This window comes from Daphnia pulex, chromosome 8 (genome assembly GCF_021134715.1).
Source record: "Daphnia pulex isolate KAP4 chromosome 8, ASM2113471v1".
Lineage (NCBI taxonomy): Eukaryota > Metazoa > Arthropoda > Branchiopoda > Diplostraca > Daphniidae > Daphnia > Daphnia pulex.
The window spans coordinates 5,063,456-5,326,536 of record NC_060024.1 but is presented as its reverse complement, the minus strand read 5'-3'; the positions used below and the strand labels follow the sequence as shown (position 1 = coordinate 5,326,536).

Sequence of the window (263,081 nt, the reverse complement as noted above, 5' to 3'; positions counted from 1 at the left end):
CTCGTTTCAAAAAGTTTATCAAACTTAACTCAAGTTTATTGAATTTTTTCAACTTTGAAGTTAAAAGAATATTTTTAGAAATTAAAAGTATTTCATTTCATCATAACGGAAATATTTTAAAAGTGCTTCTCCCGGGCCGAAATCTTAGTCCTTAGGCTTACAAAAATAGTATTTTCGATGTCCCATAGCATACTTTCTCTTATTCTCCCTCTTATTCTCCCATAGTATGCTCTCTCTTATTCTCCCTCTTATTCTCCCTTTTAGTCTACCGATATGCAGTATTCCCCTTCTCGGTCTTTCTCTCGCTCCTTTCTACTCTTTTTTTTTCATTCTTTGTTATGTTCTTTAATTTTCTTTTTCTTTCTCACCCTTCCCTGTATTTCCTACTGCTCATTCTTTCTTTCTTTCGCATATTTACTGAACTATTTATTTTTTTATTTTTTTATTTATTTATTTTTCATATTTGATTCATTAAGGTTAAGTATATTTTTCTGGGATAAGCATATCAGAGAATATAAATGCGTAATAAGCACGTAAAAGCACTACACAGGCCTACATTGGCAAAAAAAAACAAAAAAAGAAAACAAAGACATTATGGCTGAAAAGCAGAACAAATTTTTTTTTAATTTTCGGGACTTCCTTCCTCTTCTCGCTCCCAGTCCTCCGCAGGCAACCCGCTCCGATTGCAAATGCCTACTTTTCCTTGTTGAATCCAATTAGGAATATCTTCGATTAGCTGGGGCGCTGTCGGTGGGTCCCAATACATTCCCCACTCTTCTGGGCGTGGGTCTACTGGGCTTCTTCTGGGTGATGCTATGGCCCACGCATCTGGTTCGTCTCCCCATGCGTCTCCATTGTTGATACCTTGAACTTGTTCTTGTCTCCATCTCACGAACGGGGATACGTGGCCATCATTCTCTTCTCTTTGTTCGTCGTTGAAATCTTGAATGCGTTCTTCCCGTCGTCTCACGAACGGGACTCCGTAGTCTTCGTATCTTCTCGTTCTACTTCCCTATCTAGCGCGCCAACGGGCTCGTAGTGGAAGTGATGTTGCTCCTGATCCTGTACGTTCCAGTTCAGTGGTGAACGTCTCATGGCCGGATCCACATCAAGTATTGCCCTCATATTTTCCCTCACTTTGTCCCAATCGTCGTTTGTGACGGCCGCCGAGAGCCTGCTCATGTACACTGCTGTAATTAATCTTTTTGAGTTTTCACTTCGGCGGCCTAGAGCCTCCCAGTGGTCCTCACCTGGACCTAGGCAATGTCTCCCGCGTTGTAGCGGTGATAAAATTCTAGGTCCTGCTGACTGCTACGCAATTCCCTAACCCTTTCATCGGGCATATTGTTCGGGAGGTATACTACCCGCCCGTCTTTGAACTCGACCCTTCGGTCATCACTTTCGTTAGAACTTTCACTTCGTGGGGATTCCATTTTAAAAGAGAACTTGAACTTTTAAGAGAACACACAATCGAATATAGCACAGGGTACAAAGGTGAATGTTGGAGTGGGTGAACAAGGATCTGTAAGGCTGTGTTTACAGGGGGAAGAAGACAACGCGGTGTGGTGAAGAGTAACTTGTGTATTGACAGACGTCAAGAGGAAATACAGCAGAGAGAGAGATAAGGGGGAGAAGCAGTGGCTTATATTCAGCAGGGTCGCCGTGTCAGCTTGTCTTTCGGTCGGTCCGAGCTGTCTTCCTGGTCGGTCTGGGTTGTAACGCCGGCTGGTCCGAGCGTGAGTGAGGGCCAGTCCGGCCTGGACGAGTGCTGACTCGGGAGTTGCTGAGTCCGCGTTGTCTGATGTCGTGACGTCGGGGGTGACGCCGGTCGTGACGTCATAGCGTGACGTCCCTGGCGGCGGCCATCTTGAAGGGGGAGGGGCTGCCGCCGGGGCATTACAGAGCCGTCTCCTTTAGAGACGACTCTCGGAGTCGGCATTTACTACATTTAATACCGTACACGAAGATAATGTAAAACTGGGGGATGTTGGATAGGTAAACAGCCAAACAAGCAAATGAGTTGGTGAATGGCACTAGAACTGAATTAGTTTTAGGAAAAAGTAAATTTTTACTATCAAACCTGCGCTTAAGTTAAAAATAAAATAAAAAAAAAACATCAGAGGAACTGCATTAAGTTGCGAGAAAATAAGTGTTAAGGGGGCGAAGGGGAATAATATGGGAGAGATGATAAACAAACATTATTGTTCGGGCCCTGCGGCAATTATCTTTGCCCCTTGGCTTCTTTTTGCCGGGCACGGCCGGCCCGTGCACTGCGAGCGCAGGTGGCCCGCTTGTCGGCATGTTGGGCCGGCTAGTGCTCTTGTGGGCGGGCGGTAAGGACGGACTACGAGTGTCCGTGGCCAGGAGATGCACATTTCCGGGAATTTTAATTTGAAATCTACGCATCGTATATAATCCAGGCCTAAAATTATTGGTGTAGTTATTCTTGAGATCAATACGCAAAAATGTGGGTTGCCGTTGAGGGAGATGATTATTTTTCCTGTGATGGGAAACTTGTTTTAGTTACGTAGTCGAAATAGCGGTCCGGCCCTTCGTACGGTATGATCGATGTTTCGCATTTGGATGCGTACGTCGGTGATGCAAGGGAGACTTCGAGCCCGGTGGCCCACACCGGTTTTGGGTAGAGTTCTCTTTCGTCGCCTGGCACTGGAAAAAGGGGATTCGTGTGTTCATCCCCGTCTATTATAATGGTACCTTGAAGTGCGATGATCGAATCCATCCCCATGATGATGGCTGCTCCTATCTCCTCATCCCGTACGACGTATGCTACGGTCGCTGTCGTCTTATCTTTGGTCTGTAGAGTAAGGCTCGTTTCCCACAAAATTGGAAATACGCGGGCCGTTGTTAGTGATGTCCCCATTTGGTGTGTTAACGAACAAAACAGAAGTGACAACAGTGATAACACGCGACGTAACCATCACGTGGGAGGACCCAATCCTACAGAAAGACGAAAAATGCAAATTAAAGAAAGTGATCAGTGCTACTGGAGTAAAAACGAAACAAGAGGACGGATCATTCAAAATGATAGACCAACTAAATCAACTAGAATTTCAATATGAAGAAAGACCGTATGATTTTTGCAATCACACGTTTTTCAAACTATCAAATCTGATAAATGCATACATCGAGCTACCCAAATAGCTGACCAACAAGCTATGCTCTTGTTCAATCGTCAACACGGAATGTATTTGAGCTATAAGACGCTCAAACTAGTTCAGTGCCAGCCGGTTGAAGAGCAATGGTACAAACTTTCTCAAACGATGGTCATACTATCATTTAAATATCCATCTTCTTGCATGGGATTCATTGAGGCTGAATTACAACATACCAGCAAGCAATGTATAATGGAAAGATACCCATACTACAAACCATGGCCCATCCCACTGGTTTGGAACCCCAAAACAAAGCAAATAACAAACGGAATGCACTGCCTAGAAGCTTATAAAGACCTTAGGGTAGAAGTAGTCAACTGCTCTGACTCAAAGACAAACCAGCAATGGATGTTTGAGCCAGACAGAAGCCAAATGATTGGCTCAAGAGAAGAAATCGGCCCACTATTGGCCCAGCATCATCAATATATAGAGGATAAAAATATTGAAAGAGAAAATGCCTTACTCAGTGAAATAAAAGAAATCTACTGCGGAAATCTACAACACAGGAAATACACTACACAATTGCTAGCAGAAAATAATGGGATACAAGCGGCTATAGCTAACAACTTACCTCGATGCAGTCGATTGAAGCCCAATGGAGTGCATCTGATTGTGCAGCAGTGTAAAGAAATGAACGTTACAGTTGGAGGAGAGAAAAAAAAGTGCGGTTATGAGCCTCGATTCGACTCTTATACTATCGGCCGGGACGGCTTTTCTCTCCATCCATTTCAAGAATGTTTTTGGAAAGATCAAATAATAAATCTTAATGGTCAGTCATATTCATGGAATGAAACAACAGAAAACTTTACACTTGTGCACCCAACTTACCATCTGGCGACGATAAATTTACAAGAAAAGTTTCCAAATATTGACGATAACGAGTTGGAATATCAGTTTCTTCAACATAATGCCTACGAAACAAGTGAATTTGAGCAGCAAAATGTATTGAACGAGCTCATAACAAGAATACATGAAGAAGGGGGCGACTCAATTTCAGAGCTCACACTGAACAAACACGCTGAGTCTCGATTTTGGAGCCTAAGTGACTGGACCACCTCTTTGAAAACAAGCTTGATTTCAGCCACAGTTATCGTACCCATAGTCGCATTTGCCTGCCTAGCACTGTGTTATTTCAGGCTGAAACAAATAAAGCATCAAAAAGAGCTTACAGAATTTGCTCTAAGCTGCAGACTAATAGAGCAGTGGAAGGGGTTTAATTTCAGGAAAAACAAGCATAAATTCACGTGTCAAACAACGAAAGAAAGAAGAAAATGGCATGGAAAAAGATTTCGACCAATAACAAAATATCGACAACTATTTACCAGCCTCAGCCAATAGGAAAGGCCGGGCGGCCATCACGAAAGAGGAGTAGCCTCAAGTTGTGCAGAACTAGAGTCGCGAGGCCAGCCCCTTTTTCCGATGGGTGTGGCAATCTAACGGAGGATTACAGCTCCTCCCACCCTCCTATACCAGTACACAGTAATATTTCTTCAAGCTCAAGGGGCAAACTGCCACCAAACAGATGGTCGGCCATAAATCACACGTTATACAGTGCATACAAAAATTCACACAATACCCTGGAAAATACTTGAGAAGAAACTAAGTATAAATCTCTGCATTGAAAACCATGCGAAGTCAGAAAAATCAACATCAGCAATCCAATATTACTGTAACGACCACTCCATCTCGCGGAGATCGGGTCGTCCAAATAACACAAGCGAATAAATGACACTCGGGGCTACCCACAATTGCTGATTGTATTCTGGATTTCTAAGCTAAGAGTACATAAACGAGACAAAGAGTTAAACGCGGGACATACCGATATTGCCGGAAGCTGTTGACACGGAAAGGAAAAGGAAGTAGAGTGAGAACACGGCACAAAAGAATACACGGATGATAATCGAACGACGGCAGACGTGCGTACACACACGGCACAATAAGCGCAAATGCGCCCACAAACAGACACGGAGGTAGAGAAATACGAATGGGAAAGATAACTCGTAATTGGCACTGAACTGGGTTAACTGAAGATAAATGGGAGAAAGCGAAAGGAGTCGATAAGTAACTAGCTAATCAGAAATTAGGAAGAGTTCTACGAACTGGTCGGAGAGTCGACCGAGACTAACTAACTGTTCATCGCACATTTGCGACGAAACTTTGCATACAGCTGGGCCCATCTGGTCCAGCGACAAAGGCACATTATTCACTAATAATCGTCCTGTGTAAAGGGTACCCCCAAATACGTTGACGTGTGAAACGATCACTTGTCAATATTATTCTGGGGTAGGCCTAACACTATGGGAACTAACACATTAACACACAATTTATGGGTGGCTCTAATTCTAAAGTGGTTATAATATTACTGGCGCCAAGTTCAATGTCGTTGTCGTGGTTACTGGCGGCTCTTGTCGGGATCCGTAGAAGACTGCAGAATTTCCAGATAAGGCCTCAGCATCCGCAAGCGATGCAGACACGGATTGAGACGACGGCTATTATGATTACGGCTCCGATATAAAGAAAGTAAGTCAGCTGGTCGAGCCACGATGTTTTAGCTGCGGCGTCGGCCACTGTTCCTAGCACTGTTGCTGTGCTCGGGATGTGAGCGAGTGAATAATTTCCGGCCGAATGCTCGTTCATGGCCGCTGCGATGTCGGCCATAATATTCATATGATCTATGATCGTGTCACTGTACGCCGGGTTGCTTTGATGTGCGTAGTCGAAATATTTGACTTCGTCGTATCGAAATGAGTGGGCTAATGTTTGCAGCGGGAGCACTATTTTTGCTTCAATCGGGACCCAGGTATTGTTGCGGTACCCGAACGGTTTGTTGTTGAAATTCACGAAACCTTACGTCCAATAACACGGTGAGAACGGGACAAGTTCCCAACCGTCTAAGTTGATGGTAAAGTTTTGGTATTTTGGCTGCGGGCCACACGAAGTTATCTCGATATCGAAAGTCACGTTAAGCGGTGTGCATGTAGTCATTACAGCGGTTTTTCCCGAACGCGTTTAGTTTGGCACATGCCGGTAGGTTGAGTTGGGATGCGGCTAACCAGCCGTTGTACTGGGCAGTCGAAATTGCTCGTTCGTGAGCCGCCTTCCGGGAGTCGCACTGAAGAGATGCGATTGCGTGAGCGAGCTCGTTTTCATGATCAATAATTTTGTCACGCATGTACTGGAGATTTGCTGTGATCTCCACTTTGTCTATTTCGGGAGTATGTTTGTGGATTTCTTTCAGCGAGATGTTGGTCGGCTTGACTGATACCGTCACAACGTAAATGTCCGGCTGACCGATTACGTCGAACGCTCCCGTTTTTCGTGCACAATGCTGGTGCGTTGGTATACACCTCGGGTTGAGCACTAGGTGGAACACTAGTTCGTTGTCTTCATCGGTAAGACGGTATTTTCCGGGAATCCCGATATATTTTAATGCCGCAATTCCGGTCTCTAGCACGCGGGCTTTTGGGTCCGAGGTTTGCGTGTATGTCTTGTCCCATATGAGTGTCAGGTGGTTGTGCATCAGGCCGCCAGTTGTCGCTGATGCCGTTCCTATTGGTGTGGAGAATTCACTGCCTTCCGTTTGTTGATATAGCAGCACTTTTTCAAGGACACAATTCACTTTTTCTGTTATAATTGTTTGCAGCCAATATCCACTTTCACTAGGCTCTTCGTTGAACACATATTTGTTTTCTTTTAACACCATCAATTGGTCATTGCACCGATGGCTTTCGTACATGATTTGGCACTCTGTGAATGAAGTATCTAACGCCACTTTGTCGATTACTATCACTACTAATCCGAAAAAGTCGACTGATATGTGTTTTTTGATCTTCCATCGGGCACATAATTGTCCAGGGAATTTTACCTCGGCTCGTCTTTCGGTGTATACGGAGTATTTGACCGTGAGGGAGAAAGAATGATCTTCCTCTGGTCTGCAATCTTCGTCCGAGAATTGGAGAATTCCCATGTGTAATGGCTTGGTGCAGTCACACACGGTTGCATTCAGGGCCAGCGATGACGGTATGCATAGGCCTAAGAATAGAAGGATTTGGGCCAGCAACATGATGCTGCGGCACGGTACAGATGGAAGAGGAAAACTTAGGAATATGGTAATGGTAAAGACGACACACGAATAGGTAACATTTAGAAAAAAAAGAAAGAGAACATTAAGCATTCAGCATGTGGGTTTTTTGTTTGTTTTTTTTTGTTTGTTTACTAATTTCTAGCCTCTAGCAATAAGGAAAAGGGAAAACACGGAAAATATATGGAAAGGAAACGCATGGAAAATATATGGAAAGGAAAGCATGGAAAATATATGGACAGGGAAAGCATGGAAAATATATGGAAAGGAAAAGCACGGAAAATATATGGAAAGGGGGCAAGTATAAGGATGATAGCGCACGGGTTGAAAGAGGGGGGATAAGCGATAGTATGGGGTGGGAGATAGGACAATACGCCAGTTGGCTGTGTAGCGGCGACTATCGGCCGTGTGGGGCAGGAGGGTTTGTTCTCTGGAGGGGGAGCCAGTTTTTAATACTGCCCTTTATTCTTTTTGTTATTTTTGTATCTGAATGTTCGGAGTTATTATTATTATTATTTTTTTCAAGTCACGATTATTTGTTTTGATTTGGCGAAGAGAGAAAAGAGAGTTAGAATGATTGCTTGTTGTATATAAAAAAACGCAAAAATAATATAGAACTAGGTTTTGAGTGAGACGGAGGGGAAAACGCAAAACTAAATTAAATGTCCTTTTTGAATTCTGGGAGGGGGCTTGGGATTAGGGTCGTGTGGGGTGTGGGTGGAATGGCCGAGGTGGCGACAAGTTGCCTGCGGCATGGTCGCTGGTATGAGCGCGTAAATGGCAACTACATGTGTTTTTTATATAGGGGAGGGAATTCCCTGTTTTGGCGATATCCCTTTTTTAAAACTGGGGAACCTCCACAGTCGTGGGAATCCCCTTCAGTCATATTTTTATTTATTAGTTACTCTTTTATTTGACTTGTTATTTTTACTTTATCTTTCGGTTATTTATTTATTGCTATATTTTTTTCTTATACGGTTACTTTTAAAGGAAAATACAAAGTTTTTTTTTTTATTATTATTATTATTTTATTGTATCTATTGGAGGACTACCTCGGCCAGTCGGGTATTTCTTAAAGGATGGATAAGGAGGGGCTGAAGGAGAATGAAAGGGAAGGAATAGCGCGAGAGAGCAAATTGGGAAGGGGAAACACATATAAAAAAACATAGTCAAATGTGGATCGCAATACACAGAGAGGAAAAAAAACTTGTGGAAATAAAAGAGATTTGGCCGATCTGAGAGTGTGGGGGAGATAGGGAACTAGACGGTTCCCCAGTCAAAATTCGGGTCTGCGACGTGGCGGACGGGCGCGGCTTGGTCTTCTTCTGGTCTCGTTGGCGGGCAATCCCAGCTTTCGGGCGGTGGGGAAGGCGTTCGGTGGTACAGCGGGTCTATGTCAAGTATCTCCTCCAAGATGATCGTGGCGAAGTCCCAGTCTTGCATCTCGATGACGTGCTGAAGTTTCCTTGACAGGTTAAGCGTCTGCATGTTTTTCACCTCTTCCGTCTGCCGTGCCAGGGCGTCCTTGGGTCTCTCTCCCGGCTGGATGATGATAGACGTCGCTTTCGGGTATGTGGAGTAGAAATCTCGGACATACGGTTGTTGGCAGTCCTCCGCCGACAATTCAGACGGCAGTTCGACCACTCGTCCGTCGGGGGTTCGCAGCGTCCGTTGTCTCCACCACTCCTCTCGTGCCGCGGTGAGTAGCGGCAAATCGGCGGTGCCGTCCTCCCGGAGGAGATTACCTTCGAATACGACCTTTCCAGTCGCTCTATTGTCCATCAACGTTTGAGCATACTTGGCAAAGAATGCGGCGGTGTTAGGGGTAAACATCTTCTGAGGGCGTTAAGATACGAATGGTACTTGTTACTTTCTTGTCCCTGCTTTTATACGGTTTTTCATTTTTTTCTTGTCCAATGGGGTGCGTTGCCGTGCCACGTTTTTGTCTATTCCTAGTTGTTCCATCTGTTTTTCGTCCACTCCGTCGGCGTAGCGTACAGGCCTACGACAGATTCTTTTTCCCAGCTGTTCCGCTTCATTGCCCGGCGTTGAATTTTCATTGGAGTTTTCATTTGTCGTCCCCGTTGGTGGGTGGTGGGTTGGGTGGGGTGGGGTGAGCTTTCTGGCTACCTGTTCTGTGTGAGCGGGTGGGGTGGAAGGGTTAACTGGGTGGGCTGATTTTTTTGGGCGACCAACTTTTTTCTTGACTTTATTGGGCGACGCAGATGTTGATGTTTCGACTCCGGTTTCGGCAGGTTGAATTGTTTCTTCGTCATCCGTATTTTCTTGTAACGTTTCCGTGACGTCTTCTCTTACATCTTCTTTCCCACGCATGATTTTATTTTTCTCGCTGTCACTGTCTGTGCTACAGTCGCTGCAAGTCTCCCAATCTGATTCGTTTTCTTTATCGCCGCTAGTGACGCAAGTGGCGCTGCTGTTGTTTTTTGCGCGCTGCGCATTTTCATTTGGATCTTTCGTGGTCTGCGTGTCTGTCTCTGTAGTTGCTCTATACCAATTGCCGACATCGAATGTGGATTCAAATGCTGGACATGGCTCTTGTCGCCAGAGCATTGTTTCGAATAATGGTTTTACACGGTTTACGTGAACACGTTGGGTTACATATGAACTATCGGCTATATCTACTGTCTTGTTTGCATACACTTTAATGATTCTGTAAAGGCCTTTATATTTTGAAGTAAATTTTTTACTATCACCCGTTTTTACTACACGGATATCTAACAACACTTTGTCTCCTACTTTATATTCGTTTTCGTTTGCGCGTTTGTTGTATTGCGCTCTTTGTCTTTCTCTTGCCTTTCCGCTTTCTTCCGCCACCCTCTGAAATGAATAGCGGAGGCGGTTGACCAGTTCTCCCACATAGTCCGATGGGGATTTGTCCGTTTTGGGGGCTGCCTCGAGAAATTTATTTATTGGTATGTTAGGGTCCCTTCCGTGCACAATGTAGTAGGGGGATTCCTTGGTTGATGAATGTATGGAAGAACGATAGGCGAAAAGGAGGGGGTCGAGTAAATCCTCCCAATTTGAATGCGCGCCGTCAACCAGCTCTTTTTTTTAACATTGTCGTGAGCGTGCGGTTGAATCGTTCAGTTTCGCCATTGCTTGCTGGATGATACGAGGTCGTGAATTTCTGTTTCATTTGTAACTTGTGGCAGAAATATCGAAATAAATTCGAAGTGAATTGGTCCCGCGGTCAGAAACAATTGCTGTCGGCATTCCATGTCGTGTCACGACAGTTTCAAATACGCATTGGGCAGTCGTGAGTGCTTTCTGATCTTTTAGCGCTACTGCTTCCACCCATCGTGAAAAATAGTCAGTTATCACGAGAATGAGTTTATTTCCTTGATTGGAAGCGGGAGTTATCGGGCCTAAGAAATCGATCCCGATGACTTGAAATGGAGCTTTGGCGAGCTCGTGCGGATGTAAATATGCTTTCAACGTTGATTTGGAATTGGCCGTGCTTATTTCACACGCTTTACAATATTCATGAATTTCTTTCCTCATGTTAGGCCAATAGTTGTTATTTTTAATTTTCAAATATGTTCGTAAAAAGGCAAGATGACCACCCATCGGTCCGTCGTGCATTTCTTTCAACACCAGGGGGCGAAGCGATAGGGGCACAACCAGCTGGTGGTTGATCTCATTTCTCCTGCTTTTTATTGTTACTAGCTCTCTCCGGTAGAGCACTCCTTCCTGAATTTCAAAATATCCAATTTCTTTTGCCCAGTCTGGCTTTTTATTGCTATACTTCTCATGTAATTCTCCGTTTTCTAAATAATTTCTTATTTCTTTACACAGTTCGTCTTCTTTTTGTTTCTCACAGATAAATTTAACTTTTTCCGGCGTTGGTAGGCAGTTAATGGGCGCCACTTTCAGTCTGGATAGACAGTCTGCATTTTGATGAACCCTTCCTGGTCGATATTTTATTTCATAGGGGACGCCGGCCAATGCTATGGCCCATCGCCCTAATCTTCCTTTTCCGTCTTTTGATTTTGTAGCCATTGTAAAGCGGCGTGGTCTGTAATAACTTCGAATGGTTTGTCTTGTAAATAATGTTTAAAATGCTCGATTGCATATACGATAGCCAGTGCTTCTTTTTCCGTCGTGTGATGTCTTGTTTCGGCGTCCTTCAATTGCCTGCTCGCGTACGCAATGGGATGCTCCTCCCCATTTTGTACCTGCGAAAGGACCGCCCCTATTCCGTGCGTCCGTATGCGTCCGTCACATGCGTCCGTAAATAAATTCGGGTAGGCAAATATCGGAGGCGTTATTAATCGATTTCTTAAATTTTTAAATGCTTTCTGATCTTCTTCTGTCCAAACAAATTTCTTCTTTGCTACGTCTTTGTGTGTTTTTAATGTCAACGGTTTTGCGATTGAACCAAAATTTTGAACAAATCTTCGATAATAACCAATTAGACCCAAAAACGAGCGCACTTCGTCTGCAGAGGCTGAGACTTTGTAATTAACAATTTTCTCAATTTTCGCGGGGTCGGGTTGAATGCCCTCTGGAGTGATAACATGCCCCAAAAAGTTGACAGATTTTTGCATGAATTGACATTTTTCTAATTTTAATATTAATTTCGCTTTACTAATTTATTCAAAAACTTCACGAATATCTCTAATGTGATCTTCTTATGAATCAGAGAAAATTATGACATCGTCTAGATAAACTAACGCTTTCGTTCCCAAAACGTCTTTCAATACATGGTTCATTAATCGTTGAAAAGTGGGCGGGCCATTGCATACACCAAATGGCATTCTTGTAAAATGATAAAGATTGTTTTCGACTACAAAAGCCGTTTTCTCTTTTGCATCCTCATCTAGCTCAATCTGATAATACCCTGAGGCGAGATCGAGTGTCGTGAAAAATTTCTTTCCGTACAACTTATCCAAAGTTTCGTCGACGGGGCATTGGAAATGAATCTTTTATCGTAATACTGTTTAACTTTCTATAATCAATGCATACCCGTAATTCTCCATTTTTCTTTTCTACCAAAACTACTGATGCGGCCCAAGCTGAGGTCGATTCTACTATTATTCCTGCTTTCTGTAGTTCTAAGAGCTGCCGCTGCAGCGCTGCTGTGTGGCTCCGCGGGTGTCGATAAGGACGCTGCCTGATAGGGCCTCTCCCTTGCGTGTCTATCGAATGTTTGATTAAATCCGTGCTGCCCAGCTGTGTATTTTTCGTTGCAAACATCTTTTTAAAATCGGTGAGAATTTGTAATACTGGTTTCTGAAATTGTGGGTCGACATCGCGAATTATTGTCAAATCAAGCTCGTCATCTATTGTGTTTTCTTCTCCTGTTGATTTGCAAGTAACCTGTCCGATTACATTGCATACGACCTCTATGGTGCCTAATTGTATAGCTCGTGGTAAAAAATATCGTTCGAGGACTGATTTTCTATAATGATCTCATATTTCCCACTTGCTGAGATCCTTCCTATAAACTGCTGGATGCGTATTCCCTTGGGTAGTTTTTCTGATGGGATAAAAATGAAAGTAGCTAACGGGGAGACATACGGAAACGAGCCTGTCGTTTTCGCTTCCACTACCACCGCAGTGCGACGACAGATGGCGCGCCGTTTATTAAAATAATGGATATGTCTGGTGCCCGGGATTTTGCTTGGCCAAGCGTTTCTTTAGCTAAATAAATGCAGCTGGTTTCTCCATCGATAGTAAACCCATGCTTACGAATTGCGTCCCACCCTAGAATACAATCTTCTGAAATGCCGTCTGTGATAATAAATTCTTGCAATAGTGTTGACTTTCCGTATCTGATAGGTAAAATCACTTTTCCCAATGTGTTTAATTTCTTGTTGTGAATATCGTATAAATTGAAGTCGAGCGTACTGCAGGTATCTCAGCTTTGTAAAGGTAATTTTTTGAATAATGTCTCGTGAATAATACTCCAGCGGCACCTGTGTCGAAAAGAGCTTGAAAAGGTATCTGAAAGCTTGTTAAAGGAATTCTTGGCGTCGATTCATTAGTTTGCGTCGTTAATCTAGCTATTTGTCGGGATTTATTATGAGGCTCCCTATCAACTGACCCGACAGTTGATATTTACTGGTTTTCCTGCTGCTGTGGTGGGCCTGGTTTATTAGGCCATTGCGATGGAGGAGGATTCGGGCATTGATACGATCTGTGGCTAATTTCTCTGCAAGCATAACATACGGGTGGTCTGGCGCCATCTAGTGTGTCGCGTTTAAGTTTCCTGCATTCATCTTTGACGTGGCCTCGATAGTTGCAGTATTCACAGACTACCTGCGGTGGGCGGGGTTTGAAATGGGGTTGAGAGGGCGGTGCATAGAATTGCTGTCCAGCGGGCTTATTGTATGAGAATTGGTAATTACTTGCTGTGTTTTGTGTAGCAGGCTGAAAGGGTTGCTGTGGATTATTATTGGTGTTAGAAAAATTTTGCTGAAGGGTAGGAAACGATACGGCTTTTTTTTGTTGTTGCTGGATAGGGGGGTCAGAAGACTTCCTCTCACGGCAAAGTAGAATGTTGACTGCCTTCGTTAGTTCTTGTAAGCACGCGGAGAATGAGTTAGTATCGGTCGTATTTACTGGCTGTCTGTTATCTTGTCTGAACCCTGAGGCAATTGCGTTGACAGTTTCATTCTGTTTCTCAATCATTTGTTTCATTTCCTGCAGCTCTAAATTATGTGACTCGCTCGTCTGATTGATAGCGTTCACGAATTCGTGTTTTTCTCTAGTATTTTCTATGGCCTCCATTCGTGCTAAATATTTTCTTGTTGCTGCTACTAGCTCGTCAAAAGTATCAAATTCCTTATATTTAACTTTAAATTGTAATTTTTCATCCAATCCGTCAATGAATTTTTGTTTTAAAATAACTTTGAATGATTCCTCAGTGTATACGTCGGGATATGCATGTTTAAAAATTTCTTGTAATCTAATTGCAAAATCATAAATTTTTTCGCCTGGTTTTCTGTGAGCTTTTTTTAAAATTCTTGAGGTATTTCTCGACCGTTTCGCCCCCCTTGAAAGTGGTCAATAAGCTTTTCCCTAATTGAGTCGTAATCATTTTGATGTTTGGCAACGATGTATTTAATTACTTTATGTGCCTTATCGGTTAGTTTCCCTTGTAATTCTAGTATTACGTCATCTTCTGACAAATCTGAGTGAGATATAATTGACTCAAACGATTCTAACCAAGATTGTAAATTAGCCCTTATGTGAAGGTCCCTTTGAAAATCTGCAAGGGCTGGGTACCCGGAGGACTGTAAATTATTAGTTGCCATATTCCCCGCTAGTGCGCTCGTAGTCGATGTCAAAGGTATGGTTGACGTCAATAGTGTGGTTGACTTCAACGGTATAGTTGGCGTCAATGGTTTAGTTGGCTTCCACGGTATAGTTGGCGTCAATGGTTTAGTTGGCTTCAACGGTATAGTTGGCTTCCACGATATAGTTGGCGTCAACGGTATAGTTGGCGTCAATGGTATAGTTGGCTTCAACGGTATAGTTGGCGTCAACGGTTTAGTTGGCTTCAAAACTTTTAAAATCGTACGACGTGGTTGAACCGTTCGTTGATGTGGAGGAGGTTGTGGCGAGTGTCGTCTTCGACTGCCGGATAGTGTACTTGTCTGAGTGGGGTTGATTGGCGGAAAGATTGGAAATGAGACGGTCCTTCCCTTACTCGGTCGTCTGGAAGGTGCCTGCGGGGTTGGCGGTATCTTTGGGCCCTGCGGGTTTGGGAGTGGGCGTGGCACGGGGTTGCTGCCTGGCGTACTATTTGTGATGGGCGCGGTGGGGGTGGTGCTTGGAGGAAATCGAGGACGATTTGAAGATCCCGTTTCGTCTTTGCCAGTAGTGTTTTGTTGTTGTCTACCTCCTCTCTGTCGCACGGCCAGTTGATTCTTGGGAGATTGTCGAGTCGGTATGGCGTATTAATTCCGGCTGAAAGTTGTTGATCGATTGGATTTTGTGGAGCTTCTTCGTGTCGTCTGCTGGTCTGCGCCCTGAGAGGCTGCGCCCTAACGGGGCTCCCGATATTTTTCAGTTTTTTCTGTGTAACAGCAGTGTGTCTTCTCTTTTTTGAACGGAATTTTGTGTGTGCTGGTAACTGTCTTTTTCTACTGCCTGATGGCTGACTTTTTCTGTTAATTATTATTAACTTTACTAAGCTGGCTGTCACTGTCAGTGCTCGCAATATGCCTTGGGCAGAATGTCGTCAGTTGTTCCTTTCTCTTCGTGACTCTCTCCTACCTCCGCTGTCACCCAGTGCCACTGCCACTATTTTACGTCTGAGGCTTGACAAGGGCTCCAGTTTGACACCAAGTAATTATCGTGGCTGCAGGAGTGGTGTTTGTGTGAAGAGATTGAGAGCATCAAAGAAGTTCCTGCCCATTGGTCTACTTAATGCGAGATCAGTTGCCTCAAAACCTGACGTTATCCACCACCATCTTCTCACTTTTGATCTTGATGTCCTTGCCATTACTGAGACCTGGCTTACACCTGAGCATGGAGATGAGATTTTGGCCAATACCATTCCTGAAGGATACGTTGGAATCCATGTGCCAAGAGTTGGTCGACGAGGTGGTGGGATTGCTGTCATTCACCGTTCAACGATTCGTGTCAACCGTCTCCCCATTGTTTTTGAGTCACCATTTTTTGAGCACTTAGCCATATCATTGACAGTAAATACTGTGTTTGTCAAAATTGCAATTATTTATCGACCACCTTCAGTGAGCTGTCCAAAGTTTCTCTCTGACTTTTCCGACTACCTTGAAATTCTCTCTGTCGGTGCTGGAAAACTCCTGATTCTTGGTGATTTTAATATCCATGTCGATGACAATGCATGTTCTATTGGTCGTAAGTTCCTTGCTACTCTTGATTCCTTCGGCTTGTGCCAACATGTCTCTACACCGACTCACGTCTCTGGTCGCCTACTTGATTTGGTTCTCTCCCGTCTTGCTGATAACTTTGTCATGCATTGCTACACCTCTGATCTCATCAGTGACCATTTTGCTGTCCATACTCTTGTTAAAGTGCATCGACTGGTGCGTCCTCAAAAGTCAGTGGTGTTTAGGAGGCTGAAGTCAATTGACCGTGAAGCCTTCGTTTCCGATCTTCTTGCCTCTTCAATATTCATCGATCCAGAGAAAGACACTGCGAGTTTACTTGCCCAATACAACACCGATGTCCGGGCGGTTCTTGACAAGCACGCTCCCCTGATCACTAAGCGTCTTACGGTGAGACCTGACAATCCCTGGGACTGTGAAGAGATTCGTACCTGCCGGCGGAGCCTCAGGAGATGGGAACGCAAATATCGTGCTAGGGGTCTTACCATCGACCGAGAGTGCCTTACTAACGCCCGTGAAGCTTTAAAGAAACTGATTTTCGAGAAGAAATCATCTTTCATCACTCAGAAGATAACCGAGTCTGCTGGTAAACGTTCTCTCTTCAAACTGGTCGACTCTTTTCTCCTTAAGAAGCCTGCACTGCGACTCCCGGATCATGACTCACTGTCATCTTTGGTAGAGCGATTCAGCGTTTATTTTGACACCAAGATCTCGACTATTCGTTCTGTTTTAGATTCCACTGACTCCTTTCCAAGTCTTGATGAATCTGTCAGCCTGAAGTGTGATTTCTCTCTGTTTCGGCCCATCACTATCTGCGAGACAGTTGCTCTGATCATGTCGTGCCCAGCAAAGTCTTCACCGCTTGACCCTCTTCCAACTTCCCTCCTTAAGGAATTTGTAGACGTCCTGGCTATTCCAATCACGACCATAATAAACCTGTCTCTCTCTAGTGGCGTTTTTCCGAATGGGATGAAAATCGCTTTCATCACACCACTTCTGAAGAAACCTAGCTTGTGTCCCGACGATTTGTCAAATTACCGGCCAGTGTCGAACCTGTCTTTTCTGTCTAAGCTCGTTGAGCGTGTCGCTGTGAAGCAACTCACCGCTCACCTCAACTTTTTCGACCTCTTCGCTCCGGTGCAATCTGCTTATCGTCGACATCATTCTCCAGAAACGGCACTCCTTCGAGTTGTCAACGACATGCGAATGGCCGTTGATGCTGGTGATGCTGTGCTACTTTCGTTGCTAGATCAAAGTGCTGCCTTTGACACTATCGATCACTCCACCTTATTGCATCGCCTCTCCGTACGTTACGGGGTAACTGGAGTTGCGCTTTCTTGGTTCTCTTCCTATCTGTCGGACCGTTGTCAATCTGTCAGCCTCCGAGGTGTCTCATCCACTCCTAAACCTCTGAGATATGGTGTTCCTCAAGGATCGGTTCTCGGACCCATTCTTTACATCCTGTACACTGCACCAGTTTGCGACATTGCCAATCAACATGACGTCCCGGTTCATTTCTATGCAGATGATACCCAACACATGGTTCGCTTTGTGCTGAAATCTGAAGGCTCCCCTCAGAAAGTTGCTTTTGCTGCGTTATCGCGGTGCATTGCTGAGACGAAGGAATGGATGACGGCAAACAAACTGAAGCTGAATGAAGCAAAGACAGACTGTCTTCTCGTTTTCTCCGATTCATCGCGTGTAAAGCCTATTAGCATGCCGCTAATGGTAGGTTCTTCTCCAGTTCTCCCGTCTACTTTGGTCCACTACCTTGGTGCTGGGCTTGACTCTCAGCTATCTATGGAAGCCCAAATTTTGGCCACCCGGAAGAAGGCTCTATTTCACCTCAGCCGTATTTCCCGGATGAAGAGATTTCTGTCGAAACCTGCCCTGGCTCAACTGCTCCATGCATTCGTTCTCTCTACTCTTGACTGCAACAACTCTCTTCTGGTCGGATGTCCTGAATCAAAGCTATGTGTGCTTCAAAAGGTCCAAAATTGGGCTGCTCGACTCGCGACTGGCTGCAATAGACGTGACCACATCACTCCGTGTCTTAAATCCCTTCATTGGCTTCCCGTCCGCCAACGCATTGATTTCAAGATATCGTTGCTTATGTTTAATTGCCTGAATGGTACTGCACCAAGCTATTTGACTTCCCTTGTCGCGCGCTACGAGCCACCCAGTTCTCTTCGTCGTTTGTCCTCCCGTCCTGAGCTTGTTGTACCAAGAATCAAAACTAAGAAGTATGGCTCCACCTCCTTCTCATATGCTGGCCCAGCAATCTGGAACGCATTACCCTTTTCTGTGAGATCTTCTACAACGTTGGCACAGTTCCGCTCCTCCTTGAAAACCCATCTCTGTCGTGTTGCTTTTGAAAACTGAAATTTATATACTTCCTCTTCCCCAAGTCATTGCCGTGCCTTTGTCCATATTATTTGTAAAAGTGCACGTTAAATATGTATTACATTATTATTATTATTATTATTATTCTTCAGAAACTGAATCAGAGTCTGTGTGTTCTCGAGAAATATCTTCTGAAATGTGTCGAATGTTTCGTGTAAGAAATCGAACATGAACACGATTTGATTTAGTAAGAATTCGTGATAGTCCCCGCTTTCGTCCCGATATGCTATATCTGCCCGCTTGACGAAACCCAAAAATTCGGCTGGTGGACTTGGAACGTGCTCTTCGAGAGTGCGCAAGCTCAGATATTGCCCTAGCTGGAATGGTAGGATCCTCCTCGTGTATGTAAGAAAAATCTCCTTCGTCTCCTTCAATATCGTCTTGCTCTTCTTCGATATAATAGGTGTCAGCGGGGTGGTTTGGCTCTCCACTGGATGGGTCAGGCACTGTAGTGTGTAAAAGGCTTGCGTCAGATCTATCGGCTTGGGGTCGTCGATGGTCCACTTCATGTCCCACATCAACTCCCGTAGCTGTTTCCAAATTTTTCGTTCCCCCGATTGGAAATCGTTCCGTCTCTCTTTCAGCGTGTGCAATGCAAGATTCAGAAACGGAAATTGGCTGGTCAAATCCGGGAGGATTTTGTTCGAAGGTTCTTTCACGTCCAGGTATAAGCGGAGAATTTGCTCGTCGACTTGATTTCCCATCCGCGGAGCGTTTATCAAGGTAATTTGTAAACGACTGTGAAAGGCGGCCGACAGGTGTGCTACTAAATGACGACAGAGTTGGTGATAGACGTGACACTAAACGCGTGATAAAAGACTGTGCGGCTGATTTCTCACTCTGATTGCTTTTATTTTTAAACCAAGATTTACGCGGCGGGGTTTTGTCTAATTGATCAACATTTTTAGGTCGGATTTGAACGTAGTCTACTCGAGATGCTATTTTTAGCTTTAGTTATAGGATTTTTGGCGACTGTGGGAAATTCAGCAGCGTAACGGGCGTCAATATCGCCGTAGCGCTCTGTGAAAAGATCTGTGGTTGGCTATGCGGCCTGTGCCGAATTACGGGGAGATATAACGGGGACAGACTCGGCAAATAAATTGTCGCCTAACAACGATGGGTTGGGCAAATCAGATTCGGTAGCGAGGTGTTCATAAGCGGGGTTTGAAAAAGAGGTGGTAGGCGTGCGGGAAATCTTAGGCTTAGCTCCGAATATTTCAGCATCAACCATTGTGGGAGAGTTCAAAAACCGCTGCCACCACTATGTAACGACCACTCCATCTCGCGGAGATCGGGTCGTACCAATAACACAAGCGAATAAATAACACTCGGGGCTACCCACAATTGCTGAATGTATTCTGGATTGCTAAGCTAAGAGTACATAAACGAGACAAAGAGTTAAACGCGGGACATACCGATATTGCCGGAAGCGGTTGACACGGAAAGGAAAGGAAGTAGAGTGAGAACACGGCACAAAAGAATACACAGATGATAATCGCACGACGGCAGGCGTGCGTACACACACGGCACAATAAGCGCAAATGCGCCCACAAACAGACACGGAGGTAGAGAAATAGGAATGGGAAAGATAACTCGTAATTGGCACTGAACTGGGTTAACTGAAAGACGAATGGGGAAAAGCGAAAAGAGTCGATAAGTAACTAGCTAATCAGAAATTAGGTAGAGCTCTACGAACTGATCGGAGAGTCGAACGAGACTAACTAACTGTTCGTCGAACATTTGCGACGAAACTTTGCATACAGCTGGGCCCATCTGGTTCAGCGACAAAGGCACATTATTCACTAATAATCGTCCTGTGTAAAGGGTACCCCCAAATACGTTGACGTGCGAAACGATCACTTGTCAATATTATTCTGGGGTAGGCCTAACACTATGGGAACTAACACATTAACATACAATTTATGGGTGGCTCTTGTTCTAAAGTGGTTATAATATTACTGGCGCCGGACGGCGTCAGGTTGCAGCATCTTCAGCTGTTGCGGAGCGACGCTTCGTTTCACTACTGTAAAGTCTTTGTAAATAGGCTCAGGGCCGCATCTCGTTTCTTTCATTCCAACTGAAATGTTTGTTGCCGTACATTGTTGCACCATAAAATATTTACCATCAGTTTTAAGTCGCTGACACATAGGAAGTTTGTTTGCGCGGGCGGCTAACAGGCCGTTTTGCTCCGCTAGTAGCATTAATGTATATTTACGCACTTGAAGGTTTCCACAATAAATTTTCTTTATTTCTTTTTCCAACACATTTTCATGGGTCGTCGCCTGACGTTCCATATACTGATGGTGTTGAAGTAAAAGAGGCTGGCTATCTTCCGCCTTCCGTTTGATAGGAATTTTGGGTGGGCAAAATATCCATTTCTGATTTTTCTCTTGTGTACAATTTTTCAGGGTAGGTTGGCTGCCTTTTATTGCTGTTAAGCAACCTTCCCGCCTATTGGGCATGTAGGCTGTTAATTCGAATGTTTCGCTGTTTCAGTGGAAATCTTGCTTTATTCGCAATCCGTTGATATGACGTAAAAATATCGTATGTTATCCATCTCCTTTCCCTGCGTTTTTTCCATGATATTTACTAATCCGTAGCCAAATTGGCATCAAACAATTCTTTTTCGCTTTCGCTAGGTGCGTAAGATTTAATGCAAGTTCGTTTTTGTGTAAGACAAATTCCTGTGTTTTCTTGCTAGTGCATTTTACTTCTTCCAAATTATTATCTAGGCAAAGTTTAGTTTCCGCATTTGAAATATGGGTCCAATCTTGCGCGATAATTCTTAGATATGCAGAGACAAATCCTGATCCACTTTTTAATTCTCTTAAATTACATTGTCCTGAAATATTAGCCTTTGTTGCGTCCCATACTATGACAGAGTCATGGCGGCGAACAAAAGACACTTCGGAGCTGTTAGTTAATAGACCAAAAGGGGAAGTGATTGGGCAATATAGGCAGTCTTTTCGAATGATTATCTTTAGGAGCATGCAATTAATTACACTGTATTCTTTTGTTTGCATCCACACACCGTCGCCTTCTGGTGACGCGGTGAAAGAGAACGAATCCGCTGATCCTTCCATTATGTTATTCACGCAACGATTATATTGGGCCATTTCCCAACATTCTTTTTCAGCCACTGGCCGAGAAAAAGTTGTAAATGTCCATTTCAAAATTTGTACTTTTTACTACACACTTGCACTGTCGCCCCCATCGGCATTAGAAATTTCGACAAATTTTGAAGTGGAAAACTTTGAGGTATAGGGAAGGGTTCTCTGAGTTGGTTTTATTGTAAATCATTCTTTATATTCGTATAGAGTGAAGAATTGTGCTTCTTTTGGCATAAAGAAAAAAATTTTAGCTTGATTTTTAGTATTTTTTGTAAATTTTTGAAAACGCCGTATTTAACACGGCGCATATGGGGGGGAAAACGGGTGTACCTAATAAATACGGCGCATATGGGGGGGAAAACGGGTGTACCTAATAAACTGAACGATACCGTAGCGCCGTGGGGGTTAATCCTACGACAACTTCATGTGCAGAAAAAATGTAGATCATCATTAGATATACTCAGGGCCAAAAGGAAAAAAATCTAGCCCAAGCGGTTCAAGAGTTATTGCATTTTTTCTAGGACACGTAGTGCCATAAGAATGCACTGAAAATAGGGGGGTGTACCTAATAGTTTGGTGGGTACTGTACTACCATTCGTTTCTTCCCGTCATCTGATCCTATCCTATAACTTACGTTGCTTTTCTTTTCCACCACTGTATATGGTCCTTCCCAGCGCATGTTAAATTTTCCGGGCACGATGGCCAATTGTTTAAATAAAATTCTGTCGCCTATTTTAAAATCAACTCTTTTTGCTGTTCTATCATAGTAATGTTTCTGTTTTTCTTTCGCTTCGATTAATCTATCTTTTGCTATTTTAATCGCATCGTACCATTGCTGTGAGAAAATCATATTAATATCTGTTAAATTCCGGTTGCGCGCGTGCGGCATTAAATCGTCTAGCTCTCGCGCCTCTCTTCCGTACATTAAATAAAAAGGACTATAACCCGTTCTCGAATGGACTGCGGTATTAAAAACAAAAGCTGCTACATCTAAAAAGTCTGTCCATGTATGGGGGTTATCTTTAGCGTAACAAGAAATTATATCGGCAAATGTTCGATTTGCAAACTCGACCATACCGTCGCACTGAGGGCGGTAGGCCGACGTTCGAATGGCTTCTCTTAGGAAAGGTAAATATCGCCTACTAGAGCAAAGGCGAAAATTTCCCACCTCCGAAAATGAAACAAAGGAGAAATCGCGACAACACCGCGTGATGGGATAGAAGGGGAGAAATTGGCAAAAATGAGAAATCTCATTTTCAATTTAAAATTCATCATATTAAATGAAACTCAAAAAATTTGAAAATGACACTTGTCATTGAACTAACGAAGCTCTTTATTTTGCTTTTTTTGGCGTCTTTGTAGGGTTATTTTTTCCCTAATAAGAGAGCAGCAAAGTAGCCACTTTTTAATACGCTTCTACAGCGCATTTCCAAACTTTTAGATCCATTTGTAGCTGCCCTCCCCTTGGATATAAAAATCTGAAAAACAATTCAGGAAGTAGCCAACCATTATGGCTACTTCCAAAAAAAATTTCAACACCCTTGGTCAAAAACCCGATTTTTTGGGAACGCGGTGAAAATCGGCTTTTTACATAAGCTTCTCTCCGCTTCTCTCGCGCGTTTCCAAACTTCTGGTAGGTACTGTATCTAGTTAAATATTCGCCCACAACTAAAATATACGTATGATTTTCGGGTCCTGGTGGGGTCAATGGGCCTACAATATCCATAGCCATAAATTGCCATACGTGATCTGGGGGAGGAATTGGATTCAAAGGAGACTTGTTGTCTCCGCCGACTTTTCGTTTTGCGCACAATTCGCATTTTCGAATATAATATATAATTTCTTTTACCATAAATGGCCATTTAAAACGTCTTTGAATTCTCGCTGTTGTCTTTTTAACACCAAAATGCCCCGCAAATGGGCTATCATGAAATCTTATTAATATTTTTTCTCTTAATGATCTGGTACCAATATTTTCCCGTCGGCCGTGCCGATTAAGCCATTCTGAAATTCTTTTATTTTTTCGTCTTCGTCGAGGTCATCCTCGTATTCGTTGTTTTCGTTTTCGTTACGTTCCTTTTCATATTCTTTCCCGTCGGCTACAGCTACTAAATATTCTTCCATGAATTTGGTTCGTCGTTGCTGTCTTTTTACATACTTTTTCTTCGCTTTCTTACAAAATTCATCTTTTTCCTGTTCTTGTAAAAACATTTCTGTTGTTAAGGCTTTTATAGTTTGTGTCTGGCCAGACATTGTTACCGTTTCCCTTTGTTCTGGTATTTTACTTAGTCCGTCGGCATTTTGGTTAGCTACACCAGGCCTAAAAACTGTTTGGAAATCAAACTCATTGGCAAACAAAGCCCATCTAATTACTTTTCTTGACATGTTGTTTGTTATTTTGGGGAATCCTTTTAATGCTTCGTGATCGGTTTCTACTGTAAATTTCGTACCGTACAGATAATGATAAAATGTCTTCAACGCGTGATATATTGCATATGCTTCTTTATCTGTCTTGTGCCACTTTTCTTGTGTTTCATCTAATTGCTGCGATGCGTATGCTACGGCATATTCTACTTTTTCTCCATTTACAATTTTTCGTTGCGCTAGAACTGATTCTACTGCGAATCCCGATGCGTCTGTTTGGACAATGAACTCGAGGTCGAAATCTGGGAAGCGTAAAATCGGATTTTCTAACAAGCAAGTTTTTAAAAATTTAAACGTATTTTCTTCTTCGGGGCCCCATCTAAATTCTTCTTTCTGTCTCGTTAAAATCGTCAGAGCTCTCCCTTTATTCGCGTAATCCCATATAAACTTTCGAAAATATCCTGATAATCCTAAAAAACTTTTCACGTGATTCTTATTCTCTGGCGTCGGATAGTTTTTGATTGCTTCCGTTAACTTCGGATCTGGCCACAAGCCATCTTCTGATATAATATGTCCCAAATATTTTACTGCTTTTTGCAAGAATAAACATTTCGATAATTTAATTTTCAATCCTCCCTCCCTTAACAGATTTAGTACGCATTGAATGTGTTTGATGTGCTCGTTGATCGTTTTGGAATAAATAATTACGTCGTCCAAGTAAACTAGTGCAAATTTGTGAATAACTGGTTGTAATAAATTATTCATTAAACGCTGAAACGTTGCTGGTGCATTCGTCAATCCGAATGGCATACGATTAAATTCATAATGACCCTGGCTAGTTGTAAAAGCTGTTTTGTGCTTGTCGGCTTCCTCGATTTCTATCTGCCAATACCCGCTGATCAGGTCGATTGTTGAGAAATAACGAGCGCCTAATAAATAATCTTTTGTTTCGTCGACGATTGGTATAGGGTATTTATCTTTAGCTTGGCTTGGCCTAATTCGCACAATTTATCTGCAATTACATCCTTATTAAATTCTAACAGTTTGTCTATTTTATTTCTATACATTTCTGAATTTACGTCATCGATTTTTACTTTGGATACAGGTGTTTCAACTTTAACTGCAATAATTTCCCCTTTATTAATAGGGTTTGCTACAGTAGCATTTAATAGTTGAATAAGGGGCGAGTAGGCGTAATTTGAATTTCCAGTATCTGCTATAAGCGAATAAGTTCTCCCTTTTATTTTATAGTTCACCCGACGGGTTTCTCCGTCAAGGACAAGCGCATTTTCCGTAATAAAATCGATGCCTAATGTACACGTTTCTGTGAATTGGGGTACCACGTAAAATTTCTGCTCTACTATTTCGGCGTTGTGATCTAAGCTAATATTTAATTTGTATACTCCTAAAATATCCATACTGTCACCGCATATGCTGCGAAGGTTATCATTATTATTTATTTTATTTTGTTTTACATCTTTTCTCAATCTTTTAAAAAAATATTCTGAAACTGCACTAACGGAAGCTACTGTGTCTATGAAAGCATATGTGAAAATATTATCTATCTTTACTGGTACATAAAAAAGTTTATATTGCGTATTTAAATTATTCGACTTTTGCGTAGTATTTACTGTCTCGGTTTGTTCGTTGGCGCATTGCGGTAATCCTGGCTGTAACGATTGCTCTTTTGATTCCTTTTCTGATTGAATGGTCTGCCATATGTACTGTTGCTGCGATCGTATCTTTTTTTGCTGCGAGCTCGATAATTGTTTTGTGGCCCTCCATTCGGCCTCCAATTTTGTCCCGATTGCTCTGAATTTTGCCGTTCGTCTCCCGAGAATCTTTGATCTTCGCGACGTCTGCCTAGCTGTTGTTGTTGTTGTCCTCGACCGGACCAACATTCTCTACTAATATGCCCTTTCTTTCCGCAGTTATAACAAGTAATACGTGTATCTTGACTGTTATTATTATTTCTAACTGGCGTCTGAGGTCTTGCTCCTTCTTCTGGCCTGTTGGGTTTGTTATACGTGAATGGACTTACGCTGCGGCTTCTGTTATTTTCCGGGAAACGAACTGTTTCGGGAAATTTGTTTGCGCGTTGTTGTATGTGTTGAAGGCTGCGATTACTGCTGGGTCTCCCAAATCGACTGACATTGATGCCGTCGGAGGTGAGACCGGTTTCGTCAACAGTTTGTGAATCAGACCTTCCAATTCTTTTATCTTTGCCGCGTTTTTCTCGTTTTCTTGGGAAATGACTGAAACTGCAGAAGTTATATCTTTACTCTTTGCTATCTTTTTTACTTCGGTCACTTTTTTGCATTCTATCGCTGTATCTACTGTATTAGCGTACGTCGCATCGGCTTCTACTCTATTCCAAACTAGGGTGGCGATTTCTCTGCGTAGGCCTGCCAAAAGAATTTCTCTTTTCATGTCGTCACGGACTAATACTACGTTAGCGTCGTTGCTATTCGCTGGCCCTGCCCCATAAGCTATCCGATACATGTCGTCTATACGTGTTTGAAAGTCTCTGACTCTTTCGCCTGGTTCTTGTTTTAAATCTTTTAATTCTCCCTTTTTAAAAATAGCTTTTGTCGTATTATCATGTAACCCCGCTATAAGTAACGTTTTCCAGTCTGCGTACACGTCTCTTTGTTGCGCTGTCAAAGAGTCATTAAAATTGGCTGCTGACTTACTTAATTTTTCTTGAAAAAATGCTGTCTTTCGTTCCTCGTTTCATCCTGCTAACCGGGCTGTTCTTTCCGCTATTTTAAAGTTTAAACCATTCTTCTATGACTAACGGACAATTACTTTCGCCTGAAAAAATTGAAATATTTTCTAGTTTTCTCTGTGCTGCTAAGGTACGCATGCCTGTTACTAATGCTGCCGTATTATTTTGTCCTGCTACCTGCAATGTGTTGATTGCTGCCTGTGTTAAAGCCATACCGTCGTCTGGGTATAGTAAATCAAGATCAAAAGTACTAAGGGTATCGTCGTCGCTATCTTCCTGATATGGGTATATTAAATCGAGATTATAATTACTAAAGGTATCGTCGTCACTCTCCCACCCTCTAAAGCCTGTTGCTTCGTTTAATTCTCCGGAATAAGTGTTCCAATCAAACTCTGGCGATAAATCTGCTCTCCACAATCGGTCTAGGAATCTAGCTCTATCTCTTCAGTCCGGCGAGCCAGTTATCTGTTCTTCTTGCAAACGTTTAATTATATCATCTACCGGTAGTCGAATAAATTCATCCACGTTATCAAAAATGTTAGTATCTGCCTCTGTATTTACTGTTGGTCTCCAAAGAAGGTAGTACTAAACAGTTGGGTGGGGTTCGGCAACCATCACGGTTTGGCAACATCTTCAACAATATCGACATTCAAACAAATGTTTCCCTTACAATTGTCGCTGTAAACTTTAAACATCAAGGACATTGCAACTCATTTTATTTTGAATTCTGATGAACATACCCAAATAACTTGCCCGCTTTTTTTAAAATATTTTTCTGAGGGATGGGGGTTTGATCTAGACGTTAACGACTCTAATAGGCTATTCTTATTTTTAATCAATGTTTGAACTTGTACATTACTTGGAGTTGGTCATTTTTTCGACTGGGATGTATCGTTTTGAACGAAGAGCAGAACGATCACGCCATCGCTGTCGTTACTTGACTCGCCAACTGGTGTGAGTTACTGAAACCAGTTCTTGCCTTATGTTCACTTTGTGGTGTAGAATTGATAAGAATGGTCCTCCCATATCGAACTACCTGAGATATTGTGATGTGCTAGATATCATTCCCGTCAGTTGACTCCACGTTTCTCACCGTCAGCGACTGTTGGACTCGGCATCATCATCGTCATCATCTCTTTGTAAACAATCCTTATCATCATTTTACCATTACACTGTTTACCTGATCTCTTACCTGTTTATCTGATTTCGTGTATCTGATTATTTGCCATTTTCGTCAGTTGGTCGTCGAGTTTCTACTCGAGCGCAACGGCTTAGCGTTATCTCTGAAATGTTAAAAGTTCTTGCGTTTCTTGCTATCTCATTAAGCTGCTAGTTTTGTGTGTGACTGTGTTTTTGAAGGAGCACAGAGAGAGATGGGATCAATCGGACCTCATTTCTCCTATTTTTATGATGTTGTGACGTCAGCGCTTTTTTTTTTTAAATTTCCACCATCAGTAAGACAGTCACAAAATCTTAGGTTGCGCCTCTTGGTGGCGAGAAATTTAAAAAGTGAAAAAAATGATCATATTTGATTTGAAAAAAATTTAAGTTAAAATTGATGCAGGAACTTATCATCTGCTAGAGAGCTTCAGGCATTGCGTCCCGTTTTGTCTGACCATCCAAACTGACCAATCAAATACTCTCAACACCCACCTCCATCCAAAACCCACCAAGACAAAGTGAGGCAAATGCCTGAGGCTCTTTAGCAGATGATAAGTTTCAACGACGGCTCAGTTGACAGATAGAAACAAATGTAAAAAAATATGTCGTATATCCCTATATTTTCATTTTTCTCCCAAATTTATGTGGCAATGTTGCACCCCCTAATTTATTTGCTGTCTTCTCTCAACCCCGAATTTCAACACCCCTCTTTCTTTGTTCTAGAATCGGCAGAACACGACCCACTCTCTCATCGACAGGTCGCTGTCTCTCGCTTTCTCTCGCCTTAATTTCTCATTTAATAAGCTCATTTTTTCAAAAGGAACATTTTCATTTTTATGAGAGCGAACTCTTTAATTTGTAATTCACCTAACTTTCGTTCACAATTTGTGACTAAGATCCCTCAATGGTTCGTTGGAATTGTCATCAATGACCCTAGACTACAATGAAAATTATAGTATGTAGAATTATCAGGGACAATTCTCTACCAGATTTCTCTGGGCGGTTCAATGGATGAGCCGTTAGATGGGTTAGATAGAAACTCGTTCAGATCTGCGGAGGGACAAATAAGATTGGTTAGTAATTTGCACTATACCTGCTGCGTGACTTAATGTTATAAAAAATTATTTTAAAAAATCTTGCTGGGAGAAGATTTTGAGGAAGGTAATTTTGCGGGGACCTTCCGGGACGAAATTTTTTTAGAAAGCATAATTTTTGCAACGGGATTGATGATTGCCGGATTGATATTACGATTTTTATCCTTGATATGGCGATTCAAACTTCGTGGGTCTTTATACGATAAATAACATTCGTTTGATGGTGCATCACACTGGTACTCAATGAAAGAAAAAAAAATTAAGCTTGTACCAACCAGGACAATTCTTTTCAATTTTAAAAACAAATTGTTCGACACTTCCTGTAACTCACACACTCAAATCTGCATCCCCCTCTAACATCTTAGACACAAATCATCCATTTTCCTTTAGAGCGCCCTCAGCTCGTCGTCTTTTGGAGCTCTTCTTTTTTTCACGGATATAATATTTAAAAAATATTTTCTACCGTATGGTATAAATTAATTTAATTAGGAGCTAAGCAATGACACGTGCAAAATCAAATTTCGAATAATGTATCTGATTTGTTAAAAGATCAGGCCAAGGCACTGTTAACGAAATAGTTTTAATGGATAATTAAAGAGATTTTTTACGAAAATTAATAAGATTTTTGAAGAAATAGTTAATCCTATTTTTAAAAAAGATTTTTGAAGAAATAGTTAATCCAATTTTTTAAAAATCTTTATATGAATGGGTTAAAGGTGAGTTAAGTCAAGCAAAGCCTCAACATTAATATCGCATTGAGTAAACACATCTTGCATCCAGCTATTGTTAATCAACTCCTCTGGGTTTTCTCTTTAAAATTATGTTCTACCGCTCCTTGGAATGTTAGTCCTAAATTCTTAAATTTTAGCTAACGATAGTTATAAGAAAGAATTACAAGAATCTGATTTTCCAAATTTTGTAAATGAAATAAGTAATAGAATAAATAAAATTTTCTAAAAATCTAATTTGATTCCATAATCTTTATTTTGTTCTTTTATTGCGGATTCCATCTCCAATAAAGAAATTTTATGCTGGTATAATTTTTTAGAGTCGGGTTCTATTCTCATTATATATTCCCTAAATTTCACGTAATAAGTCTTTATCTTTAATGATAAAATCTAAATACGGCTCAATATATAATCGTACCGTTATTTTATGAAGGGCGTATTGTTCAAGATTTTTTTGAAATATGAATAACTATTCCTAGAAAATCTTATAAATTTTCGCTAAAAAAGCTATTTAATTACTAATTAAAATTTATTAGAAAAATAACTTCAATATTGATACAGAAGTTACTAAAAATATTAAATGTATGGAAAAATAATAAACAAGCCTTTCTTCTTACCTTAAATAATGATACACTATAACGAATATAGCTAAAACTATATAAAAATAACTGAGATCCAAGCTTAAATTTTTATTATCGTAAATCTCAATTCTTTCAGGAATTTCAGAAAGATCAAATAACTCTTTGATTTCAACTTTCATTATTTTTACAATTCAAAAAAAAAATTTTATATTTTTCTTTATTTTCGGCCTTTGTATTTTTTAGAATTAATAAATCTTTATTCTTATCTAAAGAACGCATTATTTTTTATTTTTTATTATTTTGGTTTATTTGAGTTTTGTGAAAGAAAATTAAATAATTGGTATTTATTAACATTTATGATAATAGTAGTTAATTTATGTAAGACTACTCTACGTTGCAATGACGAGAGCTAAAGACCATCTAATTATATGCGGTTTTAGTAGTAAAGCTGCCACTCCTGAAAATTGTAGTCAAATCTCCCTTTTTCTTTTGCAGCTCTATATTTTTTGCTTTCGCACCTGCCAATTCTTTATTTTTATCTTTTTCAAATGTTTGCAGGATGTTCGTGTACATGAACACTGATACCTTCAACAAGTAAAAAAAATTACATCAGTAAGTGCCCTATCGGTTGACACACAGATAAACCTATTCACATGCAGTCGAGGAGTAACGATCCGCTCTAAGAATGCATTTTAGTTTTTACCAATTGTATTTAGCAGTTTTTTTGCTGCCATAACCTAAGAATACAATGTTGGCAATTACTCGTTCGCCAACCTCGTTTCTCTCCCCCTGGTGTACCTCCTGGTCCTGGTCGAGCATTGAAGTGAAGACGTGCTGCTCTTGCCTCTTCGTTTCTGGCGTAAGCTGCGGCGAATGCTGGAATCCGCTCCAAATCCCGGTAGAATCTGCGTTTGTCCTCGTCTGTCGAGCTGGAGTCTTCGTCTTCTGATTCGCCCAAGCCTGTTTAGCAGAGTTGGAGCTCGTCCTTTTCCTCCGACTGGGTTGTGCGAGCCCTTCGAGCCGCTTTCCCGGCTACCTACCTTTCGTTACGTCCTTCAAGCTATCCACTTCTTCGACAGGCTGGGCAAAAAGATGAATCGGATGTACGTCTACAGCATCAGACTTTGGCATGCATGGTTTTCGTGCGGAGGTCCTGAAGGAGGAAAACATTAAAAAATTAGCAACATTTAAAGTAGAGGAGTCGGACATATAAGTATATTCGTCCAAATTCCAAATATAATTCTACGTGTCAAAATGAAAACTAGTCTTTGGCTTCTGAATCTCATTTACCTCCTATGATAATCAGGAGAGAAAGACACAATGTATTCGAGGGTAACAACTGAGAATAACCTTCTCTGGTATTTTACTCTAAAAGTAGATGTTTCGTGTTTGTTGGTTTCCATTCTGCGAAGGTGCAAATTTAGGTAGGGAAATAAAAGAATCGTTAGCTGTTGAATTGTTATAAAAAATAAAAATAATTGATGACATATATACTAACAGTTCTGGATCCAATAAAACTTCGAATTGCTCTTTCCCAAAAACGGTAGATTTCATCAAGCGCAATGCTTCTTGGATGTCAGGCGTAGCCAATTTCGTCGCTATGGAATTATGTTTCGAAAAAGAATTCTCAAATTCCATTGAATGTTGTCTTTTTGAGTGTTTGTTCAAGCTTGAACCAGAGATAAGGAGATGGGACACATATTAGGGAATGACACTTTTCGGCGCGCCATCTAGCGGCTAATGCCCTCCCTTCATCTTTAGCGGACGAATTCTCAAAATGTGTAAGGCGGATGATTTAAATTTTGTGAGGGATAGCCGGATAAGGACTCGCTCTGGTATAGGCAGAGTAGACCATGTGACTCATAATTCACGGAGTTTATGTGAAGCCAATTCGAGGAATCGAGGGGTTATTTCCCACTGGTCCCTGGTGTACTTTTTAACGAAGAAAACCTTGTGAAATAGACAGCTTCAGTTACCAGTTGTGCTCCGTAGCTCAAGAAGTTATGTTTCATATTCGCTCTGTATTCACAAAGTCATAATGGCTCTGTTGTGATTTCCTTCCAACTCAAGCGCACCCAAGTGGTGTTGCTTAACCTTAGTGTTGCTTAACCCCATTCCCGTTAGATGTCTCATGGAAGATATAGTTGACGTCTGCTACCTGTCCATGTGACAGTCCCTTCACTCTCTTAAGAACCGGTCATAGGGTAAGACTTATCTAAATTATATTCTGTGTCATCCATGGTATCTGTAATACAATATCTTGTCAAATCACGCTCGTTGTCTAATGTTCAGTCACAAAACTCAACAGGTTATGGGCCCAGAGTTACGTTGCTGAACACTGACTGACAATGGCCGAGAACGAGATCCAAGATAACCAACCTTTAAGGGCAATTGCCTACCTGCCAAAATTCGATGGCACCAACCACCGAGAGTGGAATTTTGAAATTGATTTAGTCTTCCAACACCATGACTTGAAAGACGTAGTGTTGGGTAATGAAATACTCCCAGAAGAGGTAACAATCTCACTTATTCTATTCCTTTTGTAAATATTTCAGCTGTATCGTTCTATCAGCACATGTCTTATTAAATGTTCAATGCAGTTTGAGGAGTGTGATTGTCGTATGGACAATCCACTTAATCAGAACAAACAGCACTTTGCATTCAGCCTTAACGCTGCCTTTTTTAAATATTTCTCACTTGAAAAACTGATATTAGTCAGCCTCCATGCTGCTCATTTTTCCAATACTGCACTGCAGTCACTGAGAAGACAAGACAGTCAGCCTTAACGCTGTTTATTTTTTACTGCTCTTTGCAAACTTAAATCAGTCAGCCTTCATGCTGCTCACTGCTCAGCCTGCTCGATTGCTCTGTAATTATTCAGAGACTTTGTCAATCAGCCCTAACGCTGCTCACTCTATTGTTCAATGTGTAGTCACATCAACAAGCTTGCATGGTATCCATTCCATTGCCTTTTTTTACACAGAACAATCTAATCAGCCTTAACGCTGCAGTTGATCTCTACACATATATGTATAATTGCATTCAATATGTATACTTTGTTAATACTCTTTTGTTCATCATATTAACATCATATTTCCTCTATTGTAGGATCGAAATGAAGCTGGTGAATTGCTGAATGATGCAGCCATAAGGCTATGGACGAGGAAAAACATCACCGCTATTAACTTCATATTTGCCTCAATTACAAAAAAAATGAAAGAAAACTTATACACTCCTGGCCTCAATGCGGCACAAATATGGGCGAAGTTAAATCTACAATATCAGCTCCAAACCGAAGAACAGCTGCATCTTCTATGGCAACAATACTACGACTTCAAACATACAGCTGGTACCTTTTCTTATATCATTCATTTTTTTTTCCCTACTGATCAAGTTTCTCTCCTTAACAGGAGACGATATGAGAACAATGATTCAAAAACTCTCAAACATAGCTGATCAGCTAAGAGAAAGAGAACAGATCTTGCCTGAAGTCCAACTTGTCTCCAAGGCCCTTGCAACACTTCCGGAAAACTTCCGAATCGTCAGGACTGTTTGGACCAGTCTCCCAGCGAATGACCGGACTCTTGACCATCTACTGCAGCGACTCATTACTGAAGAAAGCGTTCTGAAGTCTTACCAAACAAAAACGGAACACAACAATGAAGCTGCATTCACCAGCCGCCAAAGATTTAACTCTGGTCGCGGAGGATCTGGAAGAGAACGTCATGGGGTGCAAGGTGGCTTTGTGGACAAACGGCCACGTTGTGGCCACTGCAACAGCCCAACCCATGAAGAAAAGGTCTGTTTCCAAAAACACGGCTACCCCCCAAACTGGAACACCACGAAAGAGGACGAGGTAGAGGCAGAGGTGGGGGCAACCCATCCAATTCATCCAACGCCCTATTGTCTTTATCAAATCTGGATCCGAGAAGTATACTGACATTCCTCGTGGACTCAGGTGCTTCCAAACACATGAGTGACCAAAGAAGCTTTTTCACAACCTTCAAACCAATCAAAGCCGGCACTTGGTCTGTTAAAGGTAAATAATCAAGTTTTTTTTGGCCAAAAGGAACGAGCTTCTCATCTCAAACCTTTTCTCTCTCATCCCAGGCATCGGAGACTCTGAACTGGACGCTCTAGGCGTCGGCAACATTGACGTTATTGTAGAAGTTGATCAGACAACAACATCCAAGACATTAACGGAAGTTCTATATGTCCCTGGACTTGGCTCAAACCTCTTCTCCGTGAGTGCAGCAACTGCCAATGGTATAATAGTCACATTTGACGATAACAAGGTATCATATTATCCTCAGAACCAGTTACAAAACAAACCATTCACAATTTTTTTTTGATCTTTCCCCAGGTTCTCTTTAAGAGAAACGGCGAAACAGTCCTCACCGGGGAGAAACAAAACGAGACTTTATTCCAACTCCACATGAAACCTGACATTCATTCGACCCAGAGTGACAACATCCAACCTCTCACTCTCGTCGCGCTTGGAGCAGATCTTCGAGCATCAATCATCACGTGGCATCGCCGCTTAGGTCACTTAGGCTACCACACACTCCTGAAGATGGTAAAAGAAGATCTGACCATTGGATTAAACATCAATGGAGACCGTGACATCCCAGCGACACTCTGTTCCAACTGCGAGCTTGGCAAATTTTCCAGAATACCTCTGAAAACGGGAAGGAACAGAGCAACAAGGATCGGTGAACTGACCCACTCAGACGTATGGGGTCCCATTGCCACCACAAGCATCGGAGGAGCCCGTTACTTTGTCACATTCAAGGACGACTATAGCGGATACACGACAGTCTACTTCATGAAAAGGAAGAATGAAGTTCCGGCCTTGATTCGACTTTACCACGCTCTTCTCTTAAACGAAACCGGCTTCTACATGCTCACACTTCGTTCGGACAATGGCAAAGGAGAATATGTCAACAAAGAAAACGCCGAGTGGCTCGCCCAACATGGGATTCGTCATGAAACCAGCGCTCCTCACACACCAGAACAAAACGGCTCAGCAGAACGTCTCAACCGGACCCTCTTAGAACCAGTCCGATGTATGATAATTGAAAGTGGCCTACCCGCCTGCTTGTGGGCAGAAGCCATCTCATACACCACCTACATAAAGAATCGGGTCCTATCAAGAACTGCCCAACTCACCCCCTACGAGTACTGGAATGAAAAGAAACCCGACATGACTCACATCAGGATATTTGGATCAAAAGCCTTTGTCAGAAACCCAACCGTTTCATCAAAACTAGAACCTCGTAGTCAAGAAGGTTTCTTTGTCGGTCGCTGCTCAACTCAAAACGCATCGAGAATCTACATTCCTACAACTGGAAAAATTTTCGTAAGCAAAGACGTCAAAATCGATGAAACCATTCTTTACCGTGACCATATAGCAAAGGATCTACTACCATCAAAGGTTCGTTCACATACATATTTCCTCTTATATTTCCATATATACATATATATTCTATGTATATTCATATGTACTGCTATATATATTTCTATACATGTTTCCATGTTTTGTACATATAGTACATATATATACATATATACATATATATATATATATATATATATATATGAATATATCTTTATATACATACTCCTTATTATTCATGTAAAATAAATTTTTTTTCTCTTTCTTCCCTTCAAAGGAGCAATTACAGCTCGCTGAAAGCAACGAAGAAGCATCAATGGACACAAGAGAAACTGACGTCCCAATCACCGTAGAAACTCCCAACGAAGAAGAAGCTTGCCCAGTACCTGCAATCGAAGACAAAATTCCCCTCATCACAGACGAAACACTTCGCGAAGGGTCAAACCTTCCAACTGATCCCCTGATTCACAACGAAGTCACTCAGGAACCTGGAATGATCATAGATCAAGATGCTCACGATGCCACTCCAATTGCAGCAGAAGTTCCACAAGCCAACAGCGTCGATCAACCACGCCGGTCAACGCGCATTAGAGAAAGACAGATCCAGTCATTCGCCAAAGAAGCCGTTCTTTCTAATGACGCAGCCAACCAAAATCCAACGGAGCCTGAAACCTATCGTGAGGCAATTAACTGTCCGGAGGCTGAACTATGGATTGAGGCGATTAATGAAGAATACAACTCTCTAATCAAAAACAACACCTGGACACTATGCCGACTGCCACCCGACCGAAAGGCAATCGAAGGCAAATGGGTCTGCAAGTACAAGCCCGGTTTCAAAACGACTTCCCCACGATACAAGGCAAGGTTCGTAATCAAAGGATTTTCTCAAATTCACGGCATCGACTACACCGAGACTTATGCCCCAGTTGCCAAGACCTTCTCCTTCCGAATGATCATGGCCATTGCAGCAGAAAAAGATCTTGAAATGATCCAACTCGATGTAAAAACCGCATTTCTCTATGGAACACTGGAAGAAGAAATCTACATGAAACAACCCGAAGGTTTCATCATCCCTGGAAAAGAAGAGGAGGTGTGTCGTCTCGTCAAAAGCCTCTATGGCTTAAAGCAGGCCTCCCGCGTTTGGAACGTAAAATTCAATGAATTCATTGTAGCCTTTGGTCTTGAAAGATCTAAATGTGATCCCTGCATTTACTACCGCCACCTCCGTCCGGGGGAGCCAGATGAGGAAATAACATTCTTCATCCTGTACGTAGATGACGGCCTGATCCTGAGCAACCAAAATGCAGTTCTGCTGAAAATGATTGAATTCCTTGGCAAAGAATTCGAAATACGCTCTCTTCCAGCAGACCGATTCATTGGTGTCAACATCGAACGCGACCGCACTCATCGGACTATTCACCTCTCTCAACCAGACTACGTGAAAACCATTCTAGCAAGATTCGGCATGACAAACTACAGCTCCATCACCGTTCCAGCTGACCCTTGCGTTAAACTGTCGCCATCCATGTGCCCTCGCACTGAAGAAGAAAAAGCCCCAATGATCAATGTTCCTTATTTGGAGGGGGTCGGCTCCCTAATGCATCTTGCTAATCTGACACGACCAGACATCTCATTTGCCGTTGGACAGGTTTCACGTTTTTCCCAAAACCCTGGCATGGAGCACTGGAAGGGACTAAAAAGAATCCTGGCCTACCTGCGCAAAACCGTCAACCATGGACTCTTATTTGGTGGTGGCAGCAACGAACTCTGTGGTTACGTCGACGCGGATTATGCCGGAGATCTGGAGAATAGGCGGTCAACATCTGGAGCAGTATTTATCCTCAATAATGGTCCCATCTCCTGGCACAGCCGTCGCCAAACCTGTGTTGCTCTGTCCACCACAGAATCAGAATTCATCGCAGCCTCTGATGGAACAAAGGAGGCAATATGGCTAAGACGTCTGTACGCTGAACTAGGTGGTGCCGATCTAACCGTTCCTTTACGTTGCGACAATCAAGGCGCCATTGCTCTAATTCTCAACCCAATATTCCATCAACGCACAAAACATATGGACGTACGCTTCTTCTTTGTACGCGATGCTCAACAGGAGGGCAAAATTGATGTCACTTACATCGAGATAGAACTCCAGTTAGCCGACATCTTTACAAAGGCCCTGCCGACTCCGAGATTCGAGATGCTGCGCCACAACTTGGGTGTTCAAGAGCTTAATATTCAGAATGCCTAAATTAAGGGACGATCAAGTTTCCTCATTTGTCATGAAGTTTCATATTATTCAAATGCCTTTGAACTGCATCCTTATTTACAAACCCATTGAGGGACGTTTCTTCTTCCTTGCCTTTGAATTCCAATATTCTTGTTTGGGGTGCGCTTAACTTGAGGGACGTGTTGTGATTTCCTTCCAACTCAAGCGCACCCAAGTGGTGTTGCTTAACCTTAGTGTTGCTTAACCCCATTCCCGTTAGATGTCTCATGGAAGATATAGTTGACGTCTGCTACCTGTCCATGTGACAGTCCCTTCACTCTCTTAAGAACCGGTCATAGGGTAAGACTTATCTAAATTATATTCTGTGTCATCCATGGTATCTGTAATACAATATCTTGTCAAATCACGCTCGTTGTCTAATGTTCAGTCACAAAACTCAACAGGTTATGGGCCCAGAGTTACGTTGCTGAACACTGACTGACAATGGCCGAGAACGAGATCCAAGATAACCAACCTTTAAGGGCAATTGCCCACCTGCCAAAATTCGATGGCACCAACCACCGAGAGTGGAATTTTGAAATTGATTTAGTCTTCCAACACCATGACTTGAAAGACGTAGTGTTGGGTAATGAAGTACTCCCAGAAGAGGTAACAATCTCACTTATTCTATTCCTTTTGTAAATATTTCAGCTGTATCGTTCTATCAGCACATGTCTTATTAAATGTTCAATGCAGTTTGAGGAGTGTGATTGTCGTATGGACAATCCACTTAATCAGAACAAACAGCACTTTGCATTCAGCCTTAACGCTGCCTTTTTTAAATATTTCTCACTTGAAAAACTGATATTAGTCAGCCTCCATGCTGCTCATTTTTCCAATACTGCACTGCAGTCACTGAGAAGACAAGACAGTCAGCCTTAACGCTGTTTATTTTTTACTGCTCTTTGCAAACTTAAATCAGTCAGCCTTCATGCTGCTCACTGCTCAGCCTGCTCGATTGCTCTGTAATTATTCAGAGACTTTGTCAATCAGCCCTAACGCTACTCACTCTATTGTTCAATGTGTAGTCACATCAACAAGCTTGCATGGTATCCATTCCATTGCCTTTTTTTACACAGAACAATCTAATCAGCCTTAACGCTGCAGTTGATCTCTACACATATATGTATAATTGCATTCAATATGTATACTTTGTTAATACTCTTTTGTTCATCATATTAACATCATATTTCCTCTATTGTAGGATCGAAATGAAGCTGGTGAATTGCTGAATGATGCAGCCATAAGGCTATGGACGAGGAAAAACATCACCGCTATTAACTTCATATTTGCCTCAATTACAAAAAAAATGAAAGAAAACTTATACACTCCTGGCCTCAATGCGGCACAAATATGGGCGAAGTTAAATCTACAATATCAGCTCCAAACCGAAGAACAGCTGCATCTTCTATGGCAACAATACTACGACTTCAAACATACAGCTGGTACCTTTTCTTATATCATTCATTTTTTTTTTCCCTACTGATCAAGTTTCTCTCCTTAACAGGAGACGATATGAGAACCATGATTCAAAAACTCTCAAACATAGCTGATCAGCTAAGAGAAAGAGAACAGATCTTGCCTGAAGTCCAACTTGTCTCCAAGGCCCTTGCAACACTTCCGGAAAACTTCCGAATCGTCAGGACTGTTTGGACCAGTCTCCCAGCGAATGACCGGACTCTTGACCATCTACTGCAGCGACTCATTACTGAAGAAAGCGTTCTGAAGTCTTACCAAACAAAAACGGAACACAACAATGAAGCTGCATTCACCAGCCGCCAAAGATTTAACTCTGGTCGCGGAGGATCTGGAAGAGAACGTCATGGGGTGCAAGGTGGCTTTGTGGACAAACGGCCACGTTGTGGCCACTGCAACAGCCCAACCCATGAAGAAAAGGTCTGTTTCCAAAAACACGGCTACCCCCCAAACTGGAACACCACGAAAAGAGGACGAGGTAGAGGCAGAGGTGGGGGCAACCCATCCAATTCATCCAACGCCCTATTGTCTTTATCAAATCTGGATCCGAGAAGTATACTGACATTCCTCGTGGACTCAGGTGCTTCCAAACACATGAGTGACCAAAGAAGCTTTTTCACAACCTTCAAACCAATCAAAGCCGGCACTTGGTCTGTTAAAGGTAAATAATCAAGTTTTTTTTGGCCAAAAGGAACGAGCTTCTCATCTCAAACCTTTTATCTCTCATCCCAGGCATCGGAGACTCTGAACTGGACGCTCTAGGCGTCGGCAACATTGACGTTATTGTAGAAGTTGATCAGACAACAACATCCAAGACATTAACGGAAGTTCTATATGTCCCTGGACTTGGCTCAAACCTCTTCTCCGTGAGTGCAGCAACTGCCAATGGTCTAATAGTCACATTTGACGATAACAAGGTATCATATTATCCTCAGAACCAGTTACAAAACAAACCATTCACAATTTTTTTTTGATCTTTCCCCAGGTTCTCTTTAAGAGAAACGGCGAAACAGTCCTCACCGGGGAGAAACAAAACGAGACTTTATTCCAACTCCACATGAAACATGACATTCATTCGACCCAGAGTGACAACATCCAACCTCTCACTCTCGTCGCGCTTGGAGCAGATCTTCGAGCATCAATCATCACGTGGCATCGCCGCTTAGGTCACTTAGGCTACCACACACTCCTGAAGATGGTAAAAGAAGATCTGACCATTGGATTAAACATCAATGGAGACCGTGACATCCCAGCGACACTCTGTTCCAACTGCGAGCTTGGCAAATTTTCCAGAATACCTCTGAAAACGGGAAGGAACAGAGCAACAAGGATCGGTGAACTGACCCACTCAGACGTATGGGGTCCCATTGCCACCACAAGCATCGGAGGAGCCCGTTACTTTGTCACATTCAAGGACGACTATAGCGGATACACGACAGTCTACTTCATGAAAAGGAAGAATGAAGTTCCGGCCTTGATTCGACTTTACCACGCTCTTCTCTTAAACGAAACCGGCTTCTACATGCTCACACTTCGTTCGGACAATGGCAAAGGAGAATATGTCAACAAAGAAAACGCCGAGTGGCTCGCCCAACATGGGATTCGTCATGAAACCAGCGCTCCTCACACACCAGAACAAAACGGCTCAGCAGAACGTCTCAACCGGACCCTCTTAGAACCAGTCCGATGTATGATAATTGAAAGTGGCCTACCCGCCTGCTTGTGGGCAGAAGCCATCTCATACACCACCTACATAAAGAATCGGGTCCTATCAAGAACTGCCCAACTCACCCCCTACGAGTACTGGAATGAAAAGAAACCCGACATGACTCACATCAGGATATTTGGATCAAAAGCCTTTGTCAGAAACCCAACCGTTTCATCAAAACTAGAACCTCGTAGTCAAGAAGATTTCTTTGTCGGTCGCTGCTCAACTCAAAACGCATCGAGAATCTACATTCCTACAACTGGAAAAATTTTCGTAAGCAAAGACGTCAAAATCGATGAAACCATTCTTTACCGTGACCATATAGCAAAGGATCTACTACCATCAAAGGTTCGTTCACATACATATTTCCTCTTATATTTCCATATATACATATATATTCTATGTATATTCATATGTACTGCTATATATATTTCTATACATGTTTCCATGTTTTGTACATATAGTACATATATATACATATATACATATATATATATATATATATATATATATATATGAATATATCTTTATATACATACTCCTTATTATTCATGTAAAATAAATTTTTTTTCTCTTTCTTCCCTTCAAAGGAGCAATTACAGCTCGCTGAAAGCAACGAAGAAGCATCAATGGACACAAGAGAAACTGACGTCCCAATCACCGTAGAAACTCCCAACGAAGAAGAAGCTTGCCCAGTACCTGCAATCGAAGACGAAATTCCCCTCATCACAGACGAAACACTTCGCGAAGGGTCAAACCTTCCAACTGATCCCCTGATTCACAACGAAGTCACTCAGGAACCTGGAATGATCATAGATCAAGATGCTCACGATGCCACTCCAATTGCAGCAGAAGTTCCACAAGCCAACAGCGTCGATCAACCACGCCGGTCAACGCGCATTAGAGAAAGACAGATCCAGTCATTCGCCAAAGAAGCCGTTCTTTCTAATGACGCAGCAAACCAAAATCCAACGGAGCCTGAAACCTATCGTGAGGCAATTAACTGTCCGGAGGCTGAACTATGGATTGAGGCGATTAATGAAGAATACAACTCTCTAATCAAAAACAACACCTGGACACTATGCCGACTGCCACCCGACCGAAAGGCAATCGAAGGCAAATGGGTCTGCAAGTACAAGCCCGGTTTCAAAACGACTTCCCCACGATACAAGGCAAGGTTCGTAATCAAAGGATTTTCTCAAATTCACGGCATCGACTACACCGAGATTTATGCCCCAGTTGCCAAGACCTTCTCCTTCCGAATGATCATGGCCATTGCAGCAGAAAAAGATCTTGAAATGATCCAACTCGATGTAAAAACCGCATTTCTCTATGGAACACTGGAAGAAGAAATCTACATGAAACAACACGAAGGTTTCATCATCCCTGGAAAAGAAGAGGAGGTGTGTCGTCTCGTCAAAAGCCTCTATGGCTTAAAGCAGGCCTCCCGCGTTTGGAACGTAAAATTCAATGAATTCATTGTAGCCTTTGGTCTTGAAAGATCTAAATGTGATCCCTGCATTTACTACCGCCACCTCCGTCCGGGGGAGCCAGATGAGGAAATAACATTCTTCATCCTGTACGTAGATGACGGCCTGATCCTGAGCAACCAAAATGCAGTTCTGCTGAAAATGATTGAATTCCTTGGCAAAGAATTCGAAATACGCTCTCTTCCAGCAGACCGATTCATTGGTGTCAACATCGAACGCGACCGCACTCATCGGACTATTCACCTCTCTCAACCAGACTACGTGAAAACCATTCTAGCAAGATTCGGCATGACAAACTACAGCTCCATCACCGTTCCAGCTGACCCTTGCGTTAAACTGTCGCCATCCATGTGCCCTCGCACTGAAGAAGAAAAAGCCCCAATGATCAATGTTCCTTATTTGGAGGGGGTCGGCTCCCTAATGCATCTTGCTAATCTGACACGACCAGACATCTCATTTGCCGTTGGACAGGTTTCACGTTTTTCCCAAAACCCTGGCATGGAGCACTGGAAGGGACTAAAAAGAATCCTGGCCTACCTGCGCAAAACCGTCAACCATGGACTCTTATTTGGTGGTGGCAGCAACGAACTCTGTGGTTACGTCGACGCGGATTATGCCGGAGATCTGGAGAATAGGCGGTCAACATCTGGAGCAGTATTTATCCTCAATAATGGTCCCATCTCCTGGCACAGCCGTCGCCAAACCTGTGTTGCTCTGTCCACCACAGAATCAGAATTCATCGCAGCCTCTGATGGAACAAAGGAGGCAATATGGCTAAGACGTCTGTACGCTGAACTAGGTGGTGCCGATCTAACCGTTCCTTTACGTTGCGACAATCAAGGCGCCATTGCTCTAATTCTCAACCCAATATTCCATCAACGCACAAAACATATGGACGTACGCTTCTTCTTTGTACGCGATGCTCAACAGGAGGGCAAAATTGATGTCACTTACATCGAGATAGAACTCCAGTTAGCCGACATCTTTACAAAGGCCCTGCCGACTCCGAGATTCGAGATGCTGCGCCACAACTTGGGTGTTCAAGAGCTTAATATTCAGAATGCCTAAATTAAGGGACGATCAAGTTTCCTCATTTGTCATGAAGTTTCATATTATTCAAATGCCTTTGAACTGCATCCTTATTTACAAACCCATTGAGGGACGTTTCTTCTTCCTTGCCTTTGAATTCCAATATTCTTGTTTGGGGTGCGCTTAACTTGAGGGACGTGTTGTGATTTCCTTCCAACTCAAGCGCACCCAAGTGGTGTTGCTTAACCTTAGTGTTGCTTAACCCCATTCCCGTTAGATGTCTCATGGAAGATATAGTTGACGTCTGCTACCTGTCCATGTGACAGTCCCTTCACTCTCTTAAGAACCGGTCATAGGGTAAGACTTATCTAAATTATATTCTGTGTCATCCATGGTATCTGTAATACAATATCTTGTCAAATCACGCTCGTTGTCTAATGTTCAGTCACAAAACTCAACAGGTTATGGGCCCAGAGTTACGTTGCTGAACACTGACTGACAATGGCCGAGAACGAGATCCAAGATAACCAACCTTTAAGGGCAATTGCCCACCTGCCAAAATTCGATGGCACCAACCACCGAGAGTGGAATTTTGAAATTGATTTAGTCTTCCAACACCATGACTTGAAAGACGTAGTGTTGGGTAATGAAGTACTCCCAGAAGAGGTAACAATCTCACTTATTCTATTCCTTTTGTAAATATTTCAGCTGTATCGTTCTATCAGCACATGTCTTATTAAATGTTCAATGCAGTTTGAGGAGTGTGATTGTCGTATGGACAATCCACTTAATCAGAACAAACAGCACTTTGCATTCAGCCTTAACGCTGCCTTTTTTAAATATTTCTCACTTGAAAAACTGATATTAGTCAGCCTCCATGCTGCTCATTTTTCCAATACTGCACTGCAGTCACTGAGAAGACAAGACAGTCAGCCTTAACGCTGTTTATTTTTTACTGCTCTTTGCAAACTTAAATCAGTCAGCCTTCATGCTGCTCACTGCTCAGCCTGCTCGATTGCTCTGTAATTATTCAGAGACTTTGTCAATCAGCCCTAACGCTACTCACTCTATTGTTCAATGTGTAGTCACATCAACAAGCTTGCATGGTATCCATTCCATTGCCTTTTTTTACACAGAACAATCTAATCAGCCTTAACGCTGCAGTTGATCTCTACACATATATGTATAATTGCATTCAATATGTATACTTTGTTAATACTCTTTTGTTCATCATATTAACATCATATTTCCTCTATTGTAGGATCGAAATGAAGCTGGTGAATTGCTGAATGATGCAGCCATAAGGCTATGGACGAGGAAAAACATCACCGCTATTAACTTCATATTTGCCTCAATTACAAAAAAAATGAAAGAAAACTTATACACTCCTGGCCTCAATGCGGCACAAATATGGGCGAAGTTAAATCTACAATATCAGCTCCAAACCGAAGAACAGCTGCATCTTCTATGGCAACAATACTACGACTTCAAACATACAGCTGGTACCTTTTCTTATATCATTCATTTTTTTTCCCTACTGATCAAGTTTCTCTCCTTAACAGGAGACGATATGAGAACCATGATTCAAAAACTCTCAAACATAGCTGATCAGCTAAGAGAAAGAGAACAGATCTTGCCTGAAGTCCAACTTGTCTCCAAGGCCCTTGCAACACTTCCGGAAAACTTCCGAATCGTCAGGACTGTTTGGACCAGTCTCCCAGCGAATGACCGGACTCTTGACCATCTACTGCAGCGACTCATTACTGAAGAAAGCGTTCTGAAGTCTTACCAAACAAAAACGGAAAACAACAATGAAGCTGCATTCACCAGCCGCCAAAGATTTAACTCTGGTCGCGGAGGATCTGGAAGAGAACGTCATGGGGTGCAAGGTGGCTTTGTGGACAAACGGCCACGTTGTGGCCACTGCAACAGCCCAACCCATGAAGAAAAGGTCTGTTTCCAAAAACACGGCTACCCCCCAAACTGGAACACCACGAAAAGAGGACGAGGTAGAGGCAGAGGTGGGGGCAACCCATCCAATTCATCCAACGCCCTATTGTCTTTATCAAATCTGGATCCGAGAAGTATACTGACATTCCTCGTGGACTCAGGTGCTTCCAAACACATGAGTGACCAAAGAAGCTTTTTCACAACCTTCAAACCAATCAAAGCCGGCACTTGGTCTGTTAAAGGTAAATAATCAAGTTTTTTTTGGCCAAAAGGAACGAGCTTCTCATCTCAAACCTTTTCTCTCTCATCCCAGGCATCGGAGACTCTGAACTGGACGCTCTAGGCGTCGGCAACATTGACGTTATTGTAGAAGTTGATCAGACAACAACATCCAAGACATTAACGGAAGTTCTATATGTCCCTGGACTTGGCTCAAACCTCTTCTCCGTGAGTGCAGCAACTGCCAATGGTCTAATAGTCACATTTGACGATAACAAGGTATCATATTATCCTCAGAACCAGTTACAAAACAAACCATTCACAATTTTTTTTTGATCTTTCCCCAGGTTCTCTTTAAGAGAAACGGCGAAACAGTCCTCACCGGGGAGAAACAAAACGAGACTTTATTCCAACTCCACATGAAACCTGACATTCATTCGACCCAGAGTGACAACATCCAACCTCTCACTCTCGTCGCGCTTGTACAATAATACAATTTGGAGCCCAAATTGTATTGCTGTTAAGTGTCAATCAAAGAGAAGTGACAAATCAGTTTCATTCCATACTTTTCCAAGTGACGCTTTGCGACTTGCTATAAGGCTGAAATATTGTGTGCCTGGTTTCAAGCCATCCAAACATTCTGTGTTGTGTTCACTTCATTTTGATCCGTCTTTGATGACATGGACACCTTGGCGCAAATCGAATAGATTAAGAAACAGCAAACTTAATCCTATTGATCTGGACGCAAACCCCGAAGCAGCGGAACCTCTAGACGATTTAGAAATCGTTAATTTCGACACACCAGTCAAGGTTACAGAATCTCACAGTCAACATAACACATCCCCCTCGGTCTCTTCTCACTCTGTTCGGAGGCAACTCATCACTGAATCTACGAATCCAATTAAAAGAGCAATATTAGATAAAAACTGTGAAATACCCGAAACACCACCTAGGAAGTGTACCAGTCCAATTGAAAAAGATTATGAATTTGATGAAGCTGTGGACGGTGCTGCGAGTTTCATCAACTCAACAGAAAAAGCTTCATTACATGACAGAGATTACTTTTCGCCGAACAGAAATAGCTGTATTGATGACATAAACAGACTTACAGAAGAAAACAATCGTATAAGGCAGGAATACGAAGAGCACATAGACCGTCTAAAGAGAGAAATTCGTGAACTAGATGCGAAGCACATTGTGAAATAGACTACCTCAAGCAAGTGAATGTTGGTAAAAAGAGAAAATTGGCCGCAATGGCATCCCGTGAGCGCTAGAGCCACATTGAACTAAACGTCAAAGAGGGTAAAATTTAAATATTGAAGCAGCAGTTGAAGAAGTCAAAAATGCAATGTGAAGATCTTAAGAAAGCTAACAAAAACACTATCAAGAAAACCGACCTGTCCGAAACCGCTTACCAACTCTACGTTAACGAGAAGTTAAATTCTGGAAAGAAAGAGGAGAAACGCAGATACTTGAAGTTCATCTGTGACCTGGCAATAAACCTAAGTTATTATTCCAACACCGCATATGAAAAAACTAGATCGGTTTTTACCTTGCCATCTATCCGGAGTCTTCGGCGCTACCTTGCGCCAGTTGGTTGTAATTCCGGAATTTTAAGAAACGCATTATCCCAAATACAAAAAGACATCGCAGACGGAAAACACGGGAAAGATGTAACTTTGAGTGTGGATGAGATGTCCATTAAGAAGGCGTTATGCTACGATCCCCAATTAAAGAAATATTTGGGATTCACAGATTTTCCTGATGATAAACAATCAAGTCGAGAATTAGATCATCAACTTCTTGCTACTCAAATATTAGTGTTCTACGTCGTTGGATTGGATGGGAAATGGAGATCTCCCGTCGCTTACTACTTCACGACTCATTTAACGGGGCTAAGCCAGTCCAAAATGCTTTATTTTTACGGATTTTTTTTTCGAACTCCAACTATCGATAGTCAACCAAGCCCAGCTTTTTACATCGATTCCATTCTTTTCTCAATTATTCAATCATTCAATCAATCAAAATTAATGGCCAGAAGAATAGATCTCCCTTGCTTTTTTGAAAATCGGCCGCGAGATGGCGTGGCGAAATGACGTCTGTCAATGGCGAAAATCTTCAGAAAATGACGAAAAATTTTCAAGATTTTCAATTGCCAATATCTCTGCTAATAACCGTTTAAAATAAAAACGGGGCGAGATGTTTCTAGATGGGGGCAAAATCTTTTATTCTAAAAAATTAGATTTTTTTATTAAAGGTCTGGTTTGCCCAAAAACTGAAGTAAAAAATCAGTAAAAACGCTACAATTTCAGGGGGTCCCTTAGTTTTCATTTAATAACTTATTAACTATGCTAGCTAGAACATTATGGATTTCGTCATTGTGTTTTCCGTAAAATTCTGCACAAAATGGTTTATACGGGGACTGACTGCGATGCCTTCGTCACCCTTTTCCGAAAATTGTAAACCCCCAAAACCCCCGATTTTGGCCTCATTGAGTGGTGGACTCAGTGTTAAAAATGAATCGTACCTCTCATTATATTCAGTAATCCAGGATGCAAAATTATTATTTGGTCAACAAACCAACGTATTTTTCACTGTCAGACAATCATAAGATAAGCTCATAAACTAGGCGGTGATTTGTTACGATAACGATATATGTAATTTATCCATGATCTGAATAGCTCAACACAACTCGAATTCAAGTCGATGAAAGGCAGATCAATTATAGCGTTGCTAGATGTCAACCTGTCAAAGTGTCTGTCCTTGTAAGAAAACAATTAAGACCTGTTTAATTGCAGGTAAAAGAGTAAGTCTAATAACAACTGAATTCTTGTTTTTTTAATTGTTTTATTTGAATTTTTACGCAAAAAAATTATCTCATTAAAATAAAATTTGCAATTGATTTGTCCTATTATATTAAATAAAGATAAATTTTATTTTTAAACATTCAAACAAACTATCAATTTTCGTTAATGCTACTAAATTGTATCTCAAATTTATGATCACGAGTTTATGTTTGAACGAAAAATAATTTTATTGCAGTCTATAAAAATGACCATGGACTGGCGTAGACTGTACACGTGACACCTTATAATCCTCTTATCATAGATGTAAATGGATTTACCCTGATAGAAAGAATTTGTTTTTATCTGTCCCAATACTAGTCACAACAATAACATGACAGACACGCCAAGTAAAGTCAACGAGGATGAAAAGGAGAGCAAACAACCGCTACCGTCAGACGCAATCTTCGTCATTGCCACTAATGACCACCAACAACCCTTAGATAAGGCCACAAAGAGCGTCCAGGAAGGCGCCATTGAGTCCGCGGTATAAAAGGGAAAAATAAAATTTTGCGCAATCACCAACATACGCAATATACCTTAAGCGTATAAGTCTATTGGAAATAAATTTGATTGCCATGCCGAATTGTGCGTAGGTTCAAGACGCCATACAGCATGGCCACTCGCTTGAAAATGGTGATAGCCAGATAGTCGACAAACCCAAAGGTCAGTCGTATAATTCAAGGTTATTGCTAAATATAGGCTCCAATGCATACTTTATTTAATGCTGTAATAGTTTATTTGAATCTACTTATCACTCAGATTTTTTTGGATCTCGCCATGTTTTCGCTTTTATGGGTTTTCTTGGTTTGGCATCGGTTTATATGATGCGAATCAATTTGTCAGTGGCCATCGTCGACATGGTAAGAACTCCGCCCGTCGACAACGCCACGTCCTTCTTCGGCAGAAGCGGAGGTACGAGCACGAGTAACAGTACCGAACACTGCAAGTACGACGAAGACTCCGGAAGCAGTGAAGTAAGATTATAATCGTATATACTCAATCAATTCGATTAGTTATTAATATTTCTCATCATTTGTTTTTGAACCAAATGTCCAACAGAGCAACGGCGAATTCGATTGGGATGGTGAAACCCAAGCGCTGATTCTGGGGGCATTTTTCTGGGGCCTCATGGTGACGCAAATTCCCGGTGGAATATTGGCCGAGAAATACGGCGGCAAATACGTGTTGGGTCTTGGCATCCTACTGACAGATTTTTTCTGCGTGCTGACCCCGCTGGCTGCACGACAAGGTGGAGCCAATGCAGTTATAGTTATGCGAGTTTTAACCGGACTGGCTGAGGTATCATTCAAGTCACGCGAAATATTAATATCAAAACTTTTGACTCAACAACTGGCATGTTTGCTTCAAGGGAGTGTCGTTTCCTGCGGCCAACAGTATGATTTCCAAATGGGTTCCTACTTTTGAGAGGACGACTATTGGCGCCTTCGTTTTGGCAGGTAAATGCAAAAGGATGTGACGTAGGCTATTAGCGTAAATTGATGATTTAATAAATCATTTTAATTTGTGGTCACAAATAGGAACTCAGTTTGGGACTGTGATTATTATGCCCTTATCGGGTTGGTTGTGTTCTCTCGAGTTTGACAATGGCTGGCCTTTGGCTTTTTACGTTCCCGGCATCATCGGAGTTATTTGGTTCACCTTCTGGGTTTTCTTGGTTTTCGATAGTCCGTCTGTCCATCCACGAATTGCCGAGGACGAGAAACGTTACATTCTCGCTTCTACGGGGATTAAGAAGCCAATTCAGGTCTGTCAATCCATTTTTTTTTATGATGTCCGGAATCTTAATTAAGTTAACTGTTAGATGTCAGAGACTCCCTGGAAAACCATTTTGACTTCTATACATCTGTGGGCTATTTTGGTGGCTCATTTGGGACACAGCTGGGGCTTTTGCATGTTGCTCACTGAATTGCCTACCTACATGAAGACAGTCTTGCATTTCGACTTGAAAGCCGTACGATAACATTTTAAACCATCCTGTTAAAAAAAATTTAATTCATCGCGATTCAATGTTGCCAAATTTTTCGATAGAATGGAGCGCTATCGGCCCTTCCATATTTAGCCATGTGGATCTTTTCGATCGCCTTCAGTGTGACCGCTGACGCGATCAGGAAAAACAAGATATTAAACACCACCTACACTAGGAAGGTCTTCACTACCATCGGTAACATAATTATATTTCTAGCGTTTTGATTAACTTTACGTATCCAATTTACATTATTATTACATCGCGAGCCGACTAATACGTCTGTTTTATTACAGGACTCTTGTTACCCGCTTTCGGACTTATTGGAGTGAGCTATACAGGCTGCGACCGAGTCGCCACTATCACTTTGGTAACTAAAGTTAACATAGCAATTTAGTATCTAGGCAGTAAATTTTATTTTTATTTTTCAGCTCACCGTGTCGTGCGGATTTAACGGAGCCATTTATTCCGGATTTTTGGTATGAGCTTCATTCTGCACATTAATCATGATTATTTTTTTTAAAACGAAATACTAACGCTTGCAGGCTAATCACATCGATATTGCTTCCAATTTTGCCGGCACAATGATGGGCGTTACTAGCTGCGTGGCAAACATTTGTGGATTTCTGGCACCCTATATAGTCAATCTTATCGTGACTGAGTCGGTAATAGCTTCAACCTTCATAACCAATATGTTATCTAGAAATTTATTTTGAATATTAAACAATTTGCGTGGCTCCTACAGGGATCGTTAGATCAATGGAAAACAGTGTTCTTCCTCTCGGCAGGTATTTACGCTGCTACGAATTTATTCTACGTTGTCTTTGGCACCGGCGTAGAGCAGCCTTGGAATCAAATTAACCGCGACCCGATATTGGAACAAAGAAAAATGAATCGCTTTCCTCAATGACATCATCATCAAGCTCTGACCAATCTAGCAAATCGAAGTGATACCCGCGATTTCAACAAATTTCTTGAATAGCTTTTGACTCCTTCACAACACTTACTTAAAAATGAAAAAATAAAATTTTAATAAACAAAAGTTTTGATGTTTTACCCAATGATATTTTATTTTCGTTTGGATCAATCCAATTCAAAGCCTTTTATTTCCGTATACAGATTTTCATGACATTATTCCTTTATTTTCGTGACATTATTCCTTTATTTTCATTTTCATTCCCACCTATTTTGATTTTTTCCCGCTTTGTTTAATTACCCGAAGGGTTACTGGTGAAAGTTTCGTTTGCAGTATGGTTTACATTGGGCACTCTCAGTTCTCGTAACACTACACATATAGCTTTTTGCAGTTATTGTAACACTACATAGATGGATTCACTAGTTTTTGGCAATTATTGATTATAATCAACAATTTTATTGCATTTCAATGGCAGTAATCGGTAGCTTACAATTTTTTACATCCATTCTGAAAATTTGGCTGCAATCGATTCAGGCATTTGATCAAACGGAGTTCTTGGTACTTTTTGACAGAATTTCAATAGCTGTTACAGCAGACGATAATACAGAGACAAGTGACACTTTTGTGACAGGGATATAAACGTTATGTGGCAATCGACTTGAAGCCCGTATGATAAAATAAAATTGTAGTCAAAGTATTAGTGCTGTGTTCTATGTCGGTAAGAGTTCAAAACGTGAGTGTTATTATTTCGTAATCACTAAGTAATGCTCGATTTGAATTGTATGGTACTTTTTTTGTATTAAGTTATCATCTATATGGAGAATCATTCATGATTCAACGATAGAACTATAAGTCGTTCACTGGGTGTTTTCAAAAAAACACCATCAATCTCCATTTTAGGTGAGTGTGAGTTATTTCTATTATTTTTTCAACTGCATCATATGGTTGTCTTTTGTTCTCATCTCGGCTGACAACACTTTATCAATCCATCATAATTACTTAAACAAACTCTTGAGACTTAAACGATCTTAGTGAGTCCAAGTTATTTCAAAACCAATATGTTTATTGCATTGCGATCTTGTTCTCATCTAGGTAGCTGCATATAGTGTGGGCAATAACTCCAATCCTTCATTTAAGTCCCTGGGATCTTATCGACTAGTGCTGTTAACTAGACTTTGTTACCAGCACGACTGCACTAATTTCCACCATCACTCTAAAGTTAAAAACGTGAGTGTGATTTATTTCATATATTACTGCTTGAAAAGCAGTGCTTCTTTTTAATTGTATGTTTATTTTCATTTCTAAAATATAATCTAGATAAAGGATCATTGAATGATAGATGTCACTGTGTGCTGTTATTGACAAACACAATCAATCTTCAGTTAAAGAAGTGAGGACGAGTTATTTCAATTTCTTTAAACTGCCTTACATTGTTTTTATTTGGGTTCTCATCTAGTTTAAGGATTCATGATCAATTCTATGTAATAAATTCATTTCTTTACTAGTTTTGGCCAAACATCCACATTGTTGACACAGCAAAATATTTCAAGTTCCCTACTTCAATTATGAACTCACTACCTAGTTCTGCAAAAAAGGTCTCAGCGTTTAAGAGATTTGAAAGACGATTGGGTATTTCTAGTTATTTGTTTTCCAATAATAATTTTTCTAATTATCGTGTCAAACGATTTCAACAGGATCTCCCACTCCCAGCTGGCGTTTCACAGCTGACGCTTTCATAAGTTAAACGGACTTATGGGAGAACGTGTAAAAACCTACATTAGTCACTGAAACCAGTAGAAGCTAGAAGGTAATTTGACAATCAATAAGTCACGAACTTTTTTAACTCTTATTTTTAGTTCTGATACTCCTGTAGAAAGCAGTAGTGTCTCTATTGAATATGATGAGACGAGTAACCTAAGCCCCGTTTGAATCCGGGGAATTTTGATCTAGCGTAAAGTTGGACTGTTTTTCTATTCGCTTTTCTGTAGCACGATCTGCCCGTAAAAGAATTTATCGTGAGAAATCTGCCCAGTACCTTACTTGAAGATTTCGTCATCACGGCGAGACATCTGGTGGTGATGCTGGTTGTTGCGTCATCAAAGATTGCGTCATCACGGCGACGACATCTGGTGGTGATTTGTTTGGGCATGTTTGGGCATGTTCCATTTTGGGGGAGGAGCCTGTGTTGACACAGACACAGGCTCCTCCCCAAAATGTCCGTGACAGACACAGGCTCCTCCCACAAAAGCTTGTTGTTTTATTATATATATCCTGTAGAAAGCAGTAGTGTCTCTATTGAATATGATGAGATTGTTGGGCTATCTGTAGCTTGCCTATCGAATATTGAAGCTTATTCGACTAGAACACCCACAGCATCGATTGAAGATAGTCACAGCGGTTAACAAGACAAATGATAAGGCATCCAGCCGGATATTCTACTTATTGTAATTATTAACACTTTTAGTTCTGGAACTCCTTTAGGACAGCAGCGTCTCTATAGAATATGACGAGAACGCCACAAATTCGAAGAAAAAGCGTGCCATCGTTCTTTGTTGGACCGTCTTTAGCCAGTCTATCGAATAGCGAAGCTTCTTCGACTAGATTACCCACAATTCTGATGGAAGAAAGTCAAAGGTTAACAAGACTAATTTTAATACATGCAGCTGAATAATCTACTAAATGTCATATTTTTTTAATTATCAACATTTTTAGTTCTAATACTCCTGTAGCCTGTAGGAGACAGCATCGTCTCTATTGAATATGACCAGAATGACCCAGGATTGAAGAAAAAGCGTAGAGTACTGACTTTGATTGTTGGACCATCTCTAGCCTGTCTTATTTTTTTTTTTTTAATTATCATCCTGTTGAAGTAATATTGTATGATAGAATAGAAGTCACTGTATGTTATCACCGAACGCTATCAATCTCCAGTAAAAGAAGTGCTGATAGGTAGTTACTTAAATTGAATTTTAACAAGATTCGGTGTGACGTGGGGTGGCGGGGCGAAGCCTCCGCCGCACCAAAGTCACGCCTTACCCTTACGCCGCGCCATATCATATTAGGTTTTTTTAATTGAATTTTTATTTAATGTTTGGATAGAAACATGCGGAAATATTCTTTTTATCTCTTTCTCGATTTCTGCATATTACATCTTCAGGAAACTAAGGGCATACATTTTTTTTAATGTTATTAATTAATCTTAATAATAGGCCTACCTTTATAACAGAATATTATTATTATTCTATAACTATTCTATAGCTCTGCCTTTATAAAACTATACCAATACTACTATACCAACTAGTATACCCTTAACATTCCCTTCGGGTACCTTACCCTACGCTGCCTACAGTTTAACAACCAACGCGATTAGTCGGCGCTAGATGGCGTCGGCAATCACGTGTGTTTTTGGCGCCCAAAAGAGTTAGGGAAGTAAGCAGAATTTTGTAAGGGATCCAGGTAGTTAAGAAAAATATTCCACTGGGTTTGATTAAAAATTGAAACCTCAAATGTTTTATACGTTTTGTTTACCAACAGTTGAAAATCTTGAAAGAAAATCAGTTTCTAACATGAAGAGTGAAGAAGAGGAGTCGGTAATGAGAACCTTCATAGGACAAACTCGTGATTTAAGTGAATGTTCCAAATGGTATGTCACCACAAAAGTTTTCTGTTTACATTTAAGTTTAATAATGTTATTCTTATTATTCTAGCACCAGTTTGCTACTTGACCCAGTGGAAGCAAAATGTGGACATTACTTTTGTCGAGGCTGCATTACTGAGCTACCAAGAAACTCAACTGGCGAACCAACCCTTTTGTGTGGCGTGTGTCAAACTATAGTCTGCAAAGATGACTTGAAAACCCAAGATGAGCAAAATTACCTCTTCCCTGCAGCACTTTTTACAAGATTTTTGTAGAGAGGGAGGATGGAAAATTGGTATAAACAAGTTCACTAGACTTTAGATTGTTATTGCTATTGTCTGACTTCCTAATTGAATTCTTTGGTAAACCTTTAGCCAATAATTATATTGTATTGTGCCTGAGTTTAAGCACTTACAATTATCCTTTTGTTTTGTTTTCCAGATACTTTGTTGAGTAGTTCTGCAAATGGTCAACCAATTTCAAGATCACTACCCTTAAATTTAGAAGGGAAGTCTGAGAAAACTGTAGTACAACAGCAGCTGATATTGAAGAAGGCAGTGGTTCTGTTATTATTTGCAGTTCATCTTCCTCTGAACTGGCTCATCAGAGTACACTTGAACCAGAACACAAAGTACATCAATGGCTGATGACCAATCCGAATGTAGATCCACCCCAGACAACACTCCGCGTTTTATTTTGGGACTAAAGACGTCAGCACAAAACCGTTGAAAACAACCGGAGAAAGACGGCTTATTCTCGATTGCATACTGGTCTTCCCCTTTCATAATACAACCTGTTTAAAACACGTCTTTAACAAGCAATCCACCACTCAAGTGCACCAAATCCATGGACCCCCCTTATTTTTCCCATTCCGCTATGGGACCTAAAAATCTGAAATAATTCAGGGATATCCAATTTTTTACTCCGGATTCACCTGTTCTTGCAGAATTGAAATATTCCCTGCCGTTCGGGAGATATTTAATGTTAAAGTTTGACTTTTTTCAAATTTTAACAATTTTGGGGGGTCTTTGGCATCGCTTTTTGGGTAAATGCTAACATTAAAAAACAAACAAATTCAACTAAAAGTTTGCTCGGCCATCCCTTAACACCGATCCAAAAGGAATTTACATTTCGGATTAGATTGGCCGAGTTATTCCCAATCTAGTAAAGTGTAATTTTGACCAGTTTCCCACCCAGACTAGTCGCCATTTTTTATGACTCTCCCTCGCGTTCCTAGCGGATGACAGACGAAGCATACGAGTTCTCTACACCTCGGGCTTCATATTGGCGGTCACTAGACTATATGAAAAGGCCTACAGTATGTCCCCCGGTCTAAAGTGAAGGCCAGGAAAGCGTAGCTTCGTCTGTCATCCGCTAGGAACGCGAGGGAGAGTCATAAAAAATGGCGACTAGTCTGGGTGGGAAACTGGTCAAAATTACACTTTACTAGATTGGGAATAACTCGGCCAATCTAATCCGAAATGTAAATTCCTTTTGGATTGGTGTTAAGGGATGGCCGAGCAAACTTTTGGTTGAATTTGTTTGTTTTTTAATGTTAGCATTTACCCAAAAAGCGATGCCAAAGACCCCCCAAAATTGTTAAAATTTGAAAAAAGTCAAACTTTAACATTAAATATCTCCCGAACGGCAGGGAATATTTCAATTCTGGAAAAACAGGTGAATCCGGAGTAAAAAATTTGATATCCCTGAATTATTTCAGATTTTTAGGTCCCATAGCGGAATGGGAAAAATAAGGGGGGTCCATGGATTTGGTGCACTTGAGTGGTGGATTGCTTGTTAAAATGGTCAATTATTTTTTTGGGGGACTTCGGGTATTTTTTACTGTGAGTGAAAACTTGGTATTGGGAATTACCAAAAAAAGCCATCAAGTAGATGGCTTTTTCCGGTCTTAATCTGTGCTTTATTTTACCGATTGTTACGGTATTATAAGCGCCTTTAATTGGTCTTTAATTTTTAAATTAGATAACTGGCTCGTCGCAAATTGTATATTCATAGAAAAACTTTTTTTTCTTTTTTTTATGACAAATTATATATGAAAAGCAACAGCAATAATAGACTTGGCAACTTAAGTTTTGTCGTAGTAGTCTCATCGTTTGTAGGCCTAAACTTTAATGTCGGTGCTTCGTGAAAAATTTGATTTTTTAATCCTTCAATCTTCACGACTCGGCATTTATACAGTGAAAATTTTGAGTTTATCCTCTCAAAAATCATGGCCCATAACAGAAATCATATGTAAAGCCTTTGGCATTCCCTATTCTTCAATAAACGACTTTGCAATTTTCCCGCTTATGAGAAGACTAATTCTCGCGATCTGGCATGTGGCAACCTGGTGGCAACGCTTAAATAGCAGCAGAGGTATGGAAACAAAAGATGGAAGACAACGTTATGAGAGCCACAACTAAAAATTGGAATAAGTGTTTTATTGTTACGAAACTGTTATATCGTGGTGGTGCTACTCTTTTACCAAGTCGTTTTGTGTGCCTTTATTCCCTATCTTTTACAATCTGTGTCCGGTCGAATTCCCAAAGTTATCTGATAAGTGATGGCATCAAAGTAGCGTGGTTTGCCTTCAACTCTTGCCACAACAAACGTAAGTAATAAGTTGATTTTTTCATTGTTTAATTTTCACTAATTCATCTCGTAGTCTTTTGCCACAGTCAAATTTCATTTACTTGCTGACACGAGTCAGCTTGATATGCCCCTTTGGAGTGGATCAAGAAGACGGGGAATAAATCCACATGTTATTGGCCAAATGAAGATGTAGCAGAGAATGTTACTGTATTGGTAAATTTGATAACAAATAAGAGAGCTGTTGTTGATAAAGAAAATTGGACGGTATTGAATGTAACAATAATAGCTAAGTTAGGTAAGTTTCTTTCTTTACGACAATTTTTTTTGAAATTTATCCATATTTTCCAAGTTTATTTCTTTACGTAAACTTTTTGAGAAATGCCATATTTTTCAAGTTTATTTCTTTACATAAACTTTTTGAGAAATGGATCCATCTTTTTCAAGTTTATTTCTTTACGTAAACTTTTTGAGAAATTTATCCATATTTTTCAAGTTTATTTTTTTACGTAAACTTTTTGAGAAATTTATCCTTATTTAGCAAGTTTATTTTTTTACGTAAACTTTTTGAGAAATTTATCCTTATTTAGCAAGCTTCTTTCTTTACGACTTCCTTTTTTTTAGAAATTGATCCTTATTTTAATTTATTTGCAGACACTTACAGAGGAGCACAAGACCAATTGAAGAGTGCAATTGATGGTGAACAGGTGGTTAGCACTGATATAGAAAAAAGAGGAAGACCCAGGTAGCACACAGACTCTGTTTTAGGTCTGTTACAGATCTGTTTCTGAGAGTCTGTAAATTGTTTGTAGTGTCACACTTTTACAGACTGTCATACAGGTCTGTGACAGATCCGTAAAACGGGATCACCATTTACAGACCAAAAACAGATTTTCAAGAAAAAAAAGATTTGCCTACCCCTGGTACCGAACCATCAATCTCTGAGTTCACAAGCCAGTACACTAAACACTATACCGTAATTCGATAATTAATATTAGATATATTTCATAATGATCTATATTTCACAGTTTTACACTTGTACATTCAGCAAACAGTCTGACATGTCTCTCTCACGAAACTGATTGCTACATATGACTACCACTGGTCTCTTCCAATAGTAACAAGACCAAGATTGGCCCCACACCAATTACAAGTCTTTATTATACCTATTTAGGTGATACTTCTCCGTCCGGTGGATAAACAGCTATTGTTGTTGTTCGAGAAGGCCTACTAAACTAAACTCATAGCCATTAGGCCTGCATTGACTATTAGAGTGTAACTTCTTACTGCATGGTATTGCAGTGATATTACACATATAAGAAAACGTTTAATTCAGTTTTCCATTGGGAATCCAAACATGTACCATACTTGGGATACAGACACAGATAAGATGATTACTGACTTATAGGTGTTACAAGGGAAATACAGACCCGTACACACCCGGGGCACAAACACAGAACAGATAATCACTGAACTAATTTTTGCATAGAAAATACAGACCTGTACCATACCTGGGGTACAGACTCAGAACAGATTATTACTGACTCATGTCTTACAAGGGAAATACAGACCCGTACCAGACCTGGAGTACAGACACAGAACAGAAACATATTGTACTCGGTAATACAGAGTAAAAACATGCATGTGACATACCTGTAATACAGAAGAAAAAAAGAATGTCTTTCTACAGAGTAAAAACAGACAAGTGACAAACATGGGAAACATAGCTAAATCAGAAACAATTTTCTCAAGTAAAAAACAGATCTGTAACAGGTCTATAGTACAGTTAAAAACCAGTTATATGTATTACAGAAAGATAACAGATCTGTTCCAGATCTGTGAAACAAACTTTAACCAAATCCTTTAAAACAGAGAAATTCCAGACAAATTTCCTGTAAAACAGATATGTAACAAGTCTGATACGGATCTGTTTCACACGTATGTGAAACAGATCGGTTACAGGAGTCTGTAACAGCTCTGTGTGCTACCTGGGGAGGTTAACGCACTGAAGGAAGGAAGCTTCTACCACCTGGTGAGAATACTTCTTTCATGTAATTACAGTACGTCCATTAACACCTTAAATTTTTTGTTTACAGCTCACCAACAATCAGCTATAGCTGATATCCAAGAGGTTGGACCGAGCCATCAGAAGCACACTGCTGGGGGTCTCCAACATTCAGTCACCGAAAATCGAAAGCCAGAAGAAATTAAATGGACATTCCAATTTTTCTCTCTATATATACTTGTTAACCTTAACCAATCTCAAGCCTATACAGTTGTATATTCTTTAATTGCCAAATTGATGTAATAAACCAAGATGATTGCAACTTTTGAGACATTTTTTTTATTTAAAAAAAAAATTCCATTAAATATTTTTTCCTCCAGCACTAGCCCAGTTATGTCCCTCATGTGCTCAAAGTAGAACGAGTATTATCCCAGTTAGGTCCTTTTATGAACCCAATCAAAGCCCAAAAGAAAACGAACATGAGTCCTGTAATATCCTTTATATGAACCAGTTAAGCGCCCAATAAAAACCGCATATTAGACTTGAAATATCCCCGTCAGGGGGGACATAAAAACCATAACGGACCACCTACTCGCCCCCTTCGAGACGTCTTTAATGCGGTATGCATGGTCCCCTCTGATGGACTAAAAGACGTCTTAAATACGAAACCGTGCTGTCTGGGACTAGCTGTCTTCAGTGAAGAGAATGGTGAAAATCCTAGCATTAAAAGCTCCAGGACACTTTCCAAAGCACTTTCCTTTGAATAAAAAACTACGTCTAAACTAGTTTTTTCGCCCGTGGATATTTCGTCTAGTACTGGCAAAGAATCGTCGTATGATATCGTTTCAGCTCCCAGTCCACCACCTTCCAGGGAAATACCACAACAGTTAATAATAGCAATTCATTATTTTTTTGGTTTTTTAATAATATATTTAAAATTATTCATCAGATTAAAGGGGACGAGGTGGACGTGGTCGGGGAAGAGGTTGCACAAGAAAGAATGCCCTACCGATTAGTTCTGGTGAACCTCCAGCCAAGAAACGCTGACGGTCGGCCGGTAACACACCAGAAACTAAACCAACGACATCTACAACACCCAAAGGAGAGCCGGATTACTCACCAGAATTAGGCAACACAACTGCATCTAAAGCGCCGTCAATCGCAACCACCATCACTCCTTTGACGCGTTCGTCAAAGCCCCCCATTGAAATTCCTAGCAGAATCGAACGATCAAAAGGTACACCCAATTTATATTAAAATGACAATCGATTTTCTTACGTGTTATTTATTATTCATAGATTCGCGGAACGAAAACAGTAGTCACGTAGGGGAGGAAGAAAGGAATATTTCTATAAGTATTGGAAATTCTTTCGCCCTACCAACCAATGAAGCTCCGGAAAAATCTTCAGACACTTCTGCTCGACTAGTTGACGTCTGCGAACCCTATCTGAACTGTGTTTCAGATGTTCGATGTATTACACCACGACCATTTGAATCAGTTCTGGCGGACAGATCAAACATTCATGTATTGCAACCAGTATCAGCCCCAAGTCCTCAACTTGACAAGCCCGTCAGTGTTCCCTCGACAGCTTATCACTTGACACCGGTTTCTCGGCCCAGAGTTCGAAATTCCTTGGGATCTGCTATACATGATCTTCAAACATCTGATAGGGATTTTCGACGTCACTCCATTTCAGAAGAGCTGCGATCTGGCACTGGAAGGCGCAACGTGAATTTTTTCCATAAAGGTCGGATCGTTCCGGGGAAGCCCATCAGTTCATTCAAGAAACAACAAATCGTTTTCACTCGATTGGGGAAATTGGGTCCTTTTCTTGACCTTCCCCCGGAATGTCCTCCGGTTTTGGTGCATCCGCCCGTTCACACTCAAAAATGTTTTGAAGATAAAGAAACTCAAACCTTTCCACCATCGCCTCTGTCTTTTGCTTTAGTTTCCACCCAGACGGAACCAGTTGAAGCATCAGTGACCTCAAACAAGGAATCGAATACAGACCATCCGTTAATGAATAATCAGACATTAATAGTTCCGGACAAAGCCCCTCCTATCGACAGTGTACTGAAATCACTCGACGCGCAATTACGGGATGAAAACATTTTGGTGGGAGAACCGTATGAATAAAGCGAAGATTTGTTCATGTCTGCTGAGCCATTCAAACGAGCCAGAGTTTTGTCTTCGAGTGACAGTGATGATGACAAGATGGAAACCAAGAGGAAGAAGCCCTGCTCTTCCGTGAAATCCGTCGATACAGACGGTCCGATTTCTTCGATGTCTCATTCTGCGGATGGAGCAACTACTGCGAACGTACCCCAGCGACTATTCCCACAACAAGCGAGTGCGGATTTAGCTAGCAAAACTGTTGTGATGGAGAGCGATCCAGATGAGGATGACGTTCTGGTAGCGACCCCACCACACCCACCTACTCCAAAGCCTGTACCATGCAAAAAAAAGTTCTTACGTGTTCCGGGCTTCCGGTAATGTTAAATTTTAGTCCGCAAAATTACATATGTATTCTAATTTTTTTTTCCAACAATGCAGCGTCCGCAGGTGAAGATGGTAGAAGATTGGGCTCGGCGCGTAGGGGCTGAAATTTCCTTGACGTACAGTTCGGCCGTGACCCACATCATCGTTCAGGTGGACGAAGAAAACTGTGCTCAGCGCACCCTGAAGTTCTTTTACGGAGTCGCCAGCGGCAAGTGGATCGTTGGAATCGATTGGATTCATCAGTGCATTCGTGAAACCAGATTGATCGACGAAGAACCGCGAATGAGCACTATTGTGTCTACCCCTCACAGTATAATTTTTGCTACACTACTTCGCCAAATCCGATATTTATTCTTGTGATTATTTACAGCACTTATTTGTCAGTTGAATTTCTTCGCGTAAAAAATTAAGAAATTTGACATGACTAAGCCAATCAAACGCTCTTAATAATTCAATCATTAGTTTAGATCATCAGGTTAGGGGCAGATATGGAAAGAATTGTTTAACCTCTAGGGTTGATTACCCAAATCCAACAAGACGTTAGCGGCATCGAGATCGTTTTGTGGAACAGGTCTATGTCCACGGATAGGAAAGTGGGAGACTGAGCAATTTCTTAAATTTCTCGTTGATAATTTTGTAGACTTCAGGGTATTCGGCTCACAATTCTTCGTCCCCTAATAGATAAGAATTAATTCAATAAGAAATAGTAAATAGTTAAATAAATTTACAAACTTATTTTTGGAATCCGAAGAACTCTGACCGGATAGCTTTTCCGCCATGAAGAAATCAGGTTGAATCTAGTCAATAGAAGAGTTGCAGAGCAGTGACCCACGGTTGTGTTGGTGATAATGATACTGATTTCTAGATATATCACGGAATCAGCACCAGCGTGCAATATGGCCACAAGCTGTCAATATTGTGTTAAAAATTCTACCCAACACACTGGACAGAGGCCCTCGTGATTTACTTCTGGGAGTTCTTGACAAGGGACTTCCTGATCCTCATCTGCTTCTTCCTCCAAGTCATCTTCGGAATCGTCGTCCTGGCGTAGTCGGCGGTTTTCTTGAAATCTTGCTCTGATGTTAGCACGTCGATTGATAAAGTTCGATTCTTGAAGAGCTAAAAACCTTTAAAATCTTTTTCCGACACCTCAATCTCCGGGACCATCTGAATCCAGAAAATGCGCTATTTGGGCTATGGCTATTCGGGATCCACAACACGAGTCGGGCCAGGCTGCTGATCCACAACACGAGCTAGGACGGGCGGCTGATCCACAATACGAGCTGGTCTGGGAGGCTGATCCACAACACGGCCTGGGGTGGGCAGCTGAGCCCCACGAGCCGGACAACGCACACGAGCCCCTTTTCCAGGAGGGTGGCCACGGTGTCGTCCCCTTGGGATTGGTGACTGATCCACAACACCAGCCGGGCTGGGCGGCTGAGCCCCACGAGCCGGACCACACGCCCGAGCCCCTTGTTCAGGAGGGCAGCCACGGGGTCTTCCCCTTACTTCTGCTGGTGGTCCGGCAGCTACCGGATCATGATTTCACACTCTATTTCCCCAATGTCTTGGGGCTCGGCTATTCAAAGGTGGCCGTCCTCGTCCTCGACCTATTATGGCTGAAACCACCGGATTTTTTTCAACAGCGACAACTGCTGCTGGGTTGACCCCTTCTGCTGCAACCACGGCGACTGGTATAGCCGCTTCTGCTGCGACTGGGACGGCCACTTCTTGCAGCGACTGGGACGGGCGCTTCTGCGGCGACTGGAACGGCAACTGGATCTTCTAATAAGGCTTCAAAGGCCGCACGTACCTCGTTGAGGTGGCGATTCATAACTTCAATATCCTGATCGCCAAATTCAAATTCAACAGGATTGAAGTGGTAGGCAGCCGCCATGAGGAATGCACGTATCGTGATCCGGCCATTCTGTAAATTGCTCTGTAGAGCCAAAATTTCCCAAACTCTATTAACGTATTCTTTCCTCCGTCGATCTCTCAGAGGGGCCCCATCCCTGGCAGCCAGATAGATGTATATCGTGTTCATTCTCTTGAAGCCGATCTTAAAAAACAGAAAATTTGCAAGGTTATTTGTGTGATTTGGCATTTTCTTGAAAATATGTAATCATTAAGATCCATGGGTTAGAATATGGGCGGTTTCTATAAGGTCGTTGAATGCTCTATGGCTCGCCTCCACAAGATTTTTTGTGCAATTTGCGTCCATAAAAACGAAGAATTTTTGGTGGCCAATTCGCTCAAGCTTTTATAGCAGACGACAAAATGACGAACCCGAGTGCTTTTCCCAAGTTTTACTTCCCCTACCGCTAAGTTTTAGTGATACCTAAGAAGAGCAGTCTTTTTGAAGAAGTAAACAAGAAGTTATGATAGCAGACTACATAAACGTTCGTCTCTTTTGATTTGACGCTCCACCCGAGTTTTGCATTTGGGGGTGTTTTTCAACCAAAGATATTTCACGAACAAAAAATATTAAGTCCCTAATTGTTTTATATGTCAAAGAAGAAAAGCTGTTCTTTCTTTCGAGTGATGCGGCACGCTCTAAATTTAGAAGCAAAATTTTTCCTATAATTTAGAAGTATTTCCTTTTTTTCGTGCTTTTCCACCCCTATCACCCCGTTAATTTAGTTAATATTTGTAAATATTAGTCAACTATTATGTAAAAATAATTCTACGTCGAATGAGATAGGTCACATCGTGATCAGATTACCACGAGAGCGTCAAAGTCTCGAAAACTGTTTTCGTAACCCCCCGCCCAATTCCCCAGGGACCTCTCAGGTCAATAGTATTTGGAGGGCTGTCGGAACTTTTGTTTCTTCAAATCTCTCGGTCTTAAAGTGCGGTAAGCCTTCGGCTTTTTAAAGTAAGAATTTTAAAAATCTCTCATGGAAGAAGTACTTTGGTCACTACGTAACCACGCCAGGAGTTTATTCAGAGGTGGCCGCCTATGAATTTACTGCATTGACATCAGTTCCTGGCTGCATTCGTTACAACAGTGGCAGTAATGTAATAACACACATAAGGATGACAGTACTTAACTATGTAATTTTCCTGTTGTACACTCAATGAACCTATCCGTAAATAAAATTGCCTGTACGTTATATAAACGTAATTTTATCCAAGTTTTGAAAAATTGTTCATTGGAAGTGATTTTTCGATTAATATCAAATCCCTATATTCCAATTTAAATTTGGTTTTTTAATAATTCCCATTTTCAAATTGTAAAAAGATGTATAGGATGATGTGCACCAATTTTTATTACCTACATTACAAGAGCAAAAAATGAAATGTGTTCGTCGTTATTTTTTATGGTGTATATTCCACTAATTGTGATTTGTTAACACTAGTTGTGGTTGTTTTGAACAATTATTGAAATTCTGATTTGTTCGAAATTTTTTTTTGCTGATGTGTAACTCGATTTTCGAAAAATAGTTACGAAATAAACAAATTTAATGTTATTATATTATTCTAGTTGTGGCTATACCTTACCACGAAGTAGGTAGCAAAAAATTTGTGGAGTTATTCTTGTCCACTTACTGATAAGATGTAACATTATGATCCAACAATTGATATGTTTGCGAAATTGCCATAAAAATCAGAAAATGTAATATAAAATTCGTGTATGTTTAGATTTAAAATCAATTTATTTAAAAAATTAATTTTTAATAGTACAGATACTTTAACGCACATTTTTAAAACCTGGTAGATCTAACAATACCCCTTATTCGAGATCCGCGTTAAGGTTGCAATTCGTGTACAAAGAATGAGATCAAAATTTCAAAAAAATGAATCTATTTAGACTGAACTGCTGTTATAGAACTATAAGATATTTCTTTTGACAGACTTTTCCATACATTAAACGTTTTTGAAATGACCTACAGAAGCTACCGAAAGTTTGGGAACGCGTGAGAGAACCTTATCTAAAAGGGTGATTTTTGCGGCGTTTCCAAAAATTGAATTTTTGACGGGGGACAACGAATATTTTTTTAAGTAGCCATGAGGTTGGCTACTTCCTGATTTTTTTCAGACTTTCTTTGTTAAGGGCAGGACATCAATAAATGGATGTAAAAGTTTAGGAACACGCGGGAGGAGCTTATCAAAATCAGGCTACTTTGCCGGTCTATAAATAGGGAACCAAATGGCATAAAACGACGATGGCTAGCCTGGCTTTGAAAGTCACACACCAATTGCCACATTCATTCTGATTATTAAGAGTTATTGTTGTTGACCATTCTTTTCTACATTGCCCGTGAGAAGATTTTTGAATTCGATTTTGAAATGGCATTCCATCCGCATGTTTTGCCAATTGGTCTACTGACTCGTTTCCAGTGGACCATCATCATCATTTATGTTTGGTTACCGGATGTTTTGAGGAGAGTAGGATGTTCCAGATGTCTAGCAGGGCCGAGTTTTTTAATATATTGATAGTTTCGTCTATTGTTTGAATGTCCGCTTTGGAATAACTGAAGATGAACAGCTCGTTTTGTTTTGCTGATAACTTTGAGGGCCTTTTGATCCCTTGTAGTTTGGCAGGTTGGATGTTGGATATGTAATGAGGTGCATGCCTCTTTTTTGTTAAACAGGTAAAGTATAAGCGAAGGACGCAGCTTCTGTGTTGGCTGCTCCGTTTGTGTATCCGATGGCAGTTGCATCGGATTTTTTCATTCGGAACCAAAGAGGTGTGTATGGGGATACTATCCATGTTGGTGCAGTTTTGAGCTGTTTTTAGTAGTTTGAGTTTAAAGAAAAAAGGATGCTGGGGAAGCCAAGTGTTGCAATGTCTTTGATAAGCAGGGTGCAAAATGGAATTCTAAAATGTGGATTTCGGTCGAAAACTGTAGAAGTCATCAAATCCCCATACTTTCCATGCATCAGACGAATGTTCGCTACCTAAAATATGCAAATCAAACTTTTTTAACATGTCTGGATTTCGAGGTAAGATTGAAAACGAGTTGAAAACATGTTGATGAAATGGTTATTTTAGCTACCACAGTATGCTTCAGATATTCCGTTGAATTCTTTGAATTTACACTTTTTTAAATTTCTTTGAATTTCACTGCCATTTAAAAAAAAATGCACATTATAACGTTAATTCAAACTATATTTTTTTCCAGATGTAAATTTGGAAATATATGCTTAGTGTAGAATAAACAAAATATTCCATAATCTTAAATTATTTAGAGGTCGCTGTTATCGGTGCTGAAATTGGTTTAGGAGGGATGAGACGATGTTTTCATAGGGTAAAAGAAGTTTAATGTGGAGGCCGAAATGTTAGTTCTATCGAGTTTATAACATCAGTTTTGTCTGTTTGATCTCAAGTGTTTCGTGTTGTGTTCGTGTGAATCTTTAACGCATAAAAAGTGAAGTTCTTTACAAAATTTCGTTAAATTAAAACTTAGATGGTATTTTGAAGTTTTTTGAACCACTATGAGAGGTGTCTAGGTTCTCACCAAAAACCCTCTTTTACCAAAATGTGTTTTTTAACATATTTTTTACTAGTCACAAAGGTTAATTAAAAAAACTGGCGAAATGTTGAATTTTACTGGATCCAAGGTGCCACTCCAACTTAGTACATAACAAGTAAGTCGGGATTAACACGAAAGAAATATTACTTTAAGTCGCAGAAAGAGAAGAGAAATGTTTTAATCGACCCATTTGAACGAAAAATTGCGAGAAATTGCTCAAAAATTCACATATCAAATGCTCATCCGATATTTTGGTGAAGAATCCGATGAACAATAGTTCCGTTTAAAGAAGACTACGGTATTTACTTGAATCAAATACTCAGGATTGCGATTTTAAACATATGCAAACTGAATTTAAAGACATGCCACCCTGGTAGCACACTTACATCCATCGTCTATCATATAGATGTCTTAATGTCTAAATCAAATCTGATCTATCTGCAACCTAAATTGGATATCACATGGATACTCAATTTACTACGGCCTTATGCTATCTTCGTATAGATGTCCTATAGATCTACGTTTCTCATACGATCACGGACATCCATTTGTGTCTAGAAATTAGACGCTTAACAGACAGACGTAACATGACGTCTGTGAGATGTCCAAATTATCTGTCCACAGGATAGATGAGGAAGACAAGGACTTTACATTTTCATAATTTTAACTGCTAGTATTTATTTAAAGCCGTTGAACCAAACACAGTTAAAAAGTAATATAGAGTGGTGTAGTGGGTAGAGCACTGGAATACCACTCCAAAGAACGTGGTTTCGCGCCCATCAAGAAACGTTTCTTTTTTTCTTTTTGCTTAAATTTAAGTCTTTTGAAGACGGCTGTAAGCCGTACCCATTTGGATGTCTTACAGCGCGACATTAGTATAGACATAGGCAATCCTATGGACGTCGGGTTAAGACATCTCACTCGGCTGCAAAAGATGGGCGACGTACATCCTATAGATAGAGGCGTGCTACCAGGGCAGTAGTTCCGCTTATGTTCATGATTTACGGATAAACTATGCATTCACGATTTTTTTCTTTCACAGGAGATGATACCTATTCCACGAACATTTCATCAAAAAAGTAAACTTTGACTAATTTAGAGAAAGCTATCACAAATGTTGCTTCAAAACATTCAGTTGTTTTGTTGTTGGAGTCATGCTTGGATTAAGATGAAGTTTCAGTTTTCTAGCCAGACAAGGATTCGTTTGTAACACACAAGTAAGAATTCATACAGCTTCTGTTGCAAAATTTGGAATCGTTATTACTACAAATGAATGCATACAAAAAACTGTAATAAAATTACTTGAACCAAATTAAGAAAGTGGTGTAAACATTTTGTTCAGTTTAACTAATTTTTTTCTCAGGTTTCACGATCTACTCTAACAAAAAACATTGACTCGAACATTTATAAGATGGGTTCTTGGGTTTCATAAAATTTAGCCATTAACAACAATAGCTCCAAGAAGTGGAGCACTTTGGGACTTTAACTGGAAACCACTTACTATCGATCGATGTGATGGCCATTTCGCTAAGTCCTATATACATAAAAAAACAAAGAGGTCGGTTAGGATGTCGCGACTACACACTTCTGCCCCATCTTGCAGATTCCTTTAAAACAATTCGCTGAAGAAACTAAATATCCAATCTGTTGATTATCTGTTTGGAGCCGTTCACATATGACGTCACGGTCTGAGGTCGATGGTTTTCTGACCACTGTGACGAATTGTGACGAAGGGGGTTGTTGGGGTATTCGCAATGGTACGTCACAAAGACGTCAAAAACACTCGGTACACCATGGATATGTTGGCAACTACCCCAAAGACTTAGTTTTTTTCTAGATCGTCACAATAATGTGATCGTCGGGGAAGCCGGAGATATAGGACCGGTCGAAATAGGCCCCGACGAAATAGGCCCGGCAAATAGGACCGGACGAAATAGGACCCTACGAAATAGGCCCACTTTTAAAATATTTTTAAAGCGGTCCTATTTCTCCGTCAAAGTGGGCCTATTTCTCCCAATTATTTCTAAGTTCCATAAAGTACTCTGAAATATTTAAAAAATTAATTCGACCTACTCTACATGAGCGAGAAGGCGGAATTATCTGCGAGAGATCCGCCACCGTATATATCCATTGCCGTAGCTCAAACCACGATGATTGATTTCACACATTGCCGTTTCGTTTTTCACATGTTAGGCAGCTGATTCCCGTCTTTATTTTTTGATGAACGTATTCCCCTTTATCTTAACTGTAAAATTCATTTTTTACAAACGTCGTTTTCACTTATTAACTATCGCTAATTTAAAAAAATGAACAAATTTCCGTGTTTTCTTCGCCATTTATTTGTTCCGTAGCTCGATCCCCCCTTCAGCGGCTCAGCCTTGAACGCGTCTCTCCCCTTTCAGCGGCTCAGCCTTGAACGCGTCTCCCCCCTCTACCTATGCCAGTACTCAGGTGAAGTAGGAAATGAACATGTTTGATGAAATAAATCTTACGGATTGATTTCAAACATATCCATAACAATTTAATGTTTTTTTTTTTTTAAGCAACAAACGCATATCACTTTTAAGTTTCTTGTTTTATGGGGCTGACGCGAGGTGCTGCTCAAGCCGGCCAGAAGGGTGGTCGAGCGGGGGAGGCTGCACGCACTCATGGGAGAGGGGTGAGTGAAGGGGGGTTTACCTGGGCCATACCATACATGCCCATGTTTTCCCTTCACCGTATATGTTAAAGGATGGACTAGTGGTTAGCAACTCGGGCTATGATTCTCAAGCGCCGGTGTTCGAATCTCGGCCATGTCGATAAAGATTTTTATTTACAAAATATTTTAGAAAATTAATAGCTCAACAGCATAAAGCGGTGTGGAACTATCCTGGCGAAATTGATGGTTTTTTCTTTTTTTAATTGATTTAATATACAGCACGAAAAGGAAATTTCTATTATAGTTGAATACCAAATGTGGTTTTGAAGATTTCCATCTATCGGTGATAGTAGCGTCACTAGCGTGGTTCAATAGCGTCATGAAGATGGCGTCATCTGCTCATCGTCAACTTCAGCGTTTAATTTACAAATAAGAAATAGAAATCTTATAAAAAAATTAAAATAGCTTCAAGATGTGTACATTTTATTTTTAATCATTTTAAAATTTGAATTGCAATTTTCGTTACATTTGATCTGTAAGAATTCGATTCTGAATCATTCTCATTTCAAATCGATTCACACACATAGCAGACGCTAACACATCAAGCGTCATCAATAGCGTGGTCTATGGTGCAATGCTATCACTGGAGTAAGGCGTTTATCTTCTATTCGGGTATGTTAGAGAACTCTTATCATGTTATTTTCAATCTTTAGTTTCTAATATTGTAATTATCAACTTGTGTGGATAGGTAGCGTCATGATTGGCCTACCCTGATGGCGTCATGATCGCTGCTGATTGCCTTTCAAATAGGTTTTCAGCATTCTGCTTACACCTTTGGCATAGAGTCACATATTTCACAATCCAACATCAATTGGTACCAACAGCAGCCCTTCTCTCCATCATCCAGAAGGGTCTGAGATCAGTGTTGGAGATGTGTGTGACAATTTTAATATGATGAAATTTATCTACCACCAAATTTTTACTCTTATGTTTTTGTTTTTCAGGATGGTTCGGAACAACCCATGGAAAGCTTATCACTCATTGATGCTGTGATGCCTGATGTTGTTGCAAGTCGTCAACAGCAAACCCAGAACAAACAGAAACCACAAGTGGTAAAGACAGAACCACCAAATTCCAATGGAGATGAACCCATGCATTCCAATCGTAAGATAGTCACTACTTTTTTTTGATCCCCTGAACTGCTTACTTATTTTCCCTTCAACTATTTAATGAAGGCTGGGAAGAGGAAACAGGAGTAGAGATACCTGCCAGCAAATCTACTGTACTTCGTGGCCATGAATCTGAAGTTTTCATCTGTCTGCGCCTGAACCCAACAACATTCAGAAGGGTGGAACTGAAGTTCCGAGCAACAAAGATGTCACCTCACTTGACTGGTATGTAAGTTGTGCTATGTAATGCTATGTGTAATGTAATGTGTATGTAAGCAAGTGCTTTTGACGGAAGTGTAAGTTTGGTTTTACTATTTCATTCGATTTGTTTTAATTTTATTTCATTTCAAGGTATTTGCTGGGATAACTGAACAGAAGTTTTAAAGAAAGACAGAAACAATTGACAAGGCAAAAGATTGGGAACCTGAATGCTATTCAGGTAACTAGTGCCAATACATTTTAAACATCAATAAAAATAAGATAATGTGTTCTAAAATTCTTCGTCACGAAAATGTAATTAAGTATCTCTACATTAATATTTTTTGTTTCTGATTTTCTTCTTTTTATCTGAACAGAGTGCAGGCGAGAAGCTTAAAGCTGCACTTGAACATACAGTGACGTCCTTAAGAAGCATTGTAGAAGAAATTCGTACTAAAGAAGATACTATACAAAAACTTCAAACGCATATCGAATCTATGCCACCTTCAGTACTAACAAGGTAATAAACTTTTGTTATTTACTTGAGTAACGAGATAGTTGTATCTCTTTCTTTTTAGAACATTTTATACTCAAAGAATACTGAGTATCGTAGCCAACGTCAAGAAACAAAATGAAGAAATGCATCGGGTGCTTGAAGATGTAAAAAGTGTGCAGCGTGAAATCAATTCAATACAGGGAAAAGTTGAGCGTACGTTTACCGTTACGGATGAAATTATTTTTCGGGTATCTATTACTTATTATCAAAATGCGGGGGTTGGCAACTCAAAATTTGGGTGTACGAGGATTCAGAATCTCAGAGATTCCGAGAGATTCTAGAGATTCTGAGAGATTCTGAGAGATTCTACGAGATTTCCTCGAGATTCTGAAACAAGTTTTCCCCGAAATTCCGCTAGGGGCGCCACTAGTCCTTGGCCCAGTTTCTGTACAGAAGTATGCACTATGTTACGTAGTGGGCGTAGCTCCGTTTTGGCATGCTCTATACAGCTTATAGACATGTAGATCGTATTATCTTTAAGATGATTTACTGATAGGAATAGGTGCTACAATAGGTTTTGTAGTTTCAAGTAGAATGAAGTAATCTGATAGTTAGAAATTTGATAGGTTTGAATTAAAAGTCCAGATTATTAATTTTAAAATAAAATATACGGGGAAAATTAACTTTAATTGCTGGGAATTATTGGCATATTATCAATAAAGTGTTTTTAACCATAAATTTTTCCCACCCCATTTTACATTCATGAGCAGATGAAAAAATGTGTACGCCACCATTCGGTGGGAAAAAGGAGGGAAAATTTAAAAAGATTTAGCGCAACCCATATTTTTACATTTTGCAGTATTTCTAGTGCATTTTTTACAATTGGAGCTTTTCAAAGACCAAATTCACAAAATATCTTGAATTTTAGACGGTTTTGGGGTAGTTTAAAGTTAAAAAAGGGGGTAAATTTAGTGAGATTCTGGAGATTCTACGAGATTCTATGGGATTCTACGGGATTCTGTGAGATTCTAAAGATTCTACGAGATTCTGAAGATTCTATGAGATTCCGGGGATTCTGGAGGGATTCTTGAGATTCTGACAAGATTCTGGCTAGGGTGTACGAGGATTCTGGGGAGTTGCCAACCCCCGTCAAAATGCTGATATTATTAATAAAAAAATGTTGTTACCTTTTTCTTTTTTTATTAGATGGCCAAATCGGATGAGACTGCCCGGCGTATTTACAAGTATTTGATTTCATTGCAAACTGATTGCTCTGACATCCAAAAATTAGTGAAAGAATCTGGCAACTTGTCACGAGAGATAAAGGATTTAGAAGATCAAGTATGTTTCGCTAATTTTTGTTTGTTTGTTTGCATTATTGTCAAATAATGTCAAATAATGATGCTGTTTGTTTCGTAATCAGGCGGAGACCGAATTACGTAAGAATATTGCTACCAAAATTAGGCGACTGCAAAGTGACCTCGAATAGATACGGACGGAAAATCAGATTTTAGAAGAACGAGTCGGTACTAAAATTTAATTATTCATCTTAGTTTGTTTCCAGTCAGTCTCACTTTGTTCAAATTAAATTTTTCTCACTTCAATAAAGTTTAACATTCCAATATTCCATCTCATTAAGTGGCCATTAAGTGGATTGTACATTATACAACGCTACTATAATGCATTGATTGTAACCTTGTACTTCGTTTAAACAATCAAGAAGCTACCAAAAATTTAATTCGTTACGATGCAAGTTACTAACGACGATAAGCTAAGCTATTAAATAAGCCATAAATCAGATTTCCTTCGTATTACGTTGGAATTGTTGAATTAAATGATTAATTGTTCCATGAATGCATTCTGCATTGCCAACACTTTCTCCTTTGCTTCAACTAGAAATCCTGAGAAAAAAGTGTAAAAATTAAGTAAAGAAATTACACGTTCCAGTAAAAATATTAACAGACCTTTCATAAAATCGATAAGATCGGGATCTGCAACTAACAACTAATCTAGAAGAGATGGGTCTTGTCAATTGTTTCTGTCTTTCTTTAAAACTTCTGTTCAGTTATCCCAGCAAATACCTTGAAATGAAACAAAATTAAAACAAATCGAATGAAATAGTAAAACCAAACTTACACTTCCGTCAAAAGCACTTGCTTACATACACATTACATTACACATAGCATTACATAGCACAACTTACATACCAGTCAAGTGAGGTGACATCTTTGTTGCTCGGAACTTCAGTTCCACCCTTCTGAATGTTGTTGGGTTCAGGCGCAGACAGATGAAAACTTCAGATTCATGGCCACGAAGTACAGTAGATTTGCTGGCAGGTATCTCTACTCCTGTTTCCTCTTCCCAGCCTTCATTAAATAGTTGAAGGGAAAATAAGTAAGCAGTTCAGGGGATCAAAAAAAAGTAGTGACTATCTTACGATTGGAATGCATGGGTTCATCTCCATTGGAATTTGGTGGTTCTGTCTTTACCACTTGTGGTTTCTGTTTGTTCTGGGTTTGCTGTTGACGACTTGCAACAACATCAGGCATCACAGCATCAATGAGTGATAAGCTTTCCATGGGTTGTTCCGAACCATCCTGAAAAACAAAAACATAAGAGTAAAAATTTGGTGGTAGATAAATTTCATCATATTAAAATTGTCACACACATCTCCAACACTGATCTCAGACCCTTCTGGATGATGGAGAGAAGGGCTGCTGTTGGTACCAATTGATGTTGGATTGTGAAATATGTGACTCTATGCCAAAGGTGTAAGCAGAATGCTGAAAACCTATTTGAAAGGCAATCAGCAGCGATCATGACGCCATCAGGGTAGGCCAATCATGACGCTACCTATCCACACAAGTTGATAATTACAATATTAGAAACTAAAGATTGAAAATAACATGATAAGAGTTCTCTAACATACCCGAATAGAAGATAAACGCCTTACTCCAGTGATAGCATTGCACCATAGACCACGCTATTGATGACGCTTGATGTGTTAGCGTCTGCTATGTGTGTGAATCGATTTGAAATGAGAATGATTCAGAATCGAATTCTTACAGATCAAATGTAACGAAAATTGCAATTCAAATTTTAAAATGATTAAAAATAAAATGTACACATCTTGAAGCTATTTTAATTTTTTTATAAGATTTCTATTTCTTATTTGTAAATTAAACGCTGAAGTTGACGATGAGCAGATGACGCCATCTTCATGACGCTATTGAACCACGCTAGTGACGCTACTATCACCGATAGATGGAAATCTTCAAAACCACATTTGGTATTCAACTATAATAGAAATTTCCTTTTCGTGCTGTATATTAAATCAATTAAAAAAAGAAAAAACCATCAATTTCGCCAGGATAGTTCCACACCGCTTTATGCTGTTGAGCTATTAATTTTCTAAAATATTTTGTAAATAAAAATATTTATCGACATGGCCGAGATTCGAACACCGGCGCTTGAGAATCATAGCCCGAGTTGCTAACCACTAGTCCATCCTTTAACATATATGGTGAAGGGAAAACATGGGCATGTATGGTATGGCCCAGGTAAACCCCCCTTCACTCACCCCTCTCCCATGAGTGCGTGCAGCCTCCCCCGCTCGACCACCCTTCTGGCTGGCTTGAGCAGCACCTCGCGTCAGCCCCATAAAACAAGAAACTTAAAAGTGATATGCGTTTGTTGCTTAAAAAAAAAAAACATTAAATTGTTATGGATATGTTTGAAATCAATCCGTAAGATTTATTTCATCAAACATGTTCATTTCCTACTTCACCTGAGTACTGGCATAGGTAGAGGGGGGAGACGCGTTCAAGGCTGAGCCGCTGAAGGGGGGATCGAGCTACGGAACAAATAAATGGCGAAGAAAACACGGAAATTTGTTCATTTTTTTAAATTAGCGATAGTTAATAAGTGAAAACGACGTTTGTAAAAAATGAATTTTACAGTTAAGATAAAGGGGAATACGTTCATCAAAAAATAAAGACGGGAATCAGCTGCCTAACATGTGAAAAACGAAACGGCAATGTGTGAAATCAATCATCGTGGTTTGAGCTACGGCAATGGATATATACGGTGGCGGATCTCTCGCAGATAATTCCGCCTTCTCGCTCATGTAGAGTAGGTCGAATTAATTTTTTAAATATTTCAGAGTACTTTATGGAACTTAGAAATAATTGGGAGAAATAGGCCCACTTTGACGGAGAAATAGGACCGCTTTAAAAATATTTTAAAAGTGGGCCTATTTCGTAGGGTCCTATTTCGTCCGGTCCTATTTGCCGGGCCTATTTCGTCGGGGCCTATTTCGACCGGTCCTATATCTCCGCCAATCATCGTCGGCATCATGTTGGCTCGACTAATTTAACAACTATGCATAATGAACGAAAACGAACTATTTCAGTCTGTTTTCAAAGGCTATTTAAGAGCTTTTGAGAGAACAAATAGTAGAAAGTCTTGCCAAGAACAAGTCATAAAGTAATGGAACGAAATAAAAACGATGTAGATTTTTCCTGGGAAAATTGCCATTTTCTTTAAAGAATATCGAGCGGTTTCAATGAAAGCTGAAGGTGTATTTGTGCAAATTTGAGCTAAAGCAATGGACATTGAACCCAACGATGATGTTGAAACTGTTTGCGAAGGCATCAGGACCAAGCCTATTGATTCACCAGTTCAAAATTCTAATGGATATGTCCCCATATTCAGCTACAATTGCAAAAAGATTGTGATTGTATGAACTCAGAAGTTTGCATGCTGAAATTTGAAAACAAAAAAAGACTGTTGTCTGATGTTCAAGAGAAAGAACTTAGTCAAAAATTTAAAAAAAAATAATAAGAGAAGACACTTAAGATAAGAAGAGGACTGACACACAAAGATCTCAAAAAGAAAGAAACGAAAAGAAAAAACTTCAAGAAGTAGCAATAGAAAAAATCTTCGAGATGAATTGTGAGTTAAAATCTGCCTTTTGAAAACTATTATTGCATTGAGCGTGCACGGTTCCGCTTTTCATTTAAAAAGACAGAGCGACGTGTATCAAACTATCAAAACTCAATGGACGAACTTACTGAGAAATTAAATAAAGGTGGATTCAAGATAATTAGGAGCGGGGTTTATCATACACTTTTGCCAAAAAGAGTTGCATCTTTTAAAGGCTGGCACCATGTTGTAACCATCCCCGTGGAAATCATATGAGCCCAAAAACTACCGTCATGCTAAACATTATGATGGGCCATTTTGTACAACCACCATTAAATATCTAGAAAAATTGACCTCATTTATTGGCCCCAAGAAGTCTGCTACGTAAGTCAAGATGACAAATGTCTCGTCTCAATGTGTTTTACTGCGACAAATAAATAGAGCCCTCTACTCATGCATATGAAACACCGTCGTCTGCCTTATTATTGGGTTGTTGCCGAGATATACAATAATTCCCTCAATTTACACTGGAATCCAAATTCCTCAGAACAGTTAACTAAATATTTATGAATTAAAACTTTTCAGGAGTTTAAATATATTTTAAATTGCTATTAGAATTCGGAAATAAAGAATGCGTCAGTAATTCCGGCCCAACATACATTGCAGTTCGGTAAGGAAATCACTCATCAACCACAGCATTAAGTCACGCAATTGACTTCGAAAAACGTTTGAATCTCGAAGAATTTGCCGAATATCAGCTGTGTTCTCGATCAGCTAGTGAAACCAATTGTGATTTTTACTTACACGGAGGATCCGACGAAAACCCCCGATATTAAAAAGTTAGAGATTGAAATCCATAATTAAGTTAATTATGACCTTACTTGTCTTTTTGTGGCTACAAATGCCAATATAAGAAGTGCTTTCAACCGCGTCGAAAGAAAAATTGCTCAGTTGAGGGATGAATTAAATGATCTTATCTCATAAACCTTTTGGAATCCACTAAGGAAGAATATTTTACCAACCAACACTGCCTATTTCTCAAACTAGTGAAGATTTCAAGGTTCCGGAATGATAAAAAACTGAATCATACTTTTTCCCGATGCTATTTGTCTCGCAGAATCTCACGAGTTGTGATTAAGAAGAAGAAAGAACCCATAGCGATACTAAAAAATGGTTTAAAGACGATTGAAAGAAAAAGAAACAAGAAATAGAACAAGAAATTTACCATCTTCAGAGAGTATTCTTCGATTCAAGTTTGGATTCTGAAGATGATGATCCACATGCACCTGCGGCAGCACAACCTTAAAGTTTTATACTTACAATTTCAATTTAAATTAAAGGGGGTAAAAAATTGCCAAAAAGTCAGTCACATCAAACGTGAACTGCCCCTTCGAAAAAATTATAGCAAGAATTTAACCAAGGATTAAGGTTTGAAGAGCAGCGTCTGATGTTCTCAACAACATACTTGAATCACCTGGTACGTCCAACTTCTACGACAAAACCAGTGATGTTCCTACGAAACCTATTAAATCAATCCAACTCTATAGCACAATATTTGAATATTGACGGTTCTCCAGTACCAACTCCCCATGTTTTTTCTCAAGGTTAATCGTCAACGTCCACAACCACACTAAAGAGGCCATCCTCTGCGGTCGGCTCAGCAAGGTAAACTCCCTTTATTATGTGTCCATCATCTCCGACTTCGTCAACTTCCTCAGTCACCACAGAAGGAAAGTTTAGCAAATGGCTGACCCTTAATTCACCAATTAAGCTAACAAGGGGAGAGGTTTAGGTTGGGGTAGGGTTGTGGGTACGGGTATGGTTTGGGAGAGAACGGAAGGAACGCGGCGCAGCACAGCACGAGCTTGAGATGGTGCTGGGTATCATTTGGAAACCTTCCAGTGATATGGTGTGATTTTGCACTAAGATTGCCTATGCTACTTACACAAGTGTTGGATTATTATCTAAGGTAGTATAAACTCTTTGATCTATTAGGTACAGCAGTTCCAATGACCGTGAAAGCCAAGATTAAGCTCCGTGATCTAGAAGTAAAAGTTCTTATCTAGGATGATCTCGTTACCGGTGTTGATCTATTACAAAATATTCTAGGGTTCCAATGAACCCGATGTTGCTGATGGTGGGGTAATGGAAGTAGGACAAACGGGGGAAGCCGACCACCTCGTCATCAGAAAACAATTGGAGAAAGCCTGGGCCAAATTGGTATGTTTATAATAGTAATAATAAACAATTAGTTTATTACCGCACCGAGCCATTGCTAAACACATCATTTTTTCAATATTTGTATGGAAAACCTTAGAAAAAAATACAAGATTCCTACTTCGAAGAAACTAGAAAGTATGTTCCTCAATACCGCAAAAAGGACGAAGATTACATAAAGCATGACGAGTATATTGTCACGGGCAATCAGTTCGGCACACTTGTCGTTTGAACACAATCAATAAAAGCCACCTAACCGCTGGCCAACGACACCGGCACAGTTCGACTGGGTGACTTTCACCATTGGCCCTACACTAATTACACTTAACCTATGCCAATGATGCCCCTAATGGGTCTAACGCTAACTTACGCACACAAGCACTCTAAAACAGCTTACATGCGAGCATCACACGGGGAACAGAACGAACACAGACAGGAGAGTAAATGCGACTGTCCGACGCAACAGGTAGCCAAGATCTGCTTGGAAAAAGGGGTTAAAGAAGGGAAGTCAGGTCGACGCGAGGCCATCTAGCGCTCGCCCTACAAACAATAGCATTAGTGAACAGACGGAACGTGACATTTCTCCCCTCCACGGAGAATGATCGTCCCGATCATTAACACGAAACAACAAATGTATTAATTAAGCACCATACAGGCATACACACACAACATTCAAGCCAAAATCAAATCGTCTAGTCTTAGCCCTTATACTACTCTTAGCCTTAGTCTTATTCTTAGCTTTTACTCTACTCTAACTTAGCAAAAAACTACAACTAAGTGCACTCTAACTTAACTCACACACACAAGGAAGACACGTCTTCCCCGGAAGCTTCCGCACACCCAGTGAAAGCACACCTCTCCGTTACAACGAAGGCACTCCTTTTCACTCTGTCGTGAAGGTACACCTCTTCAACACATTGAAGGCACTCCTCTTCACAACCTCTCTCGTAAAGGTACACCTCTTCAACACAATGAAGGCAATCCTCTTCACAACCTCAAAACAACATAAATCAATCGAGCCAAATGCACACAATAAAACCAGTGACAAACTCAAACGTTCAGTCACACAACAAATCACACAATTTCAAATCCAGACGTATCGGGGACTTCAATCATCGTCGAGGGCGGAGGGCATGCTCGCTCACTCGTTCATCACTAAATCCAGTCGGCAAGAAAGCGTATTTGTCGCAATGCTGCATCCGCACCACAGCTCAAGATTGCTGATCACTCCACTGCACTAGGCGTCTTTTCGTTCACTCGTTGCTTCTCCGATATCTTCCGATAACTGCAACGGGCGATTTGGCAACAGGCGATTACACACCCGCTTTTCACTCAACGTTTTTTTTTTTTGCCTTAGCGGCTTTCGACGAGACTGATGAACACAATCCGGAATTCGACGAGACACATGAGCACAATCGGAGTTTTTTTCCTTCTTCTGTACAAGGGTTCCACGATTCGCCATGATTTTCGGTGATGGTGCTACACAAGGCCCGGATTTCGCCAACCTAAAACAACTTCACCAACATTCACTAAAGATAATAGTTAGAGTTTCATAATTCACAACTCGTTCACAACATCCCGCTTTTTACTTTGCGTCACGATCTTGTCGACGATTGGGACATTCCCGTGAGTAATGCCCAGGATCCCCACAATCAAAGCATCCTTTCTCCTTTGAACAACCGCGCGCTACGTGCCCGGAATCCTCGCAGTTATTGCATATCGGCCGCCCGTCAATTGTCCTTTTATTTGGACGATCTCGCCGCTGGGAATTTCGCCCTCTCCATGATGAGTCATCATTCTAGATTCTAGAATGAACGAAAACCTTTTCCAGTTTCCCTCCACTAAACGAATATCCGTTTGGTTTGTCTGATGTTGGGCTGACGTCCTCAGTTCGTCAATGAGTTTTTCAACCTCCGAGTGCTCAGTAAATGATTCTTTTCAGCACCCAAGTCCAATGACATCGATTTCTTTTTGGGTGCACTCATATGCAACTTCTAGAGTCATTTTGATTTCTCAAAAAAGTTGTCAAAGAAGAAGAAGGACTGAGAAGGTATGAGTTTGATTTGATTTGAGACCTTAGGTGTCTCTGGCCATGGCGCGTATGCGCCACTGGTTGCAGATTACGGGATTCCGGAGGAAACCCTTACACACCGTTTTTCTTTTGTGGTTGTTTGGGGGCATGGATTTAATTATTTAAAGGAGGAGAGGGGGGGGGATTACTGGTTTACAGTCGATTAATCAGTTTAGTTTTTGTGAGGTATGTGATAAGGTGTTTTGCTATTTGTTTTTGTGTGTGTTTAGGGATGGAGTAGTTGAGTCCTGTTATTGTTGGAACGTCCAGGGGGAGCTTCTGTGATACAAGGAAGTCTATCAGTGGGTTTCTCGCGCTCGCGTGGTGTGGACACTCGATGAGGATGTGATTGTTGTTTTCAATTTCTTGGCAGCCACTTGAACAGTACGGTGAGATTTCAGAGTTCCATTTGTTGGTGAAGAAGTTGAGTTTGTTGTGACCACATCTAAGCCTTAGAAGGGCTACTTGGATATATCTTTTCTTGTGGGTGAGCCAAGGTAATATTTTCATATCTGTTCGGTTTGTCACCGCCAGGTTCGTTGATAGTGCCTTTATTTTGATAAATGTTTCTTGTTTGTGTCTGTCTTTGAGTTTTGAGAGGTTTTCTTTAATGTTGGAGGTGTAGGCCATCGTCAAGCCATCTGGATCAGTTCTGGTCTTATTTGCTAGTTCGTCGGCAATTTCGTTACTATATATTCCTGAGTGGCTTGGGATCCAGAGAAAGGTGACTTGCGTTCCTGCTGATTTTAAGTTTTTTATTAATTCAATGATTTCAGGAATTAGTGAGCTGGCTTCCCATTTAAAGTGTGTGACGGCTTGAATTGCTGACTTGGAGTCAGTTATGATTATAATATCTTGCCAGTCGAGTGGGTACACAAATTTGAGTGATTGTTGGATTGCTGCTAGTTCAGCGTTGAAGCTAGTAGTGTAGTTTTCTAATACCCATGCTTTTCTTTCTTGTAATTTACCCTACTAACACGGCCCATCCAATTTATGTAAGATGTAGGTTAATATGGGATGAATACATCCAGGTCACAATTGGGGGGCGGTAGTATAGCGTAGGTATAAATTTATTCGGATCTAGGATGGGATGAAATAAAGAATATTCATCGTAGATCCACCAGCGTATATTCATTAATATACTGATTGTACGTCAAAGTAATATACCCGGGGGTATGATTTTGTTGTGATACCATTTGGTACATACACAGAATGAGCATCACAGTATAACCATATAAGGTACACAGTGGACGAAAAAGCTAAAGAATATCTCTATTTCCAATACACACAAACATTTGTTCCTTAAATGTATGAACAGTTGGTCAAATGGTTAGAGAGGTGAGCTACGGAATTGAAGGTCAGTAGTTCAAGTCTCGGGGTAGACTTTTATCTTTTAATTTCTGACAGAAATCATATCCAAAGATGGATGTTATTTAAGGATACTGTGTATACACAAACCGGTATATTCAAGGGACATACAAATGGTACGTGCGGGGAAGGGGAAATAAGGATCACCATGAAGCATTCCATGGATATGCTGTTTGTATCTCCCTTATCCTTGGGAGTACGCTGCAGTCATATCCATGGTACATCGCTGTGTTAGTAGGGTAGGGATGAAAAAAGCGCAGGATGAAACTTTTTCGAGTTGGTGACACGATCCATCTGTGAATACGGAGAGGGCTGAGTCTGCTGCATTTTCAGTGAATCTCCTGAATAATTCTTGAGTAAGTTGTGGGTTGTTTCTTGCCACTTTTTTTTTATGTTGGGAGCAGTTGAGTTTTTATTTCAAATAGCTGCCAGGGTGGGAGGGGTTCTATCCACGGTATTTCACTGGGGGCGGTGTTGAAGGCTTCTTCTGTGTTTGTTTGGATCATTTTTAGGTGTGGGATCACTGCCGGTGTGCTTCGTAGTTTCCAGCCAGTTGAGTTTAGTGTAAGGTTGTGTAGTGTTGTGTAGGCCGGGTTCCCGGGTCTCTCGTTCAGTTTCATGAGGTATCTGGAGCTGAGCAGGTCCCACCTGTGTTTTATTGGTGTGAGTCCGGATTCGATGTAAATAAGGGCAGTGGGGGTGGATTTAAGACATCCAAGGATGTTGCGTAGTATAGTGTTTTGGGTTTGTTCTAGTTTCAGGAGCTTGGATTTATTCATGGATGACAGGACGATAGAGCCATATTCGATTTTGCTGCGTATAAGGGCTTTATAAATTCTGATTAATAATCCTGTATTGAGTGTAGATTTGCCGGACGTCAGGAGTTTTAGTAGGTTGGCTTTCCTATTGATGCTGTGTAGGATATGGTTGGTGTGGGCCTCCCAGTTTAGTTTGGAATCTAGGATTATACCTAGATATTTGTATTGGTTGACAGGGGTAATCCGGGTTCCGTTGAGGTAGATAACTGGGTCTGTTTCATTTGATCTTTTTCTTGAGAAAGTAATGATGGCGCATTTTGGGACAGAGAATTTAAATTTCCAGGTAGTTGCCCAATGTTCAATTTTGTTTTGATACCTTTGGAGAATGGGTTGGGCTTCCGGTTTTGAAGGTGTTGTTGTGTAGATAGCAATGTCATCAGCAAAAAGGGAAAGTTTGTCTCGTGGTCCAGGCTGTGGAATGTCGGACATCATGATGTTAAAGAGAAGGGGGCTGAGGACACTTCCTTGGGGGACTCCTTTGTGTAGAGTACGGGTGTTTGATATGGCATTTTCTACTTTAACGTTTATTGATCTATCCGTGAGGAAGTTGTTGAGCCATTTTAACGTTGTGCCTCTGATTTTCAGTTTGGCGATTTTGTAGAGCAGGCCCGTGATCCAGGTGTCGTCATACGCTTTGGCGAGGTCGAGGAAGATAGCTGTTGTGGTGTGGTTTTGGTTGAATCCACTTTTAATAGCTGCTTCTAATTGGATGAGGTTGTCTGAAGTGGTGCATCCCCGTCGGAATCCAGTCTGGTGTTTGGGTAGGAATGAGTGTTTGTCTAAGTACCATTTTATTCTATTGTTGATCATTTTTTCCATAAGTTTTGCCAGGCAGGAGGTCAGGGAAATCGGACGGTACGAGTCGGCGTTTTCTGGTGCTTTCCCAGGCTTTAGGATTGGGGTTACTGTCGCGTTCTTCCATGCATTCGGTATGTATCCTGATTGAAAGGTGTAGTTTAACGTAAATAGTAGGGCGTTTAGATTTTCTTCAGATAGGTGTGAGAGCATTTTGTTGTGGATCCTATCGACGCCCATGGCTTTATTTGGAAGTCCTCTTGTGCAATTTTTTAGTTCGATAATATTGAACCTAGTATTGAGTGGATGCGGGTCTTCATTAACGATTGCGTCTTGAATTATTTGTTGGTAGAGGATGTCTCTGTCATCTACTATCTGTGCTGTGTTGGGGCAGAATTGGTCCAGCAGGGCATTTGCTTTCTCCATGGGGGTTGTTAGATGGTGATTTGATGCACCGATTAGATTAGGCCATACGTATTGAGTTTTTTTCCCGTTGATCATCGACTTAGCAAAATTCCAAAATACGGAGGTGTTCCCAGGGTGGTCTAAGGAGTCGATGTACTTCGTCCATGAATCGTTCTTTGCTTTCATTATTGTTTTCCTTTTGATGGCTTCTAGTCTGTTTAGTTCAATTTTGTCTGTTTGTAGTAAAGTTGATCGCCACTTGTTGTACGCTCTTCTTGCGGCGCTTGTTGCTTTTTTGCATTGGGGGTCCACCACGATTTGGGGCTTTCTTTTGGGAGCGGATTTTTGTTGGGCGTGAAGAGTTCTTGGCTGGCATTTATAATGGAGGTGTAGAAGGTGTTGTAGGCTTCTTCCGGGGAGCTTGCATCCCTGAGGTTGTTATTCGTGAGTGATTTTGACACGATTTCATTCCATTCGTCCCATTTTTCATCTGTAAATTTCCAGTTAGGGTTTGGTATGTTCGGGGGGGATATGTCGAGGTTGACATTGATAATGACGGGTAGGTGGTCACTACTCCAGTAGGGGCCGGTGTGGATAGTCATTGATGGGGCTAGTTCCGGTGATGCTATAGTGAGGTCGATTGTTGAGTTTACGGGGCTGTTGTTGCTGGGTCGGGTTCCTAGGTTTTTCGGTGTAATAAGAATGCGGTTGGGTTCACTTATTAAGTATTCACTAATTGTTTTTCCATTTCTATTTTCAGGTCTTCCTTCTTCCCATAGTTCCGAGTGTGCGTTCATGTCACCGCCTATGATCGTCTCGTTGCGTGGGGTGTTGAAGATTGACTCAATCTCTTCTGCTGTGCATGCATTGCCGTTTGGGCAGTAAATGGATAGGATATCGATGGGTTGGTTATTCCTAGTCCTAATTGTTATTCCTATTGCTTCGATGTTCCTTGATGGTGGGAGTGGTAGGGGGGCCGTCGGGATATTCTTCTTAACTAGTATGGCTACTCCGCCACCTAGTGTTGGACGGTTAAGTGTAAAGGATTTGTATGCTGAGAATTTGGCTGTGTAGTTATCTCTCCAATGGGTTTCGCTGAGGAGGACGATATGGGGGTTGGTTAACTTAAGATTGTATTTAAACTCCTGTAACTTAGATTTGTAGAGGCTTCTTGCGTTCCATTGGATAACTTTTAGTGGTTTGGTCATTTTTTTGGTGTGTTTTGGTTGGTGCTAGTAACGGGGTTTGGTTTTGCTTGGGGTCGGAGGTTTGGGCTTATTACTCTCTCGAGGAGGGAATGAAGTTTCGCTAGTTGTTCTTGGGTGTCGGTGAATCCCTTACGCATTTCCTTATTATTTTGGTCTACTATTGTGGGTAGGGCGACGAGGGGTTCAATTTGTTCCTTCACTGTTGCCAATTCTGATTCCAGGTTAGCTACTCTGGTTGTCAGTTCCGTGATGGGTGGGGATAATAAGAGGTTGTCCATCTGCTGTTTCAGTTGTTTGACTTCGCGGCGCAGCGCCAGGATTTCAGGATTCTCTTGTTCAATGGAGGGTAGGTGGATTGGTTTCGCTTGGTGGTCTCTTCTATCTAGGAGTTTTCCTGCTTCACTAATCGGGATATTGTTCTCATAAGCGAATCTTATATTACTTTCTGTTTATTGGCAAAGAGGGGGCAAGCATTTGAGCCCGCGGCGTGACCTGTCTTATGGCATGTTGGGCATAGTAGTGGATTCGGGCAAGAGGGGGATGGGGGGTGTTGTTGGGCGCAGTATCTACATATTGCAGCGATTTGGCAAGTATCTTCTTGGTGTTGGAGTGACCAACATTGGCGGCATTGAGAGGGGCGTGGGATGAATTTTTTAACTCTGAAGATTTCGTGGGCTACGATAACTTCACTAGGGAGGATTTTAGAGTTAAAGAATAAAGCTACTGTCGTCAGTGGTGATTTTCCTCCTTCTGGGCCTGAGTGGAATCGTTTAACTTTTATGACTCCTTGGTTAGACAATAGTTATAGTAGGTCGTTGTCGGAATTGTTAATGGGCACATTGTAGATTATACCTTTTAGTTCAGTCTCTGATTTACTTAGTGAACAGGTGATTTGGAATTCTTTTACCGCATGTAGCTCTAGTAGATTTTTCTTTTGCCGGTTTGACGTGGGGTAGATGTAGAGTTGTCCATGCTTTGTCCACTTAGTGCCATCTTTTACGGTGCCAATAGTGTCGATTAGTCCGTTGATGAAGTGTTTTTTCTCCAGTAGACTTAGCTTGTCGAATGATTGGGGTTCACTAACAAGGTTCACAATCACAGGGGCTCCATTTTCAGGGGGAGAATTAAGAGTGTCAATCAGCCGGGCGTGTTGGGGGCGAGGCGCGTGAGGGTAGTTTAGTCTTCGTTTGGCATTGCCTTCTTCGATTCCATCCATGGTGTGGTCGATGGGCTCGGATAAAGAGATTGGATTTTGTTCGTCGGTCATAGTCGCGTGGGCGAGGTGTAGAATGGGGGTGGGGGAGGAGGTGAGATACAGATGTGACTGATTTGGCGCACCGATTGTTTTACGTCTATCCACGGTGACGTCTGGCACGTAACTCCCTGAGAAGGTATGAGATTAAGTCGTCTGCTTTGTTTTTTTTTTACCAAGTTGAAATTGTGGCTGCCGTTTATTTCTTTATCATTTTTCAAATAATTTAATAATTACGACAAATGGAATGCTATGGCATGAAAACGTTAACAGAACATTTTTATCCGTAATTATTTATCCTTAAAATTCTTTCCCGAATTAGTTCTATGTAACTTAAGAAAACTCAAAATCCATCTATTGCGCTTGGCAGGCGAATTTCATTCATCTCCAAAGCCATCTATTGAGCTTAGCAGGCGAATTTCATTCGTTTCCATTCATTCGTTTCCATTTTTTCCTCCAACAACACCCACCCACCCACTCCAACCCCACCAACCCCAAAATGCCTCGCCCGAAATCCCTTCGGGAAATTCAAAACAACTTTTTGCTGATGTTCGCACGAATGGCACGATGTTGTCCTAGAGGAATAAAAACTTTTGTGTTTAATTTATACCTTCTATTGAATTAATTAATTCTCTATACTCGCGAGTTCAATCAAATCTGGGTTTAAAAACTTTACGACACGTCCTTAAAAAGCAGTAGAATTCGCGGGCGGTTTAAACTTTTGACTTTTTCAACCTTGAGCACCTCTAGCGATAAAATTTTTAAACTCGGATCATAACAATGCCTCCCAACAAGTTCCAGATGTCAATCGTCTAGGGGAGCTGAGATAACGACGATTTGGGTACGTAACTTTTCTACGCTACGCAGTATTCAATTTGCCTTTCTCGTATTTCAATGTCCATTTCTTCCTAATTCGGATTCCTTTCCCAGAATTGCTTTCATCATGACTACCGAAAATCTCTCAGCTGTCCTTTACTCTGTCAACGATATTCGATTGGTAACAACTATTATCAATGCAATTAATTCTGTTTTCCCTCATCTAGCCTATTATTATAATTATTCAGGAAAATCGGACTACCCCTAAGGCTCAAAAGAATGGTAATAATGATAATAAATCAATGAATGGAAGCACTAGGGAAAATGTCCCTGTGCACCATTGCTCATAATTCTTTTCTAGGAAACAAAAATAAACTAAATAATAATTTTTGTACATACCAGAGGTTTTGTTGCGAATGGATAAAGTTGGAATATGTGGATCTGATGTCCACTACTGGGTGAATGGAAGAATTGGTGATTTTGTTGTGACCAAACCAATGGTTTTAGGCCATGAAGCTGCTGGAGTGGTGCATGAAGTTGGAGAAGGTGTAACACATTTGAAACCAGGTAGAAACTGCAAATATTTAGTTTATAAGATTAATTGCTGTTGTACATGATTTTTTCTACTTACATAAGGCGATAGAGTGGCGATCGAACCAGGAGTTCCATGCCGATCCTGCGATTACTGCAAAGGTGGTCGTTATAATCTATGCCTGGACATTGTTTTCTGTGCTACCCCGCCCTATGATGGCAACTTGGCTCGTTATTATACGCACGCTGCTGATTTTTGTTACAAACTTCCGGATCATATGACCATGGAAGAAGGAGCTCTTTTGGAACCTCTTTCAGTCGCCGTTTACGCTTGCCGCAGAGCTGGAGTCACTATCGGACAGAAAATCCTAATTTGTGGAGCTGGACCGATTGGTCTTGTCTGTCTCCTCACCGCTAAAGCTATGGGAGCATCATCCGTCATTATTACTGGTAATATAACAATAGTTTTAAAAAATGTGTGCATCAAGATTGTTAAAATAAACTTAAAATTGAACGACAGACATATCTGAAAGCCGATTGGAAGTTGCTAAAAGTCTGGGAGCTGACCATACTTTGCTGGTGGGTGGAGAGGATGCGGAAACATTGGGCAAACAAGTTGCTGGAAAACTTGGTGGACCTTCTGACGTTACCATCGAGTGTAGCGGTGCTGAATCTAGCATTAGGCTTGCCATTTTTGTAAGTTATTGGATCAAAGCACAACTTATTTTTCAATTAATTTAAGGAAATGTTACCTTTATAGGGAACTAAAAGTGGAGGAGTTGTCGCTTTGGTTGGACGTGGACCAGCAGAAATCAAATTGCCAATTGTTAATGCAGCCGTCCGTGAAGTTGATATTAGGGGGATTTTCCGTTACGCCAATTGGTAAATCCTTGAATAACTTGATTGGTAAATTATCATCTATAACGGTTTAAAAATTACAGCTATCCAACAGCATTGGAGCTGGTAGCTAGTGGACGTGTCAACGTTAAACCATTAATCACCCATCGGTTCAAACTGGAAGAAACCGTGAAAGCCTTTGAAACAGCCCGTACTGGTGCCGGCGGAGCAATTAAAGTGATGATATCGTGTTCAGATTAAAAAGAACTATTTGTTCCTTGTTCATTCAACCAATTGTTTGGGTGGTAGTTTTTTTCTTGGTTAATTCTCTGGGGTGGTGGTGGGGGGGGGGGGGGGAAACACATGAAGATGAAATACACAAAAATATTAACTGTTTACATTGGACTGACAACTCCTTTCAACTGATAGAATGACACCTGAGACCCTTCGCCTATGACTGCAATTAAAGGCACACTTTCGGAACCACATCGTCGTTTGAATCCTTCCAAACACGACAGACTAGGTGGCTTTGAGGTCCATTTAGCGATAGCCAAAATATAACACGGTGGGCCAGGATTGGACTTGCGGAAATGCCGACCTGGTGAAAAGACGTCGTAACAAACTTGCAATTCATCGTCATCGTTGTGTTGATTCAATTCTTCTGTGGATGGATTGTACAATCCATAATTGGCATAGTACGGATCCCCTGCACTCGGAACGGATAAGTTAGAAACAATTCTAAAATATTAGAGATGAAATTACCAATGAAATTCCCCAATAGAAGAGGTTTAGTTTTCCCGCTGAAAAGTGGATTGTTTGAAGCAAAGTTGAGATTAGTCGGAATTTCTTCGAGTTCTGAAAAAATGTAGAAATCCCTTTTGTTGAGGACGTAGCTACTTTGTCGGTTGCGAGTGTTTTCAGGAAGAAGTTGCTGATCAGGAAACTTAATTTCAATTGTTTCCGTTCCAGGGCTTAAGAGATGTGGAATGCAGTCATAGTCACTTGGTTCAGCCGCTGGAGTCAGAAATCGCAACTTTACGGGGCTATTCACAGTTTCAGTAGGCAAATTGACAGCCTTTGTTTCCATATCGACAATTGCTACACTGTTAACAATGAGATTAGGCTGTTTGTCTTCCACCTTCAATCTTTTGGGATTCAAATTCTCCATAGATTCACCACTCCGTTTTGAAGAAGTAACCGGAGGAGGATTGACTCTACGAATAAGACGATAGCCTTGTCGGCACAAGTGAGAATACACGCGATACTTGAGAATTGAACATGAATTTTCTGTAAGCAAAAGTTGGTATGCTTGTTGAACACTGACTGGGGTACCAGAGTAGCACAACTCTAATTTAGACTGTGAATAAACAAGGCAATCATTAATAAGAGTTCATTTTAGGTGTCCCACAGAAAAATGTTACCACTTCGATAAGGAACAGTGCTTCTTCTGGATGAAGAAAAGTTTTGCCGTTCCTGTTGTGTCCCAAAATATCCCAGCCTCCACCAACTTTGTTATCAACCACAGCAACATTTTCTTGAGGAAGCCAATCACCTCTTGTAAGCAATTTCCTAAAAAACAACATTTAAGGTTCATGGCTGTACAACGTGAAACCTTTAGAAAGAATCAGTTTCATACTCTCCGGATCGAGGAACGTCATTTGATGCAAGGCCTGAACAAAAATTCTGATTAACAACTGAAGTTAAATGAGCAAAGTTCAATTGCACCACCATGCCATACCTGAGATGTTAGCTGTCGAATAACCGTGTCCCAATGGATGACTTTACGATCCACTAAATGCTGGATGAGATGCGGCCGGTACTCTTCGTATTGCGCCACGAAAAGACTGGAGAGAAAAGAGAATTGTTATCAGAATGAAATGAATTTGAAACAGAATGAAACTCACCTGAGTTGGAGATAGGCATTTTTACGTAAGCGATCTAATCGCAGGTGGTCAGAATGTCGATGCCGTGAGGAAAAGTGCCCTGTCGACCGACGTGTTCCTGGAAGGCAGAAGCGGCAGCCCGTCGGCAGTTAACCTCACGATCGAACACGGTGGTGATGACTAGGGCTTTAGCCAACCGATGGACGAATGGCTGGAGCAGAGACGGGTCGTAGGATCGGGCAAGAGCCCAGCAGAGGTAACAAGCGGCATCACGTACAGCCGAGCCAACGGAAAAGTTACCGCGTAACTCATCGTACAGCATGGCCTGCTCCATAAAAGGCAAGACAGAAGACAATCGCTGGGGCTACAGGCTCGGTTCCATGACGGGCTAAAAATGAAGAAGGGGGAGACAATTTGTTTTTTAACAATTTTTTTTTTAACAATCAGATATAAGCTTGGACATTTAAGACAATTTTAACCTAATTCGGCCAAGGCCAAACATCCTCCATGCCAGGCCATATCCGACTCCCAGAGTGAAGAAAGTTCCATGATCGATTCAATTACCTGATTAATAATTAATTCGTTGTAATAATAATAATATTGTTCAGTGTTTTCTATAGAGATACATGAATTACTGAATGCAAGCCACACAACAACAATGAATAAAGCTGATTATTATTACGTCTTCATATCAATATTAAGCTAACCTGGTCGGCAAAGTTCTTTGATAAGTGACTGGTCAGCCGCCCAATGCCTTTTGCTGCAGAGTACCTGTAAAAAATAAGATTTTCATGACAAAGGAATGCTTTAAAAAATGAAAGCGATTTAAATACAGTACTGGACTTCACGGTTCTTGTCTCGGAGGGCTTGCAGGATCTCGTTAAGTACTTCTTCGATTTCTTCCGGCACGTCGTAATCGTGGTCATCTTCATCATTCACCGAAATAGCTGCTTTAGTCTCAATGGGTTGGCTCTGTTGCAGATTGGCAGCTAATGATCTGCTGCCCCGCTGGTATCTCCAAGAGGCAACTCGAGGTTTCAAGAATATCAAACCTGCCATTCAGAAATACATGAAACGTTTTAATTACTTCCAGCTAAATGAATCGAAAAAGGGGCTCACCTATCGCTGCGTCAGCTTCACCAACGGTTTCTTAACTGTATAAGCAATTCTGACGGTTGGAATTTAATCGTCAGGATGGTACGCAGCACAGCATGTGCATGCTTCATCATTTGTTCTCTTTGCTCATGTTTGAATACGCCGGCCAACGTTGAAAGAACTCCTTTTTTGAACTGAGCACTATCTTTGGTAAGAGCCTGTTGGAAATAAAACAGTAAGCTTGACAGTAATTTTCAAGTTGAAAACAAAAGGGCAAACCTCATGAGCCCAATTGATGTATCCCGGTAGATAGGAATCTTTGACATCAGGCCTTGTAAGATAGATTGCCAATACATAAAAGGCCATGTCCTGAGCTTTTGTTGTCCCAGCCAGGTATTTCTTACAGACATTCTGAATTCTGAAAGAAATTTTAATCATCTTAATTCAAAAGACATCAATATTGTTTAATTTTGTTCTTACCTTTCCATGATTGGCTCTGAAGTACTGGTGTCAAATCGCTGAAGGTGGAATGGGATTTTAACTACAATGCTGAGCCAGAGAAGCAAGCCGTAATGAGTCTCCCATTTTAGTTGCACACCAGGGTCTTGGGTTTTCCAAGTAATGTAGCAAAGGCTCCAGATCGGCAGTCTAGAAAGAATTTTTATTTAGACGATTACATCACAGGGAAACTCTATAGTACATTACCTCATGAGGAAGATGTCTTGCTACAACTTTGTAGCCCCTGACTTTCGATATAAAGTAGAGGCATCGGAAGGCCACATGTTTCACCTCATAATCCAGCACTTCCTCTCGAATGATGTTGATGAATTTAGTGAGTAGTCCATTGAGGTGTGAATCGATTGGGCTTCAAATTGGGGATTCAAATTGGGCTGCACTTGTGCACACGTTTGCGTGACTGCTGCGCCACTTTTTCTCTCGCTGTCAACCTTATACAACTAGCGCTCATGGTGGCGGAAGGGCATAAACTCTTATTACCAAAACATTTAAAATTAATAGTAATGCATTTCCTCCTCTTCCAAGTCGACCCAAAAATAAAAAACAATCTACTGGTAATAGTTTTGATAATATATAATCTTTCTTAAGATTTATAACAATTATGTGATTAACTCTGCAACAGGTGACAGTATTACCAAAGGAGCCGGGATTGGTACAACACTTAACATGGAACATGGTTTATTTGCTTTAATAAGTGAGCAAAACAATGCTTATATAATACATATACAAATGTTTATTTACAGGAGACCTGTTTGAAGATATTATACTGGCATCAAATGATGCAGAGACAATTAGGCCTAAATCTCCAGCTGCATTTGGCTTTCAACAGTCAACGTAAAACAATTTCACTCAAAATTTCTGTCTGAGTTTCTGGGCGTCCCTAAACTGCGAAAGCGAAACGCGAAACGCGAAACGCCTAAAATGCGAAACAGCTGTGCGAAACGGACCCAAAAGTTGGGACCTTGTTTCGCATTTTAGTCTTTGGGTCCGTACTAAACTGCGAAATCGGTGTTTGCGAAACGTCGCAGTGTAAACGTCTTGGTAGCAGACGACAATGGACGCCGTCAAGGCGTCAACAAACAAATTGTTAAGAGTTTCAAATTTTCGAGACTTCGAGTTTCGCGCACCTTATGGCTGTCTATTTGTGTGTTGACCATGAATACGGAATACCTTGAATGCAATATGCAATAGGTGTTTTTAATTAGAAGATTGGTATAAAAAAAATTAATGGAACTTCTCGTTTCCATGTATCAGTATCAATCAGATTCCCGATCAGATTATCATTCTTAATTTTAAGGGAAGTTTATTTAGTTGATTAAATTTTAGCTTGATTTGGAACATGGTAGCTTTGATTTTTAGCTTGATATAAGGCACTCATACTGTTATGATCGATTATTTCTTTGTGCACGTACATACTGGTTGATTTAAATCATTTAATGTAATGTATGCATTACCTAATATTTTATTATTTAAAAATATCACCATAACGTGCTGCTCTATGTCTTTCATTAGTTTAATAATCGTAAAATGTATATTGAAACATACAGGGGTAGTGGCGAAGAAATCGAATTTGATTGCCCCCCTTCCTCCTTTAATGCCTTATCATAGCGGGAGACAATGAAAAATGGCGGCAATCTCCGTCAATTTGGACCTCTGTGGAGAAAAGGAAAACTTTTTGTTTCGCAAGATGTTTCGCTCTTTAGTATGCCCTCCGGCATTTGGTCCCGCGAAACGGTCCCAAAATTTTGGTCCGTTTCGCACAGCTTTTCCGCATTTTAGGCGTTTCGCGTTTCGCGTTTCGCTTTCGCAGTTTAGGGACGCCCTGAGTTTCTGGTTTCTGACGCAAAAGGCAAAAGACAAGTTGCGGCTTTCAGCCGCTTGGTTCGCTGAAAATGTGTTGCGTTTGAGACTTTGAGCTGTTTGTTCTTTGTAGAAGTTTAATTTGAACGTTGATTATTAGTATTACACACGTCATGGCGACATCCGTGTTGATGAAATAGGTTAATACGTTTACGTTGACGTCGGTTTATGTGTCGTCGTCGACTTTAAGAACAAAATCAATTTGTGGGCAGTTATTGTTTACCCATCAATTGTGTAGTCGATCCGGCCATCTTAAATGGTAAATTCCTGTAGAAATCCAACATTTCTATCTGAATAACGTCGTTATTTGTTTTTCTTTCTTCCTCGATTTTGTTATGAATCGAATTCTTTTCTGTCCGTCCTAACTCCTAATACAAAAGCAATCGCAACGGGTGTATTTTTCGATTCAAGTGTAGGCTATGTAATAAGGAGTATAAGCTGGATAAAATTTGTCTTATTATTAACGATATTCAATTTCTTTTAAAAATCATATCCAGTCCCGCATCCAGCAACAACTGAGAGTTTGCAAGTGCCAAAAGAGTCACGGATAATACGGGCAATCTCATTATAGTTTTGCTTAGCTCTTTGCAATAATGAAAAAAAAATATCAGACGAATATCAGAATAATTTACCATCGGAAACACTTGATTTATTGCATAATTTTTTTTTATCGGATGGTTAAACGCAGTTAAACGAACTATCGCGAACTATATATTTGACACAAACTTTCGACTCAATTTAGGCCATGGAGAAACCGCACGAAACGTATTTCAAAATGCCCAAATCAAATCAAAATTTGTTTTTTGTTCTTCTGCGCGTCGGCTGTCACTCTATACATTGAACACATCATCTTCTTCGACTAACCAGCCAACAAAAGTAGTAAGATAACCATTAATAGCTCCGGCTACCAAGAACAGTCTTATTTGGTCTCCTTTAAGCTCCAAAGTGGATTGGTGTGCAAATGTATCATAAGTGGTGTGACTATATCCTTGTGCAATCCTAGCACCATTCAACTGAAAATCAACGCGTGCAGCATTGGTTCCTTGAGTGACATCAGCAATACCAGAATAATCAAAAAAATATTTCCCCGGTCTCGGTGCTATGAATATTCCAGTCGAAGGGTTCATGGCATTCCCCACATTAGTTCTTATGATTTCGAATGGAATGACAGAGTTAATAGTTGAGTAAACCGTATTCTTCTGTACATAAAAATAGACAGATGATGATTTGACATCAACAAAGCCAATTCACTTTTCAAATCCTATTGCGTAAAACCTTTGATATTATTTCATGCTGATTCAATTCAATTCAAGTCTGAACAAACCTGCGTCGGTTGAAGTTTTGCTAAAATCACAGTAAACCGTTTCTACTTGAGATGCGCCTTTGATCAAATATAAGCCGTTAAGGACATGCCCGATCTGCCACAATTCCACGCAAGAGGTTGGCATTCCGTCGACCAACTTCTGGCCGGAGCATTTCAATTTTCCTAAAGTGTGAATGCACTCGACGCTGCAGGGATCGTTCTTCCAAAATTCAAACGTGTGATGGGCAAACTTTCCTTCGCAGTTATCTCACCTGTTTAAAATATACAAAACATATATTTGAAACACGTTCAATAAAATAAATTCTATTTGGTTTTCCAATATTACCTTCGTCGACTAAGTCGACGGGAACGGCGGCGTCACAGTTGCACTTTTCAATCGGATCGGCACAGGTCTTTGAAATTCCACACGAACACATATGTGTGGAGTTATCGCTACCGTGCCAGTAATATTGCTCGTTACCGTTGCGGTCGTTCCACCAGGAATATTCGACGCCATCAAACTGCAGAGGAGCTGAGTAGCACTCGTACTGTATATACCAGCAGAAAATTTAATTGACGAATAAAGTTTATGATCGACGAATTATTTTTCGAAATGAACCTTAATTGACTGCCGACAATCCGATGAAAGTTGTGTAAGGGCTGTGATCTGTTTTAGTGATGCTTGGTACACGATTGGTTTCGTATAACAGCCGGGATCTGTGCAATGGCCGACGTTTGTCGATGCTTCGGTGTCGTGTCCAATAATTGTCATTCCTGTCGAATAGAAAACGCAGCTTACAGTGAAAATTGTGTACCATAAATATCAAGATAAATATAAAACGGTCAGCAATTATATAGGTAGGCTATATATATCATACCTGAAGACATGTCGCAATTTACTTGAATGGGATCGTCTCCAACACCTTGGCCGTCGGGATCAATCCAGTAAACGCCGGTGGACAATGAAGGGTCAGCCAATCGGGCTTCATGACAAGATCTTGGAATTCCACCTTTATAGATGAGGCGACATCACCCGTATGTAAATCTTTTTCGCTAGCCTTTGTTTTTAGCAGTCGGACTTCCTCTCAGCTCAGCCGGTCAAATTGAATCTCGATGCTCTCTAATCGAGTTTTCAAAGTTTCCTAAAAAAACAAAACATTAACATTACATTAAAGAAATGTAAAATTTTATTTTTCGAAATTTCATACGTATTCTAAACGAAGATTAGTGTCGTCTTTCGTTTGCGGCAAGTGATTTTGATGTTGGCCACTTGTCACGCTTAACAAAAAAGCACAGACGAAGACGAAGAGTCAAGAGTGTCTCGGTGTGGTACGACTTAGCCATTGGATCGACGAAAGATCGAATAGGTTCTGTTATTTTGCATTGGTGGTTGTATCCTATTTTTAGGAAAAGAAAGGAAATCGAATCTAACTTTGTATCGTGTCAGCGATACGATTTTTTTATCATTTCAAATTGCCTAATTCATCAATAAGATATTCAAAAATAAAAAATCCCCCGGGTTTTTATTTTTATGACATTTTAAAGTTTTCTTTGTGTGACCAATTATGTCGACATGAATGCATCAACTGATAAAAGTCAAATCACTGTTTGCCTCTGTTGTGTTGCAACAAAGGCTGACGCGTAAAGACTGATAACGTAGATAAAAAATTTATGTATGCATGGGGCTACTATAATTGCAACATAACTGTCCATAACTCCATATACATTATAGCTTAGATTATACTAATTGTTCATATATCCCAATTATAGCAAGCGTGTGTATAATAATTCTGAGTCCTTGTCGTTTATATTCGTGTTTTAGGGTAATATAGCCTAATGATAGGGTCATGGACTCAAGGTTTACTATTAATTTAAGAAATTGGGATGGATCGAGCTCGGTTGTTGGTTCAATTTTATAATTAAGGCATAGAGCCCACTGTTATTTATTATTAAGAATATAATGAACCGATATGACAAATATTATAGCGCTGAAACAATGACCGATCAGGGTAGGTTAAAATGTAAATGCTAGAACTCCTTCTTCATTCGACTGGGGACAATCGTCTGGACTAAGTTAGATGGCTGGTAAGTCACGCTTTTATAGGGGCCTATTAAATTGTTTTTTTTTTGTTTTGTTTTTGTTTTTCTGAATTTTTAATTATCATTTGAGAAATTCTGATCGTCTTGCCATTGTTATAATGTTATTCGTGTTATTTTATTTATTCACATTTGTCGATATTACCATAAAGGAATCGTTGTTACTCACAATGACTGTGGGCTGCCACCTCCTAGAAAACCGACTAGTTACTGGATATTTTAGTTCGGCGGCCATCAAAGCCGTGTCAGATGTTGACCGATTGGCCAGTCTGTTAAATAATCAAGCTTGCAGCAGTCTCTATGAAAGAGGAGTCTTGGAAGCCCTGCGGGTTTTTAATGACTAAAAATTTTTATTGCCAGTTCTTGACATCAAACGTTTTTAATTTTTTTTTAAATCCACAGGTAGTCGCCTTTAACAGAGATCAGAAGAAATTAGTTAAAGGCACGGCTGACAAATTGAAGACGTGGGCTATCAAACTCTTGGCGTCGTCAAAGAGCAACAACAGTCGAGATTGTAATTATTTTTCTATGAATACGTCAACCTTTATTATCAACATATATTTCTTTAAAATAATTCCAGTGGTCTTGGACGAGTTCCCGGAATGGCTGCAACGTTTCAGCATCGACCACCGGATCAAAGACACCAACACCAAGTTGAAGAGGATCGCTAACGAGAAAAAAGAGCCTGTCAGTGTTTCAGGGCAGCAACAACAAGAAGGAAAAGAAGAAAAACCATTCCGGAGAAGATGATCTCACTTACGGTCCGCGGGATAACGTCATTGGTAATAAATCTTCGTCTATCAAATTGTATCTTTTATTTTTGCGTGAAAACTCAACCAACAGTTTTGGTGGACAGGATCAAGGCCGGAACTTTGGACATGGATTACTTCTGTCTCGGTTGTCATGTAGAAATTATGGGCCCGTATGTATGGAACATCCGCTCTTCTTTGGAAGTTTATGCAATCGCGAATGGAAGGTGATAAAGTCCATTCTCTTTTTCCCAATTAATTATGAGCGCTGACTGATGGTTTTTTTTCTTCTAAAGAATGAACTTGACTGTTGGCTGACAACGAGTTGCAGCATTGGCGAGGACCGATATTCACGTAAGCGCTTCATTTAATTTGAAAATAATTGTTTAATAGAATAATTTCTTCGTTCAATTTTAATAGGTGAGTTATTGCGCCATCTGTGGTTCCACAGGAGATTGTCTGGTATGCGAAAATAGTTCATGTTCCAGGTAAAACTTTATTATTTTCTAAAAACCTTTTCCTTCAAGAACAAAAATTGAATTATTGTTAAATAATTAATAGAGTGTTTTGCTCGTATTGCGTGGAGCTGCTGGTTGGCGATGGATCGATGTCCGTCATCAGGCAAAAGACGCCGTGGTTTTGCTTCCTCTGCGCCAGTTTCACCATCACAATAATCCCACGGCCTCCTTCAGCCTCGCTCCGACTGGGCCTTAAAAGTATTTTATTTTGTTCACTAGCTATTTTCCAGAATATTCTTTAACAGTTTCTCCGACAGCTGAAATAAAAGCTTCCTCCACCAAAATTTATACACATCGACATCTGTCCAAGAAAGGGCAACCTTCTCTTTGCGTCGTCATACTCCACGACAATCTCGGAGCCGTCAACTACGCCCTTAATTCACTGCGACTTGAATTGGGTCAGTACATTGAACCGCTGGAATATATTTTATTATTTACAATGAATCTGAGTTTCTCCTTGTTTCTGTAGAGTATGGAGAAGCTTTTTTCGATTTTTTCCACGTCAAGAATTGCATCTAACGCAACAACGAGGAAACGCCACTCTTGTGGGCTGTGGAAAATGTCGCCAGCTACCACATAACCATTTCCAGGTTTGAAATTCAGTATTGGAATCTGCTGATGAGCAAAAACATTTTCTTTCTTTTTTTCAGATTTCTCCAGATGGAACCGATATTCAACATGAAGGATGCCCAAGGTTCCACCAAACATCGTCTGGTGTCGGTATTTGATAAAATTAGAAAAATAATTTCAAACATAAAGCTTAAAGGAATTTTGCTTTTATTAGGAACAGAATTTCAATCCGCAATTGGACGAGCAATTCATCAACAACGACCATTCGGTTCGTCCATTTCCAGTCTTCCGCCCAGCCGAGAGCCTTTTTTCACCAAATACTCTTGGATTCTTGAAGATATCGTGGTATAAACATATTTGAAGGCTACATCTTAAAAAAAAATAAAAGTCTGACTGTAAATTGTAATGTGATGCCCACAGGCCATAAACCAACCCCTGCCAGCCAACTGGCAGGAGAAACACGACCAGATGCTGTTTCAGCGCGATATACTCGAAGTAAGACGAAAACAATTAAAGCTCCAGCCTTTTTGGAGCATTACTCGGTCGTCCAGCTGACTCATAAAACGGCCAAGAAGAAGAGGAAATTGAGCAGTGATCTCCGCCCGTGTTGGAAACTTTGCGAAGCCGTCGGCAGTGCTGACGAGGACAGCGACGGAATTAGTGACGAAACGGGCGACTTTTCGCTTTTCTGACGGATCAAGCCACCGATCGTGTTTCCCCGTGCCGTTTCCGGAGTACGTGTTTCATGTGGAAGAAGCTGAAGTACATCAAGAACTAATGAATTGTAGTTTGCCCGTGTCTCTGTTGATTAACATTTTCAACTGCCGTTGAAGATTTGAAGTTGGTCCGTGTCGTTGGTCCTAAATAAACCGCGGATGTACATTATACAGCCTAAATGATTCATTCGACGACGATATTATATAATGGTCTGATGGACTATATATGAGCTAAATAGATGGCAGATGGCTGCATGATGTTGTCAGTCGACAAAGTCGTGCTTTCAAAATAGTTTCTTTTTCTCAATTATTATAGCTAGTTATATTTTTTACGAAATTTTGATCGTGTTATTGCCGCATTGTAACTGAGGGTGTAGTTTTATTTATTCCTTTGTCCATGTATTATAATAAGACAAGGGATCGTCGTTGCTGCTCACAATGTCTGGTGCTGCTGCTGGTGCGCTGCCACCTCCAAGATATAATAAATATATAGGCTACGAGCAACCTGAGCCCCGTTCAAATCCGGGGAACTTTTGTCTAGCGTATAAAGTCGGACTCTTTTTCAATTCGCTTTTCTGTAGCTTAATCATCTGCCCGTAATAGATTTTATCGTGGGAAATCTGCCCAGTACCTTACTTGAAGATTTCGTCATCACGGCGATGCTATAGACATCTGGTGGTGATGCTGGTTGTTGCGTCATCTGGTGGTGATTTGTTTGGGCATGTTTGGGCATGTTCCATTTTGGGGGAGGAGCCTGTGTTGACACATTATCCGTGACAGACACAGGCTCCTCCCCCAAAAGCTTGTTCTTTTATTATATATGGATACTTTATATACAAAGTTATACTGGTTCAGCGGCCATCCAGATCCAGCAGCCGCGCACGCGTGTCCAAGATTCTCAAATTACATTGTTGTTGTTTTTTCGACTTTTATTAGGTTTGTTGTGAGTTAAAACCAGATGCTGGCAGAAATCTATATGAGCTATTTCATTGGAATTAAAAAAAAAAGGTTTATCTTGAACAAAGCTTCCAGCAGCATAGGCCTATTGGTCCCCACCGTTCGTTCATTTCTATCAATCATCCGCTCAGTCGTGAGTAGCCTACATCGTGAGCCATTTTTTCATCAAATTATTATTACCCTTGGATTAGGTCTATTGAAGATATTAATGTGGTAAAAATATTTGAATGCTCCCCCCTTCCTTTTTTTAAGTCTTATACTTATATTGTCTTGCAATGTGATGCGCGTAGCAGGAAAAATTTAACCTCTGTCAGCCAATTAGCAAAAAGAAACTCGATAGGATGCTATTCTAGCGCGATATATAATACCCAAAGCAAGACGAAAACAGTTAAACCACGCCAGCTAATATTTGGGGCATTTTATAATAGGCCTACTCGGTTCGGTTGTCCACCCCAAAAACTTACAAGAAGAAGAGGAAATTGAACAGCGATCTCCAATCTCTGATCCGACAATCGTGAAAAATTGAATGATCAACGTGAGAGACGATAAGCACCCTATAAGCACCATCATCCGCAGCCGCAAATTTATTGTTTGTTATATTATGCCAAAATGGGTTTTGCCGTTAATGCTATACAGATGGACGAAGCACCGTGTTAAATATTATGCCTATCTTTGCGATTCCTTATAAGCAATTTTCTATATCCCAAATAAAATAAATTTATATAATTTAATGTAAATTGTGTTTTCACTGATTCGGAAGCAAATAAGTCACACATGAGCATCTGGAATAACAGGAAATTCAAATCGGTCGCATTGCGAATATTATATATATTTAGACCATTGCGCAATCTAAACGATTGATGAAATAGACCCTAGTGATTTAATTCAGTAGGCCTAATAGGCCTGTCGTAAATACAATACGAAAACTGAAACGTTCACCTAGGGGGGAAATATTCAAAATAATTAAATCTTTTTATAACAACCCTTACGGAAAAATCTCATTAAAACTCATAAAGAAATACATGAGAATAAACTTAATACTCATTCATTTTGTCGTGATATTTTGGTGAGATTAACAGCAAAATATCATTTATTTGATGACTTTTGATGAGAATTTGGGACATTTTCAAGTTTAAAATCAGCCGTTAATCATTAATTTCATGTGAACAAAGTGAGAATTATGTTATTTCTCATCTAAATATAAATTATTAGTCACGTAAATATAATGATTTCTGACTGAGGGTTCACTGTAATCTCGCTTAATTTCTCTTTTTCCCCAAAAATGTTAATGATTTTCTCACTAAAATTTGAATGAGAATTTGAGCGCTTTTAAATGAGATTTTAATTATATAAATTGAAAAAAGAATTGCCCTGACCAGGAATCGAACCTCGACTTCCAGGGTGGCTTGCCAATCTGCTAACCACTACACCACTAATTGATGTTATGGTTGAAGCTTTTTAACGGAGAAATTAATAAATTGGTTAGTTTAGTGATATAACAACAGGGTTATGGGACTTAGAATAATTTACACAAAAAACACATACCAGAGTCAAATAGAAATTGCACTCAAATTTACTTAGCGCGTGAAAAAACTTAGTAAAAATTTCTATGATGCGTTTTGACATACCATATTATCAATTGGTTAGTTTAGTTAGATAAAAGCCAGATTTCGGGACTTAGAATAATTCACACACAAAAAAACACACCAGAGTAAAATAGAACTTTCACTCAAATTTACTTAGCGCGTTAAAAAAAATAGTTATCCCAGCCTATCTTGTGATTATAAAAACATCGCGTAATTTTTGTGAGAATTAGATAGCTACCATATATTTACGAAAGGTATAAAATAAAAAATGTAAAAGTTCAAAAAGAATTTAAAGTCAGAATATTTCATTCCAGGTAGGCCTATATATTTATTTGCTGATTTTAACTGATATTTTTAGGATTGTATTATTAAAAGAATACAAGAAAATATTTTGATGTCATATATGTAGAAATTTTCCCTTGATTTTTCACACATCATTACAAAACATAAGAAAATATTGACGATTAAATAGTTATAATTTCACATCTGATCTGTTGAATTGTAGCTGATTATTACTGACTTTTTGTTATGAATTTGAAGATTTTAAAGCCCAAAATTGGGTAAAAATAATACAAAAAAATCTTTTGATTCCTTAGTGGGAACTGATTTTCACATGATTTTAATGAAAAATCTCACTATAAAGCATTAGAGAAATGATTGATAAAAAGCTCTTAATAAATGATAATATGCAAAATAATTATAATTAAATATCATGATCTCACACCTAAATCAACCTGATTTCTGATAGACATTTAATAATAAATTTCGTTATTTTTAAGCCAAAAAACTGTATAAAAGAAAACCAAAAAAATCTTATAATGTCATAGGTAAAATTGATTTTCACATGATTTTATACAAGTATCTCAACACAAAACATCAATAGAAATTAATGATTGATAACTCAGAATATATGATAAAATATTGATTTATTATAAGAATATATCATGATATTCCCGCTTAATAATCACTGTTTTTTTGCAGATTTTTCATGCGAAAAAACTGTGGAAAAATCATGAGATTTTATTGATTTTCACATGAATTTATACAAGTATCTCATTACAAAATACCAATAGAAATTAATGATTAAAAACTCAGAATTTATGACAAATTACTTATTGATTTTAAGAAAATATCATGATATTCCTGCTTAATAATCACTGATTTTTTGCAGATCTTTTATGCGAAAAAACTGCGGGAAAATCATGACATTTTATTGATTTCCACATGATTTTATACAAGTATCTCATTACAAAATACCAATAGAAATTAATGATTAAAAACTGAGAATACATGATATATTACTGATTTATTTCAAGAAAATATCATGATATTTATGGTTATTTATCACCAGTTTCTTGCATATTTCTCATGCGAAAAGTCTGTGGTAAAATCATGAAATTTATATGATTTCTTTCTGATTTCTTACTACGGATTGGGTTATATCTCATATAAAATGAGACAAAAATATTTTAAACACTTTTAATGATAAATATGAGGGTGAAAATTCTCATCAATTTAATGAGAAATATATGAGATCATCAAAAATTATTAAAAAATCATTGATGTCATTAATAAACATATGATTTCTCATATAGTTTGATGAGATTTTTCCGTAAGGGAATAACAAGAGATTTGGCGCTCGAGATTTCGGCTAGTAAGAGAATCGAACTCATGCTGACATCGGCAAGGCGCTCTAAAACCCAATAAAGCTAACAAGCCAATTTGTGCGTTTTGTTTGAGATATAGATTTGTACAGCTATATAATTAACGTTTTTCAATGAATGAAATGATTTAAGCATTGCTCTAGAAAACGCTTTGCATTTTTCTTCCTCTCGCTTATTCCAACACCTAGCCCATGCAAGAGTATGGTTTCCTCAGTTCGTTTTCCCCTGGATACACTAAAGTATACAGAAAGTGGCACAACAAGGTTGTTTAGTGTAAAGGTCCAAGGGCGGGTATTCTGCGCAGCAGGGAGTTCTGCACTCATGGGAATTTAATTCATGTAAAGTTTTTAAAAAGATCTTTTTGCTGCTGTCCCAAGAGGTAAAACCTCAGGAGAGAAAACACTCGCGCACTTTTAACTTCTCGGAAATATCGCCAACCTAAAACAATAGGCCATAAGGCTGGATTGAATGGATTGGTACACTGGCCTTTTTATTTTCATTATTATTGACGTGCTGGAAAGCTCTTTTACAGTCTCTTGTGAGATCTCATGAGAGAAGAACCAGCACCTTTATAAAAAGAAGAAAAGCCCTAGCGACACATAAAAAACACGATAGCGACGAGCACCTGTGCACCAACAGTTTCATTTTCGCCCATTTTTCATATTTAAAAAAAAAGTTCGACGGTTTGATACGTAACAAATCGGAAAAATTCGAAAAAAGGCGGCCATCACCGATAAGATATCTACTATAGCCTATATATCTACATACACTATAGCAGTATAGCTACTACCATCTTCAGTACCAACCAGTACATTTACCCACCCACCCCTCAACAATGTCCCAAAATTATACACCGGAAATATTAATTCAACTAAATATAGTTGAAAATATATTTATTTTGAATATTTTAATTATAATATTGGCATCAGCAGACACGAATAGCATGTAGGCCTATATATATTTGGCCATATATGTGATAACCATAACAGAATATGCCCGAACATACAGGCCTATTAGTATAGGAAACCTCCCAGATCTTTAATACAATTTGAGCGTGAATTTATTACAATAGACTTGGCAATAGTTCTTCCCTATTTCTTTTTCGTGTCGTATTTTATCGTCAAACAAATTAATTGAATGTTTGTTAAAAAACTCAAATATCTTATATTTATTTTGTAGGGCCTACCAAGTATGCTATTTGCTTAAATATTCGCGAAGTGTCTTGGTATAAATATATAAACTTTAAGACTATAGTCCTATCAAAGATCATATTGTCACGGGCAGGTCAATGCGGGCTTCACGTTGCTGTGGCCGACCAGTGCTGCAGTTTCACGGAGCTGGCTCCACGATTGCACGAGCCCAGCCTCCGCCAAAGCACATGCACTGCCGTCACTACAGACCGACGACAGTGCCCAACACCAGTCAAAAGGAGAGATCCACACACCAGTCAGGGCCAAACTCGTCTACCTTAAGTCTACAGGGGGTCGTCTTTAAAGTAGAGGGAACCAAGGTGACCTTATGTCATCGTCGTCAGTCGTCCCCTTATCGTAATTTCCCAGAATTGTCTGCTGATCGACGTCTGTGCTAAACCATACGCGACATTTTCCCCCTCCTTAATGGAATGATCGCCCTCGATCATCGAACTTATCCGAAGGTCAAAGATATCGGCGGCGGATTCAAATTTACTCTATGACCACGCATGACGACGCAATACGCAACGCTTCGCAGTTGTCAAATTCGGCCGTTCGTTTGACTCGCATGGCGACGACCTTTAAGGCGCAATTCTTTAATTCGCAAACTAATCACCCGAGATGGGTGCGCAACGACGCTCGCGGTTTGTTTTTTTGTTCGACGCCACGACGCTCGCTTCTATTTCGACAATTTTCCTAAATCGGTTTTTCGCACGGCGCGCTGTAGCTACAGTCTCTCGATTCTTGCCCAACACTGTGGCCGCCTCTCAACCATTTTTAACCGAGTTTCGCGACGCGCTTGGTGGCCACCATCTCTTTCGAGCTCTGTACTCAGTTCTGGGTTCCGTGTTCAGCTTTGTGCTCTGCGCCCTGCTTTGCGCTCTGCGCTCTGCACGCTTGTGCTCTGCGCTCTGCGACTTGCTCCGCGCTCTGCACTGTGCTCCAACACGACCCTCACTTCAACTCAACCACGACTTCGTTTGGGCTGTTCTTTTGTGACCTCGATCCGTCGGCTCCTTGGTCTTCAACATCCATTCCGGCACATTCCGGTTGTCACTGGCCGTCCAGCCGATTCACCTCAGGTCGATCTCGATCGTCCGCACGTCTCTCAGATCTGGCCTCATCACTTCCAATGTACCTGAAACAGACTCAACAACACTGGTGTCTTTCGTTATTAGCAACTTAGGCCTACACAATCTAGCTGACTAGCTCAATTCACACAATCTTTAAATCACATAACGTTAGGCCCACTTGACTCGTACATCAACATCACATGAGTTGCGCATTTCACATCACCCTCTTCTTTTCCGTTAATTGTCAGTTTTAACTATGGTACTTTTATTTCGACGACGACTCGGTTATCTGCTATTAGCATAATGCTCTTGATACTCAACAAAAAGTTAATTTCGATTCCCCAAATCATCTCTGGTATAACAAACTTTCCCTACGGTAGTCTACGTTTCTTCTCTTTCTAAACATACGGGGGTCTTATTCTTTACAAGGACGAATAGAAATCATACGCGCATAACGAATTTTCCACGTTGAGCCCAAGCTCATCAGTTCCCGAAAAATGCCCAAACCCTGTGACACACTCAAACACCCAATAATTCTAATTTCTACCTCTAGCTGCGATTCCAGGGTTCAATCAAACAAATTCGAATACGATTGGAAATAATTAAGTTCGCGCTCATTCTCATTTTCAGTCATCCCGATTGGCTAGCAAAATAGTCAAAGCATTCCCTTTTTCTTTTATCAATTTTAAATTACAAAGCGTTGCACAGATTACAAAGTCAAGATCAAATACGATTGCCTGATTCGCTAAGCTACTGGTGGTTACTAATTAGGAAAAGATCAACAGAAAATAGTTCAGCGTCAGATTATCACAATTTCAAGCACGGGCAAGCTGGCTAAAAATCACCCTGAACTGTGATCAACAAGTTCGATTTTTACACAAACGCGGCACTAAAAATAAGGGTACAGCTCTCTCTCAGACATTACGTGTCGTCTCTAATTCGCTATTTCCACTCAATGCAAATAGTCCAAATACTCGGGCATCAAATAATCGCAAATTGCAATGGCCTATTCAACGATTCGAAATCCCCGTTTGCCCTCAGATCAACATTTTCAAACAATAATCAAAATAAACTTATTCTTTGGCTGCGGTACGCAGGCCATTCTCCATTGATGACTGCTGGAAGTCGCTGAAAGTTTCTCCTTCAAATCGGCGCGAATCGGCGTCACCGCGTCGCTAGACTGTTCTTCTTCAACACGTCGTCCAAAAGTCCAATCACAAAAAAGTCGTTCGAAAACTCACAAGTACCTGATCGAGCCACACGTGAAAGCATCCGCTTACCCTGCATCTCCACCAAATGTCACGGGCAGGTCAATGCGGGCTTCACGTTGCTGTGGCCGACCAGTGCTGCAGTTTCACGGAGCTGGCTCCACGATTGCACGAGCCCAGCCTCCGCCAAAGCACATGCACTGCCGTCACTACAGACCGACGACAGTGCCCAACACCAGTCAAAAGGAGAGATCCACACACCAGTCAGGGCCAAACTCGTCTACCTTAAGTCTACAGGGGGTCGTCTTTAAAGTAGAGGGAACCAAGGTGACCTTATGTCATCGTCGTCAGTCGTCCCCTTATCGTAATTTCCCAGAATTGTCTGCTGATCGACGTCTGTGCTAAACCATACGCGACATTTTCCCCCTCCTTAATGGAATGATCGCCCTCGATCATCGAACTTATCCGAAGGTCAAAGATATCGGCGGCGGATTCAAATTTACTCTATGACCACGCATGACGACGCAATACGCAACGCTTCGCAGTTGTCAAATTCGGCCGTTCGTTTGACTCGCATGGCGACGACCTTTAAGGCGCAATTCTTTAATTCGCAAACTAATCACCCGAGATGGGTGCGCAACGACGCTCGCGGTTTGTTTTTTTGTTCGACGCCACGACGCTCGCTTCTATTTCGACAATTTTCCTAAATCGGTTTTTCGCACGGCGCGCTGTAGCTACAGTCTCTCGATTCTTGCCCAACACTGTGGCCGCCTCTCAACCATTTTTAACCGAGTTTCGCGACGCGCTTGGTGGCCACCATCTCTTTCGAGCTCTGTACTCAGTTCTGGGTTCCGTGTTCAGCTTTGTGCTCTGCGCCCTGCTTTGCGCTCTGCGCTCTGCACGCTTGTGCTCTGCGCTCTGCGACTTGCTCCGCGCTCTGCACTGTGCTCCAACACGACCCTCACTTCAACTCAACCACGACTTCGTTTGGGCTGTTCTTTTGTGACCTCGATCCGTCGGCTCCTTGGTCTTCAACATCCATTCCGGCACATTCCGGTTGTCACTGGCCGTCCAGCCGATTCACCTCAGGTCGATCTCGATCGTCCGCACGTCTCTCAGATCTGGCCTCATCACTTCCAATGTACCTGAAACAGACTCAACAACACTGGTGTCTTTCGTTATTAGCAACTTAGGCCTACACAATCTAGCTGACTAGCTCAATTCACACAATCTTTAAATCACATAACGTTAGGCCCACTTGACTCGTACATCAACATCACATGAGTTGCGCATTTCACATCACCCTCTTCTTTTCCGTTAATTGTCAGTTTTAACTATGGTACTTTTATTTCGACGACGACTCGGTTATCTGCTATTAGCATAATGCTCTTGATACTCAACAAAAAGTTAATTTCGATTCCCCAAATCATCTCTGGTATAACAAACTTTCCCTACGGTAGTCTACGTTTCTTCTCTTTCTAAACATACGGGGGTCTTATTCTTTACAAGGACGAATAGAAATCATACGCGCATAACAAATTTTCCACGTTGAGCCCAAGCTCATCAGTTCCCGAAAAATGCCCAAACCCTGTGACACACTCAAACACCCAATAATTCTAATTTCTACCTCTAGCTGCGATTCCAGGGTTCAATCAAACAAATTCGAATACGATTGGAAATAATTAAGTTCGCGCTCATTCTCATTTTCAGTCATCCCGATTGGCTAGCAAAATAGTCAAAGCATTCCCTTTTTCTTTTATCAATTTTAAATTACAAAGCGTTGCACAGATTACAAAGTCAAGATCAAATACGATTGCCTGATTCGCTAAGCTACTGGTGGTTACTAATTAGGAAAAGATCAACAGAAAATAGTTCAGCGTCAGATTATCACAATTTCAAGCACGGGCAAGCTGGCTAAAAATCACCCTGAACTGTGATCAACAAGTTCGATTTTTACACAAACGCGGCACTAAAAATAAGGGTACAGCTCTCTCTCAGACATTACGTGTCGTCTCTAATTCGCTATTTCCACTCAATGCAAATAGTCCAAATACTCGGGCATCAAATAATCGCAAATTGCAATGGCCTATTCAACGATTCGAAATCCCCGTTTGCCCTCAGATCAACATTTTCAAACAATAATCAAAATAAACTTATTCTTTGGCTGCGGTACGCAGGCCATTCTCCATTGATGACTGCTGGAAGTCGCTGAAAGTTTCTCCTTCAAATCGGCGCGAATCGGCGTCACCGCGTCGCTAGACTGTTCTTCTTCAACACGTCGTCCAAAAGTCCAATCACAAAAAAGTCGTTCGAAAACTCACAAGTACCTGATCGAGCCACACGTGAAAGCATCCGCTTACCCTGCATCTCCACCAAATGTCACGGGCAGGTCAATGCGGGCTTCACGTTGCTGTGGCCGACCAGTGCTGCAGTTTCACGGAGCTGGCTCCACGATTGCACGAGCCCAGCCTCCGCCAAAGCACATGCACTGCCGTCACTACAGACCGACGACAGTGCCCAACACCAGTCAAAAGGAGAGATCCACACACCAGTCAGGGCCAAACTCGTCTACCTTAAGTCTACAGGGGGTCGTCTTTAAAGTAGAGGGAACCAAGGTGACCTTATGTCATCGTCGTCAGTCGTCCCCTTATCGTAATTTCCCAGAATTGTCTGCTGATCGACGTCTGTGCTAAACCATACGCGACAATATATACATAATGGAATATCGCGTGACTCGCACCTCAACAAGAATTAACGTAGCGATTTTAATCATCCATTTAAATTCAAAATAGGGCTACCATCATAACGTGCAATAACATTTGTCAAATATCTTACTTCATTAGCAAACAAAAACGCAAAAATATAAAAAAAAAAAGTTTTTATATTTTTTCCCAATTAGCGGTGCAGACTATCTATAGTCCTACCACTACGTCACAAACAGCTTGAAGCATTTCATTATAATTTCTTTATGTGCGCCATGCTTCCAGCATCTGTTTTTTTTTCTTTCTTTTGTTCGGGTACACCAGTATATTGGCCATATATTAAGACCTACACTTTTCAGGACAACATCAGTTGGTCAGGCATAGAACTGTTACCATTCCCCGCCCACAAAGCATCCACGATAAATCTCCTACCAATAGCAACTCGACTATTTTACATTTTCTCCGTTTCTGCTGAATTGAAACGCCCTTTTCTTGCAGTTCCTAAAAGTTCTACGATTTTCAGTTGTGTTTCACATTTCGTGTTGAGCTTTCGTCCACGACACTACAACACATTTCACTGTTTAATTGTGTCGATACTTAAAATGTTTAGACTGTGACCATTTAAAGTTGAGTGACTTGTTTTTTTAGTGTTGAGTAAACTTTTTTGAAGCCAGAATTACTTGCTTTCTCCTACAAATTTTGCAATAAAAATTTTAGGATCAAGCAAACTTGAAACTCGTTTCAAAAAGTTTATCAAACTTAACTCAAGTTTATTGAATTTTTTCAACTTTGAAGTTAAAAGAATATTTTTAGAAATTAAAAGTATTTCATTTCATCATAACGGAAATATTTTAAAAGTGCTTCTCCCGGGCCGAAATCTTAGTCCTTAGGCTTAAAAAAATAGTATTTTCGATGTCCCATAGCATACTTTCTCTTATTCTCCCTCTTATTCTCCCTTTTAGTCTACCGATATGCAGTATGCCCCTTCTCGTTCTTTCTCTCGCTCCTTTCTAATCCCTTTTTTTCATTCTTTGTTATGTTCTTCAATTTTCTTTTTTTTCACCCTTCCCTGTATTTCCTACTGCTCATTCTTTCTTTCTTTCGCATATTTACTGAACTATTTTTTTTTATTTATTTATTTATCTATTTTTCTTATTTGATTCATTAAGGTTAAGTATATTTTTCTGGGATAAGCATATCAGAGAATATAAATGCGTAATAAGCATGTAAAAGCATTACACAGGCCTACATTGGCTAAAAAAACAAAAAACAAAAAAACAAAGACATTATTGCTGAAAAGCAAAACAACAATTTTTTTAATTTTCGGGACTTCCTTTCTCTTCTCGCTCCCAGTCCTCCGCAGGCAACCCGCTCCGATTGTAACGGCCTACGTTTCCTTGTTGAATCCAATTAGGAATATCTTCGATTAGCTGGGGCGCTGCCGGTGGGTCCCAATACATCCCCACTCTTCTGGGCGTGGGTCTACTGGGCTTCTTCTGGGTGATGCTATGGCCCACGCATCTGGTTCGTCTCCCCATGCGTCTCCATTGTTGATACCTTGAACTTGTTCTTGTCTCCATCTCACGAACGGGGATACGTGGCCATCATTCTCTTCTCTTTAGTCGTCGTTGAAATCTTGAATGCGTTCTTCCCGTCGTCTCACGAACGGGACTCCATAGTCTTCGTATTCTTCTTCTCGTTCTACTTCCCTATCTATCGCGCCATCGGGCTCGTAGTGGAAGTGATGTTGCTCCTGATCCTGTACGTTCCAGTTCAGTGGTGAACGTCTCATGGCCGGATCTACATCAAGTATTGCCCTCATATTTTCCCTCACTTTGTCCCAATCGTCGTTTGTGACGTCCGCCGAGAGCCTGTTAATGTACACTGCTGTAATTAATCTTTTTGAGTTTTCACTTCGGCGGCCTAGAGCCTCCCAGTGGTTCTCACCTGGACCTAGGCAAATGTCTCCCGCGTTGTAGCGGTGATAAAATTCTAGGTCCTGCAGACTGCTGCGCAATTCCCTAACCCTTTCATCGGGCATATTGTTCGGGAGGTATACTACCCGCCCTTTTTCGAACTCGCCCCTTCGGTCATCACTTTCGTTGGAACTTTCACTTCGTGGGGATTCCATTTTAAAAGAGAACTTGAACTTTTAAGAGAACACACAATCGAATATAGCACACGGTACAAAGGTGAATGTTGGAGTGGGTGAACAAGGATCAATCTCTTGGCTAATAACCCTCTTTCCTCCTATTGAATCCGTCGTGGCCATGCTGGGATTTCTGCTATTAGGATGCAGAAGGTAACGGGTGCCTCGCTTTCCCTATGATATTGATGGTGATTTTTGTTACCGGGTCGTAGATGGTAGGTGGGCCGATGTAGTCGATGGCTACTGCTTCGGCATTGTCGTGGAGAAACTTTTCTGACGCCATTGACGTGGCCAATCCCGTCGAGAAGATTTGTAGATTCTCCCCCGGGATCGGGTATAACGGGTTCATGGGGTTGTTCTCGTTCATGCTGATTTCCATTCCCAGGGCTATCAGCGTATCCATCCCCAAGATTAGTGGGAATCCTTTCTCGTGGTCGGCCACGACATATAGGATTGCCGTTGTTGGGGTGTTGCCGAAGTCGGCCGAAGTTAATAAGGGTACGTGTTCCCAAAGGATAGGGAACACGCGCCCTGTTACTGGGTCGGAAAATTCGATGTCTGGGCCCTGTACGGGCAGCAACACGAACTTTGCGCACTTCACGATCGTTTCACGTACGAGTGAAATAGCTAAACTTGTTGAAAAATTGGCCTCCACTGCCAACTTGTTGATTTCGAGTTGTTTGATTACTCTTTTCTCCATTCTGCATGGGTTGGAGTTCGGAGTGGACTAACTCCGGGTTTCAATATTCTCGTTTGACGAGATCGTTGTTCAACGATGATGTGTGGCCCTTGTTGACGCTTATTAAGAAAGACGAGTAGGCTTTGTTGGATCGGAGATGCCTATACGTACAGTGTGTGGGCGGCCGACATCTTTATGATCGGGCCCACCTCCCCCCTTCCTTTAATCTGATCCTCCCGTTTCTTTTTGTTTTTTCCATACTTGTTCAGCGGGGTTAAAAAAATGGGACTGTGCAGGGAGTGAGGATTAAAAAAATGTTCTTTGAGCGGGGTAAGAGGGGAAAAAAATTTGATTTTTACAGTCAAACATGCGCCTTAACTTAAAAAAATATCTGGTGGGGAATTGGGTGTAAGGGTGGAGAGCGGGGAAAAAAATAAAATAAAGGATCATGCTTCGAATTTTTTAATACGGAGAGAATCGAGAATAGTTTTGAAGTTTATGGAATGGAAAAAAAAATTAGTAATATGGAAAGTTTAGAAGGAGTAAAAGGCGGGTAAACTTCATTCAAATTCACAAAGGAGAAAAATGCAAAGGAGTCAAGTAAATCTGGGAGGGACTTTTATTACGACATTAAAAAAAAACGATTAAGAAGAGTAACGTCAGCGCTGTGGCCGTTGTCATCGATGTTAATTTGGTGTGATCTAGCAAATAACTTAATCATTGGCAAATTATTCAATTCTACAGCTATGTGCAACGGTGTTTTATTTAAACGCGTTTTAGTTGTTGGGTCGTAACCTAAATGGAGGAAGTAATCCACCATCCTGAGGCTGCTGTGTACGACAGCCGCAATGAACGGATCGTGTCCGTTGACATCGATCATATCCATTTTTAACTGGGACAAATTTCTACATATCCGTTTAGCTAATTTAAAATTGTTTGCGGGAGCCAGCAAATGCACTGCCGTTTGTCCGTCTGAATTTTGGATATTAAAATCCGCAGCAGCGGTCGCTAGAATTTCGACCGCCTTTTCCGACTTTGTTAAACGGCGTAGTGTAATGCTGTATTACCTTTATAATCTTGATGATTGACTTCTGCTCCTAGACGGATTAACGCAGCCATCGCGCGGCAGGCAGTGTTCTGGGCCGCGACGATTAGTGCCGTTTCTTTTCTATGGTTTGTTCCGCCCACTGGGCCGATTGCGTTTTCAATTTTATTTGCACTATTCGAGCGGGTACATTTGTGTAACACACTGTCACCGTTAAGGGGTTCTGTGCCACAACGCTTGTTGTTCAGTTTACCCCGGTCACTCATTTCACTATTTGTTCACGGCACAAAAATTTTTTTGGAGCACTGTTATACTTGTAATGTGTAGATTACACTAAGATAAAAAGACTGAGTTGAGTAGTAGCAGGAGATGTATTGCGTGTGAGTTACTAGGTGGGAGTACAGAGAGAGAGCGAGAGCAAGAGAGAGTACAGGTTTATATAGGGGGTTATTGATGATCCCGCTGGATCGTGTTCTTGGTGGAGCTGGACCAGCGGGCTGGTGGAGCTGGACCAGCGAGCTGGTGGAGCTCGACCAGAGAGCTGGTGTAGCTGGGCCGGGATCTCGCCGGGTCAGCGTGCAGCGTGGACGTCACGGGGTGTGACGTGTTGTCTGTGGTGACGTCATGGCTGTGACGTGGACGGTGGGTGGTGGCCATCGCTGAAGGGGGCGGGGCCAATAGGCTCTGCGGGGCATTACATAGCCGCCTTCTTTGAAGGCGACTCCCGGAGTCGGCTTAACGTAGCAGAATTATGAATGAGAAAATACATATATACAGTGGGTACCGAAAGTATCCGTACGGCTGAGAGGATCAGTAGGGAAAAGGCGTTTTTCAAAACGCTCCCAAAAATAGAATTCTCGGTGGAATTCGATAAAAATTTTTTCAAAGGTTAATATTAGGGCGGGGTATCATGTGATTTTTTTTTGGAATTTTTCGACAACGCGATATGTGGTTTTTATCGCGTTGCGTAAGTATCCGTACGGCTGAGAGGCCTAGTAGAGAATGGGCTTACTTTGGAGGCCTGTCATTCGGTATCTACGTAATATTATAGGGTGGGAAAGTTCTTAAAAAAAAGAGCTGCATTAGCTCTATGTGTGGTCATAAGATCACATTTTTCAAATTTCATTTATAGTAATGAAATCGAAATTGAAAACACGAATTATAAGTTTTCCGTTTTCTTCCCCTCGATTCCCCATCACCAGTGTTGCCATATCAAAAAATATTTATCCTTTCTCTTTCTCCCTCTTCCGTCCAAGGGAAGAAAGAGATTTTGAGATATGGCAACACTGGTGATGGGGAATCGAGGGGAAGAAAACGGAAAACTTATAATTCGTGTTTTCAATTTCGATTTCATTACTATAAATGAAATTTGAAAAATGTGATCTTATGACCACACATAGAGCTAATGCAGCTCTTTTTTTTAAGAACTTTCCCACCCTATAATATTACGTAGATACCGAATGACAGGCCTCCAAAGTAAGCCCATTCCCTACTAGGCCTCTCGGCCGTACGGATACTTACGCAACGCGATAAAAACCACATATCGCGTTGTCGAAAAATTCCCAAAAAAAATCACATGATACCCCGCCCTAATATTAACCTTTGAAAAAATTTTTATCGAATTCCACCGAGAATTCTATTTTTGGGAGCGTTTTGAAAAACGCCTTTTCCCTACTGATCCTCTCAGCCGTACGGATACTTTCGGTACCCACTGTACGATGGAAAAATTCTGCGCCATGCAAAGGAAGCGGTTAAGATAATAATAAAAAAATATACTGCGAGAAGGAAAAGATAAAAAAAATGTGCTTAGTTATGCGAGGGGGAAAAAGGGAAACCTAATATTGGGACACGTTTGAAGGGAAAGATAATAGAAGACACATAGGGAAACGTGTGAAGAGAACAGAAGGGGGAGGAATGTACGGGGAATACGGCTAGGGTTGTTTGGGAATAGAAAGTAAATTGACAAATGTGGCGCATTATAACAGTTTTTGGGGAAAATTGAAACACTTGAAGATTGTATAGTAGAGACATGGAAAGAAACAGACCTGGGAAAATTACGAAAGTAAAACGAAGGTACGAAAGATCTAGAGCTGGCAACTACAACCGAGGGTGGTGCCTGATGGCGACTATCGCTTCCCTCCCCTTCAATTTTTTAAAATTCATGGTCCTTCGTGCATTTGGATTGCACATGTCCGTTGAGGCCGCAGTTAGGGCACGTCGGGCCGGCTAGTGATCGAACGGGCGGACGGTAGGGGCGGACTATCTCTGTTTTTGGCCAGGAGATTGTTGTCTCTGGGAATATCAATTTCACGTCCGTTTCTTCGAAATAATTGATCCCAAGTACTAGGCTCGTCTTTATATCTGCGATAAATGCTAGGAACGTGGGGTCGTCGTCGGCCTGAACGTCCACCATTCCATATAGATTAATCGTCGTGTGCGTTAAGGGGTCGTGGAACTGCTTCTGCTGTATTGGTGTCGCGACTGCTTCGCTTTCGGCTGCCCATTCGCGGGATACAAATGAAGGGAGAAGGCCGGTCGCCAGTACCGGTCTCGGATCTAGGTCGTTAGGCTCTGTGGTCCCGAACAGTGGATTAATTTGTTCGTTACCTTTAACTAACAGGGCTCCTTGTAACGCCAGAATCGTACCCATTCCTCCGAGGAGGGGAAAGCCTATCTCCTCGTCCTTAACTACATACGCCACGACCGTCTCCGATCGGTTGCTGTAGCTGATGTTAATCCGCGTTTCCCATAGGATGGAGAAATCACGGGACGTCACCGGGTCTACGAACGACGTGTCCGGACCGAACACCGGGCGGAGGACACATCCCAGAGCTGTGGCGATGGTTTGACGGACCAAAGTGATGGCCAAATTGGTGATAAAATAAGCACGGATGTGCTTACCGTTTGCCTCCCCCTCCCCCCCACAAAAAAAACAACCGGGAGAATCGAGTTACACCTATTCACCCCCTTTTAATATTAAAGAAAAGAAACAAAACGGTTTGCCTTGGAGAAGGACAGAAATATGGGGATTTTTCGACACACGTTTATATAACCAGGGCGTCTTCTTCGACGATCGATCTAAGTTAACTTTTTGTGATATTCCTATCCCAGTTTTTTTCGTAAACCCTCCCTTTGGGAAATTTTTTTATCCTTCTGTCCGTTGGGGTTGGTCATACTTTCAACGTAACTACAGAGAAGAAATATTGTAGCAATCGGAACTTACCGACGTTAATATTCCTGCGATTCCTCGATGAGCAACTCGATATTTAAGAAACGGGAGCGAACCATTGGATCACGGAAATTTTATTACCTTTCCCTTTTTTTTATTTCCTGTTACTGTTTAAATTTAATTTTAATTTACTGATTTACTGCTGGCTTTACTCGTCTTCCCTACACTTGTAAAGAAGTCTCCTCTTTACATTTGTTGCTTGGCCGTTGGTTGGCTTTAACGATTTCAGCCGCAATTGAGACTTTCTGCTTTTGATTTTTATTTAGGCTTGCTATCTTTTGTGATACCCTCGCATTAAACCAGATGCCTTGAACCTTGTCCGTGGCTGTTATTTTTTTACTTTTCTGGCGTCCCATCCCAGTTTTATCTTTTTTTATTGTTTCCGCCCTCCCGTTATCTTTATTAGGGCAGAGACTCAATTTTCCCCTACACAACCAAAATTTTTGGCTCCGTTGATTGGAGAAATTTCATTTTTCTCTTTCCCTCTGGAAAAATGCCTTGATCCCACTGGTTTTTCGAATGATGAGATGAGGATGAACTATTCCTCTTCTTCTTATTCGTTACTGGGACAAACAACGGAAAAACAAAACTGCAATCCGTAGCCTTGCCTTCCCGCTCGGTCCCTATCCCCTTTTTTAATCTTTTGATTAAAACCACAAAACGTTATCTGGTTTCCATCACCAACACACGAATATTTTTCATCCTTTCTCTTTTTCAACCACATTTCTCTTAGAGCGGTGTTACCGCCCGTTCGTTTAAAATCATTGGCAAGGGTACGATTAGTCCGGCCCATTCATCCCTTTATCGTTTTATATTTTTTACTGTTTTACTTTCACAGCCGTAGGCTGTCTCGTTTTCTCCCTAGTTTTGTGGCCTTGGGGGAAGAAATACGGTGGGTCCTCCGACCAACCAGTTGGCGGAAATTAAATCCTGCATATACGAATGCAAAATCTTGGGAAGAATCAAAGAATTGATGTAGAAGGGGAAAGTTATTTAAGACTACTTTTTGGGGGTATTTAAGTTTCAAACGCAACTCTACACCTAACGACTCCGCATCTGGGGGCTGGTAGTGGCTTGTTTTGGCTTGCCTTGTGGCCGGCCCAACCGTCGACGCCCATTTTGCCGACGGCTTTTCTCCTTCTTGGATTCTTTTATTGACGCTTTCAAAAAAAAAATTTTTCTCCCTTTCCCCGGTATTAAACCAGGCGCTTGGTGTTGTTGAATCATCTTTTCACTTTTATTTAAAAGGGTAAATTGAATAAATAAGGGTAAAGAAAGATTAATTATGTGGAAAAAAACGGAACTGCTCTCAAAATGCAAATGCAGCTACTGTGTCCGTACCGACCCAGTACCGCCCAAAACACAGTCTACTGAGCCACTTTTGTTTCCTGATTTCCGATATTTTTACTCGCCACGTTTTATCTTTTCGTGATTGGGCTCCGACGACTTTTCTTTTTAAATTTTCCTTTTACTGAGGCCTTCTTCCTTTTTAAAAGTCCTTTACATCATTGTTTTCATCTTACTTCATGTCAACTCATGGGATTAAATCCGTAATCTCCCTCTCTCGTTGATTGCAAATTTTTTTATTTCGTCGCTGCGACACACTCTGCTGTGTGGTTTATAACAACGTCCAAGCCTCAGCGTTCCTTGCTTCAGCTAATTCGCTTTTATAGCGCACATGTCAGACGGTTCAGCGATATAACTTATTTGGTACGTTCTCGATCTTCCCTCCCCCCCTCCCAAAAAAAAAAATTAAAATTCGCAAAAACAACTTCGTACAACAAGCACTTGATTTGGGAACTTATGGTGACGAACGGACTTTTTCGTATTGAGAAAAAAATAGGAAGCGAAAAAAAAACTTCACGACGTTGTCGTGCTTTAACCTGTCTGTCTGAATGACCATGTCAAGATCGGTGGGACGTCTATCTTATTGTCGGCTTTTGTCCAATATTAGAAAAGCAATATTGTGATTTCAACGTAAATGTAACTTACGTGCTAAAAATGTAAATGGGGTATAGCCATTGTCATGCCATGTTTACTTTGTTATTTTTATTGCTTTTACCCGTTTCGACAGACACCGATTTGCCTCTAACAAATTTTTGGTTTAAAGAGTGAGAGTGCTTGTTTACCCTTACCTTTCCGTTAAATCCCCAATTTCTGCCGTAAGACGCCTGGAATCTCAAGGTAAGACGGATTAAAGAAATCCGATTTTGAATCTAGTAAGACAGTCATACTATTCGCTGTACTGCACTTCCTTCCTATCGACCAGACCTCTAATACATCGGCTTGTCCTCTTCCTACTTGTCTACGCTTCACCCAATCACCCAACGGGTATTACCATTGGTATAAATAATTTTAATCGTCAACGATGAACATCGATTCGCCTCTATTTTCTCTTTCTTCTGTAGGCCTAGATGGGCCATTCCCAGAAGCATGGCATGACGAACATTGATTCACCGCTATTTTTCTCTTTCTTCTTAGGCCTTTTTGGGCCTTTTCCTTAAAGCACGGTATGACGAACATCGATTCGCAGAGTAAATGAGTGCATCAAAAAGACTACTGGATGTAGGGTAAAATAAGGTAACGGCCTTGACGGGCCATTTTATTCTTGCGCGCCCTAGCATCCGACGACTTTCCTTCTCATCCGTTGCGCAGGGCGCACTAGATCGTTTTTATCACTTTATCGAGGCGGCGATTTCTACGAGCGTATTTTCCCCGATTTTACGTTTTTGATGAGGAATATCTGGGACATTGAAGATAGAGTAAGGAGTAAGAGAAAAAAACGATATAGGCTTAGGCCTACGTTATCTGGGTAATATATGAAATGATGGACCAAATTGCAAAAACAAAAAACTTTGCATGGGCAATAGAAACTGAGAGAAGAGGAAAAGGAGAGGGGAAACGACAAGAGGCGGGAAAGGTATGAATAGTGTTAAACAAGTTTACGGAGGAGAGAAAAAAAATGACGGAGAGAGTAAAAAAAATGTGTTTTTCCCGACTATAAGGGCTTTGACGTAAGTTCGTTGGCGAGGAGAGCAAGAGAAGAGGGAAGAAAAAAAAATAATTAAAGAGGTAGATGAAGGGAAAGGAAGAAAAAAAAATGGTCGGCTACAGGGTGAGGACTGGCATATCTCGTGACGAGTTAGTGGAATCGTCGTAATTTTCTGTGAGTGGGTCGTTAACCTCGTCGTCTACATCAATCCTTTCCGTTGCTGCGTTAAAATAAATTGTCCTAGTTTGGACGGTGCTTTGTTGGCTTATTCTTAATGCGATTTCTAGTTTTCGAATATTTTCTTTTGTTTCTTGATCTGCGAATAGGTCACAATATTGCGACGCGTTTAACCCTTGTGAATCTACTTTCGCGAGTAAATCTGTCCCTACGGCAAATTGCCATTCTAACTGTACCGCTGCGGCTTGTCGATTACTCGACATTATGGCTATCATTAAAGGTGTTCTTCCAAAACAACTGTGCTGTTACATTCGCCCCCCTTTTACATAGCTCGAAAATAACGTTAGGCCCTTTGGCCACGGACGCCAAATGCAGCGCAGTGTCTACAGCTACATTGTGCGTTCGGACCTCCGAGCAATGTTCTAATACGTGCTTTAAAATTACTATTGATGGCCCTGCGCACGCAAGGAGTAACAGCGTGTTACCTGCCTTGTCTATGATGTTGGGGTCGGCATCTGCTCGCCACAAAATATCTGTTGCCATCTCATTGCCAATGGCGACTGCAGCAGCCAACGGGCTGCAGCCGTCGTCGTTAGCAATGTTTAAATGGGGCCGTTGTGCTAATAATTTAATAGTCGCAAAATTCATAGATCTAATTGCAACGTGCAGTGGCGTGTTGCCATCTTTTTCTTTTTTGTCAGGCCTATAGCCAATTTGAAGGAAATATTGGACCATACGACTGCTGTCATATCTGACAGCAGCCATAAATGAGGTGTTGCCATCCCGGTCCGTTATTTCCATGTCTATCCTAAATATGTCTCGACTTAACTGTTTCGCTAAATTGGGACTATTGTTAATTGCCAGCAAATGCATCACGGTTCGTCGAGTTGGGGATATTGAAACTCGCGTAAACGTACGCGAGAGAGTCAATCGCCCTCTCTGACGAATTTATTACCGCGTAATGCAGTGCCGTGTTACCTGTTGCGTCCTGGGCGTCGGGATCAGCTCCCAGAGCTGATAATGATGCGATGGCGCGGATTGCGCTGGATTGTGCTGCCACAATCAAAGGGGTCTCCATCCGGTTGTTACGGCAATTTACATTCGGACCCGGTGACACCTTTGCCAGTTCCTTGTAATTGTTTTGCCGGGCCCAACGATGGAGCACTCCATCCTCGTTCAACGGTTCGCAATTGGTATGCGCTTCGTTTACTCTGCGGGGGTCACTCATGTTGTAGCACAGGGGTTAGTTAACTGGGGACAACTTTGACGTACACTGGGCTCGATGAAGTCTTGAGGCACACTGACAAAATCTGTCGAGAACTATCGATCAGTTTTTTGTTAATTTTTTAATTAGTTTGCTGAGGGAGGAGAAATGCGATATCAATTGCGGAATGTGTTTACTTCGAGTATATTGCTGTGTTTCCGATTTTTCTTTTTCTTGGGTGGTTACTCTGTCAGCACATTATTTTGTCCTCGTCTGCGTTCTTGCAACCCCACAGCGAAATGGGTTAGGATTTCTTGCAGCCCTCCTATTCTCGATTTATACTTACATAGAAGAAAAATCACACATATGGTGAAGATGACAACTGAAACTACTGTAATTAATGATGCTTTGATTTTTGCAGCCCAACTGCTGAAATTCCAGAAACGCGATTCCTCTTTTTCGTTGACTAAAATTGCTGACAAGCTTCTTGTATTAGATTCGTGGATTTTATTTACGATTTCGTTGACAGCATTAATTTGTTCGTATTCCGGTCTCTCGAAAATATCGTGGGAATTTAACAAATACTGGGCTTCGTTATCTTCTAGTTCTGTAAACTTTGATGTAAGTTTCAGCGTAGAGAGATGAGCCGTTGGTTGTATTGCACTCCATTCATTATCTTTCCAAATATATAATTTTCCATTTAAATTGATGAAATTATTTGCCCAAAAGCATTCTTCAAAAGGGTGTAGAGAAAAACCATCTTTGCTTATAGTATAGTTTTTAAATTTCGGCTCTGGTCCGCATTTTGTTATTTCCATTCCTACCGAAATATTTTCTAATTTGCACTGTTGCACTAAAAAGTAATCACCGTACATTTTAAGTCGTTGACACATCGGTAGGTTATTTGCACGCGCTGCTAATAGTCCGTTTTGCTCCGCGAGCAGCATTAAAGTATATCTGCGCACTTGTAGATTACCGCAATATATCTTTTTTATTTCTTTTCTAATACGTTTTCACTGACTATGGCCTGGTGTTTCATGAATTGATGATGTTGCAGTAGGAGTGGTTGGCCGTCGTTCATCTTCCGTTTAATAGGAATATTGGGGCAACCAAATATCCATTTTTGAATTTTTTTCTTGATTGCAATCGCTCAATGAAGGCTGTAGGCCTACTCTCGCTGTGAGGCAACCTTCGCGGCTGTCAACCATGCCAGTAATTTCTAACGTCTCGCTGTTCCAGCGAAAATTATTTTTCTGTCTACATTGCGACGATTTCACGTGAAAATAAGTAGGTTTTGGTTTATCCGTCGGGTTGTTTTCTTTTCTTTTTGGAAGAACGGTAGCGAGAATAGTCGATAGCGCATATAACGCCGCTGGCGATATACAATTTGCGTGTACTAATCCCAGTTCTTTATTATTTATAGCAATTTCGTTCCCTATTAAAAGGAAATCGTGTGGTTTTTGACCATCACACGGCGCATTTTCCATTTTTATATCCAGACAAATTTTGATTTCCACATTGTAAATGTGGGTCCAATTCTGTGCTGTTATATGGAGGTATGTAGCGTCAAGATTTTTTAGTTTACGTAATGGTCGTTTGCAAATGTTTTCTATGTTTTCATGATAAAAGAATTCTAACTGAGCTGTGTTATCTACTAATTTAAATGAACTTGGGTCAACTCTTGTGACTAAACCTGTCCCATTTTTTAGTTCTTTCAACCGGCACTGGCCAGATACGTTTGCTTTTGTTGCGTCCCATACAATGATTGAATTGTGATGTTGCACAAAAGACACATCTGAGTTATTTGTTAGAATGCCATATGGGGAACTAATAGGGCAATTTAAGCGATCTTTTCTTAGCGTTATTCTCTGTAGTAGGCAGTTAATTATACCGTATTCTTTTGTCTGCATCCACGCTCCTTCACCCACTGGTAAAGCTGTAAATGCGAAGGAATCTTGCGCCCCTTCCATCCCGTTCTCAAAACATCTGTGGTACTGTACCATTTCCCAACATTCTTTTTCGGCCATAGGCCTAGAAGAGGTCGTAAATGTCGTATCATATCCCCCGAAAAAGAAACCTTCTATTTTCTTTGTTTTTATCCACGTTCTACAGACAAACCCGTCCCAATGCGCGTGTGGCTCTTCTTTAATGAAAAATGTATACTTCTTTATAATGGGTGTTTCAGCTATCGATTCCTGGCAATATGACGGAAGTTCTGCGTCCAGCAAGCCGATTGCCTTGGGAGTTTTGCAGTCGCAAATGGTAATATTTACTCTTGTCACTGTGGCAATCGCGAGTGTTGACAGCAATCCCAGCGCGAGTTTACTGTCCATCTAAAACATTTATATTTATTAATTACTATATCTTTTGGGGGCTTTTATTTTTTCTCTTAGATTATATCTGTATTGAACTACGTTATGTTGTGGGGCAACTCGCGCTTTGGGCTTTGTCACTCTGCCGGGTGCTACAGTGTTAGTAGCCTGAGGGCTTGTTCGGCTTTGGAATTTTTTCATGCGATCGGCATATACTACCATTAGCCTCTTGCCGTCATCTGATATTATTTTATAACTGACGTTGCTTTTCTTTTCCACCACTGTATATGGTCCTTCCCAGCGCATGTTAAATTTTCCGGGCACGATGGCCAACTGTTTAAATAAAATTCTGTCGCCTATTTTGAAATCTACTCTTTTTGCTGTTCTATCATAATAATATTTTTGTTTTTCTTTTGCTTCAATTAATCTATCCTTTGCTATTTTAATCGCGTCGTACCATTGCTGTGAGAAAAGCATGTTAATATCGGTTAAATTTCGGATTCGCGCGGGCGGCATTAAATCGTCCGGTTCTCGCGCTTCTCTTCCATACATTAAGTAAAAAGGACTATATCCTGTGCTTGAATGGACTTCGGTATTATAAACAAAAGCTGCTACATCTAAAAAGTCTGTCCATGTATGGGGGTTGTCTTTAACATAACAAGAAATTATATCGGCAAGCGTTCTATTTGCACGTTCGACCATACCGTCGCACTGGGGCGATAGGCCGACGTTCGAATGGCTTCCACGCCACACTGTTTATATAAACAATCCATTAATTTTGACAAGAAATTTTGGTCTTGATCGGTCAGTACCATTTCTGGCACACCGTGACGCGTTATAATATTTTTATAAAAAGCTTTAGCTATCGATTCTGCTGTACTATCTGGCATTGATGCAACTGTTATATATCTAGTTAAATATTCTTCCATTACTAAAATGTATGTATGATTTTCTGGGCCTGATGGGGTCAATGGGCCTACAATGTCCATAGCCATAAATAGCCATACGTGATCTGGGGGTTGTATTGGGTTTAAAGGGGATTTGTTATCTCCACCAACTTTTCGTTTAGCGCACAATTCGCATTTTCTTATATAATCTCTAATTTCTTTTACCATAAATGGCCATTTAAAACGTCTTTGAATTCTCGCTGTAGTCTTTTTTACGCCTAAATGGCCTGCGAATGGGCTATCATTAAATCTTAATATTTTCTCTCTTAATGATTCTGGTACTAATATTTTCCCTTCGGCCGTGCCGATCAAGCCATTTTTAAATTCTTTTATTTGTTCCTCTTCGTCAAGGTCGTCTTCATAATCATTGATTCCGTTTTCGCTACTTTCCCTTTCGTATTGTTTCCCGTCGGCTACAGCTACTAAATATTCTTCCATGAATTTGTTTCGTCGTTGCTGTTCTTTTACATATTTTTCTTTCGCTTTTTTACAAAATTTATCTTTTTCTTGTTCCTGTAAAAACATTTGGGTGTACGACATTCAGGCCCAGTCATTCAGGCCCGCGACGTTCAGACCCATCTTTTTTTGACGTGCCTTTCAGGCCCAATTTTGACGTCATTCAGGCCCAAGATTTTTTTTAAATAAAATAAAAAAAAATGGGGTGTCTGACGACTTCCACTGGTGAGCATAGTTGCTCCCACACCTGGGCACTACCACTACACGTATACAGTTCACACGCTACTACATAAAACACTTACAGATCCACAAACATAGCTTCGGATATCTCTTTAGAAAGTCTTAGAAGTCGGCCTGGACAAATATGAAGAGAATAAGAAAATTCAAATAAGAATACGGTGAATTGCAATGATATTTCAAAAAGTGGTTTGGTTGAGTGGAAATGAGACCAAACTAATAAGTTGACGACGTCGAGTCCATACCATTCTGCGCCATGTTTCTCCCTCGGTTAACATTATAACGGTGGTCTAATGGTCAAAAGCTCCGGCTTTAGTGTCAAAGAACTGAGGTTCGAGTCTCGGACAAGGCGAGATAGAAATTTCCATTAAATTGAAATTTTTTAAAGACATTTGCACCAGTCACTGCTATATCATGCGGTCACATGCTGCATTACATTGGTCAGTGTCTTGGCAAAACTATACCGACCCATGTTTCCCCGATTTCTAACATTTCACCGGCGGTCTAATGGTCAGCATCCCGGCTTGACAATTCGAAGGGCCGAGGATCGAATGTTGACCGAGCAATTTCAAAATAATTGAAATTTTTAAAAATTTTTAAAAGACAACAGCACCTAGAGCTTCAAAATGAGTGTAATCTAACATTTTTGAAATGTTCGACCACCGATCTTCCACTTCCATTAACTCCGGAAGCTTTTTAAGTTTAATTTGTCAAAATTAAAGTTTATTTTCCTAACATGACCGAGATTCGAGATTCGAACCTCATTCCTTTGGCATGGCAGCACGGATTGCTGACCATTAGACTACCGTTGACCTGTACGAATAAAGGGAATGCATGAGCCTCATGGTAGCTCACCATCGATTAAAGACATTGACTAATGTAATGCAACATGTGATCGCATGATATAGCAATGACTGGTGCAGTTGTCATTATAAAATTTAAAAATTTCAATTATTTCGAAATTTCTATTTCGACTTTTTCCAATACATTTAACTGTGAAAAACATAAAAATTATATTGGGCCTGAATGACATTCAAGTCCGCCTTTCAGGCCCAATTTTTGTTTGCCCAATAAAAGTGGGCCTGAAAGACGCGGGCCTGAATGACCGGGCCTGAACGTCGTACACCCCTTTTAAAGAAACCTTCCCACTAATATGATTGCGTTTTGACTTCTTCCACTTTGGGTGACGATATTCAGAGTTTGAAACCATCTAACAAGCATTACTACCACATGAATTTAAATTAGTTCAAACCAAGAAGTTCAATCACCCCTGTAAAGTTATGATTGCTACTGATGCTATTAACATAAAATTGAATCTGAATATTGGCCGCGTTTTATTTAATTCTCTCATAAAACCTACGATCAATAAAAAACGGAAGAAAGAGATGGTGAAAATGATAAACAGAAATGGATTATTTTTCAACACGACCCTTGTGTTACATTTGAATTCATTTATTCAAATACAAAATTGAATAAATAAATCGGAAATTATTTAACATTACACACTGTAAAATTCTCACTAAAAAAACAACAACAATGACGCCATGACGGACATTTGACAGAATACAGTGTCGAAACACACACTAGAGGGCAGAGGATAGCAGGATCCCGCCAAAGTGCATTATTTCAAATAGTTTCACTACCCAACACTCTTTTCCTTCTGAAATTTTCACACAATGAGTGGGACTAAATGATGATAAAAAAAGACATGAGAAGTAAGACTAATCAGAGAACTAACTATTTTAATTTAGCATCTGTTAAAAAAACCGAAAATAAATAATAAAAATCTCGAAGGCGCCACGAAGGGGCATTTTTCGTCTTCTATACAACCCCGAATGTTTCGTATTGCGATACGATACAAATATTTCGGGTTTGGGAACCCAAGATCCCAGTTGCCGAGAATTTAGGGCGTTTAACCCTGAAATAGTTGGGAAGTTTTTTAACAGTGGGATTGGAGATAAAAATAAAAATAAGTTGGGCTGAGTTGTCATTGTTAAACACACACAAAAAAAAAACAGAATGATAACGACCTAAACACGCAATTCCGAGTCTTTTCGAACCCTGCGCGTCACAGGCAGAATCAAGTGAGTATCAAAGTTGTGTGTTTCAAGACTCACAGCACAAGCCTAACGATCTGCAACCAATAGGCCTAAAAGGGGGCAAATCATACGCGCCCAGTAAGTTTAAAAAGGCAGTGCAACACTTACTTGTGGGTGACGAGGTGATTTGTGCGAAGACTGGAATGTGATGAGTGTTGGCCGTTGGGCAATTGAAATCCCGCGACAAATAGAAAACAATTTGAGTTGAAGTTTTTTAAAACAAAATTTAACACACGAAATTTTCTAGTTTCCAGTCAAAACGCATAGCTTGATTAATTGATTTACATGTGGTTTGTTCAACAAAATTAATGCAATATTTCTAACCGGCAAGGTTTGAGAGAATAATCAATCACTGATTTCATTTTGAAAAAGTCTAAATTTTGTGTCGCAAAAGAATAACAACGGAATTAATTAGGGAGGAGCATAAAAGAAGCGCATCGAATAGATTCCGCCATGCCAATTTCTTCACGAACAATGGTGGCATTAATGCCACCAGTGCCAAACTTTCGCAGAACTAAGTTCTGCGAAAGTTTGTCAGTCAAAACTTCCCAAATGAGACAAATTCATCAAGCTTTTACCAAACAAACGATTAAAGATCACAGAAAGAGCTATAGCACATTATGCAATAATTCCAATCAGCAACACTTGTCTATCGATATTGTAGGCCTATTGTGGGAGGGGATCCAATTGTGTAATTAACATATTATATTGTATATTATATTGTATATATTGTATAAATAACATTTATTTATTTTGATTAAATACCATATCAAAATTCTACCAAGGAACCAAATATGGAGGTTGGAATATTACCAAAAAAGGAATTTCTTCCCTACTTAATGTAACGGATGGTGATTGATTATCAAATTTAAAAAATAAAAAAATAAATAAAAATGAAAATTTTCAAACAATTTTTGGGAAACGAACTCGTTGACCCCATCCATTGTTGATAAACTAATTTAATTCAGCAAGAATCTGATCGAAAAGCATGAATTTGAAACATTCTATCATATGAAGAATACAGTATCAAGATTTTCCAGCTGCACGAACAATAAGTTCCATCTATGGAAACGACTTGAATTCAAACAGTTGATTTCCAAAATTTTTAGAAGAAAAGCACCAGCAAAAAGTTTGATTTAAAAAGTGCCAGTCAGAAATTTCCATTAGGGAACACTGGAGTAAGTCGGGACGGTTTTCGTTTTCCTCCCATATCTCCCAATTTAATCACCCTACTTTTTTTTTTTACATTTTTATGTATTTAACATGTAAAGGTACCCCCCTCCCCATATTTTGAATGTACGAAATTGTGACGCTTTTCGCCAATTTAGGGGTTTTAAGCACCAATCTAATTTTTTTCAAATTTTACTACAACTATTTTGGGAAAATTACCCCCAAATTTTTGGGCATGGTATCGCATCGATTCAAAAGTCAAAGGTGGACGACCCAAATTTAAGACGAAAAATTTATTTTACCTTTCATTCCTCAACCGTTCGTCGTACTACCATGAAATTTGGTTTTAAGATGTGCATTACTAACATCTACATCTCCTGATTTTTTCAATATTTTATTGCAATTCTAACCCATCAAGAAATCAATTGAGCCAACATACCCAAACGCCAGATCGCCCCACTCTCCCCTAAACCGTTTACCCGTAGGAGACGGCTAAAGTGTTCAAAAATTTGTGGGAGGTGCCTTTATTGAGGGGTTAGTGAGGACACCATGGTGAGTGGGGTGGGACGTTTGCTTTATAAGCCTTAAAATTAAAAATGAAAAAAAAAATGAAATCGTGTTTCCCTATATCTATTCTACATGTCTGTAAAAAAAATTATGAATTATCGTGTAAATTGAGATTTACATTTTATGAAAAAAATAGCTTAGCTACGCCCGATTTGAGGGCGGAGCTCCCTGCCCATCTCAACTGCAGTAAAATTTGCTGTCCCAAATTCCCGATAACCTCTCTTTTTTTTAAATGTCCATATTTCCTAAAATAATGGGTCTAAAATTCCAATTTTTTTAAACGATAAAGAAATAACCAAAGTTTCTTTCCATATAAATATAGTATGCATTTTTTTGTATTTTTCCCGTTATACCTTTTATGGCGGCAAACAATTTTTTCATCGAAAAGCCGTTTTTTTTAATTTTGTCAACAACTCCTACAGCTATTGACAAAAACACACCAAACTTTAACCCTGATTAGATAACCTGTTATTACATGTTACACAAAAATTTTTTTTTAATTAATTAAAATTTTTATTTTCCCCCTCACTGTCCCTCTTGACCCGATGTCCCGGGATAATCCAGTCTCCCCTACCCGATGACCCCGTGTACTTGTACAGTGTACACTCGATTTTGCTACTCCAGCACACTTTCGATACATTTGATTGCTCAATCAATCAAAAACAAATTGTGGCAGCGATCTCTTGCCAAAAAGCAAACGGCTTAAAAAAAATTATAAAATCAATAGCTCAGTTCCGAGTATTTTGGATCCTTGGATCAGAGGCTTGTTAAAGGAGAATCAAAGTTGTGTGTTTCAAGAGTCACGACACAATCCCAAACGATCTTGAACCGATAAAAGAGAGGAAGGCTTATACGCTTAACCAATCCCGTGTCAGTATGTATAGAAAGAAGTGTAAGACTCACTTTGATATGATCTGGGAAGTTGTGTGCTTGATGACTGGAAGGTGATGTGAGGCGGCCCAGTGATATCCTAAGCTAAATAATAAAAAGTAAAACCATTTTGGCTCCATTTTATCAAGAAAATTGTAGGAGTTAGAACAAACAAATATTTGATAACTATAAAATCAAAATCTGAAGTGGTCGTTCGAGCACCTTTGCACGGATGTCAAGATAATGTCAACAAAAAGACTCAATCTGGATAGATTCACGATCCTACTTCTAAACAGTTCTATCAATAAACGAAATAGCTAACACGGCAATCAGTTTGTAAAATTACGTCTGAGGCAGTCTCAGTGGAAGTACAAATTATCAGTTATTATTATTAACTATAAAATGAAGTATTATGAAATAATAATTAATTATGCAAGCCGCTTCCTGTAAAACAAAATGTCCCAGCCAACAGGAAAAGGATTGTTGTACGTAGATTACCACCTTTCTGTTGGTAACAGCTATTTGACGCTATAGCTATAGATAATGCAAAATGTTGATTTAGACGCCACCTTAGTTTTGTGAAAAAACGGCAGACATCAATTTCAAAAAAGGAGTTTGAAAAACCACAAGATGGAAATGAGTTAATAGATGGGGGGGGGTAATGTTGAAGATGGAATGAAATGACTATAATGAGGCGAAAAGGAAAAGCTGTTTTTGAATAACCTTGGGTTAATCAGCGTGATATTCAATTCGATGACTCTTAAAATTTCTTTTCTGGTTTTTAATTCATTCGGCAATAACCTGAATTCTACATACTCAATCACCTACACTAAACAATCATTAACTCCTGCACACACAGGGAAAGAGTTCCCGGTAGAGATAACCAAAAACGGTTGGAAATATTTCAACATTCACTCGTCTTCATCAACTTCACATGCAAATACCAGTTTTCAATATGGAACTGTAAAGCAATGTCATTCGTCATATCTCTTATCGAGAAATATATCATTATAAGTTTGTTTACCGACGCCATTAAAAAAAATATTAATCAGGTATTTCTTGTTTCCAAATAGGCAAATCTCAAGAAAACGACAAGTGGTCTACACGTTACTTTCGGATCCCATAATTCATTCAGACAAACTCCCGCTCTAAATCAACCAAAAAAAACTCTGCCCTCACAATTTTTCCTGCTTTCCTCTTGTTGCTCCATCGTTTTCGAAGCTATTCGTGCAGGGTACACAATATTTTCCATTGTTAAGAATCTATGTACATAATACGACTTTAAAGAAAGTAATCCTCATTTAAATGGGCACTCATCTGCTATACTACTGATAAAGAAGCAAATAAATTTCGTGACATTAAGCAGGTTAACCGAAAAAGAAAAAAAGTTGATTCTTCAAGGCTATCAACAAATTATAGTGACGACGATTTACTGAACAAAAACACAAAGATCAGAAAGGTCACGAGAACTGCAGACTATGACAACAGAAGATGTATCGACCAGTGCACAACTTCATCCGTCCCTTAAATGGACCGATTCAGTTAAATTTTTATCAATTTTTGTTCCATATAAAGCAAAATAGGGTGTGGACAAATTGAAGAATTATTGAATGCACAAGGGCATAAGGAAATCAGTTTATCAATTTTATTTGTTATAAGGCAACCACACGGCAATGTAAAATCCGCATTATATAAAAGACGACAATTTCCTCAGTTTTCCATCATTCGTCGCTAAATCTACGATCCACTACAAGCATCGCACTGTCGCAGCCTTCGCTACCATGAAGAAAAAGGTAATTTAAAAAATCATCACTTTTTTTTTTACTTTGCTGGTTCTACTCGTAAATGTCTTTGTTAAAATTGCTCACTGAATTCACTTTTTAGATTATTATGATCTTTGTCTCCTTGACGACCTACGTTTCGACTTCCTCTGCCGAGCAACCAACCACTTGGACCAGCCCTTACTTTAACTACCATTACAACAACCCACTGACCCTGCCTACCCAGAAGGCTTCCGCCAACGAAATGGTGGGCAATCAAAAAGTATTCACTAATTACGACGACCACAGTATCCAAAACACTTTAAGCTCTCATGTCGTATTATTAACAACATGTCTAAGGGATTTGAAAAGTAAGTTAAAAAAAATAGTTTGCAATGGTAATTCGGATATAATACGTTTAAAAACTATTTTCAGCCACGAAAGCCGATTTGGTACACACACATTCCGAAGTCGAAACTGTGAAAAAGGAGTTGAAAGAGTTGAAAGGTGATTTGTAATTATTTTCATTCACAAAGGAATAATAACTGAACATTTGGAATAACCCCATTTATTTCTTAGAGAATTCCCAATTTACCTCGACGTCAACTCAACTTTTGGCCAATGTTGTGGCCACGATCGAAAATATGAAAAAAGAGATGACTGGTATCGTCCACAAAAACGATTTGGCACAGACTACGCAACGCTTGGACGAAACTGATACCGTCGTTGAAATCGTAAAGAAGGAATTGAAAGGTAATTTGTTTTAAAATTTGCAAAAGAAAAAAACATTACAGATGCGACGTCATTACATCAATTTCTCTATGCGCTAAATTAACAGCTACGCAAGCCGATGTGACACAAAAACATACTGTCGTCGAAAACCTAAAAATTGAGTTGACCCATCTTATGACAACATACGATAATTTGAAAAAAGAGATGAATGGTAACGTCCAACAAATAGGCCTAAGCAGTTTTTAAAACAGATGAACAGAAACTTTAATTAAACTCAATTTGTTTACCAGCGAGCGCTGCTACTAACATCGGACGAATGCCCAAGTCTCGTGACGATCTCCAGAAAATTGGCCACCGGAAAAGCGGATTTTTCATGGTCGTCGGTGACAAAACAGTCGACAACGTCTACTGCGATTTTACGAAACCAGTCAATGATGCAGGTATGCCGCTTACTGATCTAGTAAAAGAAATATGCAAATCTGCAAATTCAAATTAATTTACAATTCTGATGGTTGTAGGTTTTCAAAAGCTGATGGGCTACTTCGACGTCAAAACATCGCCCGTTTATTTTCACGCCCAACGAAACTCATCCTATCACAAGAATCTCAACGCTCCTATTCCATTCGATTTGTTTAGATTAAACTTGAGGAATGCCATTAACACTTCCGGAATATTCGTCGCTCCTTAACCCGGCAAATACCTTTTCGCTTACTCGGGATTGAGTGAGGACAAATCAGTTGCAAGAGTAAAGTTACAAGTGAAAACTGATACAGCGGATTGGTCAAGAGTAGGACAGGCGTGGGGTGAATTTGGAATTCAAACATTTTCTCTACGATCAATTTTGGAACTTGCTAAGGGCAACCAAATTAGACTTATGTTATTAGAAGGGGCAATACGTGACCACGCATCACATTATACCAATTTTATCGGCCAGTTACTAGAGGAAGACATAATTTAGTAAATTTGAAACAAACCAAGCAAAACGGATTTTTATTTCGTAAGCATTTGCATTCTTCTAATAATTCCTTTTAAAACAACCCAAGCTTTTTAAAAAATTACCTTAGCTATTATTGTCAAAATGTTAAGATGTCGAGTATGTTAAGATATCGAGTATGGTCTGGGAATAATTACAAATTTAAAAAAAGTTGTGTTGCTACAATTATCTTTTTTTTAAGAACCACCGCGCCTATCCGTAACCTATTAAAATCTTCCAATAAAAGAATTCCAGTTGATGCGAGTTGATGCCAAACAAACAGTTATAAACGCTCTTATTCTCGACTTTTGACTAATTATACCATAGAAAAAAAACAACCCAGTTTCAAATTCGATCAAAAAACCGAAAATTGGTCATTTACCAAACAACCTCGTGAAATCAAATTGACTTATTTAGTTATTTCATGGGACCCGGAAATCTTGTCGATAGAACAATAAAGCCTGTCTTTATATAAATTACAGCTTATCCCGTCAGATAATGTGAAAACAACCGAATGTCACGGTAGCAAGACATGTAGGGGAGAGTGGGGCTAAAAGGCCTAGGGACAGGTCGCTCTTTTCTAATTATTTAGCTCTGTATTTAATTTAAAACATTAAGCTTTCAACCATATGTGCATCATTATAATGCGCACTAATATTGGAAGTTTCAATAATCTATGAAAAGCCGTTCTGAAGATATAAAGTAAAAACATTTTTGACTTTTCTTATGTAAGATTTTTCGAAAAGTTTTTTTATATAATTTCTTTTGGAATAACGATAGAAATATTTAAAAATACTAGTACCACTACTACGAGAGAATTTTATCCTATTTCGACTATATTTAAAGGCGTAAACAGAAAAATAAATTATAGTGGCTTAAAAAATATTTTGTGTAGACGACCTTCTTGGGGCTATTTCTGCCTTTCGCCGTAGGGCTAGTTGGCTTATGGAAAATTGCTATTGCTGAGAATAACTGAATTTTTGAATTAGCTCAAATTACTTATGGATATTAAAAACTAACCAAGGGAATTATATAAAAACCACCCTGAAAAAATAAATCATTGTTATTATGATTTATTTGATCAAAATCAAGGTTTCAAATCAACCCCCGTATCGGCTGTTCCCCATTAGAGTTATAGGGAAAGCCATCTAGCCCCCACCCCCCCCCCTTGAAGGGGCATGTTGCGTCATTTTTTTATTACTTTAATAACGCTGGAATTATAACTAATGAAATTTTTAAAAAATATGTTCAAGATAAAAGAATTTTTGCTCTTTTTTTTAAGACCAAAAGATATCAAAAAGGTATTGAGGGGGAATGGGAGAGAAAATAAAAAAATGTGTGCCAACCCTTACTACTCTCCTCTACTGTATTATGCTAGTCACTTTCAATAGATAAGAAAAGCAACTGGCTCAGAAAATTTAAGCATTAGGACAAATCAACTTTGAAATAGAGATGAATCTGACTATATGTCAGCGTTAACAAACCAATGAGAAGGTAATATCTCGTCCTGTTAAGCTCAAGCGGACTGTGTATGGAATAACACACAAAAAGGACCCGTCTTCAGTCAAGCCCGGTGCACTAAATTTATAATCTTCAAAGTTGAACGAAAAAAAGGCTCCAACACGTTCAAACCAGTTTTGACGCCACATTAGGACCCTACGCAAACAGAGGACAGCCGACGGACAATGAAATCCACTAAGATGAACTTCGTTAAAATTGGGTCAATTTGCAAAAAGGAACAAAAAAAGTAGCATTTTGCGCCGCAAAAAAATATTGCGCTGAGCATGCAAAATTTAACTTTCAAAAGTAGGGGAGAGGGGGGCTAGTTGGCAGGTGGGGTAAGTTGGCATTTTGCTAGTTAGACCCCTTACAGACCAAAACAAATCAAGTCTTTTACAACAAATATGAAAGACAACACCCACATTACTCATACGAAATTTCAAAAGTATACGACTTCCCCAACAGGAGTTATAGCAAAAAGAAAAAAAACGGCAAAAAGTTTTTTGGGCCTCTCAGCACTTTTCATTTTTCTCATAGTATAATACTCTAACAGTGTCAGAAAACCCAAGCAAACAAGAATTAATGTTTGTCTTATTTTTAAAATAAACCTGATATTTCTACATTAAAAAGTTATTTAGTTATCAATTTATTTGTTCGAAAAGCACCCTGTTGGGTTAGTTGGCAGAAATTTGGAGGGCATGTTGGCATATAGATTTCTTACGAGATGCTGAGTTGCAAGTTTTCAAAATTCAACATAGAAATTTTGGAGCAATGGAGAATCGTCACTTGCCAACTTACCCCGTAGGTGGGGCAAGTTGGCAGACTTTTTTTTGGCAGTTTTTCTCAATTTAACAATTTCGTGTAAATGAACATTGTAACCAAATACGATCAATTCATAGAGAATTGAAATCTGAATCTGATTCAATCATTCAATTTGCAAAACGTGTGGTCAAAAAATTCAAATAAATTCACAAAAAGTGACCCTGCCAACTAGCCTTCCTCTCCCCTATAACTGAGAATAAATTAGTAAACAACAAACTTATCAGAGAAAAAGGAGACTTGCTTATCGGCGAGTTTTGGGAATAGTACTCGATGATCGTTGACATCTTTTGCTGGCTAACTAAAGTCAGCAATCAGTAGCTGTCGATGTACACGAAACACAAAATAAATGATCACATGTTCGTGATTACACATTCTGTGTCCTGTCTTTTCAGAGAAACTAGTTCCTCATCAGATAAACCGAAATGGTTGTAGCTTGTAGGGCGAGAATTATTGATCTTTTCCACTGCATCTTGGACGGTTTTTTTCTCTTCTGATGTGGTTCCCGTATTATAACTGTGTGCCCTACAAGTCCAACTTTAATCGCGAGAAAAAGACATCCAAAAATTAGTTCAATAAACTAATTACTACCGATTACGGATTTTATGCACGGCACGTCACGCACACAGCCTAATAACAGTGATGTAACCGTTCCGTTTTATTTCATAAAATGACAAAGTGTGGATCAAAAGAATAATAAAGCTTGACCCATTGTTTAAGAAAATACGTCTATATTGAACAAAAAAGAAAATTCCTTCATAATATTGTGTTTCACAATTTCTTAATTATTATTCAGTACCTTGCGGCTTGCGCTACTGCAAAATCGCGTGTGCCATATAAAGATTCGCAACAAACTAATCAACCGTTGTAAACTAAAAAAGGAAGTCGGAAAATTCTCCAGAATTTCAATTTTGAAATAATGCCAATAGATATACGATAGAGCTGAAAATATATTGTCAAGGGCAATCTGTTCGGCGCACTTGTCGTTTGAACACAATCAATAAAAGGCACCAAAATCACTTGCCAACGACACCGGCACAGTCAATCTGGTGGCTCTCACCATTGGCCCTACACTAATTACACTTAACCTATGCCAATGATGCCCCTAATGGGTCTAATGCTAACTTACGCACACACACACAAGCACTCTAACACAGCTTACACACGAGCAACACACGGGGAACAGAACGAACACAGACAGGGGAGTAAATGCGACCGTCCGACGCAACAGGTAGCCAAGATCTGCAAAGGGAAAAAGGGTTAAAGAGGGGAGTCAGGTCGCCTCGAAGTTTGTGGAACGTGCACGTTCCACAAACTTGTTGTATTCCTGACAAAGAAAGAACGATACCTCCTTATTTGATTCACTCCTACCAAACGACCATCAGTCGATGCAGAAACACTAGATGCTAATTTCCAAGTCTGATAGAACAAACTGATATCCGGCCATCATATCCCATATTTAGCAATTGTATTACCATCAATTTAAGACAGCCACACTTCTCATGATCAACTAAAATGTGCCAGAAAGAAGAAAATTAAAACCACCAAACTTCCACGGAACCAAAAAAGAAAAAAAATTAAAAATCTCGTCTTTATTTACGCTCAACTGCTTGATTGAGCAGAAATGTGTTTACGTTAATTTCAACAGTGTTAAATAACGTAAACTTAGTCAAGAATCTGTTGGAGAAGATACAATCTCGAACAGTCGGAAGAGGCTTCACACAACGCACATTGACATGTACCACGTATTATCTTGTTATGTCTATAAGAGACCTGTCAATCTCTCTTGAACGTCTCTCTGTGTTAAATAAAGTGAAGCAGGTGTACGTATTTGATAAAGTCAATTTATTCCAATAGGTTATGGGCCCAGTTTGGCTTGACAAAATTATCATCTTTGTACGTCACCAACCTGGTATAGTTTTGTGTTAGTTGTTCGCATATTTGACAGTCCGTAAATTTCTTTTTGGTCCTAGGCCTAGTGCTGGTTGGTCCATGGTTTATTGCTGTGTCTGTTTCTCTGTATGCTAAAAACTAATCATGTCTACCAATACTTTTTCAACAAGAGATGCCAGCCACGTTACTAAGTTTAACGGCAACAACTTTCCTTTTTGGAAATTTCAAGTACTACTAGTCTTAAGACAATATGATTTAGTGGATGTTGTGTTGGGAACGCAAGTCAAGCCCACACCAACAATGTCAGCAGCAAGTCCACCTACAGTTACTAACAATGCAGAAATTACCTTGTGGATGAAGAAAGACAATTCTGCGAGCTGTTGCATTGTAGCTACCATTGAAGAAAACTTTCAACGATCACTCATCAATTGCAAGTCTTCTAAGAAGATGTGGGATCGCCTAGCAGCACAGTACGAGCAAGCAGCTTCAGAAAATAAGTATTTCTTACAGCAACGTTTCTACAATTATTCCTTTCAACAAGGCCATGATGTGATGTCACATATAACTGAAATTGAAACTCTGGCCAACCAGCTAGGTGATCTAGGTGAAATTCAGTCAGAGAATCAGATCATCACCAAAATACTGTGCACTCTACCACCAAGCTTCAGATCAGTCGTTTCGGCATGGGAAAATGTTGACGAGGCGAAGAAGAAACTCCCACTTCTTACAACTAGGCTTCTGAAAGAAGAAAGTCTGAACAAGATGCACGAGATTGAGGAGTCTGCAGAGGATAAAATCTAATCAAGTTAGACCCAAAGATGCACAATCAAGCAAGAAGACTGACAAAAGAATTTGCTACGTTTGTGATCCAAATGGAAAAACTGGCCATATTGAAGAACGCTGTTGGGTCAAACATGGTAGGCCTACTCGCTCACTCAAGAATGCAGATGCAGCTTTGAGTCAACACCATGCTGAGTGGCCATTAGATTACGGTTTCTCTTCACATATAACGTCATATCTTTCAAGTACTTGCAGAGATCCGAAAAGCTGGTTTGCCGACCCAGGGGCTTCTCAACATATGTCAGATCAACGATGGATGTTTTCAACTTATAACACCGTTATCAACGGAAGTTATCCTGTGAAGGGGATTGGATCCGACAACAGTCCACTCCAGGCAACAGGAAGAGGAGATATCTTTATCAAGTCCAGAGTTAATGGTGAATGGAAAAACAACACCATACACGATGTCTTATTTGTTCCAAAGCTTGGAGCAAATTTATTCTCTATTCGGGCAGCAGCAAGAAGAGGAGCCAAGATCTTATTCGACGACGAAGGAGTTAGCATCACTCATCACTCATCTGTTGTGGCGACAGGTACAAGTAAAGGGACAAATCTCTACCTTCTTGATTTTGAACCTGTCAACCGTGGTGAACCTTTTGATCAACCACCATCCTCCACGTCTCTTCTTTCAAAAACAACAGCTGCACCAATAATAACTTGGCATCATCGTCTTGGACATTTGAATACAGCCACGATCAAAAGAATGGAATCTCTTGGAGCTGCTGATGGTTTGTTGATATCGAAGACGTCACCCATCTCCATATGTGAGGGGTGTGTGTATGGCAAACAACATATTCAACCGTTTCCAACGGACGGTCGAACTAGAGGCACTCAAATTGTAGATCTAGTTCATTCTGATTTAGTAGGACCCATGTCTGTTCCATCACCTAGTGGGTCACGCTACATGGTAATATTTAAAGACGATTTTTCCGGTTACTCTTCAATATTTTTTCTCAAGCAGAAGTCGGAAACTTTTGAACACTTCAAGTACTTCATTCTTCGACTGGAGAAAGAAACCAGTAACTCCGTGAACATCTTCAGAAGTGACAACGGTGGGGAATACACTGGAAAAGAATTTGAACAATGGATTAAGTCCAAAGGCATTCGTCATGAAACCAGCATCCCCAAAACTCCTCAAAAAAATGGTGTGTCCGAACGGCAGAACCGGACAATAATAGAATCAGCAAGGAGTATGCTGACAGCCACAGACCAGCCACGTGAACTGTGGGCAGAAGCTTCAAACTGTGCTATTTAAGGAATAGAGCTATTGGAAAAGCTCTCCCCAACAAAACACCATATGAAGCATGGTTTGGGAGAAAACCGAATCTTTCTCATTTAAGAATGTTCGGGTGCACAGCCTACATGCATATTCCACATGAAGAACGAGCTAAGTTCTCTCCTAAAGCTCGAATAAAGTGCGTATTTGTTGGATATTGCGTTTATCAAAAGGGTTTCCGGTTGTGGGACCCGGTGCAACGGAAATTCTTTGTAAGCAGAAATGTTATTTTTAACGAGGTCATTCCAGTTTCTCTCAACTCTACAGATGATGGAAGCCAAAAAGGAGATGGGATTGATTTGTGTTCGCCTGTTGAAGATTATCCTACTGAAGATTCTTCCCATATTCCATACATTGCTCAAGATCCAGATTTGTGTTCGCCTGTTGAAGATTATCCTGCTTCCCATATTCCATGCATTGCTCAAGATTCAGTCACTATTGGAGCTGATTTGTGTTCGCCTGTTGAAGTAACGCCGCCCATTCCAGATGACTTGCCATTATCAACTGTTTCAAGAACTGCATCGATTCTTGGACCACGTTCAAGACGGCCTCCTGTGCGATGGGCCGATGAGTCTTTAACAGGAATTTATGCGGGATTAGCAGTCGATCCTGATGAGCCGATAGAACCACTGACCTACGAAGACGCCATAAGTTCACCACAAGCTGCCCAGTGGAAAGCAGCCGTGGAAGACGAAATTAACTCCTTACTACAAAATGAAACCTAGATACTGGTCGAAAACCCTTCTGGACGTAGACCAATCCAAAATCGATGGGTTTACAAAATCAAGAGAGACAGTCACGGTGGCATAAAGTTTAAAGCTCGGCCAGTGGCAAAAGGCTTTTCGCAGAGACCAGGCATAGATTACAACGAAACGTATTCTCCTGTTGTAAAGCACGACTCCATTCGAACCATTCTATCTCTGTCAGCTGTACTTGACCTTGAACTACTTCAGCTAGACGTGAAGACAGCTTTTTAAAATGGAGAAATCACAGAAGATCAGTTTCTAGTTGAATATGGTTTCACTAGAAGCGGTGCAGATTCCTGTGTTTACTTCCAAAAGGACGAGAATCACACTACCATAATTGCAATTTGGGTCTATGATGGACTGCTTTGCAGCAGTCATCAAACAAAATTGGACGAAATAGTGAAAGATTTTTCAGATCAATTTGAGATCACTTCTGGACCCGTCGACCATTTTGTTGGCCTAGAAATTTCCCGGGATCGACATAAGAAGCTAATTCACGTGTCTCAACAGTCCTACGTAAAGAAAATTCTCGCCAGATTTGGAGTAGAAGATTGCAAGCCCCGCAATATTCCACGAGACCCCTTTTCTCACTTAGAGAAAGACCATCTTACCCCGGTAGTAGAAGATTATCCTTACCGAGAGGCTGTTGGATCCTTAATGTTTGCTGCGATTTGTACACGGCCTGATATATCCTATGCAGTTGGACAAGTAGCCAAATTTTCCAGCAAGCCAACTAGAACTCATTGGAATGCTGTTAAGCGCATTTTCGCGTACCTGAAACACACATCTTCCGTCGGAATTTCTTATTGTGAAGGAGGTGAAAATCATTTATTGAAAGCCTTTTCAGATGCCGATTGGGGTGGTGATACAGATGACGGCACTTCAACAACTGGGAATATCTTCATCCTCAACGGTGGTCCCGTGGCATGGAGTAGTAAAAAACAAAACTGTGTCTCCCTATCCACTGCTGAGTCGGAGTATGTTGCAGCCTGCATGGCCACTAAAGAAGTTGTTTGGCTTAGGCGACTTCTAATGGAAGAACAGAAGAAGGCAATTCCTCTTTTCTGTGACAATCAATCAGCAATTCGTCTGGTATTCAACCCTGAATTTCACCAGAGAACAAAACATATCCGAGTGAAATTCCATTACATCAGAGACATGCAAGCAGAAAAGGAGATTGACATCCAGTATGTATCCACTGAGAACCAGTTGGCAGACACCCTAACGAAGAACGTCGATTACCAGAAATTATCAAAATTCAAACATTGTATTGGAATGTACTCTTTTGTCTAGTTTCATGTTTGAGTGGGTGCTTGCTATTTCTTTGTGTTTGAGATTGAGTGGGTGTGTTGGAGAAGATACAATCTCGAACAGTCGGAAGAGGCTTCACACCTCGCACATTGACATGTACCCCGTATTATCTTGTTATGTCTATAAGAGACCTGTCAATCTCTCTTGAACGTCTCTCTGTGTTAAATAAAGTGAAATAAGCAGGTGTACGTATTTGATAAAGTCAATTTATTCCAATAGAATCAAGATTGACTACAAATGATAAGTTACGCAACAGTACGGTGATTAAACTACGAGAATCCTCTCCAATGAATAAAAACAATTAAATAAGTTTCCATCGACTAAACATTTACTGATGAGCGTACAACTTTAAGTCGTTCGTAAAAAATTGAATGAGAAAATTTAATTCAAAAAATTTAATTGTTGTCGTTTCCTACTTTTGAACAAGGTGTGGATCAGATAAATTAGTGAACGCGCAAGGTCATCAGTTCAATCAAACATTTCCCAATATCTATATTTTGCCAAAAACGACAGGTGTGTCGACTTGAACACACATCTTCACGGTCACCTAAAAAATAATACACGTATCACACGACCTTGAATAGGTGGGGGACTTTGATTGGGGGATGGATTTTCAACTGATTTTAATTTTCCATACCAACAGTGAAATAACTTGTGCGCAATCATACAACGAAGCAAAAATCCGCCCTGTATAAAGTGTTGGCTGTCACGTCAATTTTCAAGCAGTCATCGCTAATTCTCCAATCCAATCCTCCAAGCATCGCCACCATGCAGCACTCGGTATTTCAAAATTCGATTACTTCATTTACTCTGAGGCTAATTATCGCAAAAGGCTAAAACGTATCGTACAATCCTTAAATTATGTTGTTTTTGCTACTTGCTGAATCATGTCTAGATTGTCACGGTCTTTGTCTCCTTGGCGGCCTATATTTTGATGGTCAATGCACAGCAACCGACAAGCTGGACCAACCCATACTATTACTACCATTACACTAACCCCACTGGACCTGCTTACCCAGAAAGTCTCGGCCGGTGAAAAAACAGGAAACCAGCAACTATTCACTAACTACAACGATCACAGTATGCAAAACACGCTAGGATCTCATGTCGTACTGCTAACCACATGCCTGAGGGATCTGAAAAGTAAGTTAAGACAAAACAAAATAGTTACTAATGGGAATTCGGATAAATTACGTGAAAAACTATGTTCAGCTACGAAAGCTAATTTGGTACACACACATTCCGAGGTAAAAAATGTTAAAAAGGAACTGAATAAGCTGTAAGGTGATTTTTTATCTTTTTCATTTACAAACATAGAATAAATAAAAATTTGAAATAACCCCATTGATTTCTCAGATAATCAATTTAACTCGACGTCAACTCAACTTTTGGCAAATGTTATGGCTACGGTCGAAAATATGAAAAAAGAAATGATCACCAAAACCAATTTGGCACAAACTACGCAACGATTGGACGAAACTCATACATCACGCGTCGAAAGCGTAAAGAAAGAATTGAGCAACGTAATGACTACAGTTGGAAATATAAAAAAAGAAAGTGGTAAGTTCAATCACTCAACTCTTATCCCTCCTCCCCCCCCCCACTGTGATTGTGGAAAAAAATGACCGAAATTCAATTTTTTGCCAGCAAGCACTTCATCCAACATCGGTCGAATGCCAAACTCTTGTGACGATCTGCAGAAAATTGGCCACCGGAAAAGCAGATTGTTTTCAGTTATGGGCAGCAAAACTGTCGACAACGTCTACTGCGATTTCATCAAATCAACCAACGACGCAGGTTTGTCCTAAAAAGTCGTCCCTTTCCACTCAAACGTAATAATTTACAATGTTGCTTGTTAGGTTTTCAAAAACTGATCGGCTACTTCGACGTTAAAACATCGCCCGTTTATTTTCACGCCCAACGAAGCTTGGTCTACGCAACTCTGAACACCGTTATTCCTTTCGATTTGCTAAGATTAAACGTTGGGAATTTCATGAACACTAACGTAATATTTGTCGCTCCTAAACCCGGCAAATACTTGTTCACCTATTTGGGAATTAGTGGTGGCAAATCGGGGGCAAGGATAGAGTTGCAAATGAAGAAAAAAACTGGGAACTGGTCAAGGGTGGGAGAAGCGTGGGGTGCACATGGACATCAAACATTTTCGCTACAATCCACGTTAGAACTTGCTAAGGGCGATCAAATTAAATTAACGCTTTTAGAAGGTTCTACCCATGATGAAGGAAGCGTGAACAGAATTTATACTAATTTTTTTGGCCAGCTCATCGAGGAAGACATTATTCAGTAAGATTTTAAAAATCACGTAAGAACTGATTTCAAGCGTTTGGTGAAGATTGTGTTGGATTAGCAATAAAAAGAAGTTGAAAACGGTTGTCATTGTTGTTAGTTATTGAAAACAAACATCACGGAAACTATGAAAATTGTCAAAAAGACAAGTATTGCCAATTGAATTCTAAAACATGACTGCTCTGACTGACTGAGCTGTAACTGAATCACAGTAGAAGAAAGAAAATTGGCTAGAAATTTCGATCCAAAGGGCGCCAATCCCAACACAGAGTATTGACTCGATGAAGTCGCCTCGATATATCATCGATTTCACTACCCAAGCAAATGTTTTGTGACTAGTTGCTCCAGATAAGAACTCATGCATCATTCAATAACAAAAGGGGGCAGCAAGGCCTACGCTAAACTAACCAGTAAGTATTCAAAAAAAAGACAGTGCAACACTTACTTGTTGGTGATGAGGTTATCTGTGCGATGACTGAAATGTTATGAGTGTTGGGCAAGTGATGAGATCCTGCGACAAATAAAAAGAGAAAACAATTTTAGTTCTAGCTTCTAAAATAAATTAAATTAAACGCAGATTCCCATTCCTTTGTCACGTATTCATCCTGCTAATACTAAAATAATTTTGAAAGAGAGTAATTGTAAATAATTCCACTTGTTTGCCTGAATAATAAGAAAAATAAAGCCACTATATAGGCCTAATACATTACTAAAATACACATAACGCTACTCCCCACCATTCGTTAACGAGTTCTGAACTTTGGCCCACAATTACCTTAGTATATGCAATGTTTTAACTTGCACTAAAACAGAAAAAAGGGACGAGGTTCATGTAGGGGGAGAGGGGGGCTAGTTGGCAGGGTCACTTTTTGGGAATTTATTTGAATTTTTTGACCACACGTTTTGCAAATTAAATGAATGAATCAGATTCAGATTTCAATTATCCTTGTATTGATCGTCTTGCTTTTTGAAATACATTGACACAAAATTCAGAAAATTAAAAAAAAGGCAAAAAACAATTCCTGCCAACCTGCCCCAACTACGGGGTAAGTTACCGAACGGGTTGGGGTAAGTTGGCAGGAGACGATTCTTTGTTTGGATGGATCGTGTAATAGCTACACCGCAGACGATTCCACTGTTGTTGAACTGGCCTTAATCGATGATTGATCTGTTAAAAGAGGACACCATTACATTTAAATAAACTTAATAGGTTAATTATATATGTTACATAAAGGATCAATTACCTATACTCTTTAAATACAGTCGTCGCACCAATAAAACTGTTCTTTGATAGAGATGTCGTCTAGGCAATCCTCATGAGCCCATTCACGGCACTTTTTGCATTGAATCCAAGCCGAAATGCTTGTTGAATAAGGCTCTTGGCAAACTAAACAATAATACTCTTTATCTTCCACCTTAGGCCCAGTAGGGGTAGTCTTAGTCCGTTATTATTAGTTGTGATTCCAGTTTCATCTACGTTCCAAATTTCCGGTGGAGTTAATACAATGTCAAGGTTGTTAAAAAAGCAGTCAACATTGTATTGGTTGAAGCTGCTGGCTCGTGCTAGGGATGTGGCTTCTGGTTTCCTAGAAAATATATTCAGAAATAAATTAAGTGTCTCATGAGATTGAAAACAACTAAGCATTGATAAAAGCCAACCTTAAAGATAAAGATGGGTTCCTTTTGATGAAACTTCCAAACCAGTCTTTTCCAGCAGCGGAAGTAGATTCCCATGATTTGGGCATTTCACACTTAAGAAAAGTATAGCGTAGCTGAAAGCTAATTTCCTTACTTCCATGGGACTCAGTCCAAAGTAGATATCACTTGCCTTGGTGATGTAGGCTACGAGCTCTTTCTCTTGGTCTGCAGTGAAGATCTAGTTTTCAAAAAAATTTCTCGTCAACTCATCATTTACGAAAAACAACTGTTTAAACATTATTACCTTTCTTGAAGAATAGCCACATGTTAAGGGAAGTGAATCTTTGTCAACATCAGCCTCTTTGTTGGCAGAGACCACAGAGAGGTATCGAAAAAGACTCCTACTCAATTCAAACTCTCTAGGCAGCATCAACAACTCCCCAATTGTGATTCCTAACCAATATCTATTCTTTCGAAACATTTTCACGTGTAACATTCTGAACACGAGCGGCTTTTCTAATATAATTTCTCATCTGAAAGAGAAAAATAACCCACGTTATGCTTTCTTAAGAACATGACAACTGACAACATGCCCCTTCAAATTTCTGCCAACTTACCCCACAGGCTGCTTTTCGTATTCATGAATCAATAACTAAAAAACTGTTTAAGGTAGACTTGTCGCGTTTTTTTTTAAAGAAAGATGGACACTAATTCTATGTTTTACAGTAGGTGTTTTGACACTTTAGAGTTCTATACTGTAAGACAAACAAAAAGTTGTGAGAGGCCCAAAAAAAACTTTTGACCAAATTTTTTTTCTTTCTGCTATAACTTCTGTTTGAGGCGTCGAAATTTGGCGTTGAAATTTTGAATGAGCCATCTAGGGGTGGTCTTTCATATTTGGTGTAAAAGGCTTGATTTGTTTTGGTCTGTAAGGGGCATAACTAGCAAACTGCCAACTTACCCCACCTGCCAACTAGCCCCCCTCTAATCTCTCCCCTAATCTAAATAATTTAAAAGTTAAACAAGAGAAAAAATCATCTATTTAAAGTCGTTGTCAAGGTGTGGTTTGCGCACTAACCTTGATTCAACAGGTGGTGATAACCGTTGGTATGCACACTTGTTGAGGCTTGTCCATCTTCCGTCCCCAGTGTTCCAGCATTTGATCATCCGAAGTCAAATGAGTTTGGTGGTGCCGTTTCTGTCCAACGTATCTGAAGGAGAAATGAAAAAAAATCAATCAAAATATGTCACAACTGTGAAGAAGTTCGGTTCAGAAAATCGCATTTTGTCCATATGAATGTGTATCATATAAAACATCTACCAAAGAATAGCACGTACTAGATAAGGAAGTGGGAATACTACCAGAATGGAAATTTTCTTATGTTGTTGAATTTAAAAGAAAAAACAAAAAAACAAAAGAAAGGAATGTGAACAAGTAGATTTGCTTTTTGAAGATTAGAAACCATCACTAAGTAAACCTTTTATCAACAAAGCGGAATATCTAATTTAATTTTTTATTTTCTAATAATCAAGTTTGAAATTAAGAAGAACTTAATAACAGAAGTCGTCGAGTTAAACACCGCGTCTGCATTATCGTTCACTTATTTGCTGATTCAGCAGCTCGATTTGGTTTCATGAATTTCAGAAGGATATTAACAATGAAAATTTATTGACTAAATTTAAAACATTTTTTTTTCGGGGGTGGGGGTTTAATCAATTCAGCAAAAACCTGCATTCGACATAATTACTTGCACTTTAGAATCAGATTCAGCCCTTCATAAAATTTGTTCCCAGTCACGATAACCCAAAAAAGTTGGGAAGATTACAACAGTCAGCACTCGTCTCAGTCAACTTTACACGCGATATTGCTAGTTCTCAAAATGGGAATGTAATATTTTCGTTTGCATTCAAATGGGGAAAAATATTTTTTGATTTTGTTTACCAACGCCAATAAAAATTAAATTTTCTTTTTCTTTGCGACTTATCGATCCTACTTTAGGCCTACTATACTAAAATCATTTAAAATATAGATAAGCCACTTTAGGCCTACTACACTCTAAGATTTTTTGTTCCTACTTTCAGCTACTTTCGGCTACTTTTTCGGTAGCGAAATGGGCATAGTACTTTTTGGTAGGGCTTGCTACCTTGTGGACGTAACGTCTACTATTGCAATAAAGTAGCGAAAAGGTAGTCAAAAGTAGAGTATCTACTATTTGTCTACCATTTAAAAAATTTCCCAAAAGTAGGGCATTGGTAGGAGTATTTATACTACCTTGATTCTACTTTTTTCATACTATTTCCACAACTTTTTGGTAGGACTGCCTACTTTATCTTGACAATGAAATAAATCGATATAAATAAAACGATCAAAATAAAGGGATGAATAAATCGATACACGTAATTTGTTCCAGTTTCAAAACAGCAGAATAGCTAGTATCTTGCCAGGATACAGAATTCAATTTGAGAACGGCAAATCTTAAACTGCCAAATGCAACAGTTTTCCAGGCAGAGCTCAATGTAGAACAATCAGGTCTAAAACAGAAAATCTTTTACAGATGACTTCAAAATGTTCAGCTATATACTTTAACTTACTGCAATAATGTGAGGAGTAACATTCATATGAATATTCATCTGAAGCGAGTAGAAAGGCACAATTACAAGTCTCTTGGCAGGAGACAGATTTCAAATTGGGAACGACAAATGTGAAATTGCCAAATGCAACAGTTTTCCATGCAGAGCTTGAGGCTGAAAAATCAGGTCTAAAACAGAAAAAGGAAGCCGGAGATATAGGACCGGTCGAAATAGGCCCCGACGAAATAGGCCCGGCAAATAGGACCTGACGAAATAGGACCCTACGAAATAGGCCCACTTTAATAATATTTTTAAAGCGGTCCTATTTCTCCATCAAAGTGGGCCTATTTCTCCCTTTTATTTCTAAGTTCCATAAGGTACTCTGAATTAATTTCAAAAAAATTCAACCTAGTCTACATGAGAGGAAAGGCGGAATAATTTGAGAAACTTCCGCCACCGTTTATATTCATTGCCGTAGCTCAAACCACGATGAGTGAAATTCACACATTGCCGTTTCGTTTTTCAGATGTTAGGTAGCTGATTCCCGTCTTTATTTTTTGATGAACATATTCCCCTTGATCTTAACTGTAAAATTCATTTGTTACAAACGTCGTTTTCACTTATTAACTATCGCTAATTTAAAAAAATGAACAAATTTCCGTGTTTTCTTCGCCATTTATTTGTTCCGTAGCTCAATCCCCCCCCCCTTCAGCGGCTCAGCCTTGAACGCGTCTCTCCCTTTCAGTGGCTCAGCCTTGAACGCGTCTCCCCCTCTACCTTTGCCAGTGTTCAGGTGAAGTAGAAAATGAACATGTTTGATGAAATAACTCTTACGAATTTATTTCAAATATTTCCGTTACAATTTCATGTTCTTTAAAGCAACAAACGCATATTACTTTTAAGTTTCTTGTTTTATGGGGCTGACGTGAGGTGCTGCTCAAGCCGGCCAAAAGGGTGGTCGAGTGGGGGAGGCTGCACGCACTCATGGGAGAGGGGTGAGTGAAGGGGGGTTTACCTGGGCCATACCATAGACGCCCATGTTTTCCCTTTTCCATACATGTCAACGGGTGGTCTAGTGGTTAGCAAACCGGGCTGCAATCTGAAAGGGCCGGTGTTCAAATCACAACAAAATCACAACCTCAGTGGTGAACCCCTCGGTAGAGAGTCTACTCACAGTCGAAGGAGGCTTGGTTTTGACACGCCACCACTGCAATTCAAACTGCAAAATTCAAATGCAGTAATATCGACACTTAAATTTACGTAATTGTGACACCAATCACGCAAATTTTTGTAGGCATTAGATTAAACAAACAAGATTCCTTCGGTAACGTCCTTCGGTAATTTTTTTAAACGTTAAAGAGACAGAAAATCAAGGTTATAGTAGATTAATACATACTATAACGTTTGGAAAATTCTTTTTCCCTTTATTATCTTCCATAATTGATTCTTTATAACTAATTGAAAAATAATCTGTAATATTATGAGTGGTGCGAATTATGAATGGCGGAGGATTCGCCCTGCCACCCCACGTCGCACTTCATGTTTAGATTAAGTTATAGCAATATTTATTACTATAGTAACATGGAATTAGAAAAATTATTAGTTACATATTAACTACAAAGAAATGGATGTGCTCTTATAGCAGTTAGATTAAACCACCGCTGAAAAAATCTTTATAATTAAGGCATATAACCTAAGTGTTTTACGACCGGTTCCGAAATCGATACCGATGGTAGCGTCGCTAGCGATATTACCATTGCTTTACTTCGACTTTTGTTACATTATTTGGTGTACTCACCAACCGGACCAAGCATTCCCTTATATAAAAATGTCAATGTTGGTCTAATGGTTAGCAACTCGGGCTATCACTCGTATTGTTTAGGGTTCGAATCTCGATCTCGAAAAATAAATTTGTAATTTTTGAAAAATTACACTTTTCGGAGGTAAATGGAAGTGGAAGATCGGTGGTAACTCTTCACGACCACCAGAAGATCTTGATGACTGTGAAGAGGACAAGGGAAGAAGAGAGAGATGACCCAGAGCTTCAAAATGAGTATAATCAAACATTTTTAAATGTTCCTCAACTTCTTGGTTGATGACTAACTGTTAAAAAAAGGAGGAATAGAAATTTTACTTGATCAAAAAATTTATTAAAATCAAGACAAAAAACAGTAAACAAAAAGAGGTGATAATAAAACAAAAGATTTAAAAAAGTAATAATGGGAAAATACAAAGTAAAAAGAAGAATAAAGACGAAATCGAAATCGAACATAAAAACAAAATCAAATAATAAATACTCTCCACTCCCGTAGCAGAAAACTTGTCTTGCTAGGGAAGATCCAAACTTTTTTTTATTTTTGTTTACACTGCTGAGCATGCACTGACAGTTGGAAGGTTACGCAAAAAAGCGAATTCACTGCCTAGGATTCGGCAACCAGCTAGGTAACAAGTACGCAAATTAAATTTTTAAAACAGTAATGAAAACAAATGAAAACCTCGTTACGCCATGTATCAAATTTTGACAGAATTATGTACAAAATTTGGTGACGATTGGTCATTCAGGGAAGAAACGTATAAAGGAACACTAAATGGACATTAAACCCTCTGAATTTCACTACTAGCTACTACTACCCTACCCCCTATACTCCACACCCTATATTGTTAAGGACCTTCGTATATAAATATACCTCAGGGATAAATCTCTTTAAAATGGATCACATTTAACGAAGTATAATAGATTTTTTTTTAAACTGCGATTCTAAGTCAAACGGGGCTCAGTTTCTAAACGCCACCGCTGCAATTCAAACTGCAAAATTCAAAACGACACTAAACATTAACACTAAATTTACGTAAATGTGTTACCATTCACGAAAATTTCTGTATAAATGAGATTAAACAAAGAAAGGTCTTCAAAATGGATCACGTGAAGGTATACAAATAGCTGTATTTTTTACCCAGCGATTCAAAGTCGAACGGGCTCACTTTCCCGGCTTGATATGCATCATCCCAAAAGCTATAGGGCTCTTTCGGATCTGTTTTCTTTTGCCGTTTTATCTGGCAACGCAGCATGGTGCCGTTCCTGTTTAGCGCGAGAACGAGGAGAAGAGGGAGTACGGTGGCGTCGTCTGCTATAAGACACATATCGTATATTTTAGCTCTCATCTACAGTAAATTTTCAAATAAAAAAGTGACACCTGTATAGTGAGCTTAGGCTCAAATAAGAGATAAATTCCTAGTGCATCGATTGTGTGACTCTTTGGATACTTTCTGCCAACGTAATAATAATCTTCCCAACTGAAGGCCTACTCTGACAGACCCACTCATATTCTGCCTCAGGCAGAATTCATTGTTGTGGGTAAGCCAGAGAATACCTTGCTAGTCTACCTGGAACGTCCCCGTTAACTGGCATGCCAGACGACGAGGGAATGGATCTGGAAGGGACAGCAGGGGAGGTTAACGGTGGGGGGAAAAAATGCATGCACAGGAACTGTCAGAAGAAACTCACACAATTAGGCCCAGGTAACTACAAGTACTGCTCAATACAGTGCAAAAACATTTGCTCTCTTTTGCGATCAAGGGACAGATCAAACAGTAGCACTTCACAAAAGAGACAACGAACAGAAAGCGAAAGAGATTTTAGCAAAATGGCTCCAGAAGACTTTATTAGCATCATCCAAGAACTAGAAGCAGAAAATGTTGATCTAGCAGAAAAGTACAACAAGCTACAAACTGAAATGGACAAAATCCACATCCAAATCGGCAAAGGTACTCTTGATTGGATTTTTAAGAAAGACGAAACAGGGCAACAAGACAGCATAACTCCGTTTGGGGCATCGAAACCAGCATCTTTCGCTGGAGCGGCCAAATCAGTAACGTTAATAGCTAAGCTGGACCCGGAATTAGATACCACCAATCTGGATGGTAAGTCAATGGATCAGTTTTTTAAAAGCAACGAACAATGGCCGACACTCCAACACTTCTCAAAGAGGAACAACCAAGCCCGCCTAGTTTTCAACAATGCAGCAGATGCCAAGAAGGCAGAACAGATCATAAAAGAAGACCCTAAACTAACCGGGACGGTAAAATCAATCGCAGAACAGAAATTTAATTACCCGGTTGTTGCCTTTGCCACCGGAACAAATGATTTAGAGGAACTTCAAACTGAAATCGAATACCGGAACGAGCTGTTGCGAGGCAACATAAGCAGCATCAAAATTCTGTCCAGAGAAAAGGGACATGTAAAAATTTATGTGACATCCAAGAAGACGCAAGTAGCAATCCTAAAAGCAGGTATAATCCATACAAATATCAATGGCTTCAAGAAACACAACATCAAAGAAATGGATCTCAACCGGGAAATAAGATCGTGTTTTAAGTGCCATAAGCTAGACCACATCTCTCCCAACTGCCCATCAAAGACAGAAGTCTGTGGAAAGTGCGCAGAGAAAACACACAAAACAAAAGAATGTGAGCATCTGGACAGTAAGTTCAAGTGTGTTAACTGTAAAAATGGTAAGCATAAATCAGATGACCCAAAATGCCCGGAGCGGATTAAGGCAGTAGATAGGCTCAAAAAACTCTTATCATAAATGACAGAGAAACCTAACAACTTAAATAATCTAAAATGCATACAAATTAACCTACAACATTCCAAAACGGCATCACTACACTTTTTTAAAATTCTTGTAGACCTAAGTATAGACATTGCCCTTATCCAAGAACCCTATGCGTGTATTAATATTTTTAATAATGAATTGCATGTCCCTTCGGTTCCCGATATCTATATCGTCCATCAAAACCTTGATAGGAAAGATCATGCCTATGGAGCCATAATCCTAACTAAGCGAACGATTATGGTGGAAACAGTCCCAAACCCGGTAAGCAATGAATGCATAGGTATTAAAATAAATGTTGATGAGCCAATCTTTATCTTTTCAATCTACTGCAGGCCATCAAATAGCAAATTGGACGCAGTAATGAACATTTTTAATAATCCTAATTTTAATCATTTCAAAACAACAATAATAGGTATGGATGCCAATGCAAGAAATAAGCTCTGGGGAAGTAGTCGCACAGACAAGAAGGGAGTAGAACTTGAACACCTCATTATTAAAAATAACTTGAATATTGCTAACGTCCCAAATTCCAAACTAGAATATATTCCCTTAAAAATTTCTAAAGTGGATGTCACACTTTATGGAGACAAGGTAAAAATTTCGGGGTGGAAATTCTTAAACACTGTAACCCTCTCCGACCACCCATACATACACTTTGAACTTATGGTTGGCCGACCAAACCGACAATCAAAAGAACCAAAGGTACCAAAATTGAGCAACATAGATAAAAGTAAATTAAGATCAACATTGGATAGTGAGCTGTGTAATCTAAATGTAAATTGGGATGGTTTGCAAAGCGAAGCAGACCTAGATGGCATCGTTAATAATATAACTTCAATTATAGGTAATAGTGCAATTAAATCGGAACTGCCAAGAAACAAACAGAGCAAAAGCGAACTAGATTTTTGGACACCGGAACTGGATAAACTGAAGGCGGAGATGCGCACTGCAACGGCCAAGTATGAAAAATTTATCAAAGCCAATAACATCAAGGAGAGGAAACGTACCAGTAAAGAGTGTTCACCGCAAGAAACAAATTTCCGCTCAGCCAAACGGATGTATCAAAAAGTGCTAAGAAAAAGCAAAGGAAAAGCGTTCGAGAACTTTTGCACTATAAACATGAACAAGGACTTATTTAAGAGCCTAAGAATCTTGTCCAATAGCCAGAACACCAGCCAAGTGCCCACGGAACTTGTTGTGGATGGAAGGTCTATGACGGAAGAAGAAGAGATAATCAAAGAGCTAGGTAACAGCTTTTTTCCTGCCCCAAAACCAATTGGCCCAGAGCAGGAAGAAATTATCAACACGTATGCAAACTACAAGAAAGCAAGCGCAAATGAAGTACAACCAACCATTACAAGTGAAGAAGTAGAAGCAGCAGTCTTCGCACTAAACGCAAGCTCGTCTCCGGGCACAGATGGGATCTCAATCTCAATTATACAAGAGGTATATTCATTACTAGCTGATACCCTCCGGATCTTATACAATAAGTGCTTAGACCTCAAATACTATCCTAAGCAATGGAAGGACGCGAAGGTAACTATACTTAAAAAACCCAATAAAGAGTCATATAAAAATGTTAAAAGCTTCCGACCTATTAGTGTTCTGAATTCCCTTGGTAAAATATTTGAGAAAATTATTTACAATAGGCTAACATGGATGTTGGTGACAGAGAAATGGTTTGGAGAGAGTCAGCATGGATTTCGACAAGGAAGGTCAACAGTGAGTGCCATGCATTCTCTGGTAAGCACAATCGAAACAAACCGTGAAAGCAGAGGTTACACAGCAGCGGTTTTTCTGGACATAAGCGGGGCGTTTGATGGGGCTTGGCCGGCAGCGATACTGGCAGCACTGACCAAAAGGAAGTGCCCACTCTATCTCATTGACATAATCGCAAGCCTGCTCAAGGATCGGACCGCGATAATCAAAACAAATCAGGGACTTTACAAATGCTCAATACAAATAGGGTGCCCACAGGGCGGAGTCCTATCTCCATTCTTGTGGATCATCCTGGCGGAAGAGCTCATAAGTATGTCGTATCCTTTCCCCTATAAAATAATTGGCTATGCGGACGATATTGCTATCGTCTGCTGGCACAAAGTTATTGATATTGCCATAAGCAATTTACAGCTAATAGCTAACGACACAGTGGCAAAATGTGATCGCTATCTATTAGATATAAACGCACTCAAAACAATTCTCATGATTTTCTCAAACAAAAGAACAATAGAGCCATGTAACTTTAAAATCAAAGAAAACATTATCTCACCCTCTGCGACTTCCAAGTTTGTCGGTTTCGAATTAGATACCAAACTCAGTTGGAAGTCACATATTGAGGAAAAATGTCGGGCAACCCAAAGACAAATCCACATTCTGAGGAGATGTTTAAGGCGCACCTGGGGTTTAGACACAAAAAAACTGGTCACTCTCTACAAAACTATTATTGTACCCAAACTCCTTTATGGATGCTCAGTGTGGTGTCGTGTTATTCTAATCAAATCATACAAGACCAAATTGCAAACTGTTCAAAGATCGATGCTCAAATGCATCACACGATCGCTAAAAAATGTGCCCTTAAATTCCCTTCTAATTATTTCAAATTTCTTACCTATCGAGCTAAAAATCCTTGAATTTTCTGTCAATTATTATCTTTCTCATAAACATGTCGAATTTTCTCCCTCCTCTGCCGCAACTATTGGTGCGGTACTGCATAAACAAAAACTCGATCAAACAATGGACAGCACGCGAAAATTCCACTCGCGAAGTCACCCACCATGGAAGCTGAGCAAACTGAACTACAGATCAGAAGATGAATCTACACTTCCACCAGAAGAAAACGGCCTGGCCATCTACACTAAAAGCCACAAATCTACAGCAGGAGTCGGACTTGGGATTGTCTGTTGTGCATCAAAGGTAGTCGTCCAAACCGCACAAGAGAAGTTAGCCGCAAACACAACTGAAAACCAGGCGGAAATCCTAGGCCTGCTAGCTGCACTACAATATGCTGTTGCAAATAAGAGCAACTATACTAGCTGCAATATTTTTTGCAAATCTGTCCCTGCCCTCAAGGACTGCACTAAAAATGAAAAACTGAACGAAGCAGCAATCACCTGTAGAAAGCTATGCTACGACAATCGGGACCACATTCATCTCAATCTAGTCGCTAAAGAAGCAGAAGGTATTGACCTCGCAAAAGAAGCAGCAAAAGCTGTCCTCGATCTTGGCTCTCAAGTAACTAAAGATCAACCCTGGTCAATAGAACTTCTCAAAGATAAGATCAAGACGGAAATTCAAAAGCTGTGGAGTGACGAGTGGGCCGGCAGCAAAACAGGAACACACACAAGAAGATTTTTCCCGCGACCATCGGACGCCAGCTGCCTAAATGGAAGCTACATACATCAGGAAATAACCCAAGTCCTAACGGGGCATTGCAGACTAAATCACCATCTCCATCTCATCAAAACAATCTCATCACCGCAGTGTGAGTGCGGCCATGGCGACGAAACAGTAGAACATTTTCTGTTCCACTGTGCACGATACGCAAGTCAAAGATCACACCTCATCCAGGCGTGCTCAAGCAGCAAAAAAACGTTTCCACCATCGCTAGAGGACATCCCAAAGTTCCGGCACATATGGAAAGAGTTTAAAGACTTCATCCTGAAGACCGAAAGGTTAAAATAAAAATATGTAGTACCGCCCAAAGTCTCAGATCGCAACAAACATAAAGCCCATCACAAATCTTAACTTCTCTCTCTTCGCAACATTCATAACTTCTCAGCTCGCAACAAACATAAAGCCCACCACGAATATTAGTCTTACCCATCACTAGCGAATCAAACAAATGCCCTCCAAGCTATTGCCTTTTCCAGCTCGTCTGCTCTAGTTCTGCCCTCGCTCTCTTCCTTCTCTCTTCTCCGTCTTCATGCCGGTCTTACCTTCTCCCTGTCACTCGTCAATGCGCAAAACCTATACGATATCTCTTAAATGATTTCTTGCTCCTTCTTTGTTCCTTCCTTCGACTTCAAAACCTCTGTACCAACGTGCTGTTTTATTCTGCTCCCGTATAGTTTTAAACTGATTGTATAGCTTTGTAATAATTTTATATGTTAATCACAACGACACATGAGCACTGTAACTGTATGGTCTGAGCTAAGGCAACACTCAAAACTGAGTGGGCCTTTCAATAAAAAAAAAAAAAAAAAAAAAAAAAAAAAAAAGAGGGAGAATGGGACGAATGGGGGAGAAGAGGAAACATGTGGGTCCCCTTTTTTTTCGTACGCCCTTCTCCCTCCCAGCATTCGTCCTATTCTAAATATTGTCCAAGCAGTTGACGTTAACAACACAAACAAAACAACTTTTTGGTAAACTGTATCATATTCAATTGTCTATCGATCACAGTTGAGCAGACGCGATCCATTTAATCAAGTGATGATCTCAGCTGAGAAACGCTGAGATCTCCAGTATACTTGATACGACCCAGGGCAGTGAGCTAGAAAGAATACATAAATCCGCGTAAAACCATTCTGACGCATTCTGACGCAAAAGATTTGTTGTGGCTTTCAGCCACTTGGTTCACTGGTAATGCCGTGCCGCGTTTGAGCTCCATTTGGAGGACAAATTTGAACCTTGATTATTGCACACGTCACTAGTTCATTACGACATCTGTGTTGAATAGTCAGGCCATCTTCAACGGTAATTTACTATAGTAATCCAACATTTCTATCCGAATAATGATAGTAGAGTAGGCCTACCGCATTTATTGGGTTTTCATATTCTTCCTCGATTTTGTTTTGAGTCGAATATTTTTCTTTCTGCCCTAATACAAAATCAAAGGGAATCTTGCTCAGGATGCCCTTTTTTAAGAACTAAGTGGATCGGATTTTTTCAAGTTTGTCGTACTTTCGTTCGTTTTTCGAAATTGTCGGGGGCCAATATCATTTCTATGAAAACCCTCGTGAAAACCCCCATACGTTTGTTCGGATTTACGCAAAGATATATCATTGGGAAAAGAAAATATACAAAAAAAAAGTTGATTGAAATCATCGTTCTTTTTACTCTCTCTCTCTCCATCATCAAATCGTTTTATTCCACATAAAAAGAACAATTAGGGTAACACAACAGAAACCGTATAGGCGTCGGCTCGTAAAGATCTGCTGCACTCGAAGACTCGAAGCCCAATCCTCTTCATTATTATTTTCTTCCTTAACAAAAAAGGAAATAAAATACACGGCGAGAACTGCGCTCGGTTTTTCCCGGCGAGGAGGTTGATCGAAAAGGGACGGGTGACGGGTCACATCACCGGGAGTCCTTCACCTTGGCAAAAATCACCCAAACAATTTCGTTTCATCAGGTCGTGTTTATTACGACTCGTTTGAAATTTACCGAGGTTCTTTTCAAAAAAAAAATTTCATTCGTATTTTGTCTGCATTTATTTTTATTATGTGTGTGTTCACTTCTTTCTATTTTTCACGACGACTTTCCGTTCGCGCACCCGACCTGCTGGGGAATTCCGCCAGTTTTCGCGCCTAACAGCATCAGCTTTCAAAGTTGTACGTGCGGCATCATCAAGTTACTTTTTATATAATTGAACGGCAGCATAGCCAAGAAGATGAATATGCATAAAAGACACGCGCCGGGCAAACCTTCCATCGGCATCAGCATAAATCACTTCAGCTATACTTGGCACACGTTTCTAAGAATCAACAGTCATATTAATAAAAATTGTGGTAAAACCCAAATAATTATTTTCATTTACTATGTTATTATGCATTCTTTGTGATTACAATTATTTCATGAATTTTATTTTGTATCTGCTGGTTTCTCCACACAAAATCCGATCTGATCGCACTAGCGTGTTTAATTTTGAAATTACTGATGCCTTAAGTTGTTGTATAGTTCCATTGGCCGATTGTATAGTTTTGGCATGTATCAATATTAAATGAGAACGCAATAAAAACAAGTTTCCTATATAAATCAAAATGAGAACATTGCTTTAATTGAAATTCTGGTTTCTTTTTGGGGCAGAGAATTTCCAGAAATTCTAGAAATCGCTGATTTTTAAAAAAAAGTTTGCGGAAATCACCACTGGATTTTCCCATAAAATTACAAAAAGGGTGGACATTATAGATACAAAAACCTTCATATCTTGTTTTATAGTGATTTGTTGAATATAAGTTAAGTCGAAATATTAAAAGAAGAAAAAAAAATCTCTGTTATCGACAACAACAATGTTCCGATTTGGAAGCCCCATCTATTCAGCTGAGGCCAACATGCAAAGATTGCGATGTTGAAGATTATGAATTACTAGACTGAATCGGTGTTAAACATTTCATTCATGATTTCTGCATGTTCCGTTTGTCCGTGATTCATTTAAGTTAAATTATAGCGTGATTGTCGACACTAGAGAGAGCCTCCGACGTTGAGCTCCGCCCTGGGATATAGCCTACTTTGAGGAACTCGTTTCGTGCTGTGAAATAACCTCGGAAATAACGAATAAGCTGCAATTTTAGGCGGAATCCGATCGAAAAATTTTCTTTTCGCCATTATTTTTGTTGTCTTTATTGGCCTGACCAGTATTTCTAGTTCGTGGGTCTTTCCGTGTTGCGCAACCGAATATGGAAACGATCGCTTGGGCTCCCCAGATCGCAGTAAACTGAAAAGGTGTTTTTGAAACACTTATAATTAGACATGTTTAAATAAAGAAAATGTATAATGGACTTATAATTTTTTTTAAGCGTTAAAATCAATGAGTTCATATGCGTGCCCCCACCCGAGTATGACATACAGCGACGCGAAAAAAAAGACTGCTGGAAAAAAGCGGGGAAAACCTGTTGTTTAATTAAAGCCTTCTACACTAGCTCAGCTAGAGGCCTCATAGTCAACGATTTCATTTTTCAGAACGAGTCGGGCTCCACACGCGCAAAAAAATTTGCATATATCCGCCGATCAATCCGGATTGAGGGGGGTGCACCTCTTCTTCTTTTGCCTTTCTTATTTTCTCCCCATCAAACCATCACCTTGTTTCCTTCGACTTTCTAAATGACTTTTTTGCAGCTCTTGCTTACTTCTTGCACTTGCTGCAGGGATGGAAGATAATACTCGGCATTCACGGAGGGCGTGGCTAATTTGGTATAAAAGACGCGGAATGACAGACCCAACACCATCAGTCTCATCATCCCAACATTCACAGCAACATAAGAAGATCAGCAGCATAACAGCTGAAAACCGAGCCATCATGAAAGTCGTGGTAAGCTTTTGATTATGACTTTTGAAAGAGAGCATCAGCAGCCAACATTTGAACAGTTCTAATTATTATGTGATGGTGTAATTATTATGTGGTTCTAATTATTATTGTGAAATGTAATTATTGTGATGGTTCTAATTATTATGTGATGGGGTATGTGGCTTCAGAACTCATATAATAGTTTGAAATTTTGGTTATTGAATATTGTTATTTTCTCTCTTTGAATCAACAGATTATATTAGCGTGCTGGACAGCGCTGGCCGCCGCCCAAATCTTAAGGCCAATTGTCGCCGATTTAGATGTGGCCGCAGATCATCATGAGAGCCACGGCGGAGGCCATGGAGGTCACCATGGCGGAAGCAGTCACCACGGCGGAGGTGGTCACTACGGCGGAGGCGGAGGCGGTCACCACGGCGGAGGCAGCAGTCACCACGGCGGAGGTAGTAACCACGGCGGAGGCGGACATTACGGAGGCGGGGAATATGGACGCAAACGCCGCTCTATTGAAGAAATCCAAGCAGCAATCGCCGTTGCGGAATCCGTCGTCGATGCCTCTGCTGATTTAGACGTGGCCGCAGATCATCATGGGACAAACGGCGGAGGCCATGGAGGTCATCATGGCGGAAGCAGTCACCACAGCGGAGGTGGTCACTACGGTGGAAGCAGTCACCACGGCGGAGGCGGTCACCACGGCGGAGGTGGTCATAATGGAGGCGGACATTACGGTGGCGGTGATTGGGGACGCAAGCGCCGCTCTATTGAAGAAATCCAACGTATACGATCCTAATTTTGGGGGAACTTTGCCTTGATCATTTTTGGATTCTTAATGTTCGATAACGTTTGTTGTCACATCTTAAAACCCATAACATCTACCCAAATTCTGTTGTTGGTATACAGGGATATACCTATTCCTATAAGACCTTTATGATCGGTTTATGACGTGTTGCATTCCTATGATATGCGCTTCTTATTGACTCAATACAATTTGGCGAAACTCTCAAAAACTTTTGTCTTTTTTAATCTCGAAATTGTGGTGGTTAATTAATTTTTCATAGCTACTGATAGCTATATGAGTTTAACGGAGTTTAACTGCTATAAATCTATTAAAGTTGAGTTTGTGCTAGGCCTACCTAATATAGGCCCTCTGACAAGGGACAAGGAAAGGCTTATATAGTGACGTCTATCAGTGAGTCGCCATTCGTCTTTCATGTATTTTTCTTAAACTCAATAAAAAATAACCGAAACTAAGTTAATAGTTGTACCAGTGAATACGCAGCGATTACACCCAGATTGAATGCAAGCTGTCGTACAGAACTGAATGATTTCCACAGAAAGCCATAGGCTGAACGCCGTTGCCAACAATTTCGATATTAGAACGGAGCTGGGACTGTGTTACTGTAATTTTTATTATCTCTTATATCAGATTGGATCCCAGTATGAATACGGCCATTCTACAGCACCGTCAACACGCTAACATCTTACCTACTGCGATGTTTACTTTATGAGGATAAGAGGATCCAATTCATATTACGCCCACAATAATTTCTAGCGCTGTCAATAAAGTTCTCCCTTGTTTATTTGTCAAATAAAAGGTGGGAAGAATAAAAATACATTTCCCGCTAAGTGCTTGCCATGATATTTACTCCAAAAATTTCAGACGTTTTTTCGTGTCTTGTTAATTCACTGTAAGCTCATCAGAATCAAATTCAATGGGTTTTATATAGAAGCCCCGATAGAAGCTAGCATCACGGTCTAACAGGAGAGGTAGACTAACGCCCTATATCCCTCTGATCAGCCGTAATAATCAAGGGACGTTGTCTACGACGTTTGTCTACCTCTCCTGTTAGACCGTGCTAGCATGTTGCGGAAGGAAGCGACATATATTTTTGCCGGATCATTGGGAATTTCCGATCCGAATCCACGACAGCCTGCAGTCGGTCGAAAAAAGACTTGCACAACAGGAAATGCAGATGCAAAAATAGACGTACAAGTGACATTAACTTCTTTGCAATATATCATCAGCCGTCGATTCGTCTGGCGCCAGTGATTGCCGCTCACTTGAGAATAAATATCCGCCGATGGAATCACATCTTCAAACCATTCCTCTCCAGCTATTGGGACGATCTTCTATTCATTGGCGTATAAGTAAACTTCCTCTGTTATTAAAATAATTTTTTTCCAATTTCAGCAATTGATGTCAGGAACGGTCAGGAACTTAAATTAATATATACCGCACCTGTCGTTAGGTCAATCGTATCGTTGACAGTAAAGAAAGAAAATGGAATTTGGTCATATAAGGTGGCCTTTGGACTTTGAGATTCAACAGGTATCGTGCTAGAGATATCGACGATGAACACATCGCTAACTGGCACAGCAGCATCGGTGATCACCTGCGGATTTTGAATTAAGAATCAACGTGTTTCTAAAACCTGTGTGATAAATATAATTTACCTTTCCAATAGGTTGATAGAGCGGATTAGAAATGTGAATGCCCAACACGTATTAGTGTTTCAAGAAACCTAACCCACCAGTTTTGTTATGAACAAGGTGGAGAGATTGGTTACCCGAAAAGACTATTTCAAATTTGGTTCCCAACAACACCAAGCCGTTCACGGAATCGCCGCCAATCACCGCCACCGAATCACCCTGTATGGCGCAAAAAAGGTTAACAAACTTGGCAAATTTTGATTAACAAATAAAATTTCATTGGACCAAAATTGAGCTGTAACCGCAGGGCAATACAACCATCCCACCATTATTCATAGCATGTGTAAAGGCTTTTGTACAGTATACCAAATTATCCACGCCGGATGGACGGAGAATGTCTATCGTGTTGGACTCCATCCAGTCGTCAGCAAAAAAGATTCCGTGAAACTTTACACACGGTTGGCCATGTCTTGCGATGAAGCATCAGCTTTGTCAAGGGAAGATGGCGAGGCTGATTTGGCTATCCAGCATATATTTCTGTACAAAATTACCAGCGGCTTTATATTTATAACCCCTTTGACGTTAACGTTACCGGTTGACGAGGCCACAGCTAGTGACTCCAATATTGGCTACACCTGGTCCTCCCTTCAAAGAAAATTAGTTGCTAGGGAAATAAGAGAAAACATCGAAAGTCAAAGCTTAAAGCCTTTTCAAACATTTCTGCCCAAACGCCAACAGCATTGTCATCTTTCAAATTCCCGCCGAAAACGAGAAGAAATACAATGAAAAGTATGACCCAAGGCATGAATTTACTTCACTGAAACATCTACGAGCACCGAATTTAAACTAATGATTACCGATATTCAAGTATTATATGGTGCTGACGACTATACATCTCACTATACTGACTCTGGTGTGGCCAAAGTCAATAAATTCAGGGTGAGACCTCGAGAGTACCTGGGGGCTTGGACGGACGCACCCCTCGACTTTTACCTCAACCCATTACGAACGGAAAACGAAATAAAAAAAGAAATTTGAATTCCCTATTATTTCCCTCAGGGCAGAAATTACGTTTCATTTTCCCTATCCATTCAGTTTCTGTGCGGTTTCGATTCCTGCGAGGCGGATTTTATTGCGCCGGATGGGACTAACGCGAGTCTTTTAGAGGGAATGGATTTGATGAATCAACGAACTTGCAAAACACTATATCACCAAAAATACGGGTGCATTAAAGAGGATGTAGTGACAAATGTTCAGTTATAAAGATATTACATATGTATTAGTGCCAGCAGAGTATTTAGCTATTTTACTTTGAGCAAAATTGAATTCTATGTCGTATAAATTAGAATAAATGTATTTGAAATCGTCCGTTAGCCGATTGAACTTGATGGCCACTGAACACCAGGGGTCCCTGGCGTTCCGGGAATTCCTGGTACTCCGGCTATTAGAATAATGAAAACATAAACTCGTCGTCAATTTTATTAACCAAACACTAAAGCATATAGTTTGCAAATATTTATTTTACCTGGCCCGCTAACGCCAGCGGCACCTGATAATCCAGCTACTCCGCTAGGCCCGGCTGCTCCTACCGATCCATCTTGACCATCTTGGCCATACGTTCCGGGCCTTCCATCTTGGCCGTCTTTTCCAGGAGGACCTATAAGAGTTTAAAGGATAATCATGGTGAATTAATTATGTAAGCGAGCAGTTTACCCTTAATTAAACAAAAATTAAAAATAATAAACCCATTTTATGTACCAGGTGGACCCGGAGCTCCGTCTTGACCATCTTTCCCGTCAACTCCATCCTTCCCATTTTGTCCGGCAGTTCCTGGTTGACCTTTAAAATAAGAAAACGAATTATCGCGTACGTGTCATCTACAATATATTAATAGATTCGAAGTATTATTATATACCTGGTGCGCCGGGTGGTCCAGCTGATCCATCTCTTCCGTCTTTTGCATTCTGTCCTGGTGTACCGGAAGGCCCTTTGAAATGCAGTTAATTAATACAATTTTTCCTAATCAGGCATTTTTCATTTTCTATTTTGACAATTAAATTTCAAATTAGTTGACAAACTCGCCGTACCAGCAGCGCCAGGAGTCCCATCCTTCCCGTGCGTTCCATCGGAACCATCCTTTCCGTCGCTCCCTATTTGGAAATTACATTTGACGCATTTTTGTTAAGTGGAATAAAAATTTTAGCAGTTTAAACTTGACGGACCTTGTGGGCCTTGCGACCCTTGAACTCCTTGAGCACCAGGTATTCCGGGAGGGCCTTGAGGGCCCGGTGAGCCATTCATTCCATTTTGCCCAGGGGGGCCTATATAAATAACCAAATGAAGAAAATTCTCAAGCGAAATCAATATTTAAAAAACCTATGAAACAAATCATACCCATTAAACCTTGAGGTCCGGGTGGACCGATTGCTCCGGAAATTCCGTCTCTACCATCCTTCCCATCGACACCATTAATTCCATGAATGCCATTGACACCGTCTTTTCCTATACACCAGCAAAGAATCGCAGGAATAAAAGAATAAAAAGAATTATAATTAAATATCAGTAGCGACATATATTACCAGCTGGTCCAGGAGGTCCGACGAGTTCATACAACCACGGAGGTGGCAGTTTGTCTTTACCTTTTTTCCCTGAAAAGAAATCGTAAGGATTGGCTGTTCGGGAACGCAAGTCTAGACGAAAAATCACGCCAGTCTTTGCACTTGAGTTAACCCACGCTAGTTAATGAAATATTTAAAAAAATGATCTTACTTTGTTCTGGCATCTGTTGTTGTTCCTGATTTCGGTTATTTCCACTTCTTTGGCGATTGATTTTCGTCACCTTCGGAATGGCAACGAGTCCCATTCTGGCCAGAGATGTTAACCTACGCTCGACATGGCCAGCTAATTCGTATCTTCTGTACACATCCCTTAATCTGTCACTCGATTGGTAATTAATCCAGCGGCGGAATAAAGCGGAATAATCATGGACAAACGGCCAAGGTGGAAGTAGAGATGGCGGATAAGACGCTAACAGGAATTTATCGAAATTAACCTGAAGCAGTCGCTGTTGCAAATCTCGTTTCGACGCCGGTTTCAGGATAACTGCAACCGGCTTGTACCAATTGAATTCGTCGTCGGTAATTTTGAACTGTGGCCGACGCATTGTCGTTTGCATTTGAGACTGCGTCATCCACACCATGGCGAAAAAGGCCAACACCTGTAAGAAAAAGTGAAAGATTAACTTTTGTGTTAAACATTGAGGTTCCATTTACAAAATATTACCGATGTTTTCATGACGATTTACGTTTTATTCCACTAAAAAGGCACTAAATACACCACTGAAAAATGCATACGTCCTGTTGACTGTGTGTGACTGACCATTAGAAAGGAATCAGGTATACTGTGTTATTCGGGAAAAAAATGCAGGGATAGGATGGCGGATGTATAAGGAATTCGTGTGACAGGATCTTTAGAGACGCACAGACGTTTGCCTTCCAGTTAAACATTCCAAATAAGAATAGAAAATAGGAACACGTTCGTTTAAAAAGAAACAAAAAACTCAATCACCCTGACAGTTAACACATCACTCGTTTGACTTGAAGTTGTCTGTTTGACCTTGATGTCATTTTGAACGTCATCCCATATCAGATGCCAAGGAGCTTCCACTACAATTTAACCAGTGGCAGAGAAATGTCAAATTAGAAGAGAGAAGCTTCTGTACGATCGAATATAGACGAGGATGAACAAACTCTGAGAAACGTGACAACTCAGAAGGACATATGCCATATTCAGACGAGCAAGAATTTAAACGTAAAAGTCTCTTTCTATAAGTTAGTTAAACAATTTATTATTATAGCTATGTCCTTTTTGTCTCTATCGACTGTACTCGATCTGCACTGGACTAATCATAATTAACGTCGGATAAAATTATACGTCACGCGTAAAATAGAATTTTAAGGCCATCAAATTTAATGTCACTCGATTTTCTTGTTTTTCTTTGATGGCCGTCTCAGTTTCAACGCCAAAGTGATCACGGCCAAATTAAGTATCAAACTAACTGAATAGTTGGCCAACAGCGGAGCGTCGAAACCGCGATCCAAAGTAATAAAAATTCGCACTGAGAAAAAAAGTAAAACAAAAACCTAAATTCTATTCAGACTAAGAGAAATTTAGTAGCTATTACGACGCTTACTAACGCCCGTATAGACGGCGATTGACCAAGTCAAAACACTGACAGACTCCGAGTTTTGAGAGAAGTGCATAGTTCGAATTTGGACCAGTCTACTCGCCGCAGATAACGGCGTGCAGAGGCTCTATAATATTCAATCTTTTAATTAATTATCTAATCTCTCGACAAGAAAACAAAACAAATATTTCACCATCAACGTGACTAGCAAAGCGCCAGGAAACATGCCTGTGGACAAGGCGTAGACGACGGCTGAATAAACTCCAAATGCGGCCAACCATTTCGAACCGATTCGTCGACTGTAATGGAGTAAAAGGGCCAACAGAAGGAGAACCTGCCCGACAAGAATCGGATACTCCAAATAGGACGAAAGTGCGTAACCGCTGAATACATTGTAGCAGAGCCCAATAGTAAACCTATGATAATACAAATGGCCGAGTCAAACGTGTACGTGTACGAATAGAATATTAAAATACTTACGAAGTCAATTCAAGTAGAGTGCCGGATAGACTCAATCCAGTCGTGCTTTTGCTGTTCACCAGACTAATGATCTGTGGCACTTTTAAAACGACACACAAAACAGTTTTTGAAATGTTGGCAAAGCCGAGTGATAATGAATACAAATCAGCCATGTCTGTCAACAACGTGAAAGGCTGAAAGCTGTTGGCCGACTGGCTTCTAAAATATACTTTGAGACTTCGTTTGGTTGCTTAATCAAGGTCGATCAAGGTCATGTCAAGTAAAGCATTTTAGTTCGTCCGATATTCCAAGGATATCAAACCACTTATCGCGGGATTTCTAGTGACACACCTACTCCATTTAACATATCCAAGAGTGCAGACAAAATAGTTTTGACGCGTTACATTGTTGGACTTAGACTGACTTTGACTACCAAAGAGAAGTTGTCAAATTTTTAGATTGTTTAATGGCATCATCTTAATTCTAAATTGTTTATTCCACTTTGAATGCCTTTGCAGAATCCCCAAGGCAAAATGTCTGAAAACGTTTGTATAAGTTCCAACAAGTTCCTTCAGCTATTTCGCGCAATATTCCCATGTGAGTTCTACCCCCCCATTTTCTACCCCCTCCTTCTCCTATCATGCTCACAGTGCAAGAGGGCCAGAGGAGCGAGGGCACAGTCAGTATTTGTCTTTCTCTTTGAAAGGAAGGCTTTTTCGAATCAATTTAAGTTTTCCATCAGTTTTAAAAGAAATGAGTGCCAGTCAAGAATCAAATAACGAAGCTGTTGGTGCCGCTACGTCACAGACTGATCAGGAGGCCGAAAATACGTTACCTGTTGGTTTTTTCCGTCCGATTGCAAGCAACTGGTGCCATTCCATGTCTCAGTTGGTCAAAGTGGATTTCGAGTGGACCATTCACCACGTTCTGCGCTACGAGTTGAATCGACAAGGAGTTGTAATATCGGAGCCATTCTCAGCTCAAGAAATTCCATATTGCCAATGGATGTTGCAAGCTCATTTCGCCTCCAATCAACAATCGGGTGTAGTCGTCAAGCTCTCTTCGGCCACTCCCGCCGGTGCCAGTTTATCCCGAATTCCAATCCCAGTTCGAGTCAAATTTGCAATCGTCAACAAAATGCGCGAAAAAGTCTCGCAGAAGGAACTCAATTTGCCGAGAGGCACTGAATTGCCTTGCACTCTAAACACTTTTAATCTGGGTGATGTGTCCAACAACAGACAGGAGGATTTGCTGATTGACAACGCCCATCTGGCCATCTACTGCGAAATCGAAACTTGGGTGGCCAAGGCGGCGCTAACGGGCCGGACAGAGAACTTTCGCGATCATCCCCTATTCAACGACGACGAGTTGATCCAACATCTAGGCGGATTGCATCAAACCATGAAATTCAGTGACGTCACTTTCACCATTCGCGGCTGCAAGTTTGAGGCCCACAAGGCCATTCTATCTGCCAGAAGTCCCGTCTTCGCCGCCATGTTCGATCACGAAACCGCCGAGAACTTATCTCACCAAGTGAAAATCAACGACGTTGACCCGGAAGTGTTTCAAGAATTGCTCCGTTTCGTCTACACGGGCCGGATACCTGCCATCAAAATGAAGACGCTGACGACTGGACTCTTGGCGGCTGCTGGGAAATATCTTCTCGGGAGTCTGATGACGGCCTGCGAAAAGTATTTAGTCAACGAAATCTCGGCAGATAATTGCATCGAGTTCCTCATTCTTGCCGATGGCCATTGCGCAGATTACTTGAAGCGGAACGCGCTGAACTTTCTTCGAAGTTTCCCGAACGAGGTGATGGCCACAGATGGATGGAGCACGGCGAAACGGGATCACTCCACTTGGCTGTATGACATCCAGCAAGCTGCTTTCACTTCGACCCGCCCTTGACAAATTGTTGATTCTCTCTTGATGGGTTGTTGGGAAAGTTGAATTTTCTTTTGAGATTATGCAATCGGGAATTGAAATTAATGTTGTTCTTCTAATGTACCTTGGTGTATTGGAATGAGGATTCATCAAGAAATACAAATGTTTCTTTTTCTAAACTACACTCTAATATTCTAGATGTGCCAAGTTATTACTTGGACTCTTATGTCCATTATTTTAATTGAGAATTAAGTATAACTAACGCGGTGATAAAAAAGCGACACAAATTAAATAGAATTTGGTGTTTATAATTAATCGAAAAGCTTGTCTGCATTGGTTAAATAAGATTGGAACCGTTTCACGAAATTGGAATTTGCTGTTTATTGCAACTATTATATAACATTTGCTTTTTAGAGTCATAAGGAAATAAAATTCCGTTCATGTTAGAAGCATCAGCTCGATCAGTCATTCAAAATGTTATATTTTCTAAGATTACCAAATCGCAATGCGCACTTGATGGTTGACATGGACGAGTCATTCAACCGAATAATACTGGCCTTGCGAAATCTATCATTATTCATTGGTGTTGAGAATTAAATGATGCTCTTTGTGAGCTAGTTAAATTATGAATACAAATTACGATACATACTTCGACAATAAATTTTTTGATCGTTTAATGAATACATTTTTATTATTATGAGCGTTAAAAGTTTTGCTTGCTAGAAGAGATTTGAAACGATGTTCAATTGAACTCATGTTCGGAGAGCATAATGTTAGGCTGTTGGTCACCATAACCACTCGCATGTTTTATATAATTAGGGAAACACTAATTTGAAAAAATACTACCGTAAGGATCCATCAACCGCAAGCGTCGCGAAGATTAAACATTAATATTTAATGCATTTAAATTTAAGTTGTAGTGTGTCCAAATGAATAAATTGTATCGGTTTACCCTTCTTCACATCTGGCAAGGTCAAATGACTGAATCTTGACTCAGTTCCTCAGGGACCGGAGTATTCACACCTTGTTTCGCTCAAACCCTAATTGTTCACACCCTCTTTTTATGACTTGCCCTCCGTTGAACTTTCTTATCGCTAACCTTGTCCATTGTACACCAACATTTTGACCTTCCATGAACTTTGATAAAAAAATAAGTAGCACGCAGAATATCAATTCCCTCGGCGGCGATTAAAAACATCTGACCTTGCGACTTTAAATAAATAGCTGGTCGTTTTGGCCGATGATCCAGTCCCTTTTCGATACGCGTACTGTACGGACGGTTGTAGCGCTCGTCGTTCAAATAGTTTTGTGTTTTTGATTGTACCATTAGTGACAGTGGCGCCCCCGGGGTGTTTTCGCAAACAGCAACTTTGAATGATTTGGATAGTTAAAAAAATGGCGGGTTGGTTTCAATAGAGGGTAGGGGATTCATGTTTACTAAAAACAATAATAGTACAGTCATTTTGAGCCAAATTTGGGTGTCTACCCAAAACAAATCGTTTTTAACGATTTTTTAATGAGCTTTATTTATACTAATGTTTTGTTACTCTGTGTAAAATCCGTCCACGAAAAAATAAAGGGATCATATAAAAAATGTGTTTAAAAATTAACTTTTCGCTAAATGGTATCTTTTTATTAAAAAATTTTTATTTTAAAAATACAGGGTTAAATAATAATAATAATAATAATAATAATAATAATGTAATACATATTTAACGTGCACTTTTACAAATAATATGGACAAAGGCACGGCAATGACTTGGGGAAGAGGAAGCATATAAATTTCAGTTTTCAAAAGCAACACGACAGAGATGGGTTTTCAAGGAGGAGCGGAACTGTGCCAACGTTGTAGAAGATCTCACGGAAAAGGGTAATGCGTTCCAGATTGCTGGGCCAGCATATGAGAAGGAGGTGGAGCCATACTTCTTTGTTTTGATTCTTGGAACAACAAGCTCAGGACGGGAGGACAAACGACGAAGAGAACTGGGTGGCTCGTAGCGCGCGACAAGGGAAGTCAAATAGCTTGGTGCAGTACCATTTAGGCAATTAAACATAAGCAACGATATCTTGAAATCAATGCGTTCAATGCGATCAATGCGTAAAGAGAATTGCAAGATTAACTTGAGTTCCAATTTTTGTTTAATTACAGTGTTTTTAGTATTTAAAAAAAAATTAAAATCTATTAAAAATCGGTGAGCCGTCGAAAAAATCTTTGCGCGTTTTAACATTGCGCTTATGGGAAAACGAAAAATTTTGAAATATCTCCCATTTGTAACCTAATCGACCTAAAAATACGATCTTAGTCTCATTAAATTTGTTGTTTCTTCTGCTTTAAGTTGATATTATTTTTTTGAAGGCGGGACCAATTTTTCTGTAAGTTATTCATGTTTTTATAGACCCCCCCAATCGCCAATTTCAGTTTTAGTAATCAACACACCCACTGGGGGACTTCTTGTCATTCAGTCACTTCTTGTCACAATTTTGATTGTAGCAATGTTAAAACGCGCAAAGATTTTTTCGACGGCTCACCGATTTTTAATAGATTTTAATTTTTTTAAAATACTAAAAAACACTGTAATTAAACAAAAATTGGAACTTAAGTTAATCTTGTAATTTTCTTTAACCATGTATTTTAAAAATAAAAATTTTTAAATACAAAGACACCATTTAGCGAAAAGTTAATTTTTAAACACATTTTTTATATGATCCCTTTATTTTTTCGTGGGCGGGTTTTACTCAGAGTAAGAGAACACTAATATAAATCAAGCTCATTAAAAAAATCGCCTTTAACAATTTTTTTGGGGTGAAAAGGCTAAAATGACTGTACTATAAGAGATGTTTGCCTCGGTAGCGGCGGTGGTCCCATGGGTCGATGGATCCAACCAGTACAATTCGGGGTGGGGGGGGGGAAGCTAGTTCGCTGCCACCATATGAAAGACTTCTCCCGTTTCCCGACCTGCTATCCGAAAGGCTTGACTGCGTGATCAATACTTTCGGCCGGCAGGTATGAGGTCTGGGTTCGAAGGCTTCATGTGATGTTAGCTATTATAGGAGGTACAATGATTTCAGGACTTACTGTCGGTACATGTTACGATGGAGAGGCGGTGGAGTCAAGATGGGGCGGTGAAAGTGGCGATCTAGCGGGCGGTGGTGTTTATGTTTGACGCCAGATGAGAGTGAAGCGGAGGTCGGGACTGGGTGAAGCGGCGGTCGTTCGGACATACGGAGGTTCACGTATGTCCGAAAGAAACTTTGGAAATCCTACATAACCTATATATAACCTTTTTAACAAGCAATCCACCACTCAAGTGCACCAAATCCATGGACCCCACTTTTTTTTTTCCCATTCACTTCACAGTGACATTCTACGACGGGTGAGACAGAATGAGTGAACTGAAGATTGTCTTTTTGTGACAGGTTATATACCTTTCAAAACAGGGTCAAACGTGGTCATTGACAGTAGAGTCAAGGTTAGTGTGGGCCATAAAAAGAAGGGGGGAATTACTTGTATCCAGGCCAGCGAGAGGGCAATAAACCAACGAGGGGAATTTAAACTAGGGCGCTGATAGCCAATCCTTACAAAATTTACCAGTTCCATCCGAGGGGGAAGAACAAGCTGATGGGATTGTGGGAGAGGCTGATAACAGACCGACAACACCAGAAGCGGGAAATAACGACCCTTTCACTGTCAACGAAGACGCCGAGCTTCTTGTCTCATTTCATGGGTGGAATCCAATTAATAGTGACCAACCGCCAGCTGTGCAAAGTCTCCCGCTAGTCAAAGACGTTAATAAGGAGCTTCCACCGCTACCCCACCTCCGAATAGAAAGAAGTAGAACTTTTACAAAGGTCCCAAAAAGGTTAATAGAGGAAAAATAGTAAGTTTTAATTCTTATTTAATTTAGTTTTTGCCAACTGCAATAATGGACATGACACTTCTGTCAGCCTTGCAAGTTGCAACCTTATCGACTTTCTCTTACATAACACGACCGTGTAAAAAAATTTTTTAAAAATAAAATTAAAAAAATAAATAAACACAAAAATCCTTAAATTTAGAAAATTCCGGATATCAGAACAAACACACACTCTTAAAAACGGGAAAAATGAAAAACAAATCTTGATTTAGTTCTAGTCCCAGAGATGGAAAGCAGAACTAGACAACAAAATATTAAAAAAATTAGAGGATCAACATACTCTATTTTCCCCTTCCGATCCGCGTTGGTAAAAAGGTTTAAAAGAGCAAACGTTTTTAGCTAAAAGCCTAATCCTTTTTCTTTCGTCCAGCAGGACAGAGTAAACGGAGAAGCGACAATTGTTTTTTTTTTCGTGAAATGTCTTCATCGCAAGCACATACAGCGTGAGTTCGACAGGCGTATGAAGTCAAACGCCATATTTCATGGGATGTGGGAAGAGGGGATGTGCTCCATGCGTGACTCTCACAAATGGATGGACACATCAATTCCAGCCCCGAGTTTTGTTTAATTAAAACGAAATGCCGGAAAAAACTGATGAATCTGCCACATTATATGTGGGGAAGTGTACGAAAGCAAAACGATTCACCGATGCAGACGGGATCAAAAAGTTCTTAAAATGAAACCATTTCAATTGATTCTCTAGTTCCATAATATGACAGTTCAGACACTGACTGCCAAGAAAAAAGTGGCACAGAAGGCTTAAAAAACTGGAAACGACCGAAGTGATGACGACGAACCCGAAAGTCGTTCCAGTGGTCGTTCATAAGGAATAGCGGCAGTTAAACTAGAAATGGGCCGTGTTCAAGAGAGAATACCCGATTCGCTTTTTCTGTTGGCGTTACTACAGTCACATACCGTGGCCATTATGGCTGCTGTGGTGTGCAGGCTGGCTAGAAGAACTATTAAGAGATAGCTACGTATATATTAAAAAAAACACGAATTGAGTTTGCTGTGGTACATAATAAGACTAAAATTAAGACGAAAAAAATGGAAAAATGAGTAAGTTTGAACATTGGTGTGAAAGGGAATAGGTGCCCTCGCGTCACTGGTGCCTGATTGGCGTCCGGTCGACGTGGGATTTATTAAGTTATCTGTGTGAATTAAGGCATTTGTCCTTAATCTAGTAAAAAGTCCCGAAATCTATTTGGGAGACGAGTGGCTCGTTTGGGGCGAGCACCCTCGTTGGTTATGATTTGTTCCGCTAGGGCCGGCGCAACCCGCTGGGGGGTTAACGGAGGGGGTAGCGTCGTTTGTTCTGGGACGTTTTCCTCATATAGCGGCTCGCCATGAGTAGGCATTGCCGGATTTGAGTCAATACTGGCGTCAAAATTGATCAAATCAGGGTCGTTATTCATGACGTCGTCTAAATTGGCCGAAATATCGTCCCCCTCTGTGTCCGAATCATTAAATTCATCTTCCTTGTCTTCCTGGTCAGAACTTTCTTCGTCGTCGGAGTCACCGTCTCTTTGCCTAGCTTTTGTTAGTTTAGACTCTCTTAAGTCATCGAAATCGACGCATTCTTCTTCTCTCAAAATCATACACTCTGTTAGTGCTTTCAAGCGGTTAACATGTGTAAGTTGGGTACCATTCCCATTATACGCACGGATTTCCACTGTGTGGTTAGGGAAAACTTTTGAGACGCGAAAAGGTCCTTGATACCTAGGATTTAATTTCTTACTTGTTCCTAGTTTAGTTACTCTTACGTCCAGTAAAACGCGGTCCCCTACTTCAAATTTTTCTTCTGTGCTTTCTGCTGTCGTCTAGCTTCCAATAGATTTTCCTTGGTGAGTTGGAACCCATCTCATAAACGTCGCATCGTCTGGCTTTTGTAGTCACGAGGTGTGATCGACTCCGACTCAGGTATTAAAAACCTGTCGACTAACCCCTTCTTCCTTATTCCTTAGTTGAAGATGCAAATATTGATTTTCTATCTGTTAAAAAATTTGTTAATTGTATTTTATCGCTCTCTTCTATGTTTAATGGTAGGTTGGCATCAAAAGTGACAGCACTGGACGACAGCTCGCGTTCAGCGCATGTTTTAATATTTTCCTTTTCTACTCGACAAATTTATAACGTTCCGATTAACTCATATCGTGGCAAGGAAATGGGCTTATTGGTATCATTTACTATGGCAATGTAATGGCAGCCTCATCGCTACTCTTATTGATAAAAGGGTCAAGTCGCAATCCACTATTCAGTCCCGGCCCTCTGTGAAGAAAAAATGCAAGATTGGGAGGTAGCTGCGCTCCATTCCCTTCAGATTCAACGACAGTGGCGCTAAAAGGCTTTATCGTGATCTTCTCTCTTGTTATGATGGTGGGGGCGGAGTCCGATTTCAGGGGTTGTTTGACTCGGTAAATTCTCCTCTCGCTACCATCAAGGATAAACTTATGTTCGTATAATGCATCTTAACCTAAGATGCATTCTTCGCTAATACTATCGACGACGATAAAAAACCTGCAGAAGATTATCGCCTAAGACTTTAACTTGTAGGGTTACTAGCCCTCGTTTAACTAACTTGGTGTTCTCCACACCGTATAAATCGACCGGGACGTCTGTGGTGAATTTCATCACTACTTCTTTCAATCTGTTAAACACCTCTGTCTTGATTAAACTTCGACCTGCGCCACTATCTAAAAGACCCTGGAATTTCTCGTTGCCTACTTGAATCGGAAGTCGTGGAATTTTATTTTTTCTTGTTTCTATTACTTGATTGATTTTCTGCTGGGGTTTCGGACAAGTCCCACCGTTTTGCCCCCTGTTACAATAGGTGGCTTTTAGTTTTCCTGATTCCAGGGATTGAGCTGACCGGCATTCGGTACTGGTGGAGCATATCTAGGATCTACTCGGATAGATGACGAAGGGCAATCACGCGCTATGTGTCCAGTTTGGTGATATTTGAAACAGGTTGGGCCGTTCGGTCCCCAACCGCACTTGTCTGTGTTGTGAGTGGTTGGGTTCCGGCCGGTGACGGCACAATTCGCACAGTAGCGTTCTCCCCTAGGAGGTGGTCCGTGCGCCTGGCTACCCGGGTCGTATCTATTCAGTGGTTGTGGATTACGATAAGCGAAAGGTGGGTGGCCAATCTGAGTATTATTATCGACAAACTGGTTACTATTATGGGGCTGAAGTGGCCTAATTGGCTGAACTGGTTGAATTGGTCGGCTCATTCCAGCAACCTGGAGCTGCAGATTTTTCATAGCTTTTTCGGCCTCTCTTGATTGTTTCATCATATCACTATAACTTTTGTTACTAGCCTTAAGCAAGTTTTTTAATTCTTCTATCTCCTTCTTACTCTCTGATAATTGAGCAGTCTGAGTCGTGGCGACCGCATTGACGGCCTCGTGCCCATGGTCTGCAATAACGGTTGTCGACAATTGCTGCGTGAGTTGCTCGATGACGGATTTTAATTCCGTTATTTCATTTTTTGTTTCCCTAAGCTCCCGGGCATTGGCGTTGGCCGAGATGGCATTGACAAACTCTACACTTCATTTTTCCAATTTCGCCTCGCTCAAAACGGCCGCACATTTTTTCGTTGCTTTAATGAGATCGTTCAGGTTCTTGTAGTCTTTAAAACTCATTCGTTCGCGAAGGTTGGGCTTCAACCCTCCGAGGAACCCGTCCATCAACATTGTTTCACGTAGGCGAAGAACAGCCTGGTCGACCGGTTTCCCTATTTCTGTCGGATAGGCAAACGAATAGAGTTTCTGCAACCGACATGCGTAATCCCTGATAGACTCCTCCGAGTTACGAATACAGTTTTTAAACTCCGTAAAGTACATTTTCCTATTATCTCCCCCGTGAAAACGCTCGTGAAGATTTTGTTTTACTTTAACGAAAAATTGTGCTTCTTTTGGATAATTAAGCAAGAAGGTTGTGATGCAGTCCCTCGCGGCCCCAAAGAGCTTTGAACCCAAAAGCTTTATCCTACCCTCTTCAAAGTCTGCGGTAATGACAACCCGTTCAAAATGCTGGATCCAGTCTTCAAATTTGCCCGACCCTGTCCCACTAAAAGCGGGTACCTGGGCTAAAAGAGCTATTGTTTGCTGCTGCTGGTTCTGCAACAGCTTTTGACTATTATAATAGCTCTGATTAGAGACGGCCGGGCAGTCAACCGGTTGTTCGACGGCTACGGGGGGCAGAACGACACAAGGAGCCGGGGTCGCCTTTCGTGGCCCTAAAGCAGCTTTAGCTTCCGACGCGGGATCTTCACGAGACGCCCGTTTTCCCCGAAGGTATCGGTATAGGACCTCATATGGACTCTGTGACGCCAACACTCGTGTAGGTGGATTAGGAGGCTCTGCTTTAATAGTTTGTTGAAAAGGGTTGGTATTTGGCAGCAAAACTGGAAGAGGCATTGGGATTGGGACGGCTTGACGAAAGGGGTTTGATGAATTGAGTTGCCGGGAGGGACCAGCCGGTGGCTCTGGGATTACGTGCGTCGTTTTACGGTTGTCGATGTGGGTCGACGGAAGAGTGTTGGGCTCCTTTTGGTTCGGGGGGCTGGAGTGGCGACGTCCGAAGGAGAGGGGAGAACGTTTAACTTTACTGTTTGTTGGCCAGGGGTTGTATACAAATTCTGGGGCTTGCCTAATGGCGTCGACGAATACTTAAGAGCGGACGGCGGTTGTCGGCCCGTCGTAGGGGCGACTGTCTCTTTCTCTTTCAATCTGCTTCAATGCGTGCTTCAATTTCCGCGTTACCCTCGTCGGTTTCGGGGTCAATATGGGACTTGGTACTGCCAAAGTTGTCGTTCTCGTCCGACGACTCGGCTTCGTCAACGAGATTGAAATAATTCTCGGCACGGCCGCTGCTGCAGTTTGTGGGAGAGTCTGTGCAGCCCGTGCCTTCAGGTGGGCACTGGCGCGAACCGGTTGCACACCTGTGACGCGACGAGTCCGACTTCGCGTAATGGGAGTCGACGTGATGATCGTCTGCCGGTGGCTCGACCGTTTCCACAACGGCACTCAAGTCTGGGTAAATGCGAGGTTGACCCACTGGGGTCCGAGATAAGGATCTGCCTGCGGTGTTGGGCCACTCGTCCTGTCGCCAGGTAGTGGAATCGCCGACCAGGTTGCGGACTGGTCGAGGCGCGTTCAGAGCACTCTTTCCCTTCCTCGAAAATGCAACACGGGCCTCCTCGAACGAAAGCTCCTCTGGAAATGGAGGCGCGGTGTCTACTGCTATCGTGTCGATATTTGATTCCTCAACGTCGGAATAAAAGTCGTCAGCCTGTTGCTTGTTTTGGTCGGCCAATTTAGGGGAAAAAGGATTTTAAAGCGACTTCCCCAACTTACTGAAAAAACTCCGCTTCCCCAATTTCTCTTTCCGCTCACCCGTCAACGCGCTTTCCATTCGTGGACGTTTAGTTCTCTGACGCCTAGATGACGCGCGCATTCGAGCGAGAGCAACGCGCGTAACGCAGTGGCGCACCAGTCACGGAAAAATTCAGACGATGAGGAAAAAAATGGACAACCCAAAAATCGGAAATCGAATCCCAGAATTTCCCGATATGGATTCTATCGCCAAAGACCTGTTTGCTGACCCAACCCAACCCAACCCAACCCACACCAACAGATGGCGTGGGTTGTTCCTCTCAGAGAGATAGGAAAGTTGTTTATTTCATTAATGTCTTATACGTTTTTTTTCTTAGAGTTAAAAAATTAGGGTATTATGATCATCTTGTACAAGACAAGGTTTTACATAGAGCCGTCGCATTTAGATTTTTATATTGCGATGAAATCATAATTATATACTTGAATTTGTGTTTTCGTGTTTTATTAAACTGCCGTTAGATAGTTCTGACGCATTGCTATAAAGCCGTGCTATATAAACACAGCCTATTATCTAGGCAATCTCGGTCCACTGTTTACGTTTAGTTTTGATTGGTTTTGATAGACTGAGACAGTTCACGCGGCCTTGGATTGGAAATAATATAAACGAAAAACAAAACAAGGCAAAACAAAACAATTGATGACTGGCTGCTAATCAACCAAGTTTAAAGAAATGTAGTCAAATGTAGTTTGAAGTATGTAGGCAATCTTTTGATTTTAAATTCTTTTGTGGTACATATAATTTATTTATATATTTTCTCCAACTTATTCTTTAATGCTTGTTTGCTTATTTTGTATCTAGATTGTACACAGTGCCAAAGCATCATTCCCAGCAATGTTGGAATTACTTTCGCTCAAGTTTTTTCAAGAGTTTTTCTCCTTTGGCCAATCCTTTACTATGTTACTACGACAAGAGATCAGTTTGGATTCCCCCTGTTATTGATTGCTTGGACTGTTACTGAAGTTCTTCGCTACCTTTACTACATCTTGAATTTACTCTCTACTGTGCCAGCAATTACATTGGTACAGGTAAATATTACTATTTAAAAATTTTACTTTTGGTTTCATTATCCACTAATGTTTTCATTTGAACAGATATTCTTTTTTCATTATCTTGTATCCTATTGGAATAACGGGTGAGCTTATTTCCTGTTACTGTGCTCTACTCTACTACACAGGAATTTTCGGTTTTACTACCAAAGAGGTGAAATAAGAATGATATAGCGATTATAGCCGTAAGTAGGGAGGTTTCTAGTTTCTTCACACTGAATAATAATAATGAAAATAATAACATGAAAGTAAGATAACCGATCCGCCTTCAGCTTCCAAATTTTCCTTAAAATGATAGGGGCAAACATTTTATATGATTGAATACAGATTGAAAAACTTTTGATGTTTTTCTTTAACGTCATGGGGCTCTGGAGAGGACCTCTGGCGGGCAGAGATTTTCTTCCTATGCTGGGCTGTGGGCTGTGGATAGCCCTTTTATAGCCCCCATCTTCTTCTCTGCTTTCTTAGTTCGGTGAACTTTTAGGCCGGTCGCCTGCGTTCGAGCTTTAAAGCGGTACGCGACGCCATGTTGATGGCTACCACATTTTAAACACGTAGTGCAATCCCTTAAAGAAAACGCGTTGCCATTTGAAAAGAGTGCAAGCAATGAAGGAGGCGTAACTAAGAATAAGGCATAACCAACATCGACCCAAATATTTTCTCGCGTTGTACCTCCTCCATTCCTCCTTTATGGATTGTACTTCAGATGTGAGAAAGCGCATCTGAAAGCAGTGAGAAAGCGCAACTTTTTGAATAAAAATATATAGTTATTGGTTATCAATTCAGATTATAAATTATTCACAAATTTGAAATCAATTACAACTTTAAATCCGTGAAAACTCAGAAATATGAAATATTATAAAATGTATGAACACACATCAATTGCATATGAACGCACATAATTGAACATCAATTAGAAATTACATCAGTTTAACTAGTATAACTACTCATTTACTCTCATCACTCATAACTCTCTACGCCATTTATTAAATTTGCAGTTTTTTTTTCGATATTTTGAATTTTAATTTTGAATTGCAAACATTTTTCAGATAATTTTAAAAATTTAGCGTTATTCTTTTCTTGCAAATATAAAATTACAACAATTAATAATAAAATAATGCCCGCTGTTGAAGATGACAAAACAGATTTCCAAATATCTAATTCATTTTCAAATTCGTTAATTTCTTTCGGAAGACTCTGAAGAGATGCACATTTGGTCTTCAACACTTTATCTATTTCCGTTTGAAATAGCTTTCCAGCTTTTTGGGGTGACCACCCCCTCTCGATAGGTGTAGGCTGACGTTATGAGGGAGACCACCCCAACAGACCCTAAAGGCAAAGAGGGAGAAATTTTGCTTTCGCGAGCGCTAGGTGGCTTAAGGGATGAAGGCCGGCATGGCCAAAAAACGAAGAAATTTTTGGAAATTTTTTTCAAAATTTCAATCATTAATATCTCGGCATCTAAGCCGAATATTTTTAAAAACATTAAAATGGTTTGAAGAGACGGGCTATCCCATCATTTTAAACCAATTGGATTATTTTTAGGTGCAGCAGTTGACGAGAAAACTGCTGCACAAAAAACGAAAAAAGTCCAAATTTCGGCTACCCCCTCTCAGTTTTTTTTAAATATCTCCCAAACTACAAAAGCTAGGCGATTGCGATTTTTAGCAATCGACTTAGCGAAAAATTTTGCACAAAACCCATCCATTGGTTTTTTTTAGAACCCCCCAGCGACGATTTCCGCTACATCAAAAAACCCCAAACGGTCTCTTTGAGTGGCGGATCGCTTGTTAAAAGTACAAAAAATGTGTTTTTTGTCAAAATTGACGTTTTTCATCTAAAAAAATCGGAATGATCGACCATACGAAATTCTTTCATTTTTACAGGGTGGAAAGTTTCTTATATCTTGTTTATCATTAAAAAAAATTGGCACTCTGTTATTTTTTGTTTAGGAAATATTTTATGTTTAATGCCAGCAATTTTTTAACTAAGATTTTTAACTAAGAAACTATAAAATTTTCCCCTACAATAGTCATCAAACACGTTTATTTTTTGCATTTAAGTTTCTGAACATCTCTAGAATCTATTTCAAGTAAAAATTTTCATGCGAATTCGAGTTGAACTGCCAAAATATCAATAATTTTTACTGATGTAAGTATTGATAGCATAAAAGCCGGCTTCAACAATAAAAATTATTTATAATATTTTGGCAGTCCAATTCGAATTTGCACGAATTCGAATGTTTACTTGAAATAGATTCTAGAGATGTTCAGAAACTTAAATGCAAAAAATAAACGTGTTTGATGACTATTGTAGGGGAAAATTTTACAGTTTTTTAGTTAAAAAAGTTGCTGGCATAAAACATAAAATATTTCCTAAACAAAAAATAACAGAGTGCCAATTTTTTTTTATAGTCAACAAGATACAAGAAACTTTCCACCCTGTAAAAATGAAAGAATTTCGTATGGTCGATCATTCCGATTTATTTAGATGAAAAACGTCAATTTTGACAAAAATCGCATTTTTTGTACTTTTAAAATTAAAAAATATTTCTTTCAACTTAAGCTACGAGTTTGAAATTTTGAACACACATTATTAATAAAACCGTTGACATCTACACCTATTTTTATCAATCTGCGTCAATTTTAACTTAACTTTGTATCAAATCAAATTTGGTCATTTTTAAACTTTTTAAGTCTGGCGCCACCAGGTGGTGCAACCTTTGATTTTGTCGCCCTTGGTCTTAAAAAATAGTTTGTCCTTATGGTAACATTTTCTGATAGATAAATCAACCAACTGACGTATTTCAATGTGCTTAAAAACATTTCAATGATTATACGGTTAAGCGGACTCTTTAAAAAGTCAAACGTTCGCGCCAGACGAACGCGTAATTTTGTTCAAAATCACTCTAGGAAATTTTTTTTTCATTGTTATGAATCGAATAAGCCTATCCTAGTGGCGATCAAATCCGTGAGATGGTCGCCACAGGTTTTGGTCGTTTTCATATGGAATCACCCCTAAAAGAACTGAAAATGTCATAACAATTCATTTTGTTGAAACAAACAGAATGAAATAGCTTAAACCAGCCATTGCTAGACCGCGTTGAGATACCACAGAGTATGACAATGTTTGACCATGAAGTGTAATTATCTTGCAGAAAAAGCTAACTGATTTGTCAGCGTTGTCAGGTGACAAAAGTGTCAGGTTTTCTTGCAAGATACTTACTTTATAGTGGGCAACATGTATGCCGTCTAGCGATTGTGAATAAAAGCTGTTTCTTAAAATTGGTTTTGCATTCCTATTTAAGCTAATATTCAAAACGCTATTATAGCCTATATAAAATTTCACAAACAGTACAACAAAATTATTGCTTTGAATTTAATAACAATTCAAAATCTATACTTTTTTTTAAACTCAGCCTTCATTTGAAATGCCACTAAAGAATAAAGTTCGTTTGCAGTCAAAGAAAAATATTCTAACAAAAAATCCAGCAAAAGTTAAAATGCTACATAATAAAAAGAAAAAACAAAAAAATTCAACACCACAAGACACTGGAAACAATTCATCTGAAAAACACACGGTGAAAAACCCGTTAAAGAAATTAGCTACATCAACAATAACAAAAATAAAAAAACTCTTTAAAAATTCATCATTAAAAAATCCAAATTCATCAACTTTAAACTTAGAAATTATCACTGAAATCGATAGCGATATTGAAATGCCTTCACATAGTGAAAGCGAAGTAAACATCATTCAAGGAACAACATCTAAGAAGAAAACTTTCAATGAAAACATGGTGCTTTTAAGTCTTACAACAATAGCGGCCAAAGTGAAGATGAAAATACAATAATTAAAGGAAAGGCACCGTTGAAAAGGAAAATTAATACTAAACATCCCCTGGCTGATGAATGGACTAGTTCTTCGGAAGAAGAAACAACATTCAACCCTACATTATTACAACAGTTACCTGAATACATCCCCTTAAAAAGAACAACTCGAAATCATTCTCAAAATATCTTACAAAATGAAAAGGTTATTAGAATTTAATTACAATAAAAACATTTTACCAATTTACCAGTAAAATAATTTAAATTAATTATTATTGACCGCTATAGTATGATATATTTTGTAAAATTATTAAAGGAAATTATTGAAGTAATTCAGTATGAAGAATTGAAATTAATATACTAATCAAATACAAACACTTTATTTAAACCACAGAACATGATGTTTTTCAATGCGATTCATCAACTACAGATGCATCTACAAACGATAGCGATCATCAATTTCCAAAAATAAGGTAAGCCTAATTTTCTATGTTAATTTTTTATATCTGTATAGGCCTATTTTTTCAATCACAATATTATGGGATTCTACATTCTAGACCTAAAACTGATGAGTCATTATACTAACTTTCGATTTGTTTATGCAAAAAATGGATTTGATTAATTTTTATATACCGTCGTGTTCTTTTTATCTTATAAATTACTAATAACTAATAAGCATAAATATTTTTCTAGTGATATGGCTCTTTCAAATAATATTTTACTTATTACATCCATTCATTTCATAGACATAAAAGAATTGCCAATCGACAAAGAACAGGAAGAATTGCGAAACCAGACGAGAGAGATAGAAGCGGAAGAATTGCGAAACCAGACGAGAGAGATAGAAGCGGAAGAATTGCGAAACAAGACGAGAGAAATAGAAGCGGAAGAATTGCGTTGCCAGACGAAAGAGATAGAAGCGGAAGAATTGCGGAACCAGACGAAAGAGATAGAAGCGGAAGAATTGCGGAACCAGACGAAAGGGAGAGAACTAAAAGAAATAGAAAACAAAACCAAAAAGAAAGACAAACAAAAATGTAAACCAGAAAAATAGGATTACAAATAAAGAAAATGAATCTACGAATGTTTCAGACTAGAAGAATTAGTGAAACTAGACAAACTTGGCATGTCAGAACCAGTTTCAAAAGAACAATTAACAGAAATAACAAACTCCATTTACGATCGATATCACGAAGAAATTGTTTCTTGTGCAGTTTGTAATCAGTTCATCGAGATTTCAAAATCCAAAATTTTCCCATTTAACAAATCGCCAAGAAAACTATTTTCATTTCTTATACCACCAGATGATAGTGGTAACTCAGGAAAACCTTTGCATCCAGAAAATAGAAAACAATATGGAATCGGCCCCGAGCGCTAATGCAATTCCACAAGGATCGAAACGTTTTGCTCTACTATCAAAACATCCTGAGGCAGCTGCGTTAAATTTTAAACGCATTTTACATATTATTATTGAAGACATCATTGGTTGGAGTTTACGAAAGAGTCGCCCTTTTAAAAAAGGAGGACTTTTTGGCGTACCAAAAGCGTGGTTAAGAGTAGTTGAAGAACAATCCCGACTGACTCTTCATACTCATATATTGATTTGGTTATATGGGCATTCAGAAATTGAAAATCAATTAACTACTGCATTAAAGCGAGATGAAGAGCAACAAGAAACAGAAATGCATCAATTAAATGCTAACATGGAACACGTAAGTAATATAAGACTTTTCATGAAAATTAAAAAAAAAACCATCTAAGAGATCTTTACATAATTTAATTAGCTCAACAGCAGTAATCAACCAACCGTTCAACCTTCCACTTCATCGCTTGATTGTTCTCTACCAAATACATCAACTACAACAGATGTGAGAAAAAATTTTATTTTCATTGTTAAAAAAATAAAAAATAATAAATTTAACCCTCTTAAAAAATCTAATTTTAGATTTCTGGCGTCAACAGTGCCAAGATCCCAATTACTACACAAAATTAAAAAATGTTAAATTAGTGACAGACAAGCTGTGTGAAAACTTAACAAATATGATAGAAGGAGAACTCATTTTACCAGAAGAAGAAATGGACTTTGTAATAAAGTGCAATTCTTGCAAAGAAGAACACATAGAAGTAACATCAAATATTGATCTCGAAATAGTTAGAACTCCTGGAAAAGATTTTGAAAGGAAAATACTTATTTGCAAAAAATGTGACAAAAAAGTAACTGTCAATAATCAAGTTCAAGCAGCTCTTGCACATGGCTACAAGCGTTTAAACAAACCAACACCATCAGAAGAAAATGTTGATAATTTAATTTGGAAATCTTTAAGAAAAAGAGAATCATATTTTACCAAAGATGAAATTGATCTATGGAAACTGGACTTTGCATGCATTCAACTTCGTGTCAATCTTCACGACTGGCGACACAGATTAAGCTGCTTTAAAAACGGAAGAACGAAGTGTAGATACCAGATACCATCCCAACCAAACAATAAAACTAAAGTAACGCCTATTTTTGAAAGTCAAAGTCAAACAAAAAACTTAAATCCAACCGAAATCTCACAGCCCCCAAAAGAAAAAATAACTGAGCTTCTAATTGACATTAAAAAAAGATCTCCATTTATACTTTTAACGGATTCTAATCCCTCAATCATGTCGGTGATGAATTGCAACAATTGTACGAAATATGTTCGAGATCAAAAATTAAGTATGTATTATGGAGCTTACACAACGAAACACAGCACCGACTGTGAAAAAGCCTTAGCAGAAGCAATGATAGCGATTGAAAAACATGAATTAAAAGTTCGTAAAGAACAAGAAAAGGCAAATGAAGAAAACAAAAATTTTCTCTGAGATCAAGAAATGCAAGAAGACACAATTGAACAACAAGTTCGAACTCCTTGCAGATCCCCTTCTTCTATTGGATTGGGAAAATTTCTATGTTCTATAAGAGCATCCACCAACGGAGATACCATTGGAGGCCCTCTTGCCGCCTATGCCCTGCTAGGAAACGACATTTTTGACCCACAAAACGGCCCCCATTCCACTCATGCAGGCAATAGCTTATTTAGAAAAAGAAAACATTTACGCAACCATCACTCGATTCGGAGAAGTAAAAGCAACAATACATGATTATGTATTCCACGCAATAACTTTGATACAATGAATTTTTGGAATTTTACTAGAACACAAGAATCGTGTAAATTAACTCCAGAAAAAAGCAATCAAGACAGCAACGAAGAAGACGAAGAACCAGAACAAACATCTGGTCGTCAGATTCATAAATTTTCTGCAGGTCATCCGCAACAAAAAACTCAAGGACACCGTGATCGAACAAATATTCACTGGGCGAAATAAATAGCAAAGAGACTTCCAGATTTAGACGATCTTGAAGAAGACAGCAATCTTTTTCCTAGCGCTCGCGAAAACCACATTTCCCCCTCTTTGCCTTTAGGGTCTTGTAAAGCGGAGCTTTACACGGCACTGGAAAGTCATTCCTTGCCGAGTGATTCAAGAAGCCGCTGCCATACTGCAGTTCACGGTGGCCTGCGTTGCCCCCACTGGCATTGCGGCCAGCAATCTACCCAACGGAAGAGCGATGCACAACTTCGCCTCGATTTCCATCTTTCACGACAGTCGGAGCTTTCTGCCGAAACTCAACGCCATGAAATTGGCCAACATTCAAGAACGAGCGCAACATAAAACGATGGTGTGCAAAATCATCGACGAGATTTACTTCGTGGGACCAGAACTCTTCGCCCAAGATGACTGTCGCATGCAACAAATGATGGGCGACAACCATCCTTTCGGCGACGTAGCCATGATCATTATAGGAGATTTTAACCAACTACCACCAGTAGCGCCAGCCGAATCGTTGTACGCCGCCCTTCTGAAGTATGTCAGTGCTCAAGCTTCCGCCAATCCTCACACAATATCGACCGGGCCCAGCAATCGAGGCGCTCAATTGTTCAACCAATTCCGCAAAATTGAATTGACTCGACAAATGCGAGCGCAAAACGATCCAGAGCATATCGAGTTTCTTAATAAACTCAGATCCGCATCCAGGGATCCTAAAACAAGATCGATGGACACCATCAACCGTTTAAAAGTCATTACCAGAAATGATATTGCACAAGACCCAACTTGGATGAAGGCCCCTATTGTAGTAACCAGCAACGAAGAGCGCTACAGCATCAACAAACACCAGTTGCTAATGCTGGCACAACAGCAACATTGTCCCCGACTCGTCTGGTTTCAACCTATCATTGTCATTGTTGCCAACGGCTTGAACCAGACTCGAACAAACTAACTCTACGCCACGTCACCATAGTTCAAAGGTATCTTTGTGGCCGGCGCTCCTGGTTTCCTCATGTCCAACATTAACCCCAGGAGTGGACTCACCAACGAGACTCCGGTCACCTTTCACTTTTTAGAGCTCGATCCCAGAGAAGATCGCGAACGACTCGTGGCCGCCATCACCGAAGGTAATAACGACGTCGTCATTCTACAATATAATCCCATGCAGGTCTTGGTCAAAGTCACCCACGCCGATCCCGACGACTTCATTGGTCTCAACGCAGTGGAAGGAGATGTTATCACGTGTTATCACAAACAAACACCAGCAAACCATTCGCTATCACCGTCCTGAGGATGAGCATGCACTGAAAATCGCAAAGTACATCCTCAGACTTTACCGGAAAATCGCTAACTACATCCTCACACTGTTGCGCGTTGAAACCGCTGAAAAATTGCGTTACCGGAACCACTACTCCTAATTTTGTTCTAAATATCTCTAAAAATCAATAATATGACAGCAAATAAGACTGCGGGGTTAATTTCCTATTTAATATAATAATAAGATTCCAATATAGTTTACAGCATTGTATACAACCGCCCAAAACCGTTTTTTGATCGATTACTGAGTATCCAACTGAAGTAAATTGACTCCTATTACCAAGCATCACCGCAAGGAAGTGCAAATGGGAAAAGAAGTTAAGAACACTAAGACTCCTAAAGAGGGGTCTTTGGTAACCACAAAAGTGTTTACCAACTCCAAGACCAAGCCTGAAGGTCTTGCCAAAAAACCAGGCAAGAAGTCTGAAAGTGTCGCCATGAGAGGTCTCAACCTATCAGGCCCCATCGCAGCATCAGGGATTGCAGAATTAGCCAAAGCGCTCTGGAAGCTTCCCGCCATCATGATACGGCTGCTGTGGGCCTTGACCCAGAAGCCCGCTTCCCTCATGTTGGTTTGTGTCCTGCCCTTTATTGTGGTGGGTCACGCCGCCCCGGCTGGTGACGACTGCGTCATCGGCTACAACCCCGATGTCCACACCCGCCGCCGCATACATACTGTCCACAAATCCGCCGCATACGCTTGGCGTATCTTGCATAGCGAAGATACCAAATACGCCAAATGCACGCGGCGGAATTTTTCCAACCACAATTGAAAAATGCGCTCTATGGAGCAGTTACACATCCTGCGTTGCCAGGTCTGGAAATCAATTTTGTGTCCAAAGCGTACAGCCTCTTTAAAACGCTATACGCTGATTGGCCCTTTTGGACACAAAATTGATTTCCAGACCTGGCAACGCAGGATGTGTAACTGCTCCATACTAAGCTAAATAACTTAAAATTGCTGGTGTAAAAATAGAAAATGAATCCTCTAGTCTTGTGCGCTAGCTTATTATTGAATTTTAGAGATTAGTAGAAAAAGATGGAGTTGTAGATCGTCTATATTTTATTATTTTACGGAGGGACTGTCCGCCATGATGTGAGAGTGATAAGTGAGGATACGCCATGATAAGTCATTGTTTTATTATTTTTTTATACATATTATTTTTTTCATTTATATTGCTAATATTTCTCGGGAGGGTTTTGATCCGTGACTAGTATCATACCAATGAAAAAAAGTTCATGAGAAAAATTTTAACTTGCAATTAGTTTCAGGTAAACCTATCTTGTCTGATAGCTTTACTCGAATTTACTCCACTACAAATGGATATTCCATTGCTACCGATCGTTGACACCGTGTGAAAGACTCGTCCCTATCCTAGTCTTCCAGCTGAAAGGTTCGACTAATTTATAGTGCTTTCAACTGGAAGGGGTTGGAATCGGATGCAGTTCTTTCGCAAGATTGTAGCTAAAGGCATCAAGGGTGGCGAGATTTGGTTAAGTTGAATACATGCATCTAGTGTCTGCCGGCTTGTTCGTTGTCTTATCGCTGGCAAAAAAAACTAGGCTTATAACGAGAGGACCGTTTTCGTCTCAATTTAAATGTGACTGGTCACCTCAACGTCTTTGAATGCTACTGCCACGGCGAACGGAAACCAACCAACTATTTATATGAATCCAATGAGGTCAGCTAAGTCTATTGTCGCCAAGGGAATTGATATTCTACGTGTTAAAAAAATATAAGTAAAGTTCTAGGAAGGCAAAAATGATAACATGTACAAAATAGAGGTCAAGCGATACTGAGAAAATAAAGTTCAAGCAAGGGTAAGGTCACAATAACGCTGAATAGCCTTGTCATATTATGATTGATTTGTTGAATGAAGATTGTGAATAAAAAACTATGGGCATTGCTGTTAATTCCTTTTTCTATTATATAAAAAAAGGATATTCAACGACGAAACTTGATAAGATTGCAAAGGATATATATCCGACGCATATATTTCAACTAACTTATCTGTGTAACAGTGTTCAAATACCATCTACCTTCTATCAAGCACTTCTTAGTAAACAATAGTGCTGATGATGTTAGCAGTGCTTGGGGATATAGAATTTTAAAAAAATCAAAACTAAAGTAAAGTGAAGGATTGTTTCCAGATGGCACTGACCGAGGAGTTAATCTTTTAGTAAGTGATCGAATTGGTAGACTTAAAGCTTAAACACTGCTTTGAAAGGCCATAGATAACCATCTCGTAACAAGAGGAAAAAAAATTACAGTTTTGCATATCAAAAGTCAAATATACGACGGTGCTGGCTAAGAAATCTTCAACCGAGACAGCATTTCCTAAAAAGTGTTTTATTAGTGGGTAGGTTTCGGTTCGTTAACTGAGATAGAATCTCCATTATCATTTATTAAATTTACCCGCCAAATTCAGAATTTTTATTTGAAAAGTCAAGATACAAAATTCAAATTCAAATGGTGCAAAAGCAGTCACGAAAACCTTTAACGAAGATCATCTGATTGTCGTTGGATGCTTCTGTAGACTCCGCCATTTGGTAGGAAGAAGCTATTTCACTATTTTCCATACCGTCATTTTCATTCACATTCAGCGGCTTCCCGTTGACTGATACGATATTGGGTTTCCTGCCAGTAGCGCTTGAAGAAATCTGCATTAATTTTCCTACGATCGACCTTTAAATACTCCACAGATCTTGTTTATCTCGTTCGATTTGAGCAAGATCAGCGTTTAGCTAGACACCTTTCGTCGACTCGTCCCACCAACCGTAAAGCCATTTGCCTTCATTCTTTTCGTTTAACCTGTCAATCATTTACGTCCATCTTGTTGAAAATGCTAGCGTACACAATTTCTTGTCCGTTTCGCGTTGCTTGCAAATCTTGGCTTTGCAGATCACCAGCACTTGATTGGCGCCCGCCTTATTGTCCGAATCATGGAGAATCCAGAATCGCCTCGAAATGCTTCTTACTTTCCTCCGGCTTGTGGATGCCCCAAATTGCCTACAAGGCGAAACAAAATCTGTGAGTACAAAATCAAAACAAGTTGCTCGTCAAATTCCACGTTACCTGGCCAATGAGGAATAAACCTTTTTCATTTTTGGGTCCATTTCTAGCGCCTTTTGGCATTGATCACGAATTGCACAGAAATCGCTTCACTTTAAACAGCACATGGACTGATTGAGTGTGTTGCTAACATAAGCTGTTCTCGTTCTGTAGCTTTCTCGTCTTTAAAAGCTGATGAAGTGAAAATGAAATGTTTTAATAAAATGAATTTAAATTGATGTGAAAAGCAAAAATTACTTTGTTCAAACTCGAGGAGGGGACGATTTTGGAGTACTCTGTTTGTTGGCCGCGTATTAGGCCTTTTGAAATGATTGATTCCTTTTTCCTTGCAGAGTTTAACCTCTTCCAGCTCTCTTTAGCCTTTTCGAAGCTCTTGAGTTCAATCTCGCATTCGAAGTTGGCGTTGGGTGGAACACCGAGTTGCTCGTTACCAGCAGAGCCGGTGTCAATTTAATCAAGCTCCTCGTCTCTTGCTTCTTGAATTTCAACAGAGCATGTTCAACACCGTCACCGAGCAAGCTTAACTCCTGTTGATGAAATGTACCGTGTCCCCGTGTCGATCGACCAGTGAAAATACAAAGATGAAGGGAGAAAAAGGCAACTACTATTAAATTTTCACATTAAATATTTTGATTAAGAAAGTATACCTTCAACAATTGCATTCTTCATCACGACTTCCAACTTTCAAGTTTGATTTAAAATTCCTCCACCAATTGCTTTGGTGAGATCTTCTAACTTCCAACCTATGTAAACACAAATAAGAATTACAGAATTTACATAAACATTAACAGTATGGATTCAATCATACTTCAAACACCAGCAATGTTGTGGCTTTTCAGAGAAATTTTTAGGTGGGTTTCCATTTTCACTGCAGGCATAATTGGATTTAAAATTTACAAGCTGGCTGCCACCTCTCCACGCTTCAATGGTAGCTATACACCAGTAAGGTTCCATGGCTTACACTACATGTAGAGATTTCCACACAAAAAATTTTCATAAAATTCAACCACAAATTCATCACATTCCATTATAACTTATGAGTACCTTTGCCACGGTTGAAGTTTAATTTCTACCCTCTGTCCCAACTGGAATCAAGTTCCATGTTTCGTCAAACAGCCTGTGTAGTAGACTAAGCTGCCCTTATTCTGTGCTGCACATTGCCAGTTCCTGTCTGCTTGATTTTTTTCAAAACACCACATTTGTCAGGAGTGACGGAGTGAAAGCAACAGCTTGTGGCTTGTTTTCTTGAATCTTGAACAACAGGTTGATCAACCTCCATGCTGAATTTTTCATTGGCTGTGGAGTTTTATTTTAAAATATTTATTGGTTTAATAGTGTACAATTAGTATTAAAAACTTACTTGGATTGAACACAACCACAACAAACAATGTTCGATGACGTTCCATGAGCAGGCCCAGGCCTGAGTGTCAGAATCGTGGTCAGAACGTCGGCCCGAACTGTCAAAATGTGACTACAAGCGCAACAAGTCTACAAGTCTACAACATATTTACACAAATTAATGATTTTTTAAAAATATTGCTTGTTTCTGGTTTGACAATCAAATCGTACAATCGTATCAAAGCAGACAGAATGTGAGAAGAGAATACGTACTAGCTGAGTAGCTGGTAAAACCGTAAACCGCTGACCATTCACCATTCTGAGTTTCTGGTTTCTGACTCAAAAGGCAAAAGACAAGTTGCGGCTTTCAGCCGCTTGGTTCGCTGAAAATGTGTTGCGTAATGCGTTTGAGACTTTGAGCTGTTTGTAGAAGTTTAATTTGAACGTTGATTATTAGTATTACACACGTCATGGCGACATCCGTGTTGATGAAATAGGTTAATACGTTTACGTTGACGTCGGTTTATGTGTCGTCGTCGACTTTAAGAACAAAATCAATTTGTGGGCAGTTATTGTTTACCCATCAATTGTGTAGTCGATCCGGCCATCTTAAATGGTAAATTCCTGTAGAAATCCAACATTTCTATCTGAATAACGTCGTTATTTGTTTTTCCGATTTCTTCCTCGATTTTGTTATGAATTGAATTCTTTTCTGTCCGTCCTAATACAAAAGCAATCGCAACGGGTGTATTTTTCGACTCAAGTTTATGTAATAAGGTTAAGGAGTATAAGCTGGATAAAATTCGTCTTTTTATAAACGATATTCAATTTTTTTTTTAAATCATATTCAGTCCCGCATCGAGCAACAACTGAGAGTTTGCAAGTGCCAAAAGAGTCACGGATAATACGGGCAATCTCATTATAGTTTTGCTTAGCTCTTTGCAATAATGAAAAAAATATCAGAATAATTTACCATCGGAAACACTTGATTTATTGCATAACTTTTTTTTTATCGGATGGTTAAACGCAGTTAAACGAACTATCGCGAACTATATATTTGACACAAACTTTCGACTCAATTTACCATGGAGAAACCGCACGAAACGTATTTCAAAATGCCCAAATCAAATCAAAATTTGTTTTTTGTTCTTCTGCGCGTCGGCTGTCACTCTATACATTGAACACATCATCTTCTTCGACTAACCAGCCAACAAAAGTAGTATGATAACCATTAATAGCTCCGGCTACCAAGAACAGTCTTATTTGGTCTCCTTCTTTAAGCTCCAAAGTGGATTGGTGTGCAAATGTATCATAAGTGGTGTGACTATATCCTTGTGCAATCCTAGCACCATTCAACTGAAAATCAACGCGAGCAGCATTGCTGGTTCCTTGAGTGAAATCAGCAATACCAGAATAATCAAAAAAATATTTCCCCGGTCTCGGTGCTATGAATATTCCAGTCGAAGGGTTCATGGCATTCCCCACATTAGTTCTTGTGATTTCATATGGAATGACAGAGTTAATAGTGGAGTAAGTCGTATTCCTCTGTACATCAAAATAAACAGATGAAGATTTAACATCAGCAAAGCCAATCCACTTTTCAAATCCTATTGCGTAAAACCTTTGATATTATTTCATGCTGATTCAATTCAATTCAAGTCTGAACAAACCTGCGTCGGTTGAAGCTTTGCTAAAATCACAGTAAACCGTTTCTACTTGAGATGCGCCTTTGATCAAATATAAGCCGTTGAGGACATGACCGATCTGCCACAATTCCACGCAAGAGGTTGGCATTCCGTCGACCAACTTCTGGCCGGAGCATTTCAATTTTCCTAAAGTGTGAATGTCACTCGACGCTGCATGGATCGTTCTTCCAAAATTCAAACGTGTGATGGGCAAACTTTCTTTCGCAGTTATCTCACCTGTTTATGTACGTAAATCAAAAAGTAAAACATATATTTCATACAGGATCAATTTAATTCATTTTTCAGCATACCATCGTCAATTAAGTTGATGGGAACGGCGGCGTCACAGTTGCAGTTTTTGTTAGGATCGGCACACATATTTGCAATTCCACACAAACACATATGCGTGGAGTTATCGTTACCGTGCCAGTAATATTGCTCGTTACCGTTCCGGTCACTCCACCAGGAATATTCGACGCCATCAAACTGCAGAGGAGCTGAGTAGCACTCGTACTGTATACCATAGCATAAAATTTTATTGGCGAATAAAATATTATGATCGACGAATTATCTTTCGAAATGAACCTTAATTGACTGGCGACAATCTGATGAAAGTTGTGTAAGGGCTGTGATCTGTTTTAGTGAGATGCTTGGTACACGATTGGTTTCGTATAACAGCCGGGATCTGTGCAATGGCCGACGTTTGTCGATGCTTCGGTGTCGTGTCCAATAATTGTCATTCCTGTCGAATATAGAAAACGCAGCTTATAGTGAAAATTGTGTACCATAAATATCAAGATAAATATAAAACGGTCAGCAATTATATAGGTAGGCTATTAGGCTATAGCCATATCCTACCTGAAGACATGTCGCAATTTACTTGCATGGGATCGTCTCCAACACCTTGGCCGTCGGGATCGATCCAGTACACGCCGGTGGACAATGAAGGGTCAGCCAATCGGGCTTCATGGCAAGATCTTGGAATTCCACCTTTAGATGAGGCGACATCATCCGTATGGAAATCTTTTTCGCTAGCCTTTGTTTTTAGCAGTCGGACTTCCTCTCTCAGCCGGTCAAATTGAATCTCGATGCTCTCGAATCGAGTTTTCAAAGTTTCCTAAAAAAGCAAAACAAAACATTAAAGAAATGTAAAATTTTATTTTTCGAAATTTCATACGTATTCTAAACGAAGATTAGTGTCGTCTTTCGTTTGCGGCAAGTGATTTTGATGTTGGCCACTTGTGACGCTTAACAAAAAAGCGCAGAAGAAGACGATGAGTGTCTCGGTGTGGTACGACTTAGCCATTGGATCGACGAAAGATCGAATAGGTTCTGTTATTTTGCATTGGTGGTTGTATCCTATTTATAGGACAATAAGGGAAATCGAATATAACTTTGTATCGTGTGAGCAATACGATTTTTTAAAAATTTCAAATTGCCTAATTCATCAATAAGATATTCAAAAATAAAAAATCCCCCGGGTTTTTTATTTTTATGACATTTTAAAGTTTTCTTTGGGTGACCAATTATGTCGACATGAATCCACTAACTAATAACAGTCAAATCACTGATGTTTGCCTCTGTTGTGTTGCAACAAAGGCTGACGCGTAAAGACTGATAACGTAGATAAAAAAAATTATGCTACTATAATTGCAACATAACTGTCCATATACATTATAGCTTAGATTATACTAATTGTTCATAAATCCCAATCATAAGGCAAGCGTGTGTATAATAATTCTGAGTCCTTGTCGTTTATATTCGTGTTTTAGGGTAATATAATGACAGGGTCATGGACTCAAGGTTTAGTATCAATTTAAGAAATTGGGATGGATCGAGCTCGGTTGTTGGTTCAATTTTATAATTAAGGCATAGAGCCCACTGTTATTTATTATTAAGAATATAATGAACCGATATGACAAATATTATGGCGCTATAACAATGACCGATCAGGGTGGATAAAATTTAAATGATGGAACTCCTTTGCATTCGACTGGGGACAATCGTCTGGACTAAATTAGATGGCTGGCCTTGGTGGCCCGGTAAGTCACGCTTCTATATTAGGCCTAAATTGTTTGTTTTTTTGTTTTTGTTTTTCGGAATTTTTAATTATCATTTGAGAAATTCTGATCGTCTTGCCATTGTTATAATGTTATTCGTGTTATTTTATTTATTCACATTTTTCGATATTACCACAAAGGAATCGTTATTACTCACAATGCTGACTGTGGGCTGCCACCTCCGAGAAAACCGACTATTTAGTTACTGGATATTTTGGTTCGGCGGCCATCAAACTGTGTCCGAGCCCCGAGGTTCATTAATTACCATCTCGACTGTTGTTGCTCTTTGACGACGCCAAGAGTTTGATAGCCCATGTCTTCAATTTTTCAGCCGTGCCTTTAACTAATTTCTTCTGATCTCTGTTAAAGGCGACTGCCTGTAGATTAAAAAAAAAATTAAAAACGTTTGATGGCAATAAAAATTTGTATAGTCGTATTTAACCCGCAGCGCTTCCAAGACTCCTTTTTTTGAGAGGCTGTTGCGAGCTTGATTTAACCGGATTTAACAGGCTGGCCAACCGGTCATCTAGAAAACCGCTTAGTTTTTCCGACGGCAAATGTTTTAACTCCCAAGAATGTTAATACAAATTTTTAACTAAAGTAATCGGAAACCGTTTTGTAATTAATTAATTATTAATTTCTCTAGATGGAACCGATAACATTCGACATGAAGGATGCCCAAGGCTCCACCAAACATCGTCTGGTGTCCGTATTTGATAAAATTAGAAAAATAGTTTCAAACATAAAGCTAAAAGGAATTTTGCTTTTATTAGGAACAGAATTTCAATCCGCAATTGGACGATCAATTCATCAACAACGACCATTCGGTTCGTCCATTTCCAGTCTTCCGCCCAGCCGAGAGCCTTTTTTCATCAAATACTCTTGGATTCTTGAAGATATCGTGGTATAAACATATTTGAAGGCTACTTCTTTAAAAAAAATAAAAGTCTGACTGTAAATTGTAATGCGATGCCCACAGGCCATAAACCAACCCCTGTCAGCCAACTGGCAGGATAAACACGACCGGATGCTGTTTCAGCGCGATATACTCGAAGCAAGACGAAAACAATTAAAGCTCCAGCCTTTTTGGAGCATTACTCGGTCGTCCAGCTGACTCATAAAACGGCCAAGAAGAAGAGGAAATTGAGCAGTGATCTCCGCCCGTGTTGGAAACTTTGCGAAGCCGTCGGCAGTGCTGACGAGGACAGCGACGGAATTAGTGACGAAACGGGCGACTTTTCGCTACTCTGACGGATCAAGCCATCGGTCGCTGGGATTCCCCTAGCCGTTTCCGGAGTACGTGTTTCATGTGGAAGAAGCTAAAGTGCAAGAACGATTGAATCGTAGTTTGCCCGTGTCCCTGTGGATTAACATTTTTCAACTGCCGTCGAAGATTTGAAGTTGGTCCGTGTCGTTGGTCCGAAATAAGCCGCGGATTTTTATTTACCTTTCCCATGAGTATTGTAAACTTTAATCTTGACTGTTCCCAGATCAAAGAATAAAATTTTTTTGTGGAAAATTTGAAATTTATTTTTATTATTGTGAGCGATTTATTTGGAAGAATTTAGTTAAAATAATCTGAATCGATTCCAATATCGACGTCACCATAGCCCCCTCCATAATCACCGTAGCCTCCACCATGCATAATAGGCCTAGTCACCTCATAGGCCTATCCGTAATCGCCATAGACGTTGTAGTATCATCCGGCGTAGTCACTGTAACCATATGATCCGTATCCAGCACCATAATACAGATATCCGAATCCGAAGATGCCTCCGAAGTAATAAAGATAATAAGCACACCTCTCACGTGCGGTTGGCGGTAGTAAGGTCGACGGTAAGACGAAAGGTAAGGAAGAAAAAATCTTCGACTTTGACTGGATAGCGCAGGGTTGAGTGGAACTGCTGGAACCGACGCCAACTCCAGGAATTAAGATTTCACTTCTCCGATTAATTCAGACTTCTCCGGCGCATCTTTTCCGATATTTTCGGGACTAGAAAAAAATTTCTGTTTGAGGTTCGTCGGGTTGTCCAGGCTGATGAGCTATTTTCACGTCAATAGTTTTGAATCCGTTTTTCTGCTTTGAGGTGAAACCAGTGTGCCTCGATTGGTCGTCAAGTCTTCCAGATTTTGTTGATCCTTTTTAACTGACCGTCCATTCAAAGTGCCACCAAATGACCAAATACACACGAGTTATCTGTAATTAAATCAACAATTCAAGATTGCAAAGCAAGTATTGTAGCATAGCAAGTATTGGCAGTATAGTAGTATACTGCAGCACATTACTGATAAATTGTTCACATTTTTATTTTCGGTGCTTTGTATTTGTTTATTACTGTTTCTGTTGTATAGGCCTGTGCTGACTATAGAATACAACGATATTGACATTATACAGCCTAAATTATTCATTCGACGACGATATTATATATAATTGTCTGATGGACTATATACAAGCTAAATACGATGGCAGATGGCTGCATGATGTTGTCAGTCGATAAAGTCGTGCTTTCAAAATAGTTTCTTTTTTTCGCTTTTTCTCAGTTATTAGTTATATTTTTTACGAAATTTTGATCGTGTTATTGGCCGCATTGTAACTGAGGGTGTAGTTTTATTTATTCCTTTGTCCATGTATTATAATAAGACAAGGTATCGTCGTTGCTGCTCACAATGGCTGGTGCTGCTGCTGGTGCGCTGCCACCTCCAAGATATAATAAATATTATAGGCTATACTTTATACATATATAAAAGTTATACTGGTTCGGTGGCCATCCAGATCCAGTCGGCCGTCGACAGCGATCTCCAATCTCTCTATTCGATCTCTCTCTCCAATCTCCGATCCGACAATCGTGAAAAATTGAATGGTCAACGTGAGAGACGATAAACACCCTAAGCACCATCATCCGCAGCCGCAAATTTATTGTTTGTTTTATTATGCAAAAATGAGTTATTGCCGTTAATGATCCAGATGGACGAAGCACCGTGTAAATATTATGCCTATCTTTGCGGTTCCTTATAAGCCATTTTCTATATGCCAAATAAAATAAATTTCTATAATTTAATGTAAATTGTGTTTTCACTGATTCGGAAACAAACAAGTCACACATGAGCATTCTGGAATAACAGGAAATTCAAATCGGTCGCATTGCGAATATTATATATATTTAGACCATTGCGCAATCTAAACGATTGATGAAATAGTGATTTAATTCAGTACTAGGCCTGTCGTAAATACAATACGAAAACTTAAACGTTCACCTAGGGGGGAAATATTCAAAATAATTAAATCTTTTTATAACAATAACAAGAGATTTGGCGCTCGAGATTTCGGCTAGTAAGAGAATCGAACTCATGCTGACATCGGCACGGCGCTCTAAAACCTAATCAAGCTAAAAAGCCAATTTGTGCGTTTTGTTTATTGAGATATAGATTTGTAGGCCTACAGCTATAATTAACGTTTTTCAATGAATGAAATGATTTAAGCTTTGCTCTAGAAAACGCTTTGCATTTTTCTTCCTCTCGCTTATTCCAACACCTAGCCCATGCAAGAGTATGGTTTCCTCAGTTCGTTTTCCCCTGGATACACTAAAGTATACAGAAAGTGGCAAAGCAAGGTTGTTTAGTGTAAAGATCCAAGGGCGGGTATTCTGCAGCAGGGAGTTCTGATGCACTCATGGGAATTTAATTCATGTAGAGTTGATTTTAAAAAGATCTTTTTGCTGCTGTCCCAAGAGGTAAAACCTCAGGAGAGAAAACACTCGCGCACACTCTTTTAACTTCTCGGAAACATCGCCAACCGAAAACAATAGGCCATAAGGCTGGATTGAATGGATTGGTACACTGGCCTTTTTATTTTCATTATTATTGACGTGCTGGAAAGCTCTTTTACAGTCTCTCAGTGAGATCTCATGAGAGAAGAACCACCTTTATAAAAAAAAGGAAAGCCCTAGCAACACATAAAAAAAGCGATAGCGACGAGCACCTGTGCACCAACAGTTTCATTTTCGCCCATTGTTTTCTTATTTGAAAAATAGTTCGACGGTTTGATACGTAACAAATCGGAAAAATTCGAAAAAAAGGCGGCCATCACCGATAACAATATCTACTATAGGCCTAGCTATAGTCTATATATCTATATAGACTATAGCTAGCACCATCACCAGTACCAACTAGTACATTTACCCACCCACCCCCGCAACAATGTCCCAAAATTATACATCGGAAATATTAATTCAACTAAATATAGTTGAAAATATATTTATTTTGAATATTTAATTCTAATTATTACACCCAAGGACTGTAGTATAGAACGTATTAAAATAATTTTTGTTTGACAAAAATCTAGTGTAATATTAGTGTTCCTCCACGGTAATGTCTCCATTTCCTTTCAGTTCCCTCTTCCCGTACGCGACAGATAGCTTAAAAGTGCTTTTTTATTTTTTTCCCCGATTCCCAAGCTTACGTTAGCTTACATTAGCTTATATTTCATATAGTAGCCCAAGAGTTAGGTTTGTTTTGCTTAACGTAGCTAGATTTTTTTTATTCCGTCGATGATGTTTGTCTTCAAGCTTTATTAAGCTGAAAATTACTTATATTTTACCAAGCAGACTTAAACTCAGGTCATACTTTTTTTTAGTAAGCTTGAACTTACTTTTACTTTTTCTTCCTTGGTTTTGATTCACCCGGATTCACCTTAAAGTTACTTAAAATAATAAAAGTAATGAAAATAAAAGCTTGGACAAGCTTTCGTTTTATCATCTAGGGAAAAAATAAGCTGAAAACAGCTAAGATTTTCTTTTTGATTTTATGCTATATAATTCTTAAGTTAATGTAAGCTTATTCTATGCTATGATTAGAAAAGTAACGATTATATAACCTGAAAACAGCCGAAAACAGCTAACTTTTCTCCTAATTAATAATCAGCATATGCTGTAATCAATATGTACATCATCTGCTCTCTTAATCTAGATTCTACAATGTAAATTATTATTTTTACCGATAAATTGACTATTTGATAGTCTTATTTCTTACGGATATACCCTGCGCTTTTCAACTACCTGCGCCATATCAACAAAAGGCTAAATTTACATCGAGATATATATTCAATAAGAACAATGTTAAAAGTAATAAGTGATAACGATGCATTAAAAGGATTAAGGGAAAGAGAAAAAGAAGAGAAGAGAAAAATATATCTGGTGTAATTTTGGCAGTATTCATTATTGAGAAATTTAACATATCAAATAATGCCACATCAGGACCAACGGTGACCGTCAACAAAGAATGCAGCAACCCCTCATCACATCAGCAATTGGATAGGTGACCCAGAATTTACGAAAAAGCTTAGAAATATAAAAGTTAGCTTAGTTAAGCTTAGAGAAAGGTGCGCGCGCGCCATTTCTTTATTTCCCCCTTTTTTCTAGGATAGATGAGAGTAAGCTGAATCAAGCTTCAGAAAAAACAGCAATTCTTAGCTCACCACGGGAACAGCTATGTTTAGCTTATATATTTCATGGTTCTGTGTGTTGCAAAGTTAAGCTTACTAAATCTTTAGTACAAAACGAAATTTTTGCGTTTTTTCTAAGCTTAAAAAAGTACTTTTAAGCTATCTGTCGCGTACGGGTTGCTTTCTCGTATATTTTCTTGTGCAAATGAAACGAAAAATCAGAAAAATCAAATTGAACGTTAATTTTTTCACATAAATCTAAATAAAATAAAATAAAATTGAAAATTGAAATAATAAAACGTTTTGCTTATATCAAGATTTGAACCACTAACACAGATGTGATAAGAATATTTGAATTCCGAATGATAATTTACTTAAGTCAATATCCTTACAAGAATCATATTTTTTAATTAGAACTTTTAAAAAGCAAAAAACAATCTTCAGTCATGTAAGTTTAACATATCGGTATGCTCTGGTGTGCGGCCCCACTTATTCGAGCTCACGCACAACGGTGTGCGGCCCCACTATGTCGAGCTCACGCACAACTTACTTGATCCACCCGAAGCGCTAACCATTACACCCAAGGACTGTAGTATAGAACGTATTAAAATAATTTTTGTTTGACAAAAATCTAGATAATATTTGTTCCTCCACGGGAATGTCTCCATTTCCTTTCAGTTCCCTCTTGCTTTCTCGTAAATTTTCTTGTGCAAATGAAACCAAAAATCAGCAAAAATCAAATTGAACGCTAATTTTTTCACATAAATTGAAATAAAATAAAATAAAATTGAAAATTGAAATAATAAAACGTTTTGCTTATATCAAGATTTGAACCACTAACACACATGTGATAAGAATATTTGAATTCCGAATGATAATTTACTTAAGTCAATTTCCTTACAAGAATCATATTTTTTTAATTAGAGCTTTTAAAAAGCAAAAAACAATCCTCAGTCATGTAAGTTTAACATATCGGTATGCTCTGGTGTGCGGCCCCACTTATTCGAGCTCACGCACAACGGTGTGCGGCCCCACTATTTCGAGCTCACGCACAACTTACTTGATCCACCCGAAGCGCTAACCATTACACCCAAGGACTGTAGTATAGAACGTATTAAAATAATTTTTGTTTGACAAAAATCTAGTGTAATATTAGTGTTCCTCCACGGTAATGTCTCCATTTCCTTTCAGTTCCCTCTTGCTTTCTCGTATATTTTCGAGGGGTTGTCAACTCAAAAAAATCCTCGTACACCCTCGGATTTTTTCAAAAAAATCCCTAAAAAATCCCAAAAATAAAAAAAATAAAAATCAAAAAAATCCCAAAATTCCAAAAATTTTGGTTTAATAAATCGACAAAATTTTACAAGAATCGATTTTTTTCGTTATCGATTCTAATTCCCCTTACTGTGTTAATAATTCCCCTTGGGCTTCTGTCTGTCTCTTGGTCTGTCTGCTGTCAATGCCATGCTAGGAATTTTTGATGGGAAAAATGACTTCTATGAATTCTGGTATTTCTAGAGAGGATGACGATACATGGGAATTGTTAAAAGAAAACAATGTCATTGTACCTGAAAGTATTAAAAAAATACTTAACGATCTCAATTTTAGTGGAATTCGTGCGTTGGCTAAAGTAAATGAGTCAAGTGTCATGATTGAAGAGTACATCCGAGATGTACTTGGTGATCCTGATGTTCTCGAAATTATGAATAAAGAAGAAAAACTACAAATATTTGGATCTATCTTTTCACGGTGCCCGTCCAAGTTCAAACTTTCACCTGGGCACAAAGTTACATTCCAAATTTTGTCAGAGGTTTGCAAAGAAATTGTCCAGCGCTGGACAATTATCTGTAAAGTAAAGCCACGTCAATCAATGGGTGTTCCATCTGGTAAAATAAGACTTTATAGCATTTATCTAAAAAAATCTGAAAAATCTGAAAAAAATCTGAAAAAATCCCCAAAATTTGAAAAAATCATTTTTGGATTTAAGATCCGTACACCTTCGGATCGAGTTGACAACCCCTCGTATATTTTCTTGTGCAAATGAAACGAAAAATCAGAAAAATCAAATTGAATGCTAATTTTTTCACATAAATCGAAATAAAATAAAATAAAATTGAAAATTGAAATAATAAAATGTTTTGCTTATATCAAGATTTGAACCACTAACACACATGTGATAAGAATATTTGAATTCCGAATGATAATTGACCTAAGTCAATTTCCTTTCAAAAATTATATTTTTTAATTAGAACTTTTAATTAGCAAAAAACAATCCTCAGTCATGTAAGTTAACATATCGGTATGCTCTGGTGTGCGGCCCCACTTATTCGAGCTCACGCACAACGGTGTGCGGCCCCACTATGTCGAGCTCACGCACAACTTACTTGATCCACCCGAAGCGCTAACCATTACACCCAAGGACTGTAGAATAGAACGTATTAAAATAATTTTTGTTTGACAAAAATCTAGTATAATATTAGTGTTCCTCCACGGGAATGTCTCCATTTCCTTTCAGTTCCCTCTTGCTTTCTCGTATATTTTCTTGTGCAAATGAAACGAAAAATCAAATTGAACGCTAATTTTTTCACATAAATCGAAATAAAATAAAATAAAATTGAAAATTTAAATAATAAAACGTTTTGCTTATATCAAGATTTGAACCACTAACACACATGTGATAAGAATATTTGAATTCCGAATGATAATTGACCTAAGTCAATTTCCTTTCAAGAATCATATTTTTTAATTAGAACTTTTAATTAGCAAAAAACAACTACTTCAAGAGACGAGACGAGAACCGACTGCTTGTCGAACAAAGGATCTTGAAGTACGCTAAGTCCAAGCGTAATAAAAAGTTTAGTTATGCTATCTGCCGCTGTGGTGCGCATCGGCGTAAACTGCGCACGATTTTTTGGCATGTCTACTACTTTTTCATTGGTATAACATCTATACGCCCCTTTAGTAAAAAAGGAAGCAGAGCGCCAGTGGTGTATAGAAACGACACTAATAATAATAAGTAGGGAATTAAAATAAGAAAAAGTCGCTCATTTTTTTCGTTACGACAAAATGAAAAAAATCGATTTTCATTTTGCCATAACTTTTGAACGAATTAACCAAAACAAAAATCCTTTTCAGGGCGATGATATAATGACTATATCAACCCACTGTTAAAAGGATTTTTGATTCCAAGAGATGACCGCGCCAACGATTGGTCGAATCGGCGCGGATTGACCCAGTAAAGTTCTCTCCTTTTTTCTTTTACTAGTTCAACTTTTTAGTTTTGTATTTGTATGTGTGTGTGCCTTTTTCAATAAACTTCCTAAAACCCTTATCTACGTGTCGTCTTGAATTGCGTCGTGTCTTTGAGTCTTTACGTGTGTTACGTGATTCAACTACCGCCGGTGTCTTCATCGTTCGTGCCAACTTGCCTGCCGACCACCACAAGATCTTCACGCCAAGATCTTCACGTCGGTTTTCCCAGGGCTTCACGCGGTCGTCGTCTCATACCGCACTTTCCCCGCTCCTTCACTTTCCCGCCACCAGATGTCTCCCCAGTAAGTCCCACCCCTTCTCTCACTCTCTTATCCAGCTGTCCCGCGTGGAAAATTTGAACCGGCTCCTACCCCTGTCTGGTGAAAGTAGTAAGCCATTGGCCGAGCCTTTACAATATAAAGCACCTGAAACAATGAAAAAGCCAGTCACAATTTTTTTTGCAACTATCCAAAAACAACTCTCAAATGACTAACAACAAAATCACAAATTGCGTGATCTGCATCGAAGGACAGAAAAAGGAAGACAACTTCCGTATTCGCCAGATTGGAAGAAAAGTCTTCTACCTTGCCCTTAACCAAGACGGAGGAGAAGACTACAAAGGGGAACAAAAAAAGAAGAAGACCGTAATATCTTCATCTGCGACCGTTGCCACTTCTGGGAAGCGCGTGCCAGCGACTTCTCGGGAGTTGCAACGATCGCTTGGATCATCCAGTACGCGACAGAATGAACAGCTCGCAAGGAGGTTGGCCTTACAAAGTTCGACGGGAGCCTTTTCTTTCCCGACAGCCGTGTAAATATTCCCAAATTTCAAGAAATAAAGGCCCAGTCGTCACGGCTTCAATCTTTGACGAACCGAGGGATACCGATAGAGATGCCGATGGAGTTGTCGGATGAAGCCTGCCGGCAACCATACAACCGGGAGTTCTACGAAAAGTACCTAATGGTGGTGGGAATTATAAACCGACCTGGAGAGAGCCATAAAGCGGCCATGAGCCGCCAAGACCCCCGAGTACAGGAGAATCACACCACACGTCTCCGGGGCCGATTGGACCATGCCATCGAGTGGGAAAATTTGGTAACTTCGAAATAAATATTTGACCAGATCCTAGATGTTGACCCGCTACATCGTCGATCTCCATCACCACTTCCACAACTACAGGAAGGTGACGCTGAAGAACCGGAGCCGAAACGTTCGCGACGGAACGAAGCCAACGGGGGCGATCTGGAAGCGGACTTCCAGCCAGGCCCTTCGAACAACCAGACCGAGGAGTAATCTCATCATCGCATCCATCTTTGTTGACTTTTTTATTATTGAGTTGTCACTTGTATCCCAAACGTATCTTTTTGAGGTAAAAAAAAAACAAAATAAAAGGAAAAACAAACGAACGAATGTTCTGGTTTAAAACTAACTATATTCGGTCAATCGATAGAATAAATTAATTACAACAATTTTTTTTTTGAAAGTTATAATAAGATATGAGAATTCGGCCAGGAACTGTTGTCGAAAGGAAAAAAAATAAACCAGATGAACATAAAGAAAATGAACCACAAAAAGTTCGAGAGTAACTAATTCCATTCGCCGATAAACAAGGCTGCTGGTGCGAATACCAGCGCCCTGGGTAAATCTCGGAAGAAATGAGAAAAGTGGAAGTCTTGGGGAAACGAAAATTTTACTAGCTCTCAATCTTTATTTTTTTTCCAAAAAGCGTTCTCTGACGACAAGTCGGAGGAAACGAGAAAATTTTACTAGCTTTCAATCTTTATTCTTTTCCAAAAAGCGTTCTCTAACGACAAGTCGGAGGAAACGAAAAAATTTTTACTAGCTTGTTTGTGACGCCCAACACGAATCAGATCAAAAAACAAAGCTGAACTCAACCAGGAAGAGAAAAGGTCAAAAAGAGTGAAACGCCGCCCTGATAAGTTCAAAGACTTCTTGATGGACGAGTAAACTTTCTACTTTTTATAAAAACAAAGCTTCAAAAAAGAGGCGTCCCCCCTAGAACAAAAACAACTCTATAAAGGACCTGAAACAATGAAAAAGCCAGTCACAATTTATTTTGCAACTACCAAAAAACAAACAACTCCCAACATGGCGTACAACAAAATAACACAGTGCGTTATCTGCATCGAGGGCCAGAGAAAGGAAGACAACTTCCGTATTCGACAGATTGAGAAAAGAGTCTACTACCTTGCCCTACACCAAGACGGAGGAGAAGACTACGGAGTAGAAGAAGAAGACCGTAACATCTTCATCTGCGACAGTTGCCACTTCTGGGAAGCGCGTGCCGACGGCTTCTCGGGAGTGGCCCCGATGGCTTGGACCATCATGCACGCAAAAGAATGGACGGCTCGCAAGGAGGCCGGCCTTACCGAATTCATCGGGAGCCTTTTCTTCCCCGACGGCGGCGTGAATATCCCCAAGTTTAAAGAGGTTCAGGACCGGTCGTCACGGCTCCGAACCTTGAACAACCGGGGGATAACGATCCAGATGCCGGTGGAATTGTCGGATGAAGCCTGCCGACAACCACACATCCGGGAATTCTACCAGAAATACACCATGACGGCGGGAATTGTAATTCAACCGGGGGAGAGCCATAAAGTGGCCCTGAACCGTCAATGCGTCAATGCTAATGCGAGTGCAAGACAACCACACCATACGACTCCGGCACAAACTTGACCATGCGATCGAGTGGGAGAATTGGGCAACGGCCCAAGAATTGTTTGACCAGATTCTCGACGTCAACCCACTACAACGCAGACCACCGACGCCAACCCAAGAAAAAGGAGAGCCGGAGCCGAAACGTTCGCGAAGGAACGAGGAAGAGCCACAATCCGGGAACGAAAGGCGCCTTTGCTATTCTTGTCGGCAACGGGGCCATGAGATAAAAGACTGTCCTCTAGAAGCGGAAATCCAGCCGGGCCCTTCAAACCCTCAGACCGAGGAGTAATTCCATCAATCTTGTTGTCTTTTTGTATTATTGCCCAAACGCATATTTTTTGTGAGGTAAAAAACAATAAAAGGAGAAAACAATCAATCGAGTGTTAGGATTTGATAATGAGAATAAGTAAAGAAAGAGCTAAAAAAAAATTGAAAGGAAGAAAGAATGAATAAAAAAGGGAAATTTATGAGCTTATTAAAAGAAGCGTCTCTGACAACAAGCCGGAGGCAAGGGAAGAATTTGATTAGCTTAAAAAAAAATTTTTTTAACTGTCAGAATCTTCCCCCTTGCCATTTACTTTTTCCGTTTTTTACTCCTTTCCACTCACTTTGCCACTAATTACCCCTCCACTTTTTTCCGCGCTTTCCGCAGCAGTGGATAAATGCGTTATTTTACTACCTGGTGGCAGCGATTACCGAACTGAACGCCTAGAGGAGATTGGAGAACCTTGGCCAACCGCCCACCTACCACGAAGGACGGCCATACACTCAACATCTTCAAGCATCACGACCATCCCAGGAAGAACAATCGAAAGGATCCACTCAGAACTGACAATTCATTTTAGAGTAGACTGTATGAGTAATATTGCATTTGAATTAAGAATTAAGAAACGTGAACCAAGTTATTGACTAATATTGACTAATTCAAGAAATATTGATGGGAGCGAGAAAGAAAAAAAATTCTCGCCAGCCATGATTCAAGAAGACAATTAAATTTTAATGCATAAATGTGTATCTCACTGTCAGTTCTGTGTAGTTTTATGTCTCTTTATAGGTTGCGGGACGCAACCTGTCGGGAGGGTGAGTGATGTAAGGATTCTGAGATGCGCCTTTCTATTTTTGATCTGGGTCAAAGTTGATCCAAGTGCCTTTCTCTTTTGTGACCTGTTGTGACCTACCAATCTCCCTTTCTCTTGACCCATTATTTCTCACTTTCCCTTTACTTGTTTTTGGTATAAAACCCAACGCAGAATCTCATTCTTTAGTTCAGTCTTTCTGACTCACCCGTCACAGAATGTTACTGTGTAGCTCAGTGTCTCACTACTGGCTCACTTGTCACACCTCTCGGGTTTATTCTTCATTTTATTATTGTTTCCATATTCATGTTTTCACCCGTCTCATGCTAGAGAAGTCTTGCGCTTCGAGTTTAGTCACGTAAGCTAATGTGAACAATACAATTCTTTACGCCTTTAAATTAATCTTTAAGTTGACGATTGAGCGGAAAGAGCCACACGGCCTATCCATTCAATTCGTTACAACATCATCAGCGATGACAACGACAGCAGCTCCAACATCGAATAAAGAAACTATTTGAACCACCATTCTGATCATGAATACACCGTGGTGATTCACAGCGTAGATGACGATCTAACGCAGGATGAATTTTTCAACCAAACCAAACGGTTGGTGCTCTTTCCCCCAAGACAAACACCGACTTGCGACCCAATCGGGCGTAAGCATCGTCTTCACAGCCACCATCTACGTCAGCGACAAGAAAATCGTCGCCGTTCTTCAACATATCTACTACGCCTACCCAGGTGGCGAATTAAACTTGTTGAGTCTTTACGAATACGTGGCTGTCATTGACGTCATTCCAAAACGCTGGAAAAAAACAAAAAATCGACCCAAACAACGAGGAAGGCGAGGAGTGAATGCGACGTTCAAATTCCTGATAGATCCCCCTTCGCGGTAAATATACACCTACTTGAATATCCCAAAACTCTATACTAATCGGCTTTTCATTCGTATATTTTCATATCATTATGAAACACAGATACTCATGTCTAAAGGACCTAAGGATTTCGGTGAATGATGTCGGCTCTCAATCGGGCTAAAATGCCGTGGATGTTGTTGTCGTCGTTGTCCGATCGCAGCATGTGATTGGCTGAGGTGGGTGTTCGCGGCGTCGCTCGCTGATGTTCTGGCGGCTGGAAGAGGCGTCGCAGAGCCAACGCGGTGGCTTGATTGTATTCCAAGTGGGAGTGATTGGCTCTCTCCAACAGGTCGTCGGCCGAAACTCTCTCGCGCAAGATGTTGATGTTTTCTTGAGCCGCCGAAACGAATCTCGTTTGAAAGGAGGGTCGATCCTTCTTGAGTTTCGAGCGTCGATCGTAGATACTCGCTTCTATCTTTTTTGTTCCATTACTTGGCCATTGCACTGGCAACGGTGCTTGCTGGCCGCTGTTCTATCTTCGCCGAAGATGCGCAGTTCGTAGGCTGCGTTGGTGAACCATTTGGAGCGGATGCGATCGAGGTATGATGGACCCTCTTAATTGCGTCCGTGTTCTAGGGTGTGCATGTACTGGCAGAGGTCGTTCCACAATGTTGATCCCAGCAAGGTACTTTCATCAGCGGTTTCTACTTGCCAAGGCCGGTACAGCGTGAGGATATATTCGTCAAATTTTACGGGAATTTTTGTTTTGAATCGAATTCGATTGGACGAACGTCGTTCCCTGACTTTGGACAACGAACCAAAACCTCCCTCAAGGTACGCAACTATCTGATAAACTAAATTATTCTAAAAAAGCCATATGGAATCTGGCCAACACCTACTTCGAGAAATTCCGGCACTTCAAAGATGGCCAAGGCCCGAAACCGAAATTCTTCCGTCTGCTCGTGCGTGGAGGAACCGGCAGTGGAAAGTCATTCCTTGCCGAGTGCATTAAAGAACCCGCTGCCGCACTGTAGTTCACGGTGGCCTGCGTCGCCCCCACTGGCATCGCGGCCAGCAATCTACCCAACGGAAGAACTCCCCACGAAGAAGAACTCCCCACGGAAGATCTACCCACAACTTCGCCTCGATTCCCATCTTTCACGACAGTTGGACCTTTCTGCCGAAACTCAACGCCATGAAATTGGCCAACATTCAAGAACGAGCGCAACATGAAACGATGGTGTGCAAAATGATCGACGAGATTTCCTTCGTGGGACCAGAACTCTTCGCCCAAGATGACTGTCGCATGCAACAAATGATGGGCGACAACCATCCTTTCGGTTACGTAGCCATCATCATGGGAGATTTCAACCAACTACCACCAGTAGCGTCAGCCGAATCGTTGTACGTCGCCCTTCTGAAGTCTGTCAGCGCTCAAGCTCCCCCCAATCCTCACACCGCATTGACCGGGCCCAGCACTCGAGGCGCTCAATTTTTCAGCCAATTCCGCAAAATTGAAGTGACTCAACAAATGCGAGCGCAAAACGATCAAGAACATATCGAGTTTCTTAATAAACTCAGATCCGCATCTAGCGATCCTAAAACAAGATCGATGGACACCATCAACCGTTTAAAAGTCATTACCAGAAATGATATTGCACAAGACCCGACTTGGATGATGGCCCCTACTGTAGTACCAGCAACGAAGAGTGCTACCGCATCAACAAACACCAGTTGCTAATGCTGGCACAACAGCAAAATTGTCCCCGACTCGTCTGGTTTCAACCCATCATTGCCATCCTTGGCAACGGCTTGAACCAGACTCAAACAAACTACCTCTACGCCACGTCACCACAGTTCAAAGGTATCTTTGTGGCCGGCGCTCCTGGTTTCCTCATGTCCAACATTAACCCCAGGAGAGGACTTACCAACGGGACTCCGGTTACCTTTCACTCCTTAGTGCTCGATCCCAGAGAAGATCGCGAACGACTCGTGGCCGCCATGGAATGCCTAGATTCTGTAAAAAATGCGAGTTTTTTTTTCATTTTAACCAATGACTTTTCTTTGGAAAGGACTTAGAAAAAAAAAAATTCAGATTTTGTTTAAAAAATGAGAAAAAACTCGCATTTTTTATAGAATCTAGGCATTCCATCATTTCATTTTAAAAATATAGGAAATACAAGGAAAAATGATTAAAAATGGATAAAGACCTGCACAGGTTTGAACCTAATACTACTCTAATGGGAATCAACCGCTATACCCACTGGGCTACTAATTGCTTACTTATACTGTAAAAATTGCTAAACTATGAATTCGAATCTTTCCTTGGCTATCCCCTTTCAAAACTGGCAATGCTGTGTCAGAAGGACAGGATGCCTTCTGGCTAGGTTGGGTGGGTGGGTGGAAACTTCCCCAACTTTTGCTGGGGCGAACGTACGTTCGGTGGCCGTTACTTACGTAGGCTATGCTGCCGATCGTTAACACCGTGTGAAAGACTCGTCCCTATCCTAGTCTTCCAGCTGAAAGGTTCGACTAATTTATAGTGCTTTCAACTGGAAGGGGTTGGAATCGGTTGCAGTTCTTTCACACAATTTCACACGATCGTAGCTAAAGGCATCAAGGGTGGCGATATTTGGTTGAGTTGAATAGTAGGCCTATGCATCTATGTGTCTGCCGGCTTGTTCGTTGTCTAATCGCTGGCCAAAAAAAAACTAGGGTTACAACCAGAGGACCGTTTTCGTCTCAATTTAAATGTGACTGGTCACCTAAACGTCTCTGAATGCTACTGCCGGCGATCGGAAACCAACCAACTATTTATATGAATCCAATGAGGTCAGCCAAGTTTATTGCCGCCAAGGGAATTGATATTCTACGTGCTAAAAAATTATAAATAAAGTTCTAGGAAGGCAAAAATGATAACATGTACAAAATAGAGGTCAAGCGATACTGAGAAAATAAAGTTCAAGCAAGGGTAAGGTCACAATAACGTTGAACAGCCTTATGTCATATTATGATTGATTTGTTGAATGAAGATTGTGAATAAAAAACAATGGGCATATTGCTGTTCCTTTTTCTATTATATAAAAAAAAGGGTATTCAACGACGAAACTTAATGCATGATAAGATTGCCAAGGATATATATCTGACGCCTATATTTCCATTAACTTATCTGTGTAACAGTGTTGTCAAGTACCATCTCTAGTCATCTAGCTTCTATCAATCACTTCTTAGAAAGCAGGAGTGCTGGTGATGTAAGCAGTGGTTGGGAATATAGAATTTTAAAAAATCAAAACTAAAGTTAAAGTGAAGGATCATTTACAGATGACACTGACCGAGGAGTAAAACTTAGTAAGTGATCGGATTGGTAGACTTAAAGCTTAAACAACACTTTGAAAGGCCATAGAAAACCATCTCACAAGAGGGAAAAAATTTACACTTATTCAGATTACATTTATACTTATACTTATACAGATTGAGTTAAATTAATTTTGTTTTGTTTTGTTATTTTAAGCTGAATGATACACGAATTTGGCTTCCATCGCCATGTCTCCATTATAGCGTGATATTAATTTGCATATCAGAAGTCAAATATACGACGGTGGCTGAGACAACTTCAACCGAGCCAGCATTTCCTAAAAAGTTTTTCATTAGTGGGTAGGTTTCGGTTCGTTAACTGCGATAGAATCTCCATTTTCAATTATTAAATTTACCCGCCAAATCCAGAATTTTTATTTGAAAAGATGAGACACAAAATTAAATTTCATAAATTCAAATAGTGCAAAAGCATCGCGAAAACCTTTAACGAAGATCATCTGATTGTCGTTTGGTGCTTCTGTAGACTCCGCTATTTGGTAGGAAGAAGCTATTTCACTATTTTCCATACCGTCATTTTCATTCACATTCAGCGGCTTCCCGTTGACTGATACGATATTGGGTTTCCTGCCAGTAGCGCTTGAAAAAATCTGCATTAATTTTCCTACGATCGACCTTTAAATGTTCCACAGCTTCTTGTTTATCTCGTTCGATTAGAGCCAGATCAGCGTATAGCTAGACACCTTTCGTCGACTCGTCCCACCAACCGTAAAGCCATTTGCCTTCATTCTTTTTGTTTAACCTGTCAATCATTTACGTCCATCTTGTTGAAAATGCTAGAGTACAATTTCTTGTCCGTTTCGCGTTGCTTGCAAATCTTGCGTTGCAGATCACCATTTGATTGGTGGCCGCCTTGATAATCGAATCAAGTTGGAGAATCGCCTCGAAATGTTTCTTGGCTTCCTCCAGCTCGTAGATGCCCACAAGTGCCTACAAATGGAGAGACAAAATCTGTGAGAAATAAATAAAAAAAAGTTGCTCGTCAAATTCTACGTTACCTGGCAACGAGGAATAAACCTTTTTCATTTTTGGGTCCATTTCTAGCGCCTTTTGGCATTGATCACGAATTGCACAGAAATCGCTTCACTTTAAACAGCACATGGACTGATTGATTGTGTTGCTAACATAAGCTGTTCTCGTTCTGTAGCTTTCTCGTCTTTAAGAGCTGATGAAGTGAAAATGAAATGTTTTAATAAAATGAATTCAAATTGATGTGAAAAGCAAAATTACTTTGTTCAAACTCGAGGAGGGGACGATTTTGGAGTAGTCGTTTGTTGGCCACGTATTAGGCCTTTTGAAATGATTGATTCCTTTTTCCTTGCAGAGTTTAACCTCTTCCAGCTCTCTTTAGCCTTTTCGAAGCTCTTGAGTTCAATCTTGCATTCGAGGTTGGCGTTGTGTATGGAACAGCGAGTTGCTCGTTACTGGCAGAGCCGGTGTCAATTTAATCAAGCTCCTCTCTTGCTTCTTGAATTTCAACAGAGCATGTTCAACACCGTCAGGAATGTTGTGCTCTAAACCTTCTCGAAGATTGAAACTTAAATACTGTTGATAAAATATACCGTGTCCCCGTGTCGACCGACCAGTGAAACTACAAAGATGAAGGGAGAAAAAGGTAACTACTTTTAAATTTTCACAATAAATATATTTTGATTAAGAAAGTCAAATACCTTCAACAAGTGCATTCTTTATTAGGACTTGAATAACCACTGCCAACTTTCAAGGTTTGATTTAAAATTCCTCCAACCTAAACACAAATATGAATTACAGAATTTAGATAAAAATGAACAGTATAGATCACAATCATACCTCAAACACCAGCAATCTTGTGGCTTTTCTGAGGAATTTTTAGGTGGGTTTTCATTTTCTCTGCAGGCATAATTGGATTTACAATTTACAAGACTGCCACCTCTCCACGCTTCAATGGTAGCTACACCAGTAAGGTTCCACGGCTTTATTATACACTGCCTGTATAGATATTTCCACACAAAATATTTTCATAAAAATCAACCACAAATTCATCACATTCAATTATAACTTATAATGCCGAAGTACCTTTGCCAAGGTGGAATTTTAATTTCTCCCCTAGCTGTCCAAACTGGAATCAAGTTCCATGTTTCGTCAAACAGCCTGTGTAGTAGACTGAGATGCTCTTGCTCTGAGCAGTCCATTGCCAGTTCCTGCCTGCTTGATTTCTTTCAAAACACCACATTTGTCAGGAGTGACGGAGTGAGATCAACAGCTTGTGGGGCAGGTGTGTAAGGCTCATGTTTTCTTGAATCTTGAACAACAGGTTGATCAACCTCCATGCTGCATTTTTCATTGGCTGTTAAGGATGCGGAATTATATTTGAAAACTTTTATTGGTTTTTAAAAGTATTTAATTATAGTATCATAAAACTTTACTTGGATTGAGACACCAGTTGTATATGACGTTCCATGAGTAGACCCGGGCCTGAATGTCAAAACGTCGACCCGAACTGTCAAAATGTGACTTACAAGCATGGGTATTGAGCATGGTATTGAGAGACAGCAAATAATAATAAAAAACACTGCTTGTTTGACAATCAAATCCTAGCGGCTAGCAGACAGAATGTGAGAATACGTAAAACCCAACGTAAAACTAGGTAAAACCGCTAATCATTCTGACACAAAAGACTAGTTGTGGCTTTCAGCCGCTTGGTTCGCTGGTAATGCCGTGCCGCGTTTGAGCTCTTTGTTGAAGATTAATTTGAACGTTAATTATTAGTACACACACGTCATGGCGACACCCGTGTTGATGAAATGGGCTTATACGTCGGTTTTATGTCATCATCGACTTTAAGAACAAAATCAGTTTGTGGGCAGTTATTATTTACCCATCATTTATTGTGTAGTCCAGCCATCTTCAATAGGCTAGTAGATTCCTTCTATCTGAATGATGTCGTTATTTGTTTTTCTTTCTTCCTCGATTTAAATGTTATTGACTTAAATTTTTGCTGTCGGAACAAGAAATAAACATCAGAAACACTTGATTTATTGTATTATTTTTCAATCGTATAATAGCCTATGTCAGTTACAGTAACCATTAAAAAATTTGAAGCAAACTTTCTACTCAATTTACTATAGAGGAATCGCGAGGAATCGCAAGGAATCTATCCGAATCACAACTGGATTTTTGGTATGATGATATGTCAGCTATCACTACACATTGAAGTTGAACACATCTTCTTCGACTAACCAGCCGACAAAATTTGTGTAGAGATAACGGCTGTCGTGAATAGCTCCGGCTACCAAGAACAGTGTTATTTGGTCTCCTTTATTCAGCTCCAAAGTGGATTGGTGTGCAAATGTATCATGAGTGGTGTGACTATATCCTTGTGCAATCCTTACACCATTCAACTGTAAATCAACGCGTGCAAAATTGGTTCCTTGAGTGACATCAGCAATTCCAGAATAACCGAAAAAATATTTCCCCGGTCTTGGTGCTGTGAATATTCCAGTTAAAGGGTCCATGGCATTTCCCACATTAGTTCTTGTGATTTCAAATGGAACGACAGTGTTGTTAGTTGAGTAAGTCGTATTCCTCTGTACATAAAAATAAACAGATGATGATTTGACATCAGCAAAGCCAATCCACGTTTCAAATCCTATTGCGTAAAACCTTTGATGTTATTCCATGCTGATTAAGTTCAATTCAAGTCTGAACAAACCTGCGTCGGTTGAAGTTTTGCTAAAGTCACAATATACTGTTTCCACTTGAGACGCGCCCTTGATCAAGTACAAGCCGTTGAGGACATGACCGATCTGCCACAATTCCACGCAAGAGGTTGGCATTCCGTCGACCAACTTCTGGCCGGAGCATTTCAATTTTCCTAAAGTGTGAATGTCACTCGACGCTGCATGGATCGTTCTTCCAAAATTCAAACGTGTGATGGGCAAACTTTCTTTCGCAGTTATCTCACCTGTTTATGTACGTAAATCAAAAAGTAAAACATATATTTCATACAGGATCAATTTAATTCATTTTTCAGCATACCATCGTCAATTAAGTTGATGGGAACGGCGGCGTCACAGTTGCAGTTTTTGTTAGGATCGGCACACATATTTGCAATTCCACACAAACACATATGCGTGGAGTTATCGTTACCGTGCCAGTAATATTGCTCGTTACCGTTCCGGTCACTCCACCAGGAATATTCGACGCCATCAAACTGCAGAGGAGCTGAGTAGCACTCGTACTGTATACCATAGCATAAAATTTTATTGGCGAATAAAATATTATGATCGACGAATTATCTTTCGAAATGAACCTTAATTGACTGGCGACAATCTGATGAAAGTTGTGTAAGGGCTGTGATCTGTTTTAGTGAGATGCTTGGTACACGATTGGTTTCGTATAACAGCCGGGATCTGTGCAATGGCCGACGTTTGTCGATGCTTCGGTGTCGTGTCCAATAATTGTCATTCCTGTCGAATATAGAAAACGCAGCTTATAGTGAAAATTGTGTACCATAAATATCAAGATAAATATAAAACGGTCAGCAATTATATAGGTAGGCTATTAGGCTATAGCCATATCCTACCTGAAGACATGTCGCAATTTACTTGCATGGGATCGTCTCCAACACCTTGGCCGTCGGGATCGATCCAGTACACGCCGGTGGACAATGAAGGGTCAGCCAATCGGGCTTCATGGCAAGATCTTGGAATTCCACCTTTAGATGAGGCGACATCATCCGTATGGAAATCTTTTTCGCTAGCCTTTGTTTTTAGCAGTCGGACTTCCTCTCTCAGCCGGTCAAATTGAATCTCGATGCTCTCGAATCGAGTTTTCAAAGTTTCCTAAAAAAGCAAAACAAAACATTAAAGAAATGTAAAATTTTATTTTTCGAAATTTCATACGTATTCTAAACGAAGATTAGTGTCGTCTTTCGTTTGCGGCAAGTGATTTTGATGTTGGCCACTTGTGACGCTTAACAAAAAAGCGCAGAAGAAGACGATGAGTGTCTCGGTGTGGTACGACTTAGCCATTGGATCGACGAAAGATCGAATAGGTTCTGTTATTTTGCATTGGTGGTTGTATCCTATTTATAGGACAATAAGGGAAATCGAATATAACTTTGTATCGTGTGAGCAATACGATTTTTTAAAAATTTCAAATTGCCTAATTCATCAATAAGATATTCAAAAATAAAAAATCCCCCGGGTTTTTTATTTTTATGACATTTTAAAGTTTTCTTTGGGTGACCAATTATGTCGACATGAATCCACTAACTAATAACAGTCAAATCACTGATGTTTGCCTCTGTTGTGTTGCAACAAAGGCTGACGCGTAAAGACTGATAACGTAGATAAAAAAAATTATGCTACTATAATTGCAACATAACTGTCCATATACATTATAGCTTAGATTATACTAATTGTTCATAAATCCCAATCATAAGGCAAGCGTGTGTATAATAATTCTGAGTCCTTGTCGTTTATATTCGTGTTTTAGGGTAATATAATGACAGGGTCATGGACTCAAGGTTTAGTATCAATTTAAGAAATTGGGATGGATCGAGCTCGGTTGTTGGTTCAATTTTATAATTAAGGCATAGAGCCCACTGTTATTTATTATTAAGAATATAATGAACCGATATGACAAATATTATGGCGCTATAACAATGACCGATCAGGGTGGATAAAATTTAAATGATGGAACTCCTTTGCATTCGACTGGGGACAATCGTCTGGACTAAATTAGATGGCTGGCCTTGGTGGCCCGGTAAGTCACGCTTCTATATTAGGCCTAAATTGTTTGTTTTTTTGTTTTTGTTTTTCGGAATTTTTAATTATCATTTGAGAAATTCTGATCGTCTTTCCATTGTTATAATGTTATTCGTGTTATTTTATTTATTCACGTTTGTCGATATTACCATAAAAGAATCGTTGTTACTCACAATGACTGTGGGAGTGTGGGCTGCCACCTCCGAGAAAACCGACTAGTTACTGGATATTTTGGGTTCGGCGGCCATCAAGCCGTGTCAGATGTTGACCGATTGGCCAGTCTGTTAAATCAAGCTTGCAGCAGTCTCTATGAAAGAGGAGTCTTGGAAGCCCTGCGGGTTTTAAACGACTACAAATTTTTATTGCCAATTCTTGACATCAAACGTTTTTAATTTTTTTTTAATCCACAGGCAGTCGCCTTTAACAGAGATCAGAAGAAATTAGTTAAAGGCACGGCTGACAAATTGAAGACGTGGGCTATCAAACTCTTGGCGTCGTCAAAGAGCAACAACAGTCGAGATGGTGATTAATTTTCTATGAATACGTCAACCTTTATTATCAACACTTATTCCTGAAAAATAATTCCAGTGGTCTTGGACGAGTTCTCGGAATGGCTGCAACGTTCCAGCATCGACTGCCGGATCAAAGACACCAACACCAATTTGAAAGAGGATCGCTAACGAGAAAAAAGAGCCTGTCAGTGTTTCAGGGCAGCAACAACAAGAAGGAAAAGAAGAAAAACAATTCCGCGAAGAAGATGATCTCATTTACGACCCGCGGGATTGCAACATTGGTAATAAATATTCGTCTATCAAATTGTATCTTTTATTTTTGCTTGAAAACTCAACCAGCTGTGGTGGACAGGATCAAGGCCGAAACTTTGGACATGGATTACCTCTGTCTCGGTTGTCATCTGGAAATTATGGACCCGTGTAATTCACTTAAGCGCTTTATTTAATTTGGAATAAATTGAACATTGATCCATGTCCGTCGTCATGCAAAAGACGCCGTGGTATTGCTTCCCCTGGGCCAGTTTCACGGCAGAATCTCACGGCCTCCTTCAGCCTCGCTCCTACTGGGCCTTAAAGGTATTTACCTTTTTGACAAGTTATTTTGTTACAGAATATTCTTTAACTGTTTCTCCGACAGCTGAAAAGCTTCCTCCACCAAAATGTATAGCCTACCCATCAACATCTGACCAAGAAACAGCAACCTGCTCTTTGCATCGTCGTACTCCTCGACAATCTCGGAGCCGTCAACTACGCTTTTAATTCACTGCGACTTGAATTGGGTCAGTATATTGAACCGCTGGAATATTTTTTATTATTTACAATGAATCTGAGTTTCTCATTTTTGTGTGTGCAGAGTATGGAGAGGTTTTTTTCGATTTTTTCCACGTCAAGAATTACATCGAACGCAACAACGAGGAAACAATGTGGGCTGTGGAGAATGTCGCCATCAGTTACCACATAACCATTTCGAGGTTTGAAATTCAGTATTGGAATCTGCTGATGAGCAAAAACATTTTCTTTCTTTTTTTCAGATTTCTCTAGATGGAACCGATAACATTCGACATGAAGGATGCCCAAGAAGGCTCCACCAAACATCGTCTGGTGTCGGTATTTGATAAAATCTGAAAAATAATTTCAAACATAAAGCTTAAAGGAAATTTGCTTTTATTAGGAACAGAATTTCAATCCGCAATTGGACGAGCAAGTCATCAACAACGACCATTCGGTTCGTCCATTTCCAGTCTTCCGCCTAGCCGAGAGCCTAGTTAAATTTTTTACGAAATTTTGATCGTGTTATTGCCGCATTGTAACTGAGGGTGTAGTTTTATTTATTCCTTTGTCCATGCATTATAATAAGACAAGGGATCGTCGTTGCTGCTCACAATGTCTGGTGCTGCTGCTGGTGGGCTGCCACCTCCAAGATATAATAAATATAGGCTATATAGGCCTACTTTATATACAAAGTTATACTGGTTCAGCGGCCATCCAGATCCAGCAGCCGCGCACGCGTGTCCAAGATTCTCAAATTACATTGTTGTTGTTTTTTCGACTTTTATTAGGTTTGTTGTGATGCTGGCAGAAATCTGTATGTGAGCTATTTCATTGGAATTAAAAAAAAAAAAGGTTTATCTTGAACAAAGTTTCCAGCAACATAGGCCTATTGCGGGTTCCCATCGTTCGTTCATTTCTATCAGTCATCATCCGCTCAGTCGTGAGTAGCCTACATCGTGAGCCATTTTTTCATCAAATTATTATTACCCTTGGATTAGGTCTATTGAAGATATTAATGTGGTAAAAATATTTGAATGCTCCCCCCTTCCTTTTTTTTAAAGTCTTATACTTATGCTGTCTTGCAATGTGATGCGCGTAGCAGGAAAAATTTAACCTCTGTCAGCCAACTAGCAAAAAGAAACACGATAGGATGCCGTTCCAGCGGGATATATAATACCCAAAGCAAGACGAAAACAGTTAAACCACACTAGCTTATATTTGGGGTATTTTATAATAGGCCTACTCGGTTCGGTTGACCACCCCAAAAACTTACAAGAAGAAGAGGAAATTGAACAGCGATCTCAAATCTCTCTCTTCGATCTCTCTCTCCAATCTCCGATCCGACAATCGTGAAAAATTGAATGATCAACGTGAGAGACGATAAGCACCCTATAAGCACCATCATCCGCAGCAGCAAATTTATTGTTTGCTATATTATGCCAAAATGGGTTATTGCCGTTAATGATACAGATGGACAAAGCACCGTGTTAAATATTATGCCTATCTTTGCGATTTTCTATCCCAAATAAAATTAATTAATTTAAATTAATGCGAGATTTAATGTAAATTATGTTTTCACTGATTCGGAAGCAAACAAGTCACACAACGAGCATCATCTGGAATAACAGGAAATTCAAATCGGTCGCATTGCGAATATTATATATATACTTAGACCATTGCGCAATCTAAACGATTGAAATAATTATTTACTTCAGTGCTAGGCCTGATATTAACTATAGTAAAAAAATCATTTAATGTCGTAAATACAATACGAAAACTTAAACGTTCACCTAGGGGGGAAATATTCAAAATAATAAAATCTTTTTTATAAAAATAACAAGAGATTTAGCGTTCGAGATTTCGACTAGTAAGCGAATTGAACTCATGACATCGGCACGGCGCTTTACTTAATTAAGCTAACAAGCCAATTTGTGCGTTTTGTTTGAGATATAGATTTGTACAGCTATAATTAACGTTTCAATCAATGAAATGATTTAAGCTTTGCTCTAGAAAACGCTTTGCATTTTTCTTCCTCTCGCTTATTCCAACACCTAGCCCATGCAAGAGTATGGTTTTCTCAGTTCGTTTTCCCCTGGATACACTAAAGGTATACCGAAAGTGACACATGGTTGTTTAGTATAAAGGTCCAAGGGCGGGTATTCTGCAGCAGGGAGTTCTGCACTCATGGGAATTTAATTCATGTAGAGTTGTTTTTAAAAAGATCTTTTTGCTGCTGTCCCAAGAGGTAAAACCTCAGGAGAGAAAACACTCGCGCACACTCTTTTAACTTCTCGGAAATACCGCCAACCGAAAACAATAGGCCCTAAGGCTGGATTGGTACACTGGTCTTTTTATTTCTATTATTGACGTGTTGGAAAGCTCTTTTACATAGTCTCTTGTGAGATCTCATGAGAGAAGAGCATATGTAATGCCCCGCGGAGCCTACTGGCCCCGAAATAAATTAAATTCCTTATAAATAAATTATAGTATTGGCATCAGCAGACACGAATTGCATGTAGGCCTATATTTCTTGTTGAGGTGCGAGTCACGCGATATTCTATTATATAGGTATATATATATGATCTTTGATAGGCCTATAGTTTTAAAGTTTATATATTTTATACCAAGACACTTCGCGCATATTTAAGCAAATATCAAACTTGGTACAAAACAAATATAAGATATTTGAGTTTTTTAACAAACATTCAATTAATTTGTTTGACGAAAAAATAGAACTCGAAAAAGAAATAGTGAAGAACTATTGCCAAGTCTATTGTAATATATTGACGCTCAAATTGTATAGAGGATCTGGGAGGTTTCCTATACTAATAGGCCTGTAGGCTATGTTCGGGCATATGCTGTTAACACATATACACATATGGCAATTAACGTAGCAATTTTAATCAATTTAAATTCAAAATAGGGCTACTACCATAACGTGCAATAACATTTGTCAAATATTTGACTTCATTAGCAAAAAAAAAGCAAAATTTATAAAAAAAGGTTTTTATTCTTTTTCTCAATTAGCGGCGCAGACTCCTACCCCGCGCTCCTACCAATAGCAATTCTACATTTTCTTCGTTTCTGCTGAGCTGACACGCCCCTTTCTTGAAGTTCCTAAAAGTTCTACGATTTTTCAGTTGTGTTTCACATTTCATGTTGAGCTTTCGTCCGCAACATACATACACATTTCACTGTTTAATTTCTATATACTTAAAATGTTTAGTCTGTGTACATTTAATTTGAAGTTGAGTGACTTGTTTTTTAGTGTTTAATAAACTTTTCTGAAGCAAGAATTACTTGCTTTCTCCTACAAATTTTGCAATTAAAATTTTAGGATCAAGCGAACTTGAAACTCGTTTTAAAAAGTTTATCCATCGTAGGCTGAATCAAGTTTATTGAATTTTCTTAACTTTGAAGTTGAAAGAATATTTTCAGAAATTAACAAGCTATCTCCCTCTCAACCGTTTCAAAATACCCCCTTTTTCCCGAAGGTCGTTTTTAGATCCGGAAAGGGACTCTAAAGATCCGGACTAGGTCTATTCTGCTCAAAATCACTAGGCAATTCCAACTGAATAAAGTCCGGATTTTTATTTTATTTTTTTTGTTTTCGAGATAATCGGGATTGAAAATCGTGAAATATTACGAAAACTCAATGTCTCCCCCTCCGACTATACAGCGCTTTTAGCCATAAATTCGGCTCCTAAAAAAAAACAATTCATAAAAAACGTAACCCTTTCATCCCTCTTCCAGAATCCAAAAGAATTTTTGAAAATTCGTTGAGATGTCTGAGGTATCACAATTTTCGTGATACCCCCATTTCAACCATTTTTTCATGAATTTTATTCGGCGTTGCCGATTGCTGTTCGTCGCCGTGTAATACACAAGATTACAAGGTATAATGAAGCGTTGTATTCTGGTCAAGGGGTACAGCGAGAGAGAGCGTGTGTCGGGCAAGAGAGAGATGAAGGGGAGAAGCGGCGGCTTGTATCTAGTGGTGTTGCTGTGTCAGCATGTCTTCCGGTCAGTCCGGGCTATCTTCATGGTCGGTCTGGGTTGTAACGCCGGCTGGTCCGAGCGTGAGTGAGGGCCAGCTCGGCCTGGACGAGTGCTGACTCGGGAGTTGCTGAGTCCGCGTTGTGTCCGGCGTGACGTAGGGTGTGGTGCCGGTCGTGACGTCCTAGCGTGACGTCGGCGTGACGTCATTGGTGTGACGTCGGGTGTGACGTCCTTGGTGGCGGCCATCTTGAAGAGGGCGGGGCTGCCGCCGCGGCATTACAGAGCCGTCTCCTTTAGAGACGACTCTCGGAGTCGACATTTAATACAATTTAATGCAGTGTACAACATAATGGGAAACTGGGGATTGCTGGATGGATAAACTAGTTAGTGGTAGGGAAATAATTGGAGGAGTGAGAAAAAAGGAGCAAAGAAAAGGGAACAAATCAAAAAATGGTTTCTCGAAGGGGGAACCGAACAGAAATAATGGTTGCAGGGGGGGGGGGACTGGTTCGGAAGACGGGTATTCTTTACTTAAATTAATATTGATACGCGCTTGTGGACATATTGGGAGATAAAAAAAAACACTTGAGGCCGTTATCAGCTACTAACAAAAAAAAGAAGGGAAGGGAATTAGGTAGCGGCGGATACTAAAAAAAAACATTGAAATATAAAAGTTAGTGCGGCAAAAAAAAATGGTTAAAAGGATAAAAACAACGGGGTTAGAGCGGAAGTTACTGTTGGGGCCGTGCGTCAATAGCCCTGGCTCCTACGCTTCTTTTTGCCGGGCGCGGTCGGCCCGTGGCGCCGGGGAATTCGATTCTGAATTCCACTATCCTTAGGAAATCTAGGCCTAGCATGAACTGTGTATTGATTCTTGTAATCAAAACACAAAAATGTTCACCGCTGTTCCCCATGCGTAGGTTGATTCGTCCTAAAATTGGTGTAAGGTACAGCTTACAGTGAATAAACAGGACGCGTAAAGGTGCGAGACAACTGTATTAGATGTGTAGTTTATACGCTGAAGTACAAGAGAGAGAGAGAGACGCGAAAAGGGGTACAGCATATATACTGGGGCTAATGAGGGCAAGAGTGATTACGATGGGTCGTGTTCCTGGTGGAGCTGGACCAGCGGGCTGGTGGAGCTGGACCAGCGAGATGGTGGAGCTGGACCAGCGAGCTGGTGGAGCACCAGCGAGCCGGTGGAGCTGGGCCGGGATTTCGCCGAGTCAGCGTGCAGCGTCGGTGTTTCCGGTGGATGGCATTCCTGGGTGACGTCACGGGTGTGACTATGCTGCCGGTGTTGGCGTCACGGCTGTGACGTGTACGGTGGGTGGTGGCCATCGCTGAAGGGGCGGGGCCAATAGGCTCCGTGGGGCAAGTCGGCTCTGCAGGGTGTGTTGCCTTTGAGGGGCAAGTTGGCTCGCGGGGCTAGTTGGCTCTGCGGGGCATTACATAGCCTCCTTCTTTGAAGGCGACTCCCGGAGTTGGCTTAACTTATCATTTAATGGTTTAAGGGGGCAATACGAAGAAGGAGAAAAGAGAAACATATTTGCGAGGTAATAAAAAAAATTGCTGCAGTTTTGCAGATTGGGAAGAAGAAAAACAGAACATCTGGACACGTTTGAGGAGGAGGATGATAACGAAAACATAGGAAAATGTGTGAAGGGAGAGGTCATAAAGAAAACATAGGAAACTGTTTGAAGAGAAGGAGACTGTAAAGGGGCTGTGAGCATACTGGAAAGAGATGTGAGCGGTAGGTGGAGGAAAGTAACATACGAGGCACATTATAACAAAAAATAAAAATTACTCGATAGTGCAAGTAAAAGTGGGGGTGCATGGTATTAAAGAAGGAAGATTATTGGGCCTGTTATGGCGCGGGTGAATTACTAAACGAGATTAATTGAGTGCATACTTGGAACCTTATGGTAGTTAGGGGTATAAAAGAAAGGAGACTTTCCGTTTGTGGTGGGAAGAAACAAGCTGGCGTGCAATCTGTACCTCCTCCCGTTTTCTTTAATTGCGTGCTTCCGAGCATCGCGATGGTACGTGCCCGTTCACTCCGCATCTGGAGCATGTTGGGCCGGCTACTGAACGCGTGGGGTGGCGGTATGGGCGGACTGTCGCTGTTTGTGGCCATGATATTGTGGACTCCGGAAATTTTAGCTTCACGTCCGTTTTTTCGAAATAATCAATTCCGAGCACTAGGCTCGTCTTGATATCTGCGATGAACGCCAGGAACGTGGGATCGTCGTCGGCTTGGACGTCCACCATTCCGTATAGATTGAGTGTTGTGTTCGTTAGGGGATCGTGAAACTGTTTCTGTTTGACTGGCGTCGCGACTGCTTCGCTTGCGGCTGCCCATTCGCGGGATACGAATGAAGCGCGGAGGCCGGTTGCCAATACCGGTCTCGGGTCTAGGTCGTTCGGCTCGTTTGCGGTCCCGAAAAGTGGATTTGTTTGCTCGTTTTCTCTTACAAACATGCCTCCTTGCAACGCTAGAATAGTGTCCATCCCCGCGAGAAGGGGAAAACCTATTTCCTCATCTTTTACTACCCTACTTATACCTTTTACTACTTATGGCCGTCTCTGATCGGTTGCTGTAACTTATGTTGATGCGCGTTTCCCATAGGATGGGGAAATCACGGGATGTTACTTGGTCGACGAACGACGTGTTTGGGCCGAACACCGGCGGAGGACACATCCCAGAGTTGTGGCGATGGATTGGCGCACCACAGTGATTGCCAAATTGGTGACGAAATACGCACGGATGTGCTTCCCGTTTGTCACTATGGTTACGGCTGCCTTTGAATCCATTTCTGAGTTTTGAAAAAAGCGGATAAGCGCGAACAACAAATAATAAAAAAAAAGATGCCGTCGGGGGAAGAACGTGAGCACTGGGGCACTGACGTATCAGTTAAAACGCCGTCGGAAAGTTTTGATCACTCGCACAAGTTGTTCCTAGCACTGTACATGCCAAAATGTTCAGCTCACTGGGGGTTGAAGGAAGGTGTGAAGAAGAAACACGGAAGAGGGAGAAAAAAAAAGTTGTATATGGACACAAATTTAACTATTTGGAGATTAAAGAGAGAAGAAGATAAAATGAAAACAGAAATGATTCGGGTTGAAATTTGGGCGTAGTTTCTGGCGATGGGTGTGTAGAGAGAAAAAAAATTCAAGAGTTATTTTTTTTCGACTTTTCATTTAGGGTAATTTGGTTCAGTTGGGAATTCGGTCTGTGCCAGGTGTTGGGTCTTTGGGGACTGGGATAACCCCCCCCCCTTTTAAAGAGAGAAAAAAAAAAATATGTATATATGTACCCTGTGCGTGCTAGCACTGTCCCTTCCCTTTTCGTCGAGCAAGTTCATTGCTACTCGAGTTTGTTTGTTATTGTTTCTTTTTTCTTTTCGTAACGAATAATGGTGAATAGGACTCGTCTCGTAGTTCCTTACTTTATTTTGAGATGACTTAACAAAACGTTCTGTAATGGCCAATAACCGTGCCCGAAAGATTAAGTTTAAACCCATCCTCATATAAAACATGAAGAGAAATTGAGAAAAAAAAAACGTTTGTACGAAAATGATTCGTTTCTTTTTGCTATTTTTAGGGAAAGAAATAGGTTTTCGTGTAATGAACCTCTCCTTTTACACGAAAACATTTTTTTTTTGTTCTACGAATACCTTTTTCCTCGTAAATGCTATCAACAACTGCTTTTATTTCTGCTATTCGTTGTGGTTGTCTTTTGTGTTTTGAAAAGAAATCTTAACCCCAAAATTGAGTTTTTCTTATTTTTATCTGTCGATCGCGACAGCCATGAATCGTTATGTAGTCGTTCGTTATATCTTCGTAAGGAACCTCGCCTTACAGTTTTCTGCAGGACAAGCAGGTCAACTATATTACCCTTCCCTTCCCATTTTTTTTTCTTACCTAATTTTTTCTTTCACTGTGAGGTGAAATCTCGCCCCACAGCAAGAGCTGTATATTTTCCTTGAGGTGCAATGAATCGTCACTGGATACCAAATTCGGTGCATTACATTTGGTGACCGTGCCATTTTTATTCGCTGTCGAGTAGGTTCCTTACAATTGACCTGGCACCCGTGCGTTTTCATAGACGTTTTTCTTGTTTGGTATGGCTACACTTGCCATTCGAGTGTCCTGTGTTCGATATTTTTTTTAGACAGCTTCGGTGAAAGTAAGGGGTGCCGCTGTCGTTATCTCTGCAAATGGCGGAGTGGGAATTCCCGTTTCGTATTGAAATTTCTGGTTTTTTCGTTTCACTTTGTCGTTTGTGTTTTTGATACTTGATTTTACTATTTCATTCAGGTCTACAATGAATTGCCGCAGTGACCCTGTACCCAAGCAATTTAAGGTGTGAACACCTGCTGGTCACACTTTCCAAGGGTCCCTAAACTGCCAGCTCCTTCCCTGTTGCTGAATCTATTCCCTTGACGTTTGCTGACAGCCAAATTTTGTAGAATGAATAGGGTGGCAATCATTGTCCCTCCCAAATAAATAAATACCCCAATAATTTTACTTTATACGTCCCACTTCTGGCTTTTGATGCTATTCTGGCTGCTGTAAAATTTGACAGTCGCCACTCTAGCATCACAGTGGTCGGAAGTAGCACGCGGGGAAAAGAGACTCGCGGTTTCTTCATCTTCATTCCCTCATATTTCCTTTTGAAGTGTTTCCCAATCCCACAAAAAAATAATCTACAGAGACGTTGGTCAGACATATTATTACGAATCAAGCCAGTCAATCAACCCCTTTTTTTCTTTTTCTAATCGAGTCCATGACTGACGGGATCAGTAACGGTTTACCACATGTATATCACGTCGAGAAAAGGGAAGGAGAGAGAGAAAAAAAAATATTACTATTGTGTTCCCTTTTACCCTTTTTTTCAGATATTGCAGCAAGAGTACCCAGTTTCCCTCTTGAGAACCCTCTGCTTAAATCCGTGTACACCTGGTGTTGACACGAATTCCGTTTTCTACTGTTAAAAAAAAAAATTTTAGAAACGTTAGCGAACCATTGGACACTCAAAAGCTTTGCCGGGTGAAGAAGAAGACAAGAAAAATTTTCTTTGTGTGCGGATATTTTTTCCTTTTTTTTTAAATAGTTAACAACCCAACGCCGTTCAGTTTGGCATTCGCATTTTCCTGGCGAAATTCGTATTCACGAAGATATTACGGGCAAGTAGTCCCTCCCCTCTGGTCTACTTAATACATACTAATTTTATTTGGGGTGTACTTAATGTATACTTAGTGTATACTCCAAATTTCAATGTTGACCCCGGGATCTTCTCTAAGGGGGACGACTGAATAATAATTAAAAAATATATATGTATATAGTGGGAGTGGGTGACATCTCACTCTCCTTTTTACTATTCGTTACCTTTTGCCAGAATACTGCTACGCTTACAGATATAATTATAGTTTCATCTTGGCAACTCATTGGATTGGATCTATGCATGCCCTCCTTGCCGTTGACTTTTCCTTACTTATTCGCGAACGAGTTTGCATTCATTGGGATTCCCCTTCCCCCCGCAAACAACCGGGAGAATCGATTTTCACTTATTCACCCCGTTTTAATATTAAAGGAGAGAAACAAAACGATTTCAATGGAAACAAACAAGAAACTAGGGCGCGCTCCATTGCCCGGCTACTGGTTCGTCAGCAAGCTAAGAAATAACTGGGGTGTCTTCTTCGGTGATTGCTCTATTTTAACTTCATGTACTGTTCCCATCCTAGTTTATTTTTCTTTTCGTAAACCCTCCCTTTGGGGAAATTTTCATCCCTCTGTCAATTGGGGTTGATCATAATTTCAACGTAACTACAGAGAGGAAGATTTGTAGCACTTAGAAAGTACCCAACACCAATATTCTTGCGATTCCTCGATGAGCAACTCGAATTTGTTTTTAGAAACGCGGGCAAGCCATTGGATCACGGAAATTTTATTACGTTTCCCTTTTGTTTTTGTTTTTATTGTTTTTACTCGTTTTCCTTACACTTGTAAAGAAGTCTCCTCTTTACGTTTGTTTCTTGGCCGTGGGTTGGCTTTAACGATTTCAGCCGCGATTGAGACTCGGCTTTTGATTTTTTTTTGGTACCCTCGCATTAAGCCAGATGCCTTAAACTTTGTCCGTGGCTGTTATTTTTTTTTCTTCTGGCGTCCCATCCCAGTTTTATCTCTTTTTATTGTTTGCACCATCCCGTGAAGTGTCTGGTATCACGCCAGAACGTATTTTAGGACAGAGAATCAATTTTCCCCTATACAACAAAATTTGGCCCCGTTGATTGGAGACATTTAATTTTTCTCTTTTTTTTCTCCGAAAAACTGCCTTGATCCCAATCGTTTTTCGAATGACGAGATGAGGATGAACCGTTCCTCTTCTTCTTATTCGTGTTAACGATAGTGTTTTCCATAAATATGCATGGCAAACCATGCGGGAGGGATTGAAAACGCCGCGTCAACTGACCCCTTTTCACGTGACAAACAATTGAAAGAGACAGCAATAATCGTAGCCGCCCAAGATACAGCCTACTGGGCCACTTTTCTTTCCTGATTTCCAATGTTTTTACTCGCCACGTAGAGATAATAATGGCCTTCGACGGCTGTTCTTTTCTCTTTTTACTGAGGCTTTTTCTCCCTTGAAAAATCTTTTACTCCATTGTTTTTCTTACTCCGTGTCAACTCATGGAGTTAAATCTGTAATCAACCTCTCTCGTTGATTGCAAAATTTTTATTTGTAGTCGCTGCGACACACTTCGCCGTGTGGTTTATAACAACGTCCAGGCCTCAGCGGTCGTTGCTTCAGCTAATTCGCTTTTATAGCGGTCCAGCATATCAGACGGTCCAGCGATATAACCATATTCGATACGTTCACTATCTCCCCCCCCCCCAAAAAAAAATAAGATTCACAAAAACAAATTCGTACCGAGTACTTGTTTTGGGGACTAATGGTGACGAACGGACTTCTCGTAATGAGAGGAAAATAAGAAGAGAGGAAAAGAAAAAAAATAGAACTTCACTAATTTGTCGTGATTTAATCTGTCTGTCTGAATGACCATACTAAGATCGGTGGGACGTCTATCTTATTGTCGGCTTTTGTCACAATACTAGAAAAGCAATATGGTGATTTCAACGCAAATGTAAATTACGTGCTAAAATTGTAAATGGGGCATAAACATTGTCATGCCATGTTTACTCTGTTATTTTGATTGCTTTTACCCGTTTCGACAAACACCGATTTGCCTCTAATAAATTTTGGTTGAAAGAGTGAGAGTGCTTGTCTACCGCCAACTTTTTTTATTCCTTTTTGTCTTCAGTTCGACAACGACGAACATTGATTCGCCACTAAATAAATGTGTGGCTGTGTTTTTTAGCCAACGGCTTTTTCTATGCTGCGGCAGGTCATTTCCTCCTCCTTTCCTGTCAGTAGCATTTTTTTTTATATCCCTTTTTTATGTTTTACTCCGTCGTTCAACGGTTTTTCTTTATCCGTATGGGTATCCGTGGCCACGGAAAGTCCCGTGTGCAGAAACAATATCATCTTTAGTGTTTTGACAACCACTGTTTGTTACCACCCTTTTTAAAATTCGTGCATGACGAACATCGATTCGCCGCTATTTTTCTTTCTCTGCTGCAGGCCTGTTGGGCCATTTTACTATTTCGCGCCCTAGCATCCGACGGCTTTCCCTCTCATCCGTCGCGCAGTGCGCACTGGATCGCTTTTATCATTTTATCGAGGCGGCGATTTTAACGAGCGTATTTTCCCGTTTTTCATAAAAATTATCTGGAAAATTAAATATAGAGAGACAAAACGATATAGGCGTAGGCCTACGTTGTCTGGGTAATATATGAAACGATGGACCAATTTCAAAAAAACAACAACACAAAAACGTTTGAGTGGGCAATGGAAACTGAGAAAAGAGGAAAAGGAGAGAGAAAAAAAACGACCAGAGGTGGGAAAGGTATGCATAGTGTTAAGTATGGTGCTAATAAAAAAAACAAAGTTTACGGGGGATAGAAGGGAGAAAAAAAATTTACGGAGAGAGGAAGAAGGAAAAAAAATGTTTTTCTCGACTATAAGGGCTTTGGCGTAAGTTCGTTGGTGAGGAGAGCAAGAGAAGAAGATAAAAAAAATTAAAGAGATAGATGAGGGAAGAAGGAGAAAAAAAATGGTCGGCTACAGGGTGAGGACTGGCATGTCTAGTGACGAGTTAGTGGAATCGTCGGAATTATCTGCGAGTGGGTCGTCATCCTCGTCATCTACATTAATCCTTTCTGTTGCTGCGTTAAAATAAATTGTCCTAGTTTGGACGGGGTTTTGTTGGGCCATTCTTAATGCAGTTTCTAGCTTTCGAATACTTTCTTTTGTTATTTGGTCTGCTAATATTGCGATATTGCGACGCGTTTAACCCTTGTGAATCTACTTTCACGAGTAAATCTGTCCCTACGGCAAATTGTCATTCTAACTGTACCGCTGCAGCTTGTCGATTACTCGACATTATGGCTATCATCAAAGGCGTTCTTCCCAGACAATCTTGTGCTGTTACATTCGCCCCCCTTTTGCATAGTTCAAAAATGATATTAGGCCCTTTTGTAAAGGTGGACACAACGGAATCATTGTGTCACCAATACGAAGAACTTAAATACTATGAGGCGACTTTACTCACAATGTCAAAGTGAAGTGTCTAAGACCAACGGGAATAATTAAGGCTAAACAATGTATTGATAACGAACAGATCATACAATAAGATGAACTAATAATATTAAATAGTGAGACGATAAATAAGTGAGAGAATACTACTTGTATGGAGAAAATGTGGTAGCGGGCTGAGCGGTTAGGCTTGTCGAGAAACGGCAAGTTTCGAGGTACAGTTGGAAAATGGCACTTAGCTTAAATAACAGGCACTGAGCACAAGGGAAAATATAACTAATACAATACCAAAAAGGAGAGTGCGACTGGAACACAATGGTAGTGTGAATGCCGTGGGAGAATGCAGTCCAGAATAACATTTACATACAGTTTTTATACTAATTCTGGCTGCACGGTTAGCATAGGCCTAGAGAGGAAGAATAGGGAGCAGACATGTTTAGACCTAGAGAGGATAGTATAGGGAAACGTGAGCAGACACGTTAAAACATGGTCAGAGCGGAGACGGACGAAAAGGGGGTTTTTTATTGAAAAGCGTTGAGGGAAAAAGGAAAATATATTTATATAGTGTCATGAAAGATAAAAGTACGCCTAAAGTTAATATAGCAGAAAGGGAAAAGGGATAGTAAAAAGGGAAAGGGATGGGGCGAGTTGGCGGCAGAGATGGGGCGAGTTGGCGGCAGATGGGGCAAGTTGGCGGCAGAGATGGGGCGAGTTGGCGGCAGATTCAAATGGTAGCAGCCTCCTCTGGTATGAGATGGATTATAGCGGAAGCGACATCTAGTAGTCAACGTTAGAGATTGTCTTGTAGAAAGGGAAAGTAACAGGAAAACGGGAGTCGAACGAGCGTTCTGTTACATCGCTCCCAGCCCTATGAGATTACGTCACGGAATCTTAACAGCAGACGGATCGTATTCGGAATGATTCTGATCATCATCCAAATAGTAAGATCCTTTGAAGTGGTCAAATTTTTCTTTCAAATATTGCAGCAGTCTCGAGGCTCCACAACAATTTGTAGCGATGCAAATGGCCACGCCGAAAATAAGGGCACAAATTAGAGTGACGATGAGAAGGAAGAGACGGAAGTTCCCAATAGCTGTGTTGGTTTTTTCAATCGCCGTAACAATGATGTTGGATGTACCAATGGTAGTCTTGTGAAGATCCTTTTGCAGAGTGTTCGTTGATTGAGGCCGTCAGGTCGGCTATGATATCCATTGGGCTGGTCTGTGAGTCAGCATACGCAGGATTTGAACGTTGATGATATTCGAATAAAGTAACATCAGTATAGCGAAAAGCGTCTTCCAAATCACGTTGAGGAACGACGAGAGAAGTCTCAACAGGCTCCCAAGTATTATTGCGGAAGGCGTGGAGACGATCATTAAAATTCACGGTCCCGCTAGTTCAATAGCAAGGAGTGAAATTTGTCAGTTTCCATCCAGTCCGGCTGACAGTGAAATTTTTGAAGCGAGGCTGTGCGCCACACATAGTGATTTCAGTAGTAAAGTTGACAGGAATGGGTGTTATGTTATGTTATGTATTACATTTATATAGCGCCTTTTCCATAACATGATCAAAGGCGCTTCAGTTTATCGAGATGTATTATACATCATAGTATATTTAACGTCATGATTCTTGACACTATTATCAAGAATCTGTGCTGTGCTGCCATTACAGGCGCGACTAACAATTTGTTTGACGGGTTCAGCTGGGGATCGAAACCAGAGCCTCATTGCCTTTTTCCAGAGCGTTGACGCTCTAGTCCACATCACCCCACATCCCCGATGAATCAGGAATGGGTGTGCACTGAATAGTTGACACATCCGGTGCTGTTGGCACTACTTGCGCATGTTTGATGTGACGTTGTTCTTCGGATGATGTGAATTAAATCGTTGTCTTTGATGAACAGTTAATAATGATGAGGAGCAACATGATTTGGGATTAATGGAATACGCGTTTAACATATGCAGCGTAGTTGTAAGTAAAGGAATTTTAAGTATAGGAATAAGTAATAATAAATAAGTAAGTTAAAAATAGTAAGAGGAAAAGAGAGAAATAGAGGAAAAGAGAGGCGCGAAAAGAACAAGGCAAAAAAAGGGACATATTTTTATCATAGGAAAAAGTGAAAGGTATAATTAACACTATATTGAGGACTACTGGCTGTTTCCTTTCCCCCAAAAATGTTTTACCAAAATACGGAGGAGAAAAATAGAGAAGGTAGAAAGGCAAGTGTCTGGGGAGTTGAAATTTTTTCCGCGAACTTATCGTTGGATGGGAGGGCGAAGGAAGTAAACAAAAGAACGATGGGACATATCGAAATCAGTAGCTTTTCAGCTTTCGACGAGCGGAGGAGTGTGCCGAGAGATGTGGAAAAAGGTGCATATATATATACATATATCCGCCCAAAAAGATTACAAAGGGAAAAATGTTTCCAAGTTCATTGACGTGATTTGTGTGCAAGTGATATGTGAATATATGTGATTGCATGGATAGTAGGGTTTTGTTTTTTTTTGTGACAGGTATCGTTATGCATTTGTTTCGTAAATGTCAAGAATGCATTTATATTTTTTGTTGCTATACTTATTTTTTCTTTTCTCCTTTTTTTATGATTAATACATTTTTGTTTTGTTTTGCTTTGTTTTGTTTTTTCTTTAATAATTTTTTTTTCTACTGTTTCCTACTTTGTTTGTTTGTTTTTGTTTTTGTTTTTATTTTGATTATTCTTTTTTATTTAATAATTTTTTTCTACTGTTTCTTTTTTTTATGATAAAATAATACCCTGATAAGCTACAAGTTAAATCTTCACCAAATTGAATAATTTTTTTACAAATTCAAATATTGAAGCACTTAGCAACTGAGTTATAATTTACTGGCTTAGCACAAAGCAAAACCCAGCAATAGATTGTTTATTTTTTATTTTTTTTGTAATTCTGTTAGTTCTAGTTTTTCTGTTTTTTAGAAGTTATTTTTTTTTTGTTGAACTGGTTTTTTACTGATTTTTTATATATATATATGGGCCGTGAATACCCGACTACAGGAAAAGAGAATTTTTTTTTCACTTCATACTTTCAAAAGTATGCATATTGATTATATTTTTTTTGTGGAGGAAATATACTGAACATATATTTCTAATAGACTTTTTTTTCTAAACCTCCCCAATTAAACGCGATTTTGGCTTGATAGCCGACCTCGGTCGTAAACGCGGACGTTCAATAGGGTTTGGAATATTTTCGTTATTGTTAATAATTGTGACGATGGGAGATTAGGGACGGGGGTGAGGTATGTTTACGGGTGGGTTATCAAATTCTATTTCGTCCTGATTAAAAAGAGGAATATCTACGTCGTCGTTTAGCTCGACTGAAATATCATTACTAGGTATATTAATTACAGGGGGATTGAAATCAAGAGCAGGTTCAGTCTCTACTGGATCAACAGAATTATTTTCCTCAATACTTTCAATATCAGATTCATCATGGGAATCCCAATCAGTCTGAGTGCCTATTTGTTTACGGAAACGTTCTCTCGGCTCGACTGTTGACTCCATGTCAGGCATGGGTTCATCAGTCCATAACATCGTTTCGAACAAAGGTTTAAGTCTATTGCTATGCACAAGTTTAATTTGAAATGAACTATCAGCTATTTCGACTGTATGATTATTATTTACTTTGATAACTCTGTACGGGCCCTTAAACTTGGAAGTAAATTTTTTATTATCGCCTTTTGTTACTTCCCTTATATCTAGTAAAACTCTATCGCCCGGTTTGTAATTATGAAGTAAAGCCCGCTTATTGTACTGCTCTCTTTGTCGTTCCCCCGCTTTTACATTATATTCATGCGCCCTTTGAAAACTATAGCGGAGTCTTTCCAAAAAGGAATCGACGTAATTAGAGGAGGGGACTGGTTCTGGGACCGCCCCTAAAATTTTATTAATGGAAAGTTGACATCGCGACCAAAACACATGTAATACGGGCTCTCATTTGTAGAAGAATGTATTGATGAACGATATGCAAAGCATACTTCACCCAACACATCCTCCCAATTTTCATGCTGCCCGTCAACTAATTCTTTTCGTAACATTGTCGTCATAGTACGATTAAAACGCTCGGTTTCCCCATTACTAGCTGGGTTATAAGATGTAGTAAAACGTTGTTCAATATTTAACTTTTGACAAAAATATTTCATTAATTTAGAAGTGAAATTTGGGCCTCGATCGGATACAAGCGCCAGAGGCGGTCCGTGCATTAAAACAATATTTTTATATATACATTCCGCAGTTGTGCGAGCCGTTTGATCAGGCAAAGCGACTGCCGTCACGAATTTAGTAAAATAATCAGTCATTACACATATACAGTTATTGCCGTTTGGCGAGATGGGGGAAATTGGGCCTAAAAAGTCTATACCAATTATCTGAAATGGAGCTTTAGCTAGCTCATGAGGAAAAAGATAAGCTCGCAGCTTAGATTTTGAGTTGGCCATACATGTTTCGCAAGTTCTACAATATTCTTTTATATCAGGCAAAATTGTCGGCCAATAATAACTAGTTTTAATTTTAAAATAAGTGCGTAAAAATGCTAGATGACCTCCTGAAAGTGGGCTATCATGCATTTCATCATCCACTACTCAAATTTTGTTCTAAATATCTCTAAAAATCAATAATATGACAGCAAATAAGACTACGGGGTTAATTTCCTATTTAAAATCCAATAATAGTAAGTTATTTACCAAAATTTCGACCGCAATTGTGAACTGTAGTTACGGACAAATCCGTCGGATACGCTTGGCGTATCTTGCATAGCGAAGATACCAAATACGCCAAATGCACGCGGCGGAATTTTTCGAACCACAATTGAAAAATGCGCTCTATGGAGCAGTTACACATCCTGCGTTGCCAGGTCTGGAAATCAATTTTGTGTCCAAAGCGTACAGCCTCTTTAAAACGCTGTACGCTGATTGGCCCTTTTGGACACAAAATTGATTTCCAGACCTGGCAACGCAGGATGTGTAACTGCTCCATACTAAGCTAAATAACTTAAAATTGCTGGGGTAAAAATAGAAAATGAATACTCTAGTCTTGTGCGCTAGCTTATTTTTGAATTTTAGAGATTAGTAGAAAAAGATGGAGTTGTAGATCGTCTATATTTTATTATTTTACGGAGGGGCTGTCCGCCATGATGTGAGGTATAATAAGTCATTGTTTTATTTTTATTTTTTTTATATATTATTTATTTTTTCATTTATATTGCTAATATTTCTCGGGAGGGTTTTGATCCGTGACTAGTATCATACCAATGAACAAAGTTCATGAGAAAAATTTAAACTTGCAATTAGTTTCAGGTAAGCCTATCTTGTCTGATAACTTTACTCGACTTTACTCCACTACAAATGGATATTCCATTGCTGCCGATCGTTGACACCGTGTGAAAGACTTGTCCCTATCCTAGTCTTCCAGCTGAAAGGTTCGACTAATTTATAGTGCTTTCAACTGGAAGGGGTTGGAATCGGATGCAGTTCTTTCGCACGATCGTAGCTAAAGGCATCAAGGGTGGCGAGATTTGGTTAAGTTGAAATGCATGCATCTAGTGTCTGCCGGCTTGTTCGTTGTCTTATCGCTGGCAAAAAAAACTAGGCTTATAACGAGAGGACCGTTTTCGTCTCAATTTAAATGTGACTGGTCACCTCAACGTCTTTGAATGCTACTGCCGCGGCGAACGGAAACCAACCAATTATTTATATGAATCCAATGAGGTCAGCAAAGTCTATTGTCGAATTGATATTCATTGATGGAATTGATATTCTACGTGTTAAAAAAATATAAGTAAAGTTCTAGGAAGACAAAAATGATAACATGTACAAAATAGAGGTCAAGCGATACTGAGAAAATAAAGTTCAAGCAAGGGTAAGGTCACAATAACGCTGAATAACCTTGTGTCATATTATGATTTGATTTATTGAATGAAGATTGTGAATAAAAAACTATGGGCATTACTGTTAATTCCTTTTTCTATTATATAAAAAAAGGGTATTCAACGACGAAACTTAATGCATGATAAGATTGTGAAGAATATATATATCCGACGTCTATATTTCAATTAACTTATCAGTGTAACAGTGTTGTCAAATACTATCTACTTTCTATCAAGCACTTCTTGGTAAACAAGAGTGCTGGTGATGTAAGCAGTGTTTGGGGAAATAGAATTTAAACAAATCAAACTAAAGTTTAAAGTGAAGGATCGTTTACAGATGACACTGACCGAGGTATTAAACTTTTAGTAAGTGATCGGATTGGTAGACTTAAAGCTTAAACACTACTGTGAAAGGCCATAGATAACCATCTCGTAATAAGAGGAAAAAAATTTACAGTTTTGCATATCAAAAGTCAAATATACGACGGTGCTGGCTGAGACATCTTCAACCGAGACAGCATTTCCTAAAAAGTGTTTTATGAGTGGGTAGGTTTCGGTTCATTAATCTCCATTTTCATTTATTAAATTTACCCGCCAAATTCAGAATTTTTATTTGAAAAGACGAGATACAAAATTCAAATTCAAATGGTGCAAAAGCAGTCACGAAAACCTTTAACGAAGATCATCTGATTGTCGTTGGATGCTTCTGTAGACTCCGCCATTTGGTAGGAAGAAGCTATTTCACTATTTTCCATACCGTCATTTTCATTCACATTCAGCGGCTTCCCGTTGACTGATACGATATTGGGTTTCCTGCCAGTAGCGCTTGAAGAAATCTGCATTAATTTTCCTACGATCGACCTTTAAATACTCCACAGATCTTGTTTATCTCGTTCGATTTGAGCAAGATCAGCGTTTAGCTAGACACCTTTCGTCGACTCGTCCCACCAACCGTAAAGCCATTTGCCTTCATTCTTTTCGTTTAACCTGTCAATCATTTACGTCCATCTTGTTGAAAATGCTAGCGTACACAATTTCTTGTCCGTTTCGCGTTGCTTGCAAATCTTGGCTTTGCAGATCACCAGCACTTGATTGGCGCCCGCCTTGTTGTCCGAATCATGGAGAATCCAGAATCGCCTCGAAATGCTTCTTAGTTTCCTTCGGCTTGTGGATGCCCCAAATTGCCTACAAGGCGAAAAAAAATCTGTGAGTAAAAAATCAAAACCAGTTGCTCGTCAAATTCCACGTTACCTGGCCAATGAGGAATAAACCTTTTTCATTTTTGGGTCCATTTCTAGCGCCTTTTGGCATTGATCACGAATTGCACAGAAATCGCTTCACTTTAAACAGCACATGGACTGATTGATTGTGTTGCTAACATAAGCTGTTCTCGTTCTGTAGCTTTCTCGTCTTTAAGAGCTGATGAAGTGAAAATGAAATGTTTTAATAAAATGAATTCAAATTGATGTGAAAAGCAAAATTACTTTGTTCAAACTCGAGGAGGGGACGATTTTGGAGTAGTCGTTTGTTGGCCACGTATTAGGCCTTTTGAAATGATTGATTCCTTTTTCCTTGCAGAGTTTAACCTCTTCCAGCTCTCTTTAGCCTTTTCGAAGCTCTTGAGTTCAATCTTGCATTCGAGGTTGGCGTTGTGTATGGAACAGCGAGTTGCTCGTTACTGGCAGAGCCGGTGTCAATTTAATCAAGCTCCTCTCTTGCTTCTTGAATTTCAACAGAGCATGTTCAACACCGTCAGGAATGTTGTGCTCTAAACCTTCTCGAAGATTGAAACTTAAATACTGTTGATAAAATATACCGTGTCCCCGTGTCGACCGACCAGTGAAACTACAAAGATGAAGGGAGAAAAAGGTAACTACTTTTAAATTTTCACAATAAATATATTTTGATTAAGAAAGTCAAATACCTTCAACAAGTGCATTCTTTATTAGGACTTGAATAACCACTGCCAACTTTCAAGGTTTGATTTAAAATTCCTCCAACCTAAACACAAATATGAATTACAGAATTTAGATAAAAATGAACAGTATAGATCACAATCATACCTCAAACACCAGCAATCTTGTGGCTTTTCTGAGGAATTTTTAGGTGGGTTTTCATTTTCTCTGCAGGCATAATTGGATTTACAATTTACAAGACTGCCACCTCTCCACGCTTCAATGGTAGCTACACCAGTAAGGTTCCACGGCTTTATTATACACTGCCTGTATAGATATTTCCACACAAAATATTTTCATAAAAATCAACCACAAATTCATCACATTCAATTATAACTTATAATGCCGAAGTACCTTTGCCAAGGTGGAATTTTAATTTCTCCCCTAGCTGTCCAAACTGGAATCAAGTTCCATGTTTCGTCAAACAGCCTGTGTAGTAGACTGAGATGCTCTTGCTCTGAGCTGCCCATTGCCAGTTCCTGCCTGCTTGATTTCTTTCAAAACACCACATATTTGTCAGGAGTGACGGAGTGAGATTAACAGCTTCTGGGACAGGTGTGAGGCTATGTTTTCTTTAATCTTGAACAACAGGTTGATCAACCTCCATGCTGCATTTTTCATTGGCTGTTAAGGATGCGGAATTATATTTGAAAACTTTTATTGGTTTTTAAAAGTATTTAATTATAGTATCATAAAACTTTACTTGGATTGAGACACCAGTTGTATATGACGTTCCATGAGTAGACCCGGGCCTGAATGTCAAAACGTCGACCCGAACTGTCAAAATGTGACTTACAAGCATGGGTATTGAGCATGGTATTGAGAGACAGCAAATAATAATAAAAAACACTGCTTGTTTGACAATCAAATCCTAGCGGCTAGCAGACAGAATGTGAGAATACGTAAAACCCAACGTAAAACTAGGTAAAACCGCTAATCATTCTGACACAAAAGACTAGTTGTGGCTTTCAGCCGCTTGGTTCGCTGGTAATGCCGTGCCGCGTTTGAGCTCTTTGTTGAAGATTAATTTGAACGTTAATTATTAGTACACACACGTCATGGCGACACCCGTGTTGATGAAATGGGCTTATACGTCGGTTTTATGTCATCATCGACTTTAAGAACAAAATCAGTTTGTGGGCAGTTATTATTTACCCATCATTTATTGTGTAGTCCAGCCATCTTCAATAGGCTAGTAGATTCCTTCTATCTGAATGATGTCGTTATTTGTTTTTCTTTCTTCCTCGATTTAAATGTTATTGACTTAAATTTTTGCTGTCGGAACAAGAAATAAACATCAGAAACACTTGATTTATTGTATTATTTTTCAATCGTATAATAGCCTATGTCAGTTACAGTAACCATTAAAAAATTTGAAGCAAACTTTCTACTCAATTTACTATAGAGGAATCGCGAGGAATCGCAAGGAATCTATCCGAATCACAACTGGATTTTTGGTATGATGATATGTCAGCTATCACTACACATTGAAGTTGAACACATCTTCTTCGACTAACCAGCCGACAAAATTTGTGTAGAGATAACGGCTGTCGTGAATAGCTCCGGCTACCAAGAACAGTGTTATTTGGTCTCCTTTATTCAGCTCCAAAGTGGATTGGTGTGCAAATGTATCATGAGTGGTGTGACTATATCCTTGTGCAATCCTTACACCATTCAACTGTAAATCAACGCGTGCAAAATTGGTTCCTTGAGTGACATCAGCAATTCCAGAATAACCGAAAAAATATTTCCCCGGTCTTGGTGCTGTGAATATTCCAGTTAAAGGGTCCATGGCATTTCCCACATTAGTTCTTGTGATTTCAAATGGAACGACAGTGTTGTTAGTTGAGTAAGTCGTATTCCTCTGTACATAAAAATAAACAGATGATGATTTGACATCAGCAAAGCCAATCCACGTTTCAAATCCTATTGCGTAAAACCTTTGATGTTATTCCATGCTGATTAAGTTCAATTCAAGTCTGAACAAACCTGCGTCGGTTGAAGTTTTGCTAAAGTCACAATATACTGTTTCCACTTGAGACGCGCCCTTGATCAAGTACAAGCCGTTGAGGACATGACCGATCTGCCACAATTCCACGCAAGAGGTTGGCATTCCGTCGACCAACTTCTGGCCGGAGCATTTCAATTTTCCTAAAGTGTGAATGCACTCGACGCTGCAGGGATCGTTCTTCCAAAATTCAAACGTGTGATGGGCATACTTTCCTTCGCAGTTATCTCACCTGTTTAAAATCCAAAACACATTTTTTGAAACACGTTCAATAAAATAAATTCTGTTTTGTTTTCCAATATTACCTTCGTCGACCAAGTCGACGGGAACAATCGCGTCACAGTTGCAGTTTTTGCTAGGATCGACACAGATTTTTCCGATTCCGCACAGGCACGTGTGTGTGGAATTATCGTTTCCGTGCCAGTAATATTGCTCGTTACCGTTCCGGTCGTTCCACCAGGAATATTCGATGCCATCAAACTGCAGTGGAGCTGAGTATAGCACTCGTACTGTAATTTTATGAGATTGATTGATAAATAAAATAATTGCAATCACAAAATTATATTTAGAATAAATGAACCTTAATTGACTGCCGACAATCTGATGAAAGTTGTGTAAGGGCTATGATCTGTTTTAGTGATGCTTGGTACACGATTGGTCTCGTATAACACCCGGGTTCCGTGCAATGGCCGACGTTTGTCGATGCTTCGGTGTCGTGTCCAATAATTGTCGTTCCTGCCGAATTTACGAAATGGAAGGCAATGTAAGTAACAAATTTTATTAGTAAACGAAACAATCAACTCAATCGTACCTGAGGACATGTCGCAATTTACTTGGATGGGGTCGTCTCCACATTTTGGCCGTCGGGATCGATCCAGTAAACGCCGTTGGACAATGAAGGGTCAGCCAATCGGGCTTCATGACAAGATCTTGGAATTACACCTATAGAGGCGACACTTGTATGTGAATTCTTTTCGGTAGCCTTATTTGTTTTTAACTGTCGGGACTTCCTCTCTCAGGCGGTCAAACTGAATCTCAACGGAACCAACAAACTCCTCAAAACGAGTTTTCAAAGTTTCCTAAAAACAAAAACAAAAAAATGTGTGATATACCTATAATGCTAAAAATTTTTAAATGCGCAATTTCGTACGTATTCTAAACGAAGATTTATTGTGCCGTCTTTCGTTTGCGGCAATAAGTGATTCGGATGTTGGCCACTTGCCGTGACGCTTAATAAAAAAGCGCAGAAGAAGACGATGAGTGTCTCGGTGTGGTACAACTTAGCCATTGTATCGACGAAAGATCGAATAGGTTCTGTTATTTTGCATTGGTGGTTGTATCCTATTTATAGGAAAAGAAAGGAAATCGAATCTAACTTTGTATCGTGTGAGCAATACGATTTTTTAAAAATTTCAAATTGCCTAATTCATCAATAAGATATTCAAAAATAAAAAATCCCCCGGGTTTTTTATTTTTATGACATTTTAAAGTTTTCTTTGGGTGACCAATTATGTCGACATGAGTCCACTAACTAATAACAGTCAAATCACTGATGTTTGCCTCTGTTGTGTTGCAACAAAGGCTGACGTATTACTGATAACGTAGATAAAACAAATTATACATCATGCATGGGGCTACTATAATTGCAACATAAAAACTGTCCATTTACATTATAGCTTAGATTATACTAATTGTTCATATATCCCAATCATAAGGCAAACGTGTGTATAATAATTCTGGGTCCTTGTCGTTTATATTCGTGTTTTAGGGTAATACAATGAGAGGGTCATGGACTCAAGGTTTACTATTAATTTAAGAAATTGGGATGGATCGAGTGATTGTTGGTTCAAGTATATAATTAAGGGATAGAGCCCACTGTTATTATTAAGAATATTTATAATGAACCGATATGACAAATAATGGCGCTGTAGCAATGACCGATCAGGGTAGGTTAAAATGTAAATGCTGGAACTCCTTTGCATTCGACTGGGGACAATCGTCTGGACTAAGTTAGATGGCTGGTAAGTCACGCTTTTATAGGGGCCTATTAAATTGTTTTTTTTTGTTTTGTTTTTGTTTTTCGGAATTTTAATTATCATTTGAGAAATTCTGATCGTCTTTCCATTGTTATAATGTTATTCGTGTTATTTTATTTATTCACGTTTGTCGATATTACCATAAAAGAATCGTTGTTACTCACAATGACTGTGGGAGTGTGGGCTGCCACCTCCGAGAAAACCGACTAGTTACTGGATATTTTGGTTCGGCGGCCATCAAGCCGTGTCAGATGTTGACCCATTGGCCAGTCTGTTAAATCAAGCTTGCAGCAGTCTCTATGAAAGAGGAGTCTTGGAAGCCCTGCTGCGGGTTTTAACGACTACAAATTTTTATTGCCAATTCTTGACATCAAACGTTTTTAATAATTTTTTTTTTAATCCACAGGCAGTCGCCTTTAACAGAGATCAGACGAAATTAGTTAAAGGCACGGCTGACAAATTGAAGACGTGAGCCATCAAACTCTTGCCGTCGTCAAAGAGCAACAACAGTCTAGATGGTAATTATTTTTCTATATGATTACGTCAACCTTAATTATCAACACCCATTTCTTAAAAATAATTCCAGTGGTCTTGGACGAGTTCCCGGAATGGATGCAACGTTTCAGCATCGACCACCGGATCAAAGATACCAACATCAAGTTGAAGAGGATCGCTAACGAGAAAAAAGAGCCTGTCAGTGTTTCAGGGCACCAACAACAAGAAGGAAAAGAAGAAAAACAATTCCGGAGAAGATGATCTCACTTACGGCCCGCGGGATTACGTCATTGGTAAATCTTCGTCTATTGTATCTTTTATTTTTGCGTGAAAACTCAACCAACGGTTGTGGTGGACAGGATCAAGGCCGAAACTTTGGACATGGATTACTTCTGTCTCGGTTGTCATGTAGAAATTATGGGCCCATATGTATGGAACATCCGCTCTTCTTTGGAAGTTTATGCAATCGCGAATGCAAGGTGATATAGTCTATTCTCTTTTTCCCAATTAATTATGAGCGCTGACTGTTGTTTTTTTTTCTGTTCTTTATGCAGAATAAACTTCTGCAAACCAGTTACAGCATTGGCGAGGACGATATTCACGTAAGCGCTTTATTTAATTTGGAATTAAATTGAATTGCTTAGAATAATTTCTTGATTCATTTTCAACAGGTGAGTTGCGCCATCTGTGGTGTGGAGGAGGTTGTGGTCTGCGAAAATGGTTCGTTTTCCAGGTATTACTAATTAATTATTAATTATCAATCCAGGTATTTATTAATTTTCTAAAAACTTTTGCCTTCAAAAGACACCACCAATTGATTTAGGTACTGTTAATTTATTAATTAACATAAAGTATTTTTTTTCGTATTGCGTGGAGCTGCTGGTTGGCGAGGGATTGATGTCCGTCATCATGCAAAAGACGCCGTGGTTTTGCTTCCTCTGCGCCAGTTTCACCACCAGAATAATCCCACGGCCTCCTTCAGCCTCGCTCCGACTGGGCCTTAAAAGTATTTTATTTTGTTCACTAGCTATTTTCCAGAATATTCTTTAACAGTTTCTCCGACAGCTGAAATAAAAGCTTCCTCCACCAAGATTTATACCCATCGACATCTAGGACATTTAGGGCCAGAAGGGTGTCCTTTCCGGCCCCAATTTTTGAAAACCCTTCCGGCCCCATCTTATATTTACTAGAAAAGTTAGTCCCTGCAAATGATGTTGTAGAGCCCCTCATGTTTAAAGCATATAAGGCGATTCCGAGAAAACATAGAAGAAAACTGTTACCAAAAATGGGGAATGTTGGACGTGCTATTAACAGGGCTAGACAAGGCCTAAGACCAAAAACCCCCACTAACTTGGACTTCACTTTTGAATTAAATCACGTCCCAAAAAAGTTTATCCGAAAGGACATCAGGTGGTTTGACGGGAAAGGGGTGTTGCAGAGAATTGTAATCATGGCGACCGACACCCAACTTAAAAAACTGAGGGTTGCAAAACGATGGGAAGTTGATGCCACATTTCAAATTGTCCCTGATCCCTTTTACCAGCTTTTTGCTGTTCATACCTCGATTAGAAAAGGTAAGCATGTCAAAACGGTGCCTCTCACGTTTGCCCTGATGTCCTGTAAAACCAAAATAGCATATTTGAAGTTATTACGCGCACTTGTTTCGCTTCTAGGGCCATTCGGCACTTTACGTTTAGTAGCTGTTAGTCTTGATTTTGAGTCAGGGCTGTGGGGAGCCTTCTCCACTGTGTTTCCTAATGTCAGTTTTCGTGGTTGCAGCTTCCATTTCTCCCAAGCGGTTTTTAGACAAATTCAAAAGTGTGGGTTAGCTAACTTGTATAGAAGAAATGAAAGAATTAGAAGAATTTGCCGTAAACTTATGGCCCTAAATTTACTGCCCCATCGCTTTATACCGCGCTTATTTCGGGATCTAAAAACACAAGTTCGCGGAGCTTTGACCCGGTCCCTTTTCGATTATATGGAAAAGACATGGCTAAACAGCACTGTGTGGCGACCGAAGTCATGGTCGGTATTCATGCAGCCAATTCGAACTAACAGCCCCATTGAAAGTTACCACTCCCGCCTAAAACGGTTAGCTAAAAAACCTCACCTTAACCTTTACTTACTAATTGAATTGTTACACACAGAATCACAAATGGTCCCTTTCAAATCGTTTCTATTGGCAACCGATAAATTAGCAGAAAATCAAAAGAAAAGCACTTCTCATTTTACTTCTACTCTCTTTGCCTACTGGGAAAATTTTAATACTGGGAAATATGACAGCGTCGAAACCCTGTATGAAGATTTAACAGATCTAATTTCTGATAATTATAAATACAATTTCAATCATAACATATAGTCTTAAGATGCTTAAGCGTAATGTTGTACACTGTTTATATTCTGTTTCTGTTTTGTCAAATAAAAGTACTAAATATTTAATTTTTTTGTCATATAATTTCGGCTATTTCATCAAACGGTATAGTTTCAAATATGGGGCCGAAAGGGTTTTCAAAAATTGGGGCCGGAAGGGACACCCTTCCGGCCCTACCTGTGATTTTCCAAATTGGGGCCGGAATGGTAGGGCCGGAATGGTATAGGGCCGGAACGTCCGAGACCCATCGACATCTGTCCAAGAAAGGGCAACCTTCTCTTTGCGTCGTCATACTCCACGACAATCTCGGAGCCGTCAACTACGCCCTTAATTCACTGCGACTTGAATTGGGTCAGTACATTGAACCGCTGGAATATATTTTATTATTTACAATGAATCTGAGTTTCTCCTTGTTTCTGTAGAGTATGGAGAAGCTTTTTTCGATTTTTTCCACGTCAAGAATTGCATCTAACGCAACAACGAGGAAACGCCACTCTTGTGGGCTGTGGAAAATGTCGCCAGCTACCACATAACCATTTCGAGGTTCGAAATTAAGTATTGGAATCTGCTGAGAGAGCTAATACATTTTCTTTCTTTTTTTTTCAGATTTCTCCAGATGGAACCAATCACATTCGACATGAAGGATGCCCAAGGCTCCACCAAACATCGTCTGGTGTCCGTATTTGATAAAATTAGAAAAATAATTTCGAACATAAAGCTTAAAGGAATTTTGCTTTTATTAGGAACAGAATTTCAATCCGCAATTGGACGAGCAAGTCATCAACAACGACCATTCGGTTCGTCCATTTCCAATCTTCCGCTCAGCCAAGAGCCTTTTTTTCATCAAATACCCTTGGATTCTTGAAGATATCGTGGTATAAACATATTTGAAGGCTACTTATTTGAAAAAAATAAAAGTCTTACTGTAAATTGTAATGTGATGCCCACAGGCCATAAATCAACCCCTGCCAGCCGACTGGCAGGAGAAACACGTCCAGATGCTGTTTCAGCGCGATATACTCGAAGCAAGACGAAAACAATTAAAGCTCCAGCCTTTTTGAGCATTAGTCGGTCGTCCAGCTGACTCATAAAACGGCCAAGAAGAAGAGGAAATTGAGCAGCGATCTCCGCCCGTGTTGGAAACTTCGCGAAGCCGTCGGCAGTGCTGACGAGGACAGCGACGGAATTAGTGACGGAACGGGCGACTTTTCGCTACTCTGACGGATCAAGCCACCGATCGCTGGGTTTCCCCTAGCCGTTTCCGGAGTACGTGTTTCATGTGGAAGAAGCTGAAGTGCAAGAACGATTGAATCGTAGTTTGCCCGTGTCCCTGTGGATTAACATTTTTCAACTGCCGTCGAAGATTTGAAGTTGGTCCGTGTCGTTGGTCCGAAATAAGCCACGGATTTTTATTTACTCCCCGATTTACTCTTCTCATCAGTGCCTATACGTTTCTCACCTTATTTTTTTTGAGATCAAGAGATTGTAAACTTTAATCGTGACTCTCAGATCAAAGAATAAAATTTTTTGGTGGAAATTGAAATTTATTTTTAAAATTGTGAGCGATTTATTTGAACGAATTTATAGTTAATAATCTGAATCGATTCCTATATCGACGTTGCCATAGCCCCCTCCATAATCACCGTAGCCTCAACCATGCATATTATAGGCCTAGTCACCTCATAGGCCTATCCGTAATCGCCATAGCCGTTGTAGTATTCTCTGCCGTAGTCACCGTAACCATATAATCCGTATCCAGCAACATAATACAGATATCCGAAGATGCCTCCGAAGTAATAAAGATAACAAGCACACCTCTCACGTACGGTCGGCGGTAAGGTCGACGGTAAGACGAAAGGTAAGGAAGACAAAATCTTCGACTTTGACTGGATAACGCAGGGTTGAGTGGAACTGCTGGAACCGACGCCAACTCCACCAATTCAGATTTCAGCGCTTCTCCGATTAATTCAGACTTCTCCGGCGCATCTTTTCCGACATTTTCGGGACTAGAAAAAAATTTCTGTGTGAGGTTCGTCGGGTTGTCCAGGCTGATGAGCTATTTTCACGTCAATAGTTTTGAATCAGTTTTTCTGCTTTGAGGTGAAGCCATCCGTAAAGTCTTCCAGATTTTGTTGATCCTTTTTAACTGACCGTCCATTCAAAGTGCCACCAAATGACCAAATACACACGAGTTATCTGTAATTAAATCAACAATTCAAGATTGCAAAGCAAGTATTGTAGCATATAGCAAGTATTGTAAGCAAGTCCTCTTATGCAGTATAGTAGTATACGCTGCAGCAAATTACTGATAAATTGTTCACATTTTTATTTTCGGTGCTTTGTATTTGTTTATTACTGTTTCTGTTGTAAAGGCCTGTGCTGACTATAGAATACAACGATATTGACATTATCGCATTATACAGCCTAAATTATTCATTCGACGACGATATTATATAATTGTCTAATATATTAAGACTATATATAAGCTAAATAGATGGCAGATGGCTGCATGATGTTGTCAGTGGACAAAGTCGTGCTTTCAAAATAGTTTCTTTTTCTCAATTATTAGCTAGTTAAATTTTTTACGAAATTTTGATCGTGTTATTGCCGCATTGTAACTGAGGGTGTAGTTTTATTTATTCCTTTGTCCATGTATCATACCATAATAAGACAAGGTATCGTCGTTGCTGCTCACAATGGCTGGTGCTGCTGCTGGTGCGCTGCCACCTCCAAGATATAATAAATATATAGGCTATAGGCCTACTTTATATATAAAGTTATACTGGTTCGGCGGCCATCCAGATCCAGCACTCCCAGCAGCCGTGTCCAAGATTCTCAAATTACATTGTTGTTGTTTTTTCGACTTTTATTAGGTTTGTTGTGAGTAAAAACCAGATGCTGGCAGAAATCTATATGAGCTATTTCATTGGAATTAAAAAAAAAGGGTTTGTCTTGAACAAAAATTCCAGCAGCATATAGGCCTATTGGTTCCCATCGTTCGTTCATTTCTATCAGTCATCATCCGCTCAGTCGTGAATATACATCGTGAGCCATTTTTTCATCAAATTATTATTATCCTTGGATTAGGCCTATTGAAGATATTGATGTGGTTAAAATATTTGAATGCTCCCCCCTTCCTTTTTTTTAAAGTCTTTTACTTATACTGTCTTGCAATGTGATGCACGTATAGCAGGAAAAATTTAACCTCTGTCAGCCAATTAGCAAAAAGAAACACGATATAGGATGCTATTCTAGCGCGATATAGCAATACCCAAATCAAGACGAAAACAGTTAAACCACACCAGCTTATATTTGGGGCATTTTATAATAGGCGGCCTACTCGGTTCGGTTGTCCACCCCAAAAACTTACAAGAAGAAGAGGAAATTGAACAGCGATCTCCAATCTCTCTCTTCGATCTCTCTCTCCAATCTCCGATCCGACAATCGTGAAAAATTGAATGGTCAACGTGAGAGACGATAAGCAACCTAAGCACCATCATCCGCAGCAGCAAATTTATTGTTTTTTATAGGGCCTATTATGCCAAAATGGGTTATTGCCGTTAATGATACAGATGGACGAAGCACCTTGTTAAATATTATGCCTATCTTTGCGATTCCTTAGGGGCTATAAGCCATTTTCTATATCCCAAATAAAATAAATTTATATAATTTAATGTAAATTGTGTTTTCACTGATTCGGAAGCAAACAAGTCACACATGAGCATCTGGAATAACAGGAAATTCAAATCGGTCGCATTGCGAATATTATATATATTTAGACCATTGCGCAATCTAAACGATTGATGAAATAGTGATTTAATTCAGTACTAGGCCTGTCGTAAATACAATACGAAAACTTAAACGTTCACCTAGGGGGGAAATATTCAAAATAATCAAATCTTTTTATAACAATAACAAGAGATTTGGCGCTCGAGATTTCGGCTAGTAAGAGAATCGAACTCATGCTGACATCGGCACGGCGCTCTAAAACCCAATAAAGCTAACAAGCCAATTTGTGCGTTTTGTTTGAGATATAGATTTGTACAGCTATATAATTAACGTTTTTCAATGAATGAAATGATTTAAGCTTTGCTCTAGAAAACGCTTTGCATTTTTCTTCCTCTCGCTTATTCCAACACCTAGCCCATGCAAGAGTATGGTTTCCTCAGTTCGTTTTCCCCTGGATACACTAAAGGTATACCGAAAGTGACACATGGTTGTTTAGTGTAAAGGTCCAAGGGCGGGTATTCTGCAGCAGGGAGTTCTGCTCTCATGGGAATTTAATTCATGTAGAGTTGTTTTTAAAAAGATCTTTTTGCTGCTGTCCCAAGAGGTAAAACCTCAGGAGAGAAAACACTCGCGCACTTTTAACTTCTCGGAAATATCGCCAACCTAAAACAATAGGCCATAAGGCTGGATTGAATGGATTGGTACACTGGCCTTTTTATTTTCATTATTATTGACGTGCTGGAAAGCTCTTTTACAGTCTCTTGTGAGATCTCATGAGAGAAGAACCAGCACCTTTATAAAAAGAAGAAAAGCCCTAGCGACACATAAAAAACACGATAGCGACGAGCACCTGTGCACCAACAGTTTCATTTTCGCCCATTTTTCATATTTGAAAAAAAAGTTCGACGGTTTGATACGTAACAAATCGGAAAAATTCGAAAAAAGGCGGCCATCACCGATAAGATATCTACTATAGCCTATATATCTACATACACTATAGCAGTATAGCTACTACCATCTTCAGTACCAACCAGTACATTTACCCACCACCCCTCAGCAATGTCCCAAAATTATACATCGGAAATATTAATTCAACTAAATATAGTTGAAAATATATTTATTTTGAATATTATAATAATAATATTGGCATCCGCAGACACGAATAGCATGTAGGCCTATATATATTTGGCCATATATGTGATCACCATAACAGGATATGCCCGAATACACAGGCCTATTAGTATAGGAAACCTCCCAGATCTTTAATACAATTTGAGCGTGAATTTATTACAATAGACTTGGCAATAGTTCTTCCCTATTTCTTTTTCGTGTCGTATTTTATCGTCAAACAAATTAATTGAATGTTTGTTAAAAAACTCAAATATCTTATATTTATTTTGTAGGGCCTACCAAGTTTGATATTTGCTTAAATATTCGCGAAGTGTCTTGGTATAAAATATATAAACTTTAAGACTATATAGTCCTATCAAAGATCATATATACAGTGGGTACCAAAAGTATCCGTACGGCTGAGAGGATCAGTAGGGAAAACGCGTTTTTCAAAACACTCCCAAAAATAGAATTCTCGGTGGAATTCAATAAAATTTTTTTCAAAGGTTAACATAAAGGCGGGGTATCATGTGATTTTTTTGGGGAATTTTTCAACAACGCGATAGGTGGTTTTTATCGCGTTGCGTAAGTATCCGTACGTTGATAGGCCCAGTAGGGAATGGGCTTACTTTGGAGGCCTGTTATTCAGTAACTACGTAATATTATAGGGTGGGAAATTTCTTAAAAAAAAGAGCTGCATTAGCTCTATCTGTGGTCATAAGATCACATTTTTTAAGTTTCATTTATAGTAATGAAATCAAAAATGAAAACACGAATTATAAGTTTTCCGTTTTCTTCCCCTCGATTCCCCATCACCAGTGTTGCCATATCAAAAAATATTTACCCTTTCTCTTTCTCCCTCTTCCGTCCAAGGGAAGAAAGAGATTTTGGGACATGGCAACACACAAAACGCGTTTTCCCTACTGATCCTCTCAGCCGTACGGATACTTTCGGTACCCACTGTACATAATGGAATATCACGTGACTCGCACCTCAACAAGAATTAACGTAGCGATTTTAATCATCCATTTAAATTCAAAATAGGGCTACCATCATAACGTGCAATAACATTTGTCAAATATCTTACTTCATTAGCAAACAAAAACGCAAAAATATAAAAAAAAAAGTTTTTATATTTTTTCCCAATTAGCGGTGCAGACTATCTATAGTCCTACCACTACGTCAAAACAGCTTTAAGCATTTCATTATAATTTCTTTATGTGCGCCATGCTTCCAGCATCTGTTTTTTTTTCTTTCTTTTGTTCGGGTACACCAGTATATTGGCCATTTATTAAGACCTACACTTTTCAGGACAACATCAGTTGGTCAGGCATAGAACTGTTACCATTCCCCGCCCACAAAGCATCCACGATAAATCTCCTACCAATAGCAACTCGACTATTTTACATTTTCTCCGTTTCTGCTGAATTGAAACGCCCCTTTCTTGCAGTTCCTAAAAGTTCTACGATTTTCAGTTGTGTTTCACATTTCGTGTTGAGCTTTCGTCCACGACACTACATACACATTTCACTGTTTAATTGGGTCGATACTTAAAATGTTTAGACTGTGTCCATTTAATAAAGTTGAGTGACTTGTTTTTTTAGTGTTTAGTAAACTTTTTTGAAGCCAGAATTACTTGCTTTCTCCTACAAATTTTTCAATAAAAATTTTAGGATCAAGCAAACTTGAAACTCGTTTCAAAAAGTTTATCAAACTTAACTCAAGTTTATTGAATTTTGTTAACTTTGAAGTTAAAAGAATATTTTTAGAAATTAAAAGTATTTCATTTCATCATAACGGAAATATTTTAAAAGTGCTTCTCCCGGGCCGAAATCTTAGTCCTTAGGCTTACACAAATAGTATTTTCGATGTCCCATAGCATACTTTCTCTTATTCTCCCTCTTATTCTCCCTTTTAGTCTACCGATATGCAGTATGCCCCTTCTCGTTCTTTCTCTCGCTCCTTTTTAATCCTTTTTATTTCATTCTTTGTTATGTTCTTCAATTTTCTTTTTTTTTCACCCTTCCCTGTATTTCCTACTGCTCATTCTTTCTTTCTTTCGCATATTTACTGAACTATTTTTTTTTATTTATTTTTTTTAAATTTTTCTTATTTGATTCATTAAGGTTAAGTATATTTTTCTGGGATAAGCATATCAGAGAATATAAATACGTAATAAGCATGTAAAAGCATTACACAGACCTACATTGGCTAAAAAAAAAAAACAAAAAAAAACAAAGACATTTTGGCTGAAAAGCAGAACAAAATTTTTTAAAATTTCCTTCCTCTTGACTTCCTTCCTCTTCTCGCTCCCAGTCCTCCGCAGGCAACCCGCTCCGATTGTAACGGCCTACGTTTCCTTGTTGAATCCAATTAGGAATATCTTCGATTACCTGGGGCGCTGCCGGTGGGTCCCAATACATCCCCACTCTTCTGGGCGTGGGTCTACTGGGCTTCTTCTGGGTGATGCTATGGCCCACGCATCTGGTTCGTCTCCCCATGCGTCTCCATTGTTGATACCTTGAACTTGTTCTTGTCTCCATCTCACGAACGGGGATACGTGGCCATCATTCTCTTCTCTTTGGTCGTCGTTGAAATCTTGAATGCGTTCTTCCCGTCGTCTCACGAACGGGACTCCGTAGTCTTCGTATTCTTCTTCTCGTTCTACTTTTATATCTATCGCGCCAACGGGCTCGTAGTGGAAGTGATGTTGCTCCTGATCCTGTACGTTCCAGTTCAGTGGTGAACGTCTCATGGCCGGATCCACATCAAGTATTGCCCTCATATTTTCCCTCACTTTGTCCCAATCGTCGTTTGTGACGTCCGCCGAGAGCCTGTTCATGTACACTGCTGTAATTAATCTTTTTGAGTTTTCAATTCGGCGGCCTAGAGCCTCCCAGTGGTCCTCACCTGGACCTAGGCAAATGTCTCCCGCGTTGTAGCGGTGATAAAATTCTAGGTCCTGCCGACTGCTACGCAATTCCCTAACCCTTTCATCGGGCATATTGTTCGGGAGGTATACTTCCCGCCCTTCTTCGAACTCGACCCTTCGGTCATCACTTTCGTTGGAACTTTCACTTCGTGGGGATTCCATTTTAAAAGAGAACTTGAACTTTTAACAGAACACACAATCGAATATAGCACACGGTACAAAGGTGAATGTGGGGTGAATGGTGGGTCGATGTAGTCGATGGCTACTGCTTTGGCATTGTCGTGGAGAAACTTTTCTGACGCCATTGACGTGGCCAATCCCGTCGAGAAGATCGGTAGATTCTCCCCCGGGATCGGGTATAACGGGTTCATGGGGTTGTTCTCGTTCATGCTGATTTCCATTCCCAGGGCTATCAGCGTATCCATCCCCAAGATTATTGGGAATCCTATCTCGTGGTCGGCAACGACATATAGGATTGCCGTTGTTGGGGTGTTGCCGAAGTCGGCCGAAGTTAATAAAGGTACGTGTTTCCCAAAGGATAGGGAAAACGCGCCCTGTTACTGGGTCGGAAAATTCGATGTCTGGGCCCTGTACGGGCAGCAACACGCACTTTGCGCACTTCACGATCGTTTCACGTACGAGTGAAATAGCTAAACTTGTTGAAAAATTGGCCTCCACTGCCAACTTGTTGATTTCGAGTTGTCTGATTACTCTTTTCTCCATTCTGCATGGGTTGGAGTTCGGAGTGGACTAACTCCGGGTTTCAATATTCTCGTTTGACGAGATCGTTGTTCAACGAAGATGTGTGGCCCTTGTTGACGCTTATTAAGAAAGACGAGTAGGCTTTGTTGGATCGGAGATGCCTATACGTACAGTGTGTGGGCGGCCGACATCTTTATGATCGGGCCCACCTCCCCCCTTCCTTTAATCTGATCCTCCCGTTTCTTTTTGTTTTTTCCATACTTGTTCAGCGGGGTTAAAAAAAAATGGGACTGTGCAGGGAGTGAGGATAAAAAAAATGTTCTTTGAGCGGGGGAAGAGGGGAAAAAAATTTTGATTTTTACAGTCAAACATGCACCTTAACTTAAAAAAAACATCTGGTGGGGAATTGGGTGTAAGGGTGGAGAGCGGGGAAAAAAAAATAAAATAAAGGATCATGCTTCGAATTTTTTAATACGGAGAGAATCGAGAATAGTTTTGAAGTTTATGGAGAGGAAAAAAAAATTAGTAATATGGAAAGTTTTACCTTCGTAAAGTATTACCTTTCATCTTGATATTCTAGCAGCTTACACAGCTTTTCTTTTTACTCCCAAATAAAATGAAATTAAAATGAGAATAAGGGCGTATTATACAGCCTTTGGTCAGTTAATTAATAAAAAAAAAGAAAATGAATAAGGGAAACAAGGGATTTTATTTTCAATAATACTTCCTTTGTTGAGATACAATAACCAGGACAATTAAAATAAAAAGGGTTAATAACGGTCCGGGGGTATAACTGAATACTCGTCATCAGGCGACAAAGTATTAAGTAATGCATCCATCTGCGAACGGACAAGCAGCAATCCGTTCAAAAGTAGTTTGGCCTACAAAATAAAAAAAAAAAAATTACAATATAATAAATGAAAAATGTTATGAACATTCATAAGTATGAACACTTAAACAAATGTTTAGAAACAACTTACTTGTTAGTAGAGCCCCTAAATAGGAAGCTTCCATCGCGTGCACGACGTGATTGACGTCGTGACGTATCATAAACTTGCGAACTAGGTTCTGTGAGTGAACTGAGATCGGACTCTGCGTAGTTTACACTTTTGCGCACTCGCTTGGAACGTGGCATCTTCACACGTAGACGAACAAAGTGAGAATAAAATCCGTACAATACATACAAGCCTCCCCTAAAATAAATTTTGCCAGAAGCAAATTTGTTCGCCAGTTTTAGAAACCACCATTCTCACAAGCGGGGTAGTCAGCCAAAAGCATATATATTACAAAATGAACTTGTTGTAACCATTCACCCTCCCACTCGGGGAAGCGAGACTAATATATGTGTCAACAGCTCCATTTGCACTGACCACCCCCTCATTCCCCTTGATCGTGATCTTCTTGTCTGCCATAATGGTCGGTAAGAAGTCCGGCGTAGTCGTCTTGACCTAAAAGACCTAAATTCTCTTCTCACCCCCATCAATGACAAATTTGTGCTCCTACAGAGCATCAAGGCCTAAAATACAATCCTCACTGATTGTCAACGACGATGCAATCCTGCAGAAGATTATCGCCCAGTATAAAAATTTCGAGGGTCGCTATCCCTCTCGTTTTAAGTTGGGTGTTGTCGAACCATATAAATTGACCGGGGCTTCGGCTACATGATTTCTGATACCTTTCGTTAATTTACGAAAAATTTCTGTGCTAATCCAGTGATAAAAAAATTAGACCTGGTCACGCAGTCGTATTATTGGTCCGGGGCGTCGTGCGGTACGACTGCCGTTTCCGATTTTGATGCGTATGCCGGTGACACCGAGCCCGGTGGCCCACACCGGTTTTGGATAAAGCACTTTTTCGTCCCCCGGCATTGGGAAGAGGGGATTTGTGTGTTCCTCCTCGTCTATTATTATAGTACCTTGAGAGCTATAATTGTATCCATTCCAATGATTATCGATGCTCCTATTTCTTCGTCTTGCATGATGTACGCTATTGTCGATATTGGGTGATCTTTAGTCGTGAGGGTGAGGCGTATTCCCCACAAAAGTGGAAATACGCGAGCCGTTGCCGGGTCGATGAATGATACGTCCGGGCCAGATACCGGTTACAGAACACATTTCAACCCTTCCGCCACGGGTTTGCGGATGAGGGTTATCGCCAAATTTGTAGCGAAGTAGGTTATGACACGGATGTTGCTTACCACCACTGGAACATAAAATTTCGTCTCCATTTCTGGAATTGAAAGTTTAGTACAAAAGTTTTAACTTGTTGAAAGTGGAACTGTCAAATAGGTGGAGTGGGCACTGTGGTCACTGCAAGTGTTAATAAATTTCCGTCGGGGAGAGAAAAACTGGGGCTAGTGGCTCCAGTTCGTTGATGGCACTATATGTGTCAAACTAATAATAGGAATGAAGGTGTAAAGGAGGAATGGGCATGTAGGAAGAGTAAAGAAAATGTGGATAGGGATATATCCCCATAATTCGGGGAATTTAAATGGTAGGACGATAGAGAAAGAGAAGTGAGAAAAGAAAAGAGACAAACAAAATGTATATATTGAGGCACAAAAAAAAATGGGCGCGGGTTTTATTCAACGGCGTGTTGCCATCTTTCTCTTTTTTTTCTCGCCAACCAACCAACCAACTTGGAGAAAATACTGAACCATCCGACTGCTGTCATATCTGACAGCAGCCATGAATGGGGTGTTGCCATCCCGATCAGTAATCTCCATATCTATTCTGAACACATCGCGACTTAATAGTTTTGCCAAGTTAGGACTATTACTAATTGACAGAAAATGCATTGCGGTTCGTCCAACAGAGTTGGGAATATTGAAATTCGCGTACACGTACGAGAGAGAATCAATAGCCCTCTGATGAATTTAGAACCGCGTAATGCAAAGCTGTGTTTCCTTGGGCGTCTTGCGCGTCGGCGTCAGCTCCCAGAGCTGTTAAGGATGAGATGGTGCGGATTGCGCTAGCTTGTGCCGCCACAATCAATGGAGTCTCCATACGATTGTTCTGGCAATTTACCCCCCGGGCCCGGCGACACTTTCGCTAACTCTTTGTAGTTGTTTTGTCTGGCCAAACGGTGGAGCAGTCCATCGCCGTTTAACGGTTCACAATTGGCACGGACTTCGTTAACTCTACGTGAATTACTCATGGCACAGCACAGGGATGGGTTAATTAGGGACAACTTTCACGAACAATGAACTCGATGAAGTCTTGGGGAACACTGACAAAGTCTGTCGAGAACTATCGAACAGCTTTTTGTTAATTGTTTAATAGTTTGCTGAGGAGGGAGAAATGCGATATCAATTTCGAAATGTGTCTTGTTCAAGTGGGGGCAGTATATTGCTGTGTTTCCAATTTTGATTTTTCTTGGGTGGCTACTCTGTCAGCACATTATTTTGTCGTCGTCTGCGTTCTTGCACCCCCACAGCGAAATGGGTCAAAATTTCTTGCAGCCCTCCTATTCTTGATTTATACTTACATAGAAGAAAAAGCACACAGATGGTGAGGATGACAACTGAAACTACTGTAATTAACCATGCTTTTAATTTCACTGCCCAACTGATGAAACTCCAGAAACGCGATTCCTCTTTTTCGTTAACTAAAATCGCTGACAAGCTTCTTGTATTAGATTCGCTGATCTTATTTACGATTTCGTTGACAGCATTAATTTTTTCGTATTCCGATCTCTCAAAAATATCGTGGGAATTTAACAAATACTGAGCTTCGTTATCTTCTAGCTCTGTAAACTTTGATGTAAGTTTGAGCGTAGAGAGATGAGCCGTTGGTTGTATTGCACTCAATTCATTGTCTTTCCAAATATATAGCTATCCATTTAAATTGATGAAACTATTGAACTATTGAACTATGAACTGACTAGAACTTTTCACATGCCAAGAGTGACAATTTTCTCTCCCTTCCGTGGTATTTAATCCACTCTTTCCCTCTTTCCCGCAGACTTTGAATTTAATATTTCTCTTTTTGTTTTATATAGCGCCTTGACACACTCCGCCGTGTGGCTTATAACAGCGCCTTAGCTTTGGCAGTGGTTGCCTCGGCTAATTTGCTGTTATAGTAGGCACACGTCCGACGGTCAGCCGAATATTTGTAAAAGGATAGAAAAAGAAAAATTTGTTGTAGGGGGGGGGGACGAAAGGCTTTTCCCTTTCCAAAAAAAAACAAATAACTTTACACACAGTCTAATTTTCGTCGCGGCACGGCGGCGAACGGATTACATCGCTTCTCTGACGGATAATCAGGTCCTCTCAATCGCTGGATTTCCCAGACCCACTTTTATGTTACGCTTCCCCCCGTAAAAAAAAATAATCTCACAAATCGGTTTCACATTTTATCCGCCTGCCCAAACGACCATACCAAGGTCGGTGAGGCGTGTCTTCTATCTTATCTTCTGGTTCCCGTCCGTCCAAACGTTCGACGGTGTTAACGGTACACTCTTTTTTAAAATTCCGTTTCCGACGAGAGGAAGGAAAAAGAGAGGAAAAATGGTTTTAGTCTAGTCAACTGTTTTTACAATCCTAATATCTTTTAAGTAAGTCATTATGACTTCACAATTAAAAAAACTTTTCGAGGTAGTTTGTTACTATTTCCCTTTTCCTTCTTTTTTTTAAAGCGAACTCGTCTGTACCGAGTATTTCGGTCAACCCCCCCCCCCCCCCCCCCTTATCTCTTTGTAAACCGTTCCCTACGATTGGTTAACGTGATTTGTTTTCCAAAATTAACCAAAAAATGTTTTCTGTGGTTTCGTTTTGCCATCACATTTCTCCCCTTAGAGCGGAGCCTCACCGTGGGCTTCCTTTCTTCGCTTTTTCTTAGGCCCATTTGTTCCCTTTTGTCTAGTACTGCTGTACTGTTTTCCTTTGTTCCCAATTTTCCTTGTTCATACTAGTTGCCTCTATCTGATGTAATAAGTAGATAAGGCAAGATGGGTTCCACAACAATTCGCAACCGCAAGTTGCCTTATCTCTAACCCTTGTATGCACAGCCTTACATATTATCTCCATAGCCGAGCTGCAAAAAATCAAACCGGTCGTCCGACCAACCAGGTGGCGGAAATCAAAGCCTGCATATCAGCGTGTAAAACCATGGGACGTTACCTTTCGTACGGAAAAATAATGCCGTCGTCATATTTTACTTCCAACTCTTCTAAGCTACTGTTTCACAGCAAGCCTTGTGAATCCTTCTTGTTTTAATATTATTATTGTGACAATGTCACTTTGAAAGGCGTGTATTTGGTAAGCACTACAACTGAACACGTCTAGAAGCAGAAAGAGAGAGAGAAAGAGAGAGAGAAGGCACACTTTCCTCGTCTATTCAAGGGAAAGCGACCAACCACCCAAACCCACAGAGAAAACTGCTACAATTACATGGTTCCCTGACGGCCAGGCCATACACATGTCTGTTTAGGCCTAACACGTCTGATAACCTTTCTAGCTGGGAAGGAAACCCAATGAGGGGTATACGAGCAACCGGCCATGAGCCCTAGTTCCTCGTGCACTAGTTACAAGTGAAACCCAATGTGGGGTGTTCTGTACGAAGAACAGGCCGTAAGCCCTAGTTCCTCGTGACAGATCCCCCCTGTTGAATTCAATCGCCCCGATTGACCATGACATTCTCACCCACAAACAAACAAAAACAAAAAAAAATATATATAGGCAAAACATAAAATAATAGAAAACAATAAAGAAGACCAGAAAAGAAAAGAAACGAAAGATAATTGAAAAATCCAAACAAAAGAAACCAAACACAAAATAACGGAATTCTTCAGAGAGATGCACAGGAGGCACGTATGGGTTCCAAAAGACGTACAGCGGGAACGTCGTCTGCGACGTCATATATCCCACTGCTACGGCGAATGTGATGCGTGAGGGATGAAATTTTGTGGTCGTCGAAGACCTTGAATGGTTTGATTAAGTTGATTTAAAATTTCCGCGAATTGTGTAACTAGATTAGTCTGA

General features: G+C 40.1%; 16 protein-coding genes and 12 long non-coding RNA genes across 44 annotated transcripts; 18 read left to right on the top strand and 10 right to left on the bottom strand.

The window, feature by feature from the left end:
* Positions 1-45,203: 45,203 nt before the first annotated feature.
* Positions 45,204-46,284, top strand: LOC124200559. The gene is made up of 3 exons (XM_046596826.1): positions 45,204-45,816; positions 45,888-46,072; positions 46,141-46,284. The coding sequence occupies exons 1-3, from the start codon at positions 45,204-45,206 to the stop codon at positions 46,282-46,284; spliced, it is 942 nt and encodes a 313-aa protein (XP_046452782.1).
* A 2,190-nt stretch (positions 46,285-48,474) lies between these two features.
* On the top strand, positions 48,475-51,679 carry LOC124199380 (putative inorganic phosphate cotransporter). Of its 2 annotated transcripts, none has more exons than XM_046595186.1 (13): positions 48,475-48,599; positions 48,958-49,123; positions 49,233-49,302; positions 49,399-49,613; positions 49,699-49,938; positions 50,009-50,096; positions 50,178-50,404; positions 50,462-50,611; positions 50,689-50,821; positions 50,920-50,993; positions 51,055-51,102; positions 51,169-51,288; positions 51,369-51,679. In XM_046595186.1, exons 2-13 carry the CDS (start codon positions 48,971-48,973, stop codon positions 51,531-51,533), a joined length of 1,683 nt encoding a protein of 560 aa, XP_046451142.1. In that variant the 5' UTR covers positions 48,475-48,599; positions 48,958-48,970; the 3' UTR covers positions 51,534-51,679. The 2 variants fall into 2 exon arrangements, with proteins under 2 accessions (XP_046451142.1, XP_046451143.1); XM_046595187.1 differs by having other exon boundaries at positions 48,486-48,591.
* A 310-nt stretch (positions 51,680-51,989) lies between these two features.
* Positions 51,990-53,935, top strand: LOC124199379. Of its 3 annotated transcripts, none has more exons than XR_006876815.1 (7): positions 51,990-52,257; positions 52,344-52,439; positions 52,632-52,766; positions 52,857-52,929; positions 53,045-53,168; positions 53,234-53,346; positions 53,396-53,446. It is a non-coding gene; the product is annotated as an uncharacterized LOC124199379 (long non-coding RNA). The 3 variants fall into 3 exon arrangements; XR_006876814.1 differs by lacking the exon at positions 53,396-53,446 and adding an exon at positions 53,817-53,935 and having other exon boundaries at positions 51,991-52,272; XR_006876813.1 differs by having other exon boundaries at positions 51,993-52,272.
* Positions 53,936-54,004: 69 nt separating this feature from the next.
* Positions 54,005-55,981, top strand: LOC124199378. 2 transcript variants are annotated; one of them, XR_006876812.1, is made up of 5 exons: positions 54,005-54,173; positions 54,252-54,337; positions 55,074-55,182; positions 55,247-55,471; positions 55,618-55,981. It is a non-coding gene; the product is annotated as an uncharacterized LOC124199378 (long non-coding RNA). The 2 variants fall into 2 exon arrangements; XR_006876811.1 differs by having other exon boundaries at positions 54,252-54,995.
* Positions 55,982-57,562: 1,581 nt separating this feature from the next.
* On the top strand, positions 57,563-59,474 carry LOC124199377. Its single transcript, XR_006876810.1, has 3 exons — positions 57,563-57,787; positions 57,842-58,063; positions 58,420-59,474. It is a non-coding gene; the product is annotated as an uncharacterized LOC124199377 (long non-coding RNA).
* Positions 59,475-70,946: 11,472 nt separating this feature from the next.
* LOC124199375 (coiled-coil domain-containing protein 22 homolog) lies at positions 70,947-74,203 on the top strand. Of its 2 annotated transcripts, none has more exons than XR_006876808.1 (9): positions 70,947-71,057; positions 71,134-71,318; positions 71,390-71,549; positions 71,621-71,779; positions 71,906-71,993; positions 72,130-72,272; positions 72,331-72,496; positions 73,455-73,589; positions 73,672-74,203. XR_006876808.1 is itself a non-coding variant. In XM_046595185.1 (9 exons), exons 5-9 carry the CDS (start codon positions 72,038-72,040, stop codon positions 73,735-73,737), a joined length of 540 nt encoding a protein of 179 aa, XP_046451141.1. In that variant the 5' UTR covers positions 70,947-71,057; positions 71,134-71,318; positions 71,390-71,549; positions 71,621-71,779; positions 71,906-72,037; the 3' UTR covers positions 73,738-74,203. The 2 variants fall into 2 exon arrangements, 1 of the variants encoding a protein (XP_046451141.1); XM_046595185.1 differs by having other exon boundaries at positions 71,906-72,067.
* Positions 73,886-75,287, bottom strand: LOC124199376. The gene is made up of 6 exons (XR_006876809.1): positions 75,178-75,287; positions 74,917-75,101; positions 74,686-74,845; positions 74,456-74,614; positions 74,213-74,329; positions 73,886-74,149 (listed from the first exon to the last, which is right to left on the bottom strand). It is a non-coding gene; the product is annotated as an uncharacterized LOC124199376 (long non-coding RNA).
* Positions 75,288-88,001: 12,714 nt separating this feature from the next.
* Positions 88,002-89,843, top strand: LOC124199374 (sorbitol dehydrogenase-like). Of its 2 annotated transcripts, XM_046595182.1 has the most exons (8): positions 88,002-88,146; positions 88,236-88,302; positions 88,370-88,403; positions 88,524-88,688; positions 88,758-89,102; positions 89,173-89,348; positions 89,413-89,534; positions 89,594-89,843. In XM_046595182.1, the coding sequence occupies exons 2-8, from the start codon at positions 88,249-88,251 to the stop codon at positions 89,748-89,750; spliced, it is 1,053 nt and encodes a 350-aa protein (XP_046451138.1). In that variant the 5' UTR covers positions 88,002-88,146; positions 88,236-88,248; the 3' UTR covers positions 89,751-89,843. The 2 variants fall into 2 exon arrangements, with proteins under 2 accessions (XP_046451138.1, XP_046451139.1); XM_046595183.1 differs by having other exon boundaries at positions 88,146-88,302.
* Positions 89,844-96,565: 6,722 nt separating this feature from the next.
* On the bottom strand, positions 96,566-196,777 carry LOC124199363. Of its 3 annotated transcripts, none has more exons than XR_006876794.1 (4): positions 97,355-97,473; positions 97,025-97,288; positions 96,766-96,920; positions 96,566-96,694 (listed from the first exon to the last, which is right to left on the bottom strand). XR_006876794.1 is itself a non-coding variant. In XM_046595176.1 (4 exons), exons 1-3 carry the CDS (start codon positions 196,742-196,744, stop codon positions 196,077-196,079), a joined length of 492 nt encoding a protein of 163 aa, XP_046451132.1. In that variant the 5' UTR covers positions 196,745-196,777; the 3' UTR covers positions 96,566-96,694; positions 196,024-196,076. The 3 variants fall into 3 exon arrangements, 2 of the variants coding, with proteins under 2 accessions (XP_046451132.1, XP_046451134.1); XM_046595176.1 differs by lacking the exons at positions 96,766-96,920; positions 97,025-97,288; positions 97,355-97,473 and adding exons at positions 196,024-196,180; positions 196,297-196,555; positions 196,616-196,777; XM_046595178.1 differs by lacking the exons at positions 96,566-96,694; positions 96,766-96,920; positions 97,025-97,288; positions 97,355-97,473 and adding exons at positions 195,763-195,951; positions 196,024-196,180; positions 196,297-196,555; positions 196,616-196,777.
* Positions 98,655-99,219, top strand: LOC124199372. Its single transcript, XR_006876806.1, has 3 exons — positions 98,655-98,757; positions 98,824-99,025; positions 99,100-99,219. It is a non-coding gene; the product is annotated as an uncharacterized LOC124199372 (long non-coding RNA).
* LOC124199369 lies at positions 99,366-101,216 on the top strand. Of its 3 annotated transcripts, XR_006876802.1 has the most exons (6): positions 99,366-99,708; positions 99,768-99,908; positions 99,980-100,100; positions 100,161-100,230; positions 100,295-100,425; positions 100,501-101,216. It is a non-coding gene; the product is annotated as an uncharacterized LOC124199369 (long non-coding RNA). The 3 variants fall into 3 exon arrangements; XR_006876803.1 differs by having other exon boundaries at positions 99,369-99,908; positions 100,161-100,226; XR_006876801.1 differs by having other exon boundaries at positions 99,369-99,908.
* Positions 133,040-134,935, top strand: LOC124199359. Its single transcript, XM_046595172.1, has 7 exons — positions 133,040-133,102; positions 133,194-133,440; positions 133,505-133,576; positions 133,649-133,822; positions 133,908-134,012; positions 134,092-134,241; positions 134,320-134,935. Exons 1-7 carry the CDS (start codon positions 133,091-133,093, stop codon positions 134,487-134,489), a joined length of 930 nt encoding a protein of 309 aa, XP_046451128.1. The 5' UTR covers positions 133,040-133,090; the 3' UTR covers positions 134,490-134,935.
* On the top strand, positions 155,411-157,972 carry LOC124200557. The gene has a single exon (XM_046596825.1). The coding sequence runs from the start codon at positions 155,411-155,413 to the stop codon at positions 157,970-157,972; it is 2,562 nt and encodes an 853-aa protein (XP_046452781.1).
* Positions 161,421-162,538, top strand: LOC124199360 (ctenidin-3-like). Its single transcript, XM_046595173.1, has 2 exons — positions 161,421-161,537; positions 161,767-162,538. Exons 1-2 carry the CDS (start codon positions 161,436-161,438, stop codon positions 162,319-162,321), a joined length of 657 nt encoding a protein of 218 aa, XP_046451129.1. The 5' UTR covers positions 161,421-161,435; the 3' UTR covers positions 162,322-162,538.
* On the bottom strand, positions 165,224-168,785 carry LOC124199356 (collagen alpha-1(I) chain-like). Of its 4 annotated transcripts, none has more exons than XM_046595168.1 (13): positions 168,628-168,785; positions 168,341-168,563; positions 168,145-168,274; positions 167,244-168,078; positions 166,731-167,178; positions 166,541-166,651; positions 166,356-166,463; positions 166,184-166,282; positions 166,049-166,111; positions 165,877-165,948; positions 165,720-165,800; positions 165,487-165,618; positions 165,224-165,402 (listed from the first exon to the last, which is right to left on the bottom strand). In XM_046595168.1, exons 4-13 carry the CDS (start codon positions 167,253-167,255, stop codon positions 165,332-165,334), a joined length of 1,197 nt encoding a protein of 398 aa, XP_046451124.1. In that variant the 5' UTR covers positions 167,256-168,078; positions 168,145-168,274; positions 168,341-168,563; positions 168,628-168,785; the 3' UTR covers positions 165,224-165,331. The 4 variants fall into 4 exon arrangements, with proteins under 4 accessions (XP_046451124.1, XP_046451123.1, XP_046451122.1 ...); XM_046595167.1 differs by having other exon boundaries at positions 168,154-168,274; XM_046595166.1 differs by having other exon boundaries at positions 167,244-168,274.
* Positions 167,936-168,779, bottom strand: LOC124200556 (solute carrier family 66 member 3-like). The gene is made up of 4 exons (XM_046596824.1): positions 168,628-168,779; positions 168,341-168,563; positions 168,154-168,274; positions 167,936-168,078 (listed from the first exon to the last, which is right to left on the bottom strand). Exons 1-4 carry the CDS (start codon positions 168,777-168,779, stop codon positions 167,936-167,938), a joined length of 639 nt encoding a protein of 212 aa, XP_046452780.1.
* Positions 168,894-170,542, top strand: LOC124199358 (speckle-type POZ protein-like). The gene is made up of 2 exons (XM_046595171.1): positions 168,894-170,297; positions 170,369-170,542. The coding sequence occupies exons 1-2, from the start codon at positions 169,360-169,362 to the stop codon at positions 170,475-170,477; spliced, it is 1,047 nt and encodes a 348-aa protein (XP_046451127.1). The 5' UTR covers positions 168,894-169,359; the 3' UTR covers positions 170,478-170,542.
* Positions 179,932-181,188, top strand: LOC124200555 (very-long-chain (3R)-3-hydroxyacyl-CoA dehydratase 2-like). Its single transcript, XM_046596823.1, has 3 exons — positions 179,932-180,046; positions 180,600-180,838; positions 180,891-181,188. The coding sequence occupies exons 1-3, from the start codon at positions 179,932-179,934 to the stop codon at positions 181,008-181,010; spliced, it is 474 nt and encodes a 157-aa protein (XP_046452779.1). The 3' UTR covers positions 181,011-181,188.
* On the top strand, positions 184,468-186,140 carry LOC124199373. The gene is made up of 3 exons (XR_006876807.1): positions 184,468-184,879; positions 185,069-185,147; positions 185,421-186,140. It is a non-coding gene; the product is annotated as an uncharacterized LOC124199373 (long non-coding RNA).
* Positions 194,487-195,671, bottom strand: LOC124199362 (complement C1q tumor necrosis factor-related protein 3-like). The gene is made up of 2 exons (XM_046595175.1): positions 195,424-195,671; positions 194,487-195,360 (listed from the first exon to the last, which is right to left on the bottom strand). The coding sequence occupies exons 1-2, from the start codon at positions 195,545-195,547 to the stop codon at positions 194,924-194,926; spliced, it is 561 nt and encodes a 186-aa protein (XP_046451131.1). The 5' UTR covers positions 195,548-195,671; the 3' UTR covers positions 194,487-194,923.
* A 658-nt stretch (positions 196,778-197,435) lies between the features above and the next one.
* LOC124199370 lies at positions 197,436-198,946 on the top strand. The gene is made up of 4 exons (XR_006876804.1): positions 197,436-197,480; positions 197,639-198,203; positions 198,272-198,402; positions 198,478-198,946. It is a non-coding gene; the product is annotated as an uncharacterized LOC124199370 (long non-coding RNA).
* Positions 198,947-213,634: 14,688 nt separating this feature from the next.
* Positions 213,635-216,833, bottom strand: LOC124199366. Its single transcript, XR_006876798.1, has 7 exons — positions 216,581-216,833; positions 216,231-216,501; positions 215,985-216,143; positions 215,846-215,922; positions 215,406-215,766; positions 215,174-215,340; positions 213,635-215,105 (listed from the first exon to the last, which is right to left on the bottom strand). It is a non-coding gene; the product is annotated as an uncharacterized LOC124199366 (long non-coding RNA).
* A 346-nt stretch (positions 216,834-217,179) lies between these two features.
* Positions 217,180-218,114, bottom strand: LOC124199361 (complement C1q tumor necrosis factor-related protein 3-like). The gene is made up of 2 exons (XM_046595174.1): positions 217,867-218,114; positions 217,180-217,803 (listed from the first exon to the last, which is right to left on the bottom strand). The coding sequence occupies exons 1-2, from the start codon at positions 217,988-217,990 to the stop codon at positions 217,358-217,360; spliced, it is 570 nt and encodes a 189-aa protein (XP_046451130.1). The 5' UTR covers positions 217,991-218,114; the 3' UTR covers positions 217,180-217,357.
* Positions 218,115-218,204: 90 nt separating this feature from the next.
* On the bottom strand, positions 218,205-219,220 carry LOC124199364. Its single transcript, XM_046595179.1, has 4 exons — positions 219,059-219,220; positions 218,740-218,998; positions 218,467-218,623; positions 218,205-218,394 (listed from the first exon to the last, which is right to left on the bottom strand). Exons 1-3 carry the CDS (start codon positions 219,185-219,187, stop codon positions 218,520-218,522), a joined length of 492 nt encoding a protein of 163 aa, XP_046451135.1. The 5' UTR covers positions 219,188-219,220; the 3' UTR covers positions 218,205-218,394; positions 218,467-218,519.
* Positions 219,221-220,060: 840 nt separating this feature from the next.
* LOC124199365 (DNA (cytosine-5)-methyltransferase 3A-like) lies at positions 220,061-247,368 on the top strand. 4 transcript variants are annotated; one of them, XR_006876795.1, is made up of 7 exons: positions 220,061-220,447; positions 246,349-246,550; positions 246,617-246,736; positions 246,812-246,859; positions 246,929-246,990; positions 247,134-247,263; positions 247,323-247,368. XR_006876795.1 is itself a non-coding variant. In XM_046595180.1 (6 exons), exons 2-6 carry the CDS (start codon positions 246,515-246,517, stop codon positions 247,153-247,155), a joined length of 288 nt encoding a protein of 95 aa, XP_046451136.1. In that variant the 5' UTR covers positions 220,061-220,447; positions 246,349-246,514; the 3' UTR covers positions 247,156-247,338. The 4 variants fall into 4 exon arrangements, 1 of the variants encoding a protein (XP_046451136.1); XR_006876797.1 differs by lacking the exon at positions 220,061-220,447 and adding an exon at positions 246,096-246,280; XM_046595180.1 differs by having other exon boundaries at positions 247,134-247,338.
* Positions 240,348-242,675, bottom strand: LOC124199367. The gene is made up of 7 exons (XR_006876799.1): positions 242,422-242,675; positions 242,073-242,342; positions 241,827-241,985; positions 241,688-241,764; positions 241,248-241,608; positions 241,015-241,182; positions 240,348-240,948 (listed from the first exon to the last, which is right to left on the bottom strand). It is a non-coding gene; the product is annotated as an uncharacterized LOC124199367 (long non-coding RNA).
* LOC124199368 lies at positions 243,021-245,055 on the bottom strand. Its single transcript, XR_006876800.1, has 6 exons — positions 244,877-245,055; positions 244,538-244,805; positions 244,307-244,461; positions 244,032-244,235; positions 243,708-243,958; positions 243,021-243,644 (listed from the first exon to the last, which is right to left on the bottom strand). It is a non-coding gene; the product is annotated as an uncharacterized LOC124199368 (long non-coding RNA).
* A 1,513-nt stretch (positions 247,369-248,881) lies between the features above and the next one.
* LOC124199371 lies at positions 248,882-249,650 on the top strand. The gene is made up of 5 exons (XR_006876805.1): positions 248,882-248,979; positions 249,051-249,171; positions 249,235-249,303; positions 249,372-249,503; positions 249,579-249,650. It is a non-coding gene; the product is annotated as an uncharacterized LOC124199371 (long non-coding RNA).
* The last annotated feature ends 13,431 nt before the right edge of the window (positions 249,651-263,081 follow it).

Bases quoted from the DNA above. Each gene is read 5' to 3' on its own strand.
- LOC124200559 (XM_046596826.1), top strand. From the start codon at position 45,204: ATGATTCAAAAACTCTCAAACATAGCTGATCAGCTAAGAGAAAGAGAA. The intron at 45,817-45,887 runs GTAAATAATCAA...CTCTCATCCCAG, and splicing joins CGGCACTTGGTCTGTTAAAG to GCATCGGAGACTCTGAACTG. The intron at 46,073-46,140 runs GTATCATATTAT...ATCTTTCCCCAG, and splicing joins TCACATTTGACGATAACAAG to GTTCTCTTTAAGAGAAACGG.
- LOC124199380 (XM_046595186.1), top strand. From the start codon at position 48,971: ATGACAGACACGCCAAGTAAAGTCAACGAGGATGAAAAGGAGAGCAAA. The intron at 49,303-49,398 runs GTCAGTCGTATA...CTTATCACTCAG, and splicing joins GATAGTCGACAAACCCAAAG to ATTTTTTTGGATCTCGCCAT. The intron at 50,612-50,688 runs GTACGATAACAT...ATTTTTCGATAG, and splicing joins TGCATTTCGACTTGAAAGCC to AATGGAGCGCTATCGGCCCT.
- LOC124199375 (XM_046595185.1), top strand. From the start codon at position 72,038: ATGTGTTCTAAAATTCTTCGTCACGAAAAT. The intron at 72,068-72,129 runs GTAATTAAGTAT...TTATCTGAACAG, and splicing joins AAATTCTTCGTCACGAAAAT to AGTGCAGGCGAGAAGCTTAA. The intron at 72,497-73,454 runs GTATCTATTACT...TTTTTTTATTAG, and splicing joins CGGATGAAATTATTTTTCGG to ATGGCCAAATCGGATGAGAC.
- LOC124199374 (XM_046595182.1), top strand. From the start codon at position 88,249: ATGACTACCGAAAATCTCTCAGCTGTCCTTTACTCTGTCAACGATATT. The intron at 88,689-88,757 runs GTAGAAACTGCA...TACTTACATAAG, and splicing joins TGTAACACATTTGAAACCAG to GCGATAGAGTGGCGATCGAA. The intron at 89,535-89,593 runs GTAAATCCTTGA...TAAAAATTACAG, and splicing joins ATTTTCCGTTACGCCAATTG to CTATCCAACAGCATTGGAGC.
- LOC124199359 (XM_046595172.1), top strand. The intron at 133,823-133,907 runs GTAATTTGTTTT...CTAAATTAACAG, and splicing joins CGTAAAGAAGGAATTGAAAG to CTACGCAAGCCGATGTGACA. The intron at 134,242-134,319 runs GTATGCCGCTTA...TGATGGTTGTAG, and splicing joins GAAACCAGTCAATGATGCAG to GTTTTCAAAAGCTGATGGGC.
- LOC124200557 (XM_046596825.1), top strand. From the start codon at position 155,411: ATGAACAAGGACTTATTTAAGAGCCTAAGAATCTTGTCCAATAGCCAG.
- LOC124199360 (XM_046595173.1), top strand. From the start codon at position 161,436: ATGACAGACCCAACACCATCAGTCTCATCATCCCAACATTCACAGCAA. The intron at 161,538-161,766 runs GTAAGCTTTTGA...TTGAATCAACAG, and splicing joins GAGCCATCATGAAAGTCGTG to ATTATATTAGCGTGCTGGAC.
- LOC124199356 (XM_046595166.1), bottom strand. The intron at 166,112-166,183 runs GTCCGTCAAGTT...ATTTCCAAATAG, and splicing joins AGGGTCGCAAGGCCCACAAG to GGAGCGACGGAAAGGATGGT. The intron at 165,403-165,486 runs GTAAAATAAATA...TTATTCTAATAG, and splicing joins CGCTGGCGTTAGCGGGCCAG to CCGGAGTACCAGGAATTCCC.
- LOC124200556 (XM_046596824.1), bottom strand. From the start codon at position 168,779: ATGGCTGATTTGTATTCATTATCACTCGGCTTTGCCAACATTTCAAAA. The intron at 168,564-168,627 runs GTAAGTATTTTA...GTATTATCATAG, and splicing joins ACTCTACTTGAATTGACTTC to GTTTACTATTGGGCTCTGCT. The intron at 168,079-168,153 runs GTAAGCGTCGTA...TTTTTTTCTCAG, and splicing joins CGCCGTCTATACGGGCGTTA to TGCGAATTTTTATTACTTTG.
- LOC124199358 (XM_046595171.1), top strand. From the start codon at position 169,360: ATGAGTGCCAGTCAAGAATCAAATAACGAAGCTGTTGGTGCCGCTACG. The intron at 170,298-170,368 runs GTATTTAGTCAA...GCCATTGCGCAG, and splicing joins CTGATGACGGCCTGCGAAAA to ATTACTTGAAGCGGAACGCG.
- LOC124200555 (XM_046596823.1), top strand. From the start codon at position 179,932: ATGGACAACCCAAAAATCGGAAATCGAATCCCAGAATTTCCCGATATG. The intron at 180,047-180,599 runs GTGGGTTGTTCC...TTTTGTATCTAG, and splicing joins AACCCACACCAACAGATGGC to ATTGTACACAGTGCCAAAGC. The intron at 180,839-180,890 runs ATTTAAAAATTT...TTTCATTTGAAC, and splicing joins TGGTACAGGTAAATATTACT to AGATATTCTTTTTTCATTAT.
- LOC124199362 (XM_046595175.1), bottom strand. From the start codon at position 195,547: ATGCCAACCTCTTGCGTGGAATTGTGGCAGATCGGTCATGTCCTCAAC. The intron at 195,361-195,423 runs GTTTGTTCAGAC...TTTACGCAATAG, and splicing joins CAAAGCTTCAACCGACGCAG to GATTTGAAAAGTGGATTGGC.
- LOC124199363 (XM_046595176.1), bottom strand. From the start codon at position 196,744: ATGGCTAAGTCGTACCACACCGAGACACTCATCGTCTTCTTCTGCGCT. The intron at 196,556-196,615 runs GTATGAAATTTC...TTGCTTTTTTAG, and splicing joins CTAATCTTCGTTTAGAATAC to GAAACTTTGAAAACTCGATT. The intron at 196,181-196,296 runs GTAGGATATGGC...TATATTCGACAG, and splicing joins AAATTGCGACATGTCTTCAG to GAATGACAATTATTGGACAC.
- LOC124199361 (XM_046595174.1), bottom strand. From the start codon at position 217,990: ATGCCAACCTCTTGCGTGGAATTGTGGCAGATCGGTCATGTCCTCAAC. The intron at 217,804-217,866 runs GTTTGTTCAGAC...TTTACGCAATAG, and splicing joins CAAAACTTCAACCGACGCAG to GATTTGAAACGTGGATTGGC.
- LOC124199364 (XM_046595179.1), bottom strand. From the start codon at position 219,187: ATGGCTAAGTCGTACCACACCGAGACACTCATCGTCTTCTTCTGCGCT. The intron at 218,999-219,058 runs GTATGAAATTTC...TTGCTTTTTTAG, and splicing joins CTAATCTTCGTTTAGAATAC to GAAACTTTGAAAACTCGATT. The intron at 218,624-218,739 runs GTAGGATATGGC...TATATTCGACAG, and splicing joins AAATTGCGACATGTCTTCAG to GAATGACAATTATTGGACAC.
- LOC124199365 (XM_046595180.1), top strand. From the start codon at position 246,515: ATGATCTCACTTACGGCCCGCGGGATTACGTCATTG. The intron at 246,551-246,616 runs GTAAATCTTCGT...TGTGGTGGACAG, and splicing joins CCCGCGGGATTACGTCATTG to GATCAAGGCCGAAACTTTGG. The intron at 246,737-246,811 runs GTGATATAGTCT...TTCTTTATGCAG, and splicing joins TATGCAATCGCGAATGCAAG to AATAAACTTCTGCAAACCAG.